Raw genomic sequence first — 288,358 nt, forward strand, 5'->3', positions numbered from 1 at the left:
CAATCCTAGAGACCGAAGCAGAGAGAGAATTGAATTAAAAGCAACAAAAACTGTTCTTCTTTTCAGCCCTTGTTCACCTTACCTTAATCCTGATTTATATGGTTTTCTGAAGCATATGAGCAAACCTTGTGTGTTGTAAGTTTTTAAAAAGTGCTTTAAAAATAATATTTCCACCCTAAGAAAAGGGAACCATACTACACTGTTGGTGGGAAAGTAAATTGGTGCTGCCACTATGGAAAACAGTACGGAGGTTCTTCAAAAAACTAAAAATAGAGTTGCCATATGATCCAGCAATCCCACTTCTGGGCATATAACCTGACAAAACTATAGTTCAAAAAGATACATGCGCTCCTATGTTCATAGCAGCGCTATTCACAAAAGCCAAGACATGGAAATAACCTAAATGTCCATCGACAGAGGAATGGATAAAGAAGATGTGGTACATATATACAATGGAATACTACTCAGCCATACAAAGAAGGAAATAATGCTGTTAGCAGCAACATGGATGCAACTAGAGATTATCATACTAAGTAAGTCAGAGAAAGACAAATATCATATGATATCACTTATGTGTGCAATCTAAAATATGACATAAATGAACTCGTCTGTGAAACAGAAACAGACTCACAGACATAGAGAACAGACTTCTAGTTGCCAAGGGGGGAGAGGGGGTGGGGGAAGGATGGATTGGGAGTTTGGGATTAGCAGATGCAAACTATTATATATAGAATGGGTAAATAACAAAGTCATACTGTATAGTATAGGGAACTATATGCAATAACGTGTGGCAAATCATAATGAAAAAATATGAAAAAGAATGTGTATATATACATTTGAATATATATTTGAATCACTTTGCTGTACAGAAGAAATTAACACATTGTAAATCAACTATATATCAATAAAATAAATTTTTAAAAAATATGTTTCCACCCTAAAAGAAAATAAGCATAACTCCCCACTCCTTAAATGTGGGCTGTGCATAGTGACTTCCTTCCAAAAAGTAGTGTAGAAAGGGTAACTTTCTAGAGTAACTTCATGTGGAGAAACCTGACAAACACCACTCCCACCAGGGGACAAAGGTCAACATGAAGAGTGACAAATCATGTTAATAGTATAAACTGTCGATAAAATGTGATGAAAACTACACCTTATCTCTGTGCTCTTCCTCCCAAAACCTCATAACCCCAGTATAATCATGAGAAAAATATCAGACAAGTTCCAATAGGACATCTTACAATACAACTAACTAGTATTCCTCAAAACAATCAAGGCCATCCACAACCAGGAAAGTTAGAGAAATTGTCACATCCAAGAGGAGCCTAAGAAGACATGACAACGAATTGTATTCTGGTAACCTAGATGGAATCCTGGAGCAAAAAAGAACATTAGAAAAAAATAAACTATGGATTTTAGCCAATAATATTAATATATCATTATTGGTTCATTAATTGTAACAAATGTACCATACTAATGTAAGATGTTAATAACAGAGGAAACTATGTGTAGAGGGAGGGGGTAGATGGGAACTCTCTGTATTATCTTCTCAATTTTTCTATAAATCTAAAACTGTTACCAAAATGGAGTCTACTAATAAAAATATTTGAATAAATGAAGAGTATTTAACCAAAAACATGACAATGATAAATGTAGTCTGTGCTAAAATCTGATAAACAAATTGAAAGCTGGAAAAAGTTTTTTGAAAATTATTTAAAAGTTTTACTTAGAAAGTAACATTCAAAAATGTGATAATTTATTTTTATCCCTTTTCCATACATATGTTAGAGAAAAACTGCTAATGCATAACAGTAGCAAAAATGTATTGAATATATTTACATGTAAAAATGAAAGAATTTTTTAAAATACTTAAGTATGAAACATTAGTTTAGTAGATGCTAGTCAATAGTAAGGTTATAGCTATCTTAGATGATACCTTCATTCTCAGAACAAGAAAATGAAGATTATGTTAAAAAGATGAGTGTTCTTTGATGACAAGAAGATTTTTCTAATGGCTATTCTCCACTAAGATACTCATGTAAATTTTAATTTTGCCACATTATAACTTGGCCACAACTTAATTTTTTTCCAAGCCAATTAATTTTTTAATCACATTTGATAAACAAGCCTACATGTTCTTCTTTGATTTTTAAACTTTTCTTAGTACATAAAACAAATTAAATCTCTAGGAGCAAATCCATAAATGTATTAACATAGAAATCATGTACACAAAGTAACACAATATAATTTTATCTTGAAATGCATTTAAGATATGTTTACCCACATATTTTAAATTATTCATAGTTATATAAGTAGTCTATAATCTCTTTTTTCTAGCTTTATTTTTTATGTTATTGATATATGACATTGTGTAAGTTTAAGGTGTACCACATTTTATATAAATAAATATATATAGCGATAGAGATATATAGACATATATATATATCAAAGTAACTACCATAATAAGATTAATAACACATCCATCATCTCACATAGTTAGAATTTTTGTGTGTGATGAGAACTTTTAAGACCCATCCTGTTGGTAACTCTCAAATATGCAAGAGAATTGTAACTATAGTCACCATTCTGCACATTACATCCCGAGAAATTATTCATATTAAAACTGGAAGTCTGTACCTTTTGACCACCTTCAACCATTTCTCCCAACAACCCCTCACCCCCCTGGCCCTGGCAACCACCAATCTGTTCTCTGTTTCTGAGCTCAGCTTTTTTAGATTCCACATAAAGTGAGATCATACAGTATTTTTCTTCCTCTACCTGACTTATTTCACTTAGCATAACGCCCTCAAGGTTCATCTCTCCTGTCACAAACGACAGGATATCCTTCTTTTCTAATACTGAAAACATTTACATACATATATATATATATATATGCGCCACATTTTCTTTATCCATTCATCTATTGACGAATACTTAGGTTGTTTCTATGTTTTGGTTATTGTAAATAATGCTGCAGTGAGCATGGGGATGCAGGCATCTCTTCCAGATAGGGATTTCATTTCCTTTGGATACATACCCAGCAAATGAATTGCTGGACCATATGGTAGTTCTACTTTTTAATTTTTTGAGGAACCTCCATAACATTTTCCATAGTGACTGTGCCAATTTACATTCCCACCAACAGTGTACAATGTCCCTTTTTTAACAACCTTCCCAGCACTTGTTATCTCTTGTCTTCTTATTAATATCCATTTTATCAGGTGTGAGGTTATATCTCATTGCTCTTTTGATTTGGATTTTCCTGATGATTAGTGATGTTGAGCACCCTTTCATGTACCTGTTGGCTATTTGAATATCTTCTTTGGATAAAACTGTCTGTTCAGGGTCTTTGCCCACTTTTTAATTGGGTTATTTCTTTTTCTTTCTTTGTTTGCTTGTTCATTTTGCTATTGAGTTTGAAGAGTTCTTTATGTATTTCAAATATCAACCCCTTATCAGATCTGCAGCTTGAAAATATTTTTTTATACAGTGCTTCATAAGTTGCCTTTTCATTTTGTTGATTGTTTCTTTTGATACACAGAAGCTTTTCAATTTGATGTATGGCACTTGTTTATTTTTGCTTTCGTTGCTTGTGCTTTGGTGTCTTATCCAAGCACAAAATCATTACCAAGACCAACGTCAAGGAAATTATTCCTTATATTTTCTTCCAGGAATTTTATGGTTTCAGGTCATATGTTAAAGTATTTAATCCATTTCATATTAATTTTTTAAAGTCTTTGATAATTTCTTTTTTTTTTTTTTTGCGGTACGCGGGCTTCTCACTGTTGTGGCTTCTCTCACTGTAGAGCACCAGCTCTGGACGCGCAGGCTCAGCGGCCAGGGCTCATGGTCCCAGCTGCTCCGCGGCATGTGGGATCTTCCCGGACCGGGGCACGAACCGTGTCCCCTGCATCGGCAGGCGGACTCTCAACCACTGCGCCACCAGGGAAGCCCTGTTAATTTCTTTTTTTATTTTTAATTTTTATTGGAGTATATTTGCTTTACAATATTGTGTTAGTTTCTACTGTACAGCAAAGTGAATCAGCAATACGCATATATATATATCCCCTTTTTTGGATTTCCTTCCCATTTAGATCACCACAGAGCGTTGAGTAGAGTTCCCTGTGCTATACAGTAGGTTCTCATTAATTAACTATTTTATACATAGTATCAATAGTGTATACATGTCAATCCCAATCTCTCAATTCCTCCCACCCCACCCCTTTCCCCCTTGGTATCCGTATGTTTGTTCTCTACATCTGTGACTATATTTCTGCTTTGTAAATAAGATCTTCTATACCAATTTTTTCAGATTCCACATATGTGTTAATATACAATATCTGTTTTTCTCTTTCTGACTTACTTCACTCTGTATGACAGTCTCTAGGTCCAACCATGTCTCTACAAATGACCCAATTTTGTTCCATTTTATGGCTGAGTAATATTCCATTGTATATATGTATCACATCTTCTTTATCCATTCCTCTGTTGATAGACATTTAGGTTGCTTCCATGACCTGGCTATTGTAAATAGTGCTACAATGAACATTGGGGTGCATGTGTCTTTTTGAATTATGTTTTTCTCTGGGTATATGCCTAGTAGTAGGATTGCTGGATCATATGATAGTTCTATTTTTAGTTTTTTAAGGAATGATCTTTTTTGACCCACCACCTAGAGTAATGAAAATAAAAACAAAAATAAACAAACTGGACCTAATAAAACTTAAAAGCTGTTGCACAGCAAAGAAAAGACAATCCTCAGAGTGGGAGAAAATATTTGCTAATGAAGCAACTGACATAGGATTAATCTCCAAAATATACAAATAGCTCTTGCAGCTTAATATCAAAAAAACAAACAACCGGGCTTCCCTGGTGGCACAGTGGTTGAGAATCTGCCTGCTAATGCAGGGGACACGGGTTCGAGCCCTGGTCTGGGAAGATCCCACATGCTGCAGAGCAACTAGGCCCGTGAGCCACAACTACTGAGCCTGCGTGTCTAGAGCTTGTGCTCTGCAACAAGAGAGGCTGCAAGAGAGGCCCACGCACCGCAATGAAGAGTGGCCCCTGCTTGCCACAACTAGAGAAAGCCCTCGTACAGAAACAAAGACCCAACACAGCAAAAATAAATTAATTAATTAATAAACTCCTACCCCCAATATCTTCTTAAAAAACAAACAAACAACCCAATCAAAAAATGGGCAGAAGACCTAAATACACATTTCTCCAAAGAAGACATACAGCTGGCCAACAAACACATGAAAAGATGCTCAATATCACTAATTATTAGAGAAATGCAAATCAAAACTACAATGAGGTATCACCTCACATCAGTCAGAATGGCCACCATCAAACAATCTACAAGCAATAAATGCTGGAGAGGGTGTGGAGAAAAGGGAACCCTCATATTCATTTTTGTGAATGGTATAAGATAGGGGTCCAGTTTCATTCTTTTGCATGTGAATATCCAATTTTCCCAGTACCATTTATTTAGGAGACTATCTCTTCTCCATTGAGTATGTTTGGTTCCCTAGTTAAATATTAGTTGAACATATATGCCTGGGTTTACTTCTGGGCTCTCTATTCAGTTCCATTCATCTATGTGTCTGTTTGAATGCCAATACTACACTGTTTTGATTACTATTGTTTTGTAGTATAGTTTGAAATCAGGAAATGTGATGCTTCCAGCTATGTTCTTACTCAGGATTGCCTTGGCTATTTGGTGTCTTTTGTGTTTCCATACAAGTTTTAGGGTTGTCTTTTCTAATTCTGTAAAAAATGCTATTGGGATCTTGATAGGGATTGCATGAAATCTATATATGACTTTGGGTAGTATGGATATTTTGACAATATTAATTCTTCCTATCCATGAACACAGGATTTATTTTCATTCATGTGTCTTCAGTTTCTTTCATCAATGTCTTTTAGTCTTCAGTGTACAGATCTTTCACCTCTTTGGTTAAATTTATTCCTAAGGATTTTATTGTTTTTGATGCTATTTTAAATAAGATTCTTTTCTTCATTTCTTTTTCAGATAACTCATTGTTAGTGTACAGAAAAGCAACTGATTATATGTTGAATTTCACATTGATATTTTAGAATTTTTAAAACTAATGGTCACCACTCTATGAGAATGCACTAAATATGAGAAGAAATAAAGGGAGAGAATTAACATTCATTGAGGTTGGCACTCTAAACATGTGCCTTCTCATCATTTCCACACCACTGTCATCCTGATTTGACATATAATGAAACATGGTGAGAAAGGTTTAAGTAGTATTATTTTTCCCATGAAGTTAGTAATTGTGGGTGCTGAAATTTGGACTCAAATCTGGCTAAAAAGCCTATTCTCTTTCTACTGCAGACCTAGAGTGTGCTAAACATTTCTTCAAACATAAAAAAGTGAACTGCTAAGTTAAAATGATAACGAAATCTTGTTATAGATATTGAATGATATGGAATTGAAAGAGTTAAAACATCCTAGAGCAAATAGGTTTCAGCTTAAAGGCTAAGTATAGTTTTGAAAAATATTCTGAAAAAAAGATCTTGGCTCAATACAAAAGGTAGGTGCCCCACTCCTAAAGTGAAAAGGCTACTGGGACAAAAGGGCAGGGTTCCTTTCCCATTGTATTTGTGTTTGCATCCCCCATGTTCCCAATCTCCATTATGTTGAACATCCAAAAGCATAAAACTGATCTGAAGTTCTGAAGAGTCTTGTGTTTGGCATTAACACCACAAGGATTCTGTAACTCCATAAACATTTACATGCAAACACATATATTTATTTTTGGAGAATCTCCTCATTTTTTTTCTACCTTCCCTCCCTGTCCTTTTAAATTAATTACTTAATTTCACCTTTTATTCTCATACCCCCTTCTCAGTCCCCTCTTCCTTTTCCTAAGCAACTACTCTACTAGTATTATGTATATCTTTTGACTTATGTGCTTTTGCAAAATGTATGTTGTATTTTGAGCATAAACTTGAACTTTTATATATATATATATATATATATATATATATCTCATACTGTGTTATGCACATTATTCTTTTCCTTGCTGTTTTCATTAAAGACTATGTGTCTGGCTTTGTGTACAAGTAAATAACACATAATTGGCTGTTTCAAACCTCTGCATAATACTCTAAGGTTTGAAATCAGTACATCCCCCCCCACAGATTGCCTTTTAACTTACTGAAAGTACAAATAATAGCACAGCGAACATCCTCACAAGGGCCCCTTTATGGTACTATTGAATAATAGTATTGAATAATACGCAGGAGTAGAATTGTTAAGTCTAGCTAGGAAATACACACATTCAGTGTTACTTGATAGTTGCCAGAGTGTGTTCCAGAATGTGATGCAACTTGCAGGACTTGGGAATATTTGTAATGCTGTACCCCCATACATTTGGCATTATCCAGATTTCTGACTTTTTCAGGCTTAGTAAGTGGCTATTTTAACTATCACTTCTTTTATTATATTTAATATTTTGATATTTCACTTCCATAAATTTCTTCATATAACTTTTCACTGTTTGGGGGTTGCAGCCCTCTATTTTCTAATTTTAAGAATTCCATTTACGTTACAGATATTAATTCCTTGCCAGTTTTAAATGATATAGATATCTTCTTTCCATAATCTACCTATTAATTTTTTCCATGATGTTTGTGATGTACTTTATTAAATAAAAATTTGGAAATATTAAATTAACTTCTGCTTATGGCTTCAACTGCTTTTTATGAAATTTATTGAAGTATAAAATACATACAGAAAAATCAACAGTCTTTTCAAAAAAAGATATTGGGAAAAATGGCAGTCAATATGGAAAAATATGAACCTCATATCTTACACAAAAGTTAAAGTGAATCATTTACCTAAATGTTAAATGCAAATCTATAAAACTTCAAGGAGAATATATAGGAGAAAATCTGTGTAGCAGTCTGTTTGGTTATGAGTTTATAGATACAACACAAAAATCATAATCTATGAAAGAAAAAATTGTCTCAGTTGGACTTTATTAAAATTAAAAATGCTTGCTCAGTGTAAGACACTATTAAAAGAATCTAAAGACAAGCCACAGACTGGGAGAAATATTTTCAAACCACATATCTGAAAAAGTAATTGTATCCAAAATACACAAGGAAACTTTAAAATCAACAATAAGAAAACAACCCAATTAAAAATTGGGTAAAAGACCTGAATAGACACTTCATCACAGAAACTGAACAAGTGACAAATACACATATGAAAAGATGCTCAACATCATTTGTCATTAGAGAAATTTAAATTAAAACAAAAATGACAGACCACTACACATCTATTACAATGGCTAAAACCCTAAAACCGACAAGATCAATTGCTGGTGAGAACTTGAAGTAACAGGAACTGTCATTCATTGCTGGTGAGAATGTAAATGGTACAGCCATTTTGGAAGACAGTCTGGCAATGCTTATACACCTAAACATAATCTTATTATATGATCTAGCAATTGTACTCCTAGGTATTAACTAATTTGAAAACTTATATCCACACCAAAACCTGCATGTGAATGCAGCTTTATTCGTAATCACCAAGCAAGCAAGATGTCCTTCAACAGGTCAATTTATTGAAACAAACCTAGTATATCTATACAGTACACTACAATTTAACAATGAAAAGGAATTAGCTATCAATCCATGCAACATCATTAATGCATCTCAAGTTCATTTACAAAATAGAGAATTATACATTTTTCTCCATCTACCGTGCAGAACCAATCTTTCTCAACTGATTTTTTTAAATCTTTATGAATTTCCATTTTCAGCAATTTCTTCCCATGTTACGTTTAGAAGAGATCTGAACTAGTCCATCTGACAAGTGAAGTCAAGACACTGGTGCCTAGAGTGGGCAAACCAATAACCAAGTAATCAGCATTTCCCAAATTACAGTGAGTGCCCATCCAGCTGCTAATAATTATTCCTATCCTTAAAAGTGTTTGGAAACTTAAGTTAGACAAATTTAAATAGGCTTCAGGTCCACATAAATTCTCAAAGTATTTTATAAGCTAATGTGTCTTAGGAATCATTGGTTATAGGGTACATCAGCAAGTGTATGTGTGTTTCCCAAACTTATTTGATAATGGAGGTATTTTATTTCCACTAACCCCCATTAACAACTGAATTTCATCTTAACAAAGCTTACTTCTAACTGGGTGTGGACATGCATAAGCATGACAAATATTTTAAAAGTTTAAGAAATTATAAGATAATTGACCTTTATAGCCATTAGGATATTTATGTAAAATGTTGCATTTCAGCTTTCACTCAATCTAACGACAAAAGTTTTCACTAAATCTAATATTTTTAAATAAATAGAGCTTTTTATCTCTTTCAACCAAATGAATTATCTGGCCTACACTTAACTTGAACTCATGAAGAAATGAGATAAAGATTGAAGAACTTTCCACCAACTAGAAGAATGGAATAGACCACACTGAGAAAGAGAGTTCTTGTTACTGAATCTTTTTTCAAACAGCAGGTGATTGGTTCCCTCTAATATATATAAAGAGTATTTTTGCATTAGGTAACCCCTAAAGTACATTCAATGTCTTGGTGTCCATAGGTGACAAAAGGTCATAAAGAAATTGGATACCCAATTCCTTAGTGGGTGTCTAAGTTAGAAAATGATTGGAAGTCATTCAAGCACGTGATTATTAAGTCTTTTCTCAGCTTAAATGTTTCTGCAAAATTTACTTCAGTATTTGCACTATATAGTAATGACATAAAACTTACATAGCCATAGGCTTTAGGTTGCTTTAAATGTATTCAAATCCTAGACATAGCTGTTTTACTGTCACATAGTTGAATATCGAACATGACTAAATCATTCATTCTGAAGTTGCCAAAGTATAAGAAATGCTTAGGTCTTCATACTAGATTCAGGAGGCTTTTTATATAGTCTTTGAGAAATGCGATTAAATTTCTGAAAAGATAATTGACTATCTCCATCACAGCAGCGAATCTTGTTTAGATGAATCAAGCTACAGAGAGCAGTACTGTTTAAAATTATCTTGGAGTGAAAAAGCTCTTGCAATGAAACACAATGTTATCAGTCTGGAAAACTAACCTTGAATACCGGTATAGTTGTGTAAATAAATGAGGCAAAAAACGAAAAAGCACAGTTAAGGAAACAGTAGGAAAGGGAGTAACTAATGATTTATGGTAATCAGTGTAATGTAATGAATTTCAGCATTATGAATAAATGAAGTTGAAAATAACAACAGAATGCTTTGGTATTCTTCCATTTATAAAATCAATTTCTCTTATAAATAACATTAATTACCTAAAGCCAGACTCTTACATTAATATCCTTACATAACTTTACCTGGAAGAGGAAGACTTACTAACATATCCATACACAGGTTTATAACAGCAGCAAGAAATAGAAAAGATGAAGTAGAATTGTAGCTGTCATTTATACAGATTTAACCATCATCATCTCTACTCTCCAGAGATGATTATGGAAATGGTTTCCTTTTTCCTTACATCTATTTAGCCTGAGTGCAGTGGCCCAAGAACTGCTAGAATATCCTGGCTTTTCTTTCTGAAGAATGTAGTATTGTGAATAAAAGAAACAAAGGAATATGGATAAAGGGGAAGTAGAGAAAACAACATAAAAGCAGCACATGTGGTTCAGATAGGAATTAAGAAGGAAAATATCACATGAAATAAGCACCTATTGTGGAGAAAAAGCAATGGACTGGGATCAGGAAAACAGCCCTGGGTAATCCCTACCAGTTAATCTCTTTAAGACTCATTTTTCATAATTTTAAAATTAGGGTGAGAAGGATTGCACAAATAATATTCAAAATATTTTACTTTCTTCAAATTCTAGACTCTGTTCTCATTATATTGGCCTTTGTGTGTGTGAGTCTGTGTGTACAGATGTGTGTGTTTTCTTTCTTGGTGAAATATTCCAAGATCTAAATATAATTAGGGTACTAATGGTTCTGCAACCATTTCTAGTGTTTGGAGGGGGTTTTCCCCCACATCAAGGAGTTCTCTGACACCAAGCAAGCTGGATATTCTACAAATCAACTCAGTTGTGACACTATCTACCTGGAGATGGTGTCCGATCTCACAGGTTAAGGGCTCAGTCTTGCAAGACTGCTCACTCACAAACACAATAGAGATGCCAGTGCCAAATCCTGTTTGTCACCTGTGTTTCTGACCTACTGGCTATAGATTGGAGGTTATAAAGATCCTCTCCTTGGCTTGATTAATTTGTTAAAATGGCTCCCAGAACTTAGAGAAACATTTACTTACTAGATTACTAGTTTATTATAAAAGGTTATAATTCAGAAATAGGCAGATGGAAGAAATGCATAGGGCAAGATATAAGTAAAGGGCTTGGAGCGCCCATGCCCTCTCCTAGTGAGTCACTCTCCCAGCATCTCCACGTGTTCACCAACCTGAAAGCTCTCCAAAGCCTCTCCTTCTGGGTTTTTATGGGTGCTTCATTACATAGGGACATCTGATTAAATCATGAGCCATTGGTGATTGATTCAATCTCCAGTCCCTCTCCCCTCACCACAAATGGGGGGGGGAGCTCAAAGTGCTCTCTAATCACATGGTTGATTCTCCTGGCAACCAGCCCCCATCCTTAGGTTGGGTCCAAAAGCCACCTCATTTACATAAAAGACATCTTTGTCAGTCTCATTACTTATGAAATTCCAAGGGTATAGGAGCTTTGTGCCAGAAAAGGGGACAAAGACCAAATATATATTTATTATTATAAATCACAATATTATAGGTATACTAAATTCATTTTGGAGTCAGATAAAGTGTAAATAAATTAAAGTCATTTCAAGGTCTTAAAAATCCATGCTACATCGTTCATTTCATCTGTGTTAGATAACTTCTTAGTCAGTCGGTGATTTCTATACACCTGTTAAAATTTGCACATATTTTTCAACATCATTAAGCCCTTAAAACACAATAGAAGAGAGACCTATTTTTCTGTGGACTCTCTCTGTAAAAGTTTTAGATATGACTCTAAGAACACAGTCTCTCATCTCTAGTTGGCTCCAGATTTATCTAGTTGAGCATTCTTCTCCCAAGGAAGGAGAAAATTCCATGGAGATAATATCTCCTTAGGCTCAACTTTAACGACCTAGTCTTTCAACCAGATAGAAAGCCAAAGAAATAGGGAGCAGTCTCAGTGCTGAATTCTCACTGGATAAACAACTGCCAACAATAATAGTCCAGTATAAGATCAGAGAACTGAATTTTTATAGTGCCTTCTATTTGATAGCACATCGCCTCCTTCCCCCATTACAGTAATTACACTCTGGTACTCTTCCCCAAATGTTGTTGCATTAGACTCATGGGATCTCCACTCATTGGTTCATTATCTTCCAAAATCCAATCAGATGAGTGGGGCCCTAATCTATATTAGCTATCTTAGCAGAAATATATGTGGGCACATGACATATCTAGACACTTATTTATTGGACTGTGTTGAGCAGACCATTGTTAACTCTGAATTATACGTGTTCAATTAAAATATGCTGATCAGCTGAAGCCCAATTAGTATACCAATACTTCTATTTCCAAAAGGAACTAAAAACTATGAGAATAAAATCCTATATACATTGCTATCTAACTCAATTTCCTTCATTCCAACAAAAGTTAAGTATTCAAAATCTAAATCTGTTAAACTTGAAATTTAAGAAATATACTATTCAACCCTTAGAGAGAAAAGATTTTAAAGCTATTCTATGTTTGGAACTACCAATAATTTAAAAGATTAAGCCCAAAAGTGTACAACTCTTTATAATTCCATCTTACTACAGTCCTCCCCATCATTGACTTAAGGCAGGTCATTGCTGGGGTAACTGAGAAGACACACTGCAGCTCAATCTTTGCTAAAATGTTCATCCTAACTCTTTGATTTCCAAATTTACTTACATCACTGACTCCACTGTAATGATCATGAACATATTGAAATAATATAGACTCTCACTTTGGAATCTCATTTAGTAGGACAATCTTGTTGACCAAATCATTCTCTTTCCATTAGGCTTTATTATATTTAACCTTTAATAGTATTCTTTACATTCCTATTAATTAAGATTGATGCAGTTTTTTCTTCCAATACAACTTCTCACCTTCTGGACATTATTACCCAACACAGTACATTACCCAGAGAAATCTAATACATAGTGAGTGAAAGCAGGAAATTTGAAATCAAACAACCTAACTTCTCTATTTTACCTTCCTAACTGAATTACAGTGAGAATTAAACCCATGTAAAGTGCTTAAAATACTAACATATTGTAATTGTTCAGTAAATACCATTGTTGCACTGCTCTATTATCTACAAAGAGGAATTTTTAGGACCAACTGTTTAGAGATAGCATAGTCTTCCAATAGTTCAGCTCATTTTAATAGAGTTTCATGTTGTTGCTTGACGTCAAAACCCTAGATGATAATAAAACATTAATTTGACTTCCATTTGATTTCCTAATTATTTCCTTATGAATGTAGTTATTGGTTCATTGTATGTCTTTTTCCACTATAATGTACGTTCCACAAAAGCACAGACTTTTTTTTTTTTTTTTGCAGTGTGCGGGCCTCTCACTGTTGTGGCCTCTCCCGTTGTGGAGCACAGGCTCCGGGTGCGCAGGCTCAGCGGCCATGGCTCACGGGCCTAGCCGCTCCGCGGCATGTGGGATCTTCCCGGACCGGGGCACTAACCCGTGTCCCCTGCATTGGCAGGCGGACTCACAACCACTGCACCACCAGGGAAGCCCAGCAGAGACTTTTTGATCATTGATCTATACCCAACTTTTCTAACAGAGTTTCTGTACATACTAGATTCTTGATAAATACTTCATTAAATAACAAATAATTGTTTTCCTTAGGAAATCTGTATGTAGCATAGGTGGTCAGACCAAGAAGAAACTCAAGACACTCCTAAGTGACCAAGAGGAAACTTGGGCCCTCCTGCTTTATTCTTGCAAAAGAGTATCATAAAATAATCTGATATCATTCCAACTCAACCTGATGAAGAGATAAATAGACAAAGATGTTTGCTAAAATTCAACCATGGTTTAATATTGGGTGGTATGATTATGAGTTAGATCTACTTATTTTTTATAATTTCTCCAAGAGACAAATATTACCTTTTTCAATAAGAAAAAAATATGTACTCTAATAAGTTAAATCACAGGAAACATTTAATTCTCTAATACAATCTAAAATTTTAAAAAGAAAATATTGAATACCACAAAATGTGTTGTTATATTTTTGTTTGTCAATTATCTGGAACTGAGAAAATATTTCACATCTAGTATACTCAGGACACTCAATCCAGACATCTACCACCACCAGAGACTCCAGGTAGGAAAGCATATGCCCATCTGGCAACATATAATTTCCTAGTTGATGATATTTTTCCCAAAGTCACTGGTATTGTTTTTTAGAGCAATTGTGGAACATCTTTTGCCAAGATTAGAATGAAAAAGAATGAAAAGAATTGAGGACAGCCTCGGAGACCTCTGGGACAACATTAAATGCACCAAAATTTGAATTACAGGGGTCCCAGAAGAGGAAGAGAAAAAAAAAGGGACTGAGAAAATATCTGAAGAGATTATAGTTGAAAACTCCCCTAACCTGGGAAAGGAAATAGTCAATCAAATCCACATATTAATCAAGCTATCAAAAATTAAATACAAAGAAAAAATACTAAAAGCAACAAATAACATACAAGGGAATACCCATAAGGTTAACAACTGATCTTTCAGCAGAAACTCTGCAAGCCAGAAGTGACTGGCAGGATATATTTAAAGTGATGAAAGGCAAAAACCTATAACCAAGATTACTCTACCCAGCAAAGATCTCATTCAGATTCGATGAAGAAATTAAAACCTTTACAAACAAGCAAAAGCTAAGAGAATTCAGCACGACCAAACCAACTTTACAACAAATGCTAAAGGAACTTTTCTAGGCAGGAAACACAAGAGAAGGAAAAGACTTACAATAACAAACCAAAAACACTTAAGAAAGTGGTAACAGGATTATACATATCCATAACTACCTTAAATGTAAATGGATTAAATGCTCCAACTAAAAGACATAGACTGGCTGAGTGGATACACAAACAAGACCCCTATATATGCTGTCTACAAGAGACCCACTTCAGACCTAGGGACACATACAGACTGAAAGTGAGAGGATGGAAAAAGATATTCCATGTAAACGGAAATCAAAAGAAAGATGGAGTAGCGATTCTCATATTAGACAAAATAGACTAAAATAAAGACCATTACAAGAGACAAAGAAGGACACTACATAATCATCAAGGGATCAATTCAAGAAGATATAACAATTGTAAATATTTATGCACCCAACATAGGAGCACCTCAATACATAAGGCAAATGCTAACAGCCATAAAAGGGGAAATCAACAGTAACACAATAATAGTAGGGAAATTTAACACCCCACTTACGCCAATGGACAGATCATCCAAACAGAAAATAAATAAGGAAGAACAAGCTTTAAATGACACAATGGACCAGAAAAATTTAATTGATATTTATAGAACATTCCACCCAAGGATGGCAGAATACACTTCCTTCTCAAATGCACATGGAACATTCTCCAGGATAAATCACATCTTGGGTCACAAATCAAGCCTTAGAAAACTTCAGAAAATTGAAATCATATCAAGCATCTTTTCCAACCACAACAGTATGAGACTAGATATCAATTACAGGAAAAAAGTCTGTAAAAAATAGAAACACAAGGAAGCTAAAAAACACACTACTAAATAACCAAGAGATCACTGAAGAAATCAAAGAGGTAATCAAAAAATACCTAGAAACAAATGACAATGAAAACACAACGACCCAAAACCTATGGGATGCAGCAAAAGCAGTTCTAAGAGGGACGTTTATAGAAATACAATCCTACCTCAAGAAACAAGAAACATCTCAAATAAACAACCTAACCTTACAACTAAAGCATTTAGAGAAAGAAGAACAAAAAACCCCAAAATAAGCAGAAACAAAGAAATCATAAAGATCAGATCAAAAATAAATGACAAAGAAATGAAGGAAACAATAGCAAAGATCAATAAAACTAATAGCTGGTTCTTTGAGAAGATAAACAAAATTGATAAACCATTAGACTCATCAAGAAAAAAAGGGAGAAGACTCAAATCAATAGAATTAGAAATGAAAAAGGAGAAGTAACAACTGACACTGCAGAAATTCAAAGGATCATGAGAGAGTACTACAAGCAACTTTATGCCAATAAAATGGACAACCTGGAAGATATGGACAAATTCTTAGAAAAGCACAACCTCCTGAGACTAGACCAGGAAGAAATAGAAAATATAAACAGACGAATAACAAGCACTAAACTTGAAACTGTGATTAAAAATCTTCCAACAAACAAAAGCCCAGGACCAGATGGCTTCACTGGCAAATTCTATCAAACATTTAGAGAAGAGCTAACACCTATCCTTCTCAAACTCTTCCAAAATATAGCACAGGAAGGAACACTCCTAAACTGATTCTACGAGGTTCCCAAACTGATTCACCATCACCCTTATACCAAAACCAGACAAAGATGTCACAAAAAAAGAAAACTACAGGCCAATATCACTGACAAACATAGATGCAAAAATCCTCAACAAAATATTAGCAAACAGAATCCAACGGCACATTAAAAGGATCATACACCATGATCAAGTGTGGTTTATCCCCGGAATGCAAGGATTCTTCAATATACACAAATAAATCAATGTAATAAACCATATTAACAATTGGAAGGAGAAAAAAACATATGATCATCTCAATAGATGCAGACAAAGCTTTTGACAAATTCAACACCCATTTATGATAACAACCCTCCAGAAAGGCATAGAGGGAACTTACCTCAATATAATAAAGGCCCTATATGGCACACCCACAGCCAATATCATTCTCAATGGTGAAAAACTGAAACCATTTCCACTAAGATCAGGAACAAGACAAGGTTGCCCACTCTCACCACTTTTATTCAACATAGCTTTGGAAGTTTTAGCCACAGCAATCAGAGATGAAAAAGAAGTAAAAGGAATCCAAACTGGTAAAGAAGAAGTAAAACTGTCACTGCTTGCAGATGACATGATACTATACACAGAGAATCCTAAAGAGGCTACCAGAAAACTATTAGAGCTAATCAATGAATTTGGTAAACTAGCAGGATACAAAATTAATGCACAGAAATCTCTTGCATTCCTATATACTAATGATGAAAAATCTGAAAGAGAAATTAAGGAAACACTCCCATTTATCACTGCAATGAAAAGAATAAAATATCTAAAAACAAACCTACCTAAGGAGACAAAAACCTGTATACAGAAAACTATAAGACACTGATGAAACAAATCAAAGATGGTACAAACAGATGGAGAGATATGCCATGTTCTTGGATTGGAAGAATCAACATTTGAAAATGACTATACTACCCAAAGCAATCTACAGATTCAATGCAATCTCTGTCAAATTATCAATGGCATTCCTCACAGAATTAGAACAAAAAAATTTTATAATTTGTATGGAAACACAAAAGACCCCAACAGCCAAAGCAATCTTGAGAAAGAAAAATGGAGTTGGAGTAATCAGGCTCCCCAACTTCAAACTATACTACAAAGCTACAGTAATCACGACAGTATGGTACTGGCACAAAATCAGAAATATAGATCAATAGTACAGGACAGCATGCCCAGAGGTAAACCCATACACATATGGTCACCTAATTTACAACAAAGGAGGCAAGAATATACAATGGAGAAAAGACAGCCACTTCAGTAAGTGGTGCTGGGAAAACTGGACAGCTACATGTAAAAGAATGAAATTAGAACACTCCCTAATACCATACACAAAAATAATTTCAAAATGGATTAAAGACCTAAATGTAAGGCCAGACACTATAAAACTCTTAGAGCAAAACATTTGCAGAACACTCCATGACATAAATCACAGCAAGATCCTTTTTGACCCACCTCCTAGAGAATTGGAAATAAAAACGAAAATAAGCAAATGGGATGTAATGAAACTTAAAAGCTTTTGCACAGCAAAGGAAATCATAAACAAGATGAAAAGACAACCGTCAGAATGGGAGAAAATATTTGCAAATGAAGCAACTGACAAAGGATTAATCTCCAAAATATACAAGCAGCTCATGCATCTCAATATCAAAAAAACAAACAACCCAATCCAAAAATGGGCAGAAGACCTAAACAGACATTTCTCCAAAGATATACAGATTGCCAACAAACACATGAAAGGATGCTCAACATCACTAATCATTAGAGAAATGCAAATCAAAACTACAATGAGGTATCACCTCACACTGGTCAGAATGGCCATCATCAAAAAATCTACAAACAATAAATGCTGAAGAGGGTGTGGAGAAAAGCGAACACTCTTGCACTGTTGTTGGGAATGTAAATTGATACAGCCACTATGGAGAACAATATGGAGGCTCCTTAAAAAACTAAAAATAGAACTACCATACAACCCAGCAATCCCACTACTGGGCATATACCTTGAGAAAACCATAATTCAAAATGAGTCATGTACCACAATGTTCACTGCAGCTCTATTTACAATAGACAGTACATGCAAGCAACCTAAGTGTCTACTGACAGATGAATGGATAAAGAAGATATGGCACATATATACAATGGAATATTACTCAGCCATAAAACGAAATGAAATTGAGTTATTTGTAATGAGGTAGATGGATCTAGAGACTGTCATACAGAGGGAAGTAAGTCAGAAAGAAAAAAACAAATACCATATGCTAACACATATATATGGAATCTAAAAAACAAATGGTTCTGAAGAACCTAGGGGCAAGACAGGAATAAAGACACAGACGTAGAGAATGGATTTGAGGACACGGGGAGGGGGAAGGGTAAGCAGGGACAAAGTGAGAGAGTGGCAAGGACACATATATACTACCAAATGTAAAATAGCTAGCTAGTGGGAAGCAGCCGCATAGCCCAGGGAGATTAGCAGGGTGCTCTGTGTCCACCTAGAAGGGTGTGATAGGGAAGGTGGGAGGGAGGGAGATGCAAGAGGGAGGAGATTTAGAGATATATGTCTACATACAGCTGATTCACTCTGTTATACAGCAGCAACTAACACAATATTGTAAAGCAATTATACTCCAATAAAGATGTTAAAAAACTTTTTTCTGGTGAATTTACGAATTATCTCTGAAATAAAAGAAAATCAGTACTTGTGACAGATCTACCAAAATTGACAGTTCTAAGATCTCTTTCATACATAATATCTTTCATAAACTTAGCTTCAAGAAAACACTGATTTTACCTTAAAATGCTTCTATGCTCTTTTTATAAATTTGTAACACAGTGACTGTTTTTGGAGTAGACAAAATATCAATAATTTATGCTGTTACATTAACATAGCTTTCACCTGTACTTTAATGATCTGTAGTTTTATACTCGGAGAACTATTATCCTTCTGTAACTTTTTTTTTTTTTGCGGTACATGGGCCTCTCACTGCTGTGGCCTCTCCTGTTGCAGAGCATAGGCTCCGGACGCACAGGCTCAATGGCCATGGCTCATGGGCCCAGCCGCCCTGCGGCATGTGGGATCTTCCCGGACTGGGGCACGAACCTGTGTCCCCTGCATCAGCAGGCGGACTCTCAACCATTGCGCCACCAGGGAAGCCCTGTAATATTTTTTACTTGGTCCAAATACCTCTCACTTTATTATATTTTCATATACCAAAGGGCAAAAATAAAAGTGAAAATTTAATTACATCATTAAGACTCAAAATTTTTATTTTAACTGACTTCAGGTACTTAACGAATCAATAATATTCAAGTCAATTCATGATGGCAATCAACCCCTGGTAACAAATATCTGAACCAAAATTCCCTAAGGGTTCCATAGGTTATTGATCATGAGACTCTGAAACACTCTTAAGGTCAAGAAGTGTTGAAAATAAACAGAAGTTTCTCTTTTTTTGCAGCACTTCTCAAACTCTTCAATATGGTAATGTTCTTTGTAAATCTAAAAAGTTTCTGAGAGTTATTTGGATGTTATTTATAGTACACACTTTAGGAAAGAAAACTTCTCTAGACCCACACAGTTGATTATGTGTATTTTATAAGCAGATTACTAAAGCAAAACTGCTAAAACCTATGAATGAGAGGAAGTTTTTTTTAGTAATTATCTATGAATCATACTAATACACAACTATAATAAGTAAAGAGCCAAGATATAAATAGATAAGTAGACAGGCAGATAAATATAGAGATAGACATAAAGATACAGTAGACTGATCATTAATACAATTGAGTTTGATCATAGTTATAATATCAGATGATAAAGAAGAACCATATCTTAATCCAACTTGTCATATACAATTCATTTTGTGTACTTATATTTTGAAAATAGAGCATACGTTTTTCTATAGTATACACAAATCTCTGTATAAAATGGGTTATGTTATGGCAATAGAATTTTAATGTTCGAAAGAAAGGCTATATCCCAATCTACCTTGCAATGTGAAAATGATTTTTATAATATTCCTAAAAAATTATTATTCACTTTTTATCATAAAAATATTACATTAAGCATATATTAATATGCTTGTGTACTTTTTTCAGTAAGACAGATGTAAGCTTAAATTTCAGATACATCATGAACTAAGTTATATAGGTATCAGTTTCTTTACTAAAATATAAATAATATCTAACTCATACAGTGGTTTTGAAGATTAAATGGCAAAATACACAAGGCTCAGAACTTTACACAAGGCCTGACACATATTTAATGTTACTGTCACTACTATTAACATTTCTAAGACTTTTTAAAGCAGTATATAGAGCAATATTCTTAAACCCCTGAAATTAAATTAGAAAACCAATTTACAATGAATGACATCTGATAACTCAAAACAGATGTAGCTAACATTATTGACTTACAATTTTTGCCCTATTCCTAGGGATTTATGCACATTAACTCTCTTAATTATAACGTGCTTTACATACTGTTATCTTCGTTTTATCTATGGGAAAACTGAGGCACAAAGATATTACCAAACTCCAAACAGCTAGTAAATGGCAGAGCTAGTAACTGAGCCAGCAGTAATTAGGCTCCAGGATATCTGCTTTTTACTCTTATTGGATGCTGCCTCTCTAGCTACAGATGACAGATTAAATAGGTTATTTAAAAACAAATGAACTAGAGAGTGAGATGAAATAGATGAAAGAGGGCTTCCCTGGTGGTGCAGTGGTTGAGAGTCCACCTGCCGATGCAGGAGACACGGGTTCGTGCCCCAGTCTGGGAAGATCCCACATGCCGCGGAGCGGCTGGGCCCGTGAGCCATGGCCGCTGAGCCTGCGCGTCTGGAGCCTGTGCTCCGCAATGGGAGAGGCCGCAACAGTGAGAGGCCCGCGTACCAAGAAAAAAAAAAAGAAATAGATGAAAGAGACAGAGATTTGCTCAAGGAACCAGTGTAAAACTAGAATGATATCAGATCTAACAAAGCCTTTATCAACAGAAGGGGAGACTGGTAACAAAGAGGTGGGGGCTAGGTGGTAGTCAACTAAAAGATTTTATAACTAGTGCTCAGAAAATCACAGTGGGGCAAATCTCATTACTTTTGGACTCTACTTGCCATATGTCTCTTTAATGGAGTATAACACTAGGTTCCAACAAATGTTTGAATCATGTAATTCCTTCTCTTAGCTCTAATTCCATTAATGCATTTATTGTATAATTTAACATTCAGGGCCAATAATAACCAGGCACTCTTGTATACACTTGAAATACAGTGATGATCTAGGCACAGAACTTGATTCTCTAAAATATTCTACTGTTCATAGAATTGTTGGAAAAAGTCTATCCCTCTACCCTTGAGTCTACTTGGTAGACATCAAACAAGGACTTAGAGGCATTCCTCTAAACAGGAAGGATGTATTTCAAATCACTTGGAAAATGAATCTGAGATGTGTGTAAGCAAGAACATGAAGGAAAGTGTCAGAAATCAACCCTTCCATGAATAAATGTCTTCAATCATCCCTTCGTTTCCAGAAAGGTCCCTAGAACTCCTGAAGGCTCAAAAGAGACTGAGATTTTACTCATACTCCTTTCAGAAATAAGACATTATGAGATAATAAAAAAATTCTCCTCTCTTCCTGAAGCCTGTTCATAAAGGACCAATTCCCATGACAGTGGACAAGGGCAAAGAGGAAAGATAAGAAAGTCATCCTACATCTAAACTCAATTAAAATGTCCCAAATATTTCTGGGGAAGGTTTTAAACATGAACACACAAAACTCCTCCACATTAGAGATAGTATTCATCTTCGGTTGAAACACTATGTTAACTCTACATCATTTCCCAAAGATTCACTATATAGTAGGAAGAAAATTTTTTACACCTGCAAAGATTTTATAGTAGAGCAAGAGTATAATCTTGATGTGGATAAAAATTGAACTGTACCCCTAAGTGACACAGACATAAGTAGAAGTAAGAAGTAACTATGATTGACATGAAAATCCCTGTGTGTTTCACTTTACTCACAGGAAAAGTAGGAGTGGTCACAACCCTGGACTTGAGCTAAGAGAGCTGGGAACTGGAGAAACGGAGGTGAATAGTTAGGATGCCCATTTCAGTCTTGATGCAGGAGGAAAAGCAAATTATCTCCAGCCTAACTGACAGTGAGCAGGACTGAAACCATGGAGTGAGGCCGTAATCAAAGCACCAATTGTGATAGTAGCAACTTGAGAAGAAGTGGCCAGAACATACATATAACTACCTCTAGTAATATAATTCTCTAGGGCTGGGGCTGTGGAATCATTTGCTAAGTATTTATTAAAATATTCTAGTAAGGGACACTTTGGTGACATTTTAATAGCACTTATGTAACTAATATACAAACCCTATATATTTACCTAGTGCAACGTATAAATACATTTTTTATAATCCCAAGCAGTTGAGAAGTTTGGCAGCCAGTAAACTCAATTTGAGAAAGATAGTTCTTCCTAAGAGATGCTTTTAAATCATTAAAAAACATATACAACTTCATAAGTTTAGACTGCTTATCTAAATCACCTGAACATTTTGCAAGAGCATATGGTTTTCCTAAATATGAAAGTCTTCACAATATTTCTTCACTTTCTTTTATTACAGTAATGGGAAATGTGTTTTATTTTATTATATAAAAGCAAGCATATTATCTATACCAACATCATGTAATAATTTTGAATTGACCCCTGTATTGAGCTTCTAACATGTTTTTATTCTGTGTAGTTTATAGAAATTTAACAATCACAACCCATACTTATACCCCATAGAATTTGCATAGAAAGAGTTGAGTATTTTGCAGTCTTTTTAGCTCTCAGAATCTAGATGACAAATGTTAGTTTTATAGTGAGTTGCAAATCAACTATACTTCAATTAAAAATAATAATAAATAACAGTAAGTTTGGCAAATCTTATTACACTTTCTATAGTAGAAATATCTTAAATGAAGATAAGTGGGTTTAACAGATACCACTTTTAAAATATTACAAAATGTTTAACACTATAAGAAATATTTCCATAATCTGAAAAGAATAATCTATTCTGATTTAAGCACAAGTACATTCATTCATTCATCTGTGCACAGATTTACATGCATAGATTCATTTAACACATATTTGTTGAGCTGATAAAGTAGCAGGTATTTTACTGTGCCTTGAATTTTAAAAAAGGCAAATAATAGACAGTAATTGTTTTTCTGACCTGAATATGGAAGACAACAAAATACAGCACTCCAGATAAAATTCTGTGGGCTGTTACTTGACACTAGGTTACAGTCTCTAGAGCAAGAAAAACGTGTGTTTAAATTCTGATTCAGCCATTTCCTAACTGTGTAGTTCTGATTAAGGTATAAACTTAAACCTTCTAAATTCTAGCTCCCTTTTCTATTAGAGAAGTTTTCTTTGCTTTAAAATAATTATAATAACATCACTTAAGAATTGTCGGAATTAGGGCTTCCCTGGTGGCGCAGTGGTTAAGAATCCACCTGCCAATGCAGGGGACATGGGTTCGAGCCCTGGTCCAGGAAGATCCCACATGCCACGGAGCAACTCAGCCTGTGTGCCACAACTACTGAGCCTGCACCCTAGCGCCCACGAGCCACAACTACTGAGCCTGCAAGCCACAACTACTGAAGCCCGCACGCCTAGAGCCCATGCTCTGCAACATGAGAAGCCAGCACAATGAGAAGCCTGCACGCCACAGCTAGAGAAAGCCTTCGCACAGCAACAAAGACCCAACACAGCCAAAAATAAATAAAATAAAATAAAATAAAAAGTTTTAAGAATTGTCAGGATTAGATGAAATAAGACATGTAAACTACAACACTAGCTTAGGAGTTATATTTTTAATACCATACAAAATAAGAACCCAGAAGTATAGTGTACAATTCAAATATAGTGATTATTCTGATCATCTATACCACCAATACCATGGAATAAAAGTATACACATTTACTGCTATTTTGCTGTCCTCAATTCCCATACCACACACACAGAAATAAAGGATTGATAAACATTCCAAACTAAGATTAAAGTAGCAGCTAATTGAAAAATTAACCCATTTTTATGTGAAACATTAGACAAAAAAGAAAGCCCTGTTCTTATCCAAGATAGCATGAAGTATCCGTGGCTAGTGTTGGTCATTACTGATTATGGCTTTGGAATACTTTCTTCACATCACACTCCTCATATACATTGCTCTTATAACAATGGTCAAAACTTAGGTGATCCCATAATTGAAAGAAAATTTATATATGAAGTCACAAAATATTTTCACCATCTTTTCTTATAAGAACAATATTTAAACTAGTCCCATTTATGTGCCAAGTATTGTTTCTTTTTTTAAAAAAATTTTACCCACATAAGGTAAATATATTTATATTTATTTCTACTCCTTTACATGTGTTCACTTGTATAAGTAATTTATAGCCTTACGTTGAAAATATATTATATTTGATGTCATGAAACTATTATTCTGAAAGTTGAAAATATCTATTCTTTCATATATTTTTCAGTGAAACTTTAAAACTCTGCAAGATGGATAAAACAAAAGACCCTTAAGGGGGAGTGAAGGAGGACAAAATAAAAACAGTAACAACAGCAACAATTCTCTTTATGATGAAGAAATGCAGCAGAATGCAAACATAACTGGATACTTGTTTGGACGAACTTTTTCTCTTTGGAAATGAAATCTGAGAATACGTTAGAGGTGAATCACCACTGTTACTGAAAATACGCATCATGCAAAGAGATAGGATATCCTAAGCACCACAAAGCATAGAATTAGATCTAGAAAATGTTGATTTTTATTAGGTTGCAAGTCACTGAAACCAAGGAATTTCGTGGTAGACGACAGAGGTAGCTCACCAATCCAAGAAAATATTGTACAAACCAAGTTTCAACACCGGCTTGTTTCAGATACTCTATTCAAAAGTTCATATCACCAGGAAAGAGACTGAAGGAGCCCATGGCAGGAGTTCTCTGCTGGCTCTTACTGTTGTAACTTGGGGGTGGGTCACATTATCACAGATGTGACTGCCAGAGGCACCATGAGTGTTTATCAAAAGAAGGGGGGATTGTAAAACATAAAGAAGCTATCCTAAATGACAGTTACTATAGGGCTGGCACTATCAGTTGATTAAGTTTACCATCTTCAGACTAAGAGCAAGAAATAATGTCCATCATGTGCCTCAGATCCCAAGTATGTCCAGAATGTACGCACATGAGGTTCTACTCAAATACTGAAATAATGTTGTAGTTAAATATTTTGTATATGTATTAGGATATTGGTTAGGCTGCTTTAAACAGAGGTGAAATACTAGACACTTCAATTAAATATAAGTTTTACTTTCTTAAGTTAGAGTACAGCAGTAAGTTGACCAGACATAGTAGAGTGGTACCATCATCCTCAATATGTGACTTCTATCTCTGGGTACAAACAAGCTACTCCTTTTTGTATCACCTGCCAGCCAGAAAGAAGAGAGAAAGGAATTAAGACGCTCAGGCTTATTCGTTTTAAGGAAAAGGCATGATGGCTCAAAGACTTCTGCTCATTTCTGCTGATCCAAACTTAGTCAGATGTCCACACGCAAATGCATGGGAAGCCTAAAAACACAGTGTTTAATTTGGTCAACTATGTGGCCAGCTATAACTGTTACTATGGAGAAATGTAAGAGTGGATATGGATAGACAACAAGCAATCTGTCACAAAGTTTTTAAGAAGCTGAGAAATGAAGTCAGCAAAACAAATTAGAATAAGAAATTTAACAGGGACACAGCAAGACCAGAATTATAAAAACTTCTAATTCTCAAATACCAAAGTGGCATGAGATTTTCCAAAATCAGAGCCCCCAAGTTATGACAGAGATTTCAGCTACTTACTGAAATCCAAATTACTAGAATTAACCTAAAAATGTTTCAAGTTTCTCATGACTCCAAGGAATTGTAGAAAAAGTATCTGATGTTTACCTGACTGTGATGTCTGTGGCAAAAGCAGATGAATATAAAATTACACTATACATCCAGGGTTTTTTAAGTATTTATTTTTATTGAATTTTGGTTTTAAATCACAATACTTCCTAAAGCTTATTATTATAAGATTGAATTTAAGGTTTGTTAAGAAAAAAACAAAAAAAACTATTGATAGTCACGTACGTTCCTTAAGGGGAACTTAACATAATGCTTGCTACATAGTCTCTATGCCCATATATCTCCTCCCCATCTAGTGGCAGCTGCCTGAATTACATAGCATGTCCCTTGGAAAAGCAATATTTAAATCATGCAATATGCAAAAATACAACTCTTCTATGGTTATATTTATTCATTATAGAATCATATTGGACACTTCTGGAAATACAGGTACCATGTCTCATTGATTGAATGGCAATAGATAATTTGGTTCTGGAGTTACCTATATGTGTGTTTGTATGCATTCAAATAATAGTCCATGTTAAAGAAAATATGACTAGATATTTCAGTAATATATTAGACATCAAAAATTCCACACTGGATACAGATTATTTTTAAGGTATCGCTACTATTCCACTGAGATGTGGCATTTGGGGACAATAATCAACAAATATTATCCCCCAAAGAAAATAGGAAAACTTAATTTGTTGGCTGAGATATCCAGTCTGCATATTTATTTGATTATTTGTTGACATCATTATAAGTAAAATGTATATTCATTATATTTAATGAATATACTTGCATATATTCATTTTAATTTATGGCATTAAAATCAAATGCCACCATTATTTATTTTATTATTCAAATGGTTCCAGCTTTGATCATTAGGAGCTACTTGTGGTTGGCTCCTGTGTGCTGTCAACAAGTGCCAACTTTACTGAGCACTTCCATATTTTCTGACCAAGATATTCCAAGTTCATATTATATTGTCCTTGCCCCAGCCCTGGAATCAATTAGTTCTTAAAGAATCTGTGGTTCCTTTTATTGGGGAATGGTGTTTAAAACCATTATCTGGGTGCTAGGTGTGCTCATCGCTGCTGGGATGTCATCGCCTCTATGCCCTCTCAATAGACATAGCCAGGAAATGTATGAATATATAGTAACCCATGCACAGGCATACATCTATATTTCTTTATCCATCTACCTACCTACATATCTACCTACCTACCTATCCATCTATTTATGAGAAACACATTTACTAACTAGATTGCAGCATTTATATACACTTCTTTTTGTATTTAAGCTTCTAGTCAAGATACTGTTTTTCAAAGTTAATAAGGTTATTTCTTTTCTTCCCCACCCATTTCAATGTGGTTATGTTTTTAATTTTTAATTTAGTTAGGTTTAGTTTTTAGTGTTCCTATTCTGCTTTTGTTCCCCCAACATCCTGTTTGGTTCTAATTGAGGTGGGGAGAGTTATGAGACACATTACTGTGGTTCTAAGAGTCAGAGCTACACAAAATGATATACTCAGAGAAATGTCACTTCCTCTTCACTGCTGCTCCACTCATTCTATCCCCCCTCCTTTTCCTCTTGTCCATGCAGTTGCTAATAGAAAGTACATATAGAAATTCTGATTGCATTCATTAGCCTACTACCTAGATTTTTAAAAGACCACAGATAAATTTAATATGCCTATGTTTTAGGTAATATATTCCAAGCGTAAAGTCAAACTTCTTGCTTTCTTGCTTATAACACATTATGGCCAGTTTTTGATATGTACATTTTGTGTGTATACCTATGTTATCTTTTTATTTACTACTGTATAATGGCATGATTTGTATTTCCCTTTTAATATATCTGTCTTCTTTTTAAATAATCCAAAATCTCTTCAAGATGATGGAACATAAATAAATAAGCAAATCTAAAGTTTTCCTTACCGTCACTTAGACAGTTTTGAGAACTAGATGGAATCTTCATTTCAGATGGGACAAAATTTGAGGAAATGTGGAAGCAAAGATAAAGGACAAAGACAACTTTATTCTGTATTCTTTGTTATGGTTTTGATGGTCTGTAATAATTTCACTCTCATTCTGTGAACATTCTGTGAACATGATATGATGAAAATCTATTTCAAATATTTTTGAAAGTAGATATGGTTAAATAATGCATTTAAACTTACTTTAAATTTAATTAAAGTATACTTGGGAATAAACAGATTTTAACAATTTTAATATTTTTGAAGGAACATGATTCATGGTTTTAGAAGTAGTTACTAAAAATAGTGAATTATTGTTTAAAATGTTAACAAAATTTAAAATATCCTGAAATGTCCATTGCTTTGAAGAAAATTTATACTTAAGTAGTTCTTATTTATATAATATGGAATATGTTAAACATACACATATACATATATAGAGAAAGAGAGACCCTGTACATTTATTTCATCTCAAATTCACCACAGTGTGTGTGTTTGTGTTTTCAAAGTATCAAGTTGATCAAAACAAGATGATAACAAAAAGTATGAATCTGTTCTACTCACATAATCTAGGGCTTGGTGAAAAGAAACCTGAAGCTTTAATGTAAGTGTGTCCTAAATACTTCATAAGACATATTTATATTTTAAACTTTTTCTTGTTTATCTGAAATTCAAATTTAACTAGGTGTTCTGTATTTTATGTGATAGCCCTATCTTAGCAGGATAGGACTGGCTTACACTTAATAAGTTACTGAGAAAATAAGGTAACAATTCATGCACACTTAAGAACATAGGATAAGAGTCAAAGGTCCTACACAAATACGGGGTTTAATCAAACTCTAATGAATATATACATGGAATTCAGTATCTTTTATTGCTGTAAGCTCATAAATATCTTAAAGTTTCAACCTGGCTTCTGGCAAAGCTTACTATGAACCAAGAAACAGGGGTAAGCCTCCCTGAGAGTCTCCTGTTATTGCTCATATGCTCTGTAAGATTGAGTCCAAAGCCTAGGAAAAATTATGAAGGACCATACACAGACTGCTTTGGTTGCCTACAGAATCATTACATAATTCTAGACGTTCCTGTATTGTCATCATGGGAATCAAGTTTGGAGAAAGAAAAGTACTGTCTAGCACTGATAAACACAAGGTTAAGTTGTTCTCTTAGAGAAAAGTGTTCAGGGTTTCATAGCAGGGAGTATTTCAGAATCAGAAAGCCATTGCTTCGTTGGCTATCCAAACTGAAATTTGGGAAAAGAATGAACGGAATCTAGGTACATGTTCTTGAAGGAGCTTTTCTTTGATTTTTTTCTGTTTGAAATTCTTTTTGATGATTGTTTTGGAATCACGTACAGAGAGAGAAGAAAAACAGAATTATCTACCATTTCAGAAAGAGAGAGAGCAGCTGTAGCAATGGCGTAGAGAATAGAGGCATTAGTAAAGGCGGTGGAATGGGATGATTTTCAGAGGGCAACAAAAGTTGCTGTCTTTTGTATTCATCTCTCAGTTATATTTTGCCACGAGAGCATGTGTTACAGTAAAAATGGAAAAATATTACTAAGTGCATGCATTTGTTGCCCTAGTTTATGAAAGATCATCAGTGTTTTCAAATTGTGCATAAGTAAAAGTAAATTATTTAACTAAATTGTGCTGGGAAAGAGAGGCAAAAAAGAACATAATTATGTTTTGTTTAATGTATTCTCCTAGGTAAAGCATAGTAATTTGTTTCACTACTTGTAACACACAGGAGTAATTCTAATAGGTTTCTTCCAGATATTTATCTGTCAACCTTTAACTCATTAGTGCGAGTTATTAATATTTGATTTGGAGGCAAAAGACTTAATTTGTAATATAATTTAAAATGGATATTGGCCAATATTTATACATTTTAAAAGTATGGGTAATCCTCACTGTATGTAACAGTGCAGCACCAAAAAAATGACTGTGCAAGGTGAACTGTGCAAAGTGCTCTTACTAAAAATAGGAAACTACAATACACAATTAAATGAACTTTAAAAATGTTTGTCAAAACATTAAAAACTCTTGGGACTTCCCTGGTGGCACAGTGGCTAAGAATCCGCCTGCCAATGCGGGGGACACGGGTTCGAGCCCTGGCCCGGGAAGATCCCACACACTGCAGAGCAGCTAAGCCCATGTGCCACAACTGCTGAGCAACCCCCGCTCGCAACTAGAGAAAGCCCGCACATAGCAACTAAGACCCAATGCAGCCAAAAATAAAATAAATAAATTTATTAAATAAAACATTAGGGCTTCCCTGGTGGCACAGTGGTTGAGAGTCCGCCTGCTGATGCAGGGGACACGGGTTCGTGCCCCAGTCTGGGAAGATCCCACATGCCGCGGAGCGGCTGGGCCCGTGAGCCATGGCCGCTGAGCCTGCGCGTCCGGAGCCTGTGCTCCGCAACGGGAGAGACCACAACAGTGAGAGGCCCGCGTACCGGAAAAAAAAAATAAATCACACACATTAAAAACTTTTTTGCTCTTGGCTATAAATGCGTAGGGAAATTAAAAATATAGTAAAACTAATACTTATTTTGTACACTGTAATTTAAAACATTAAAAACATTAAGAGTTTTATTTCTTTGTAAAAAACATCTCGAGTGCTTTGAACAATGCTTTCCTTATTCTCAATATGTAACTTACAATATGGAGCAAGTATCTTTCCTATGCCTTGGAAAATTGTCATACTCTCTTCTAAGTCTTAATCAACTTCCAGCATTTTATCCTTTCCAATTACGAGGTCATGAAATATCTCCAAAGTTCCTTTAATGTGATTTTTTTTTTTTGCCAGAGTCACTTTCTCTGAGACATCATCATCCTTTTCATCACAACCACTTTTCTCATTTATGTCGAGAAGTTTGCCCCACTAAGCTCCTCTGGAGTGTCTCAAGCTATTCTAGAATTCCATTTACACAAGATCCTAATTCGATTTTCAACATTACCACTTTTTGTTTCTTTGATGCATTTTCATCTTTGTTGGACAATTCCCTCTTGATTATCAATCCTTGTAAAATGTCACCTCAGTTTATGATGGAAACAAAAAGGCTATGGTTTTTCTTTCTGTGTGTGAACTGAATAACAAACACACAGTGACCAATCAATGACAGGCCTTGAAGAAAGTGACACGACTGGTCACTGATCATGATGTGCACCTATCATTTACATAGAAATTTGTGGACTGAAGAGGTAGTGGCAAAGTTTTTACTTTATGTGATCATTCACAGTAAATATACTGTAGTAACTGAAATTTGAACTCTGTTTTAAGGGAAAGTTGCTGTTAGTTAACTAAATTGTAGTGAATGAAATTTGTTCATATTGAAAATGCAAAGTTAGGACTGTCTGTATTTACTGCAGCCAAAACTAGACTGGATATTAAATTTAGTTGGCAGTGAATGCTTCCCTCATTGACCAATCAGGTGACTCAGCAGAGTTAACAGCAAAAGCGTTACTTGCAGAGAATTTAGCTTTTTCCATAAACCTCAAAAGAACCCCCAACACACACTAATACCCAAGGAAATATAGAATGTAAGTAAAAAGAGTATGCTTGTCATGTAAACGTAGTTCAAGCCTAGTGCCCTAGTGGCCCATACCACGTGGACATACATAATCCTCTCTTATAAGGAATTCTGGAGTCACCACTACTACTTAGCCTCTACATCAGATGCTGCCATCAATAAGAGAGCCCAGTAGAGAAAAACTAACTTTATAGAGACCAGCATTCTATTAGAACTTTGAGATCATTAGTTTCTCAATAAATATTAGCCAAACAGTGCTTCTGCCTCCTCTCCACAAAACTGTTGATCTATTAGTTTGCCAGCTCATGTCCATTAATACTGTTATTATCCATAATTATTGAACTTGGCACAATATCTAATCCCATCACATCATATTACACTTTTGATCTGACAGATATCATACCCTTTCCTCCAACTCAGAATCCTTTCTTACCTGTCTAATCACTTCATGCTCTCTCACATGGGTTCTCTGTTCAAAAATATTAAGGAATTTCCCAAATTGTATGTGAATATTATGTTCACATTATATGGAGCCATAGTTTTGTGTATTTCTTCTATCTATTCATTATCTTTCCATGGAGAAAAGAATAACTTAAGAAAATGAAAAGATTATATATATATTTATATAAATTAATTTATAAATATATATTATATAAATATATAATATATAAACATAATATATTTTATATAAATATATATGTAATATTGTGTATATTCAGAGAAAAAGGCTGAAAAAAAGTTCTTAGCCAAAACAAAAACAAAAACAAGTTTTAATAGGAGAAAGATAGAAGACCTCTTTCCCAAAACTATGGATCCTTTAAATGGTTGTTTTTTTTCCTATAGAAACAAGAAAAGTTTTGTTTGTCCTGAAGCAGATACTAAAACTTTGTGCTTATGATCTACAGGAAAAGAAAGCCCTAAAAAATTTATTCTCAGTAGTCAGGAACTCATGTTAAATTTTTTTATCTGACATTACCAGAGTTCAAAGACTGTTGTAAATGTCAGCAATCAAATCTACAAAGGATATCGCTGAGGATGAGATTAGGAAGCAAAAACATTCTGAAGTTAGCTGTTAACCTCAAATTATCTTTATAAACTCCAGCAAAATATCTCGGAGATTAGAATCAAGGAAAAATGACACTAATCGATACTTACTAACAAAGGTCAGCCACAAGAAGTTACTAGACCTCTATGAATACCCAGACGGCCTGATCCTCTGCCTGTGCTGCAGTCTTCAACTAGAAGCCCTTAGGAGACACTGCCTCACTATGGGTGAGGGGCATTCACAGGCTATTGTAACATGAGTGCTGAAGATTAGCAAAGACAAGCATTAGGGTATGGAGTTGGGAGAGAAACAACTAGGACATAAGAGACAAGAACCAGCAAGTTCACCAGAGCGTCACTTTCAAGCTAAGATCACAGTGAGGAGTTATATCTCAGTGTCACTGTCAGATGGGAACAAACACATTTTAGAACCAAGTGACTTAAGTGGAGTGAAAAATTCTCAGTTGATATGCAGAGCCATATATTCATGGGTTAAGTAAGCAAAATATTTGACCAAAGCTTGGGTATTAAGCAAAAGACTGAGCTAGTGTTAGAAGTCCCAGAGCATGTATTTTTCCACGGCAGGTCTTTTCCAAAGACCTGGGAATCATACTTTTTACCTGTCTCTCTTTTCTCTCTCAGATTAAAAGCATGCTATATAATATGGCATATACAGTAAAAGCAGGCTATGGTTACCAACTGCTTTGGAAACACTCTGAACTTGGGCAGTACAATATTTGGACAATGTTTTCATGAGTTCAGAGGCTCTTAGGTATACAAAATCACTGTGTTTCCTAATGTTTCTGGGCCTTAGGAGTTAATAAGGCCTAAACAGTTTACTCTATTAGCCATAGGGAAATGTTCATTTCATTCAAATGATATGGTCTTCAGTCTTCCTTCACTCATCTAGTCAAAGATAAATATTGATCACCTACAATGTGGCAAGAGCTTTATTTTCTATTTATCAGGAAAACAAATATAAATAAAGAGTTCTACCTTGAAGAACTCAGATTCCTGGGCATATTGAGATGGAGCAAGATGGAAGCAGAAGATTTCAAGATCAATTTGGGAATATATTCAGACATGGACTCAAGACTTATTGCCTTTCCATAAAGGTTATTGCAGTAGAAGTTGGTAAATATTCCTAGCCCCATGCAGGCAAAAACTTTTTGCAAATGATGTCAATCAGCAAGTAAGACTATTAGATATGGGGCTAACAGAAGACAGTATTCAGAATATTGTACATTGTACAAAATTGTTTGGGATATTGATCCCAATGGCAATGTATGGTGATAATATTGTGTAGTATCAAGGGTGATATCCATCATTGTATTTATATTTATTTTCATTTTTTACTTATTTATATATTGTGTACATATCTATGTAATTATATTTATAATTATATTTATAAATATTACATGTTTTTATTTGATTTATATTTCTTATAATCAAATTGTGTAATGCATGTAAGTTTTCCAATGTCATTTAGAGAGCAGTAATTTTTTGTTTTATTCTTTGGTATATTCTGAATGCTGGAACAATTCTTGCAACATAACATATGCACAATAAGTACCTGTTGACTACTGTAACATGTAACAGCAGGAGTAGGGCTCTTATAATCAGATTTTTCTTACCCGCTACCTGACAATATGGTACTGAGAGAAATGCATCTTTGAAGGGTAAAATAAGAATTACTGTCTGTGATTTGATACCACTTATTCCGTTAGCCCATGGAAAATTATCATGGCTACAAGTAGCCAGATTGGCTACAAGCATGAAAGGAAATACATTATTTTTTAGAGATGATAAAAGTTCACAATGTCATTCTTGCTTGATGATGAAGGTTAAAGGTTGCCCATTACAAAAGTGTTTTCTGTAATGAAGGACGTGCATTAAGATTGACATGCATTAAATAACATGGAAAACATATACAGAAGTTATTCAAGCATCTATTAATCTTCTGATTAAATCAAAGATAATGGCAATGTGCACTTATTATGCCTTTACACCTCACTTATGTTTGCTAATCTCCTTTAATGGAAGACAAAGCAGGCCTTTGTTATTAGAGCCTTTGTTAGGCAACAATATTTAGCTGGAATTTTAAAACCTTGATTTAAATTTATTTTCCATAGCTATCTTCTATTATAGTAAGTGATAATGTTTTTAAAAATAATAACACAAATTTTTTTAAATACTTATTTATGTTTAAAAAAGTTAATTGATCTAGTTAAAACTAAACAGTCTGGCAGGTGTTGTAAAGGTGACATGAAAAAGACTGAAATTTGGGCAACACCAATTAAACTCCAAGGAGATAAAATTGGTTTATTATTTGTCTTGAAGCATAGCGGAGAGATCAAGACTAAAGCTGGGCCTGACCTTAGGATCAAGGTCTTCTTCATGATGGTATATGAAGAACACATAGAAATTGTCCTAGAAGGAATTTCTGATTCCCCTTCCTCAATTGCTGTAGCTCACAGTCCTTGCCCAAATAACAAACTTATTATCTTCACCTTTCTTAAAATTCCCTCATCTTGATTGCCTGCTCACTCTGATCTGCAAATCTGTGGCTATTTTGTCAACTGGTTTTCATTTTCATTTTCATTCACTTCTTCAATTCTGACCCTAGGATCAATACATTCTAAATTGTTACTGAACTCCGGCTTTACCATAATTTTTCTATATCTTTATACTACCCTGGATTAATTTTCTTTCAAGGCAGATACAGTTCCTGTGTTTCCAAACATATTCCATTCTTCTGTCAAACAATAATCAGTAGGGAGGCTGCAAAGAACCAAGAGCTTTATTTGAGGTCTAAAGACTTGCAATTCAGGAGACACAGACTTGTGTAAAATCAAGTGTTCCAGAGAAGAGACTGTCAGGGGCTTATAAAGGCAAAGCCACAAGGTTGTTCAAGAATTATGATTGGGGCTTCACTGGTGGCGCAGTGGTTGAGAGTCCGCCTGCTGATGCGGGGGACACGGGTTCGTGCCCTGGTCCGGGAGGATCCCACATGCCGCGGAGCGGCTAGGCCCGTGAGCCATGGCCGCTGAGCCTGCGCGTCCAGAGCCTGTGCTCCGCAACGGGAGAGGCCACAACAGTGAGAGGCCCGCATATCGCAAAAAAAAAAAAAAAAAAAAAAAAGAATTATGATTGACCCTGATGATAGGAAATATTTGTCCTTCAGGGATAGACCATTATGAGTTATTTTAAGGTAAGGGTCTCTTGACTCTACGTCTATGAAGTTGCAACCCAAGGGAACAATTCCAACCTTCGTGTTTTAATATTATTCTAATCAGAAATGGATCTATCCTGACAGTAATGAAGTATGAATATCATTGGTAAAGTCACCTTTCAAAGCCATGTGCCTAATTATTTCCCATAATATTGTGTTCTTTTTCTATAAGAGAGCTGGCAAAATTGTATAAGCTTTAGGCCTCATAAAATGTGGTTGATTCCAGCTTCAACTGTAACAATAAGAATGATTCAGGCATACTAGAAAAATAATGAAACATTTGTAAAGAAATGATGAGTACAATTATAGCTTGGACACTGAGGATTGAAACCACCTACTCTCCCACATAGCTCAGCTCATTTTCTACAATAATATGATTGTATTATGCCATTACCCTCATTAGCATAACTTTACTATTCCAGAAGACTCTCATCCAGGCAAATACATTTATTTTTTTCACGAAGGCTCATTTGTGGGCCTTCATGAAAAGGCCCACAAACTCTTCAATATAAAGCATCAACAGTTTATATCCTAAGACTCCTTGAACCTTTAGTCCCAAAAGCCTTGCTTTGCTATTTCTACCAATCCTATTGTTATATCCTGATTCTTACCCAATCCTAATCAATCCCCCTCATTCCCCACATTGAAATGTCCACATTAAATCAAACTGAAACTTCTCAGTAAAACTGAATCTTACCCAACCCACTATAAGTCACAAAGTTCTCTTGACCACTTACAAAGTTCTTCTCCTTTACCATAGTAAGAAATTAACTGAAATCTGTCTTATGAACAGCCTGTGTTGGTGATATTTGGGGAGCCAGTATACAATAGCTTACAAGCCCTTTTATGTATTCATATGTCTGTAAAGAAACATTTTAGCCATAAACTTCTCTAAATTATGACCACACGAATGGTTTAGAGGATATAATTTGCTAATATATGAACAGATGAGTCCAACTCCATGACATTCATGATTACCTTCATTAATTTTATCACCATTCTTTGAAGATAGAAATAAGAATTTTAATGTTTAAACACTGAATCCCAATTTTCCATAATTTTACAGTTCCTTCTGGAAATGTGTGGGCTTTTGAAAAGTAACATTTAGGTTTTTGTATGGGAAACAAATGGAGCAGAGAGGATTTTGGGAATTTATTAAATGTTATTAAATGTAGGATTTCTTTTCCTTTTCATCAGATTTCAAGTAAGAGTCACCGCGTTTTAATTCCAGAGATAGGAGAAACAGAAGGTCAAGTAAAGAATGGTCTTGTCCCCATTTTCAATGTATTCAATCTAGTTCCTGAATATCTGTGATTCCCTCTCCTTATTTTCCCTATCAACTGCAACACTAGAGGAAAAACCAGAAGAGACAATGACTCAAGTCTGCAAAAAAGGGAGAAGAGACAGCATGACAATAATACAAAAATAAATTGACTATTTGAAAATATGCATTCTTCTTCATTGCCATAGAGACAAACAGAAACCTTTTACCCCTTTCCCTTCTGCATCCACAATATACTGCTTCTTTCTTTTTCCACTCTTATTGGTCTTGATATTCATTTAAACCAACTTTATTTTTGTAACAGTGTGTATGATAACAATGTAGGAAGGTGAGAAAGAAAATGAATGAAAATCAAAAAGCCACAGTCTATAAATAGGAACCTACATTCGTCTGTGATGCCTATGATAATAATAAACTTGGTAATAGTTCATATTTGTGGTATTTGCTTTTAAGATTGGACATAATATATTGACAATGAGGTAGGAAGAAAATAAAGATAAAGGATTAATTTTGTTGGAAGAAAATGAAAGGTGTGAAGACCTCAGGTCAGGTCAAGAAATAAGTCCTGAATCTTTTAATAGCAGCTCCTTATGACTTAACCATTTCCTTTTGACTTTTCTTGAAAAAAAAAAAAGTAATTTTTGTTTAGAGAAGCGTTTGGTATGAAAGATTCCAAAATAAACAGAATCAGGAATAAAACAGCCTTGCATAGCAAAAAAAAAGGGGGGAAATTATAAGGAAAATAATTTTCTAGTGTTTTTCAAAAGAAATAAGTAGGTATACATTAAGTAATTATAGCTTAATATAAGTATGCTAATATCACATAGTTAAAATAGTCAGTGTGAAACATCAACTGTATGTGACATAAATGGAAAAATTATTCTGCTAATATGTTAATATTTTTCTACAGTTTGAATTATTTTTACATTTGTTTCTACTATCTATCTTATTAGTCTGCTTGACATTGTAAGTTCTAAGAGGTCAAAATCTTTCATTTTGATTTCTTTGAATTCTCCAAGTCAGTTCAATATGCACTAGAATTTTGAAAACCTGTGACAATCACATGAGCTAAGATTTTCATTTTCAGTTTGAGATATTCATCCCATAATTTGCTCTTGTTGAGGCTGTGTCTTCCATGTATGCTTTACTCTGAGGTAGGTATTTGCAATTCCAAATTTACTTCTTTACTTCATATTGCTGCTAAAATTAAGAGCCCTTTATTAGCATAATTACCTTCCCAACATAAGAGGAAAAAGTTTTTTAGAGCAAGTTGGTTTCTTGTTGGAATGATCTATAAGAAATATTCCAAATGCTTAAAACTCTCTCCCTACGTACACAGAGAGCACCATTGCATGGCACTATCACACTACTCTTTACCCTACTCAGAAAAAAAAAAAAAACTGGTTCCCAGATAATGAAAATAACAAAATAACTCTTGTCAGATGTCTCAGCAGAAGATAAAAATCATGAACTAATTGCTTTTTTTTTTGCGGTATGCGGGCCTCTCACTGTTGTGGCCTCTCCCGTTGCGGAGCACAGGCTCCAGATGCGCAGGCTCAGGGGCCATGTCTCACGGGCCCAGCGGACCGGAGCACGAACCTGCGTCCCCTGCATCGGCAGGCGGACTCCCAACCACTGCGCCACCAGGGAATCCCATTAATTGCTTCTTAAATACATCTTCCCTCATAGTCTGTACTTATCGCCTAGAATTGTATGTAATGTCAATTTTTTTCCCTCTTCTCAAAAGGCAGGCAACAGATGATTTCACCACTGCTCCCCTCCTTACTTGCTAACATTTAGAAGAGGAAATATAACTCATTTTGAAAGTCACTTGGGTGAAAGCTTTTCTGTTTTCAAAAAAAGTAGTAGAGTCTCCAGGACTTGAGACATGGATTTGGGTTTCAATTTATAGTTAGAGAACCATTCATTTCTTGATTCCAAAATAGAGGTCAAATTTCAGATCACAGAAAGCTGCGCAGCAATGCTAAAAGAAGAAAGAACACTATACTTCCAGTCTGCAAAAGCCAACAAAAACTGAGACTGCATATTCACTGATATGTAGCGTTATTCCTGCCGAAACAAGGTCCTTTCATTAAAAAATAACAATTCTCTTATTTGACAGATTTGGAATTGTTACTTTGCTTTTAGGAAATCCACAAAAGAGGAAAAATTAGTCCCTATGTCCTGGAGCAGAGGTGGTAAGTCAAATAAGAATACCTCTCCAGGGATCACATGTGTTTTAATTTACATAAATCAATATTATTTTATCAAAGTCTGATTTGGGGTACTTTCCTGGTGGCACAGTGGTAAAGAATCTGCCTGCCAATGCAGGGGACACGGGTTCCATCCCTCGTCCAGGAAGATCCCACAAGCTGCAGAGCAACTAAACCTGTGCGCCACAACTACTAAGCCCACGTGCCACAACTACTGAAGCCCGCATGCCCTAGAGCCCGTGTTCCACAACAAGAGAAGCCTTCACAATGAGAAAGAAGCCTGTGCACCACAACGAAGAGTAGCGCCCGCTTGCCACAGCTAGAGAAAGCTCGCGTGCAGCAATGAAGACCCAACGCAGCCAAAAATAAAATAAATTGAATAGATAAATTTTTAAAAAATCAGGTATGCTTTAAAAAAAAAGTCTCTAAGTTTAACATCTGGATCATTAAAAAATATAGAAGCAAAGTCTCATTTGGAAAGGATCAACTGTAGCAGAACTCTTGCTAAATGTCAAAGGAGTCACTTAGGAGGAAAATTTAACCCTGGATTTTCCATCAAATTTCAATGCTATGCAAAGAGGGAAGAAATCCTGACATACTGATTTGTTCAGCCACAACCCACATGAAATTAGTTCACACCATGAGAAAAGGCCCAAGTTATAAACCCACCACTAGTACAATAATAGAGCACCCTGGAGGAACTTCAACACTACTACCTTGGAGCAGATGGATGTTCCCAGAGGGACATGGCTATCTGAGCAGTGGACTAGATGTCAGCTTTCACTAGTTCCCATGGCTAGGTGCCTCTGTGCTATTAACAAACTGCACAACCACATGTGATAGCTTTGGGCCCAAGCAGCAGCTGTGTGCATCACCTGGGCTGATGGAATTATTCCTCTGAGTGTTTGATCTGGGCCCACTGTGTCACAGGATTGTGTCAGGTACAGAATACATGGTCTATATTTCTATACAGGCAATCTTTAAATATCATGGTAAATTTTACTTATCTCATTCTCCTTATAAAGAATTCCATTAATATAAATCTAGCTGTAAATCATCACTACAGTAATTATCTATTAGAAGTATTTTTTGAATATTTACTTATAATTTAATATTGACTCAAAAGATTAATATGAACCCCACATTAGTACTATTAGCTATTAAGGCAAAAATCAATAGGGTCTGCAACAATAGAAATATAATAAAATGGTAAATGATGTCAACCAGGTATGCATACTTATAAAATTATATTGGTCTAAAATTTAATACAATAAATTGTTATATTTTCTTGTCTCAGTATCCAGGTAAGTGATCCATTCACAATGTCAGACCTCAGGAAGATAATCACCTGCCTGTGTGCCACCAACACAACGGTGTTTAGTATCAAGAAGACGATCCTAGACACATACAATGTAGTGTCATTCAGAAGACAATTTCAACTATCTTGAATTATTTGGGTGACAAAATCCTCTGTTCTGATACATTGGAAATCAAGGGGATCTTTGTCATTTGTTTTCAGTCTCAATGTATGCTTTGGAAAGAGCTGATAGCTCTGTAAATTGATTTAGCTACATACTCCTGATTCCCATTTTGCAGCACCCAAAGACCACTTTAATAAAACTCCCGGGAATTTAAATATTGAAGAAATACCACATAAGGCAAAATCAATAGTCAAAGAATGACTCAATATGGTGGCTGTGGCAGGAGCGTGGCTGGAATGGGGAAGAGTTCAGCAATACTGACTGCCCAGCCAGCCATCTAAAACGCACTTTACCTTTCCTGTTTGGGCAGACTAGATTCTCAGATCCTGGTGGTATTCTGAACCTAATTCTCTTGCTTGTCTACTGATTCCTTGAGCTACTTAGTATCCCTTCAATACATTTATTTTTTGCTTAATTCAGATAGAATTGGTTTCTGTTGTTCTCAATCAAGAACTGAGTGATACAGGTGCATAGAAGGTGTTGTGAGTATGTATATCAGTGAGAGACTTTTATTCCCTGGGACATTTTTATTCACAGTGCTGCTCTAGTAACTATATAGCTTTATTTAAATAGTCTTGAATAGTCATAATAAAATTTTCAGCTTGGGAAAATTTGTTGATGGTTAATATATGCTGAAATCCTAAGAGATTTTTCCAAGGTTCTGCCTCTTCAATCTTGGAAGCCTAACTGCATTTCTATTCTGAATTCACTGATAAATAGCTACTCTAAAGTATGGTATATTTAAAATTATAACATGTTCCAGCGTATTATTCTGTATATTTTTACTCAAAAAATTACTTTTGATTTTCATGAAGGTGATATAACTTACACAAGTATGACTGGGGCAAATAATCCATTTTCCAACCAACCACCAAATACCACTATTTACCAATAATTTATAACACATGGCTTAAGTACAGCAATAATGCAAGTGTTTTTATAGGATAAATGTAAACTCAGATCAATATAATTATTTTGAAAGGTGTTTTATGAGAAATGGTATACAAAATTCTACACTGTATTAAAAAACTTATTAAATTGAAGTTCTACATTATCTATGTGAGTAATGTTAACTTTGAACATTATACAGAAGAAGGTAGAACATGAAGTCAAAACTTCTAGAGCATGTGTATTTTTTTGGCAGTCTAACTCCTAGATTAAAATATCTGTGGGTCATTAAGTAGAAAGGAAGGAGAGGGCAGACTTGCCTCAAAAAATTTTTTTTTAATTGGAACTGCCTTATCTTAGTACAGAGACTTGTCTGTAAAATGTGATGACAATTACTTTTTAATGATTTTGTACTGACTCATTATGAGAACAAAGATATTTAAGAATAATCATAAAGGAGTACTTGTGATATAGCTAGTGTATATTAAAGAAGTGTGAAAAGATACTTAACTGATAGTAGGAAGAAATAGTTTATGAATTTTTTAAGAGCTAAAAATTTTGAGTTAAATGTCCCCAAACCTTCAGTAACAACTACTAGAATTCTATAAGATATTTTACTACCTTCCCCCTTTTAAAAAATATTTCAATATTATTTAATAAGGCAAATGCAACAGCGCTCTAAAAATAGCACAAATGATGATGATACATACTACATAGAAAGATAAATAAAATATACTGAATCCTCTTGTATGGCAGGCACTGTGTTAAATACTTTATGAACACTAGTTTATTTAATCAAAATAATTACAAGGGAATTGAAACAATTTCCCTCCTTTTTCGACAATTAAAAAAAAAAGGAAACTGAGACTCAGAAATAGCAAGTACTTGCCCAGGAGGGATTACACAGCTGGCAAGGTAGCAAGTACTCAGTTACATTTACATGCCTGCTTCCTCCACTTACAAAAGTTCTATATTGCAGGTGATGTCATTGTTACCATGCTGTCTAGATACTACAAGTCAGTCATTCTTATTAGCATTGTTATTAATAACAACCATCAGTGCTTCCTCATCCATATATTGATCTGGAGTAACTAGCCTTCCTCATAGATCTGGATTGAGTAATGTTCTAGCCTACTTAAGAGATTTAGTCCTGTATCTTGAGCATTTATTGAAAAGCCTGCATCTTCTCCTCTTCTTGGAATGGGGCAGAACATTAGTCCCCAATTCTAGCTGTTAGGAATACAGCACCATATAATGGCTGTTAGTTCAAAGGATATATTGATACTACATCATGAAGACTTACACCCTAAATCCACAGAGTTTCATAGCCTAACCGGCACCCTAGCTGCACCTTTAGAAGTACCATTCTAACTTTCTATCAGGCTTTCAGATTCTGGGTGATGATAAGGTACACTGTTTGATTACTGTATCCCACTTTTACATGACCTTTGCCATATAATTGGTTCCTTGTTCTGAAGTGATGTTACACGCGATCTCATTAAGTAAAGAAGACATTTTTTGAACTCTCAGGTAGTGGTCTTGGCCAAGAAAGCAGGCAGGAAAAGGAAACCCTCATCAGAAATATTTATCAATTACAGTAAGGACGAAATGCTCCCTCCTTTGGGTATAAGGGCTGTATAGTAATTAACTTGCCACCATGTGGCTGATTGATCTCCTTACGAGCTTGTACCTCAGTGAGGAATCCATTCTGTCTTTGCTACTTACGATTTAAATATTCATCACTGGCAATAGCTAAACCATCCTTGGTGAGAAGAATCCCATGCAATTGGACCCATATATAGCCTTTAATTCTGCGACCATGGCATGGGCTATTCTGCAAGTACTGGGTGTCCAAGGACAGGAACTGGCTGATCTGATGTATGCTGGATAAGTTATCCTATTCATCAGTTTGTTTAGTCCTTTTCCTTCAATGAGTTCCCACTACTGGACACTGACTTGACACACAAATGCTTATACTTTTATACTCTCTACCATAGGTTCAATCATATACTTCCTCTTAATACCTTCTTTGTTTGAATGTGTAATCATATTCATTCCAGGCCCCTTACCAACCAGTCAAGCCAATCATCACTACCCCCAGATCTGAAAACCCTTATTTCCAGTTACTTCTCCCTTTTTTGCAAAATTAATGGCCAGATATACTGTTCAAAGATCGGTCAAATGCAAGGATGTCCTCACTACTATATGTCAGCACTAACTCCAATGGGAGTTGTGGTGCTGTGAAAATCCATTTTTATCTTTCAACAACTTGATATATTCAACTATCAAGGCAAGGCATTTTCCTAAAGAAACATTAGAATTTTCCCACTACTCCAAAGAAGTACAATAAATAACTTTACAGTGAAGGGCCCGGGAGAACACACAAGGTGCCCACAGGTCCCCAAGCAGCTGCAACGGCAGAGGTGCCCAGAGTTCTGACACCTCCACCAGGTCGTCCACAGTCTTGTCTTTCTCCAGTGTGACCCACTGGCCTTTCCAACTGCTTTACAGAATAAGCATTACACCAATATACCCATGAACCAATCTGAGTTTGTTTGTTTTCTCCTGTATCACATGGCCATAGTGAAGGTCCTATAGTGCCTATGGTGTGAACTGAGAAAGATGTATTGGTGCAATGGATGTGTGTGACATTGGTGAGGCTATTGTCACCAGCAAAGTCCATTAACAATTCCCAAGAAATAAAAACAGAATCTAACTAATAAAATAAAGCCTGACCTTACTTTTTTCTTTGTGCTCAGTCTAGTTTCACTTGGTCATAGGGTGTTGCATCCAGAGGCTCCCACCTAGCCTTTCAGACCAGAGTTCTAGTGTGAAACGGCTGTGCCCCAAACTTTAGCTTGGAGGACCAAGTGCAGAAGCGATGAGCACAACACTTCAATTCAAGATGGCAACAGAGTACCGTGTGCAGAAATGCTGCATTCAGCACTTTGATCTAGAGTACTGTGAACAGCACAGCTGCACCTGACCTGCAAGGACTCTGTCCCCCTCCCGTCTACAAGAACACTATAAAGCAGGCCCCATGAAGGGCTTTTTGGGGAGAGTGTGTACTCTAAAGAGCAAGCTTGCAACTCTCTATTCTTTGATCAACTTTCCTTTGCTTCTGTACCAAACTTGGCCTTGTTCTATTGGCTCAAAGGACACTGGGCAGGAGGATCCTTGTTGAGCACCAACTCAGGACGGTCAGTAACAAAATTTTGGCAACCTAGATGGGAGGGACTGTGGCCTTTTCATCTGCACCTATCCACTAGGCTCTGGCTCTCCCTGGCTCCAATGGGAGGGCAACGGAGGCTTTGGGAGGTTTGTGTGAGGATTCTTGACTCTAATCTTTGAGTAACACTGACAGGGTAGAATGGGGATAGCCTTTGGCCAAATTCAGCAACTCCGCCCAGCAAGCTGAGATCCAGGTGTGGTGTGCACACAGCGGAGCCCCCAGAGTAGTCTAGACTGTGTCCCCTTGAGGGGATTATACTGTGGCATCACTGGCTGGCTTTTCTGAAGTACCAAATACCCACGAAATTGTGGATGAGAGGGAGCCACGGTAGTCTTGCCCACTGTCTTGCCAGTAGTGCTGTCCTTTTGACCCCTGTACAAGGCAGTAGCAGCCACACCAGGGCTTTTTGCCCTCCTTGCTGACCTCCAGGGTTCAACAGTAGCATTCTCCATAGTCACTTTCTGTTTGGTAAAGAAAAGTAGCCAGCCCTGTGAGCCAAGAGACAAGATGTGGAAAAGGCTCAGGTAATAAGGAACAGCTGACAAAATAGAAAGAAGACAAGGATGCTGGGTCTGAGTTCAGGGGAAGGCACCAGGGACTCTGGAGTGCAAAAAGGTCCCAAACTAGGTACTGGATAGGTAACTTGACCTTTTTCAGTCAGCACAAGTTTCTCTGAAGTGGGCTGGGGAGTCCTGTGAACCACTTACAAGACCCAGGAACCTTATTAGCAGAAAGCACTGTGAGCTGCTGGCAAGAATAGAAAACACCCAGCCCACTGGACCCATTCTCTGCCCTCTGTTTATGAGGTAAACCTTGGGTGATTCCTTATCAAAATCTGCCAGTTGGAATAAGATAAAGGAAATCAATTAGGAGCCAACAGAAAACATTTGGCATTCCTAGAGCACCTCATGGAATGCCTCCGAATCTATACTACCATAGCCCCTGAGTCATTAGGAGGGAATGCAATCCTGAGGATGTATTTCACTTCCCAAAGAGTCCCCAGTATTAGGTGTAAACTTCCGAAACTGGGAATAGAACCAGATACCCCTACCTCTCACCTGGTGAAGGTTGTATACTGTATGTTTAATAACTGAGATATAGAGGAGGAAAAGTCAGAAGATAAAAAGACCCAGACGCAAGACCACCTACTGGCTACTGCCCTCCAGTGTCAACTGGTCGGCACAGGAATCTGGACTAACTGCCCATGGAGACTCAAATTCTCCGGTGAGTGACCCACAGCCCCACTGAGAGACAGCAGCCAAGGAAATTAGGATCCAGTCAGTGCACCATATGTAAACAAGAGAGACGCTGGAAGGGAAAATGCCTTTGCTGCCCCTGAAGGGGGATGGAAATGGCAGATCCCAGCCACTACCCTTGAAGGTAGATAGTCCAAACAGATGAAGAATGACAGGGCCAGAGGGCCCCTAAGCTGACCCCTGAGGAGCCTCGGCTGACACTGGACAGGGGGAAAGCCTGTCAAATTCTTAGTCAATACCCATGCCACTTACTCAGTTCTGAACACCAGATTAAGGAAACTTGGTCACAAGAGGTAAGGGAACAGAATGGCTATCCCCTGAAAGTTCAATTCAAGTTCAGGCTATGCTTTTAGACAACCCAGTGGCTACCATAAAAACTGATCCTGTGCCAAATCCTTCCACCCTGCTACCCACAGAAACAGGGCCCTTAGAGCATGATTGTATAGAAACCAGAGACACAATGTATTCACCCCGACTTAGGAAGTGAGCCTCTCCCAAATGCTGAAGAGGAATGGTTCACAGATGAGAGAAGCTTTATGAGAGGGAAAAAGTCTGGTGGGATACATAGCAACCTCCCAGATCCAGTCATAGAAGCAAGAAGCCTACCCCCAGGGACTTCTGCCCCAAACGCCAAGCTGACGGCCCTCACTAGAGCCTTAGAGATCGGAACAGAGAGATCTTAAATGTTTACACAGATTTCCAGTATGTGTATGCCATGCTATATGCACTTGGGGCTATTTGGAAGGAAAGAGGTATGCTTATTGTGGAGAATAAGCAGGTGAAGCATGGCTTAAACATACTGAAGCTCTTAGAAGCAGTACAGCTTTTAAAAAAGGTGGCAGTGAGCCACTATAGGGCTCACCAAAGCGGGATGCAGAGGTAATAAAGGGAAACAACAAGGCAGATGCAACTGCCAAAAGAGCAGTCCTAGAACCAGTATCTTGTCAACTACCCCTCATGTATCAAAGGCCAGATCCATCCAATTATTCACAACCTACACAAAGGAAGAATTAGACAAAGTCCAAAACTGGGGCTTCAACAGAGATCTATGGGGCCGTGAGTAGCTAGTTAATGAACAAGGGCAACACTTTCTTCAAACTGCAGCCTGTCAAGCCATCACGGAGGCTCCTTGATCACGGAACTTACTTTGGAGGGGAAGCCTTATATAATTGGCTAATTGGGGTCATGGTAACTTCTGGTATGAAAAGTATAATCAGTCCGTTAGTTGAGACATGCCCCATCTGCACAATAAACTACCCCAACACCAGAACCCCCAGGTAAGGCCCATCAGACCAGAGGGACATATCCTGGAGAAGACTGACAGATTGATTTCACTATCCTGCCGAAAGTTCCAGGCAATTTCAGGTATCTCTGGGTGCTAGTAGACACATTTTCTGGGTGTACAGAAGCATTTCCCGCTAGAACCGAAAGAGCAGCTGAAGTGGCTAAGGCATTACTAAAAAAAAAATAATTCCCATGTTTGGGCTCCCGGGGTCCCTACAAAGTGATAATGGTCCAGCATTTGTGTGCTCCACATGCAGTCAGCCCCAAGAGACAAATTAAGTGCATCTGAACTCATATATGGTAGACCCATTCCCCAAGCCTGAGAAAAGGGATACCTTAACCCCCTTGAAATGAAACAACTCAAATATGCCCTCCAAGTAGGAGAAACCATGAAAGCTCTCATGGAATACGGCAACCAGGTACAGGCAGCATCCACCTACCTGGCCCTCCACCCCTTAGCCATGAGACAGGGTGACCCTAAAAACCTGGAAAAGTAGGAGCCTGCAATATCAGCTCACTCCTAAATGGAACAGACCCCACTTGGTGATCTTAAGCACCCCTTCTGCCCTGAAGATACAGGAGAGCTCTCTGAGGGCACATCACACTCAAGTGAAGAGGGCTCTTGAGCCCCAACCTCCGGAAAGACAAACCTGGGGAAATGGACCCCCTTGACTACTCATGTGAACCTCTCTCTGACCTGAAGTGTGACCAGGGATATTCAGGCCATGGCAGTGAGCCTCATAATCAGGAAAAAGACCTATAGGCAAAAGACCTCCATACCTTCATTTTTAGGAAAAATTTGGTATGTGGCCATTATTCTCTTGCTAACATTTGGGGGTGTGTATCTTAAATTATCTGGTGTTCTTTGTCTCCAAAAGGTTAGACAAATGCTATTTGCTCACGGATACAAACAGTTAGGACCTGGTGACAATCAAACATCTCTAAAGGTAGCTGTGGAGAAGTTCTGCTCTACTACCCGGGGTTATGACGACGCCCAAACTCAGCAGAAAGTAGTTACAGAAGACATTCCTTCACCCCTCAGTGCCCCTCAAGAATGAGGAGTAGAACAAAAGACAGAGGAGAGATTTATCACCGGCAAAGCCTATTAACAATTCCTGGGAAATATAGAATCTGGGTAATAAAGTCTAACCTTTTTTCCTTTGTGCACAGTCTAGTTTTACTTGCTCGTACGGTGCTGCGTGCAAAGGCTTTCACCCAGGCTTTCAGACCAGAGCTCTTCAGGTAATGTGGCTGTGCCGACACCTCACACCACGAGCTGAAGGGCCGCGCAAGTCAGCTCAATTCAAGATGGAGGCGGCGGTCCGTGGGCGGAGACGCTGCCCCGGACTCAGTCCCAAGCGTGAGCAGCGCAGCCGCGCAGATGCGCCCGCCCTGCGAGAACTCCACCCCCTCCCGCTGACAAGACCCCTATAAAGCAGCCCCGCCCACAGCCTGTCGGGAGAGCGTGTGCTCTAGAGGTGGAGCTCGGAACTGTACAGTCTCTGATCGAAGAATAAAGCTTTCCTTTGCTTCTGAACCAAACTCAAACTCAGTCTCCTTCTTTTGGCTCAGACAACACTGGGAAGGAGCACCCTTTTGGGGGACTGACGCAGGAGGGTAACTATCTGTTAATGTAACTTCTTGTGCACCCTGGACTCATTAATATCCTAACTTAATATACTATTCCTATCATATTGTAACCGAGCAGGACCCTATGGGCCTTTCCCAGGACAGACTCTTCCCATATCCTCTGCTTTAGCTCCTCTCTGGAGTACCTAGATAGTAGTATCTGATGTATATTTCCTGAGTTTTTCAGATGCTGAAAAAACACCAAAAAATGGAAGAAACTAACTGCTTGATGATTATGAACATGTAGCCTCCAGACCTTCTGGCACTTAAAGATTGATAATGTTAACCACCATGTTACCTCAACATCAATCAGAGAATTGGACACAAGCTGATCACATACCCTGGGATGCCCCTCCCTCACATTGCCTTTAAAAATGTTTTGCTGAGCTATACAGTAGGTCCCTATTATTTATCCATTTATATATAGTAGTGTATATATGTCAATCCCAATCTCCCAATTTATCCCTCCCCTGCTTCCCGCCTAGTAACCATAGCTTTGTTTTATGCATCTGTGACTCTATTTCTGTATTGTAAATAAGTTCATTCACACCATTTTTTTCCTCAGATTCCACATATAAGTGATATGATATTTGTCTTTCTTTGTCCGACTTACTTCACTCAGTATGACAATCTCTAGGTCCGTCCATGTTGCTGCTAATGGTGTTATTTCATTCTTTTTTATGGCTGAGTAATAGCCCATTGTGTATATGTACCACATCTTCTTTATCCACTCCTCTGTTGATGGACATGTAGGTTGTTTCCATGTCTTGGCTATTGTAAATAGTGCTGCAATGAACATTGGGGTGCAGGAATCTTTTCAAATTATGGTTTTCTCCAGATATATACGCAGGAGAGGGATTGCTGGATCACATGGTAGTTCTATTTTTAGTTTAAGGAACCTCCGTACTGTTCTCCATAATAATCCTCCATAACATCAATTTACATTACCACCAACAGTGTAGGAGGGTTCCCTTTTCTCCACACCCTCTCCAGCATTTACTGTTCATACATTTTAAAATTTTCTTTTCAACAACTACACTCAAAGAAAATATGTTTTTACTATCACAATTTTCTGGAAGAGACAATTATAACACAACTATTTTCCTTTTTAAAATGTATGTATTTGTTTATTAAATGGAATTAATACATGGTCTAAATTTATCTCTAGTCAAAAATAGAACAGGGTCAATGTCTGACTAATGAAACAACATCCCCTCATCAACTGGCCAAGTAATTCCACAGCTAAATTAATTCCTTTGGTTTAAGAAGGAATTAAAACAAAAATAGAAACATTGACTCTATACAGTTATTTTTACTTAGGAATGACAAGAGGCTGTATAAGACAGAATATATATTCTTATAGTAAAAGGAATAGAGTACTTGAAATTTTCCAGAATGATGGAGACTTGAGTTTGACATGAATAAGCAATCTTCCCTCCCAATTTCCTCCATAACATAAAACAACAGTCAGAGCAGCAAAGTCAATAAAACAGGAAGGTTTTTAATAATAATAAATTATTTCAAGTGACAGAAAACTCAACATTTTAAGCCTTTAATGAAAATATCAGCATTTGCAAAACTGTGGAAGAAATAGAACTCTCATGTATTGCTGGTAGGAGTGTGAATTTTATGACCATTATGAAATATTGTCAGCATCTACTGAAGCTGAATATGTGCCTATCCTTTGGCCTGGTGATTACATGCCTAGGTGTGCACCCAACAGAAATGCATACATATGTTCACTGAGAAACAAGTTCCAGTATTTTCAGAGCATTACTATCAATAATAGCCTCCAACAGAAACTACCCAAATGCTATCAGCAGAAAAATGGATAAGTAAATCATGGTATATTCACACAATGAAATCCAGAATACCAATAAGAATAAACAAACTGGAACTACACGTGACCATATTAATGCCTCTCACAAACAAAATATCAAGCCAAATAATCCAGACCAAAAATTAATATATATTCCATTCATATAAAATTAAAACATGACAAAACTAATCTATACTGTTAGACTACAAGACAGTGGTTACCCTTGGATGTTACTGATTAACTGGAAGAAAGCATAAAAGGAGCTTCTGGGGTAGTGGTAATGTTCTGTTTCTTGATCTAGGTTTGAGTTACACAAGCTTATTCAGATTGTGAAAATTCATAATTTATGATATTTCAAAAATTATTTTTTAAACTCCTTAGCAAAATAGGCATTTATTTTTTCACACAATTTAAAACTCAGACAACCTGTTTCTCAGGAAGGCAGAGTTTGCCCATTTCTCAGTTCTTTTCTCATCTGTGTTGACTTATAAGGCTATGCATGGTGTGAAAAAGACTTTCAGCCATTCCAGATATTTCCTTTCAAATATAAACACAGTGGAGAAATGAATTTCTCATTCTATGAATGCCTTGTGCTTCAGCAGACTGTTCTCAGCTCTATGATCATTGTTTGAGCCAATCAATAGAGCTACCCAGAATAGAATGTGCTAACGACTGGTTTCAGTCAAACATGCTCCCCTGAATTCTGGGTAGGGATGTGTGCCTATTGTGCCTTCTCTTTTTCTCCTCATTGATGCCTGGAACATGAATTTAATGGCTAGAAGTCCTTGAGACAATATTTTAAGATAAATGAAAAAGAAGTTAAACCAAAAGTAGGAAGAAAAATTAGTAAAGATTAATGCTGAAAATAATGAAATTTAAAAAAAGGATAAATGAAGTATATAAATTTTTTTCTTTTTAAAATTACCAATATAATAAATAATTTTCTTTAAGATTGATTAGAAGATAAAAATAAAGTCAAATTTAAAATACACAAACGTGTGTGCATGTGTGTGTAGAAGAAAGGAAACATTACCAGATATATGAAAGAGGAGCTTATACAAAATGTGAAAGACTAATACATATTATTCATGAAAATAAGTAAAATAAAGTCTAGATGATATGGATTATTTACACACCAAGTGTACAATATCAAAACTGGACAAGAAGTAAAAAGAAATTATAAAAGGGAGTAAATGTTTAAAGATAAAATCAATATATTGTTTTACAATTGAATTTTATTGCAGAAGTTTTAACAATTAAAAAGAAAAGAAACATTCTAAATATCCATTTACAGAATGGTTAGATAAACAGTAGCTCATTTATGCTATGAAATATTATGCAACTATCAAATAAAATTATTTACATTTCTCACTATTGATGAGATCTGATTTAAATGATGTATTATGTGAGAAAAGCAGTTTGTAGTATTTTTTTTTTTTTTTTTGCCGTACGCGGGCCTCTCACTGCTGTGGCCTCTCCCGTTGCGGAGCACAGGCTCCGGACGCGCAGGCTCAGCGGCCATGGCTCACGAGCCCAGCCGCTCTGCGGCACGTGGGATCTTCCCGGACCAGGGCACGAACCCATGTCCCCTGCATTGGCAGGCGGACTCTCAACCACTGAGCCACCAGGGAAGCCCCAGTTTGTAGTATTGTGTTAGGTAAATATTAATTTTACTTAATTTTGTTTAACATTATCAAATAGCACTATGATGCTTTAAAGCAATACTGGTTTTCATGAGACATTGAATCCAAAAGATTGACGAAAGATCTAGGGAATAACTAAAGACACAAAGGAAACATACAAACATACTTAAGAGGCTATCGTATTAGTTTTCTATTGCTGCACTGACAAATTACCACAAAGTTAATGACTTAAAACAATACAGACTTTTTTCTCTTATAGTTCTGGAGATCAGAAATCTAAAATCAAGGTATTGTCAGTACTATATTTATTCTAGAGCCTTCAGGGAGGATCTGTTTCTTTGCCTTTTCCAGATTCTGAAGGCCACTGGCATTCCCTGGTTTATTGCCTGTTCCTTCATCTTGAAAGTACATCACAACCACCACTGGTTCAGACACCATGTCACCTTTTTCTGTCTTTAATGCTCCTGTCTCACTCTTATAACTACACTTGTGATTACATCAATCCACCCAGATAATCCAGAATGATCTCTGTAGCTCAAGATCTTTAATCACATTTGCAAAGTTCCTTTTGCCCTATTAGTTAATATATTCAAAGGACCCCAGTATTTCAATGTGGACATTTTTGGAAGGCCACTGCTTAGCCTACCACATCTATCAATAATTTCATTGCATTAAAACAATATTCATTGGCCTAAAATTATTAGTAAATCTAATTTTTTTCCAACTAAATTGTGGGAAAGTATATAATGTCAATATTATATGCTCAAGCTACAAATGAAGTCAGGATGTAGAGTTAGGACAATGTTTTCAGCTCTGAAAAAGAAAACAAAACCAGGTCATTCTAACAACAACATTAAAAAAACAAAAACAAAAACTAATATAGTGTACAAGTAATTCAAAAAATGAAGAGAAAAAATAGTTCAGAATATTTTCTGATTAATTGCACATAATAAAAGTAAAAAACCTAATAAACTGGCAAATGCAAATTAGGTGTAAAATCTCCACCCTTCACTGAAATTATGCTACAACACAGAAAGCTATTTTAATCATGTTAATTACATCTCAGTATATTTTGATTGAATATATTATACAGCATATAACTTTAAATGTACCTAAGACTATTAATTTTAAGGAAAAGATAATCTTTACCTAATATATCAAGTGAAATTTGTAATTGTTATCATTTGTTAGAATTACATTAAAGTAAAACAAATAAATATTTAAATCACAAAATTCAAAACCATAATCACACTGTGATAAAATCTGTGGTAACTTATGAGACAGAAATCCTTTTATCAAACACTCGCTTTATGATTCTTCTACTGATATCTTCTATCAACAAATATAGTACATACAATCTGAGAATTCCGTTCTTGGAAAAAGGCTGGCAGTTATTCAAGTAAATGTCTTCACTTTACAAATCAGAATAATGATGCAGAAAAGAATTTGGTGAGTTATTCAAGGTCAAATCACTAATTAGTGTCAGAGAACATCTCAAATTATTGTATAGAACTCATATAATGCATTTTCTTTTTGAACATATCATAAAATCCCATTGTAACATGTTGGGATTCTTATGTATCTGGGGAATTTGTTTATGGAATTGTTTTATTTTAGGTTGTTTCTTCCAGAGATTTTGCTCTTATATAACAGTGCTTATGTCTTGAAAAATGCTACAGTGGCAAGCTTATCTAATCATTTCTTAGTTTAAAAAGTCTTATATGCTAAATAATACTCAATTTTACAATAGCTATTTATAATTTCCTTAAAAATTAATTACACATGAGAAAAATTTTAAACAACATACATTACCCCCAAATGGTTCAATGTGTAAGATGTCAATGTTAAGTTAAATATTGCATTTGCCTGGACAATCACCATGGATTTAGAAAAGTATTATCCATGAGAAAATATGTACTCCATATGTAACATATCACAATTGTTTTGTTTATTAATTTCTTATACTTAATGAAATGTCTTATTTGGAAGTTGTTTCTCATATTCACAGAGATAGAAAACAAACTTGCAGCTACCAAAAGGGAAAGAGAATGGGGGGGAGCAACAAATTAGGGGTATGGGATAAACAGATACAAACTAAACCATATAAAATACCTAAGGAACAAGGATGTGCTGTATAACACAGGGAATTATACCGATTATCTTGTAATATCCTATAATGGAATATAATTGCAAAAATACTGAATCACTATGCTGTACACCTGAAACTAACACAATATTGTAAATCAACTATACTTCAATTTTTTTAAAAAAAGTTTTTATAAATGTTCACTAAGGCAGAGTAAACATGTAAAGTTTTCCAATGAAAGAAATGCTTTTGAAGTAATCCAAACTGGAAGATAATTGCTGTAAATTAAATATTCTTGTGATGGGTGCCTTTATCATTATATTAATGCACTTTTAGAGAAGGTAAAAATATATGTGTTCAATACATATAACTGAAATGTAGACTCAGTGATTAATTTTAAATTAAACAATATAAAGTTGGTTATAATACTTCTGTGCAATGCAAACTATTATATATAGAATGAATAAACAACAATGTCCTACTGTATAGCACAGGGAACTGTATGCAATATCCTGCAATAAACCATAATGGAAAATAATATAAAAAAGAATTTATAAAAAATACATTTGTGCAAACAAAAGCATGTGGTTCCATTAAAAAATTTCAGTCCCTCATGAATACATTAGCCACCAAAATCTGTGAATATTTGAATTGATTTTATACATGTGTTAATTTTATTGGCAAAGTTCTTTGATGTAGCCCAAAAAGCTTGGGACATTAAAAATATCCTTTTGTAGAAATAAATTCCATACAAAGGAAATAACTTCTAAGAAAATAACTCAAAAAATATTTTTTAAATCAATAAAAGAATAAAAATGTTACAGTAGAAAATAGTCTCAATGCTAAAGAACAACAGAGGAACAGAAAAAGACATGAGACATAGACAAAACAAAATGTAAAATAGTGGACATAAATTCAACTATATCACTTGTAACATTAAATATGAATGGATTAAACAATCAAAAGACAGGCTGTCAGACTGGATAAAGAAATCCAAGTATATCCTGTTTACAAGAGAGATCCTTTAGATTTAAAGCTATGAATAGTTGAAAGAAACAGGTTATAAAAAAAGATATATCGTGCAAACAACCACCATAACAAAGCTGGAGTGGCTATACTAATATCAGATAAAATAAACTTTAAGGGAAAAGGTGTTAATAGAGATAAAAAGAGGTATTTTATAACGATGTGTCAATTCATAAGGAAGATATAACAATGAAAAATACACCTAATAACAGTGCCTCAAAATATATGAAGCAAGAAGCAAAAACTGACAGAATTGTAGGAACAAATAGACAGTTGGAGATTTTAATATCCTACTTTCAATAATGGCCAGAAAAATGATGCAGATGAACAATAAGAAAAGAGAATATTTGAACAACTCTATAAACCAGTTAGACCTATCAGACACCTAAAAACAACAGCAGAATTTACATTCTTCTCAAGTAAACATGGAACATTTCATATGCTAGGCCATAAAGAAAAAACCTCAATAAATTTAAAAGAATTGAAAACACATAATGTTGTTCTTCAACCACAATGAGATAAAATTCAAAACAATAACAGAAGAAAATTGGGGAAATCAAATATGTGAAAATTAAACAACACACTCCTAAATGACAGCTGCATCAAAGAAAGAAATCAAAAGAGAAACCATAAAATGCATTGAGATGAATAGAAATTAAAACACATCAATATTTATTGAATGTGGCTAACAGACTGCTTAGAGCAATATTTATAGCTGAAACACCCATATGAAATAACTAAAAATAAAAGTGTTCTACCTCAACTTACTGGAAAAAGAAGAGTAAGCTAAACTTAAAACACATGGAAGGATTAGAGCAGATATGAATGAAATAGAGTATAGAAAAACAATAGATAAAATCAATAAAACCAAAAGTTGGTTCTTTGAAAAGGTCAATAAAATGGACAAATCTTTAGCTAGACTGACCAAGGGGTGGGGGGAAGGAGAAGATTCACATTACTAAAAACAGGAATGAAATAGAGGACATTAGTACTAATCTTAAAGAAATAAAAAGGACTATGAGGCAATCTGAACTAGTGTATGCCAACAAATTAGATAACAGAGGAAACAGACAAATTCCTAGAAAGACTCAAATTGGAGAAACTGCCTCAAGAAAAAAACAAACTATCTGAATAAACCTATAACAAGTGAAGAGATTGAATAAAAACTTCCCAGAAGACAAGCCCAGTCACAAATGGCTTCACTGGTGAATGCTACCAAATTTTTAAAGAATTATTAATAATCCTTTACAAACTCTTCCGATAAATAGAAGAGAGAACACTTCCCAACTGACATTATGAGACCACTATTTCTCTAAACCCTAAAGCAGACAAAGATATCACAGGAAGACAACACTGTAAGCCAATATCTCTTATGAATATAGTGGCAAAATTCCTCAACAAATTATTTGCAAACCAAATTTAACAACATATAAAAAGAATTACACACTATGACTAGTGGGATTTATCCCAGGAATACCAAGTTAGTTTAAAATCTGGGAATCAATTGAATTTATCTACCATTTTAATAGAGGACAAACACCACATTATCACTTCAATAGACACAGAAAAAGCATTTGGCAAAATGCAACACAGTTTCAGGATAAAAACACTGTATAGGGCTTCCCTGGTGGCGCAGTGGTTGAGAGTCCGCCTGCCGATGCAGGGGACACGGGTTCGTGCCCCGGTCTGGGAAGATCCCACATGCCGCGGAGCGGCTGGGCCCGTGAGCCATGGCCGCTGAGCCTGCGCTCCGCAACGGGAGAGGCCACAACAGTGAGAGGCCCGCGTACCGCAAAAAAAAGAAAAAAAAGAAAGCGGCATCACCTGCTTCCAACTGAATGCTTACAATTGAACTGAAGCATCATCTGCTTCCAGTTGAACACACCTACAATGGCCACTCCACGGGGCTCGGGTTCCTTATAGCATGGTAGGTCATGTTCCAAGAGGCAGAATCCCAAGCGTTCCAAGGAGCCCAGGCAGAAAATGAAAGGCTTCTCAGATGTCCCAAGATGTCACTTTCACTGCCCTCTAGTGGTTCAAACAAGTTAGTACAATTAGGCTAAATTCAAGAGGATGGGAAATTAAACTCCATCTTTTGATGTGAGGAAGAGTATGAGTATTCCAGGAGGAAGGAATTGATAGCAGCCATCTTTGGACATTATGTACCCGAAGAGGTTCCACCAGTATTCTCACATGGATGAAAACTCATCTCAAGACTGCATGAGAATGCTTTAGAGGAGACACATCACAGCAAAACCTTCGTCAATAAATAATTTTGAATCTGTTCAAGTGTGTAAATTATTTAGATGTACCCCCACCCACAAGTTTCACTCTAAAGAACTCAGTAAATGTGAATTTATCCTTTGGATTTTTAAAATAAATTATTATATTCCGTTGACTTTCATTTTAAAGAACCTCAATATTGCTTTTTTCATATATATAACAGAAATGAAACAGAAATCAATTAATCATAGCTTTTTCATTGTCATTGTACTTTTCTTAATTTTGCATTTTCACTATTGACTACTTATTTTCAATTGAAACAAGATTTTCAATGTGATTATTAGTGGACCTAAAACTGTCATTGAAAAAAGATATATTAAACATATATTCCATACATGCATATATTAAAAATAGATAGATGAACATCCCTTTATGCACATAAGGTTTTTATTTATCATATTCCGCTAAGTTTATCTGAATGCTTTCTCTGGTATAAAGCTGGAAATAACATGAAGTGTAATTGTGTTGTATTTCCCAGAGAGCTTTTGTTACACCAGTATTTTAAGAAAAACTCCATCATATTTTACACAGCTCCCAGCAAGCAACAATACATTCAGTCACATCAATACTGCCTTTGCCTAGTTGTCTTGAAGATCTGCTGTCCATATTAATGTGTTAATCTTCCAAACATTGAGGGAAAATTACAATATCTTATGGTTCCCATTATTTGGGCTCAGGGGTCTTATCAGTCATTACTAAGAACAGCAAGTTTCTCTACAAGAAAATGTTTTTGATAAGCAAGCCTATTAGAATTGTCCTTTAGAAGTATTGTCAGCATTCTTGCCATTTCATACATCTACGAATATTCTTACTTTTTCATGCTAATGTTTTCCCTCTTATTATCAACAAATTTATCTACCCTTAAAATTCAAATTAGTATTGCAATAACTATGAGCTTATAGGACTATTTAGTTAATATTTTATCTTATTCTTTTATTGGTATAATATTAACAGAATGTTTTTCTACTAAAATTCAAAGCATTCCCACAAATGCCAAATGACTCACTTTAGCCATTAGGAAATTTCATTTTCCAGACCAGTTGCATGAATCCTCAGAAACAGTAACTTTTAAATTGCTTTGGATAGTCTTCTAGTGCTTCTGCTGTTGTCAGGTTACCACTTGAGGAATATTGTTCCAGTTCTTCAGCAGGATAATATCACACCTATGTATCTCTGAACAACAGTGTATAGATTATATAACATCAGTTGCAGTATCAGAGACTTATCTAGGTCAATTTCATATTTCCTAAATCAACTCTGGTACAAAGCAATGCCTTGAATACATGTGAATCAGTTATCACCTAGAATTAGTTACTATTGTCCTACAAGGAGTTGCCTAATCTGGAAGGAGATTGTGTGTGAGGCAAGGATTTCAACAGAAAATTAGCAAGATGAGGGCAGAAATTTCACTTCTGAAAAAGTTACTACAATTTGAAACAAAATTGGTTGGCAAGCCTTGTATTCAATATTCTCTATTAATCTGACACTGGGTATTTCTCTGGGATTAAGGTTCATCTGAGGATGCATGTTTTCTGTCCTTACTAGTAGTAAGGAATAAAAGTGTGTAATTTCATAGAAGTACTATTAGCAGGCCATTAACCAGACAGAAGTATGGGTGGATTTCTGGAAGACTAATAGACCTGATCAAAGTAAGCCACATGTAACTGGTGTGTTAAACATATGACCCATAGAAAGTCACCTAATTGAAAACCTGTTTTGATTTCTTCGTGTCCCTTAACATTTTTTTCCAGTGGGGAAGGAAATCCTCCCTAGCCTTGCATATAAATTTGGACATATCCTATGAGTACCGTATAACGTTTTAGGCAATGGATAGTCACTTAACCTCATAATCATAGACTCTATTTAGAATACAGGATATCTATCAAAATACTAATTAAACACTAACTCAAGAGTATGATTTCTTAAAACATTTCTCTCCTCCTTCAACTCTACTTCTATGTTAGTCCTGAAGAAGTCTACCTGCTTTCATGTTCAGTGGTATAGTTGATCTCTACTCTCTTCATATTCAAGGCTTTCTACGCTAGCTGTGGTTTGGTCCACCAGGGGAGAGAAGAGATATAAAAGAATAGGAAGAATTTTACTTGAATTGGGTGGCTTCTCTGTTTCTGGTTCTGGCAGGGGTTTAACACTGACTTTCTTTTTCTTTCTCATGAGCTGCTATTGGAAAAATTTCAGGTATTTTTGTCTGTGACTGAAATTTTCATTCCTTTGAACTGAGAAGGTGCATTTCTATACCTGTTGGACGCTTATGATATTCCACATTCTCTACAAACCTAGTGTTTACCTCCTGCTTTTTTTTGTTTTGTTTTGTTTTTAAGTTTATTTTTTAAGAGCAGTTTTAGGTTCACAACAAAATTGAGGTACAGAGATTTCTCATATACCCCCTGCCCCCAAACACACATAGCTTCCCCCACTATCAATGTCCCTCACCAAAGTGGTACATTTGTTACAACTGATGGACTTACATTGAGGATCATTATTCTCCAAAGTCCATAGTTTACACTATGGTTCACTCTTGATGTTGTATGTTCTATGGGTTTTGATAAGTGTATAATGGTATATATCCATCATTGTAATATCATATAGAGTATTCTCACTGCCCGAAAATCCTCTGTGTCCCATCTATTCATCCCTCCCCACCCCCAATCCCTGGCAACCACTGACCTTTTTATTGCCTCCGTAGTTTCGCCCTTTCCAGCATGTCACACAGTTGGAATCATACAGTACATAGCCTTTTCAGATTGGCTGCCTTCACTTAGTAATATGCATTTAAAGTTTATCCATGTTTTTTCATGACTTAACAGCTTATTTCTTTTTAGCACTGAATAATACTCCATTGTCTGGATGTACCACAGTTTATCCATTCATCTACTTCAGGAAATCTTGGTTGTTTCTCAGTTTTGGCAATTATGAGTAAAGTGGCTACAAACATCAGTGTGTGGGGTTTTGTGTGGATAAAGACTCAACTCCTTTGAGTAAATACCAAGGTCCACTGGCTTGTATGGTAAGAGTATGCTTAGTTTTGTAAGAAACCACCAGACTGTCTTCAAAAGTACACCATTTTGCATTCCCGCCAGCACTGAATGAGAGTTCCTGTTGCTCCACATCCTCACCAGTATTTGGTGTCATTGGTATTCTGGGTTTTGGCCATTCTGATAGGTGTGTGGTAGTATCTCATTGTTTTAATTTGCATTTTCCTGATGACATAGCTCCTGTTTTTACTACTGAAGTTCCTCAGTATTTTACTATCCCTATGAAACTGAATTCAAAATGACCTGATGGAGGGCTTCCCTGGTGACGCAGTGGTTGAGAGTCTGCCTGCTGATGCAGGGGACACGGGTTCGTGCCCCAGGAAGATCCCACATGCCGCGGAGCAGCTGGGCCCGTGAGCCATGGCCGCTGAGCCTGCGCGTCCAGAGCCTGTGCTCCGCAACGGGAGAGGCCACAACAGTGAGAGGCCCGCGTACCGCAAAAAGAAAAAAAAAAAAAATGACCTGATGGAATATTCATTCTCATATGTCCCACTCATTCTTTGCCCAACAAATTGAGGTTCAGGCTGCTCCCATTGCAGCATCTCTATCTTAATTTTACAGATTAGTTAGTCTTTCTAAAGTGGCCACAAGACCTTCCAGCAAACATGCTCTTCTTACAATGTAATATTCATATACCTCCCCAAGATGTAGGGCCGTTGTTCTCTGAAGAATCCTAGACCACATGGAGGGGTATCAAGTATAGAAGTCCTAAGTGATGGTCCCAGCCAGCATCAACTACCTGACATGTTTGGAAGCCTTGAGTCATCCACAGCCATTGACTCTTCCAAGCTGAGGCCTCAGACGTTGTGAAACAGAGATGAGTCCTGTTCTATGCTGTGCCCTGTCTGAATTCCTGCCCCCCCGAGTCCTGAGTAAAATAAAATGTTTGTTTTATGCCACTAAGGTACAGGCAGTAAAAAAAAAAAAGGTATATCAAGAGTGAATCATGCATCAGCCTTCTATGTCTTCCATATGCAGCAAATACATTTTGAGCTTTAAGTAGTCTGATGGATCTTCCTCAACTTGTACCACCATTTTATTTTTTCAGTAAGGCAACAGATTTTTTTCACAGAAGTTTCTTCAAAATCCTTCTCCTTTAAGCCCTAATCCTTTTTCTAACAGCTGGGTCAAGGGGACATGGAGTGGATTCTTGTAGAGTTCCTTTGTAAGTGCACGTAATAATCTGGCTTTGCTGTATCTTGGTATCAGGTTAGTGTCAAAACATCAATTTTAATATTTGTTACACACAGTATACAGCATCCATAGAAGTTTGGACCAGAAGTGAGAGGTATTCTTCCTGTGGGGCTCCAGAGACAGGCTTTATACTATGCCCATAGAATGACCAAGGACAGCAATATATGACCCAGGACAATTTCAAGGGCCTACTTCTAAAGAAATAGAATTGAATTTCTGGAGTGGATAAGAGTTCTTAAAATGGATTTTGTTTCTTTCAGAGTAAAGAATTAATTATTCTGATAAGAGGATGGATTGGAGTCTAAGTAGCCTGACTGCTAAAATTTGACCAAATAGAAAAAGGATTAATTGACTTGAGAAAATCAAACCAGGAGGTCCAGTTCTATATAATAATATACCAGGGATATAAAACAAATAAAAATGAGACAATATAAATAATAGAAAAAATATTTCACAGAGACAAATAACAATGCTATTTTTTAAAAACAGACTTTATTTTTTAGAGCAGTTTTAGGTTAACAGAAAAATTGTACAAAAAATACAGAGAGTTTCTATTTATCCCTGAGCCCCGGCATATAATTTTTCCTATTATTAAAATTTTGCATTAGTACATCAATAGATGGTACACTTATTACAGTAGATGAACAAATATTGATACGTTACTATTACTATTTTCTAGAAGAAGAATAGGGGCAGAATCTAGGTACCATTTAAGAATGCACAAAATGACTTTCCCTTCTGAAAATATATAGTTCAAAATGTAGAAACATAGCTTCAAAGCCTTCTTCAATAGCTCAGTTTATGGTTTGAATAGGTTTTTTTAAAAAAAACGTAAATTTGTTATATATATAATTAGGCACTAGAGCCATTTCTCATCACTAACAACATAGCGTGAACCACCATCCAAATCAGTAGGAAGTCCTATCCATTCCACCTTCAAAATATATGGAAAATCCATTCACTTCTCCCTTCCTGTCAGCACACTAGGACAAACCACTATTATCTCACTCCAGAATTATTGCCCAAGCCTCTTATTTCTTCTCTGTGCTTATATTCTTACATGCATTACAAAGAGCAGACAGAACACTCTTTAAAATGTAAGTATCACTGCTTCTGCCTCTTATTATTATGTATTCTATATGTTTTGGCTTCATCACTTGTAAAATGGGTACAAAAAGAGTACCTACCTCGTAGGGCTGTGAATATTAGATGACCTAGCATGTATAATGCACTTAGAGTGAGACACATGATAAGCATTTTAAACATATGAACACTAGAGTGTAAGTTCTGTGTAAGCACATTTTTGTCTGTTTTGTTCATCACTCTAATACTCAGTGCCCTGAAAAGATGCTCTGCATGCAATGCATAACATAATTGTTGAATAAATGTGAGCTAGTAGCATTGGGAGACAGGTGTCATTTAAGAGAACGATTTTAAGACAAAAGAGAAAAAGTATTTGGCATGTCAACTGAAAAAAAAATGTACAATGTGACAGTTGTGAGTTAAGTTTTTGGGGGCAAAATGAGGACTATAGCCTAGGAGACAACATTTCAGAGAGCTCTGAGAATCTGCTCCCAAGAGGTAGCGGGGAAGGTCAGTATATATGTGATTTTGGTGAAGGGGGAATACATGCAATCAAGCACATATTTTTGGCAGAAGGTTGCTGCTAGTCTCATGGAGGTTACTGTTAGTCAGGAAGAGCAGAAATCACCATGAAGAATTTTAGTGCCTTTTTAGATAAGAGGAGATGCAAGAATTAGGCTCATAAAATCTTCTCCTGAAAATATCTAACTATCTGAAGACCTGTTCTGCAAGTTTTTCCCAGAGCACAGAGTGTCTCATTCCTGATCTCCACCCTGAACTCCTTTCAGGGACTGTTGAAGGTCAGCAGCTGCAGCGACTCATAATTTAATCCTTATAGAGGTAGATGGCAAGTGCCAAAGGCAAGTGCCAATTTGTAGGTGACAGGCAAGAGTTACAAATGTGTAAATGTTGGGCCTTGAGAATGAAGAATGAGGTCACTTGGGAACTTAGTCACAGCTGGGAAGAAAACTCACTGAAAAGATTCTATGACCTAAGCTTAATTTCATAAAATTAGATAAATTTTTCATAGATAGGTACACAGATGTATGCAAACTACACATGCATATGCTTGTGTATATTTGGGTGAACATTCAGAGATACAGGAGAGGCAGCATAACAATGAAAGATACAGCTTTTGGAGCCAGACTGCTTGGGTTCACATCCCTGCTTTACCACTTACCGGCTGGGTGACTACGGGCCAGTTCTGTGTTTCAGCTTTCTAACCTATAGAATAATGATAATAACAGCAACTACTTCAGAGTGTTGCTTTGAAGAGTAATTGAATTCCTATTTGTGATTAGTATTTGAAATTATCTGAAGTGAATATTTATACTTGGAACAGTGTCTGGCACACAGTACAATAAATACTATATAACATTTTGCTAAGAAATATAAAAATTAATACTTTTTATTTTATTATATTTTAAGATTTATTTAAGAGATGATGACATTTTTATTGGATTTTCTTTTTTTTTTTTTACTTTGGTTCTTATGCCAAATTAAAGTTATAAAGGATATCATCAAGTGACAAATTTTAGGACAATATTAATAAAACAGTGGTAAACATTCTCCAGCTTTCCTGTGAAACCTCACATTTAAAAAAAATCTACTAAAATAAAAATGAGATCCTGACAATATTTTTATATGTAAATTTAAAAGTCAAAAACAAAACAAAACAAAACATAAAACAAAGATAAATACTAGCATCTAAATGGAAAAATCTTGCTGTTTCTTTGACAAATCTCTGGGTAGGGATATTAGTTTTGGAACCTCTACTGCTGTTATTGAGTCTTTCAGGTCGTTGTAGTTTTGTAGAACCCAGGACGGTGCAACAGACATAGTGGGCATAGCAGGGTGGTGGCAGCTCCTGAACCATTTAAAAAAGTTTAGCATCCATGATTAGGCATGTTAGGCAAGTAATTCTACTCAGAATTGAAATGATTTTTAATAAAGTTTCTAACAGAGCAACTACTTTTAATGCCTTCTGACTAACTCAGTGCAATATGCAAAAGGCACATCGTATCAGGCTAGCTTTGAAGACTGTGTAAACACATGCAGTAGTAAAGTTATTGTTCAAAGTGAGCTTCATTTTTGTTGATGAAAAACATGACTGTGTGTAACAGAATTCTTAGAGTAAAAATTAGCTGTTCTTGTAGAAGGTTGTATTGTGTGTTTACATGGTTTTCAAATCCATTTCTTATTTTCCCCCATTATCAACATGGAAGTGGAAGTATTGGAAATAAAACTATAATACGCATGCACACACACACATGTACTAGACGAAGCCACACATGGCTAATTAATTTTAAATTTAATAAAATTAACAAAAAAATTCAGTTCCCCAGTCACACTAGTCACAAACACTCAAAAGCTACATGTGAATGTGGCTAGTGGTGACTGTATTGAGCAGGAATTATATACAACATTTTTAGTATTGCAATAAGTTCTATAAGGCAGTATTAACATATAGCTTTGTTATAGATAAATAACATATACACTTAATATTTATTTTAAAATTGTACATATTCTCCATAAGCAAGGAACTTTCTTATTTTTTTCCATTGGATAAAAATACTCAAAAACAAGCTTGAATATTCTTCCCATTTCTTATATATTTCAAACCATGATGCAAAATGTATCAGGAGCAAGTAAATCAAGAAAAGTCTTTGATCATATATTAAAACTAATCTAAGTCAAGCTAGCATTTGTTTGTTTTTTTCCCACTTATTTGGAAAATTTTATTTTTACCTGTAAAAATAGAAAATATATTACAATCGAATTCCAAATACTGTGAGCTTCAGTATACTTCCAATACTATGAACCAGGAATGGAATTTAACACTGAAATACTAGAGAAATCTCACATGGACTCTGTAGTGGGGTTAAGTTCCCCAAGGAGTGAAAGACCATTTCCCCAACAACTCACAATAGGCACAACATGTATGTATTAATTATTATTCATATATAACACTTTATAAAGTTAAAATGACTCAAGTATTTAATAATCTTTAACAAACAGAAAAAGGGCAACTACATACTTTTTTACAGTTGAAAAATGTAAGTATTAGATTATTCTTTATGAAAAAAGTTAATAAAGATAGTAAATTTGACCTAAAAGATAAATATTATTAGTATTTAAACACAAATTATTTAGCACATTTTTTGGTAGAGATTTAAAAGAAACGTTCTCTGCTCTTTAGATTTTTCGAGGTCCTTGGGGAGATTGGAATGTGTTTCAAAGTTAGGCAAGGGGAAGACATATGGGAACATATGTATATGTATAACTAATTCACTTTGTTATAAAGCAGAAACTAACACACCATTGTAAAGAAATTATACCCCAATAAAGATGTTTAAAAAAAAACAAAAAAACAAAGTTAGGCAAGGATAGGAAGAACCATATGCTGATTATCAAAGGATTGGTATAAGTGAGTTATATAGAATTTGCAATTACCAGATAATTATAAGGATATATTAAGAAATGTTTATCTTCCATGTAAACATGTTAACAGCCATGGTAAAGAAACACACTATGATTAAAATGATATAGAACCCCTGACTTAAAAGGTAAATATTAGGTATATTAAGTTTTTTGGGTTGTTTAAGCTCACTTGGAAATATAATGATATGTCAGTCAAGACCTGTTCTTTTATTTTTTAATCGTTTAATATACACCAAAAAAAAAAAAAAAACCAAGAGAACGTCAAAAATGCAAACATGGTAGCTGATTTCAAACTAAACTGAAATATTATAGAAAACATTTTTATAAAAAGAAACTTACCCACAAAATCCAGCTTAAGAGGTAATTAAGGAATCACTTCTCTTTATCTGACACTTTTAATCTATCTCCATTTTGATTGTAGTAAAATAATGTTTTGCATTATTCATACAAAAATAATTAAAATGTTTAAGTGAGAATGGTTATTAATATGGATAATATTATTTATAAATTTAACTATTTGACATACCAAAGTATTTTTATTGCAAAACCTAGCTTTGCCTTTTCCTGAAGCAGGGCTAGAAGTGTCTTAGTACACCAAGATATAGTGCACTATAGCGCACTAAATAAATACTAAGTTTATTTTGATAGGCTAATTTGAATATTTGAAGAGAAATTAATAGCAACAGTCCTGTGATATTATCTTATTCATTATGATGGAAATAATCATGCAGATTTCAACATATAAAGGATTGTTTTAAAGATAGTTTTACTTCTTTCATTAGTTGTTCCTTGTTTGGTATTTAGAATATGATATTTAATGGTATTTATTCTAATTCAATCAAAAAAAGTTGTTTTGACACAGCTGATCATTCTGGGGCATGAAAGATAAATGATAATATATCACCAGTAAAAATAAAATAAATTTAAATATATTATTAAAAATTCTCTACATAATTTAGTTAAAATAATTTTTTGTGGATACCTGATGTCATACAGACTATTAAGTATATTTCATTTAAAAATTGTAAGTTACTTGAATCTAATAGAATTATTTGGCCATTTTGCATAACCTTTAGTACTTTATTATACTTGATATAATAGAAGTTCGTGCACTAGCTTTCAGAATCAATTCATACCAGGAGTAAGTTTAACTCAAGCCAAAATAGTAACTGTAGAGATTCATTCCTTAGAGGGTGAGGGTGTGATTCCTCTCCTCTTACATAACTGCAATAATTTGGAACTCCATTATGGGATAATATACAATGTTTGTATTGGAATAATTCATATGTCTGTGCCCTTTAATACAATATAAACTTCCGATTGTTAGGAACTAAATCCAAATAATTGTTGTGCCTTCCCCATAATGCTCAGCACAAATGCACAGGAAAATCTTGCTTAGTAAATTGTTACTGAATTAGAAAAGTACTAGAGAGTATGTTTTCACTGAATTAAAATACACTCACAATGCATATTACATATATAAGATATGTACATGATATATGTAATGTATATATTTTTCCTTTTACGATAAAATACCATACAATATAAGAAGAAAATGCAATATGACAGCAGAATAAACCATGTCTTCATGTCTTATGAAGCCTCATGTTGCTTTTTTTCTGTGAGGTTTTTAAGATTCGACGTGCTAACAATACAGTATCCAGCACTGTTTTGAATATCTTCTTCCAGAAAAATATTAACTACCTTCTAATATCAAAAAAAATTTTCCAAAGTAAATAGTGTATGTGCTTCATTCTCTTAAAGCAAAGGGCCTCAAATTAACTATATATATTTGACTTTGTGGATTTTTTTTTTTTACTTTAGCTGTATGCATGCTAAAACATACAATCATTTAATTAATTTATATTTAACGGTGATGAAATGAAAACAATAATACTGTTTAGAGCATGTCTCTAAATTTTATATTAACAAAAAAGACTTAATGATACCTATTCTAAGTAAAAATGAATATTTTAGACCTAACCTTTTGACATACTTGTGGATCAATATTCTTTTTACTCATGTTGCTTCTATCTTGACCTTAGAGGACACAAATTATAGATTTAAGTGGATTAATTTACTCTTTTACCAAAATAAAATACTTAGGACTTTCTCAAGCCTTGAAATATGCTCAGTATTAAACATTATAATCCTTCCTTTTTTTTCTCAAAGGAATTAATTGCAGGTTAAGTTTCTCATCATTTAAAAAGCAAATAGTATTTGTGAATATTATTATTTCTGCTATAAATGAAAGCTTAGACTAGTTTTTAGTGTCATATATTCTTTATTTAATAAAAATTTAATCATTCTTACCTGAATCCAGACCACATATATCATGAAGAACAATGGTCTTAGAGAATACAGAAGAATTCTGAAAAATATAGTACTGAAAAATTAGACATGAATGCTTTTCTGAATATAGGTATGATTCAAACAGACAAGTGCAGATAAATCTACGTGAATATTACATCTGGTTCATTGAATGGCTTATAATTTTGAAACTGTCACATGTCAGCAAATATATCAACACTGCTAGAAAATCAAAAAGGAAGTACATTTCTGTTAAGTGCAGTTGCTTCTAGCTCACATAAGGTAACCATGACTATATTTTAAATAAAAAGTTACTTTTTGAAAACAAATTATTTTTACTCATATCACCATTAACTCTTCTGAGTGAAGAGACCTGAGCATTAAAAAGAGCTCAACAAATATTTTGGAATGAATATGCATATACACATTACATATGTATGTTTGTATGTATGTGTATATATAAATATAAAATGTATAACACAAATGGTTAGATGGTTATGGTAATTCTATTTACAATCTTGTTTTGAAATTGATAATCATGTCAAACCCACGAAGATCAAGAAGATTACATTTCAATTCATCTTCTTTGAGATGAGTTTTTAAAAGGCCATTATATTCTACACATGCAAAAAACAGTGTCTAAAACATGAAGTATGTTTTATTTTAATATTTAGAAAAATCTTGTAATTATTTATTTTCTTAAAAACGAAAATCAGATTATGACTTTCAATTATCTGACCAGGTAAGTAATATATTATGTCATGCCTGACAATGATTTATTTAAACAAACAAAAATTGTGAATTGTAGGTGAATTTTTAGGTAGGCGTGAGGATACAAATCCAGGTTACTCAGCTCTTATTGTTACTCTGAAGTAAATACCAGTTTGTTTGTACCATGATATTGTACCTTAATTTGGAAATTGTACCATAATTGGAAATATTGTATCATGATTTAGAAATAAGTGTGAATCCTAGAAATAAATCTTAGGTTTTCTTTTTTTACTCTTTCTCTTTTCCCTCTATCCTTCCGTCTTTCCTTCCTTCCTTCCTTCCATTCATTAGAGCCTTTTCCTTCTAGCAGCCCAATTTTAAAGAATCTCCATGGTGTTCTCTTTACAATATAGTCTCTAAGATGCAATACTCAAGCGAAATATCAGAATTTAAGTTAAAATTTTGATAGTAAAATATTTTTACTCTAGGGTTTTTGGGGGAAACAACTTCTTTTTAGTGGTATTCCATTCAAAAATTCTTGTAAGTCTAGTTAATTTAAAAACTAGAAGTTTAGAAATAGATTAACATAGTTTACATTTCTAAGTTAATAAATAGTGTTATACATTCCTTCAGTTTAACAGAATATAGCATATTTTTGGCATTTATAAGGAGTGTCTTCTTTGGCCAAAATTTTTCTCTTAGTGAGTTGTTAATGACATCTATAAAACTATCCACTGTAAGTGAATTTAAACATTTAAACATAAGGAATTCAAATTTAATTATAAAAAGGTCATGAAAAGATATTCTTTGACAGTAAATAAGATTATTTCAAATCAAAACATTAGTATATTGAATCATCAAACCCTTTTAAGAACTCTTATTTAAGCATAATGATTTATATTATAACATAGTCTTTTAATTTTACAGTTTATAAATTGTAAACTGACTTTGCAAAAGCATATTGCAAATGATATTGACCAGTCAATATCTGTAAGAGTGGTAATATCAGTAGCAAAATCAGATTTTACTCCTTTAAATACTAATATATAAACTCCATACTTGGTTATCTTTTCAGAAGTGATTTGCATACATTTAAATTAGCGTGGACACGTTTAAAGAGAGGCAGTGTTTGAATTCCTAATGAAAGTGGAATCACAGTCACCAATCGGAAACCTTCCTCAGTCTCAAAATCACTGGCATTTCACATTTCTCTTTTTGTAGCTGACTTAGACGTGCGGCATCTTTTGCTCTCCTTCCCTTTTCCTCCAACTGACTATAATGCGATAACTGAAACCACTTCTACTGTATGTGACACAAACATAGCAGCGCTGAAACGCGTCGAATGGAAGGCTGCTTTCTCCTCCAGAATTCTGTAAGCGTCGAACGCCGACCCTTTGCTCCTTCATTTACTCCTTTCCCAAATCTCGCCACTGTGCCATTTCCCTCCCTCTGCCCTATGGAAGGAAAATATCCTCTACTCTTTACAATATCGCTGTTTTCTCTTCTAGGTTCACTTTTCTCCATTGCCATACATTTTTCTTCAAAACATTCTGATGAGTTTTGAGGAGGGCTTTTCGACCTCACTCGACTATAATACCCTAAATCTTTTCAAGAAAGAAAACGATGATAATAACAGCAAAAATGTATTACAGAACCCCCACGATAGTGACACGGGTTCCTTGGCGCGCCCTTCACAAACGCGTGAAGTATAACCTGAGCGCATTCCTCCTTCCGCGTGATGAGCTTCTTCCACCTGAGAGCAGCGGAGGCATTTTTCTTGTCGACTAACCCCCTCTAGCGCCGAACTGGCAGCATCCGAGCGGCGGCTGTCAGGAGGGAGGGCAGAGCGCGAGTCTTGGCGGAGCTCAGCTGCGCTCGCAGCTCGGGCCCTGCCCTCTAGGCCCGCCTAGGCCGCGGGGCGAGAGCGTGAGGGCCAAGCGCGCTGAGACCCCACCCTGTTAGCACCTGTGTTGCCCGGCCCCTACTCCCAACCTTGGGGGGCGAGGGCCGCGTAGTCCCAGCAGGCAGCGGGCCGCCACGGCTTCCCACCGACCCGAGCGCTGGGAGGGAGTGGGCGCCGAGAGGGGGCGGCTTGAGGGTGCGCGGAGACAGCTGTTCACTCGCAGGCACTCGGCGCCGCTGTGGATGTGGCCACGCACCGCTCAGCCCGTGGGTTCTCTGAGCGCGAGGTCCGACGCCGCCACGCTGCAGGCGGTCCGGGCCCCCGGAATCCCAGCGCCCACGGCTGCGACAATGCTCGTGACCTCCACTGCGAAGTCACGGCCGCACGGCGACGAGAAGACCTCAGTGAGCCGTGGTGCCAGGCACCCGTCCCTATCCAGCCTGATGTGACTCTCCTCTGATGCTTGCTCTCTTCCTTCGCTCTCCTAGGACTAGCAGCGGAGGCGGCCGCAAAGCTGAGGCTCTCGCCCTACTGGGCAAGTTTGGGCGACCCGTGCTGAGGAGTGGTCAGGCTGGTCCGCCACCGCCAAGCTCATCCCGGACCCGGTGCGTTTGCCCACAGCACTCGCCCCCCTCTGGCGGGAGAAATGTAGAGAAGTCGGGGGTAGCCGTGTTGGGAGCTGACTAGCCCTAAAACGCTGGACGCTGCTGCCGCGAAATGGGGAGCAAAGTGCTTGGGGGACTAAGTGCGGCCTCAGAGATGCCGGGGAAGCGGTTCTCGAGGCCGAAGCGCGGCGCAGACGCGGCCGAGCTGCAAGTTTCTGCTCTGCGGGTCGGTGCCGTCGCCACCTAGGCGAGGGGCTGAGGGCGCAGCTCGGTAGCTCGCTCGCACAGCTCGTGGCCCCGCGGAGCCTTTTCAGTCGTTCGGCTCGTGCCGCACTGGCCGGAGGAAAGTTCCCGCGGCCCCCGCCCCCTTCACAGCTGCTGTGCCCTCCTTGCTTTTGGCTCTGCAAGAGTCTACTTCAGTCCGGAGAGGCGCTCGGGCCGTCAGAGCTGCAGGAGCTACCCGCCGCACCTGGTCCTCGTCCCTCCCCCGCTTCCGGCCGTGAGGCGCCCTCCTCCGCCCCCTCGTTCCCCTCCCCCAAACTACAGCCAGAGCTAGCTCCTGCGCGCACGCTCTCCCGGGCCCAAGGGAATAGTCCTCGCGCGAGCGGGACACGGTGGTGGATGCAATTCCGCTCGCCTACAGCCGCCAGGAGCTCCCTGGCGCCTCAGGCAGCGTCCTCCTCCGAAGCAGCTGCGCCTGCCCCTGGGCAGCCTGGACCTTCGTGCCCTGCCCCCGGGGCCTCGCGCGGGGGGCGCCCCGGGACACCCCCTGTGGGCCGGGTGGAGGAGGAAGAGGAGGAGGAAGAAGACGTGGACCGGGACCCGTACCCTACGCGGAACACCTGGCTGCGCTGCTGCCACTTCTCTTTAAGGGGGAGAAGAGAGCCGGGGAGAGCCATGGGGGGCAGCGAAGTCCGGGAATTTCTTCTGCAATTTGGTTTCTTCTTGCCTCTGCTGACAGCTTGGCCGGGCGACTGCAGTCACGTCTCCAACAACCAAGGTAAGGGACGGGGCGCAGAAGCGAGAGGGGGCGGGAGGAGGCGGGTGCTCTGAGGACCGGTGCATTGGTCGCCTTCTGCAGGTAACTTCGTCCCGGGGTAGGCTTCTCCGGGCTCTCTACACGAGGGGGTAGAGGGTGTCCCCTCCCCAGAGCGCCCTGTCCACATCGGCCGGGGCCGGCGACCTCACGAATTCCGGTCCCTTCTGCTTCCAAGTGAATTTAAACGGATGCGTGAGCATCAGCAGCAGTTGGGTCCCAGCCCTGGCGGCCGCGGGCCGCTCCCCGCTGCGCGGTCTGCGCTGGAGGTCAGGCTCTGTGGCACAGGCTTAATGGAGACTTCTGGCTCTCTGCGGTCGCTCACAGCACGGTAACATGTAGGTATCTCCCACATGCCTTCAAGAAGGCAGATCGCTCTCGCTGTAGCCTCTGGCCAAATACTAGCCTTTTGCCTTCGGTAAACTAAGCCGCCCTCGCCCAGCTGCAACCCCTTTACCCCATCCAGACCGAACGTAGACTTGTTGGAAATTATTCCGAATTATTTCTAGCCCAGATGCCCAAAGGGGCCGGGGGATAAGTGTTAGGTGTGAATTAACAAGTTGTGAATATCCTATTTATAAAGTCAGGTAAAGTGGTAAAGTGAAGATGAATAGTGTGTGAAAAGTGAAAGTGTGGTTTACTGAATGGAAAGCACTGAGAATTTTTGAACATTTTCTTGCCTTCTATCCAACAATCTTTATGAGACATATCTCATTGGATTTCTGCTATGAATATTTAAGGATCTATAAAAAAACATCACCTGCATAATCTAAATCCTCCTAGACTAAGAGATGAACAACCGTAAAAGTTTTCCAGCATGTACCTGGCTTGATGCTCTCACTGGCACTGTGATGACTACCGATGTTACCTGTTATGTCACACTTTTACAAATATTTCAAATATACAACTTCAATTGTAGTTACCATTCAACATATAAGGCTTCAAAATAATTTGCAGGTATATAAATGGAGGTCAGATGACATGAAAGTGTGCATCGTTTTTGCAAGGTGAGAAGGTTGAGAGAGAAGGCAAAACAACACAGCCTTCTTTTTTGTTATCAACATGTATGACCAATTTGTTAGAATTATTCAGAATCAATATTCAATTGTTCTCATTTATACAACTGGTACTTTTGACATGTTTTTCTAATTCTTTCTCTTTTTTTTTTTTGACCTGCCAAATTGCAATCACAAATGCATATGTCAATTTGAAAATCCTACACAACCATCATGCCTGTGAGGATGTATCATATGAGTACCACCTATAGTGCCATACTCTCCTATGGCGGTGTATACCTTCAAACACATCCCTTATTTGTTTTCAAGGAATATTGGCATTAAATATCAAAGGGGTAGTTACTTAATCTACCTCTGAAAATAGAAGATTGTTAAAAATAACGTGTAATTATTTGACCTTTTCATTGAAAGGAGAGAGGAAATTTTTAATAATTGGAAGATCAGACATTTATGTTGTACCAAATGTCTCTAGGGCTACTAAAGAGATGTATACTTTGAAGTCAAGTTTACTAGAGATATTTTAACAGTTATTTCCTTGCAATCATTTCCCTAAATCAACATATATTTTTTCATTAAGTGCTGGTAACCATCCAAGGCCCTGAGGATACCAACATAAATAAAACACATGTTACACTCTTCACATGACTAAAGTGCCATTCTACCAAAATGTGTCAAATGTTAAAATATGACATTTCAGCTATTCATATTAAATTTAAGGACATAGAGAAGTTGTTTGTTAACCTTTTGCAGTAATTTTTATCTATTTTAATGACTTTCTCATACTTTTAAAAGACATTTTAACTAAAATATTTACCAATTATATGTAATTTATGTGTGTTTTTATAAGTTAGCTTAACAGTGTTAGTATTACTCAGTTTACCCAACAATTAAATAAGATAAGTAAAGGTAGTCTCCTAAAACTCTTAATTTGAACTTGTCCTAACATGCTAAAAACACAGGCTATGCATTACACTTGGCTAATATAGTGCCTAAAGGCTAAGTTGGGTAAAATTTAGAGAAGTTCTTCAACAGAAGATTATAGAGAAAATATGCTCAGATTTTTTTCATCAGACACAAATGATTCCTCATAAAATGCTTTTTACAGCCTAAAGTCATAGTGATTAGAAATTATGCCTAATAATACTTTGAGATAATTTTCAAATACTGAAATCATCACGCTAATAGTTAATAAAATGTGGAACTTCAAAATGTTATTTTTATGAACACTTGGGGGATATTTTCTTATTTGTAGCTTCATAAATAGATGACATGAATCAACATATCTTACCAATTTGTAAACATTGAAAACATGAGGTATTACAGAATTATTATAGTATGTACACAATATAGAAATACTAATGTAAAATATAAATCAGACTTTTACACATAATAATAAACATCAGTAATATGATGAATAGTTAATTTTAAGGATATTGTATTCATTTTCCTAGTAACTTTTCATCCTAAGAGCTAATGGAATTCATGTTTTATTTTTAAAATTTGTTATGGAGGGTAAAATTTCGTTTTTATTTAATTTGCCTTCTCATTAAGGATATTCACAAGGTAAACTTTTTAATGTTATTTATCTATTTTTACCAAATCATATAAAATCTTTCATGGTTGAATGAAGGAATCACCCTCTTCCCATTTCCTAGTTTTCCATACGTAGGCATAGTAAAACTATCAAAAAGGTGAACTACCTCATTTTTAACCTGGTGCTTAAGATGGTGCTAAGAGTAACTTGAGTACAGGAAGCATCTCTTCTCTTGTTTTTTTAACTGCTGTGAAGCTCTGCACTATAAAGACAAATCAGTTTGACTCTCTCTTCCTGTTACCCAGACCTCCTTGAATCCATCAAAAAGTAGAGTTGCTTCCTAGATCACTTCATCTGATTAAGTGAGTGAAAGTGTGATTTGTACTCAGATTTCTATTATTCCATTAGTCTTCCCTCTATTTATAAGAGGGAAATAAGTATTTATTTCGTGTTGGTAATTTTTATGTAAAAATAACAGATTTTACCCTCTTAATATATGTAAACTTTTATTTCCGTACTAGTAGGATACTTAGGAGAATATAAAATACAATCTTGTTTCATATGTAAGTAACCAGGTGTATCAATAACAGTGGTTAGTAGCCACCAGGGATCCATTAATTCAGAGATTACTCTGCTTTAGTCTAAGAGTTGATGCATCTCTCAGGGTGTGACTCATGTTTCCCAAAATAATCAATACTCAAATAATATATTAAATCAAAATATGGTTTGAATATGAGAGTCTAGAGAGCTCATTTTACTACCTAGATTGTGTGAATTGATCTTTCTCCTCCACCCAGGAAATTCAGTGACAAATGAAATTAACAAGGAAAACAGTAGTCTGAATCATTAGTTTCATTGAATTTATTAATTTGAATGAATTGAGTGTAAAATACACTAAGTTGTGTGTAAATACAGGTGAACATAGGTGAGCAGAAAAATATCTGCTTAATAAAATTCATAGCCCCAAATTAGTTGAACTTCCATAAGTGTTCACAAACTATAAGTCTGTTGTTCTAATATTTATTGAAGGGGAGGAATTGAAATATTTTCGGAAAGGTCAAGAGTGAACTTTACTGAAAATATTTAACGTTGTGTTAAATAAGGAAAACTGAATGATTTATAAAGAATATTTCTAAAATACCTTTCACTTATATAAAATTTATTTTCAGCAATAAACTATAGTTGTAAAGGTGCAGATTGTAATCTCATGTTTTCTTATTTACCATAAGTATAAAAACCTAGAATGCAATTTTATTATGCATTTACAAATTGAAATAAGCCATTGTGTAATTAGTCATTATGATTAGTGTTTAAAATAGAAATATAAAATATCATTGATATGCATTGATCACCTAAATGTTTTTTGCTCTGGGTTTGGGATAACACTGTCTAAAAATTTTTTCTTTTTTTTTTTTTTTTTTAAACATCTTTATTGGGGTATAATTGCTTTACAATGGTGTGTTAGTTTCTGCTTTATAACAAAGTGAATCAGTTATACATATACATATGTTCCCATATGTCTTCCCTCTTGCGTCTCCCTCCCTCCCACTCTCCCTATCCCACCCCTCCAGGCTGTCACAAAGCACCGAGCTAATATCCCTGTGCCTTGCGGCTGCTTCCCCCTAGCTATCTACCTTACTACGTTTGTTAGTGTGTATATGTCCATGACTCTCTCTCGCCCTGTCAAAGCTCACCCCTCCCCCTCCCCATATCCTCAAGTCCGTTCTCCAGTAGGTCTGCGTCTTTATTCCTGTCTTACCCCTAGGTTCTTCATGACATTTTTTTCCCCCTTAAATTCCATATATATGTGTTAGCATACGGTATTTGTCTTTTTCTTTCTGACTTACTTCACTCTGTATGACAGACTCTAGGTCTATCCATCTCATTACAAATAGCTCAATTTCATTTCTTTTTAAGGCTGAGTAATATTCCATTGTATATATGTGCCACATTTTCTTTATCCATTCATCCGATGATGGGCGCTTAGGTTGTTTCCATCTCCGGGCTATTGTAAATAGAGCTGCAATGAACATTTTGGTACATGACTCTTTTTGAATTTTGGTTTTCTCAGGGTATATGCCCAGTAGTGGGATTGCTGGGTCATATGGTAATTCTATTTGTAGTTTTTTAAGGAACCTCCATACTGTTCTCCATAGTGGCTGAACCAATTCACATTCCCACCAGCAGTGCAAGAGTGTTCCCTTTTCTTCACACCCTCTCCAGCATTTATTGTTTCTAGATTTTTTGATGATGGCCATTCTGACTGGTGTGAGATGATATCTCATTGTAGTTTTGATTTGCATTTCTCTAATGATTAATGATGTTGAGCATTCTTTCATGTGTTTGTTGGCATTCTGTATATCTTCTTTGGAGAAATGTCTATTTAGGTCTTCTGCCCATTTTTGGATTGGGTTGTTTGTTTTTTTGTTATTGAGCTGCATGAGCTGCTTATAAATTTTGGAGATTAATCCTTTGTCATTTGCTTCATTTGCAAATATTTTCTCCCATTCTGAGGGTTGTCTTTTGGTCTTGATTATGGTTTCCTTTGCTGTGCAAAAGCTTTGAAGTTTCATTAGGTCCCATTTGTTTATTTTTGTTTTTATTTCCATTACTCTAGGAGGTGGGTCAGAAAGGATCTTGCTGTGATTTATGTCATAGAGTGTTCTGCCTATGTTATCCTCTAAGAGTTTTATAGTTTCTGGCCTTACATTTAGGTCTTTAATCCATTTTGAGCTTATTTTTGTGTATGGTGTTAGGGAGTGATCTAATCTCATACTTTTACATGTACCTGTCCAGTTTTCCCAGCACCATTTATTGAAGAGGCTGTCCTTTCTCCACTGTACATTCCTGCCACCTTTATCAAAGATAAGGTGTCCATATGTGCGTGGGTTTATCGCTGGGCTTTCTATCCTGTTCCATTGATCTTTCTGTTTTTGTGCCAGTACCATACTGTCTTGATTACTGTAGCTTTGTAGTATAGTCTGAAGTCAGGGAGCCTGATTCCTCCAGCTCCTTTTCTTGTTCTCAAGATTGCTTTGGCTATTCAGGGTCTTTTGTGTTTCCATACAAATTGAGAAATTTTTTGTTCTAGTTCTGTGAAAAATACCAGTGGTAGTTTGATAGGGATTGCATTGAATCTGTAGATTGCTTTGGGTAGTAGAGTCATTTTCACAATGTTGATTCTTCCCATCCAAGAACATGGTATATCTCTCCATCTATTTGTATCATCTTTAATTTCTTTCATCAGTGTCTTATAATTTTCTGCATACAGGTCTTTCGTCTCCTTAGGTAGGTTTATTCCTAGATATTTTATTCTTTTTGTTGCAATGGTAAATGGGAGTGTTTTCTTGATTTCACTTTCAGATTTTTCATCATTAGTATATAGGAATGCCAGAGATTTCTGTGCATTAACTTTGTATCCTGCTACTTTACCAAATTCATTGATTAGCTCTAGTAGTTTTCTGGTAGTATCTTTAGGATTCTCTATGTATAGTATCATGTCATCTGCAAACAGTGACAGCTTTACTTCTTCTTTTCTGATTTGGATTCCTTTTATTTCCTTTTCTTCTCTGATTGCTGTGGCTAAAACTTCCAAAACTATGTTGAATAAGAGTGGTGAGAGTGGGCAACCTTGTCTTGTTCCTGATCTTAGTGGAAATGCTTTCAGTTTTTCACCATTGAGGATGATGTTTGCTGTAGGCTTGTCATATATGGCCTTTATTATGTTGAGGAAAGTTCCCTCTATGCCTACTTTCTGCAGGGTTTTTATCATAAATGGGTGTTGAATTTTGTCGAAAGCTTTCTCTGCATCTATTGAGATGATCATATGGTTTTTCTCCTTCAATTTGTTAATATGGTTTATCACATTGATAGATTTGCGTATATTGAAGAATCCTTGCATTCCTGGAATAAACCCCACTTGATCATGGTGTATGATCCTTTTAATGTGCTGTTGGATTCTGTTTGCTAGTATTTTGTTGAGGATTTTTGCATCTATGTTCATCAGTGATATTGGCCTGTAGTTTTCTTTCTTTGTGACATCCTTGTCTGGTTTTGGTATCAAGGTGATGGTGGCCTCGTAGAAGGAATTTGGGAGTGTTCCTCCCTCTGCTATATTTTGGAAGAGTTTGAGAAGGATAGGTGTTAGCTCTTCTCTAAACATTTGATAGAATTCACCTGTGAAGCCATCTGGTCCTGGGCTTTTGTTTGTTGGAAGATTTTTAATCACAGTTTCAATTTCAGTGCTTGTGATTGGTCTGTTCATATTTTCTATTTCTTCCTGATTCAGTCTTGGCAGTTTGTGCATTTCTAAGAATTTGTCCATTTCTTCCAGATTGTCCATTTTATTGGCATAGAATTGCTTGTAGTAATCTCTCATGATTTTTTTTATTTCTGCAGTGTCAGTTGTTACTTCTCCTTTTTCATTTCTAATTCTATTGATTTGAGTCTTCTCCCTTTTTTTCTTGATGAGTCTGGCTAGTGGTTTATCTATTTTGTTTATCTTCTCAAAGAACCAGCTTTTAGTTTTATTGATCTTTGCTATCGTTTCCTTCATTTCTTTTTCATTTATTTCTGATCTGATTTTTATGATTTCTTTCCTTCTGCTAGCTTTGGGGTTTTTTTGTTCTTCTTTCTCTAATTGCTTGAGGTGCAAGGTTAGGTTGTTTATTCGAGATGTTTCCTGCTTCTTAAGGTGGGCTTGTATTGCTATAAACTTCCCCCTTAGAACTGCTTTTGCTGCATCCCATAAGTTTTGGGTCGTCGTGTCTCCATTGTCATTTGTTTCTAGGTATTTTTTTATTTCCTCTTTGATTTCTTCAGTGATCACTTCATTATTAAGTAGTGTATTGTTTAGCCTCCATGTGTTTGTATTTTTTACAGATCTTTTCCTGTAATTGATATCTAGTCTCATGGCGTTGTGGTCAGAAAAGATACTTGATACAATTTCAATTTTCTTAAATTTACCAAGGCTTGATTTGTGACCCAAGATATGATCTATCCTGGAGAATGTTCCATGAGCACTTGAGAAAAATGTGTATTCTGTTGTTTTTGGATGGAATGTCCTATAAATATCAATTAAGTCCATCTTGTTTAATGTATCATTTAAAGCTTGTGTTTCCTTATTTATTTTCATTTTGGATGATCTGTCCATGGGTGAAAGTGGGGTGTTAAAGTCCCCTACTATGAATGTGTTACTGTCGATCTCCCCTTTTATGGCTGTTAGTATTTGCCTTATGTATTGAGGTGCTCCTATGTTGGGTGCATAAATATTTACAATTGTTATATCTTCTTCTTGGATCGATCCCTTGATCATTATGTAGTGTCCTTCTTTGTCTCTTGTAATAGTCCTTATTTTAAAGTCTATTTTGTCTGATATGAGAATTGCTACTCCAGCTTTCTTTTGGTTTCCATTTGCATGGAATATCTTTTTCCATCCCTTTATTTTCAGTCTGTATGTGTCTCTAGGTCTGAAGTGGGTCTCTTGTAGACAGCATATATAAGGGTCTTGTTTTTGTATCCATTCAGCCAATCTGTGTCTTTTGGTGGGAGCATTTAGTCCATTTACATTTAAGGTAATTATCGATATGTATGTTCCTATTCCCATTTTCTATATTGTTTTGGGTTCGTTATTATAGGTCTTTTCCTTCTCTTGTGTTCCTTGTCTAGAGAAGTTCCTTTAGCATTTGTTGTAAAGCTGGTTTGGTGGTGCTGAACTCTCTCAGCTTTTGCTTGTCTGTAAAGGTTTTAATTTCTCCATCAAATCTGAATGAGATCCTTGCTGGGTAGAGTAGTCTTGGTTGCAGGTTTTTCTCCTTCATCACTTTCAGTATGTCCTGCCACTCCCTTCTGGCTTGTAGGGTTTCTGCTGAGAGATCAGCTGTTAACCTTATGGGGATTCCCTTGTGTGTTATTTGTTGTTTTTCTCTTGCTGCTTTTAATATGCTTTCTTTGTATTTAATTTTTGACAGTTTGATTAATATGTGTCTTGGCGTATTTCTCCTTGTATTTATCCTGTATGGAACTCTCTGTGCTTCCTGGACTTGATTAACTATTTCCTTTCCCATATTAGGGAAGTTTTCAACTCTAATCTCTTCAAATATTTTCTCAGTCCCTTTCTTTTTCTCTTCTTCTTCTGGAACCCCTATAATTCGAATGTTGGTGCGTTTAATGTTGTCCCAGAGGTCTCTGAGACTGTCCTCAGTTCTTTTCATTCTTTTTTCTTTATTCTGCTCTGCAGTAGTTATTTCCACTATTTTATCTTCCAGGTCACTTATCCGTTCTTCTGCCTCAGTTATTCTGTTATTGATCCCATCTAGAGTACTTTTAATTTCATTTATTGCGTTGTTCATCGTTGCTTGTTTCATCTTTATTTCTTCTAGGTCCTTGTTAACTGTTTCTTGCATTTTGTCCATTCTACTTCCAAGATTTCGGATCATCCTTACTATCATTATTCTGAATTCTTTTTCAGGTAGACTGCCTATTTCCTCTTCATTTGTTAGGTCTGGTGCATTTTTATCTTGCTCCTTCATCTGCTGTGTGTTTTTCTGTCTTCTCATTTTGCTTATCTTACTGTGTTTGGGGTCTCCTTTTTGCAGGCTGCACGTTCGTAGTTCCCGTTGTTTTTGATGTCTGTCTCCAGTGGCTAAGGTTGTTTCAGTGGGTTGTGTAGGCTTCCTGGTGGAGGGGACTAGTGCCTGTGTTGTGGTGGATGAGGCTGGATCTTGTCTCTTTAGTGGGCAGGTTCACGTCTGGTGGTGTGTTTTGGGGTGTCTGTGGCCTTATTATGATTTTAGGCAGCCTCTCTGCTAGTGGGTGGGGTTGTGTTCCTGTTTTGCTAGTTGTTTGGCATAGGTTGTCTAGTACTGTGGATTGCTGGTCGTTGAGTGAAGCTGGGTGCTGGTGTTAAGATGGAGGTCACTGGGAGATTTCCGCCGTTTAATATTTTGTGGAGCTGGGAGGTCTCTTGTTGACCAGTGTCCTGAAGTTGGCTCTCCTACCTCAGAGGCAGAGCCCTGACTCCTGGGTGGAGCACCAAGAGCCTTTCATCCACACGGCTCAGAATAAAAGGGAGAAAAAGTAGAGAGAATTAGTAGAAGTATGAGGAAAGAAAGAAGGAAAGGAGGAAAGGAAGGAAGGAAGAAAGAAGCAAAGAAGGAAAGACAGGAGGGAGGAAGGGAGGGAGGAAGGAAGGAAGGAGGGAAAGAAGGAAAAAAGACAGAAAGAAAGAAGATACAGTAAAAATAAAGTATAATATAGTTATTGAATTAAAAAATATTTAGAAAAAAAAAAAGGGACGGATAGAACCTTAGGACAAATGTTGGAAGAAAGCTATACAGAGAAAATCTTACACAGAAGCATACACATACACCTTCACAAAAAGAGGTAAAGGGGGAAAAATCATAAATCTTGCTCTCAGAGACCACCTCCTCAATTTGGGGTGATTCGTTGTCTAAAGGAGGGAAGGAAGGAAAGAAAGAAAGAAAGAACGAAGGTAAAGTATAATAAAGTTATTACAAATAAAATTAATTATTGAGAAAAAAAATTTTTTTAAAAAACCATGGACGGATAGAGCCCTAGGACAAATGGTGGAAGCAAGAGTATACAGACAAGATCTCACACAGAAGCATACACGTACACATTCACAAAAAGAGGAAAAGGGAAAAAAATCATAGATCTCGCTCCTAAATTCCACCTCTTCAATTTGGGATCATTCCTTGTCTATTCAGGTATTCCATAGATGCAGGGTATATCAAGTTGATTGTGGAGCTTTAATCTGCTGCTTCTGAGGCTGCTGGGAGAGATTTCCCTTTCTCTTCTTTGTTCTCACAGCTCACAGGAGCTCAGCTTTGGATTTGGCCCTGCCTCTGCGTGTAGGTCGCTGGAGGGCGTCTGTTTTTTGCTCAGACAGGACAGGGTTAAAGGAGCCGCTGATTCGGGGGCTCTGGCTCACTCAGGCCGGGGGTGGGGGGCGGAAGGAGGGGCACTGCGTGCGGGGCGGGCCTGCGGCGTCAGAGGCGGCGTGACGTTGCGGCAGAGGCCGGCGTGACGTGGCACCAGCCTGAGGCCCGCCGTGCGTTCTCCCGGGGAAGTTGTCCCTGGATCCCGGGAACCTGGCAGTGGCGGGCTGCACAGGCTCCGCGGAAGAGGGGTGTGGAGAGTGACCTGTGCTCGCACACAGGCCCCTTGGTGGCGGCAGCAGCAGCCTTAGCGTCTCCCGCCCGTCTCTGGGGTCCGCGCTTTTAGCCGCGGCTCGCGCCCGTCTCTGGGGTTCGCGCTTTTAGCCGCGGCTCGCGCCCGTCTCTGGGGTTCGCGCTTTTAGCCGCGGCTCGCGCCCGTCTCTGGAGTTCCTTTAAGCAGCGCTCTTAAACCCCTCTCCTCGCGCACCAGGAAACAAAGAGGGAAGAAAAAATCTCTTGCCTCTTCGGCAGGTGCAGGCTTTTCCCCGAACTCCCTCCCGGCTAGTCGTGGTGCACTAACCCCTTCAGGCTATGTTCAAGCCGCCAACCCCAGTCCTCTCCCTGCGCTCAGTCCAAAACCGAAACCCGAGCCCCAGCTCGCAGCCCCGCCCGCCCCGGCGGGTGAGCAGACAAGCCTCTCGGGCTGGTGAGTGCCGGTCGGCACCGATCCTCTGTGCGGGAATCTCCCCGCCTTGCCCTCCGCACCCTGTTGCTGTGCTCTCCTCCGCGGTCCCGAAGCTCCCCCCTCCGCCTCCCGCAGTCTCCGCCCGCGGAGGGGCTTCCTAGTGTGTGGAAACTTTTCCTCCTTCACAGCTCCCTCCCACTGGTGCAGGTTCCGTCCTTATTCTTTTGTCTCTGTTTTTTCTTTTTTTCTTTTGCCCTACCCAGGTACGTGGGGAGTTTCTTGCCTTTTGGGAGGTCTGAGGTCTTCTGCCAGCCTTCAGTAGGTGTTCTGTAGGAGTTGTTCCACGTGTAGATGTATTTCTGGTGTATCCGTGGGGAGGAAGGCGATCTCCGCGTCTTACTCTTCCGCCATCTTCCCAACTCCCCTAAAATTTTTTTCTTACACAAAAATTATACAGTGTTCTTTAAGGATCTCTTCTTCAAACTAGGAATAACATGAATAAAGCAGTTTTAATTGAGATTTTCCCAAGGGGAAAATATATATCTAAAATTAGTGGTTAAATAACATCATTTTACATTTTTAATATTTTCAACTTTTCTAATAAGGAATTTGTATTACTTTTATGTTACAAAATTAAATATTGAGAAAAATACTAGAGTTGAAATTCCCTTCTTCACTAATCACTGCTGGTCTAAATAACTTAAGTGCAAAAGGCATCATAGATTTCTTGTATTTCCTTCTACCAATCCTCTTTTCCTATGACAAGCACCATATCTCAATCTTTCTCTTTCATTCTTTTCTTTTCACACACATGAGTACTTCTGACTATATATTTCATTTGTCCTAAATGGCGAGAGAACAGATCTTATTTTGCAGTGTACATAGTCAACTGAACCCCCAAAGTAATAGAAGTTTCTTCATTGTGTTCTTGACTCAGCATTTCTTGGGAGTATAAATATGGTGGAGATCAGTACATATAGTTAAGTAATGAAAAGGGATTGACTTTGTTCAGTGCACTTTGTCAATCATGTAATCAAACTAAATTTGTACAGAAGGATTAAATTGTTTATACAGGGCTTCCCTGGTGGCGCAGTGGTTGAGAGTCCGCCTGCCAATGCAGGGGACACGGGTTCGTGCCCCAGTCCGGGAAGATCCCACATGCCGCTGAGCGGCTGGGCCCGTGAACTATGGCCTCTGAGCCTGCGTGTCCGGAGCCTGTGCTCCGCAACGGGAGAGGCCACGACAGTGAGAGGCCCGTGTACTGGAAAAAAAAAAAAAAAATTGTTTATACATCCACAGTGTTATTTTAAAATAAATATTATATATATTATATCATACATATAAAAATTGTGCAACATAATTTAATGTACTACATCTATAGTGTTCTGATCAACTTGCAATTTCATTAGACTGACATTAGTTCTTTAAAAAATGGAAATTATATTACCTCAACTTTTGCCTTATTTTATTGAGTACTGTGTTTTCGAGTTTAATATTTAGATGATGAAGAGAAAAAGAATAAGTAAGGCAGACTTTATAAATGCCCTCATGGAATTTATTTTCTAGTAAGGGAGACTGACAAAAAAATATTTAAGTAAATGAAACTATATGCTGTGCAGGAAAGAACACAGGCACTGAGCAAATAAAAGGAGGGACCTGCTATTTTAAATGTGATGGTTGGAAAGGCCTATCTGGGAGGTGACATGTAAGCCACATTCTCAAGGATGAGAAAGAGCTAATTGTACAGAATGGGAAGAAGTGCATTCTAGGTAAAGGGAATTGCCTGGTCAGTGACCTTGAAGGGAAATGAGCTTGACACGTTTGAAGAAATAAGTCCAGTGTGACTGGACCTTACTGAGCAAGGAAGAGATTTAGCACAAAGTAAGGTTTGAAAGATAGTGAGGAACCAGATACCACAAAGAAAACAAGCCATGGAAAGGAACTGGGTTTTAATATTATCCTAGGTAAAATGGGAAGCTATTGAGAGATTTTAACTATTTTTCATTTTAAGAGCATTATGGCTAGTGAGCAAAGAGATGATTGGAAGATGGCAAGAGTAGAATTAGGAGTCTGTTGCAGTTACCTGGGGGGTGGGGTATGGTGGCCTGGGTAGAGTGGTGGTAGTGAGATGGGGAGAAGAAGATGGATTTGAGATACATTTTGGAGTTAGGATTATGGGATCATCTTATCATTACAGAAAAATAAATGTAGATATTCAACATTTATATCACTTCTTTTCCAAAGGGCTGAAAAAATTTTCCATTACTCCCCGTAAAAATGACCTTGCTTATAATAATTGATAATTGACAGAGGATAGGAAGGGTGGGGTGAGGCCCACTTTCCACTCTATTCAGCTCAGACTATGATTTAAAATATAATCTTAACAGTTTTACTATTTCAAACCATTGTCAAACCATTGTACATAACATTGTACACTCATATTGGATCAACAAATGAAATTTTTTAATGCATTTTTGACATGACAACTTTCCATATATAGTTTTTTGTCAGAGTGGATAATGGCACACATGGGCGGAGACATCTTCACAAAGCAATATGGTAATCCAACAGAGTCTATTAAATATAGAGCAATATTTGGAAGTTTGGCTTATGCACCAATTTTGTTCATCTTTGTTATGATCAGATTACTGTTACTGAAAACAAAATGAAACAAAAATGTAAGTGATACTAGATATCAAATAAGCGTGTTTCACATATTTTCTATTAGTCTTCTTTTATCTCTGCATTTTGTTTCAATGAAGAGAAACAAATACACGTTCAGAAAGCCTATAAGAGATCCAGAAAATGAGATCTTAAGATGAGGGAAGAAACTATTAGGCTCTCCACTAAACAACAGTATATTGCATGTAATTTAAAAAATTTCCCTGACCAGTTATTATTCATTACAGTGAGTTGCATTATAATAATAATTTATGAATGTAATCATTAAATAGAATCATAAAAATTCCTAACTTAGTCATATATACTTTGTATATATTTAGAAAATTCATACTCTGGAAATGCTTCATTTAAACATTTCTAAATATTCTTAAATATAAATATTCAAACATAGTAAATCTTATATTTTAATTTAGTGCTTAGAATGTTCTGGAGAATACTATTGATATATATATATATATATATATATATTTTTTTTTTTTGCGGTACGCGGGCCTCTCACTGTTGTGGCCTCTCCCGTTGCGGAGCACAGGCTCCGGACGCGCAGGCTCAGAGGCCATGGCTCACGGGCCCAGTCACTCCGCGGCATGTGGGATCTTCCTGGACCGGGGCACGAACCCGTGTCCCCTGCATCGGCAGGCGGACTCTCAACCACTGCGCCACCAGGGAAGCCCTACTATTGATATTTTATAGTGATTTCCTTTCAGTAAACATTGACTTCTTATGGGATATACAATTTTGTTTTTCAATGATAAATATTCTAGAACTGAGTGAAAATATTCGTTCTTCAAACAGATATTTATCAGAGGCCTACTATTTGATAGGCAGTGTACTTACCATATATAAGAATTCAAGGAGAACTTTCCCTCCCAGAATATATGATCCAGTGAAGGGTTTCCGGTCTCTTTCCAAGTCTGGCAGGAAAATTTTCTGTTTTCTTAAAATTAGATCCAAAATTAATTAGAAAAACTTTTAAAACACATTTGTTATATGGTAACATGTAACAAGTACTGTTGTTCAATTCTCAATATATTTATGTACCACTTATTTGAAAATAATTTCTATTATTTCATTACAGTTTATCTCAAAGTTAAAAAAATAAGTCACTCAACAGTCACATATTAAGAATCTCCCTGTGTCAGGCATTATGCTGGGTTCTAAGTCTACAACAGTGATTATCATACAATCTCTGTTCCTTAGAATATCAGTCTTCTCTGTTGATGTTATATATCCTTGAGTAATTGATATTTACTCTTTAATTACTTGATGATTTTTATGAGATGAAGAATTTTACAGTAAATGAGATGATGAGGGAGAGAAGGAAGGGGCTAAAGTAATACTACTAACACTTTCATGTGGTTTATTTGTAAAATTGCTTCACAAGGATCTTCTAATATTAGTTTTATGGGTGGGCATATATTCTATTTAATTACATGAAAAGTAAACATAAATATGCATTTAAAAATACAACCATGCATAGAAAATATAAATATTTCACATCTGTAATGGCTTTCCATGGACTGACAGGTAGAGGGAGATTTTGTTTGAAGGATGTTAGACGAGCTTTTTATGGTGTGTTTATTTAAGGTGGATTTATTATTAAAAACTATGGTTAATGGTGAAGAAGCTAGTTTCCAGTTTCAGATAGCAGCAAGCATACCTTTTAATTAAGCTTTGGAGTGGGAACTGGGATGAAAGTATGTATTTTCAGTCCATGTACTGAAAAATAGATTCAGCTACTTTCCCAGGATACTGCTGTGTCCTCTAGCTGTTGGCCTGTTTGATGATCTGAACTTGCTGGATATAAATGAAAAATCACCCCTATTCCTTCTATTTCATTTTATAACTTCAGTTGTAAAGTTGTACTTAACTTTTTGATCATAGAAGATATAATATCTCCTTAGAAACTGAATGTTCAGGAGGTAGAATTAGTTATGTATTATTCTTACAATGTTAGGTATCTGTGGATATATGGGATATTTATGTACGTAATTTATTTACTTATGTTAACTTACTAATAACATAACAGTAGAATAATTACGTATTCTTTCAGATTATTATTATAATACTCATATTGGTGGTACATGAGCCTTGCAAAGAGAAACACATTCTTGTATAGTACATAGAGTATAATGTATAGAATAAGGAAAAGTACTTACGCATGATTTAAAAAAAATCAATATATGAAAACTTTCCTACCTATGATGACTAGGAAATAAAAAGGTATTACATTAATATGTATTCCAAATAAGAATTATCTAAAACTAATTAAAATGATTGCCTCCAAATATGAGTTGAAATATATCTCAATATCACCTTAATTTTTACTTTTAAAGGAAGAAATTTGTTCCTTATATTGCTATGATACTTTAATATTGCTAAAAATAATTAAAATTAAACATTTAATTAGAAAATTAAACTGTAGTGGCCAATGAATGTTATTCTAAAAATTGATATCTAAGACAACTGAAGTTTATTTTAAAATATAATACAGTAGCTAAGTAGCTATAAACACGCAAAATGAAAGAAAAATAGGGATAGAAAAAAACTGAATTATGGTACTATTTTTAAAATGAACCTAATTGGTTAAGAAATCTCTCTTGTTAATATCGTGGGTTAGAGCCTTATCTCTGCAAGTATAGAAATGTCCTGATGACAAACAACGTTAGCTAAATCTCTTTAAAAAAAAAGTCCTGAAAATTTCCTTTCACTCTCCTTCTGGATTTAAAGTATACTTAGACAACATTTAAACTGTGAATGCAAGTGAAAATAATTAGTAGTTGCCATTATGTGTGACAGGAAAGAGTTGAGCAAACTAACAGCATTGCACAAAATCATAAGACTTTTGTCAGTTTCTAAAATTAAATAAAATCTATGCATTAGTCCACTTGTTAACAATTATAATGCCTGATCAACAACAACAAAAAACCCCAAGACTGCAGTAGCCACAACAATTTCATAACACTAGAACATTTAATGAGGAAACTACCGTTTCCTTGGCTGTTTTACATGTTCAATTTAATGAGGGAGCAGTCAGAAAGAGATCCTAACTTCTATCTGAAAAAGAAACAGAATTTCAGAAGTGCATATTGTTGGTATAACATATTGCTTAGCATGTTTTAAAATAAGTGAAAAATAACATGCTCCAATTTTATTTTTATGATACTATATTAGAGCAAAAATTGTACCTATATTATAATAACTTACTGTCTTAAAGTGTTATAGTATAATAACTTCATTTTATAGTTTAGAAAACTAGAGTTCACCCCAGTTATTAAAATAGCAGGTAGTTTGTTTATTTAAAATTCCATGTGTAAGAACCTTTATGATATTCACTAGTTTATGACCAAAAATCCATGTATATATATGCACTGTTTTTTTAGATTTTTCAAGAGCTCTATTACCTAGTAAAGCAAAAGTAAAATTTAAGAATTTATTTTAAAGTTTAGTATTCTGGAGTTTTAAGTACTTGTTAAAGCTAAATGAAAATTTTCCCTGAATTTATGAAGCCTTAAAATCAGATGAAATTTTTATCCTGTTTCTGCTATAAAGTTCTGAAATACTTTTCCATTGTAATATAGATATAGTTATCTTTGGGTTTTTGTTCATTTTTATTTTTATTACTTATATATAAACACTTCAGTGCTTAATCTATATGGTTTATTTGTATATATTTTCCTAGAATTCTCAGATTAGTTCAAAATTAAGTATATATTCATCCAAGTTTTAAATGAAATCTGTTGATACCTACTATGTTTTTTCACTGTGCTGGGAACAGGAAACGTAAAGATGGGTCACTTTGCCCTGGACTTCTGAGAGCTTAAGATTTAACTAATGAGGCTGTTTATATGTCATTGAATAATTGACAAAGCAATATGGATTTAGCTGTTCCATAGATAAGTTCACATCTATGAACTATTGTTTACAGAGATGAAAAGGTAAAAGTACCATTTTCACTGATCTATGAATTAGTATATGGAGACATTGAGAAAAAATATTCATTCAGTATGTTGACCATGACCCTATATTGGCACTGACTTTGTGTGCCTGCTAGAAATGAAATAGGATCTGGCCCCTGACATTAAGAACAACGTTGTAAAGTTGAAGAGATATACTTAGCAGTTAAATACTAGCAATATAGCAGAGAGAAAGGGAAATAATTTTAAAAATTATAAACAAAAAAGAATCTTGAGTTACATATGGGAAATGAAAATGAGTCTCACATTTATCAGGATTCATCATCATAAATATATATAAGCAATAAGAGAATTAAAACAAGTGACTCCTCTGGAAACTTCAATTTTTAAGCTACCTTGAATTAGTTATTCTGCACTTGAAGATTAAAACTTACTCTCTGTATAGGTAAAAATAAAATCCAAGTGAATAATATCTTAGATTGAACATAGTTTTTTTTTTTTTAACATCTTTATTGGAGTATAATTGCTTTACAGTGGGGTGTTAGTTTCTGCCTTATAACAAATTGAATCAGCTATACATATACATATATACCCATATCTCCTCCCTCTTGCATCTGCCTCCCACCCTCCCTATCCCACCCCTCTAGGTAGTCACAAATCACCCAGCTGATCTCCCTGTGCTATGCGGCTGCTTCCTACTAGCCATCAGTTTTACATTTGGTAGCGTATATATGTCCATGCCACTCTCTCACTTCGTCCCAGCTTACCCTTCCCCCTCCCCGTGTCCTCAAGTCCATTCTCAACGTCTGCGTCTTTATTCCTGTCCTGCCCCTAAGTTCTTCATAACCTTTTTTTTTATAGATTCCATATATAGAGTTTTTAAGTAAATGGCACCACTTGGCTTTTTCATTAAAAGTTTTATCATATTCTTTAAGAAATAGTGTGTTTGATGATGGTGGCTGCTTTTAAAAAGAAACAGCACAAAAACTATAACAACACAAAATCTTGATTTTAATGGATTGTATGTAGTTTTCTCTTCTGATTATATTTAGATGATGGTAAAATTGTAAAATCTGTATGATTTACACTATATGCAATTTAAAGATTAAAAATGTTTCTCTAGTTTCTTGCCATCTCTTACCATTCTTGTTTTATTGTGATTCTCTTCCCTACCTGTATTAAATATTGGTTTTTAGAGGTGTTTCATAACTTTGAAATTGCTAGTATTCTTTAACATTTATGTTGAGAAATTAGATAAATTACTCCTTGATAGATCCTGTATTTTATATTTGAGAAATGTGCCTGTAGAAGAACATAGAAATTGCTGCCAGAATTTGGTATTTTTAAACAGAGAAAAATCAATGGCAGATTATCCATGATTAGCTGTTGACATTTAATTTGTACATTTATAATGTCAAAAAGCACTGAAAACTGTCAATTTAGTTTCTAAATTACAATAATATTCTTATTTTCAAATCCAACATTTTATGGTTCTCATCTGTCCTTCAACATAGAGATATATTTAAAATAATAATTGAAATAATTGCAGATCTTTTGACAAGCTGGACTTTAAATAATTAACTGAAAAATTACAGATTTGCTAAAAAGCCTAATGAATTACTCATCTCTTTGTGAGCATCTAGGTTTGTTGTTGTTGCCCTGATCATTATTTCAATACCCTAGTGCAGGCGTTATTTCTAACTTATGAAAATAAATATCTTTATAAAGGTATATTATGATTGGATTAATATTTCTTCTCCTTTAATCATTACACAATACCTAGAATATGGTCATGTATTGCCATGTCATAAAAATTATTTTAATTCTGTGCTAGAGTATGTATCATAAGTCTTTAAAGTATTTTCTCCTCCAGCAGATGATTTGCCTGGGCTGTGAGAATCTGAGTTGTTGTCAGGCTTTACTAGATTGAGGATATTTTTTGAGGTTTGATATCTTAATTGTAAAAGATTATGATTTTAAGTACATCCCACCACACATATGCCACATTTATTATGGAATAGATCCCATCCTCCAAATGCACACTAGCTTGGTTGGAAGTTCTGCTTCTAATGTGGCACCAGAGTGTAGGAAGCTTAAATAGTATCTATATAACTAAGGAAAAAGCCATAAATTTTCTTTTTAATATACTTGTTTCTGATATACTTATTGTCCAGGTCCAAGATTATCCTGTTCAGTCAGTTGCTCTCAATTTCTTATAAAAATTTTGGACTTAATTCTCTTCTAATGCAAAATTAGGGAATATTTCATGCAAATGGACTATTTTAAATTTATCTTCTTTAGCTAGTCTTAAATTGGAATGATTATGATTTTCTTTTATGTGTAAGTTCTTTATATACTACTTACATATGTCATGTTAATTCCAAGTATTTCCCCCAAGTTACCTTTAATTATGTTTATTACTGTTTGTATATCAAGATTGGCTTCAGCCTCCAAATTTTTCCACTTATCGTTTTTCCCCTCTAATATTTGCTTCTGATGACATGCACACATTGAACAATAGGCAGGAATAAATGCCCATTTACCAGTCACTCTAATAGTGCTTTATATACAAACGATAAGCTACCTGACAAAATGTCAGTTGTAACTAATGTAACTTATGCTGAAGTGGGGTTTCTTACCTTCCAATTTTAATCTAAATCCTCCCAAATTCACTTATCTAATATTCACAAGAACAAGAATGGCTGATACCTACCTAGTTATAGGTAGGTAGAAGAGGGGGAGGAAAGGTAGGCTCAAGTTATAGGAACATTTACCACATGGAATGAGGATGACAAAAAAGCGGTTGCACGTGGCTCTACTGCAGGTGTGACATTATGCTAGATCCACATACATACACAATCTTCCAATATTGTGTAGCTTGGAAAAACTCCTTGAGTGGAAAAGCTAGAAAAAAGTTGAAAGGGGGTTGAGAATTTGAGTAAGAGTTTAGGCTGAATATCTAACTGAAATCAAGGAACTTTCCTTCCTCAGTGATTATTTCTCAACACTTAATCTTTTTGGAAGAGTTTATAATTTTATGGAGTGATGTCTATTAATCTTTTTCTCAGTTATTTTTTAGTTTTTTTAATGTGTAGAGAATCTTTGCACATCCTATTTAACTGTATTTTCTAGATGTGTTATGGCTTCAGGTTAATATATATCATGCCTCAGAGTGTGCTATGACAACAAACATTTCTTTTGAAGATGTAAAATGTTCTAGAAAGCAGTTAAGCAGAAAGTTGAAAAATATTCATATACTTAGATTATTAATTCCACTTTTATGAATTTAAATTCTAGGGGAATGCATGGATAAAGACAGGCCAAAATTTATATACAGGACTTTTCATTTCAGCCTTATTTATCAAACTGAAGAATTGGCATCAAAGTTAATGCCCCCAGATAGGAACATCTTGATAGAGACATAACTTCCTTTATTTGTAAAAATTTCTTCGATGAGGGCATGTGCATCAACAGGAGTCCCAAATCCCTCAATGTGAGATGGTGGAAAAACTTGTTTTGCTACTGAGAGAGCACATAAGAGAGATGATAGGAGAACAAGGAAGGAAGCCTTTGCAATAGGAGCAGCCTGATGGAGATTCTGGGATTTGTTTAGAGTAGCCAAGAGTATGGTTTAAAAATGATGGTGTCTGTTGTTCTATTTGAAATTGTTCGCTTGACTGCGGTGTTAACCATTTCCCCTATCTTCACCTCCAACATTTTATCAAACTCTGTTATACTTCAGAAAAACAAGAATAGAAATCAGTTCTAATTTAAGTTCAAAATAAATGGATAGCATCTTTGTACTTAAAGAGGATGTTTCTCTGGAAAACTCAAAAATGTTTTGTACTCAGCAGTCTCTCCCATTAATACACCTGTAAAAATGTATCTCCAGTTGATGGAGGATTTGACATAGTAGGAAAAATGAAGAAAAAGACCGAATGCTTTTCAACTGTGTATATTAATTTAATTCTACCACTTTATCTTTTTATTCCACCTTTCCAAAGTAAGTAAGCACCATAAATTACTGCACTTATTTTACTAATGGAATTTATATGGACGTTAAGTTACTTGGCAAAGCTGATAGAGCAAATTAGTAACCACAAAGGAAAAAGAAAGCAGGCCTTAAGCCTGTTAGATCAGTGTGCTTTCTAAATGAGAAGGAGAATTTCAGGCAACTCCTAGAATATTAAAAGTGCAAAGGTATTGAATTTAAATATTGTTCCTCTACATTAATGTCTAGAGAGATTTCTAAAACACTTAACCTATATCACTTATAAATATTGATAATCTGTTTTAAAAGAATAGAAGAATTTTTTGGAAAATTATTTATAAAAAAGGATTTCTTTTACTGGATTATACAACTTTTTAAAATTAGCATTTAATAGTTATGACTTTAAGTAATATGCCATTTTTACTCCCATTTTCTTTATATATATTATTTTTGTGGTTGTAAGGCCCATTACTGTGTGCTTTTGCTTGTATGTTTATCATTTGTTTGTTTACTAATTCATCCAGATGTTTAAACTGCTTGTTAGGCACTGTACAAGCAGTCTTGATTAATGAGCAATAATGACAATTTAAGTATCTAATGAGAAGCTGTACAGTTTGAGTCTTCAGCCCCAGACTCTCCTCCTTTTGGACTACTTTTGATTTTCCCTCAATTCAGATCTAGCATAGCAACTATCAAGTCTTAATGTCTATAAGAACTGCTGAAGAACTTTTTCAAATGACAGATTGCTGAGCCCCACTACCAAAGAGTTGGATTTAGTGTGTTAAAGATAGTGTTTAGGACTGTTCATTTTTAATAAACACTCTGCTAAATGTAGATGCAGATGGTTTGAGAAACCCTGACTTAGGGATCCCTATCTTTATCCATTGCAGCAAATAGGGATTAAAGCTAGCTAAAATAAGCAGAAAAGAAATTTATAAGGAATTTGATATCTTATAAATAAAAATTGGATTTATAATATAAATGTTGGATTTATAAGACTTTGGATAAGATGATTCCACAGAACTGAAGAGACTCCTAGAGAACCAACTTTAGCAAAGGATAAGAATAAGGGCAGCACCTGGGATCTAGACATCAGGAATTAATCATCAGTCTCATTGGGCTGAATTGATTTCAACCCTTTTTTCCCTATAATTGTATTACTCAGCTAAAAATATCAGTTCTGCAAGAGTGAGTCTGAATGGCCTACATTGGGTCATGAGCCCCTGCATCATAGAAAGAGTAGGACCCCTTGATTGACAACCTTACCATGACTGGACACTGTGGGGGACAAGGAATTCCTTAAAAATTCTGTCACTAAAACAAGTGGAATGGATAATGGGTGGCCAAAACCTAGCACATGTCTAATCACTGATAGTATAATATAATCTTCCAAATAACTTCTTTTAGAATTTTAGCCCTTACACTAAAAACTCAATTATGAAATGAATATGACTTTTTATAATTAGAGTCTATAGTGTCTCCCAGTTCAGCCCAGAGGAGTTAGGCATCATATTACTACTACCCTCAGTAGAGTATTAGCAATTTAGGAGACATATTATAATAGAATCATGAAGCCAGTCTCCCGAAAGGATAGCATATATTTGCTTTTACTCAAGTACAATTTGAAATATCCCTTGTTATGATAAAACTCTTATCCTGCAGTATAGAAGATAAGGAAACAATATAGATGGCCTGAACTAACCTTTTCTTTACAAGAAATTTGACTTTTACCAAGTGGCTTATACAAAATTTCAGTGCATTCAAAATACTGTACAATATTCTGGTCATTACCGTGTGCCTGGCTAACATGAGAAAATTTGTGACACAAAATATTGTGCCCAATATTGATCCAACTTCCATACACAATTATTGTGCTTTTAAAAATAAACCAATTCCTAAACTATAGAAACAAAATTGATATGCCTCTAAATGTTATATTTTAAAAATATATAGTAAATGATGTTTTAAGGGGCTTGGATTTTAAGATTGCTAGTGTTTCATTTCAAAATAATTACATTTCTATGGGACATTTTCCCAGAAATAGCTGTTCAAATGCAGTATAAATTCTGAGTTTTTGAGTGGTTACTCCTTTCTAGGCACCATTCTAAGTACTTCAGTGTATTCAGTTGTGTAATCTTTACAACAACCCATAAAGTTAATCATTTTTATCTTAGTTTTATAGGTAAGGAAATTAGGACACAAAATAGGTTAAGTAACTTGTCACAGTGTTAAATGGTAATAGAGTGTTATGCATTCAATTGTGTCCCCCCCAAATTCCTATATTTAAGTCCTAATCTCAGGTACCTAAGAATATGACCTTTTTGGGAAATGAAGTTGTTGCAGATGTAATATGTTTAGATGAGGTCCTACTGGAGTAGGGTGGGCCCCTAATCCAATATGACTGGTGTACTGATTAAAAGGGAGAAATTTGGAGATAGACATGCACACAGGGAGAAGGCTACGTGAAGATTAAAGCAGATATTGCAGTTATGGACCTACAAGCCAAGGAACACCACAGATTGCCAGCAAACAACCTTAAGCTAGGACAGAGTCATGAAACAGATTCTACCTCATGGTTCTCAGAAGGAACCAACCCTACTGACCTCTTGATCTAAGATTTCTAGCTCTCAGAACCGTAAAACAGTAAATTTCTGTTGTTCTAACCCAGTTGTGGTACTTTGTTATGGCAGCACTATGAAACTAACATGCAGAGTAAGGATTTGGATTTACACATTATAGCTCCAAAGCGTACATTCTTAACCAACACACTGTATTGTTTCCCTGCAGATAATTGAATAAATACATCATCTGTTAGGATGTAAAAGAGATCTAGACTAGGAAAGCTAATCCAGACTAAGAGAGCTAATAACATTTTTCTGGAACCTGATGTGCCTCTTTGTAAGGGCATTGAGAAAGGTACTTAAAAGTATTATTTTCCTTCAAAACTGCCAGTAACAAGATAGAAACAGACTATGACTAAATATGTTTGGAAAAAATCATGACCTGAGAACCATAAATTATAAATTTGTATAAATTAAGTTTATTTAAATATCAAAAAAGTGTCATCCTTAATAACTCTTGAGAGAAAGAGAGAAAATCTTAAGGAAGATCTCTGCTGTACCTGTTAGATGACTGTTTACATGTATTTCAGTTCATGTAGAGCATAACTTTTGCATATACCCAGGCCTTGACTACTAGTGAATTAAACAGGAAAAAATGTAGAAAAATGATTGCTATTACACAAAGACCATAATGGAGACTGTGCATGGTCTTCTGCCCATAGATTTTTCTAATTAAAACAAACAGCCATGGAATTAGGAAAAGTCATGTATAACCTAGGTTTCTTCTGTTCAAAAATAAATGTAGTGAAAAGAAAAATGAGAAGGGAGAGCTAGAAGCAAGTAGGAAGTGTATACTTAGAAGGTATATTGATACCTCAGCTCTGAAATATTAGGGACAATAAAAGCTCAAGATGCCAGAGTTGCTCTGAATTGCCAAGAATAGAGGGGTAATAGCCTAAAAACCCTGAATTTTTTTTTCTCCTTCCAACTCTAAGAGGAGATTAAAGATGAGTTAAGGGGAGGTTTCTGCTTGGATTTAGTAGTGGTAGGAAATGGTAATCTATAAAGCAGAAATATCTTCTTGTTAAAGTTTGGTAAGATGCTTGATATGTATTTCGTTATATTTCTTTAATTTTTACTCTGTTCAGTGTTGCACAATCAAATAGGCCTGGGTCTGAATTCCAGTCCTATGCCTTATTAAAATTAATTTCTTAGAAAATGGCTACTGTCTTAGCCTTGTTTTAATTATCTATATAATAGCAAAAATAACACCTATTCAGTTTTATTTTGAGAATTTATAAATGGAATATACCATATATATATATATATATATATACCTGGCCACACAACAACAGTCACAATAATATAATAGTTAATATTTATCTACTGATTACTATGTTTTAAGGACTTTTGTGCATTGCTTCATTCCTTTAAACTAGGAATTAAGTCATATTATTCCAATTTGACAACTGAATTTGACAACTACCTCATAGAGAGTGTGAGGAATTTCCTCAAGGTCATAAGCTAGTAAGTTATGTACAAAATTTTGGAATCAAACCTAGTTTACTATCTTTGAAATAACACAATTAACTATATTACTAGTGGCCCTTTGTCAGGGATACAAATATAAGTAAACGTAGTTCCTTATGAATTTATTGTCTAATAGGAAGAGAAAGTCAAATGGGTGGAGACAACTTCTTGTCAGTGTGGTGATGGAAGTAGGTACAGGTTACCAATGGCTTTGAAGGAAGGAAGATGTGGTCACATGTACTTTCAGGCATCAAGAAAGACTTCATATAGGAAGAGAAGCTTGAGCTGAGTGTTAAAATACTAGTCACTATTCATTAGGTGACTAGTGATTACAAATTATTCCAGATAGATGGAATAACAGGTTCAAGGGCCTGGCAAAAAATACAATAGCATTTTGCGGGGTCCTGGTAAATAGTTACGAATAGATAGAGACTTATAAGGAAGAGAGCGGCAGGAGCTGAAGGATGAAAAATAGACAGGGGTCAGGACATGAAGAGCTTTGATCAGCTGTGCCTAAGTGGTTTGTACTTTATTATTAAAAGCCAGAGGTTCTTAACTCTGGCTGTCCATCAAAATCTTATGGAGGGCCTTTGAAAAAATACTCATACTCAGGTCCAACCCAAATCTATCTTTATAAATACATTTTTGTGGTGAATTTTGAACGTCTTTCTTCCTACTCTTGTTAACACCCTATTAAGCATGTAGTAGGCAATAAATATTGGCTAATTGATTGGCTTTTGTTAGCTGATACAGCAACTTCAGAATTAGTTTTACTTATTTTGGTGAATGATGTGAAGGGAATTTTTTTTCATTATTGAAAAGTTACATTTTTATAAGAATGTTCTAGAATTTTAAAAAAAGATATGAAGGTAATAATGACCCAGAATATCAGTGTGATATTCTGATATATTTATTATTGATTTACTGATAAATAGCCAAAAGGTGCATTTTTTTGGTGAGCAGCACATTCCCATGTTCCTCCCCTACTTGCACTGTTAGTATTAATGTAAGGCACACTGACTGCATTTTTTCCATGATCTTGAAATCGACAGTATAGATTTTTCCCTGTTTTAACTTCTAATACAGAACGGGTTTTGTGTGTGTGTGTGTGTGAGAGAGATAATGCAACATGCAGATTTAAAGTTTTTCATTAGTGTTTCAAAGGCAGAAAAGAATGAAGCTAATCTAAAAAAGTCTATCTGGGCATAAAAAAATTCAGCTTCACATATAAGGAGCTTGCGAGTCACCACTTGGTTCTAACAACAAGCAAAAACCTGAAAAGACTGAAAAATCAACTCTTCTTTGATCCGTAAGAGAGGGGAGGACACAGGGCAAAGTGCTTGCCCCCAAGGTTGGAAAGACAGACAGGCAGATGCAGGGAGTTACGGTTTCCCAGAGCAGAGCCTCACAAACAGAAACAGCCACAGGAACCATTGCTGGGTAGAATATGTCCAGCTATCAAGAAAAAAAATTACAAGGTATACCAAATGCAAAAACCACAATTTGAAGAGACAGAGCAAGCATCAGAACCAGACATGACAGGGGTGTTGGAATTATCAGATTGGGAATTTAAAACAACTATGATTACTATGCTAAGGGCTCTAATGGATTAATTAGACAGCATGCAAGAACAGATGAGCAACATAAGCAGAGAGATGGAAATCCTGAGAATGAAACATAAAGAAATGCATGTATATGTATGTATGTTTATATATAAGTGAAATGAATGACAGCAGTGATACGTGGGAAAGAGGAGGAAATAAGACTATTTTGTTATTATAAGGTACACTACCTACAAAGAGGTATAGTGTTATTTGAAAATAGGCTTGCATTAGTTGTAAGTGTATATTGCAAACTCAAGGGCAACCACTAAAAGAAGTGAAAAAAGAAGTATAACTGATGTGCTAATAAAGGAGAGAAAATGAAATGAAATTTCATTTAATTAAATGGAATTAAACTGCAAAAGGTAGGAAAAGAGTGAAGAGAAAGATAGGAACAAAGAGCAAGGGCAACAAATAGAAAGCAGTAATGACTGTGTTAGATACTATCCAGTTATACCAATAATCACATTTAATGTTAGTGATCTAAATGGATGAAATGGAAGACAGAGACTGATAGAGTGGACCAAAAAACAAGACGCAACTATATGTTCTCTACAAGAAACCCACTTTATTTTTTTATTTATTTTTATTTATTTATTTATTTACATCTTTATTGGAGTATAATTGCTGTACAATGGTGTGTTAGTTTCTGCTTTATAACAAAGTGAATCAGTTATACATATGTTCCCATATCTCTTCCCTCTTGCATCTCCCTCCCTCCCACCCTCCCTATCCCACCCCTCTAGGTGGTCACAAAGCACCGAGCTGATCTCCCTGTGCTACGTGGCTGCTTCCCACTAGCTATCTGTTTTACGTTTGGTAGTGTATATATGTCCATGCCACTCTCTCACTTTGTCACAGCTTGCCCTTCCCCCTCCCCATACCCTCAAGTCCATTCTCTAGTAGGTCTGTGTCTTTATTCCTGTCTTACCCCTAGGTTCTTAATGACATTTTTTTTTCTTAAATTCCATATATATGTGTTAGCATACATTGGCAGAACACTCTATGACATAAATCACAGCAAGATCCTTTTTGACCCACCTCCTAGAGAAATGGAAATAAAAACAAAAATAAACAAGTGGGACCTAATGAAACTTCAAAGCTTTTGCACAGCAAAGGAAACCATAAACAAGATGAAAAGACAACCCTCAGAATGGGAGAAAATATTTGCAAATGAAGCAACTGACAAAGGATTAATCTCCAAAATTTACAAGCAGTTCATGCAGCTCAATAACAAAAAAACCAAACAACCCAATCCAAAAATGGGCAGAAGACCTAAATAGACATTTCTCCAAAGAAGATATATAGACTGCCAACAAACACATGAAAGAATGCTCAACATCATTAATCATTAGAGAAATGCAAATCAAAACTACAATGAGATATCATCTCACACCTGTCAGAATGGCCATCATCAAAAAATCTAGAAACAATAAATGCTGGAGAGGGTGTGGAGAAAAGGGAACACTCTTGCACTGCTGGTGGGAATGTGAATTGGTACAGCCACTATGGAGAACAGTATGGAGGTTCCTTAAAATACTACAAATAGAACTACCGTATGACCCAGCCATCCCACTACTGGGCATATACCCTGAGAAAACGATAATTCAAAAAGAGTCATGTACCAAAATGCTCATTGCAGCTCTATTTACAATAGCCAGGAGATGGAAACAACCTAAGTGTCTATCATCGGATGAATGGATAAAGAAAATGTGGCACATATATACAATGGAATATTACTCAGCCATAAAAAGAAACGAAATTGAGCTATTTGTAATGAGGTGGATGGACCTAGAGTGTGTCATACAGAGTGAAGTAAGTCAGAAAGAGAAAGACAAATACCATATGCTAACACATATATATGGAATTTAAGAAACCCACTTTAAATATAAAGAAACATATGGATTAAAAGTAAATGGATGAAAAAAAAAGTAAATGGAGAAAAATACACCATCCTAAAAATGATCAAAAGAACACATGAGAGGCTGTATTAATTTCAGACAGAACAGAGTTCACAGCAAGGCAAGTTATTGGGTAAAGTAGGGCATTATAAAATGATAAAGGGACCATTTCTTCAAGAAACATTACAGTCCTTAATGTGTATATGCCTAACAACAGAGCACATACTTTTTAAGGCAAAGACTGATGGAACTGCCAGGAGAAATAGATGAACACACTACCATAGTTGGAGACTTCAACCCCTCATCAGAAATGGACATATCCAGCAGGCAGAAAATCAATAAGCCCATATTGAACTCAACAAAACTATCAATTAACTGGATATAATTGACATCTATAGACTACTTTATCCAACAACAGCAGAATGCACATTCTTATCAAGCTCACATGCAACATTCACAAAGATATACCTGATTCTTGACCATAAAAAATACCTTAGCAGATTTAAAGAATAAAAATCATCATGTCAGCTTCAACCACAATGGAAATCAATAATAGAAAGATAATTGAAAAAATTAAAAATATGTGGATGTAATCAACACATTACATCCAAAATATGTGGATGTAACCAACATACTAGTAATCAAGACCGAATCATGAAGAAATGGAAAATCTGAACAGACAACTTACTACTAAGGAGATTGAATCAATAATCAGAGACCCCACAGCTGGGGCTTCCCTGGTGGTGCAGTGGTTGAGAATCTGCCTGCTAATGCAGGGGACACGGGTTCAAGCCCTGGTCGAACACATGCCGCAGAGCAACTAGGCCCACGAGCCACAACTACTGAGCCTGCGCGTCTGGAGCCTGTGCTCCGCAACGAGAGGCCCACGCACCGCGATGAAGAGTGGCCTCCACTTGCCACAACTAGAGAAAGCCCTCGCACAGAAACAAAGACCCAACACAGCAAAAATAAATAAATTAATTAATAAACTCCTACCCCCAACATCTTAAAAAAAACCCAAAAAACCCACAGCTAATAGCGTAAAGTCCAGGACCAGATGGCTTCACCAGTGAATTCTACCAAACATTTGAAGAATCATGGTACTAATCCTGCTCAAAGTCTTCTAAAAAATAAGAGGAGAGAACACTTCCACACTCTTTTAATGAGGCCAGCACTACCCTGATACCAAAATCACACAAGGGCACTATAAGAAGAGAAGATTATAGGCCAATATATCTGATGAACATAGATGCAAAAATCCTCAACAAAATATTAACAAGCCAAATTCAACAACATTAAAAGGATCATACACCATGATCAAGCAGAGATTATTCAAGGGATGTGAGGATGGTTCAACATTTGGAGATCAGTCACTGTGTAATACACATTAACAGATGAAGGATAAAAATCATATTATCTCAAGGGATACAGAAAAAGCACTTGACAAAATTCAACATCCATTCATGATGTTGAACAAACTGGGGATAAGAGAAACTATGTCAACATAATAAATGCCGTATATGACAAGCTCACAGCTAACATCATTCTCAATGGAGAGAAGCTGAGAGTCTTTCCCCTAAGATCAGAAACAAGACGAGGATGCCCACTCTCACCACTTTTACTTAACATAGTACTGAAAGTCCTAGCTAGAGCAATTAGGCAGGAAAAAGAAATAAAAGACATTCAAATCCAAAGGAAAAAATAAAATTATCTTTATTTGTGGATAACATGGTGTTATATATAAAAAACACTAATGAATCCACCAAAAACTGCTAGAACTAATTAATGAATTCAGTAAAGTTGCAGGATACAAAATAACTATAATAAAAATCAGCTTTATTTCTATACATTAACATCAAACTGTCAGAAATAGAAATTAAGAAAACAATCTCATTTACTGTTGCATCAAAAAGAATAAAATACCTAGGAATGTATAAACCAAGGAGGTGAAAGATCTGTACACTGAACACTATAAGGCATTGATGAATGGAATTGAATACACAAATAAATGGAAGGTTATTCTGTTCTCATGGATTTGAAGAATTAATATTGTTAAAATACCCATGCTACTCAAAGCAATCTACAGGTTCAAAGTAACCTATATCAAAATTTTTTCACAGAAATGGAAAAAAAATCCTAAAATTTGTATGGAACCACAAAAGACCCTTGAATAGCTAAAGCAATCTTGAGACAGAAGACAAATCTAGAGGCATCACATTTCCTGATTTAAAATTATATTAATATAAAACCTGTAACAAAACTTCTAGGAGAAAACATAAGGGAAAAGCTCCTTGACATCAGTCTTGGCAATGACTTTTTAGGTTTGACACTAAAATCAGAGGCAACAAAAGCAAAAGCAAACAAGTGGGGCTATATAAAACTAAAAAATTTCTGCACAGTAAAGGAAACCACCACCCAAATGGAAAGGCAGTCTATGGAATGGGAGAAAATATTTGCAAATCATATGTCTAATAGAGGGTTAATATCCAAAATATCAATATAAAACTCATAACTCAAAAGCAAAAAAGCCCCAAGCAATCCAATTAAAAATCAGGCAGAGGAACTGAATAGACATTTTTCTGAAATGTCTGAAATGAAATGTCTGAAATGAAAAGGTATATGAAAAGGTACTCTGCATCATTAATCATTAGGTTAATGTTTATCAAAACCACAGTGAGCTATCACATCACACTTGTTAGAATGGCTATCATCAAAAAGACAAGATATAACAAATGTTGACAAAGATGTGGATAAAAGGGGACTCTCTTGTCCACTGGTGCAGCCACAGCCACTATGGAAAATGGTCTGGAAAGTCCTCAAAAAACTGAAAATAGAACTACCCATTGCTATGATCCAGCAATCCCACTTCTTTCCTTTCATCCTAAAGGGAATAAAAACAATATCAGTGAGATCTGCACTCCCTTGTTCATTTCAGCATTATTTACAATAGCCAAGATGTGGAAACCATGTAAGTGTCCATCACTGATGAATAGATAAAAAAAGATGTGGTTAATATACATAATGGAATATTATTCAACCATGAGAAATAAGGAAATCCTGCCATTTGTGACCACATGGATGGATCTTGAGGGCATTATGCTAAGTGAAATAAGCCAGACAGAGAGACAAATACTGCATGGTATCACTTATATATGGAATCTAAGTAAAAGCCAAGTTCAAACAGAGTGAAGGAAAGTGGTTTCTGGAGCGGGGAAGGTGGGGGAAGTAAGGAGAGGTTGGTGAAAGAGTACAAACTGTTAGCTATAATATGAATTAGGCCTGAGGATCTAATGTATAACATGGTGACTATATAGTAGATAACAGTGAATTGCGTAATTGAAATTTGCTAAGAGTAGAACTTAGATATCCTCACTCAAAAGAAAAAAAAAAGATGTGAGGTTGTATACATATATCAAGTCATCATGTGTACATTTTAAACGCTTACAGTTTTGTCCATTACACCCCAATAAAGCTAGGAAAAGACCCCAAATATAAAAAGAAAAAAAAAGGAAAGACATACTGAAGGTAGAGTTATTGACTATGGAACAAATTGTGTGTTGACCTTACATAGACCTAATGACAAACTACTTTCATTCAAGTATTGTAGTTTCATATCTTTGTCTCTATATCCCCAAATATGTGCTATATTTATATATTATTTCTGAGATGTGTTTTATTCTCTGTAATATAAAAGTGGGGAGAAGTATATTTTTATTACACAAGTTTTTTCTTTCTGAGTGAAAGTCTTATTCATATTTTCTATTTTAATATTAAAAAGTAATAAAGTCTTAATCTACTTCCATGTGATAAGTTTTTAAAAATTGGACTTTTTTGATACTCTAATTATGGGAGAATGGCAATAACTATTTTGATTTCTTAATGTAATCCTGCACTTTCTTTATATTATTTATATTTGTATTGATTTAAATATTTGGGCAACTGGATGTATAAAATAGGAAATCAGAGGTAGGTGGAAAGCCAGATATTACTAGCAAAACTCTATAATTTTGATTTGAGTAAAGTGAGATCAAAAAAATGTTAAATGACTTGTCCACAGTCACTTAGCAATTTTTGGCAAAATGAATACTAGGACCTCTAAAACACAGAGACTTCCATACAAGATATAAAATGGATTTTCATTGCTTTTCCTAACAAGTGTGATTTTCCTAACAAATGGAATAATCATCGTTTCTAAACATTGGCAATGAAAATTTTACAAAAATATTGCCAAGAATTTCATGTATTAAGGGGAAATAAATGTTGATAGTGGTCTTTTCTCACACTGCTTGTATAAAATCTCTTATGTTCTATATGATGGAGATAAATTCTATATGAATAAACTCAAATAAAATCTGGACACTATATAATTTAAAAGTTTGTGCTATGTGAGCTATGGAGCACTTGGAAGTAGCTTTAATCTCTGACTTTTTCCATAAGCAGCATAGTCATATATTCCCTCTCTTATTCCCTCAAAATCCAAAATCAGTTTTTTCAGTCATGGTTCTGGTACATGAATAACTATCAGGCAAAACCATTTAGGTAATTAATATTTAACACAAATTTTGCTAATTTATTGAAATCATGGGAAAACATAGGAGGAAGGTTAAGAAAGTAGATTGACTGACATTGGTCTTTTTGTGGCCTTGGGCAAATACTTCACTTTCTTTGAGCCACAGTTTCCTTCTTGGTGAAGTGCTGATAATCCTTGAAGTTTCTATTTTGCAGGGTTGTTGCAATAGAATGTTGTTTGTCAAAATGTTTTGAATATTGTGAAGTGCTACACAATTACATTATTTCATTACTGTTTCTCAGAAATGCTGGAACACCTTTAAACTTTGTTGATCAAGTCATTTAATCATTCATTCTAGATTTACTGAACAAATATTAACTGAATTCCAGAAACTGTGATTCATGTTGGCATTAAAAAGCCGAACCATTCTGCCTCCCTCTCAAGTCAAGAAGGAGAAAAAGAATGAAAGAGGGAAGTGAGAGAAAAGAAGGGCAGGTAAGGCAGTTGTGTCCAGGTATCACTGATTGTTCCTGTGCATAGGTTAGCCTAGCTGCAGCACATTACAGTGGGCCTTGGTCTGTGCTGCCAAGATAAATGGTGTGGTCCTGGGTTATCAAATTGAAATAGAACAGAGGGGAAAGGGAGTCTACTGTTATGCATAGATTATACACACTTAATACCCTAACAACCCTGGGAAGTAGGTACCACTGTTAATGCCCCCCCCTTTTTTTATGAATGAGGAAGCTGAGGTACAGAGAGATTAAGTAATTTACATAAGACCACTCAGGTATGATGAGGACATAAGAAGGAAGTGGCAATGTGTGAGGCATCTATATTGGGCAACATAAGATGAGACAAAGAGGAATTCATTGATATGAAGATTAGGAGATAGTGGTGATTTTTCATATTGGCTGTTATACAGCAAATAGAGGTGTGCCCTGGATCCTCAAGTTGTATTCTAGAAACAGATGGAAATATCTTTTATAATTAAGAAGCTCAGATTTTTTTGAGCACAGAGTGGAGAAATATTGAACTAGTAATTCAATGTGGTAAATATTCTCTGGTAGGAATATACACAGGAGTTCCTGGAGCTTGAGGAAGGGTGGTATGACTTACTCTGCATAGAGGAATCAACAAGGCTTTCCATAGGCATTAAGATAATGCTTGTACATTCTCTGTGTGTATGTGTGGTAAAATGTGCATAACATAAAACTTACTACATTAGCTATATTTAAGTGTACCGTTGAGTGGTATTAAGTACATTCATATTGTAGTGCAACTATCACCACCATTTATTTCTAGAACTTTTCATCTTGCAGAACTGAAACTCTGTACCCATTAAAAGAGAATTCCCCATGACCCCTTTCCAGCTGCCCCTAACAGCCACGTTCTACAATTTTTCTTTCTTTTTTCAAGTTTCACCTTTTCCCCGTGCCCCAGCCTTTGGTAACCACTATTTTACTCTCTTGTTATATGAGTTCAGCTTTTTTCCCCCAAATATAAGTGAGATTATGCAATATTTGCCTTTTCCTGTGTGGTTTATTTCAGTTAGCACAATGTCCTCCAAGTTCATCCATGTTGTTGTAAATTTTAAAGGCTAAAAATATTCCATTGTGTATATATATCAGCATTTTCTTTATCCATTCATCCATCAACTGACGTTTAGGCTTTTTCCATATCTTGGCCGTTGTGAATAATGCTGCAGTGAACAAGGGGGGAGAGGTATCTCTTAGAGATAGTGATTTTATTTCCTTGGGTTATGTACCCAGAAGTGTGATAGCTGGATAGTATGGTAGTTCTGTTTTTAATTTTTTGGGGGAACTTCCATGCTGTTTTCCATAGTGGCTGTACCAGTTTACATTCCCACCAACAGTGTACAAAGGTTCTGTTTTCTACAAATCCTTGCCAACACTTAAATATCTTTTGACTTTTTGGTAATTGTCATCCTAACAGTTGTGAGGTGATATTACATTGTGGTTTTGATTTGCATTTCCTGATGATTGGTGATAATGAGCATCTTTTAATATGCCTGCTGGCCATTTGTGTCTCTTTTTTGGAAAAATATCTATTCAGGTCCTTTGCCTGTTTTTTATTGTATAATTTGATTTTTTTGCTCTTGAGTTCTAAGATTTCCTCATATGCTTTAGATATTAACCCCTATTGGATGTATGATTTGCAAATGTTTTCTCCCATTTTAAAGGTGCCTTTTCATTTTTGTGGTTTCCTTTGCATTCTAGAAACTTTTTAGTTTGACGTAGTCCCACTTGTTTATTTTTGCGTTTGTTGCTTGTGCTTTAGGTGTTATATCCAAAAAAATCATTGTCAAGACCAGTGTCAGGGAGCTTTTCCCCTATGTTTTCTTTTCTAGGAGTTTTACAGTTTCATGTCTTACATTTAAGCCTATAATCTTCAAGTTGATTTTTATGTATGTGTAAGATAGGGGTCTGATTCTATTCTTTTGCATGTGGATATCCAGTTTTTTTCAGACCATTTACTGAAGGGACTTCCCTGGCGGTCCAGTGGTTTAAGACTCTGTGATTCTACTGCAGGGGGCACAGTTCAGCCACTGGTTGGGGAACTAAGATCCTGCATGCTGTGCTGCAGAGCCAAAAAAAAAGACCATTTACTGAAGAGACTGTGCTTTTTCCATTGTGTATTCATGGCACCTTTTTGGAGAATCAGTTGACTGTGGGTGTGTGGGTGTATGTGCAGTTTATTCTGTTCAGTTGATCTCTGTGTTTGTTTTTATGTGCAGAGTCTTGATTGACATTGTTTATGATAAGGGAGAGTCAATAGCAAAGGGCTTTTCCAAAAGATTGAAGAGACCATTCCAGTACAGAGAGAGCTAAAGAGTTTGACGAGGTGGGCAGAAGGGATTGGAGATAGAGGGGAAATAGAAAAGTGAGGTGATCCTGAACCGTTTTTCAGGTAGCATGTTTCAGTAATTTTGTACCTTTTTCACTATGGTATAATGTCTTTAATACCTTTAAATAATAGCTCATTTAATCACTTTTGGTGTAATATGGCAACTTTGGGTAAGGGCATTTTACTTTGTTTATTATTAAAAGTATAATGAGGGCCTCCCTGGTGGTGCAGTGGTTGGGAGTCTGCCTGCCGATGCAGGGGACACGGGTTCGTGCCCTGGTCTGGGAAGATCCCACATGCCGCGGAGCGGCTAGGCCCGTGAGCCATGGCCGCTGAGCCTGTGCTTCCGGAGCCTGTGCTCTGCAGTGGGAGAGGCCACAGCAGTGAGAGGCCTGTGTACCGCAAAAAAAAAAAAAAAAAGTATAATGAAATTAACGTAAAATCAAATCAAAATATAAGGAAGAATTTTACCTTTTTGTTCGATTATTAATATATACCTTAACATAATTAAGTAATAATTATGATTTTTCTATAATTCAAAAGTATATTTTAGTATACCAATTAAAATACATTTATTTGATATGGCATAAAAATCTCTAATATTTTGATATTTGAAATTTATCAAATTTGCACTAAAACTCTCAGTGGTTCATTTTAATTATGTTCATATTCTAGAGCAACATGATGACATAAATAAGAGGTCAAACTGCAGTTTCAAGTACTTATCTGTAAATAACACATTTTGTGTGTTGAAAGCCTACCCAAAATAAATGAATAGTTAATTACATACAATCTTTACCGAATTTTATCCTTTTTATTTTTTTTGCGGTACGCGGGCCTCTCACTATTGTGGCCTCTCCTGTTGCGGAGCACAGGCTCCGGACGCGCAGGCTCAGCGGCCGTGGCTCACAGGCCTAGCCGCTCCGCGGCATGTGGGATCTTCCCGGACCGGGGCACAAACCCGTGTCCCCTGCATCGGCAGGCAGAGTCTCAACCACTGCGCCACCAGGGAAACCCTATTTTTACTCTTATCTCAATTCTCAAATTAATCTCTAAGAATATACATTTCTTTGTTTTATTGTTAAGGACTCATAAAGACAACAAAATTATTGAGACTAAAACCAGTTTTTGGAATAAAAACAACATGTAATAAGCAAGTTTTTTCTACTGTGTCCTCATAGCCCATGAGCCATTATTAGTGGGGTTGAGAATTGAGTAATGTTTTTAGGTTCATTCAATCTAATGAAAGGAAGAATTTTTGTTGAGTTTAGGTGATACTAGAGGAAATACCATCTTCAGAATATAAGAAAGGCTTAGTGAGTAAATGCATACGTGCAAGTTGTGTTTTGTTATAAAATTGACCAGTTGCTTAGCTTTGTTTCATCATTATTTATGGTGTTATGGTAGGAACATTTCATTATAATGTGTGACATTTTGGAGTTGGCCTGAAGCAACTGGAGTATTAATCTTCTAGAAAAAAACAGAAATTTCACTTCTTAGCAACATGAGTCCAATACTATATCAAGAGGGTGTTCATTGAAATTTAATCTTTTGAACAGGATGAATTCAAAATTCTCTCCTTAAGTCACTCAGTTTCACAAGTTTGGGTCTGTTTCCTAAATGTTCTCAACTACCCTATTTTTAAGGATTTTACATGGTACAGTATATTATTTAGAATTTGAAGTACAAGTAATTTGTTCATCTCAAAAATGTACTTCCTAATGCAAAATGGTTTGCTGTCCATCAACCTATTCCCCTCTGTTCCTTATTGACTTGAGTGCCTCACACAGTTCTTGGGTTTACTGAGTACTCAACAGAGGGTTGACAAAGGAGGAGCCCAATGACTGTGTCTTCAGTGTTTCTCACATCAGTAGCTTCCTTACCTGGGATTGGGGCTTTAGACAGTACTATTTATTTAATAGGTGCATTGTGGAATTCCTTTGAGCTAAAAATGTTTTAATATGTCATCAATTTCTCTGTAAGTAAGATGACTAGGATATTATTTCCCTTATAATAGAGGGTATGTGAGATAATTGCCACCATGGTCAGTAACCTACATATTGCTGATTATTATCAGTTTGGCTCCCCTGCTTAGAAAAAAGAGGACACTTTCCCCAGTAACTATGTGAAATCTTGATATATAGGGGCTTCCATACTTCCCTAAATTCACAATTTGCTCTTCTAAGGCACAAAGGAACATGATCAAAATTTATAACTATGTCCCAGAGGAATAATGGACATGAAGAATTGTTAATATTCTCCTTTATTTTCTGAGGTTTCAGCATGTTTAGTGTCTTATAAAAATAAGTTTGCTAAAAGTTTGTATTTATATGAAAAACTAACCAAAGAGGGGCTCAGTAAAAGGTATCATTCTGGCCACTTCAAGATGAAAGTGTCTAATCAGTAGGGTCCCTACATTTAACTTCAAAGATGTTGTAGCCACCTCTGTAGCTCTTTTTAAATGCTTTTTTTTTTTTTTTTTTTTTGTGGTACGCGGGCCTCTCGCTGTTGTGGCCTCTTCCGTTGCGGAGCATAGGCTCCGGCCGCGCAGGCCCAGCGGCCATGGCTCACGGGCCCAGTCGCTCCGCGGCACGCGGGATCCTCCCAGACCGGGGCACGAACCCGCGTCCCCTGCATCGGCAGGCAGACTCCCAACCACTGCACCACCAGGGAAGCCCTTAAATACTTTTTAATACCATCTGATGTTCCTTTCTGTAGCCATTCTCCAACTTCAGTGGCCATAATACATTGTTTTCTTTGTTAAGAGCACCAACTGATTTATTCTGGGTAGATGGTTCTTCCTGTTCATAGGTAAATTTTTTCCTTGTATTTGAGTGTATTCTTTCAGATTACATATATATATATTTTTTTCTAATCTGAAAAAATATGCCTAAAACTACTTCAAATATACTTTATCTTCCATATATAAAATCTCCCCTACCAAGTTTCCGTTGAAATTTCTTTTGCTTAAGTAGTGATTTCATTTCAGTAGCTTTTTTTTCTTTCCCATATAATCAGGATTTTAGGATTATTACTGTGGCTTTGCAAATGTTTGACTCTGCTCAAGTAATTTGTTTTCGCACAGTCTGATAGAGAAGCACAAAGTTCTTTTATTATTTATTGCTTTTGGAACACTGGATTTATAATCACAGACCTTACCTACTCCCTCCCAATATAATCTTCTCAGTACTTTGCAGATACTGAAAATAAAATATATTTTTTGTGTGTTCTGAGTTATCCATTTTTATTGACATTTTGAGCCTTTACTAACTGCAGTTATATGTATTTCGTTATTCTAAATTCCTCACTTGTTCATTTTCATTTTGTTGTTCTATTCAATTATTCTTTTTAAAAAAGCAATCTTGAGGAAGAGTGTGAGGATTAAAATACACAGTTCTGGCCTTCAAGGAATTTAGAGTCTATGGAAGAACAGTTACACAAAGAAATACATACTGTGTGGTAAAATAAAGTAAGATAATTACTGTTAGTGAAGTATGTGCAAATTTCAATATGGGGTAAGAATAAGAGCATCTCCATCTTATGGGGGTAAATTATGGAAGAAATCACATTTAGGTTAAGCCATAAGTTTGACTAGGAGTCGTCTTTTGGGACCAAACAAGCAAGAGTATTCCAAGCAGAAAGGAATAGCATGAAATGTGGAGAGGTGAGAGGGCAAGGTAAATTTAAGGATTATCAGTATATCAGAGTAATGTAGGGTGAAGATGGGGTGTTGCAGAGGGACAGGAAGATGGGACCAAGCCAGGAAGTGTCTTGCATGCAATAGAAAGGAATTCAGAGTATACCTTGTAAGGCAACAGTTGCCATTCAGTGTTGTCTTGAAAAATTTCCCTCGCATGTTAGTATATTCATGTTAGTATATTTTCAGTGGGAAAGAAAAATGAGTGCCAAAAAAATAAGGAAAATACTGGGTTAAAACTAGTTAAGCAATATTTTATTTTATGTTTTCTCTGATCATTGTTACTTAATTCACATCATGAATCTAAAAGCAATATAGAGAATAATTCAACTCTGTATAATCATGTCTTCCTTTCTAGAGGCTTTCCATGAGCTTGAAATCCAAATTAAATTCATAGTACTTAGTATAATACATAGTTACATATTTAGTTTATAGTTTCTGTTTATTTTCTCTTTTTCACATTAGATCCTAATCACCCTGAAGGCAGGTGTTATGTTTATTTTGATTTACCTTTATACACAGAACCTGGCTGTATGGTCAGTATGAAGAAATAAGTGCACATCTGAAGCAAATATTTTGAGAGAATTTTATAGATGATGAGGAGAACCACTGAGGAATTTTGAACAGAGAATGGAGAAATCGGATTTGAATTTTAGGCAGATCACTGATGCCGCATTGTGGAAGTTAAATGAAGGGAACAAGACCAAGGAACCCTGTCCAGTTGAGAGAGGAAACTGGGGTAGGGAATAGAAAACAGATAGATTTGAAGATGATCCAAACAGTTAAGTATCAGTCTTCTATTGCTCTTGTAACAAATTATCACAGATTTAGCGGCTTGAACAACACAAATTTATCCTTACAGTTTTGTAGGTTAGAAATCTGACATGGGTTTCCCTAGGCTAAAATCCAGGTGTCAGTGGGACTGTGTTCCTTTGTGGAGGCTCTAGGGGAGAATCCATTTCCTCACCCTTTTCAGCTTCTGGAGTCTGTTCACATTCCTTGGCTCATGGCTCCTTCCCACATCTTCAAGCCAGCAATGTTGCATCTCTCTGTTCCTTTCTTCTGTGGTCACATCTTTCTTTGACTCCTTTCCGCTTTTAAATACCCTTGTCACTACAGTGGGCCCCCCAGGTAATCTAGGAGGGAAAGAGTGTTGCCCCCCTATTTTAAGATCAGATGATTAGCAACCTTAATTTCCCTTTGCCTTGTAACATAGCATATCCACAGGTTCCTGGGATTAGGGCATGAACAACTTTGGGGGACCATTCTTTGGCCTGTAATATCCCATGTGCAAACTGATAGTTGGGGAGTGAAGGATGAGTCAGGGATCAGATACAGGTTCCTAATTTGTGCACTTGTGCAGATCTAGGATAACAGTAACTGAAATAGGGAAATCAGGAGGTGGTACCCATTCATGGGAAAATAAAAAGCTCAGATGCAGACATGTTAAGTGTGAGGAGTGTGGGAGGACGTAATTGAGAAGATATAAATACCAGTTGACCTGTGAGCTGGACCCAGGCAACAGGAGGCTCCTCACTGCCTCCCCTGTCCTTGGAATGTACAGTTCTGCCCACCATTCCAGCAGTGGGACCTGTTCCAAAGACGCAGCCTTGAGAGAGTAAGGTGTTGTTGAGACCATCTGGACAGTATACATGACTGAACCCAGTTGAGGCCTCTATATAAACTTATAAGATTCAGTCCAGTGGGTGTGGAGATTTTTCATCTTGTGGCTGCCCAAGACAAGACTTGTATAAGCCCCCTTGCTTATTAAAGCCTACCACCTCCCGATCTGGAGTGGTCTGCCACTTTCTTTGCTCTCGCCTAGCCTGCTGTGTACAGGGACCAGTTTGCAAACTAGCAAGGGGCCTCTGAATTGTGTCTAAAGTATAAGAGAGAGATTTATGCTGGAGATACTATTTTGGAGACTGAAAGCATTGAAATGACAGTTGAAACTCCCAAATGGATAAATTTTCTCTGCAAAGTGTAAAGACAGAGAAAACAAGAAAGAATAGATTCCTAAATAGTGTGCAATTGTGCATTACTTAAAATATGGCAGTTTTTGATTATATGATGAAATTAAGTCATTGAGGAAGGAAAAACTATTAAGAGAAGTTGCTCAGAAACTATTGGCATTGAGAAACCAGTGGTTTTTAATTTTTTAAACTATTTTCATTCTTTGTCAATAAAAATAAGGACGGCAGTGTGTTTACCTTTGTAAAGAGCAACCTAAGACAGAAACAGTCTGGCCAGCTAATTGTGGACACCATGCCTAAATGTTTAGATTCTTCCCTACATCATCAGCGAATATTATTCTCTGTCCTTATTTGAAACTGTATAAAATCAACTCAGTAATTGGAATTTATTTTGCTCACACATAAGAATCTTTCTTGGAACAATACATATACTTTGAATTAAAGAGAGTCTGCAGACAGACCAATTCTCTTTCCAAACAATAAAAATAGACCTTCCAAAATTTAGCCAATATCAGATGGGCTGTAACTATGGAAACTATACTATGCCTTGTAAATAATATTTGAAATGCCAAAGTTGTAGTTGGCAGTACAGTACATATGTATGAAAACCTAAGTAGAAAACTTTTCATTGTTTCTTCAGCACCATTCAATGTGAAGAGCTTTGTAATGGGTAGATAAAATTCTTTATTTCATAAATAGAAATAAACCTAGGGTATTTAAAAAAGTAAAACAGGGTTACTCTTTTCTCTTAATTTAGTACTTTTCAAGAAATCTGATCTTTAATTTGGTCTCTTGATATGTTTCCCTTCAGGGAAGGAGATTCCCTGGGGAGACAGATCATCAGTGAATAAATCATCCATCTCATTTATAAATTAGTCTCCTGTATGCCTGATTAGCAAGATTTAGTCTTCTAAAATATGACCACTCCTCAGAAGAATAAAAATTGAGCTTCTCAACCATGAAAGCTGAGGATGGAATTTGGGTCTTGATGACTTCACCAAAGGAGTTTCTCAACATTTTACATTTCTTACCATAATTCGTGTCTTGGGTAAGCAATAAATTGAAACTGATCAAGGTCTTATGAAAGCCTGCATCTGCTTTCTTATTCTTAATTATACTTGGTAAACCCATGTTGGATAAAATATTCTCCATTTGCCTAAATGTTAAAATTCCATTATCATTTTTGTTGCATTTTATTGCACAGGATCCTGTTGATAAACACTATGACAGTAGATCTTAATGATTTGCCTTCCATACAGGATAATGATGATAATGCCTGTTTTTTAAAAATGCTTTTTCTTTTATTTTTTCTGCCAACAATAAGGCTTCCATCTGTCATTCTTTTCTATATACTGAAGCCATGCTACTCTTGGCATGGGTCACATTTTGTAAATGTTTCATTTATGAACCATTCGTCCTCCTGACTCCTCTGCAGTACAGAAATATGCCACAAAAGATCAACTGTCTTGCAGTTCATGAGCTTCTAAATCTGGCATTGCATTTGCTCTGTCATTTCCTCAATAGTTTCCAGTAGGAAGTTGTCCTAAATAATTCTCATGACTTTATTTATCAAATAATTATGCTAAAAAGCTGTTTAATGTGTAAAAGATATGACAGCTGGTTGTCTTAATATTTTATTTGTCTTCACATTTTTACTGCCCATTTCTCTCATCATAGACTATTCTGTTCCATAGGCAATATTACTTAACAAAATCCTCAGTACAGTTGAATTTAGTGATTCAGAAGGCAACACACATTCTTTAGGCAGTCAAGGATGTTGAAATTATGGTAAAAGAGTTAAAAAATTACGTTTTTATTTAAATTATTCCTTGTAGCATATCCCCAGAATGCATACTATTGTATGAACAGATTATCAAGTTTCATGACCTGACAATAAACAGTTTAGTTAGCTGACTTAGACAAGAGTCTTAAACATTGGCAATTAACTGTACCATTTTTAGAGACTAAAGAAGCTAGTGTATGGCTAATATTTCTGGGGTCAGCTGGAGAGGGGGTGGATGGGGAAATCTAAGAAAAAAATAACGATTTTTTTTCTTAGATCTCTCTAGAAGACTCTTTGAGTAGATCAATTAATAAGAGAAATTCAAAGGGCAAAGGGGAGACAACCATAATCCATAAAACAATAAGCAAACTTTTGTTTTACTTTTTTTTTTTTTAACATACTATCTTGGTAGAGTGGCTAACAAGGTTAGAGTGTGTTGAGAGCCAGATACTAAAGCTTAGAGCATTATCAATACTTGGTTTAAGGCAGACCAACTCCCAATAATTGGTAGAACAAGAATTTTGACTTGGCTAAGTTTACACAAGCACACAATAGTAGAGCCATGTATAGAACCCAGGAAGTAGATAGAAGGTATAATCTAAACAGAGGGTAATGTTTGGAGCTGATAGAAGTTGGAGTTTTAGGAATCTCTTTCAATATGTTTCTATGAGGAATTGCTTACATAGTGTGATTTTAGGTATGCCGTGAAAAAAGCTTAAGTCACTCTCACCTGAAGGGTGCTGTAATCAATTCAAATTTAACTTGAATAAATAAATAAACATTGCAGGAAGGGATAAGGGGAAATGAGTATTCATAAGCACATTTGTGTGCTATTTTATTTAAGATGTTTTCTTACTATGACAAATGCTTTCAGTGGGGCAGCAGATAGAGCAGGATGATTTGAACACTGTACATTGTCAGAGATGGAGATAGATGCACAGGATTTGGACTGAGAGAGAGCAGCCTGAGGGCACTCTGATGAAAGCGTAGGGGCTGGGTAGAGCAAAGAGGACTCCAAAAGGTACAGAAAATGTGTTCTCACAGTCCATTCTGTGCTCAATACAACAGCCTACTCACTTTGTCCCTTAACCACATTTGAGAGAGATCATATGTGATAACCTTTGACCTTCTCCATTACAAACTAAAGCACAATAACCATTTACATTTCCTGCAGTGCTTGCCTTCCCACTAATCCTGCATTGCATTTTCAATATTTGGTTAAGAACATTTTTACTTAAGGTATGAGTTTTTGGCCCACACTCCCTTCCATTCACTTAGTTCGTTTGTTCATTCATTCACTTATTCATTTTATTCAACAAGTATACACACATACATATGCAGACCCTTCCTTTGAGAAGGTCATATTATATTGGCAGAACTACGTTGTAAATAAATATTGATAATTGTATCTCTATTTGGCTATAATTTCATTGGACAAAAATGAGAATATTGTCCTTTCAAAGTTTTTTTATATATATATTTTTCAAAATTTTGAAAATACAATTACTATTTTTACCTGAAAATTTTTAAATTTCTGATGATTAATACTTAGATTAGAAAAATGTTTACTTCTGATAATGTTTAACTTTTTTTATCTCCCACTCTAATTAAAACACTCTGTCTCTCCTGACAAATTTAGCAGATATTTCTTATATTTGGTATTATTTTGCAGGAGAGTACCCTTCAGGTAGAGAATTATTTCCCTTCATGTTGTCTACTGAGGTGCATTTCTACAGTCTATTCATTCCTTAGCACTTCTTTAGAAACTGAGGAAGTGGTCCAATTACTAACAGTTTTGATGGTGCTGTTGATGTAATATTGGGTGTCTGCCCTTTTAGAATAGTAATTTAATTCTGCACCTTCTACTAAACAGCTTCAGCCTTTCCTCTTCTGCACCTTCAGAATAAGGGCATTTTAATCTGTTTTGCTATATACATGTTTGAATAAACTAGGGCATGTGGGTTGACACAAAAATTCTAACAGTGGGAGTGAAAAGATAACATCAGAGACTCCTTGAGGGTAGACATTGTATCTTAAAAACTTTCTATACCCTGCAGTAGTTAATATAGAGTCTAAATATAACAGATACTCAATTAATGCTTGTTGAAATAATATGGAAATGTCTTCATATAAAATCAAGTAACATTTTTGTGACTCCAGTGTCCTAATAAAGGAAGTAAAAAACTATTTCTATTACGTCTATTTAAGTGTAATGGTGGGAAAAAGCAATCTAGGAAAAAATTTTTTTCTCCCATTTTCAAGGAAAACTTTTTCACTGATAATTGTTTCTTAGATTCTAGTAAAACTCATTTTTTCCTTCTCAATGCAAAGCCACTACTGTCTGTTTTTAAGGTAGGGGTTTCAATAGGTTTTTTAGACTTTTCTTCCATTATATAGAAATAGTTTTGCATTGAAATGGCCATTACATTGTAGTTAAGACTTTCAAATAAGTACTCATAATCTCTTTTACCAGAGCTATAAAAACAAAGATTTAAGCACATTTCAGACCTTGAGTTTCATTTAAAAAAAAAAAAAGGAAAGTGTTCAAAGCCCATGGAAGATAAGTGAGAAATGTGAGAAAGGAATGAACTAGAAACACAAGAAGCCTCTCTTATGCTGTGTAACTGATGGGATGGATGTGCAGTGGTTTGGACTAAGTGAGGTTTATGTAATAAATGTTGTGAGTTTCTGTGAGAGATGGAAAAAAATCACAACATTTGTTAAATATATTGTAAGACTAGTAAATCTAAGACTAAAGCCAAGTAGTCTTTTCTACCTATTAAAACTGTGTAATTGAAGCAAATGGAAATAATACTTGTCCTAAACGAAGCTACTTAGTTTCTTTATAGATCAAAGTGCTGAAGACGTCAGAATGAAAGCATTATATATTGCTATTAATTTGGAACATGCCAAATTTCCTTTCCTTTTTTTTTTTTTTTTTGCCATAGAGATAATTGAACGATTTGATGAGGAAAGCATGACTTTGAGGTGACTCACTGATAAGTCTTAATGACCTTGTTCAGGAGCCCAGAGTGAACCTATCATTTAGTGACCTTGTGATGGATTAGATCCACATCTGGGCTCTCTTTGGGTCTCTGTGGTAAGCCCTCCTGTCTAACAGCAGCTTCAGAAATGATTATGAGACTGAAGCAGATAAGGCTGTGTCCAGCAGGATAACCATGTAAAGGTTCTTTTGAATAAACTAGGAAGGTGTAGAAGTGAGGATGAACATTGTTAGTTATATTTTTAATCAACTATTAACCATTCATTGTTTGGATAAGGTTTTCAGTGGCAGTTCTTACTCAATGGTATAACTTGCCTTCTAAACGGAAAACTAGCTTGAATTTTTTTGCCCCTTTTCTCCATTTAAGGTGATAATTAAGGAAAGTAATTTCTGGTTATTATAGCTTATTTTTCCATCAGAACTAAAAAACAGTGATTTGTTTCAAGAAAGGACAGAGTCAGAAGTTTGAACATGCTTTCTGAAACAAGATATCATTTTCTAGTAGAGTAGAAAGCTGAAGGTTGTGAGTTCACATGGTCTAGACTGATTTTATTCTCTGATCTTGAGAAAGCTATTTAACATCTCTATGGTCATATCACCTTATCTTTCAAGTAGGATTTCCAAACTCTCATAGGGAGTGACAGAAATAATCATGAACAACACCTATATTAAAAAAAACAAAACAGTAACAGTAGAAATAAGAAAGCTATGACAAAACAAAATGCTTATAAGTATACTTAATGAACAAGTATTGATCTCAGTTTCTAGATAAAAATTCTTCGTTATGTTTAAGAAGGAGTGAGTCTCCTTGGAAAATGTTGCCTTAAAAATAATGTCAAGATACAGAGGAACATACCAGGGGTAAAACTAAAAATCCTATGTTTCCTTAAAGCAGTCTGTGTTTTATTTATTTTTAGGAATTAAATATTGATTCTGGCTCTATATGAGGGTAGAGAACCATAGTATCTGGAAGTTAAAACTGACTTTTGTCAATCAAACTCATGCAGTTATGTCAAAATATTAATGTGGTAACCTGAATCCCAGTTTAAAGTAGGATCTAAACAGGATAACGTTGAAATAGACTACTGCTGTATGTAGATAGACAGATAGATATAGATAGATACATGTTTGTTTATATATCTGTGTCTATAATTTGAAATATTCTCTGATTATATTATGTCTGGTCATGATGTCAGAAGTATTCCCTTTATTTTACTTGTTTTTTTTGGAGCTACTGGAGGTGTGTTACAGTCAGTGGAACATGGAACTAACTATTAAAAACCTTGTGACTAAGTGACTTAGTAATTTTATCTTTTTGGGTCTTATTTGAAAAATAAAGGCGCCTAATGGAATGATTCTAAGAAGAAATGCCTTGCCTTTCTTTGTATGAAGTCTATTGGAGAAAATTCTAAACCTGCGTTTACTGCTATCTGAACTTTTAAAAATATTGATAAATCTTTGAACTCAGTTCATATACCATTAACTTGAATCTTTACAGCAAAATTATCCTAAAAGAATAACTACCTTCTTAGTGGGTTGATTGATCTCTTCCTTGTTAAATTTTTCAAAATGATATATAAATAAAATCTCATCCTTTTTTTATTGTGCAGTTAGAATAAAGATGATCTTCAATTATATACTATAAAACTGTATGCTAATTGTATTTAAATTAATATATCTTAAACTTACTGAAATTTAAATTCAAGACCTGATAAATTATTCAAAGGAAAAAAATTAACATTGAGCTTTTTAATCTTAGGTACTCATTGCTCTCACATTTAATCCAGTGCTATCAACCTTGTCTTTATCAGTTATCTTCTTTTAGCCACAATAAAATTTTCTTATAACTTCCAAAAGAATGAGTAAAGGGAGCACTAATAAATTAAGAGAAATTTTCAGAGAAAAATATATGCTAGAGATTTATTTCTTTCTAAAAGTTAATAGGAAAATTGTACATAGTTTAGCCTATTCTGTGCATTATGTTACTTATTAAACGAAGTAAACATTTTGAAAACTTTATTTTGATACCACCAATCTACTACTTCTATTTAGTTTTTGGTTTACCCAATTTCTCATTTATTATGATATCAATAAATAATTATATTTTCATGTGTACTCCCTAAATAAGTCATTGGTGTTAATCTTTCTATATTTAAAATCTTGCCATTAAATTAAAAATAAAAAAGTATTGACTTTTACTGAAGTTAATATGGACAGAGTATTCTTTTCCTTCCTAAGTTTACAGTACTTTTGCACTCAAGTAGGGACTAGAAAACGCTTGTTTAAAGCCAGCAGGAGGAGCTCTCACCTTGCAGGGTCCAATGCTGTTAGTGTGCCTGAAAAACCTGAATTTGTGGGGGCTTTGCCTATGAAGCAAGTGATAAAATTTAAACATGTATCACATATAATGGTGTTAAAAATAAAAATAAATCCTCAGTTTTATTTTGATATCAATGCATCCTTCACTTGTCAGGAATGCAAATTTGAAATTTTGCTGTTAAGAATTTTTAAAAGGTATGATTGCAGTTTAATGAGGAAAGTAAAGCAATTATGTAAATCTTGTTTCTTGAAGCTACTAATAAATAAAATGCTTCCTAAGGATCTATACTGTTGTAGGTATATACATATTTTCTTTTTTGTTTGTTTTGAAATGAATATATTTCAGTTTACAAATTATAAATATTAAGAACCAAGTAGCCCAATTGTATTTTAGAAAAAATAATTATATCAATGAATGAATTAATTTACCAATCTATGAAAAAGAAATCTCCGTTGGTAGACTTCAATATTAGGGATTTTTGAACACTCTACTCCAGTAAACCCCTTGATTTAAATGGCATGATTTGTAGGTGGTACCAGTAAAGTTTCTGTAGAACCCATTGATGAGAAAACCAGGATATAAATTTATCTGGATTTGGAATCAGCAAAATAAATAATGATTTTTATCTGCATCTACAAAAATAAAAAAACAAATGATAACGTTTTATCTTCAAACTTAAAAGGAAGGAAGAAAACACTTAAAAAAAAGTTTAAAGGTTTTAAATATTTTTTAAGGGATATCCTAGCATCAATCTTTTGGTTGTAATCACTTTGTGATCTAAGGAAAATTATGTAACCTCTCTGAGCCTCAGTTTTCTCATCTGTAAATTGAGCATTTAAAAAAAGAAACAACTTACAGAACAATGTGGAGATTCCTTCAAGAGGGAAATATATAGACCATCCTTCCTACAGTGACTGAATTGCTATCATTACTTTAACAGCCTGCTAGCAAAATAATGATGTATTCCAAAAATATAAAGTGCTAAAGGAGTAACATTAAACTTTTGAGTGCCCCAAAGTGGATACTGGTATTACATACTTCTGAATTCTTTTCAGTAGTATATACCAAAAATAAAATAACATTTATTTAATAATAAGATAAGCTTAGAGTTTTGCATATTTATTATAATATCTTCAGCTTTTTTCCTCTAATATGTGAGATTATTTTTTTACACTGAGTGAACCCACACACCATCAAATATCATTTTGTGAATTTGCATGTGTGTGTGTGTGTATGTGTATACGTATGTGTGTATGTATACATATATAGATATATATGTATTTGTACTTTCTTTTACTTCTAGGCTTGTTAGAATTGTATGTTAATATGGAGTAAATGAGGCTATAAAGAAAGCCTTTTTAAAACCTCTAGCCCTTTATGTGTCCTTTCATCTCTTTATGTGATATTAGCACCATAAGTCATTAGCTAAATATATTAATACATTAAGAGTAGAAAATGGTGTAGCCTAATTTGATCATTCCTTCTTCATTTATTAACTGAAATATTTCAGTAAGAGAAATGCACTGCACCCTGGTGGTGCAGTGGTTAAGAATCCGCCTGCCAATACAGGGCACACAGGTTCGAGCCCTGGTCTGGGAAGATTCCCACATGCCGTGGAGCAACTAAGCCCATGTGCCACAACTACTGAGCCTGCGTGCCTAGAGCCCGTGCTCCGCAACAAGAGAAGCCACTGCAATGAGAAGCCCGCGCACCGCAATGAAGAGTAGCCCCCACTCGCCGCAACTAGAGAAAGCCCATGCGCGGCAGTGAGGACCCAACGCAGCCAAAAATAAAATAAATAAAAATAAATAAATTAAGAAAAGAGAAATGTTCCTTCATTAACTATTTCCTTATTCAGAAGTATTTCATATAGAAAAAGCAAAATAAATGTTTTATTCTTTTCAGATTATTTACCAGTTTTTAAAAATAATGATTTCCTAGTGTACTGCAAAAGTTATTAGTAGGTATATTTTATCATTATGAATGCATGGATTTAAGCGTGTTTGAAGTGTTTCAATCCCTTATAGTCATTAACCTTGTGTATGATCAAATTATAAATTTTTGGCCAGTGGAAGCCTATGCCAGTTGGTTCCTGTGTCCTTTTTACATGACCCTAGTAAACACTGATATATTCCCTGATTTGATATAAGGACTATAAAGCACCACCAATGAAGTAATCTTACAAAAAATAAAAATAAGTGGAACCTAGATCTGGTCAAGCCACTAAATATATCTACCAATTTAAAGGAAATACAGGGAATGAGGGAACATGTTCAATGATATCTCACGAAAAGGAAAATCTGGAATGTGGGATAAGACCACTTTTGTGGGTCAAAATTTTTGCTAGTAAATTTGATTTCATGTAGTGAAAAGATAACTGGCTATTTAAAACAACAGTGAGATACTATTGCACACTGTTAGAATGCCTTAAAAAATATGGACAATACCGAGTTCTGGTGAGAATGTGGAACAATTGGAAAACCAGACATTCTGCTAATGGGAAAGTAAAGCTTTACAGCCATTTTGGAAAACAGTTTTACAGTTTTGAAGAATTAGCAGTCTTTATATAACCCAGCAATCACTATTTACCATGGAGAAATGAAAGCATAGGTTCACATAAAAATCTGTATATGAAAGTTCATCAGCTAGGGAATTCCATGCAATAGAATACTTTTCAGCAATAAAAAGCAACTGAGTGTTCAGTTGTATATATAGATACACATAGCAACATAGATGAATCTCAAATGCATTATGCTGAGTGAAAGAAACCAGGCTCAAAAAGTTTCATACTGTATTAATTTCATTCATTTGACATTATGGGAAAGGCAAAGCCATAGGGACAGAAGTCAGATTAATGATTGCTCGGGGCTCGGGTGGGGAAAGGATTCATCATAAAGGATCACAAGGGAAATTCTGATGGTGATGGAAATATCTATAGCTTGATTGTAGTGGGGGTTACATGGAAGTAGGAGTTTGTCACAATCCGTAGAAATGTACATTTAAAAAAGGTGAATTTTATTGTAAGTAAATCATACCTCAATAAACCTAACTTTAAAAAAAGAAAATGGGGAACCCATAGATTAAAAAAAAAACAAGACCTCACCATAATGTATAGAACCTATTTGGATCTTGACTTTCTGTTAAAATAAGTTGAGACCATAGGAACATTAAACAATGACTGTATATTTGATGACATTAAGTAATACATACTATTTATAGTAGTGAATTGTTATTGTAGTTGTATTAAGAGGAGTCTTTATCTTGGATATACATACTGAAATTTTTACAGATGAAATCATATGATTACTGGAATTTGCTTCAAAGAAATCTTGCAGTGAGAGTAGGTAAACACGTATAGATGAAATAAGATTGGCTAGAGGTTTGTAATTATTGAGGCAGAGTGGTTAGTACAATGAGGGTTCATTGTACTGCTTTCTCCACATTTTAAATTATTTTTGAGAATTTTGCACAATAAAAATTAAAGAATTATGGCTCAGTTTTACAAATGTATGCTTAGTGAATATACTGGAAGAATATTCTGCAGTGAGTATGTAGAGTTTATCCCAGAAATTTAAGCATGGTTTCATACTAAAAATCAATAAAATGTATCACAGTCAAATAACAAAACCCACCAAGTCCTTGCTATAGACACTAAACAGCAGATGCCAAGTAACAGACTTCCAGTGACATTTTTTAAAAACTACAAAAAACCCTCCACTTTTTTAACTAGATGAAGAGCTAAAACTCATGATGAAATACCAAAGGATTGTTTCTCAGAGTTCAGTCCATGATCGGCATCTGGGGGACTTGAAGGTAATAGTTAAAATTAAAATCTGCTGAAACATGGGCCCTACACATTAACCTGCTGGAAACACTTCAAAAATCCTCTCCTGTTGATCTCCATCTATCTTTCTGGCCTCCTTCTATCCTCCTATTCCCCCAAATAATCTCTATTCCTACTCCCCATTCCAGTAACTGAGAGCTGATTTAGTCATAGCTCAGTTACTTTATAGAAGGTATTCTAAAATAAATTTGTTTCTCATCACATCTGATTAAAGACCCCCTCATCCTAGCCCAGCCCAAATTGCATTTCCTTTATGAAATTGTCCCAGACCTGCCCTACCAGCTTTAGCCTAACTTAATTGCTAAGCTATTATATAGTGTTCAGTTTTAGAATTTAACAGAGTATGTCCTGATTATTTGTTTGCATGTCATCTCAACCAGATTATGAGTTACATTTGCTCAGGGAAAAAGGTGCATGGTTTTTATTTTTGCTTTTGCCTTCTTTAGCAGTAAGTGTACTAACACATACAATAATAATGTAATCTACACTTAAAAAATATAGATTTCTTCAAAATGAGTTGTTTTCATACTTTGCCAATCATATAAGGGCATTTAATAACACACAAAGAAAATATACAGGCAGGCCTGCTTTAAAAGTTTTTCTTTCTTTAATGTGGTATAAAAAAGACTATATATGAAAATGGGGGGAAAAGCAAAGGTGATTATTTCATTGTTGGTTTGCAAAGTGACCCTGTACTCATGCAGGGCAAGGAAAGAGAACAAAGAAACAGGTAGATCACTCCAAATTGGTAGGTGGCAGTTTTAATAAGCAAGGGAGCTTATGCACAAGGCTTGTCTTGGGCGGCTGTCAGATGAGTAGATCTCTACACTTGACCACCAGAGGCTTAGCGACTTCAACTGGGTTCAGTCACGTATACCATCCAGATGGTTTCAGTAGCACCTTATTCTCTCAGGGCTCTGTACTCGGAACAGCTATCACTGTGGGAATGATAGGCAGAGCATAGTTCTAAGGACAGGGGAGGAGCTGAGGAACCTCCCACCTATTGCTCAGGTCCAGCTTGAGTCATCTGGTGGTCATATCCTCTTGATTAACCTCTCCAACATTCATCAATTTTAAAAGTCAGCTATTAAAAATGACTTTGTTAGTACTGTTACTCAGTCATCTATTTCATTTAGCATTGTTAAACACCACGCTATTTTAAAATTAATTTATAACCACCTTATATATTTTATATTTACTCAATATTATTAAGTATTATATATTAAGATTTAGTACCTACAAATAATTTTAAAGTAATTCAACTTATTAAAGCTAATATGATGAATAATACTAAAGGTCGTTGACGTTAATGATTTAAATAACTGGTTCATTCTTATGTCAATTGTGAAGTTCATGCAAGTTTTTTTGTTTTGTTTAATTCCAGTTGTGTTGCTTGATACAACAACTGTGCTGGGAGAGCTAGGATGGAAAACATATCCATTAAATGGGGTAAGTTTAAATATCTTTTAAAATTGTTTTTCTTGTTAGGTTTTTAGGGTCTGTTATAATAGTTAAAGAAAGAAAAACAGTGTGATTTTGGCTGTATTAAGTATGAATTTTAGTGTATAAATTAAATTACATAGGAAAGATTAAAATGCAATTAGAACTGCTAACCAATGGGAATGATATATAAAATTCTTTGCTTTCTTCTAAATTAGTAATTGTTCTTTAATATAGTGTTTATACATAGTAGTATTAGAATAGCTATCATATAAATATTTTCTTTAGAAATAAAATTTTATGTTCAAGACACTTTTTTTTTCTGTGTATATGCTTGTTAAATTTGGTAACCTCACTGAGTATTTGTACATAAACAAACTTTAGATTATCAGAGCATAAGTGTATTTTCCAGATACTAACAATTTGGTATTCATTAGAAAATATGAGTCTGCTAAAGCAGTATGTGTCTTTTGAACTTAGCAAAAAGATACATTATGATCAGGCTTTTGTTAGCTGAGTGTAGTTGCTTTTGAAAGGCTTATAAGAATGTATAATTTATTTACTAAGTACACTTTTCCAGGTACTGACATCATTTTAGCTATGGTTGTACTTGACTTTTTATATGTTTTGATATATTTTGCATCATTTTCACAGTCAGTGTATTCCTACTATTTTTTTCATTTCAAGCTAAAATAAGAAGGGTGGTTTGTGCTGCTTTTTACCTAGATTTTGTCTATTTAAGCAAATCTTCAATAATGGAGGTAGTCAGCTGTTTTCAGATGTACTTTGATTAGCTTTTCTTCCTTTTTTTAGAAATTGTATTTTTCTCATTCATCACATTCTTCCTTGATACTTTTTTACATTGCTTTTTCTGTTACATCTACAAATTTAAATCTGAAAAAAGTTGGTTGACCCAAAATTGTTTTATATTTTTAGAATCATTCCAGCAATGCTGTTTCAATTTGACCTTTATATCAGCAATTATTCAATAGTTATTCATTAAATGTGTATTTTCAACTAAAAATTCCTATGAAGAGTTTAATCTTTCTGTCTTTAACAGGTTATTTATTTATTTCTATTTGTTTGTTTATAGACTATGGCTTTATTTTTTCTGAAATTTAAATTTTATTCTTACAGAGCACTCGTCAAACCATTTCTGAGAATGTATCTTTTAAACTAAGATTATGCTTTTACCTTCATTATCTTATTTTCATTAAAATGAATAAACATCAGTATTCGTTGAGTGTGTTAAGTGTGTTAGTTTATCACAATTACTTTCAAGAAGTGAATGAAACTTCTTTTTTGGAATACCCTTTCAAGATATATACATATCTCGTTTTCTCAGTATATGAAGTAACTTATAAGAACCTACAAATATTAAGTAGTTTATGAGCCCCACTTTTTCATTTTCTGGAAAAAGAATGACAAAAATATTAGCAGTCATACTATCACTGACCTCATGTTGTCATAGCCAAAGAATCATGTAAGGAACAGAAGGAGTTGTGCTCTGCTCTAGTGATTGTGTTTGGCTTGATCAGGCTGCATTTCTTAAAGCAAACTGGTAACCAGGAGACACAGGGACTTACAGAGTTACAAATAAACTTACTACTATTGTTCTTGTAATGATTTTGTCATAGGTGTTATGAAATGGGGAATTTTTCTACTTCTGATTTATTATAGAGAGAGGGCAGAATTGTTTGAAAAGTGATGCTTACCTCATAGTTTTCTATTTTCCGGACACTGCACTAAGAATTTTATCCTTTTTTTCACAATGGCCCTATGAGGTATGTCTTAGTTTTCTTTCCCTGTTGGAGAAACCCAGTTTTAAAGATGGTAAGGAACAAAATTTACCAAGAAGTTATAGGCCAAATAGTGAGTGATGGATTCCAATTCAAACTAAATTATTTCTGACTCTAATACCTGTATACGTATTATGGTACACTAACAGAGAGGAACATTGGAAACTTTATGAAAAGGCAATTACTTATGTGTGCTGTTTGCATAATTGATTCAGATTTTTTATCCCCTTGATAAACATACTACTAAACTGAGATATACATTTTGGGCACCAGCCAAGAATGAACAAGAAGAAAGAGAAAGAAGCAGGGAAGGATACTACAGTAGAAAATAAATATGATAGAATAAGGTAGAAAAGGAAAAGATGGTTAAAAATTCATTGAGCATTTACCATATGCTAGGCTTTGTTCAAAGCACTTTACTCACATGAGTCCTAGAAATCAAGTATAAATTTTCCTTATTGAAAGATGTGAAAATTGAGCTTCAGGTATATTAAATAACTTCTTCATGGTCACAGAGTGAGGAAATAATGCAGCAAAATTTCTAAGCCAAACATATTTTAATCTTCACATGTATTTCACAGTAGGTGCTTTTTATTTCTTTGAAGATTCTACCATGTAAAGATAAAGGGCAATGAGCAATACGTATAGACTACAGAGGGAACAATAACACATGGATTCAGACATTCAAAAGTAAATTGAATACTCAGTTACCTTGGAATAGGCTATTTGACTTTTAGATTATCCCCCCAAATAATAATGCATATATGGCAAGTGTCAGCAGTAGGCATACTTGAAAATAGGAGCACATGGACATATTTTATAATAGATATGGATAAAGCTTCATGAATTAGCTAAAACAGAGGTGAACCAAGGGAAACAATAAAATGGATAGATGACATAAGTAAATTTTAAAGAAAACATACAACTTAAATTTCTCTTTTAATGAAGAGGATAGATTACGGACAGGAATAGAGCTTTACTTAGTGCTATTTGTAGTTTAAAACAAGTGAGGAAATAATTAGTATGGATAGAAAAACTTTGAAAACGATCTTCTAAAAATGGCAAGAATGAAAATCATCTAGACATCATAATTGGTTAAATAATTTAAAATCTATAGGAACTGTAAATCAGTGTATAACATTTAAACTACCATTTATACCTGTGTATTAAAATTATAATTAAATCTATTTGAAATTGTGTAATTTTTTAAGGTTCTCAGGTTTTTTGAGCCATGCTAATTTGAATGGCCATTTTAACTAAAGTTGCATTTTCTCAGAGACACTACTTCAGTTGTTTTTACAAATATGTCATGGGTAGAAAAGACAATAGATGATATATTTGACAATCTTATGATATAAAGTATATTTGGTGCTTCTCTGAATAAAGTATTTCCTAGGAGTAACTTTCAAATCGATAAAATTTTCTTTCCATAAAGAATTGAACTAAGAGATATTTTTGAAATCGTATAATGTATGGTTTATATTATGAATCATATAAACTATATGCTTTAGTAAATTAATTCATAGTGGTTTTAATTTTTGTTGATTTTTTTTTTTTTACTAAAAATACCTATTCCACCCTTAGTAATATGCTGATGTAATTACAAGAGTAGGCATTCATGATGTGCCTGTAAACAAAACCATTACTGGTTATTTGAATATAACATAAGCACCTCTGGTTAGCAAATATGGAAAATAGATGAATAGTTTTGAGCAAATGACTTTTTAGGCTTGCAAAAATTAAAAGAAAATATATTTATTTTCTTGCTTGCTTGTCAACTCATTTTTGCCAACATCGAAAATACACTTTCGTTTTTTAAAAGTCATGTCCAGAATTCAGTGTAACACATTTCTCTTGTTCTGTGTACTGTTTTGCAGTTTGGAAATAGGTCTACACAATCATAAGGCCAAAGAGAGTATCTTCAGGTAGTTTCGAGTAATGTTTTGTGAAAGAATAATAAAGGGAAGGATGAATTCTGCTTGAGGAAGATTGGTAGTAGGATGTGACCCATCAGCTCTTTCTTATAATCTAAGGAATCACATATGGTCTGGAAGAGAGGGTAGAAGGCACCTTTTAGGAAGAGAGAATGGCTTGAAGACAGGCACTGAATTCTTAAATGTATGCATTAAGTTTTAGGGACGTTGAGAATAATTTGTGTGGCTGAAGAGAAGGGATGTGGTGGGAAATAAGGCTACAATTATAGGCTAAGCCATACTGTAGGAGACTTAGAATTTCAGTGTCTTAATTGATTTACATAGTGTGTATCTCAGCCCCTGTAAGTAGAAGTACTTTCTGGATTTGCTTAAACAATCAAAAATTATTGAAGCTTTCTTTTGTTTAAGACAATAACATAAACCCTTGGAAATGAAAGACACCTTGGAAAATTGTTAGCAAAGGATGTTCAAAATATAGGTGTTCTTATTGATATGTTGAGAACAGAGTGAAGTTGAATAATTATATTTGTATAGAGTATGGAGCTTGGTTTTAGAAAAGAATGAATACTTCAGTGAATTTGGGAACCAGTGGTTATAATTCTTAACACTGTGCTCTCACTGTCTAATGTCAAGAATTTTATATCTACATAATTCGAAACTGTTAAGAACTTTATCCTGTAAGTGTCCCTTCTATCCTTTATCTGTCTATGTACTACACTAAGGTAATAAAATTATGATGATCTCGTGGAGTAGCTAACAGAGTTCCATGATAATCAATGAAAGAATGCTGCGTCAATAAAAATTTTTGCATAGCACTATAGAAGTTATGTGAATACTGTAAAAGTGTTTTCACAAACATTAAGTATAGGCATATGCCCTGGATTTTCTATTTGCTATTAGTAACTAATAACTGGTTAATACTAAATCTTACTCTGTGCAAAACTGAAGGACATATTTCAGTTTTGAAAATCTCCTGGGAAGGAAGCAGCTAATCTTTAAGAATTCATGCTATTTTAATGCTAATGAGAAAAAAGAAACATGAAAGACATGGCTCAGGCAATAACTTTGTTCAAAAGAAACAATTAAAAAATATATATCTCCTGAGTTTGTTCTCATAATCTGAAAATGTATGAAAAAAATTATATAAATTTTCTTGACACGTTAACTCTCATGTTTACTCCTTTTCTTTGATATTTTTATTTATTCAATTTATTTTTAACCAATATATAACATTGTACATGAAAGAGAATGCAGTAAGAGGGCCTGTAAGTTAAACGTGACATTCAAAATCCTTAATACCCATTACATATCAGTCCCTATTCAGTGCCACATAACCGTGGGGGGTTGTCATATTTGGGGCATCTTGGCTCAGTATTAACTCTGACTAATAAAAAGCAATTGCTGTTAACCAGAAAAATAAAAGACTTTTCATAATATAAAAATTGGATTCCATGATTAAAAACTTATATTGTTTCCTTTGAGCTTTAGTAGTTATATTTGATACTTCTTAAAATTTAATAGCCATATGGCTCTTTTATTTAATACTGTAGTTGAAAAGATAAGTAACTTATTTGGGTAGCCACATGCTGGTTTATAAAGGTACTTATACCTGAATAAAACCTGTGAGTTAAAGCATAGTATTTCATAATCATAATAAGTCCATAAAATATTATTTAATTTATTCCTAAAATTATACATACTTAATGTTGATGAAAAAACTTGATTTTTAAGCACCCTATCAACTCAACTGAAATATTTTCATCATTTTCTTTTATAGTAATATTTTTAGGAAGAAAATGAAAGATTTGCTTGTTCCAGATTTTTTTCCCCACTCTCCTCTGTTGGTTGCTACTGTACAGTAGATCAGATCTAGGTTGCAAAGTTGTAGCAGACACAGATATATGCACTTCAGTATTCAAAATCTAACTTCCCTAACTACCCTTTCAACAGTGAAGTATGCTTTAACAAAAATTTAAGAGAAAAATGAATGTTAGTAGGAAGAAAAAGTGCTATTGGATATTGAGTTGCATTTTATATTGATTATGACAGAGATTGGAAAACTTTGTGTTTCTCAGATGCCAAATATTGGTTTCAAATGTATATTATATGTATTTTTGCATGTTGTGACTTAGATGATCATTAAGGTTTGAATAATGCAAGATCATACAGGGTATATGATCTTACCTGTTAAATATAGTGAATTAGTGTTACAAAATTTACCCTGAGATAGAAAAAAGGGATACAAGTCATTCATGCCTGAATAAAAGTTATGAGTGAACCTAACAATTCAGTCATTAATGATTCTTATAATGAAAAAACTAATGATTTTTATAATAAAAGATGCTTATATTGCAATTAAACTGTGTAGAAAGCTACTTTATTCCATATGTCAGAGCCCATTATTTCCTAATATCATTGTTCCAAAGTTGAAAAATCAAAGGTAGAATGTGTTTATGATAGAGAATGGAATACCTACTAACACTGATAGTTAATTTCTGTATTTCGTATAGTAAGAACCAATTTATCATAGTAGCTTATTTTAGTGCTGCAGTTTTATTCATTTTGTTGTACATTGAAATTATCCAAAAATACATGTATGTGTTTGAATTCTGAAAATATTTATAAGGTTTAGTTATAATTTCTGTTAAAAATAAATGTGTCAGTTATTGTTTTCAAAACTGATATCTAGATAGTTTTCCTTCTGAGAAACTTCACAACATATGTGATAGTTTTCTAAATATCGGTCATATTAATTTCAATCATATTGTTTCACATTTGAAAGAAATTGCTTTTCAGTTTTGAAAGTTTCTATTGTCCTATCCCCAAACTCAGAGATCCTTGCCTTAGTTGTGTCCAGTCTGTTAATGAGCCCATCAGAGGCATTCTTCATTTTCCATTACATTGTTCTTGATCTCTAGCATTACTTTTTGATTCGTTCTTAGGATTTCCATCTCTTTGCATACGTGTTCTTATATGTTGTCCAAGTTATCCATTGAAGCCTTTAGCAAATTAAAAAAATCCCTGGTCTGATAATTCCAACATTCCTGACATATCTGACTCTGGTTCTGATGCTTATTCTCTTTAAACAGTGTTTTTTGCATCTTGTAATTTTTAATTGGAAGGTGGACATGATGTGTGTTTAAAAGGAACTGAGGTAAATAGGCCTTTAGTAATACAATGGTAAGCTGTGGGGGGAGAAAAAGTGTTTTATAGTCCTATAATTAAGTCTAAGGCTTTTGGTGAGCCTGTACCCCTGGACTGTGAACTTTACCACAGCTTCTCAATTTCCTTTTTCCCCCTTAGGTGGATGGACAGGATGGCTAGAGGGAGTTGAAGTTAGGTATCTCCCTTCTCCTACATGGAAGCCTACAGCTGGATAGAACTGGGTATTTTCCTTTCCTCAAGTAGGTTAGGCTCTGTCAAAACCCCAGCAGGCAGGTAGGGCTCTGGTAAAGTACTTTTTCCTTAGGGCAGGCCTTGTTAAGAAGAACCGAGTGCTCTGGCATATTTCAAAGTGGTTCTTTTACATTTACAACTGTTATCAACATTGTATAGTATATAAGTGGCTGAAACATTTGCTTAAAGAGTTTCACAAATTATGATTGTACTTAATTTTCTCTACCTTCTGTTTTTATTCAATGAACTGTCTGAATTTTTCACTTTCTCATCACCTCAATCACTACTGGTAGCAGTTGGCTTTATTTTCAAGTCCATTTAATCTAAAAAATGAATCAAGCTTTTATGCCTTTGATTACATGACATTACTGCTGCTATTCTTTCAATAAAGGGAGACATCAGAGTTGCCCATGGTGTGCAGTTTGAGTAGTAGACCATGACACTCCCAGGAGCTTATAGAAATTTAGTTCCACATATCTTGGCTTCACAGGAGACTTAATGTAAGTTTCTAACCCCAAACATTCAAATTGTTAATGTCATGGGTCTGCAATAAAAACTGTGCTTAAGCATTTTATATATTTTTCATTTCATCCTAATAATGCCTATGTGAAGTAAGTATTATTAGCATCATTTTACAAATGAAAAAGCTGAACCTGAGAAAAGTTACATCACCTGCCCAAGTGTGTGGTGACATTTAGCTGGTACTAAAGCCAGTGTCATCTCAATCCCAAAACCAGGATTGTTAGTGACTCAGCGTAACATGGATTGATTTTCAACATTGTGATTGGTGCTATGGAGAGTGTAAAATAATCTATACATTTGCTCAAGTGCAATCTTAATCTAGTTACAGTGTTATTACAGTGATCCAGATTTTGTGTCAAAAGGTATGTGGTTACTGAGAAGTGCTAATAAAAGATTAATTCATCTTTGAAGACCAAAGGATATCCCAAAACTAAGAATGGTTAATTATTAAGTACAGTTGTTTAGTTAGTGGCATAACAATATTTGGTGCATGTTTAGATTGTTTACATATTTTTTCTCTTAGAAAAGAACTAAAGAAATATTCCTCTAGTGTATTTCTTCTGAATCTGTTCTTTCATGTCTCATTTTTAATAAATGATTCTTTATACATGTCTGTTATTGACTGTAAGCTAAACGGTAAAATATAGAGTAGTCCAACACAAAACCCAAAACATCCTTGTCGAAATAAGTATATTAGAAATGTTATAGAAATTAGAGAACACAATTAGAGAAATGTTAGAGCTTGTCCTTCTCACACCATCTTCTAAGTAAATTGACCAAGAGGCTTGTTGAGGGATTTCCACTATGGTTAGTGCCCGGATGCCCTATTCCTTCAACCATAACTTAATGAGACAAAGGTAGACACCTGGCTGAAAGACATCCAATTAATTGGCTAATCAGCTACCTGTCATCTCTCACATATGATTTCCATAAATTGCTAAAGCAATCATATTCCTTTTTAGGAATTTAGGATTTCTAAGTTCAGAGCTGAATGGAAATGGCAATCAGAAACTTCTGCCATAAAGATTCACCGAAAGATTCATGCATGGAAAAGGAGTAGAGCAGAGGGGCTCTGATTAACCAGGATCATGTGCAAGTAAAAGTTCTAAGAGAACAGAAAACAAAACAAAACAAAACAGTAGTTGAAGGGCAACCAGTCAGTAGTAAGAGAATGGAGAACATAGCACATGCAGAGATAAAAACATGAGAAAATGTAGAGTGGGGTAGTCCGTACTTCTGGAGCTGACCAGGTTACTGCTAAATCTCCAGGTGCAGATCTTTAATATTTTTAAAATAAATTCCCTTTGCATGAGCTACCAAATTGTAAAGGTAGATTGTAAACTTGATGATGATGATGATGACTACAATGACGACAGGAGAAAAAATAGGAGACGGCACTATATTGAGTTCAACCAGGAAACGTGAAAAGTCATGGAAGTTAGAATTCCTTGAGGATAATACAGGAACATGAATCATCCAGAGCTATAGGCCTTCTTTTTTTTTTTTTTAACATCTTTATTGGAGTATAATTATTTTACAATGGTGTGTTAGTTTCTGCTTTATAACAAAGTGAATCAGTTATACATATACATATGTTCCCATATCTCTTCCCTCTTGCGTCTCCCTCCCTCCTACCCTCCCTATCCCACCCCTCTAGGTGGTCACAAAGCACCGAGCTGATCTTCCTGTGCTATGCGGCTGCTTCCCACTAGCTGTTTTACGTTTGGTAGTGTATATATGTCCATGCCACTGTCTCACTTTGTCACAGCTTACCCTTCCCCCTCCCCATATTATAGGCCTTCTTTTATCAAATCTTGCATGGGTAAATGATCTCCCCTGCATGTGGGCAATCAGGGAAACAGGTGAATAAATATACATAGTTTATTAGAGCCCATAAATTTTTAAATATTTAATACCTGAGCAACTATGAGATGTGACACTTCTCTCTGCCGTATCTCAGAATATTCCTTCTTGTATAGCAAACCCTACAAGTAAGTAAGTAAGTAAATGGCTTTCTGCCTTATTTTTCACTGGTTGAAAGAACATGTATTGGATAATGATGAAATTAATTCTGTGGTAAGGAAGAGAAGTAAGAGAAAAGCAGATAACAATGAATTAGGAAATCAGAATTGAAAGTATTTACTGACATCTGTGAATAGGTAATTAGCTTATATTCTCAGGGCAGCTGAAAAATAAGTATGTATGCTATTCATTTTCCAGTATCTCCACTGTTCTTTAATGTATAGTCTTGAAGGCGTCTTCTCGTAAACATATCTGTTTTTAAAGATATGGGTTACTTTAAGCCATTACCCTTGATTTACATAATATAGTCTTTTCTTTATTCTATTTTTTGCTTTGTTACTTATAAAACTTTAACTTTGTCTCTTACTTCCGAGAGCAGTTTCCAGTTGTCCTTTTAAAATGAACTCCCAAATTGTATATTCTAAGCTAAGATTCTGGTTTTATCAGAAAGTTCTAATTATTTTAACTATAGTCATTTCAAATATTTATAAACCATTTCATTCATAAATGAAAGAGTCTATACTCAATCCAAAGCAAGCACATACAAAGTTAAATTCTCTCATGAAACCCTAAAGGATTATTAGTGAAATACTTAACAACTAAATGAAATATAGTAGGCCAAGTATTTTTATAAATTTGTTTGTATTTTAAGTGATTGACTTACTCTTATGCCCCATAACAAGTCACCAAGTCCTGTTGATTCTACCTCCTAAAGCTCTTTCAAATCACTCTTTATCATCAGTGCATCAATCTGGCTCCTCATCATTCTTCTCCAAATTACCATGTTTGTGTTTTAAATTATCGACTTGCTTTGGGTCTTCTCTGGCCCCTTCCACCAACCTTTCCAATCCATCCTTCATCTTGTTGCCAGAACTGATCTTCTAAAGTGAGGATCTGATCCTGTCTCTACCCTACCTAACCCCTGCTTCCCTTACCTATATCATTTAACCTGTGACCCATAGCTGCCTCTCCATTTTTATCTTCAGCCACTCCACCTTCTACCTTTTACTAAAGAGACTTTTGTGTTGATAATTTCTTCCATGTTAGTAACTTGCTTCCTCTTATCTCTGGATATAAGACAGTGCTGTTGAGTTTATCTGGAAAGTTCTCTTACCAACCCCCACCTTCTGTGGCTTTCTCTTACTTTTTTTTTTTTTTTTTTTTTTTTTTAGTAAAGGCAAAGATGATTTTCAGTCTTTTCTGGGAAAACTTATACTGCCAAAGATTGAATTAAGAATCTTTTTGGGGGACACCAGGAACTCAGTGCATATCACATTGTTTATCTCACAATATTTAAATGTCTGTCTCTTACTAGATTTTAAACTGTTGGAGGAATGGATTGGGTGTGTCAGTTTGAGTTAGTGACTACCATATGACAGATGTTCAGTAAAAGTTGGTTGGATAGCTAAATAGATGTACAAGTAACAAATTATTCTACATACATATTGGTTAAAGGCTGTATTTTGCAACTCTCATTGGAGCTGGAACAGTTTGTTATTAACTTTGGGCATAATCAGATGTGACAAAAATACTAAATGATTGTGAAAATTGAACCCTTTTCTTATTCAGGATTGGTTTAGAGTACAGGTAGAAAAGTGTATATGTTTACTCTCATTTTTGTATTTTAGAGAATCCATTCATTTTTTCATTATCAATTTTCTCACTAAAATTGAAGTTGAAAGGTGGGTGGAAAAGATATTTACCTATGAAATAAAAAGACTATAAAAGAGCTTATAAGCTATTTAAGCAACGCCAATCAAGACATAATACACTTTCAAAGAATTAATGACTGGTTTAGAGCAGTGGATGAACTGAATCACATCTGGGAAATATTAACCCCAGACGGTTATTAGTACTGCACCTTGTTATTAAGATGAGAATAAAAAATAGACCATATGGATTTTTAATGGTTGATAGATGGACTGAAAATTTTAGATAATTTATACTAACCAGTCAAGCTTTCAAAAAGCATAGGTCAGCATTAAATGTTAAATAGGTTTTGTACTCTGAATTCCATGCAATTAGTATTTTGAACTAATGTACCATAGTAAGCAAAATAGGTTCTTCAAGTGGATTGACTTTATTTTAGCAAAAAAAACCTGTTGTGCTCATAAATGTGATGCTTAACTTAGTCTTCATCTCCCCCATAATTAGGTAGCAATGTATACCAAATATTTCAATGCAATTAAAAAAGCCTTTCAAATAAGAGAATGAATCTAGGATTTAAATCTAGGATTTAAAATATATAAAAAATACAGACACACACACGTATATACATAGATACACATCTATATATATGCATTCTGCAGAAATGTGTCATTTGTCTTTGAGCAGATGTTAACAAATATAATCAGAAATTCTAATGTAGCTGCATATATTAGAGAGAACGTCAAAATAAAGGGAGGAGGGTGCTAACTAAAATTAAAGTGTAACTCAGTGACTTCCTTTATGTCGGAATTTTTCCAAATGAGTTCCAGAATTCATAAATATTTTGTGAATGCGCTGATTGACAATGTGAATGATGTTATATAAATCTCCACAGCAAGTTTTGGCCTCTCAATTTATATGATTTGTAATTTCTCCCTTTGCTCATGCAAAATGTAGTGTGGAAGAATGAACTAATTTTTGTTTTCAATGGTGAACCAGCCAGTGCTGCCACTTAGTGCCAGAATGTTCTCAAGGCAAAAATAGCTTGTCCCTCAATTCATAATTTTTTTAATTCTAAGACCTTAAGACTTCAAAACCTAAAAATGAATGAAAACTATTGATTTTATAAGGTTTTATATTACTTGGGTTTTAAGAAATTAATATTGTTACAGTTACTGTTTTGAAGTAAATATTACTAAAGAATGAAAACATATACTGAAACTAATATTTGAAGTAATATTAAAGAAGGAAAACATCTATTGAAAGTAATGATACATAATTGAAATTTAACCCCTAACTAGGGCAATGCCTAGAAACAAAGGGCAGCTTTTAGATATTGTTTTATAATCATTGTCCAAACTGTTTTTAATATTAAAGTAATGAACTCTGCCTACATAGTTATTTAATATTTATAATGTGACAAATATCAATATTTTATTGGGAGCCATGCTAAGGATAGGACAGAGATTAATATTGAAAACAATATAGAAGGATAGTTTAACCTCAGCAATACCTTCCTGCTTTCTTCATCTCATCCTCCTTTTTACCACCACTTATCTAATTTGGGGAGTCAGAGTAATCACTCAAAGTTGCAAAGGATTTTTCTATTCCCAGTGTTTTCCCATTCATAAATTACTTAAATAATTTGTATGACCAGTGATTCTTTATGTATACATGTAAGAAAACGTAATTTGTAGATAATTTCAGTAACCAACTAGTTAAAACTACAGCCCAATCAAGAATTATTATATATAATATTATATACCATATCATGATATATACTATATCATGTACTAGTTTCTTAGGGCTGCTGTGATAAATTTTCACAAACTGGCGGCTTAAAACAATAGTAGTTTATTCTCTCATAATTCTGGAGGTCAGAAGTCTGAAATCAAGGCACTGGCAGTGTCAAGCTCCCTCTGAAGACTCTAGGAAAGAGTCCTTCTTTGCATCTTCCAAACTTCTGGTGTTTGCCAGCAATCCTTACATCCTTAGCTGTATCACTCCATTACTGCCTCCATCTTCAAGTGGCTGTCTTCTCTCTGTGTGTATCTGTGTCTTCACATGGCTTCCTGAAAAGGACACCAGTCATTGGATTTAGGGTGTACCCTAATTCATTATGACCTTATCTTAACTTGATTACATCTATTTCACATAAGGTCACTTTTACAGTTTCTAGATGGACATGAAGTTTGGCGGGTCACTATTCAACCCACTGCATGTCAGCGTATTAATTTTCATAGTGCTGTAAAAGGTATACTCATGATTTAAAATAGAGCAATATGACAGTAAAATATGTGGGCTGATTCAATATGAGGTCAATATTGTTGCTCAGTGTCTGTTTCTTTCTTCAAGGTTAACGTCTGATGTTCTGAGTACATCATCAGGTATGTACTCATCAAGGAGTAGTTGGAAAGCTAAGAGAGTAAACCACATATGAATTAGTGAAAATATTTGATAGTTATATGCTGGTAAAATAATTGCTCTGTGTCTTCTGTCTTTTAGTATTTCATTATAAGCAGTGGTCCTGTTGTCCTGGAGGTTGCCATCTTTAGTGAAATCCAAAGAAATGATGTTAAATACAGCACAGAGAATAATGGAAACAAAGGAATTTGGGAAGTTTGCATATTTTTTGCAATTTCAGGAAGTAATCTTAATTCACAATTTAGATATGACCTTCAACAGCCCTTATATAGATCTTGAAATGTTTCTGAAATGATGGAAACATGTAATCATTTTCTGTTAACTCTTCGTGGTCTTACCGGTGCTTCTCTCTGTCAGGCTTTGGTCTATCCTGAACTGTGAATCAATGGCAATTAAAGTAAATTATTATCCGAGATGGTTCCTTTTGAAAATGAAGTGAGCATTATTAATAATTACTCTGGGACAATAAGTATAAACAGGGCATTAAATACTTCTGGCTATTTATAGATTTACTGATATTTTTATTGGTAGTTGGAATAATTGTGTCCCTCACATGCCTCAACACAGAAAAAAGTAATAAACAGATATAGCTTCTTTCAGTCATGGTTAATGTTTCATAGTCACTGAACTAAGGAGGGGGAAGATAATTCAGTGAGTTGACTGAAAATTGGTGTTATCTGTTTTGCATAATCCCACAGACGGAAGAAATTACATATGTAATTTGGAAGAAAATGTAAAGGCTACTATCTGTTTAAGTTAAAATCTCACAGGTAACAAGTTAAATATTATTCTTGTACACATGTCCTTTTAATCCCAGGTGCTTGGATTACTGCAAATGAAATTAAATGGTATTGACTATCATCAGAGTATTATTGAAAATATTCTGAAAGGAGACTTATGCTTTCTCTACAAAAAAGCGCCATTAATCTTGATGATACCTTTTTTGGGGAAAAGGATCAGAATTTTCTTTTTAGGATCCTTAATTTAAAATAATTGCAAATTCAGTTATATAAGTTCATCTGTTGAGTCTCATTTATAACAGATGCTATGTGGAAAGATATATGTTTCAGGGCTATGTTTTTCAGTGTTCAGTTATAAGAAAAAGCAAAGGAAGTCAAAATAGAGAAGGAAGAAGATAGTGAATACAGTGAACATAAGAATTTAGGAAATAGAGAAGGAAAGAGAAGGGGCTTCTGATGTACAGAGAATATGGCTGTGATTGCGAGCATGGAAAGTGATGTTTGGTTTTAGAAATTCATTATTATCTACAGAATTTAGCAGAATAAGAAGGTTTACACAGAGTATTTTTACCACAGGAATAGGCTCTGGCATATGCCAGTGCGATTAAGCATCCTATTCATCTCTGTCAGTCACGGCCCTTCAAAGACTGATTTGAAAGAATTACTCATTATGAGAGGGAGGACATAAGGAAACATTTGAAAGAACAAGTGATTAATGGCATCATTACAGAGTCCTGTAGCTATTATGCAAAACCTACAGTGTTGTGTGAACAAAATGAAAAACTGGAATATCCATGGATTTCCACTTTCTGAGTCTTTGATTGAAAAATGCATTAATGTAACAGGCCACAGATTGACAATAAACTTGACTGCCTGGCTAAATAGGAAGTGGTGATCAGTGTTGATTCTAACTACACATTTGTCTGCAAGTAGAAAAGAACTAATATCATTTCTGTTTGCATAAATTGTGACATTTAATGCCTAGAGGGAGCATGTTAGGAGAGGCTGGAACTTGTGGAGAATGAGGCCTGCAGTAAGACAATACAGTTTTTATCAATTCATGAGACTCCCATCAGCCAGAAGATACTGAAACTCTCTGCTATGGGCTCCTTAGGTTAACCCAAATATATTCATGGAACTTGCAACAGACTTAAATATTTGAGTATGCTAATGAGGAAACAGCACATATACTGGCTGTCAAAGGAAAAAATAGGTAGATATATATGTACAGGCTTATGAGGATAGCCATGATGTTTATATATAGCTAAATGAAAACAGCTATTTCAGAACTACATGCATAACACAACTTTATTTTTAACCTTAAAACAATACCTACCAGGGCTTCCCTGGTGGCGCAGTGGTTGAGAGTCCACCTGCCGATGCAGGGGACATGGGTTCGTGCCCCAGTCTGGGAAGATCCCACATGCCGCGGAGCGGCTGGGCCCGTGAGCCATGGCCGCTGAGCCTGCACGTCCGGAGCCTGTGCTCCGCAACGGGAGAGGCCACAACAGTGAGAGGCCCGCGTACCGCAAAAACAACAACAACAACAACAACAAAATACCTACCAAATTATTGGCCATATATATACATATGTGTATATATATATATATACATATACATATATATGTATGCATAATATACATACAGTCATAGAAAAATATTTGGTGAGTGACATCTAGTTGGTTATACTGTGGTAATTCAGTTACTTGCTGGATTCAGGATTGGATTGAGAGGACTCTGGGAAAAGATGATTTTTATTTTTTTTACTATGTATCATTAAAAAGTAGTTGAATTACAGATGATATTCACATTCCTTTTTCCACCTTTGTAATAAACAAGGAAAATGCTTGGACTTCTAAAAAGGGACAGAATTATTAAAATTTTGGTTGTCATAACAGATAGAATAAAAATAAAACCACATGATTTATAACTGAAACTCACATTGAAGGAACAGCAAAAGCTTTCCGTGTCGCCAAATTGATGAGAATGGTGTCTTGATCCTTAGGGGAATAAAAGTAGAGGGGGATGTGTTTCAAAATTTCTATTGACAAGGAGAAAAATGAGGATACAGGCTTCATTTTCTGGCTTAGAGTCTACAAGTATAATTATCATTTTCAAGAGTGTTAAAGTGATTACTGATCAGTTTCCAACAAGTCATAGGAATAGTGGTATTATAAGGTATTTGAATATTCAGTCATCTTCACTGATATGCATTAATGTGTCATTTCTGCCAAACATCTCTTAAATCTGCATGCTACATAGTACCAAGAGGAAGGTTGGAAATTGTCCTGGCAAGTACTTTTTATCTATTGCACTTACAAGTAACATACAGGGACTTAAAGACATCACTGTGGCTTACTACAGAGTAGGATGATTTTGCCAGTGTCACAAAACTTATTACTAATTTAACGTATCAGAGGATTATATTGAAAGACAATGAAAAGATGGGAAAAGACCATGGAAAGGACTAGGGCAGTGGATACCTCTTGGAACTCTTTAGCATTGTGTGGGATTGCTGCATTGGGAAGGATGGGCACACTTGCTGTTAAACTGAGCAGGTATTTGTCAGAAAGTTATTTATTTATTTTTATTTATTTATAATTTTTAAATTGAAGTATAGTTGATTTACAATGCTGTGCTAATTTAGAAAGTTATTTTTAAAGCAGTGTGATCAGTCGTCTCGTACGAAAACAAAAACCTTCCCTAGTTAATTCGAACAAAGGAATTAAAACAGAAATTATTTACAAATGTGTTAGAAGGACTGGAGGAGTAAAAGGGGGAAGTAAATATATGAAAATATCAGTAACTGCAGGAAACTACTCTTACCCCTTGGACTGGAGGGGCAAAAATAATTACCCAGAGCCCCATTTTGGAGGGCTGCTATGGCCACTCCTGCTCTTGAAACTACTGACTCCATTTTTCAGCAAACCAGGAGTCCCACACCTACGAATGCTAAAAGAGTCTTGTGGCCCACAGTTGGCTGAAGCTCTTGGACTCCTCTCTGCCATGGCTGGAGTCCACAACTCGGTTGCTGATTCTGCATTGCCTGGAGCCAGAGCCAGTGAGGCTTTATGGCTGATGCTGCTGAACTACCCCTGCCTCAGCGGCCAGAGCCATAGTATTGATAGAATAGGGGAAAAAAATGCTCTTTCTCCTCCTGCTTCTAATCTCCCACCAGTGTCTCATTGACAGGACTTACCTGGATGTCGGGCAGCAGTGGATTATTGGAAATTGCTACCACATATACTAATTCTGTCCATTAACTCAACAAGTGTATATTGAGCATCTGCTCTGTGCCAGATATATTTTAAACACAGGGGACCTAGACATGGACAAAACAGACAAAGCTTCTGTTTTACAGAGTGCTTACATTTTAACAGAGAGAGAAAGAAAATTATTACATGTATGTTACTACAATGTAAAGTGGTGACAAGCGCCAAGATGAAATAAAGTAATGAGAAAAGAGTGACAGACTGATGGTGAAATGGCGCTGGAGTTGGGCGAGATCTCACTGATAAAGTAATATTTGAGCAAACCTTAAAGGAAAAAAAAAGGATTATGAGCCATGTGATTAGCAGAGAGAAGAGTGTTCTTGGGAGAGCTGTCATCTAGTGTAAAATCTTTCAAGCTTGGATGGTTGACGAGTATGAGTGAAAACATGAGAGCCAGCATGGCTAGTGCAAAGGGAGCAAGGGTGAGAGTTGTAGAAGTTCACTCCCGTTCCCCCCTGCATTAATAACAATTAACTCCTTTGACTCAGATATTCTATGGAACCCTCTTTGACAGTCTGTTCAAAAGATACAGCAGAAACTTTTAGGTATTTGCCAGGATTCCAGCAGCGGTAATACTTCTAAATTTGATGTACAGGATGATGATATGCATGAAGCTCCTGTCAAATAAAATAACTCCTATAGAAATGAAAACAAAAATATTTTACCTGTCAAATTAACATTGTAAACAGACAATAACACTGACAAAAGAGCTTTAAAACTAATGTTCTTGTTTATGCTGATAGCACTGTATGTATTGAAAAGCAAATACATACCACAAACCATAAAACCAACAACATTCTTTCCTAGTTTTACCATTTATGAGAACCTTGCCTAGGGAGTGGAAAAAGTACAAGTGACACATGCTTGAAGATGTTAATTGCCTAGTTATTAACCATTTCTAAGAGAACAAAGAAAAATGGCTTTAGAATTCAAAGTACATTAATATTTATGACACTTCAAATAGAGTTTCACTAAATCATAGATGTTTTATGGTGACTTGCATCTATAAGAACTTCAAGGCCTTAAGATCTTTCCTGTTCTGTGAATAGTTTTATAGGAATATTTTGTTTTAAAATTCTTTGAAAACTATTTTACATGTGATATAGAATGTTCCCCCCATGTTTGACTTTTTTTTTAATTGTAACTTTTAATGTTCAGAATTATTAGTCTGAGCATGCAGTTACTCAATCCACGGCACTTGGCTTAATCATCCAGAATCCTGAATTCATCTAATTAAATGTGAAAATAAAGATTTAAAAATCATATGAAATATTATTATATCTCTCTGCAAAGAAAATAAATACAAAATTAAAGTTATTAATGTTATCTAAACCAAACTAGGTGTTTCACAATTGTGTGGCACTGGATTCTAGAATGATAAACGTACTTGAAATGAAATATCTGTGTGTTTTGTCACTTGCAAAAAAACTTGTAGCATGTAGGAAAGACTTAATTATGCTTATCAGGTTTTTCTTAACTATGATAGGAATCACCAAGAGTGACAATCTGTACAGATACTAGAGAAGAGAATTTGATTTTAATTTACTATCTCTGGATCTTTTTAAATAGTAAAATTTTAGGCTACATGAGTAATGAATTTTATCATAGATTACCTACAAATCGTACTCTCATATTTTAAGATTTTTAAATTAGAATAACTTTGTTGTCATTCTAATCTATAAAGATTAGCAGTTCAAAACTCAAAATTACATTTTATAAAATTGCATTTTATAAGGTCTGCTGAGTACAGATCATATTGAGAAATCACTGAGAAACCCAGTGAAATACCAAAAATATTATTTTTCTTTCCTTTCTTTTACTTTTTAAAGATAACGAATTACCCCGATTAATTTACCAAGAAATTACTATGCATAGCTGCAAGAGAGAGAGGAAGCAGGCAAGATAACTTCCAGTTCCCCTACTTTCTCTCTCTCTCTCCCTCTCTTTTTGTTTTTACTTTTATTTCTGCAGATCTTGCAGTCTCAGATTTCCACTCTGTTCTGAGACCAGCACTGTATGTGAAGTGGCTCAAGTGTCAGCCATCTTTGGTTAAGTTTTACTTAAGTCCAGGCTTTTGTCTTCCCTGGTTCTCAGTTTCTTTACTTTTGGAACCCTATTCCTCATGCTCTCACACCTGTTCCACAGTACATCAAGACCCTCTTATTTCATGTATTTACCTATTGAGTATCTTGAACACTGCCATTGAGGGAACTTGTATCATCCCAGTTGTGACATCCTGACATGCCATGTGCCCTTGTGCCCTGTCATACCCTTTTTTAAGAATATCTTTGTCTTTGCACCTTTGTCTACAATTTCCAGTTACATCATTTGTTCTTTGTCTTAATTTTCTATGTTGCTTCTTGTGGTCCATAAGACTACATAGCAGCAGCAGCAAAATCTACAGTAGTTGGCTTAGGACAACTGTTGAGTTAGGAATTAAAGAGTTTTCAAGACACCTTTTTCTCTAGATTTATAGTATAGAAAAGTAGAGCAGAATTTGGGTCACTGGAAGTAAATAGGAGAAACTAGGACATGGGGAAGGATGGAGATTATGAGAAAGGACACAAGTTCTACAAGGATAAGATTATCAGGTCTAAGTTTGCAAGACACTGAGCTTTCAGGTAAATGATTCCTGGAATCCTGTTGGGAGTGGTAGGCAGCAAAGGTGGAGGGAATTTGGTACTAAGGAAATGGAGATATTCATGGACAAAAGTAGGCCCCTAAGTTGGATTTATAAAAGATGACTTCCTGCCACTTGTCCTATTTTTGATAAAATGTCAAGGAAGGTGATAATAAAAGGATCTGCAAAAAATTTTTTTTATAAACAAAAATTTTAAATAATGTGCATGTCTGATTTACATTATGTATCATTCATTAAAATATATTTAGCACTTTTAGAAATACGTTTAGAAAAGTTTGCTATAGATACCTTGAATGCATATACTTTAAGACTGACCAGTTAAATAATTTACTTTAGTTCTTTAGTAATATTTATTGTTCACCCATTATGTTTAAGGGACTGTTATTGGTGTTATTTATTATATACCCCACTGAAAAATGTTTATTTTTATTTCTTTTGATTATCCAGATTATCTGTACGTTACGATGATGGAAAAGTTGCAAATCAGATTTATTAGCTCCTGGGTCTTGCGTCTATTTCTAAACCTTTGCTAAACTTTTATCTATTGTTGATAACAAGGAAAAACATTATTTTGATATTTCTTTCTTGTTGTTCTATAATTGCCTTGTGTTTTCTGTCTTTTATTTGCATTGATATTGCATCTTTTGTATGCATCTGTTGTTTGCATTTATACTCTTTAGTGTTTTCAGTATTTAGTAAAAGATGTCAGATTCTAGAAGAGATTCAGGGGTACTTCATGTTTCTGATTTTCTGTAATTATTGGTTATTTTATTACTAATTTTCAGATAGCCAGTAGTCTCTCCCTGAAGTCATATACTTGGTGTAATTTAACAAAATAATTTATAATATATGCTGAGTATATACAATCCTGGGAAAATGTCAAAGTTCAGTACCATTCAACCAAGTAGGTTAAGTTTTTTTAACTTTCTCTTCTATGAATCTATATCACATGTTATATATAATTTTACTCCAAAGGCTGGTATAGTCTTATTTATTTATTTAACAGTTTCTATTTTTTTCCTATCAATAAAGGAATAAAACTGAATTACCACAGAATTTTTCAAAATGTTTCAGATATTTCACCAGAGATTTGCCATGCCCTATTATCAATGGGATGTGGTACAGTGAAACACTGACTTGAATGGCTATTTTTATATGATTCAATTTTATGTTGCATATTTCTCATATTTTGCTTACTTAGATAGCTTATTATTAGTTCTTATCTGAGATCAGTAAGTATAGTAAAATTATATTTCTTCATTTTTTATATTCATATTTTAGCAGTTTTTATTTCATATTCTGAGGTAACAATATCTGTCTATTCTTAACTGAGAGTTCATGAAGTTCAGTGGAATCTGGTAGCAGCTGGGGCAGAGGGTGAGCTGGATATGAGAAAGTGTTGTAAAGAAAGATAAGTAAGTAAATATTTGAAATCTTTTTAAAGTTTTACAATGAAGAAAACACTTCTTTTCTGTGTTCTTATTGTAAACTGTTGATGACTTTGAAAGCAAAGACTATTTGAGTTTATTTGGAGGCACTGTGACATGAAGGGATCATCTTAATCTGGTTTTAAGGGAATGGTTTTGTTGACATTAATCTACTATGAGCCAGAAATAAAGTTTTCAGAGATTTGTAAAGTAATTGAAGCAGCTGAGCAAGATAAAGAACAGGGGTCATAGGTTTCTCTTGCTTTATATTGATTCAATTAGTAAGCAATGTAGTCTAAGGTTTCAGCAGTAGATATAGAGAGGTGTAGACAGACTTTTGATGGCAGATATGATATTTTTCATGTTCTTTTAACTGGTTGTTTTTGTTCTGTTGTTATCTTAAAAAAGTAAAGAGTTTGGAGAGATTTTTCAGGACAGAGCTAAGTGTCATGTTAACTTCTAAAGAATTAATTTTTAAACTAATATAGTTAGTGTGGATGAGGATTGTATGGGTACACCTCTCAGATAATTAAGAAAAAAACCCAATAACTTATTTTAATATCTTAAGCTAGTCCACTAGATGTATAACCTTTGAATTCGTTTTCAAATTCAGGTGCCAGTGAAAAATTCTGGGGTAAAGAAAAATGTAATATGAATTTTGTTTCATAAATATATTTTAATACTTATTTGATTGGTTTTCATTCTTTTCTGCTATCTCCCTCTTTTTGGCATTTGGAAATGGCTAATATCCATATCTGAGATTTTAAACTGTACAACATATGTATGTATGTAGTAAAAATAACAGTATATATTTGAATTTCACTTACTAAATTTATATTTTACCGCTTTCCAGACAGGATATGAGGCAACTGATCATAACACTGTACCTTCTATGTTAATTAATTTATAACATTGAAACTAAAGATGGAGTAACTTTAATATATTCTAAATATTACATCTTAAGAAGCCTTCACAGTGCCTTTTATGTTAAAGGTGCATAATATAGGTTTTTTATGTAAATGAATGAATGAAGTCAAACAACATGACCAATCTCAGTGAACTCTGTAACTCAACAGTTATGTTATGTAACTATTACAGTTATTACATTGTGGCCTTAAACTGCAACTTTCTTAATAGGTAACTCTGGATGGGAGTCATGAATGTCGATTCTGCTGCTGAATTTATGCTTGACCTAGGGCAACTCCTGTGTGCCTCTGGGCATATATTTCTTCAATCATAAAATGTGGGAGTGGTCTAGATATAATGTAAGCTTCCACCATTCCATCTGGTGTCTGTAAGTAACTCATTTGTGCTTGCACACTCCCATAAATAATTAGCTTATTAATTACTGAGGATGCCCGATCCATCTCTGGATAATTCTAAATGCCAGTAAAGTCTTTCTTATACTGAGCTAAAGTCTGTCTTCCTAAGTTTTGTATTATTCATAAATGTGCTAAGTGTGCCCTTAGTATATTCGTAGAAATTATTGATGAAAGTGGTATACAGGACTGAACAGAGTATTATGTTATGGTTACATTTTTTAACAACAAAAACAATCTGTTAATCCACTTTTAAATTAGTACCTTTTGGGCATGGCCACTAAATTCGTAGTAATCAATTAATTGTCCTTGTGATTCAACCAGCTTGTCTACATCATGCACAGGACACCACAGAAACTTGACAGATGCCTTGCAAAGTCCTGATCCATTTTGATGACTGCATTTTCTAGGAAAGAAGGAAGCGGGAAAGTAGGAAGGGAGAGAAGGAAAAATAGAAGGGAAGAAGGAAAGAAGGAAGGAATTAATTTATATAACTAAGACTTGATATTAGAGAATCTATAGGGTTCTCTCTACTCAAGAATTTCGCTTTTACAAATACCATTCTCTCTTACATCATCGATCTCCATGTGCTTAAACACTCCCCCAAATGTTCTGTAATATCTTCCATGTTTAAAACAATCTTTCTTTGACAATAGGGCATGCATGATTCACTCCTTCACCTTCTCTGTAGTCTGTAGCGTGTCCAATTTTTGGGGGGCAGGGAGGCTCATATTCTCATGATCTTTCTTCTCACAGACTTTCTCCACTGAAACTGTCCTTATCAGCCCTTAAAATCATTAACTCCATGTTGCCAGATCTTTTGTTTAATTTGAATTTTAATCATCCTCTCAGGAATATTTGACAAAGTTGGTCACTGTACCTCTCCTTTAGCTTATAAAGACTATCGTTACTTGACTTCCAGGTGTTTGTACTACATGTGTTTTTTTTCTACTTTCCTGGTCTTTTCTCTATCAGTAATAACAGGTGATCCCATCTAGTTGGTGGCTTAAATGACATTAATTAAGTAGTGTTTTTAAAAATTATGTCTTTTTCTCTAATGTTCCCTCTGAACTCCAGACTTTTGAATCTGACTCTCTATTTGCTGTCACCACTTAGATGTCTAATGGGAATTCAAAACGCTCTGTCCAAGAAGGAGTTATTGATTTTTCTCACACAGCAAAAATAAAACAAAATAAAACCCTCTTCCCGAATTTTCCTAGTGTCAGTTAATTGGAGCCATAATCTACCCAATTGCTCAGGCAACAAACATAAGAGTCAGACTTGGTGCCTCTCTACCATTTAAATATAACTTCAATGTGAACATTTCCTAACATCTTCCCCACTGCCCTCTTAGTCCCGGCCTAGCAATAGCCTTATAATTGGTCTCTCTTCTTTCTACTTCTTGCCTTATTCTCTCAACAATACCCACAGTGATCCTTTAAAATTATATCACTGTTTTGCTAGAAACCTCCAATAGCATCCTTTCACTTTTAGAGCAAAATTCAAAAGACTAAATATGTGTCCTGAAAGGTTCTATGTAAACAGGGCCAGCCTACCTCTCCAGCCCCATCACCTACCACTCCCTCTGGCCAGTACTGGCCTTCTTCCTATTCCTTGAATTTGCCTTTAAACTTGTATTTTTTCTCAGTCTTTGTTTTTAACCATTTTATTGAGATATATTTGAAACAAAATAAACTGTAAATGTTTAAGTGTACAATTTGATGTCTTATGTACACCTGTGACATCAGCACCATAGCCAATTTGCTGTGAAATATAACCCAAACTATCTAAAATAACCTTCTGAATTCATCATTCTCTATCCCCTTACACACCATTCTCTTCTCCCTAACACTTGTGTGTTTCCCCATAACACTATAAGGTACAAGTCTACCTTTTTAACCTCTCTCTGCAGAGCTCCTGACTCATAGAAGGAGCACATTAATTATTGTTGACTGAAATACCATTGTTTTTCTCTTGAATGTTATCTCCTTCCCATTGCATTTATAATACTTTGTGCTTCTAAATGCCTTATGAATTGTTTTACTTTGATATATTTGCTTAAAATATGATCATGACACTTCAACATTTTTCTGAAAATCAAGCTGTCTTTAGGGGAGAAATGCTGATGGCTGTTATGTTAAAATACTAGCTTTATAAACATTCAAAACTCATAGAAATATTATTTCTCTAGCTACAGTTTTAGAAATTTTCTGTTAAATCTAATTGAGTATATATTGTAATCATAAAAATTAAAATATTATTGTCTATTATCTTGATTGTGGTGATGATTTCATTCATGGGTGTATGCATATGTCCAAACTCATCAAATCTCATACATTAAATATGTGCATTTTTTTGTGTGTATCAGTTATACCTCAGTAAAGTCATTTAAAAATAACATATTAGGAATGAGTTAAATATTTACAACTCATGTTTTGTGATTATAAGTCAGAGGATGCTATTTCTGTTCATTCAAATTAAATTTTTTAATTCAAAGACACTAAAGCCCTGTCTTATTCTTTTTCTAGTTAATCTCACTTTAATGAAAACATATGGTTATATTTTTAAAATGTGGAGGGCTTTAACATCTTAAGAACACTTTTTTTTAATATAAAAATTATGGATGTATGTAGTAAAACATGAAAAGTGCATACCAACATTAAGATAACAGTTTTCTTTGAGCATACTCATGGAAGAGAGCAGAGGATATAACCTTTAGTGGAATTTGTAAAAATTTAGTTTTTTGAAGCAAAAGATATGGAATTAATAAAATCAGAGTTTAACATTTGTTCAAATGTAATGCTGAGCAAATTCTTGTCTGCTTAATATTAGTTATAGCTTTGATGTCTTTTAAATATTTTTAATTTTAAAAAACCAAACATTTAATAATAAGAAAATTGATCTTGCTGTTTAATTTAAATGAATCTATAACATGGTAATGATTGGCTCTGTGTATAAGTTAAATTTACTGTTAAAGCTAGCACAGTTTTTTTATTTCTTAAAGGATTTTAATATGCCAATTTTATGTATAGATTTAAATGTCTTTTTCACATTATCTCATCTAAAGTCATTTGTTTTTCTACCTTCTATTACCTTTCCTCTACTGAATATAGGACGTCTCAATTTAGATGCCTAAGAACTGGAATACAAGAAATCTAAAAAAGACAGTAGTTATCCTAAATAAATTTAAATAATTTTAGATAGGGATGGAGTATACATAAATGAAATACACTTAAAAAGAAAAACAATTAAGATTCACTTTCCAAAAATTTCTGTTCTTTTTAACTTCACCATGAGTGGTATCAATCTTCTGTCTCTTTTTAAGGTTTTTATTTCTGACCGCCTTCAGTCAGTCATTAAATATACATAATACAATCCTTTTATAATGTTAGAAGTTTGGTCTAAAATTTGTTTGCCTTAAAAGAGAGTCCTGTCATGTTGAAGTGCATAAAATTACTGGGATGAGCCTTCTGAGTAAGTCAGGAACCAAATGCCAGTCAGTAGTGAAAACAACAGATTTGCCCTCATGAAATGTGTAGCCTAGCAGGAGATAGGGAAAAGTAAACAGGAAATTCCAATATTGTGAGTTAAAAGTGTTGGTGTAAAAAACACTAGGTGCTGTGAAATAGTAGAGGAAGCATCTACCCCAATCACAGAGGTTAGGGAAAGCTCCTTAGGAGAAGTAACATCTAATTGGAGATCTGAAGGTTGGGTAGTACTTAGTCAGGCAAGAGGTAGAAAGGCACAAGTTTTTCAGACATAATCACAAATCCTTAAGCAAGAGAGCACAGTGATTTAAAGAAAGGAAACATGGTTGAATATGCTAGCAGCATGGTTTTGAGAGAGGGAAAAGCAGTATAAAATGGAACTGGAGAAGTAGCCAAGAGGAGTTTTGAATGGCCTTGTGTATGCCACATTAAAGAATGTGGATTTTATTCTAAGGGAGTGACATAGTCCAATTCACACTGTGGCTGCAGACCCTGCTCTATCTTACTATGCATTGTTCACTTAAAATTTTTTTTTTTAGGGAAGAATTCTCTAACTTCCTAAACCTGATCATACCCCACTTTCAGCACTTTGCACTTCACCTTCAAAGAGCATGTTATAATTGTAACAAAATAATAAATTGTGAGATTAAATGCTCAGTTGTCTGAGTCTCCTCTTGGATCATAATCTGTGAGATAGTAGAGATCAGACAGTCTGGTTAATTGCTGTATCATCAACATCTGTCTCAGTGTCTTTTATATAGTAGATGCTCAATAAGTATGTATTGAATGAATGATCTATAGAGAGCTAGTTGTCAGGAATAAGATAGTTTTCAAGATTAATAATTTAGCTAAAGATAACTAAAACTCAGTATTGATTTTAACCTTTTTTTTTTCTCATTCTTATCTCCCTCAATGTGTTTAACAAAGGATTATTGAGGTCCTCCCTGTACTAAGTATAGTGATTACAGACTAAGGAATATAAGTGATTTGGTGTGAAGAATAAATATTTTAAGAATTAATGGCTACAACTCAAGGTGTAATGGAGTGGTACAATCAGCAGTATTAAAAATGCAGCTAAAGATACAGATTTATTCCTCTGATTACAACTTATAGAAACAATTTTATCTTGTATGAATCTCTTGTATTCCTGAAGCTACATGTCAACTTTCAAATGAATTTTTATGCCAGTAAAGAAAGAATTGTCGGAGGAGGGCTTCTTTTAGAGTATAATTACAGACTTGCGGTTAGTAATTTGTTAACAAATTATCCTAAAATATTAGAAGAATAGGAAATTAGATGAATCAGAAATAGGTACCTTTTTTTCTATTCAGAAAAATCTACTTAATTTTTTCAATCAATGATGAGTGCTTCTCTATTTAGGAAAGTTTTATGTTATGCAAAAATAAAATTTTTTTAGGTGGAAAAGTAAATATGATTTTAGATACTGTTAGTAATCATATGTTTTAAAAAGCCGTTTTAGTTATGATCAGCAGCCACAAATGTTCTGATAAAAGTATCTGAATTCAGAAGGATATAGTTAGAATTCTGGCTTCCAAACCGAATATTACATTGAAAAATTTCTGACAAAATTAATTTCAGCTCTTAAAGTTATAGTTCATGGTTTAAAAAGAATAGGAGTTCCAGAGAACCCTACTCAGTTAATTTATGCAGTGTTATGAAGAAAATACTTCATGATCTTTGGCACAACTAGATGGCGATATGGCAGAGCTTACTAGAGAAACTCCTATCAAGGGATAAAAGGTATTAGCTAGAAAGAAAAGAAAGTTGAGGAGTCTTCTTGTTTGTCTGGGAAGTATGAAGATTTATGTATATTCTAGAACAGAGTTACCTAGTTCGATATTTTCCCACACTCTTTCTGTTACTGAAATAGAAATTAAAAGAATGTTGAAGAAGGTCATCTAAATTTTTTTGTGACATTGGGAGAAAGTTGTGAGGTAAAAAAATCAAATTTCAATTTAGGAAAATTACATATGCAAATTAGTGAAAAATGTTAGTGTTAAAGAAGAAACAAAACCTTTAGATAGGTAATTTAAATATTTTTTGTCTGTAGTGTTTAAATATTAAATATAGGTACTATGGATGGACTCTGAACATTTATAAAGTTATGGCATTGGCTTTTGTTTGTATTTTTTTTGGCCGCCCCACGCGGCTTGTTGGATGGTAGTTCCCTGACCAGGGATTAAACCCTGGCCCTAGGCAGTGAGAGAGTATGGAGTCCTAACCACTGGATGGCCAGGGAATTCCCAAGGCATTGTCTTTTTAAAACTAAAAGCACTGTGAAAAAATAAGATGTGTCTTCTAAAGGAAAATAAGGGAAAAAGAAGTTAAAGTAAACCATGGCAGCTAAAAGTTAATGTAAAGAAAATGTCACATATATTCAAATACTTGTTTATTTTTCTTATTTTAAATTATGCATTCCTTTATTCATGTGTATTCATTATTTTTATTTTAATCTTAATGAGAGGTTTATTTTTTGTAAGTGGTACATAAAGTAATTTTGGCTAATCCAATTCATCTATACCTGAAGAAAACCATTGTTTTCTGGTGGAAGCTATGGAATTACTCTATAATGCATAGAAATGGTTAAATTTAGGTTGAATGGGAAGTGATGAGGGGGAGAAGTTCCAGGAACACCAACTGTGTCCCTACTACTCTACCTATATTTTGAAATTTAATTCTTACAAAAATTCTGTCATTTATTGTTATTCTAATTTTATAGATAAGGAAGATGAAGCTTGTAAACTATAAGAAAATATCTTACATAATACCAGCATTTCTCTCTCAGGGAGTCAAGATTTAAATTAAAATGTATCTCACTCCAATACATGTTCTTCCTTTTATACTGCCATAGCCCTCTTACATGATGTTGGTAATGGTAGCAATTGCTAGTAGCAATAATAATAGTGATAGCACACACTTACTGTGCTTGCTGTGTCCCCAGCACTTTACATACGTTAATTTTATTTAACTAAAAAACAACCCTATGAAATATGTACTGTTTTGTCCTAGTTTCGTAGGTGAGAAAAAGATACTGCAAAATAGGAGAAACCACCATTGTATGGGTGTATGTAGGTTTGTGGGATTCTAGAGATGCAAGTGGTGAAATACAGGCCTTCAATAAATTAAAATTTTATAGATGCTTTGTATTTCAATGTGGTTTTAGATATATGTCATGCTTTTAATAATTTACGACTTAAAATGCTGTTAATTGAGTCCTGAAAATGTTATGAAGTATTCAAGTCCTAAAGAAAGAGAAGATGGAGAATAGAACTATCCATATTTGTGGATGGGTAAAGAATGATGTACACATATTTGAACTTCTTGGTTCCAGGGTTACCTAAAAGGCATAATTAAATTTACTTTTTGATTTGGAAGCTTGAGAGCAGTCTTAGGGAACCGATCTATATCAGTTGTTTGTAAACAAGTGTCTTACTGGAGATAGAGAGAAATGTTGATTTTAACCTGTGCAGAAGATAAAGAAATAAAAGCATAATTGATAATTCTCATAATAATAAATGCAGGGAGTATTTGGCATCCTCTTTTAAGCTTTTTCCTTTTTTGTATCATCGTTGCTACTTTTGGTAATATGATATAGTAGCATTGTTGGCATTACTTGATAGGTTAATAAATATCCTTCTGTGTTTACTGAAGGTCTGAGGAAACAAACAATGTATATAATAGTCTTGAAGGGGTCATAGGGAAAACAGTGAACCATAGGAAGAACAAAAGAGATAGGGCCTCCAGTATGCAATGAGTAATGAGTAGGAGAGTGAAAGCACTGTCCTCAAGTGGTGGGAAGTAAACTGGGTCTAATATGGCAGAATGCATAGAAGACTGCCCTTTTGATTAAAAGACTTATTACTTACTACCTGAAGAGACCATTATTATTATTACTGTAGGCTTCCAGAACAGAGGGTCAATGAGTTCAAAATACTGGACAATCAAGAAATACAAGAAGCCCCCAAATTGCAAAGACCCAATTTTAATAACTTAATGAAATTTACAAAATAAGAACTTAGTATGTTTTATTGATTGACTGTAGTCTAGTGCTTAGTAATCTACAAAAATGTGGACGATTTAATATTTGTGAATCACTACAGTGCCATTAATAGTCTTCAATTTTATAATCACAGCTAAAGAACTGTTTTTCTAACATACTCTAATTCTCCTACATATATATCTTTTCAAAGTTTTTTTATGCCATAGATAGAAAAATATTTACATTGCACACATACAAATCTATATTTAGAAAATCATAAAAATGATATGTATCCTTACTATTTCCTATTTTACTTTTTTCTATCTTCTCTCCTCCTCCCTCTTCCCTCTCCCCTTCCCCTTCCTCTTTCTCCCTCTCCCCTTCTGCCCCTCTGCCCATCTCTACAGTCAAGGCCCACTAAAGTATTCTGAAGGTACAATCATGGTTGATATTTGCAGTGCATAGAGGTTGGAGCACAAAAAATTATGATTTATGGATAGGTACTTAACACTAAATTTACAAATATGCTAGAGGTTAAAATATGTTTTGAAGGCAAAATCAACTAATGCTCCACTTTTCCAATTGGATAAAATTACATTTAAATTTTTCATATTAAACTTTTATAGTCTAATGTTATTAAAACATGAAAAGGTATCCTTTTAAATCCTTAGCTTTAAGATTTCAAAAGTTGTGCTCTAATAAATTATGAGAAATTGTACTGTCAGTAATAGTTAATATATGAAGGCACTGCCTGATGGCTAGAATTTCACATTGCAGTTCTTTCAGTGATGGAAGGCAGCATGCAAGGCAACAAGAACATGAGTAGGAAATACATTAAAAATTATTTTGTTTACAGTTTTTGACTATGGGACTTGACTTTATAATGCTTTTTGAAATTGTGTTTTAATAGTATTTTAAGTAAATTATATTTGGCTTTAATCTTCTTTTAGTGAAATTAAATATATATTTCACATTTCAAACATGGGTTTGAAGTGTGTATAAAACATGGAGGAAGATACCAATCTAATTTTTAAAAAACAGATGATTGAGAGATATTTATGGAATCTAGAAATAACTTAGTCCAAACATGTTGTAGTAATTCTTGTCAAAGAGATTTTATACAGGAACGGAGCCTTTTATACAGGCTCCCATCAAGAAAGTTAATGTTTGAGCTTATAAAGCAAATGACAAGGGAATGCCATTTCAGTTCTACCCTACTGGAAAAAAAAATGTTTCTAGATATAAAACTATAAATTGCTTATTATTGTATCACTGAGTCTATGATATGTTATGCTGTCTGTACCAGAGGAAAGTAGGAAGTTAGTTAACTATTTTGAAATCTTAAAAAATAATTGATTATTTTATAGAGTTCAGCAGAACTCTTACTATTTTATAGAGTTGTCGATTTTATGAAATAGCGCTTTCAAAATTATTTAGCATTTTCAGAGAGGGTTTACCTCAATTTGTTTTACAAGTCATTATTCTAATTGTATGAACAGTTAGTAATATTTCTTATTTGTTTTGAAAAATGTTTAGATTCCAGCTTATATATGAGGGATAACCAAAAACGAATTGTAGTGATTTGAAAGCATACTATGAATTTTAAAAATATTTATTTTATTTGGCTGCACCGGGTCTTAGCTGTGGTATGTGGGATCTTCGTTGCTGCGTTCAGCATCTTCATTGAGGCATGTGGGATCTTTTAGTTGCGGCATGTGGACTCTTAGTTGCGGCATGCATGTGGGATCTAGTCTCCTGACCAGGGATGGAACCTGGGCCCCAAGCTTTGGGAGCGTGGAGTCTTAACCACTGGACCACCAGGGAAGTCCCTAATATATGAGTTTTGATTCATTATTTATTTCACGTTCTTATATACTTAATTTTCTGATTAATAAACAAGTTTCTATGGGGGCAAAAGGGTTTCTTTTCTGTAACACTACTTAATGAATTTACTGTGTTCTTGAATTAATTTTTGAAGTAAATTAAGTAAATAAATAAGGAAATATTACTTTAATAAAATATCCATGTCACAATTTCTTAACATAAGCAGGCACATTTTATAGTTAACATAAACCAAATCTAAGTTACCCCTCATTCATTATACTATATTATTCATAAATAAGATATGGACAACAGTAGACTATAGTCATTTTTAGTAATTGTGTAATTGAAAAAAATGCCTACTCTTTGCAAGGCTTAAGGATATGTTGTATTTTTTACATTAATATCAGCAGTAAATAGCACATTAGAATACTAGTATGCAAGCTAGGGAAAGTATGAAGAAGGATCTGAACTTCAAAATTAGAGAATCTTTTCGGGAATGACAAAAGCTCCTAGATTCAGATTTGAGAGCAAGGAGTAAATTTACACATCTATACATAAAATACATAATAAAAGAAGTTTTAGGAAGAATTCAATTAAAGTTTGTGACAGGAGAATAGATTTCACAGAAATTCATAAAAGTACATTAATATTATCTACAAAGGAATTTTGTCTCTTGCTTTAAGATGACTCATTTAGGCACTTCATTTAATTTAGCTTTAGGGAATTTTTTTTTATATTTATGCCTATTTCAATAAGAGAAACTATCTTTTTTCAGTCTACTGAGGCAGGGTTTAAAATTGACTGTAGATCTAAAAGCCTATGCCTTTAGCTAAAGTAGAAATGTGTGTCCATCTCTAATAATAATTTTCTTAATATTTCTTCATTTGACAAATCACTTTGCTTCAAGCTCTTCGTGCTGATAAGTACAGTGTGGATATTTTTTCTTCATTTTCCATACTATTTTGTTCAAGTATTATCCTACTTCATAGAATACAGGGACTGCATAAAATCATAGTACATTTCTGAGTGTAGATCTGTAATTTGTGAAGTTCTCCTTTGCCAGTTCCTCTGCCATTTGATTCAAATAATCACTAAAAAATAAATTTTTGTAGTAGCACATATAAAAGCTAAAATCATAAGGAAACAAAATCAACAGGAGAGCACATGATCTAACAGTAGGCAAAGATACATATCCTAAGCTCCAATCAAAATACTTGCATTACAAATTAAGAAACAAGGGAAAAGGCAACAGAAGTTGATTTTATCTTGTGTTCTCATCACAATAAATTGTTGGTAGAGAAAAATATTTTAAAAACTTAACAGAATATTTTGTGTTTATGTGAATTTTCGTTATCAGTGACGTGTCTTCCTACAACGAAAGATTTTTAAATTTACACTTTAAAATAAAACCAAATTGATGGGAAAAGTGCAAAGAATTTAATGGTATAATTCTCATCTACTTATTAGATAAATTAGAAAAATCTCCTTTCATTACACTACAGTGTAGAGAATGTAGCAGAAAACATTAAACACAATGAAAACATGCCTTCATTTATTCAATTCACAGTATATTTACTGAATGCCTATGGAATGCCAAAGACCTGCTCTTCAGGAGTTTTTAAAAGTTTAGTGTCAAACTTCTCTTGGTTAATTAAGTTCTATTTACAAAAATAAACAAACGTGCGAACATATTTCCATTTAGATAAGCTATCCTCGTGTTGATGTGCAGCATTTTTTTTTTTTTTTTTTTGCAATTTCATTATTCCAGAAACCTTTAGGGAGGACTTCCTATATAGTTTTCTTTATGATTGTGTGTATGTGTGTCTATAATACATTGTATTTCAGTATGTATATAAATTTTAGGATGCCTGTATTTTTGTATGTTTTGGGGAAGTCCCCCACCCCCATTTATAAAAATAAGTTCATAAAATAGCTTCAACTTAATAAAATTTTTTGTTCTCTGCAATGAAAACTGAAATAATTAAAATTTACATACATCATGGAATAAAAGTAATTTGTTCCATTTTTGAATAGTATTTGAGGTACAGGTTTATGTAGCCTTTAAGAGGAAGTTTTATTTAGTACAAAATTTTATGGATTACGAAAAGGCATTAACTTCAAGCCACCTTCTGCCCAGAATTCTTTAAGGCCATTAATTACCTGGAAAGAAAAAGAAGTTAAGTCTCATGCAGATATCCAACAATACTGTCTTTGTTTAGACTAATTATGTTTTACTTTAAAACTAAGGATTATACATAGAACTTTATCTAGAAGAATAGTTAGGAAAATATATATAATAAAAACTCAACCGTGTTGTTTTTATATGTGATTTTAATTTTCTTTATGATTAGCACTACAGTGAGAACATGTTACTTTCTAAAGGTGATAAATCATATGATAATTGAAAATTAGTAAGTACTTTTTTCCAGATCATATATAAATAGAGGAACATACTAATTAACTATATAAATCACTGTATGTTTACTTTTTGTATTTATTATATTATTTTTTCAAATATATTTATTATGTTTGGTTAAATTTTAAAAATTTAAAAAAAATCTCCAGAAAATAAAACATGCCATTTTTTTACATCATGCATTTTATGATGTTTTTCTCCTAATATATGTTGTTAAAATATTCATGATTGTCATGAATTGACAATGGCTAATCTCTCAACGCCTTTATATAGCTCTTAAATTAGAATAACTAAACAGTACTAAATAAATTAAATTTCAGAAGTGATTTTGAAATTCATTGAAAAGTCATAACTTCTAGTGCACTGTGTGTATATTTGTGATAACATAGAAGCCAATTTGATGGAGCTTCTGTTGGCCAAGGTTGTGAAGATTTGTGTCATAAAGAATAATGAGTGAAGTTGATTGAAATATATTAAGGATATTAATATCCTTCCATCTACCTTGATATGAGAGAGAGGGAGAGAGAGAGAGAAAGCATAAAAGAAAGAGCCTTATATTTTATGATAGCTATTATACCAAATCCTTACTTAGGATATTTGTAATTAAAGAAAAGAATTAAGCATTTATATTCATTTTCCAGTAGGAACTCTATTTCTGGGTAACCGGATGGCCTTAGTTCATGAGGGACAGTTTTTCATTATAGAAAAATTCCTCCTACTAAATAAAGAAGTAATAGAATTAGAAAATCACCATTTTTCAAAACCTAATGGAATAATTAATTCAGCAAAGGTTGTCAAAGGATATTAAAATCACTAGATGAAATAATTGGGGAAAAGAATTGTTCAGGTTAAAAAAGAGAGACATAGCCAAGTGCAAGATGTTGACCTTGATTGGATATATAGGTAAATTTGAAAATGGACTATATTTTTAGATAATATTAAAGAATCACTGTCAGTTTTATTAGATATGATAATAGTTATGTAGAAAACTGTCTTTATTTTTCAAAGAGTATTTATAATTAAAGTGTTATGAGATTTACTTTAAAAAATTAAAATGCTAAAAATATATGATACTTGTAATTAAATTTAAGTGGTACAGCTCATCGAACTTTATATCCTCCTGTATTTTTTCCTGTTTGGGGAGAAAATTTTCAAAACAAAATAGCTAAAAAACTATTACAGAATACACTTCAGTTATCCAGCCTACTTTTTGCTTTTTATTTATTTATCAAAAGCCTCTAAGAGAGAACTATTTTCCCTAGTATTTAACATTTTTCGCATTACATAAACCGCATGAATTATAGATAATGAAAAAATGAATGTTCAATAGGATTAATCTGCAGTATTTAGAAGGAAGTTAAATTGCCTTAGTGCATCTCCCTTCTACTAAGGATAATTATTTTAACTCCAAGTTTCCAAAGTTGTAGACCTTTATTTTCTCTTCACCTATTAGTGCATTTCTTTAGTTAAAGGTGTTTATAAAAACTTCAGTTTATTTTTTATACTTTTAGAATGCACACTTTGCCACAAACATCTAGCTTCCCCTACCTCTACTTCAATTTTCAGATTTCTCCAAATGAAATTACTCACTTTATAACAGAATTCTCTTGTAATTCTACAGTTTTATTAGCACCTGGCAAGAAGTGGGAAAACAGGAACTGTTCAGGATCAAGTTACAGATCATTGAAAGTTGAGGCAGTTTAGGACATATGAAAGTTTTTTGGGAAAAGAGGAATTTAGTGTGAAATTATAGGGATACAGAGTAAGTGTATGACTATAAATTTTAGACTGAAATTGGAGGAAAGTTAAATATGTGAAACAGCCATCTAGCTATGGATTGAGGAGTCAGAGAGGGGAGAGAGTATAGATATTTGTTTCTATTTTGGACTACCATAAACAATACTGTGATGATCATCTTAACACAGAACAGGAAATGACCAGACAACAGTTGTCATTATTTGTAAGAAATAGCTTTATTTCTATGGTATTTTATGACAATAATTTTTATAATAATTGATTTAAAAAGCTCTAGAGTCATGGTGAGACATTATTTTAATGTAGAAAACAAACAAGTTTAAGATTTCTTATATCAAAAATCAATTTACCTACTATTATTTTTAGAAATATCAGAAAATTATGGCATATTCCTTTCGCCACCTGAACACACACACACACATTCACACAAACACACAACCTTGTCTGCTAGTTTGGGTTTTCTTGAAGCAGTTATAACTTCAGAATTTATGCAAGTGATATTTTCAAGGGAAGAACTTTTGCAAAATAAGGTTCTACAGCCAACAGCTTGAACTCCATAAGGATCAATAATAATTTAAAGTATTTTCCTCACTAAGCCTTAAAAATAAATTTTATTTACATCCGCATAAGCTGCAAAATTGTAAGACTTTTGATACCACTCACGGCTAGAAGTAAGTTTTACAAAGGCAGAGGTTTTTATGTGCTTTTTTCATGACTATGACAAAAATTACTTGGGAAATAGTGAACCTGAAATTAATAATTACACTTCCATCAGCACCATATATGAATCTGCTTTACCAAAGCTAGTAAGTTTTTTTTTTAAATAGTGTGAGATAAGTAAGGTTGCTTGAAATAATGCAAATACGGATATTACATATATAACCATGGCAAATGGTTCCCATATATACAGCAAGCTCACCCTTGCTCACCAAGCAAACCCACACTTTATTCAGTTGTTTTTATGGAACTTCACATATAGCATTAATATTGGGTTTTATTGTATTAGCCAATTTAGTGGACTAAAAATATTTTGATTTGCAATACTTTGGTTGCTGGTTGGTTATTGGAATTGACCATTGGTGTTGTTCTTTTTCATAAATTGTCTGATCATGCCTTTTACTAGCTCTCAGAACTTCTTCATGGCCCTCACTTTTTAGCTGTCGCCAGTGTGTGTCTTTGAACCTCAATACTTCATAAAATTTTAATGATCATTAGCTAAATATTTCATCCTATGAGACAGATTCCATATCTTCATCCTACTCTGTCATACCAAGAAAAAGAAAATGCAGTATCTACAACCAGTCCTAAAAGAGGAATAGCATAATATCAGCAATGATGTTTTAAAAGTGTATGGACTTACGAACACGGAGAGGGGGAAGGGTAAGCTGGGACGAAGTGAGAGAGTGTCATGGACATACATACACTACCAAATGTAAAACAGATAGCTAGTGGGAAGCAGCCACATAGCATAAGGAGATCAGCTCGGTGCTTTGTGACCACCTAGAGGGGTGGGAGGGAGATGCAAGAGGGAGGAGATATAGGGATATATGTATATGTATAGCTGATTCACTTTGTTATAAAGCAGAAACTAACACACCATTGTAAAGCAATTATACTCCAATAAAGATGTTAAAAAATAATAAAATAAAATTTCAATGAGAAAATGGCAAAAAAAAGGTGTATTTATAAAATGTACAAGGAGAAACAGAAGCCACCTCATGAATATCACTTGGTAAATTGTAATATTTATACTTTTCAAGGAGTATTTTAAGGTCATTATTATTTTTTCAATTTGGTGCCCTAGACTTTCAAATAACTCAAATTTCTGAAAATTTTCAGAGTTTAATGCTGTTGTTAATTCCGCACAAATTACTCTTCCAGCAAGTTAACTACTTTTGTAACCATTTATAAAATAATTCATATATTAGTTTTCTGAACAAACAAATGATGTCTGTAATTAAAATCTCCCAAGTTCATAATATTAAAAACAAGCTATAGTTTTCTTTATATTTATCCTGCAAGGACTTTACTAAGCTTCCTGAAACTATGGGTTTCTCTATGATTAAATTTAGAAAATTTTTTGTTATCCTTTTTTCAAAAACTATTTCTGCCCCAATCTCTCTTCCCTCTCTATCTGGGACTCCAAAAACATGTATGCAAGACTACTTCATACTGTCCCTCAGGTCATTGAGCTTTTATTCTCTTTTCTTTTTTAAAAATCTTTTTTTTTTTTTTTCTGTATACTTCGGTGTGGATGATTTCTGTTAACCTGTGTTTCAGGTTCAGTGATCCTTTTTCTCTGTTTTATCCAATATGCTTTTAATCTTATCATTGGATTTTTTATTTCAGATATTGCATTGTTCAATTCCAGATTTTTTTCTTGGTTGCTTTGCTTTGTTTTGTTTTGCAGTTTTTATATCTCCCCTGATTCATTATGGTCATCTTTTCTTATAGATTTTTTAATAGATTTATCATAACTATTTTAAACTCCTCTTTACTAAGTTCAACATCTGGTTTGTATATTTGTTTCAACTGACAGATTTTTCTCTTGATACAGGGTCATATTTTCCTGTATCTTCTCATGTTTACTAAATTCTTATTGTATACTGGACATTATGGATGATATATATTCATCCCTCAGTATCTGGGGGGATTGGTTCCACGAGTCCCCAAGTATACCAATATCCACAGATGCTCAAGTCCCTTATATAAATGACATAGTACAATGCATATGTATGTTTATTGAAAAAAATCCACATATGAGTGGACCTGTGCAGTTCAAACCCATATTGTTCAAGAGTCAACTGTATTTTAGAGACTTTGGATAATGTAATTTTTCTCTAAAAGTTTTGAGTTTTCTTCTATTAGGCACTTAAATTACAGACCTTGACTTTTTTGAGACTTAGTTTTAGGCTTTGTTAGGGCTATTTCAGTCTATTATGGTTTTGTACTCAGTTGTGGAGATAGTCCCTTAGTCTGGAGACAAGGTCCTTCTTCCTAAGGCATGGCTTTTGTGGTATTTTACTGGAAAGCTGGAGTGTTTATAAAGCCTCTGGATTTGTTGGGACTTGAGATACAAACTTAACCTCCTTTGGGGTAGGCAGCTGTTAAAATCTCTACTAAGTTCTTTCAGGATTTCAGCTCTTTTCCTCTGGGCCGCTTATAGTCTTGCCCAGAACAAGAGCAGCTTGAGTTAGCTAAGGTTTGAGAGGTGTGTATTATGTGGTTTGTGGACTCCCCTGCTCTCTGGCTCTGCACAACTGCACCTCCACCCCCAATTTCCAGCTGCTCTGAAAGCCAGAAAGTCCAACATCTGTCCTCATTGGGGTGGGGGTGGGGGTCAATAAAACGGCACCTTTCAGCTTGAGGTCTTTCTATCCCTTTCTAGCCACCTCAGCCTCTATATTATAGACCGAGTTGTGCCCTCAATGTAGATGAGGTGTCTAAAATGTGACACTTCACTAGTGTGATACTTTTCTTTCAAGGATCTTATCTCCTTTAGTTTCTGCCTCCCTAAGTCTCTTCCATTTCTCTCATCCTCTGTCATTTCCATAGTTTATTCTTTTTATTAACAGAAGACAGTCTAACGTAAGCTATTTTACCTTTATCAGAAGCTGAAAATATCCCAGAATAGTTTTTTCAACAGTCTTTTAAGAGAACTAATGCTAAAACCATAGGACTATGAAGCTTTATTTATCTTGTAAAATTTATTTTGTGACTCTGTGGGGCTATGTTTTCAAAGTGTCCTCCCTCCTCTTAGTTGCCATCCTATCATGGCTTCGTGTTACGTTCATCTTCTGCCAATATTATATGTAGACATTATTGTTTATACTTTAATTTCTTTCTGGGGGGGCACTTCTGAATATCTTTAATATCATGCCATACAACCAAATGAAGTTTAATCCTAGAATAGTGTTTTGCTTTATTTTTAGGTGAGAAAAGCAGTTAGTTCACTAAGAGTGCACTGGAGTCATCACTCTGGGATGGAACATTTAGAGTAGGAAAGCCCCAGGGTTCCAGGAATATTGCTGTACCCTGTCAGAAGTCTCCTAATGAGCATAAGAGAGAAGATGGATTGGTGTCCTTTCATGCCCAAGGCTTAAGGACCTAGCTTTGTGTATCCCTGAAAGCATATCAAAACTAGCAAGCACTTTGATCTCTCTTACTCCTACCCATGACTAAAGTTAAACTGTGTTCACTCAGTTAGATTTTGAAATTACTGAGAGATTCCAAGTATTTGCAGTGGCAACTCAGCAGAAAACTTTGGCATTTTTCTAACCTAAGCCTCTCCCATTGCCATGTACTATTTTTTTTTACTGTAGGCCAATGTTATTTGAATTATACACTGGAGAGAGATGTCTTATGATGGTTTCACCAAAAATGGGGGCATAGAGCATACCATTGCTGGTAGGTATTCCTAATTTAAAATAAGGCTTTAAAGACCGAAATATTTTTTCAATTATAGAAATAAGAAGTACAATACAAATACACAAAGTATTTAAATTTGATTTTCTCAGATTTTCCAAAATTTATTTTACCAAGGAATCCTTTTTGGTTATTGTAGTTTTCTCATTTCTACCTGCTGATGTGGAGAATTATTCAGTGTGGCACTCTTAAATTCAGCTTGGCCTCAGTCCCTCCATGTAACCCTAGCAGTTGTCTTATATTGATTCTCTGTTGCCCTCTAAGCTATCTAGACACACACTGGGAACGTTAAAACCCTTTAATAACCAGCTAATTATATTGATATTTATTTTATTGTATAATGATGTTTATAATTAACAGTGTTCATGAGCTTGCTATCATTCTCTTGTTTCATTTGTTTACTCGTGTACATACTTAAGGATCCAGTGTGCTTAGAGAATTTCATCTCCCTTCCTTTAAGCTACAGTTTATACTCCATCTCTTATAAGATACTGCCTTAAATTGCCTGAAATAATTTGGTACTTAACATTTAAACTGTTTCTAATATCAACTAGTACACATGTGTGTCGTGTCTATCTAATTATTTGTTGTAATCTTTCAGTGAGAAAAAGAATTTGCAATTTTTCTCCTGTTATAGCACCTGTGTCTTGTGAACCATATATTTAATTACTAAATCATGAAAAATGAAGTTTTCACTAATTTCACATGTATAATATACCTAGTTTATGTGTCATAACTTTGGGAAGCTATCTCTTGGACTGTCTTTTTGTTCAGCAACAAACTTTTTCCCTGCTTCTATTTTTTTTTCTTTCCAAATCTGTTCTTTTTAGTCTTTTAAATTCTGCTTGCTTGTGCAAAGTAACAACCCATTGGCCAGAAATTTATGAAAATCAAATTAATTTTACTGTTACTGTGTATTTTGACTTTGACATCTTCAAATTTGAAATATATGTTTAACACTGAATCTTTTATGAACTCTTGTGAACTCTTACGAACTCTTATTTTTTAGATAAGTTGGAAGGATTTCATTTGTGTCTATGCACACTTTTAATTCAACAGGTTTTTTGATTGTTAAATATTAAATTATTTTTTTAAATGTCTGCAGTATCATGTTGATGAACAGCTTCTCCTGATAAGATTCTGTCATTAAACCATAGGTTTCCCCACAATATTGTATTGTTCATGCTACAATAAGTTACTAATAGAGTTTCGCTTTCAAATTATAAAATGTATTTTCTTGTTTTAATGATTTTTTTCCCATGGGGGAAATAAATTTGCACATACTTAAAGCACAAAGAAGACTGTAAATAGAATACTTCATTTTGACTGACTAGACTATTCTGAGTTTTAATTTAAATGTCATGGGGGTCCGTATTTTTTTTTTAACCACATAGTCTTTATTTATCTATTTTTAAAATTTATTTTATTTATTTATTTTTGGCTGTGTTGGGTCTTTGTTGCTGCACGCGGGCTTTCTCTAGTTGCGGCGAGCAGGGGCTACTCTTTGCTGCGGTGTGTGGGCTGCTCATTGCAGTGGCTTCTCTTGTTGCAGAATACGGGCTCTAGGCCCACGGGCTTCCGTAGTTGTGGCACACAGGCTCAGTAGTTGTGGCTAGTGGGCTCCAGAGCGCAGGCTCAGTAGTTGTGGCACATGGGCTTAGTTGCTCCACCGCATGTGGGATATTCCCGGACCAGGGCTCGAAGCTGTGTCCCCTGCTTTGGCAGGAAGATTCTTCTTCTTATTATTTTTTTTCGGTATGCGGGCCTCTCACTGCTGTGGCCTCTCCCGCCGCTGAGCACAGGCCCCGGACGCGCAGGCCCAGCGGTCATGTCTCACGGGCCCAGCCGCTCAGCGGCATGTGGGATCCTCCCGGACCGGGGCTCGAACCCGCGTCCCCTGCACCGGCAGGCGGACTCCCAACCACTGTGCCACCAGGGAAGCCCTGGCAGGCGGATTCTTAACCATTCCACCACCAGGGAAGCCCCCATGCGGGTCAGTATTAATTTCTGTCAGATTTTCCTTTCTTTCAACTTTAGTCTTCAAATGAAGAGTGTTTTTAGAGTTTATTCTTAAAGATTAATTTTGGTTTTACCTTATTGTGCCATTATTAAAGGAATTATGTTAACACATTAGGGTTTTCTAATCTTAGTTGTAAATTATCATTTTCATAAGTGATCATTTGATTTTTAGAAATAATTTTTTCAGCATACCTTATTAATTTTTAACTGTGGCTTTGAAATAACCAAATGCAGATTTCTAGAATAATCGAAAGACAAAGTACATCAAGCAGATAGATATTTCTACTGATTTCGTGTTTTGTTAAACAAACTACATATTGAGTAACTATAATTGTACTGTAACTATATTATGGTCATATGATAAGTGGATATAGAAATATTTACAAAAATTAATTTATAATATGTATATTACTTTACAATGTTTTCAAGTATTAGTGAAGTTTTAAAGTTATGAATTTAAGAATGGGCAATTAGGAGGGCAAATGAGATTGAAATAAGTTTTAACATATTAAGTACCATAAAATAATCACATGGTTCAAATGTCTTTTTCTAAAGGACTATCAATCCTAAATATGAAAACATGAGTTAGCAAAAAAGTCCTTCAAATATGATAGCTTTAAATATTTTTGCTCCTAGCATTATGAAAGAGTCTTCTTCATTACTTGTTTTTAATATACTAGCACTATGAAAAATGGTGATACCATTTACAGTTTATATTCACTTTCAGTCGTTATACTGGAATTCAAATAATATTGATTCTCCAATGTCTACCCAAGCTTTGTACAAGTTTAAATGATACCGTAACACTAAGAGCATTTAGATTAATGGTTACTGTTTTAGCAACCTCTCTTCTTTTAAGTAGTTTTTACTGTGTTCGTTTTCACTAAACCTGAAGACAATACTCATATTAATATTGTTAGGGATTTTAGAAAATAGCTATAACTAAATCATCAGTTTTACTAGATGTCAGATAGTCAATAATGGGGAAAAATCAAATTTAAAAATATTTTTTGCTTTAACTAATTACACTGATCATTTTTACAAATTGAGAGTGGTATTTTCCTGCCAACATACAATCTTAATTTTCTTCATTCAAGGTTAGAAGTGTAATCACCGATATTTTCATTTTTGGTGAACACATACATAATATAACTATTATATATGTAACATATATATGTAAAACTATTCTATGTATTGCACATGGAAATAATTCTTATTTATCCCTATTAAACAATGCATTTAATATTTTCCAGACTGTGTAAGAGCATACAACACTTAAATATCTTTGAAATTCAGCTTATAAAGATAGCACATCAAAGTTAGATTGTCCAGAAGCATCATATTTCATTTTGTATAACAGATATCATTCTAAATAGTGCAGCTTTTCTTAGAAATAATTTTTATGTATGCATAGTTCTAAGGATGCTTCTGATCTGACTCACACATACGTATTTTCAAATATAACTTGATTTGAGTTACTACAATGTAAATATATTTATCTTGAGTATATTGTTAATTTTACAGAGGAAGAGTCATTAGTGAAAATGAATACGTAATGTCATACCATAGAACACCTTCACCATGCAAAGTTGCTAAAACAGTACGGAACAAACCTCCTAAGGAAAATTTGATATAGCTTTCCTATGCTTTTCCAGACCTATTTTCAACACTGCTAAAAGGGGGGACAATTCAAGAAGGCACTGAAGAGACCTCCTCACCAGACCCTGATGTTACTTCTCCTCTGGATGTACATGCTGCAGCTCCATAGGAGCCAGGTTGGAAAAGTTTCTAGGAAAACAACATGTTCATTAATAACATATTTTTTAAGTAGAAAGATTCTTTTTCTATGGGAGTTTGTCTTTTTAGACCCCAAAGTTAAGTACATTAAAAAGTCCATATGCTTACTTTGAACTGAACTTTTATTTCTTAATTGTTATTTTTTTAAAAATATCAATGACAAACATCTGGCTTCTCAAAAATATTTTTGAAATGTAATGGTTCTAAAGCATGTAAAATAGGTAATTAGAAAACGTCATGGTTCTGTTTTATACAAACTTAAAAAAATCAAGCTGTTACTAATCCATTATAATGATAGAGTATGAAGTTAAATTATTATAAAAATTGGGCTTCCCTGGTGGCACAGTGGTTGAGAGTCCGCCTGCCGATGCAGGGGACACGGGTTCGTGCCCTGGTCCGGGAAGATCCCGCATGCCACGGAGCGGCTGGGCCCGTGAGCCATGGCCGCTGAGCCTGCGCGTCTGGAGCCTGTGCTCCGCAACGGGAGAGGCCACAGCAGTGAGAGGCCCGTGTACCGCAAAAAAAAAAAAAAAATTATTATAAAATTTATATCAACTTTTTCAAGTTCTGTGTATACTACATAAATGGCAGAAGGTAGTTTCTATAATTTTTAAAAATTATATTCAGGTTCAAGGAAATGTATATTATTGCTCTTGATTTTAAGTGAAAATTTAAAAGTAATAAGTATTTATATAATGTTGTTAATTATCTATACCTGGGAAGACGCCGGCGATACAGGTCAGTGAATTTGCAAAATGACCTTAAAGGGGCATTTTTTCTTCCTAAGACTAGTCTTAAAACCTAAATTTCAGATTTTATATATTTTGAAAATATAATGAATCTCTACTTAGAATATTGCAGTACTTTGCAATAAAAAGAGAGGTGATAATAATTCTGTGACTAGAGATTGCACAATATAATTATGAGTGTAAATAGTATATTTTTAAAAAATAGTCAAGATTTTTTAAGATATAATTGCCTAGCAATAAACAAAATATATAAACATGAAAAATGAAAAAAAATTAACTTTGACTATAGGAACATAATGAAAGAACTAATAAATTAATTTTTAAGTAAAAGATTAAGAAAAGCAATAGGTGATATTCTTGATATTTTAAATTTTTTTAATTTTTATTTTATATTGGAGAGTATAGTTGATTTACAATGTTGTGTTAGTTTCAGGTGTACAACAAAGTGATTCAGTTATACATATACATATGTCTATTCTTTTTAAGATTCTTTTCCCATATAGGTTATTACAGAATATTGAATAGAATACCCTGTGCTATACAGTAGGTCCTTGTTGATTATTTTGTATATAGTAGTGTGTATATGTTAATCCCAAATTCCTAATTTACCCCTACCCCCCCACCTTTCCCCTTTGGTAACCATAAGTTTGTTTTCTATGTCTGTGAGTCTGTTTCTGTTTTGTAAATAAGTCCATTTATATCATTTTTTTAGATTCCACATGTAAGTGATACCATAGGATATTTGTCTTTCTCTGTCTCACTTCATTTAGTATGACACTTTTTAGGTACATTGAAGTTGCTGCAAATTGCATTGTTTCATTCCTCTTTATGGCTGAGTTATATTCCTGTGTGTGTGTGTGTGTGTGTGTGTGTGTGTGTGTGTGTGTACCACATCTTCTTAATCCATTCCTCCATTGATGACCATTTAGGTTGCTTCCATGTCTTGGCTGCTGTAAATAGTGCTGCAGTGACCATTGGGGTGCACTTATCTTTTTAAATTATAGTTTTCTCTGGATATATGCCCAGGAGTAGGATTCTGGATCATATGGTAGCTCTATTTTTAGTTTTTTAAGGAACCTCCATACTGTTCTCCATAGTGGCTGTACCAATTTACATTTCCACCAAAAGTCTGACGTTTTAAATTCTGAAGTAGTAAGTAAACAAAAAGTAGTATCTTTGCATGTGTATAAGAGCTAATGTTAAAATAGTATATATCTACATATCTACTTAAATTTTGGAACTTCTAAACTTTTGGATCTAATTGTTTATAATTCTCTTGCTAGCTTTTTAATAGAAAAATCAGTGATCTATATGTGATTTATAGCCTTTATCCCATTTGCCTTGTATTATAATTATTATTTCAAGGGAGTTTATTTTTGTTGTTGTTATTTTTCTTTCCCTAGCGTTAAGGTGTAAACTCCCTGAGAGAAGTGATTATGTCTTAATATACCATTTAGATTTCTGTCTCCTATGAGGTCTAATAAGTTTTCACGCTTTAATTACTTAGAAAGTTTGTTGATAGAACCAAGTGTACAAAGTCAGGCATTTTAATAACAGTACTTGGCCAAAAAAGTGCTTTATTGACTTATTTGAAAATAGACCATCAGTTCCTAACGTTCATCAGTTCCTAACGTGCCAATTCAAAAGCATTTATGAGTCCATCTGCCTGGAAAATGTAAAGCAACTTTGGAATATGTATGCATCTACTCTCTGTTCTTAGTGGCCTAAGACAGTGCTGATTGGACAGAATTATAATGGTGATCCAAATTGTACTATAAAATTCTAAGTTTTTCATATTGCATTGAGTAATAATATTCAATAAAACTGAAGTTCCAGTTATCAGACTCATTTAAACATAAAGTAAAAAATAATGTAGTATTCTTTGCTTTTTATGAGACAAATATGGCTGTTCAAAGTTCTGTAGAATTTAGTATGCGTCAGCAAAACTGAAAAGAGACAAGGCAGCAATTTTTAAGGGGAAAATGGGCCAATGAACAGAATTCTCTAGCAGGTTGAGATAGAGAAAAACCAACTTCATTAACCTGTTAATCAGTATATAGTTTGAATTAATGTGTTAAACACATTTTTTTTTTCAATGAAAAAGAAATGGTCCTAAATAGGTCAGCTTCAGGAGTTCATAGTGACAGGTGAACATAAGCAATAATTCTACAAACATCTGCTCCCAGTGAATGAAGCAGATCTCCAAAGAAGCTGTTAAGAAAGGATTATAGTCCCTTAGAAACAGTCTGGGAACTAAGAGATAATTTAGTTCAACCCTCTCATTTTGTCCCCTAATAGAGACTGTATTTACATCTATATGTATGTGTTTATATGTGTGTGTATATATATGTATATACACACAAACAGATATGTGTATATATATGCACACGTATGTGTACATGCATATAATCATATTAAAAGTTGAAAGATGGGCTAGCAGCGTGTATTTTCCTAGAGAAGAAACTGTAAAAATTAAACTATTAAATGAAAATGAAAGAGATAAACAAAGAAACTGAATTTAAGATTTTGGAAATTATCATTGAAAGAAGAAAGAATTTTTCTGTTCCTGATTTATATTCTCTTATATTAATACTGTTATTCTAATGCATCATCAATTATATTATATATATATATATCAGCATATAAATATGCTGCAATATGTTTATCTCTATTATATATTTTTCTATAAAATTCCTTGAAAAATTATGTTATCTCCTTTACCTCTCCATGAAAGAGCTGTCCGTACTCCCCATCTTCTCTTAGAAAACCACTCCAGTTAGACTTTTGTCCAGCTGCTCCACTGGAGCAACTCAACTCAAGATCACCTGTAACACTTACATTATGAAATTTAGAAGTCGGTTTTCAACCTTCACCTTACTAGATTTATGAGCAACACTTATGCATTTATTACATATAATAACTACCTCTTTTTTGAAACAATTGTATCACTTGGCTTCCATAACATCACTTTATTTGTTTCTTCTATATTTTTCTGGGTTCTCCTCCAGGGATCAATAATTTGACTCTTATATTGCCAGTTACTCTTGATATGGTCTTATTCAGTCTCAAGACTTTCAATATGTTTATGAATCCTGAATTTGTATTTCAGCCTGGACTTCTCTGCACTCAGACTTGTATATCCAGAATGGCACCTGTTCAACTTAGGTGTCTGTCAGGCATCTTATGTAACATATCCAAATCTGAACTCCTTACCTATCTGCTTCTTCCACAGTCATCACCGTTTAATAAAAGGGAAATTCTAGCATGCCAGTATCTCCAGACAAAAATTTGAGTTATATTTGACCTCACTTTTTCTCAAACCTTATAACTGATTTAACAGCAAATTTCTGTGGCTTTACCTTAAAACTATATTCAAAATTTGATTGCTTTTAACACCATTTTTGCAACCACTCTGGTCCGTGATACCATCATCTTTTCCCCAGATTAATATACTAGCCTCCTGAATAGATTATCTGATTCCATACTTACCATCCACCCCAATAGCCTATTTAACTTTCTAGACCTGTGCTGCATAGTGTGGAGCCCCAGAACTGATGGGTCCCTTGAAATGAAGTAATCTTCACTCACCCTGTAATGTCTGAAGTGCACACCTGGGCAAATTGAATGAGCAGCTAACTCACTCATATATGACCAAGGCTAATAAAGGTTGTGTAAGCCAGATATTGGAGTTACGACAGACTCCTAACTTATTCTAATAAGTTACATATATTCCTTGCCCCCCAAAATAGAAGTGTACACCTGTATGACTTTAGTCAGAACAGTTAGTACTTTCATATATAGTTTCCTCATCTATAAAATAAATAATATTATCTACTTTATAGATTTTTTTAAGGGTTACGTAAAAAAAAAATAAATGTAAACTAATTAGTGCAGCACTCACCTACCTACTAGGGAGTCTCTTATTTTCTAATTCTTGGTGTGGCTAAAACAGCTCACTCCCTGATTCAAATGCTGGTGCCATGCCTGGTATGTGAAGCCTAGGACCTCTTAGACAAGAGATAGTCATTGTTGACCGTGGGCCCTGATGATACCCTGTGCACAATGCTGGTATGATCCTTATTGCCCTTGCTGTTCTGTTCTGAGGTATACTGAGTTGTGGCTCTCTCCCTCATGAAGCTGAAATTCTGTGAAGTCAAGGGCTGTGTCTTTTTCTCAGTTTTAATATATTAGTTCATGGAAAAATGTGGTAATTGGATTCTTAAATTTGAAACAACTGAACATGGAAGTTGAACAGTAACAACTAATCATCATTATTCATGAGAGATTATCTTCCAGAGACACCCTTACTCCTTAATAACTAATTATTTGTCAACTCTCAAGCCTCCTGATTCTGTGAAATCATTTTTGAATATTAATGTTTTAGTGTATATATCCAAGTTTACCTTTATTCACTTTTCATTACTTTATATATCTATTGTTGCTACACACATCATAATTGCCATTCTCCATGGTTATATATTAATTTTCTACCAATATCTTTGACGTCTGGCTAGTTTTTCATTATTAAACATTAAAACATTTTGTAATGGAGTTAGTGTTTTAAGAGAGGTAGTGATGCCTAATTATAATTTTCTTATAATTTAGCCAACATTTATTTTTTCTTCTTTTACTTTTTCTTAGTTATGAAATATATTTTAGTGTTGACTTCCTGGCTGTTCTTTTTATTGAGTTAATAGCTGATAGTCACTGTTTTGCCAATGACATTATGACAGTGAAAAAATTCATTTGTTTTCTTTAATTGCTTCAGTGCTTCAAATCTCATTTTCAAGAAAAACATAAGTGAGAAACTGATTGAAGGAAGATTTTCTCCAGCAAGATCAATATTTGTCTTATAATCAGATAGTAGTTCCATAACATCTACTTTTTCTATCCTGCATTACTTGTTTTAAGAGCCAAAAGGATGCTTAATGCATAGTTTTCTTTTTTTTTAAATTGAAGTATAGTTGATGTACAGTATTACATAAGTTACAGTTGTACAACAATTTTGGTTGTTGGTTCACAATTTTTAAAGTTTAGACTTCATTTATAGTTAGTACAAAATACTGGCTATATTCCCTCTGTTGTACAATACATCCTTGTGGCTTCTTTATTTTAAACATAATAGTTTGAACATCTTAATCTCCTACCCCTATCTTTCTCCTCCATTGTATGTACATACCACACCTTTATCCATTCATCTATAGGTGGACACTTAGGTTGCTTCTATATCTTGGATCTTGTAAATAATGTTCTATGAACAATTGGGATGCATATATCTTTTTTTTTTCATATATGTTTTTGAATTAGTGTTTTTGTTTTCTTTAGATACATACCCAGGAGTGAAATTGTTGGGTCATAAGGTAGTTCTATGTTTAGGTTTTGAGAAACCTCCATACTGTTTTCCACAGTGGCTGCACTAATTTACATTCTCACTAACACTGTAGAGGGTTCCCTTTTCTCACATCCTTGCCAACACTTGTTATTTGTGTTCTTTTTAATGATAGCTATTCTGACATGTGTGAGGTGATATCTCACTGTGGTTTTAACTTGCATTTCTCTGATGATTAATGCTGTTGAACATCTTTTCATGTGCCTATTGGACATCTGCATGTCCTCTTTGGAAAAGTCTATTCAGGTCTTCTACTCATTTTTTAATCAGGTTTTTTTTTTTGTTTTTTGGGGTTTTTTTTTGCGATACGTGGGCCTCTCACTGTTGTGGCCTCTCCCGTTGCGGAGCACAGGCTCTGGACGTGCAGGCTCAGCGGCCATGGCTCATGGGCCTAGCCGCTTCGCGACATGTGGGATCTTCCCAGACCGGGGCACGAACCCGTGTCCCCTGCATCGGCAGGCGGACTCTCAACCACTGCGCCACCAGGGAAGCCCAGATTGTTTGTTTTTGATGTTGAGTTGTATGAGCTGTTTATATCTTTTGTATATTAACCTCTTATCAGTCATATGATTTGTAAATATTTTCTCCCATTTAATAGGTTATCTTTTTGTCTGTTGATGGTTTCCTTTGCTATGCAAAAGCTTTTGAAACTTAATTAGGTCACATTTGTTTATTTTTGCTTTTCTTCCTTTGCTTTAGGAGACAGATCTAAAAAATATTGCTATGATTTATGTGAAAGTATATTCTTCCTATGTTTTTCTCTAGGAGTTTTATGGTTTCTGGTCTTATGTTTAGGTCTTTAATTCATTTTGAGTTTATTTTTGTATATGGTATTACAGAATGTTCAAATTTCATTCTTTTACATGTAGCTGTTCTATTTTCCCAGGACCACTTATTGAAGAGACTGTCTTGTCTCCACTGTATATTCTTGCCTCCTTTGTTGTAGATTAATTGACCATAAGTGTGTGGGTTTATTTCTGGGCTCTCTATTGATTTATATGTCTGTCTTTGTGCCATTACCACACTGTTTTGATTACTGTAGCTTTGTAGTACAGTCCAAAGCCAGAGAGTGTGATTCCTCCAGTTCTTTTCTTCTTTCTCAAGGTTGCTTTTGGGGTATTTTGGGTTTCTATACAAATTTTAAGATCATTTGTTCTAGTTTTATGAAAAATGCCCTTGGTATTTTGATAGGGATTGCATTGAATCTATAGATTGCCTTGGGTCGTATGGTCACTTTAACAGTATTAGTTCTTCTAATCCATGAACAAGGTATATCTTTTAACCTATGACTTGATTTAATTCTTTGTTCTGATATGCCTTATCTCATATTAGCGATGTAAGGAAACAAAGTAAGCATTTTTTAACTTGATTTTATTTTATTGAAGATGAAATTATTAGATATCAAGCGTATTTACAAAGTACTCATTACTAACTACTGAATTATTAATAACTCCTAGCAAAAAGGTACATAATTCTTTGCTGAGAGATTTCAGGTATTGAAGAGACAATATCTGACATCAAGAGGATTATGATAGAGTATATATTCTATAGGTCATCACCATTATCATAATTGTTTACATGATATCTTACTTTATAGTTTATCAAATATCTTCACTTATGTAGATATAATATCCTCATATCAACTCTGTGATGTTCTTTATCTTATAGATATAGAACTTGAGGATTACATAAGTTTAAGTAACTAATTTAAATTTACTCAAATCAAAGTGTTGAAGCCGTGGGTAAAAATCACATCTTTTGATTGAAATTTCCAGTTTATATCATACACTTTATTTACAAGGACAGAAAACAATGAGTATATTATAAATGCGCTGTGTATATTATAAATGCAAACTTGGCATTATAGTCCATACAATTATAACAATTCAGAGAAAGAAGGGATCTCTGTGACCTCGGGTGGTTGTGAAACATAGCACAGTCTCTAAGCAGGAAGAAAGATAGGAATTAAAGAGAAGGGTTACTTACTGTTTCTCAGAAACCTAGGAAACCATGGTTTACTTGGTTTGACCTTAGGGCAGGGAAGGTGGGTAGGCCTAATCCTGACAGCAGGACTCTTGGAAAATGTAATCCTTTCTCATCACCCAAGCTGGGTACTTGTCTCGTTGCTCCACGCCATACTGGGAAGAGACCATCATCATTTAGCATCTCCCAAAACACCTGTCCAGACAAGAGGATGAGCTAGCTGTGGTCTGAGCCTTCTGTTTAATAGCCTGATAAGCACACTGAGCATGGTGACTATCACATAATATAGATATGTTTTCTAAACTTACTGTTACTCAATGTCAGAGTCAATATTTGAACTCAGGGTTTTCTGGATTTTTCCATAGCCTATGTTTTTCCACCATACCATGTAACTTAGGTTTACCATGCTTTACTGTATGCCAATCAAATATTTTATTTTTTTAAATGAGAAATTGTGTTTGGAAATTAAATTTAGTATTTATATTGTTGAAAAATAAAGGATAAGATTTACATTTCTAATTATTAAATCACTATCTATTGAGAAATTGTATTTGGAAATTCATTTATTATTTATATTATTGAAAATTACAAGTCAATTATCAAAACTACATTTACTTTTAATTTAAACACTCATATATGTTATCTCTTCTTTCTTCCAGTGAGGAAGCAATTTTAAAATTGCTTTAAAATTACAGAAATGTTACATACTAGCAATAAAATACTTGAATTATGCCAGAGTCCATGAAGTAAAATGTGAACATTTCTAGCTCTGCTTCCTTTCTTAGAGTTAACTGCTATTAAAACTTGATATCTATCTTTAATATTCCTTTTTTTTTAATAAAAATCATCCAGTTCTACACATTTTAATGCAGATTTCTTTGATCACACTTGACAATATATCATGGGCAACCTTCTATATCAGCATGTGCTAATCTATCTCATGCTTGCCATTTCCTCTTTCTTTTATATGCCATATCCAAATAATTAGCAAGTCTTATCAGGTCAACCTGAAAATATATCTAGAATCATTACATTTACTGCTGCTATTCTATTCCAGGCTTTATCTCCTCTTACTTAGACTATTTCAGTAGCATTTTAACTGATGTCTCTTCCTCATTGCCTTCTGCAGCCTATTATCCAGACAGCAACCAGAATGACCCACTTAAAATGTAAGCCAGATCTTGTCATTCCTCCTGGCAAAACCTTCCAGTCGTTTGAAGTCTTAAAAGAGTAAAAGCCAGAATCCTCACTATAGGCTGCTTAAGTCTTAGTGATCACAGCTTATCTGAGATCTATTTCAGATCTCAGATAAGCTGTGCTTGATCTATTTCCACTTCTTTTAATGCACTTCCCCCAGACTTCTCCTTGTTTTGTCCCCTGTTAGGTTTCAAATATCGCTTGATTATCTCCTATAAAAGAACACTTCCTCATTCACTCACAGCTCCCTTACCTCACCTCACTTTATTTTTCTCTGTAGCACTTTTCACCACTGATATTTTGTATGTTTCTTTTAAAATTTATTTTCTTTTAAACAAGCTATCACCTAATAAATGTTCCATGAAAGCAAATAATTTGTCTTACATTTTCACTGATTTATGTCCTAAATAGAACACTGTCTGGCACATAACAGGTTCTTAATAAATATTTGTTGAATGAACTATTGGAATGATTAGTGAGCTATATTAACATCTGTAATATATTCTAAAATATAGATCAGCTATAATTTATCCATTGACCTATTTTAGATATTTCATTTGTCTCTAATTTTTCACCATTAGAAAAACTGCTCAGTAAACATTCCTGTGCTGTATTTCTGTAGACATATTTCTGAGACTAGAAATACTATATCAGATGGTATACATTTTTAGATTTGATATGTGTTACAAGGTGCCCTTCAAAAAGATGGATCATATGTGTGTTTCCAATATTGTTTTTATCCATGGGCGTGCTATATCCCTTACATTTATTCAGGTTTCCATGTGTTTTAATGAGTTTTATTCACACATGTGAATAGATGATATTTATTCATACTGTTTATGGTTTTTCAATGTCTATACAGGACATTTTTAAGGTATTCAGTAATGCATAATTTCCAAAGAGGCAACAGGAAAACAGTTTAGGTATATGAAGAACTTCCACTAACTTTGTGAAAGTTAGAATTGGTTATGTTAAATACTTGCATCAGTACTCCCAGTCTTTTCCGAGCTCATTTTTGGTAAATTTCAAGATTAATGGCAAAAAGGAGTATATGATCTAAAAAAAATATTATGACAGTGCATCTACAGAAGCAGGCAGAAATTTTTTAAATAGGGGTCAAGCTTGGTGCTTTTTATTAAATGATCTTTATTTTAACCTTCACAGACACAATTCTGTGATTTAAGAAGATATGTAATGAAAAACACTCATTTTATTATCCATGTCACTGAATGTATTATTTCCCACCTACTCACACATTATGCTAATAACTTTTTAGATGAATGCATTTTAATTAAAAAATAGGAGTCACTTGAAAAGTATTACAAGTAAGAGCAAATACAAACTGTGGTTTGTGTGATATAAAAAAATGCTTTGAAGAAATCAGCCAAAGAATCATTTGCTGGTAGCTCTGAGGGATAAAACTATTTAGGACAATTGCCTTTTTCTTGTTACGTGAATCAATATTCAGTAGGAAATTCAGTAGGAAATATACCCTCTGCATTCCTGCGCAAGTGTTTCAGCAGGTCAGTGTCAAAAGGTTGCTAAATGGCAAAATATTCCATTTTGTGAAAATAACATGAAAAATTTTAGAACATTGTTCAGTACATATGAATCTCTTTACAAGTGTCTTCCTAACCCATTCATACAGAGAAGTGGCTTAGAGAATGGGAATTAGAAAAAAATTCTCCCTTTGCATTCTCCACTGTCCAGGAAGGTTATTGAGAAACTGATAACTGTTACATAGGCAATAGTAACTAATCCTGATGAGTGAATCAGAAAGTTTAAGCATATCCAGATAGCTATGACCCATTAACTGACTAGATTGTTCCTAACCCAGCATAATTCAAATGGATACAAATACTTACCCCAAAGCTGGAAAGCAACTATCAAGTTTGGTATTTTCATTCCAAATGGACTCTGTTGGTATTTTCATTCCTTCTAGTTGAATGCCATGACTATGGAATGAAAAGAAGCTATGTGAAGTAAACAGCTTAGAATTCCACAAAGAGGGGTTCCTGGAAGCTAGAAGACACATTTTACAAAGACCTGAATGAATTAATTTGTCAGGAAAATTAAGGCATTAAAATGAAATTTAATAAAAAGCGGGGGGCGGGGGTTGTCCAGATAATACAACAAACCCAGTACAGGAGAGAAACTAGAAGTTACAGAAAATTTGAATCACAGTGATGAGAAAAATAAAAATTGAATGAAGTAAAATACTTACAGACTTAGCTTAAGTATATTGAACACAGCAGGAATAATGTTCAGAGTGATTTGGAAAATAACAAGAAATCATTGAAAGGAATTTGGGTAACAGTAGCATTGGTGGGTCAAAACACGGGACCCAAAATGAAGAGAAATCTATGAAGTTGTAGAGTATGTGAAGAATATAGAAAGGAGAAAAGGTAACGACAATGTTGGATGACTAAGGACATTACCATATTGCACACAGAGGTTCTCAATTTAATTTTGAAAATTTGAACCAGATAAAGTTGTAAAATGGGGCCTCTAAATATCTGGAACTCTTCTCATATATGCAGAAGCATGCTTTACTTACTTTTAATGAAACATTTCTATTTCACAATGTAAAGAATCTGTAATTGGGAATATATTAGAGACTTGAGAACCTTGTAACTGCAAAGAATAATAGAAGTTATTAAATTTCAATCACTTATAATTCCTGTCAATATAGCACTGAATGGAGTTGTGAAAATAATGGAATCCTTGGGAGTAAATAACCAAGTTATATTAGAATTCTCATTAGTTGAGTAAAATAAGGTGGCTGGAAAAAGTAATAATTTAGTTCTGTTAATTATTTAACTTAAAGAGATCTGTAATGATGTACGTGAGTGGGATCTCCCCCCAGAACTGAGCTATTAGATCACAAGAAGTAGAGAAAATGTAGTAAAGCTGTGCCTCTTAGCAACTAGTTCAAAATGTAGTAAAGCTATGCCTCTTAGCAACTAGTTGAGTAAAATAAGGTGGCCGGAAAAAGTAATAATTTAGTTCTGTTAATTTTTATTTAACTTAAAGAGATCTGTAATGATGTACATGCATGGGATCTCCCCCCAGAATTGAGCTATTAGATCACAAGAAATAGAGAAAATGTAGTAAAGCTATGCCTCTTAGCAACTAGTTCAAGAGAGTCTCTGAAATCTCAGCAGTGGGAGTTTATAGGTCTGTATTCTGTTGTTTTCCAGCGTGACTCAACTGCTCATTGAATATTGGGCTCTTACTTCATTATGCGCTATCGTGTTTCCTTTTAAGATTTTGATTTTCAGTTCTGCTGTTTTATTAGTTCTCTGACTTGGGAAGTGGATCACTTTGGAAGTGACCCAACTTCCATAAGATTTAGTCATCCTTATATGTAAAATGTAGATAATATTACCTACGTCATAGGATTTTTGTGAGTACTAAAGGTGGTTTGTGTGTAAAGTCTTAACACAATGGTTATACTCATGCAATAGATACTGTTAATAATATTGAGCAGTACTTTAATATTGGTAATGGTATTTCTTTGAATGATTAAGATTTTTGTGTACTGGCTTTTTGCCTGGAATTCTTACTGTATATATTTGTTGGAGGGAGAGATGGTTGATAATGGGACATTAACATGAAGTACTCATTTGTTATTTCTGTTGCTAAAATTCAGTCTTCATAGTCATATTGGTGAGTCTCCCCCAATGATTGTCTTACTTTTATTTTTAAAGGGTCACCTTTGCTCCACTGTGATCACTAAATGGATCATGAAGGGGCAGGACTAAAAGCAGGGACTACTAGTTGGATGACAGTTGCAGTAGAACTAGTAATAGCTGATTGTTTGAACTAAGTTGTTGGCAACACGGATGGAGAAAAATTAGTGTGTGTTGGATATGTTTGCGAAGTAAAGCTGGTATGACTAGCTGTTGAATTATGTGTCAGATATGAGGGGAAAATAATTGAAGGATCACTCCTAGAGTATTGCCTTGACTGCTTGGTAGATTGTGGTTACATTTACTAAGATGGGTAAGACTGGCAGATGAGCAAAGGGGTGGAGGGGGAGGATCAAGGGTTCTGTTGCAACCATGTTTTGTGATGCCTGTTAGACAGCTAAGTAAATATGTCAAAAAGGCTGTTGTAGGACTTCCCTGGTGGTGCAGTGGTTGAGAGTCCGCCTGCCGATGCAGGGGACACGGGTTCGTGCCCCGGTCCGGGAAGATCCCACATGCCGCGGAGCGGCTGGGCCCGTGAGCCATGGCCGCTGAGCCTGCGCGTCTGGAGCTTGTGCTCCGCAACGGGAGAGGCCACAACAGTGAGAGGCCCGCATACCTCAAAAAAAAAAAAAAAAAAAACAGGCTGTTGTATATAGGAGTTTGGAATTCAGTGAAGAGGTCAGAGCTCTAGATACAAATTTGGAAATTACTGATATGAGGATGATATTTAAAATCATCACACTGATTGAGATCACCTAGTGAAAGAATGTAGACTTAACAAAATAGTGGGAATAACTTGTGGTTTTAGTTACTGTCAGTATCTAATTCCTTCATAAGCTCAACTTCAGCATTGCTCTTATGGTCTTTATGATCACTCTATATAATAAACTTTCAGATTTAGTTCTGAATGATAACTGGTCCTCCCACCCACACCCTACCTACATCCCATGTTTCTTAGTTCAAATTTCTGAAAAGGAATATCTGATTGCCATATAGTTCCTAACCATTAAGTTAGGGACTTACCTCCCTTCATTAACCTAGATGACTTTCCTGTAGATTACAAACCAATATTTTCAGCATATACTCCATATTAGATATTATGCTATCCATTGTACTTGTGTTATCTCATAAAATGATTGAAATAACCTATGATAAGAAAGGTAATTTTATTTCATTGATTATGAATTGAAGATAAAAATAAATCTTCCAGATCACATAACTTGTAAATTATGGATTTGGGATTTGAAGACAAGCCTACAGAACCCCAAAGTATAAATTTAAGAAGAAAAAGTTGTAAGAAAATATTTAAGCCCTGAACTGCTTGTCACCATGTTTACCTTTTATATGAACAAACTCCATATACTGTAAGGCAGACAAAAGCCAATAAATAAACACTAGAGTGTAGGACTGAAATTTCTAACAGCATTTGAGTTTTGGAATCCTTTTTTCCCTGTGACTAGCTCTATGCCTTCCTTTTCTGAGGTACTATAGAAACCAGTAAATTCTATCTTTTTACTTAAGATTATTCAACTTGCAGATGGACTGTCTTAAATAGTACAGCCATGATTTACAACAGAGAAAGGGATTGATATTATTATTTAATATATTTATGAATAAATGTTATATAATTAATAAAGATATAATTCACATACTACAAAATTCACTCATTTAAAATGTACAATTCAATGACTTTAGTATATTCAGAGTTGTGCAACCATCATTCCAAAGGGAAACTCTGTACTCATTAGCATCCCATCCCCAGACCCCTCCCACCTCAACATACCCCAACCTCCAGCACTAGGCAAGCATTAATCTACTTTTTACCCCTATAGATTTGCCTATTCTGGACATTTCATGTAAATGGAATAATACATTATATGTAACGTTTTTTGACTGGCTTCTTTCACTTAGCATAACGTTGTAAAGATTTAATCCATGTTTTAGCATGGATTTCTTTTTTGTTTTCATTTAGCATTTATTTGTTCCTTTTGATTGTCAAATATTATTCAATTATGTGGCTATACTGCATTTTTTCCCTTCATCTGTTGGTAGATATCTAGTTTATTTTCACTTTTGGTTAGTATAATAGTACTGCTATGAACATTCATTTATAAGTTTTGGTATGGCAGTATGTTTTCTTTTCTCTTGAGTATACACCTAGGAACAGAATTGCTAGATCACATGGTAGCTCTATGTTTAACATTTTGAAAAACTGCCAAATTATTCTGTGCCACTTTACATTTGCACCAGCATTGTATAAAGGTTCCAGTTTCTCCACATTTTCACCAACATTGATTATTGTCTGTCATCTTGTTTATAGCCATATAATATATCTAGTGGGTGTGAAGCTGATTCATATTTTGTTTTTTATTTGTGTTTCCCTAATGATTAATGATCTGAGAGCTTTTCATGTGCTTATTAGCCATTTGCCTATTTTCTTTGGAAAAATTTCTATTCTGATCCTTTGCCCAGTTTTTAATTGGGTTGTCTTTTTGTTGTCTAGTTTTAAGAGTTCTTTACACTGGATACAAGTCCTTTATTAGGTATACTATTTACACATAGTTCCTTCCATTCTGTGGGTTTTTATTTTCTTTATGATATCATTTGCACCACAGAAGTATTTTTTTAATTTTGAAGTCCAAGTAATCTACTTGTTTTCTTTTGTAGCTTGTTCCTTCAGTTTCGTATGTAAGAAACCATTGACTAATCCAAAGTCACAAAGATTTACTCCTATGTTTTCTTTTAAGATTTGTGTAGCTTTAGCTCTTACATTTAAATCTATGAGCCATTTTGCATTAATTTTTGCGTGCAGAGGAAGGAAGTGATCCAACTTTATTCTTTTGCATACAGGTGTATCCAGTTGTCTTGAATATTAATTTTTTTCAGTAATAAATACATTGCTTATGAAATGGGGGAAAACTGTACTTGGGGAAATTAGGGAAGCTTTATTTAATATGTAGCATTTGAGAGTTTCCTGAAGTGTGAATAGAATTTGGATGGGTAGAGAAGTACTAGGGAAGGGAATGATAAACATAGGTGGAAAAGAGAAAGGAGCAAAACAATTATTTCATTTTGTCTATAGCATGGTTTGCAGAAACCCAAAACCTAAACATAAATCCTGAGAAAGTGGTTCAAGTGAAAGAAATGTCTTTGGTAGGTGCCTTGGAGTTACCTGCCCCTGGAGGCAAGTGAACTGTTGTGTTTGTAAACCAGTTCTCTAGAGCCCTTTGGTTAAGGACTGCTTTGGAGTGTGTGTTAATTCCCCAGAGCTTGTGACCTCCTCTGGCATTTTGGGTACCTTCCTAGAAGGGAGTTGGCTTGCTCTTAAGTTGATGGTCTGGGGATATGAGAACTATTGTAGTGCAGATAGTGGTCTGGGATAACGGCTTCATTGTCAGTTCTGACATAAGCTTTGATGGCTCCTGGTCTTGAACCATCACAAAATCTTTGGTTTTGTGAGTTCAGCAGTACCCTCATTGGTTTCTAATCTGTCTCATTTCTGGTATCATTGTTATCTGTTAGTCAGTGCTGCAGATCCTGGTATGTCAGTGCCTCTTGGTTGCCCTTCAAGCTTGGCTACCCGTTTTTGCATTAGAACAATTACATCCACCTTCACTGTTACATTTAAGTGTCACCATCTGGCCTCTGCTATTCAAAAATCCCATCATTCTTATTGAAACTAGGGAAACAGTTTCATAAGCAGACCCTGATCAATAATCACTTTCCTTCTAATGAAAGGAGAATGTTTTCACTATTGGGTTACACTGAGAATTTACTATAATTGTAGCCTAGAAGCTCGAAGGAGGTGGAGAGGGAGATTTTAAAGAGGGTAGGCTTTGTCTTGCCAGATATCTACTTGAGGTGAGGCCACTGCATGTCCCCCAGGCAAAGGGAGGCTGTTGTCCTTTTGCAAGGGTGAATGAGCTATTTCTACAGGCCCAAAGACTTTAGGGAAGTCTGGGAATTCAAGTTCTCAAATATCTTCATCCATGTCTCTTCTAAGTCTTAGAGGTTTCCCTATTTATCCATGCCTGACTTTATGTAAGAGATATAACAAGGCTGTAAATTCATCCTTCTCAGCAGTTTGGTTCCTACCTAGCACAGTCAGGTCCTGAGCTTGGTTTGCATCCCTAACACCTTTTGGCTGCAGGAGACTAGTATCTCTATAAATACTACTATTTTTTTTAAAAAGCCTTTGATTTCACACCACGTTGGCTGTTGGAGTTGGGTGTTGGCTGAGCTGAGTTTGTCATTTTTCTTCCTTCAATGCATTGATGGTATTTAACAGTAACCATTGTCCTTTATAATTACCTTTGCAACTGCAGTGTATCTTTCTCAAATTCTGGAGATATTACATAAACCAATGCAACCTATGAAATCGCAGTTCACCACAGGTAAGGATGTTAGTAATTGAGATACTTCAGAATGCCAGGGGTTATCACTATTCACTTATTACCAGCACTGGAATTCTTGTTGCCATTTGGCTAGTGAGTAATCCAGTTACTGGACTACTTGCTTCCTAGGATTGTTTTTTTGTACCAACTGGCTTAGGTGCAGTTCCCCTGTGATCTGATGCTGAGGTAAGAATTTGAGTGCAGATAGTTTATTTGGTAGATGCAGGAAGCATGGGTCAGGGAAGAAAAGTGATACAGAAAAAGGATGGCAGCAGTAAAGGGTGCTTTATTAAGCTAGTTAATACCATGGATAACTGGAGCTTAACCCCACTGGGACGTTCAGGGAAATGATATAAAACATGTCTCATACACTATATTCCATGAGTTATTTTTAGAGGGCTTTTCCCCTAGGGATGTTAATTCCTTAGCACTTCTGACCCGTGTGTACACAGAGACTTGCAGTTTTGAGGAATAAAATGGCAGCCCTCATGCACAGAGTTGTTAAAGCATCCTGAAAGGTCCGAGGAAATGGGCAGAGTACTGACAGCATCTGCTACAAGGAGGAAGTGAAATTAAAGCGAATTAATGTCAGACCGTGGAGCACATTGAATGTCATTCAAGGAAGAATTTAAATTTGATTATCTCTCAAGCAAGAAAGTTACACTGAAGTGACATATAGTGTAAATTGGGGAACAGAGAATGAATTGGGTAGTACAGTGGAAGGGACAATATAACAGGATCTTCCCTCTGTTCTAGCTCGGATAGGTACCTGCTCCCAGTCCTAATACTAAATCCACTTTTAGAAAAAGGTTCACTAGATAGGATAGCATTCTGAGTGTACTTCAGCAATATTTCAGATCAAAAGAGTTTCCATTCTCAAAATAATTGGGAATTTAGTAAGAACACAGGCAAATATTCCTAAGATTAATTTTCTGTATTCCATTGTGAAGAGTCGCAGAAAATATCCCCTTCATCTTTAAGTTTAAATATCTCGTTTTAGTTAAAAGCAAATTAGCTTTATTCTGGCAGAAGCAGCTGTATGTAGAGAGAAGCAACATGGTCCATGCCTGCATTCCCTAGTCTACTATACTTGTTCAGTCACCTGCATGTGCCCTTTGAATCTCATTTTGTAATTTGTCATTTCCAGTAGCGGTTTGCCAAAGACAAGGAACAGAAATTAGACGTGTATGAAAAACACAAATAATAAAGGAGGAAATACTGAGGAGCACTTTTTGGAATAATTTGAAACCCATTCAGAAACAGAAGAGTAAAAAATAATAAGATGTTTTTATACCTTAATCACGAATCTAGTAATAGCTGCATTAATTTGTCATCTCCACATAGAACACCAACAAGCAAATTCAAATTAGGCTAACTCACCCACTCACACAAACTTTAATCCTTGCAAACCCTTGGCCACTTTTAATATTTCTGGGATTTATACTCAAAAACTCTCCTTTCCAACTTTCCAGTGCTGAGGACCTTGTTACTGGGTCAACTGTAGATTGTCTTTCCGCTTTCTTTTGGAGGTATTCTCTACCAGTATTCACAGCTTATTGCAACAAATCCAGTGGAAAGACTTCTGTGTTGTGCAGCAGACTGCCAGACATGTTTGGGTATTTCTGTGTCCACAGTGGAGACAATTTATTTCCAGAAAACTCATCATGTGTCATGTAGTAGAGTTCTTTCTGTTGTCTCCCTTGTTAAATAAAAGTGAAGAAATGTGCCGAAACATCAAGTAGTGGAAAAAATACTATGGTTTAAACTGTGATCTCTCTTACGTATGTCTATGTAAAGTGAAAAACAACATCTGTGGCAATCAGTATATACAAACCTCTAGCTTTGGGCAAAATAATATCATTATATCCCCAAGATATCACAACCCTGTTTCCAAATTTGCAGAGATTAGGAGGAATTAGACTTTTCATGTGGCTCTCTCCTGTGGTGCTCTCCCATATCTCCAAATCCCTAGGTTGGTTTATTCCTGTAAAAGATGTGAGACCTATTTAGTCTTTTCACTCTCTGGAAGAGAGGTGCCTCTAGAGGCTGGAATGACCAATCATGGCTGCCTCTTATTGCTGGCTACTTATTAGTTCAATGCCACATTATCATCCTTAGTCTATGCAAGTCCTCTCTTTATTTATTTATTTAATCCTATTTCCTATACATATTCCTCTTCTTTTACCATAGACAGTGATTCTGTTGTATTTGAGGAGAAAACCTTTAATTTGTATATGGTTTTAGACAATGTAAATTGTCTTGTGAATATGTTATTTTGGTTTTCATAAACTATAGATCTCATTTTGATCCTCACTATTTTTTTTATCAGCCCTATATTTTAAAATCTGTATTTGTTGCTGGGTGTTCATTTACTCTTTTAGTACTAATTGCTGTGAATGTAGTTTTTTGCTGTTTGGTTCCATTATAGTTTACTTATCTGTAGTGATTACCTCCAACTTCCAGTTACTATAAATCATGCTACGATGAACATACTTATACTTTTCCAGTTATAGGCCTGCTGCATATTTCTCTAGGGTTTATGTATTTGTGAGTGTGTGTATAAATGTACTTGTTATAATGTATATGCATACTCAATTTAACTGCCAGAAGATTGCCCTCTATAATAGCTGTAAGAGTCTACTCTCTCATCAACAATTTATAAAGCTTCTTACTTACGTCTATCTTGACAGTACTTGAAAAGATAGAGCTTTTTCATTTTTGTCAATCTTAATGAGTCTAAAATTTTATTCCAGTGCTACTTCAGTTTCTTTAAGTTTTAACGAGTTTCTGAATCTTTTCGTGTACTTGTTGGTATTATCCTATATCCTTAGGTATTTTAAAATTGGGGTTACTGGTTCTCTTTTTTTAATTATTTATTTGTAAGAATTGTTTATGTAGTCTAGATATTTTTCCTTCATAGCTCTTAACACTGCAAAAATCGTATCCAAATCTGTCATCTATCAATTTTGTTCGTGGTCTCCTTTAGTGAATAGGAATTCTTGTTTTTGATGTAATCAAATTCATCCGTTTTTCACTTTATATTTTGTACTTCAGGTTATTGTTTTTTTTTTCTCACATCTTTATTGGAGTATAATTGCTTTACAATGGTGTGTTAGTTTCTGCTTTATAACAAAGTGAATCAGTTATACATATACATATGTATATATGCATCTCCCTCCCTCCCACCCTCCCTATCCCATCCCTCCAGGCGGTCACAAAGCACCTAGCTGATATATCCCTGTGCTATGCGGCTGCTTCCCAGTAGCTATCTACCTTACATTTGGTAGTGTATATATCTCCATGCCTCTCTCTCGCTTTGTCACAGATTCCCCTTCCCCTTCCCCATATCCTCAAGTCCATTCTCTAGTAGGTCTGTGTCTTTATTCCTGTCTTACCCCTAGGTTCTTCATGACATTTTTTTTTCTTAAATTCCATATATATGTGTTAGCATACGGTATTTGTCTTTCTCTTTCTGACTTACTTCACTCTGTATGACAGACTCTAGGTCTATCCACCTCATTAAAAATAGCTCAATTTCATTTCTTTTTATGGCTGAATAATATTCCATTGCATATATGTGCCACATCTTCTTTATCCATTCATCTGATGATGGACAGTTAGGTTGTTTCCATCTCCGGGCTATTGTAAATAGAGCTGCAATGAACATTTTGGTACATGACTCTTTTTGAATTATGGTTTTCGCAGGGTATATGCCCAATAGTGGGATTGCTGGGTCATATGGTAGTTCTATTTGTAGTTTTTTAAGGAACCTCCATACTGTTCTCCACAGTGGCTGTAACAATTTACATTCCAACCAACAGTGCAAGAGGGTTCCCTTTTCTCCACACCCTCTCCAGCATTTATTGTTTCTAGATTTTTTGATGATGGCCATTCTGACTGGTGTGAGATGATATCTCATTGTAGTTTTGATTTGCATTTCTCTAATGATTAATGAAGTTGAGCATTCTTTCATGTGTTTGTTGGCAGTCTGTATATCTTCTTTGGAGAAATGTCTATTTAGGTCTTCTGCCCATTTTTGGATTGCGTTGTTTGATTTTTTGTTATTGAGCTGCATGAGCTGCTTATAAATTTTGGACATTAATCCTTTGTCGGTTCCTTCATTTGCAAATATTTTCTCTCATTCTGAGGGTTGTCTTTTGGTCTTGTTTATGGTTTCCTTTGCTGTGCAAAAGCTTTGAAGTTTCATTAGGTCCCATTTGTTTATTTTTGTTTTTATTTCCGCATCTCTAGGAGGTGGGTCAAAAAGGATCTTGCTGTGATTTGTGTCATAGAGTGTTCTGCCTATGTTTTCCTCTAAGAGTTTGATAGTTTCTGGCCTTACATTTAGGTCTTTAATCCATTTTGAGTTTACTTTTGTGTATGGTGTTCGGGAGTGATCTAATCTCATACTTTTACATGTACCTGTCCAGTTTTCCCAGCACCACTTATTGAAGAGGCTGTCCTTTCTCCACTGTACATTCCTGCCTCCTTTATATGTGCGTGGGTTTATCTCCGGGCTTTCTATCCTGTTCCATTGATCTATCTTTCTGTTTTTGTGCCAGTACCATACTGTCTTGATTACTGTAGCTTTGTAGTATAGTCTGAAGTCAGGGAGTCTGATTCCTCCAGCTCCATTTTTCGTTCTCAAGACTGCTTTGGCTATTCGGGGTCTTTTGTGTTTCCATACAAATTGTGAAATTTTTTGTTCTAGTTCTGTGAAAAATACCAGTGGTAGTTTGATAGGGATTGCATTGAATCTGTAGATTGCTTTGGGTAGTAGAGTCATTTTCACAATGTTGATTCTTCCAATCCAAGAACATGGTATATCTCTCCATCTATTTGTATCATCTTTAATTTCTTTCATCAGTGTCTTATAATTTTCTGCATACAGGTCTTTTGTCTCCTTAGGTAGGTTTATTCCTAGATATTTTATTCTTTTTGTTGCAATGGTAAATGGGAGTGTTTTCTTGAATTCACTTTCAGATTTTTATCATTAGTGTATAGGAATGCCAGATATTTCTGTGCATTAATTTTGTATCCTGCTACTTTACCAAATTCATTGATTAGCTCTAGTAGTTTTCTGGTAGCATCTTTAGGATTCTCTATGTATAGTATCATGTTATCTGCAAACAGTGACAGCTTTACTTCTTTTCCAATTTGGATTCCTTTTATTTCCTTTTCTTCTCTGATTGCTGTGGCTAAAACTTCCAAAACTATGTTGAATAAGAGTGGTGAGAGTGGGCAACCTTGTCTTGTTCCTGATCTTAGTGGTGGAAATGGTTTCAGTTTTTCACCATTGAGGACGACGTTGGCTGTGGTTTTGTCATATATGGCCTTTATTATGTGCCTACTGTGCCTACTGTGCCTCTGTGCCTACTTTCTGCAGGGTTTTTATCATAAATGGGTATTGAATTTTGTCAAAAGCTTTCTCTGCATCTATTGAGATGATCATATGGTTTTTCTCCTTCAATTTGTTAATATGGTTTATCACATTGATTTGCATATATTGAAGAATCCTTGCATTCCTGGAATAAACCCCACTTGATCATGGTGTATGATCCTTTCAATGTGCTGTTGGATTCTGTTTGCTAGTATTTTGTTGAGGATTTTTGCATCTATGTTCATCAGTGATATTGGCCTGTAGTTTTCTTTCTTTGTGATATCCTTGTCTGGTTTTGGTATCAAGGTGATGGTGGCCTCGTAGAACGAGTTTGGGAGTGTTCCTCCCTCTGCTATATTTTGGAAGAGTTTGAGAAGGATAGGTGTTAGCTCTTCTCTAAATGTTTGATAGAGTTCTCCTGTGAAGCCATCTGGTCCTGGGCTTTAGGTTATTGGTTAAGAAGTCTTTCCCTAACCCTAGATCACAAAGATTTATTTACACTATATATTAACTTTATAGTTTAACCTTTCACATTTAGATCAGTTGCCTTTGGGGATCAACCTTCTTATAAGGGATCACATAGAAATACAGTTTTGTTTTTTATATAGTGATCCAGTTTTTCTATTGAATAGCCCATCTGTTGCACTTTGATTTTGTGTATACTCATTACTTGATGTTTACTTCCCACGTAAACATGGTCTATCTTTAAATACTGTATTCTGTTTCATGATCCGTTTGCCTCTTTTGTGCTAGTTTTTAAGATTTATTACTGTGGAATTACAGTATATTGTAATATCAATAGGAGAAGTCATAATTCTAGGTTCTTTTTTTTAAAAATGACTTAGATATTCTTGAAATGTTATCCTTTCCTATACTTTTTAGAATAAGTTTACTAAGTTTCCTAAAAATATAGAGCTGGTATATATATTAGAATTGAATTTACATTATAGATGAATGCGGGGAAAATGGACACATTTACTGTATTAAAGTATCCCATCAGTATTATGGATTATGGTATTCCCATCCAGGGGCATCAGATGTGTTTCCAGTTATTTAGAATTTCTTTTGAGACCCTTACAGGGAATCAACTGGCAAAGCCAAAACGTGGTTCACAGTGCCCAGTCCTAGCACTTGCAAAGCAGAAGGATACCTCTGAAGCTGAGAGACAGTAGTAACTTAATAATAGCTCAGATAAGATTTAACAGTTTCTTAAAAGTTTGGCTGAATTTGTTTAAGTCCACATTTCTGCTCCCAAGTTAGTTTGAGCCATGTTGTTGTTGCTGTTGCTGTTACTTTTTTATAAGGGGCCAATTTGTTGATTTTTTTTGTAGTAAATAAGATTGTTATATTTTTATTATCATAAGTATATAAATTTCCTAGAATTAATTAGGAAAGACTTTAGTTTTTTGTGCTTGGAAACTGTATTTTTAGTAATAATTTTATGCTTACACGTGGAGTATATATTCCATTACTTGTATAAACATAAAATTATGGACAATTATAAAACTTACAAATCATGAAGAAGAAAGTAAAATTCACTGATAATCCTTTCTTTGAGAAATAACCAGTTATTTCAGTTTTTTAAGAGTTCTTTCCTCAGCTCTATGTGTGTGTGTCTATACTTTCTCTGTGAATATTATTATTATATAATACTGTTAACCACATGGGTTATAAAATATTATATATGTAAAATTGTTAGATAATATATAATGTATGCATATATTTTTCAAAGTGGGAAATATAGTTAACTTATTGTTTTATATAGGTCAGTTTTTCCACTTAATATATTATGTATATATTTTCTAAGCCATTAAATGTTCTTTTCAAAATGAATTTTAATAACTGGATGGCATTCTATCATTTCACAATTATTATTTAAAACTTATGATAAATTCTAGAAGTGGAATTACTTTATCAGTGGCTTAAATAACTTCTTAGAATTCTCAAATATATTGCCAAGTTTTTCATGACTGGTACCCATCAGATGCTAATATTTTTGTCTAGGAAGTCCTTTTACTCTTAACTTTTTTGGATTATTTTGTTTTAGTTGTTACCCTTATTAGCAACATGCATTTGTGTAGCAGTTGTTCTTTTGTGTGTGGGTGTATGTGTTGTAATCATTGGAATATCCTTTGTTTTGCTAAGCACTTTGATAGATTTTTGTATTTAAGATTGGAAACAGGAGATAGAGTGAACACTCTGAATAGTAAAGAGATGAATTTGATGTGTTTGCAGAAAAGTTGGAATGAGGAGAGTGGATCCATAGCTAGTATGTGGGTTGCAGTTGGATTTTGTTTATTATAAAATCTTGAAGTCTTTATCTTTTAAAAGTGGATATTTAACAATTATTGTTTGAAAACTGACATGTGTATTTTACCTTCTATCATGGCGTATTTTATACCTCCTATTTATATGCTTGTTTACAATTTTTTCTTCTCTTATGACTTTTTCCCCTGGAATTTTTTCTATATTCTACTTCACTATATTTCTAATTTCTCAGACGTGTATATTCATTGATTTTTTTCTATTAACTTATACACTGTTGCATTTTACTTAAATCATTGCTCTAAATATTAACTATTTTTAGTATATGTTAGATCCTCTCAGTATATGTAAGAGATGATACTGAGTTTGAATGTAAACTTCTTAACTTTGGGAACCATATCTCTTTAAGTATATGTATCACTTAATTCCATGTCCTTTTAATTTTTAGCTACTTAGGAAATGTGCAGTGTTTTGCTTATTGGATTTATGAATTGTAAACTTTCATAGAAAAACGTAATATAACTAACACACAGAGAAACATATATTTTCAATGTATTTTGATCGTATATTCATATGAAAAGTATTTCATAATATTTATTGTTAACACTTTTCTGTTCTTCTGTCTCTTAAGAATATTGGGTTAATCAGAAGTATACAGGATATTTAACATCCATCTAATTATCTTTGTCTGTTACGAAGCACCTAAGTACAAAAGTACCTAAGTTCACTGGTCCCATATAATGTATTTTAGAGCTGAAAGATTTATGTTCCCAACATGACCTTAAAACTCCATGCAATGCATCATAAGGTTTTTTATTACTATGCTAACAGCAATTTTAGGTTATTATTCTATAGAATATAATATGTAATATCCAGGGATAGTTTTTTTTCTTGAAGTTTGCAAGGTGAATGGTTGTTAAGCATTTTTATTTAGTTAGCTTTAAATATTATTTTGCTTTTTTTCCCCTAAGAAAAGATTAATGAAACTTTTTCTAAAGGTTGTTTGAAATAACAGGGTAAGTTTATTACACTGTCTGGCTTATTGCACAGTGATGATTATGTCAGATCCTATTTAAAACCATGCAGTTCTTTTAAACAGTCTTACAGCAAGAATACATTTAAACTGTACTCTAGGTAATCAATAATTTGTGAGATTACAAATGAGGTGTAGAGGAAAATTCCCAACTTAGCCATGTGACACTTCCCTCTAACTACTACTAATTTGATATTCTAAAGTAATTTTTTAATAATTGGAAATCAGTGCCACAGAGTTATTTGAAAGAATAGTACCTGTGCTTTCACAATTTTCCCACTATATATACACTTACATTCTGTGTTTAAGAATCATTAAATACAAATATGCCACACAAAATTAGTATAACCTATCATAATGTTGTTCAAGTCAGACATTTATTTATGGCACATGTAGTTTATATCTCTAAGTCAATTAACATAGACAAATCTCAGTTTGAAGCCATCGGAGAAGCTGATGATCATTAGATATAGTTTCACATGTAGGATTCTGGTGTCAAGCAAGCTTTGACATATCAGGAACAATTCCTATGGAACTGTAGGCCTGGGTAAAGTTATAATTTTATTTGAATTGTGAAGGTCTAACATATTTTGAAAAACCATGTCAAAATACATATCTTTGTGAAGTGTTAAGCAACATTAATGGGCCAGACCATGAACTGAAACATATGTACAGAATCATCTTCTTACCTTAAAAGAATCTCTATAAATTTATCTTACACATTACATATCTGTGATTAAGAAAAACACTCTTTTTCAGATTCCTGCATGAAGATTGTGCTTCTGCCCACATTACCACTCCACCAAACCTTTTTTTTGTCATAGCTGCCATAACTTCTCTGTTAAAAAATCTGGTAAATATTGAACTGTTCTTATTTTACAGGACCTTTCAGCAGCATTTGATATGCTTAAATACTTTCTCCTTCATTAATCATTTTCTTTGCAATATGTACAGAGCATCACAGTCTTAGGGGTTTCTTCTCCCACTTTGCAATAATATGTACAGTTTGACTGTTCATTTATTTCATACCTTATGTTTGTAAGAATTACCAATTCATAATATAATATAGTTAAATATTACAACATTTAGTTAAAATAGAAAGTTAATCAGAGTCAAGGTTGTAGACTTTATTAGTAATTAGAGCAAAGATAGGTGATCTGACTGGGTCAGTAAATAGTCCTTTTTATATTAAAGTCCTCTACTAAAGAATACCTTTTAAGCAGGTTGGGTGTTATATCACTTATTCAGTTCTTTCTCTCCTGATGCAGGCACATATTCTTGATACCATTTTCCTCTCCCCTCTCTCCATCTTGAAAACACGCACCCACACCCCCACACACCCCCACCCCCGGCTCCACACACACAGAGCACCTCTTGGTTCTCAACCTGAGTCTTTGTCCTAAGGTAAAATCTTGTGCTCTAGCATAGTGCTGGCTGCATCATCTGATGTTTGCAGACTTCAGTTAGTTCATCTGATATTTCTGTGTTCAGCTAAGTCGTTATGAAGGCTCTAAAACAGGATGATTAGTTTAGGAGGGAGCTCAAAGTTTATATATCTCTCAATAATGTGTGATATTTAGTAACCTGACGTAGGAAACAGTAGTCTCCCATGAGTGGAAGTGTTCAGAATTGTTTTAGTTAGAATTCAAGCCTTCTATTACTCATTTCCATAGTCAGCAAATATTAAGAACCTACTGTGATCCTGGCATTGTATACCCCTGGTGCTGGCTATACAATAATGGGACAAAACAAAGTCCCTGCCCTCATAGAGATTATATTCTATTTAAATGTATTTTAGTTCAAAGCCTCCATATGGGCTAATAGAACCCTCCAGATACTTGTGGTGATTTTTCTATTTTCTTTGAAGACTCAAATAAGTCAATTCCCTCCTTTAAGTCAATTTCCTCATCCATAAAACCAGGATAATATGCTTTATTATCTCTGCCATATAAGAATGAAATTAAGTATGATTTGTGAGATTATTTTCACATGCTTTCTGTATTTGTGAAGTCCTGTGGAAGCTAGCATGGAATTGTTGAACATAAGACAGAACAATTAAGATGAATATTTTCCATATCTTAATTGTAGAAATTCTATTCAAAGATAGTTTTTGGAGTATCTTATTTATTGGTTAAGTGAAAATCTTAACTTTTTGTACCAATTAAGGCTTACAGACATTCAGAAGATGGACTCTATTTAAGAACTTTTAATCTTCATGAATATGTGACTATTTTTTATGGGAAGAATCATTCCTTCTTAATAGAAATTATCCTTCTTGCTATATTTTGGTCCTGTTAATAGGACAAATGAACCAAAAGTAATAAATTTATTTATAAAACTTAGTCTTAGTTGTCTTCCAGATAGCTATGCCATTGAGTTCTTACTTTTTATTAAATATCTTTGTAGTGCTAATAAAAAAAGTTTTATGTTTACCCAAAGTGAAATAGAAATGTATATGCACATGATGCATTTTGCTTCTTGTTTTATTTTCTTGTTTTAGTCTGAAACTATTTATCATTTAAATGCAGAGCCTTCATTTTTCTGCTGTAAAACAGATTTATGTTATTAACTACATGCCTAGCAGCAGAATTCAGGGCACTAATTTTCTAAGTTTATGTCAGTATATTGACTCAAAGTGAATATTTAAGTGGTTCTGAGGAAAATATCACATTAGAATAAGAAGGCCTCTATAACAAGCTTTCCTTTGGTAGAGAGTATTAGATGCTTATGATTTAAAAATTAAGTCATTACAGCTTACGTAATGAGATGCCTATGTACATTCAACCACTTTAGTTTATTTAGATTATGCAAGATAAGAGGTAGAATGTTTGGCACAAATCAGATGTTTGTCATTTTACCAAATGAAGACTTCTTTTCATTCTCACCTCTTCTATTTTTTATCATTCTTAGAATGAAGTTGGAGATTTTCTTCCCCTGCATTGCTCCCTTTCTCATTTAAATTTAGTTTAATCTTGAGGAATAATTAGTTATAGCCACATACTACAAAACCCTTGGTAACAAGTTATACAGGGAATCTAATTAGAAATTATAGATTTCCCATGATTTTGTTGTTCTTTCTTCGTTTCATTTAAATCTATCTTTAGATTATCTTTTACTTTTGGAAAAATATCTGGGTAATGATAGGCTATTTCATTATTTTATTAATTAGTCATCTACCAATGTAATACTAGCTAATTTTAAGTCATTTGTTCTTTTGGATTCTATATCTTTGCAATGATCTTTTGTAATATTCTATTTCCTTTTCATATTTCCCTTTATATATTTATCATAACCACATTTTGAAGAAATAAGTCAAGAAAAAATATATTTTTTTACCACATAGTTATCTCCCTTTTAGCTGATAGCTGGCATCTGTTACAAATAGAGGCAGAAATAAATTTAAGTTACTAATTTTAAAATTAGAGTGCATGTGATTTTTAAAAAGGCAGACAGAAAAAGGAAGAGAGGAAAGTGGTTCTACATACATCTATGTAAGTACTTATTCATTTAGGAATCACAGGTACAGGTATAAACCAAATTTATTTTTTTTTAGCTGTCTCTTTCTTCACTGTTATTAGGATGCTTCCTTCCCTAGTCTCTACTGTCAGGGTATTTAATATTGGTTTTTAATGATTTTTTTTTTTTTTTTCCTTAAACCAGATCAGCCCTGCAGCTGTTCAGGGTCCTAATGGATCTAGGGTGTGATTTTTTTTTCCCCTCCCTTTTCTGTCTGTAGATAAAGAGGTAAGCATTTTAGTATGAAGTTAATTTCTCTCTTCCTTTGTTAAAATTTTCTTGAGCTATGGCCTTTGAGTAAGTTATCACTGGTATTTAAAAATGTAATTATTTTTCCAACAGCCCTTTCTATGCTGAGAAATAGACTATCTGCTTTTATTTTAAAATTTTAAAGTTAATTTTTTAAATAAACATTTATATTCCTTTTGAATTCTAAAAATTTTCAGAGGGAAGAAGGTGTAAATTTGAGAGATTCACGTTAGAATTTTGGATGTTTAGGTCAGTTTAAACATCCTAAACATGTTTAGGTCAAATTCAAATTATCTGAATATTCTTGCCTAGGAAGGCTATTTGATTGCCTTATTTTGTTCTCTGAGAAAAGAACGCAGTCTGACTCCACAGTGACTGCCCTTTGCTTTAGGAATGAATGTCCTTATTCTAACTTTCTATGTCCAAAAGGAATCCACCTTTTAGTCTACTTTATTTAGCTTGCTATACAAAGAAAAACTCACTCTGTGTAGATGGGGATGGGTTTTTAGAGAACCCTCAGGCATGAATGGATTAAGTACTGTTCATAGCTTTTTACATTTCCTATCACATCTAATACAGATTCATTTTAAATGGAACTGCCCAAGAGATTTATCAGTGGAGAAATAGTCTTAGGTGATGTACAACACTAAGCTGTATGCGCAGACTTCTGGCAACTTCAGCCATATACCAAGTTTTTTCCAGGGGGCTAAAATCCTGCCTCTAATTAAGACAAGCACATGTATAACTTACTCTCCAGTTTGAAATGTGTACATACACCTAGTAATTATAGAAGTTGGATGATGAAATAGTCAAACCTGTCATTATGTCTGTTAAGTTGGTCAATTCTGTCAGCTATTTGCTTTTTTTTTTAACATCTTTATTGGAGTATAAATGCTTTACAATGGTGTGTTAGTTTCTGCTTTATAAAAAAGCAAATCAGCTATACATATACATATATCCCCATATATCCTCCCTCTTGCTTCTCCCTCCACGCCTCCCTATCCCTCCCCTCTAGGTGGTTACGAAGCACCAAGCTGATCTCCCTGTGCTATGCAGCTGCTTCCCACTAGCTATCTATTTTACATTTGGTAGTGTATTTATGTCCATGCCACTCTCTCACTTCATCCCAGCTTACCCTTCCCGTGTCCTCAAGTCCATTGCCTACATCTGCGTCTCTATTCCTGTCCTGCCCCTGGATTCATCAGAACCCTTTCTTTTTTTAAATTCCATATATATGTATTAGCATACGGTATTTGTTTTTCTCTTTCTGACTTACTTGACTCTGTATGACAGTCTCTAGGTCCATCCATTTCAATACAAATAACTCAATATTGTTTCTCTTTATGGCTGAGTAATATTGCATTGTATATATGTGCCACATCTTCTTTATCCATTCATCTGTTGACAGACACTTAGGTTGCTTCCATGTCTTGGCTATTGTACATAGAACTGCAATGAACATTGTGGTACATGACTCTTTTTGAATTATGGTTTTCTCAGGGTATAGGCCTAGTAGTGGGACTGTAGGGTCTTATGGAAGTACAATTTTTAGCTTTTTGAGGAACGTCCATACTGTTCTCCACAGTGGCTGTATCAATTTACATTCCAGCCAACAGTGCAAGAGTGTTCCGTTTTCTCCACACCCTCTCCAGCATTTATTGTTTGCAGATTTTTTGAGGATGGCCATTCTGACAGGTGTGAGGTGATACCTCATTGTAGTTTTGATTTGCATTTCTCTAATGATTAGTGATGTTGAGCATCCTTTCATGTGTTTCTTGGCAATCTGTATATCTTCTTTGGAGAAATGTCTGTTTAGGTCTTCTGGCCATTCTTGGATTGGGTTGTTTGTATTTTTTGATATTGAGCTTCATGAGCTGCTTGTAAATTTTGGAGATTAATCCTTTGTCAGTTGCTTCGTTTGCAAATATTTTCTCCCATTCTGAGGGTTGTCTTTTCGTCTTGTTTATGGTTTCCTTTGTGATGTAAAAGCATTTAAGTTTCATTAGGCATTTGTTTATATTTGTTTTTATTTCCCTTTCTCTAGGAGGTGGGTCAAAAAAGATCTTGCTGTGATTTATGTCATCTAGTGTTCTGCGAATGTTTTCCTCTAAGAGTTTTATAGTGTCTGGCCTTACATTTAGGTCTTTAATCCATTTTGAGTTTATTTTTGTGTATGGTGTATGTAATGTTTTGTTAAACATCACAAATAGTGTTTAATCCATTTTGAGTTTATTTTGTGTATGTGTATTTTTGTGTATGAGTGTTCTGATTTCATTCTTTTACATGTAGCTGTCCAGTTTTTCCAGCACCACTTACTGAAGAGGCTGCCATTTCTGCATTGTATATCCTCGCCTCCTTTATCAAAGATAAGGTGACCATATGTGCGTGTGTTTATCTCTGAGCTTTCTATCCTGTTCCATTGATCTATATTTCTGTTTTTGTGCCAGTACCATACTGTCTTGATTACTGCAGCTTTATAGTATAGTCTGAAGTCAGGGAGTCTGATTCCTCCAGCTCCGTTTTTCTTTCTCAAGATTGCTGTGGCTATTCGGGGTCTTTTGTGTTTCCATACAAATTGTGAAATTTTTTGTTCTAGTTCTGTGAAAAATGCCAGTGGCAGTTTCATAGGGATTGCATTGAATCTGTAGATTGCTTTGGGTAGTATAGTCTTTTACACAATGTTCATTCTTCCAATCCAAGAACATGGTATATCTCTCCCTCTGTTTGTATCATTTTTAATTTCTTTCATCAGTGTCTTATAGTTTTCTGCTTTCAGGTTTTTTATCTCCTTAGGTAGGTTTATTCCTAGGTATTTTATTCTTTTTGTTGCAGTGGTAAATGGGAGTGTTTCCTCAATTTCTCTTTTAGGTTTTGCATCATTAGTGTATAGGAATGCAAGATTTCTGTGCATTAATTTTGTATCCTGCCACTTTACCAAATTCATTGATTAGCTATAGTAGTTTTCTGGTAGCTTCTTTAGGATTCTCTATGTATAGTATCATGTCATCTGCAAACAGTCACAGCTCTACTTCTTCTTTCCAATTTGGATTCCTTTTATTTCTTTTTCTTCTTTGATTGGTGTGGCTAACACTTACAAAACTATGTTGAATAATACTGGTGATAATAATAATACAAGTGGGCAACCTTGTCTTGTTCCTGATCTTAGTGGAAATGGTTTCAGTTTTTCACCATTGAGAATGATGTTGGCTGTGGGTTTGTCATATATGACCTTTATCATGTTGAGGTAAGTTCCCTCTATGCCTACTTTCTGGAGGGTTTTTGTCACAAATGGGTGTTGAATTTTAATAAAAGCTTTTTGTGCATCTACTGAGATGATCATGTGGTTTTTCTCCTTCAGTCTGTTAATATGATTTATCACATTGATTTGCATATATTGAAGAATCCTTGCATCTCTGGGATAAACCCCAATTGACTATGGTGTATGATACTTTTAATGTGTTAGATTCTCTTTGCTAGTGTTCTGTTGAGGATTTTTGCATCTATATTCATCAGTGATATTGGTCTGTAGTTTTTTTGTGGCATCTTTGTCTGGTTTTCGTATCAGGGTGACGGTGGCCTCATAGAACGAGTTTGGAAGTGTTCCTCCCTCTGCTATATTTTGGAAGAGTTTGAGAAGGATAGGTTTTAGCTCTTCTCTAAGTGCTTGATAGAATTCGCCTATGAAGCCATCTGGTCCTGGGCTTTTGTTTGTTGGAAGATTTTTAATCACATTTTCAATTTCAGTGCTTGTAATTGGTCTCTTTATATTTTCTATTTCTTTGTGGTTCAGCCGTAGAAGATTGTGCTTTTCTAAGAATTTGTCCATTTCTTCCAGTTGTCCATTTGGTTGGCACATAGTTGCTTGTAGTAATCTGTCATGATCCTTTGTATTTCTGCAGTGTCAGTTGTTACTTCTTCTTTTTCATTTCTAATTCTGTTGATCTGAGTCTTCTCCCTTTTTTTCTTGATGAGTCTGGCTAATGGTTTATCAATTTTGTTTATATTATCAAAGAACCAGCTTCTAGTTTTAACAATCTTTGCCATCATTTCTTTTTCATTTCTTTCTGATCTGATCTTTATGATTTCTTTCCTTCTTCCAACTGTGGGATTTTTTTTTTTTCTTCTTTCTCTGCTTGATTTAGGTATAAGGTTAGGTTGTTTATATGAGATGTTTCTTGTTTCTCGAGGTAGGATTGTATTGCTATAAACTTCCCTCTTAGAACTGCTTTTGCTGCATCCCATAGGTTTTGGGTTGTCATGTTTTCATGGTCATTTGTTTCTAGGTATTTTTTGATTTCCTGTTTGATTTCTTCCGTGATCTCTTGGTTATTCAATAGTGTATTGTTTAGCCTCCATGTGTTTGTATGTATTTTTTACAGATTTTTTCCTGTAATTGATATCTAGTCTCATAGCGTTGCAATCAGAAAAGATACTTGATACGATTTCAGTTGTCTTAAGTTAACCAAGGCTTGATTTGTGACCTAAGATATGATCTATCCTGGAGAATGTCCCATGAGCACTTGAGAGGAAAGTGCAATCTGCTGTTTTTGGATGGAATGTCCTATAAATATCAATTAAGTCCATCTTGTTTAGTGTGTCATTTAAAGCTTGTGTTTCCTTATTTATTTTCATTTTGGATGATCTGTCCATTGGTGTAAGTGGGGTGTTAAAGTCCCCCACTTACTGTGTTACTGTCGATTTCCCCTTTTATGGCTGTTAGTATTTGCCTTATATATTGAGGTGCTCCTATGGTGGGTGCATAAGTATTTACAACTGTTATATCTTCTTCTTGGATTAATCCCTTTATCATTGTGTAGTGTCTTCCTTTGTCTCTTGTAATAGTCTTTATTTTGACATCTATTTTGTCTGATATGAGAATTGCTACTTTAGCTTTCTTTTGATTTCCATTTGCATGGAATATGTTTTTCCATCTCCTCACTTTCAGTCTGTATGTGTCCCTAAGTCTGAAGTGGGTCTCTTGTAGACAGCATATATACAGGTCTTGTTTTTGCATCGTTTCAGCCAGTCTTTGTCTTTTGGTTGGAGCATTTAATCCTTTTACATTTAAGGTAGCTGTCGAAAAGTGTGTTCCTATTACCATTTTCTTAATTGTTTTGTGTTTGTTATTGTAAGTCTTTTCCTTCTCTTGTGTTTCCTGCCTAGAGAAGTTCCTTTAGCATTTGTTGCAGAGCTGGTTTGATGGTGCTGAATTCTCTTAGCTTTTGCTAGTCTGTAAAGGTTTTAATTTCTCCATCGAATTTGAATGAGATCCTTGCTGGGTAGAGTAATCTTGGTTGTAGGTTTTTCCTTTCATCACTTTAAATATGTCTTGCCACTCCCTTCTGGCTTGCCAAGTTTCGTCTGAAAAATCAACTGTTAACCTTATGGGGATTCCCTTGTATGTTAATTGTTGTCTTTCCCTTGCTGCTTTTAATATTTTTTCTTGGTATTTAATTTCTGATAGTTTGATTAACATATGTTCTGGCGTGTTTCTCCTTGGATTTATCCTTTATGGAAGTCTTTGTGCTCCCTGGACTTGATTTACTCTTTCCTTACCCATATTAGGGAAGTTTTCAACTATAATCTCTTCAAATATTTTCTCAGTCCCTTTTTTTCCCTCTTATTCTTCTGGGACCCCTGTAATTGGAATGTTGTTGCGTTTAATGTTGTCCAGGAGGTCTCTGAGATTTTCCTAAATTCTTTTGATTCTTTTTTCTTTATTCTGCTCTTTGGTAGTTATTTCCACTATTTTATCTTCCAGGTCACTTATCCGTTCTTCTGCCTCAGTTATTCTGCTATTGATTCCTTCTAGAGAATTTTAAATTTTATTTATTGTCTTGTTCGTCATTTTTTGTTTGCTCTTTTGTTCTTCTAGGTCCTTGTTAAATGTTTCTTGTATTTTCTCCATTCTATTTCCAAGATTTTGGATCATCTTTACTATCATTACTCTGAATTCTTTTTCAGGTAGACTGCCTATTTCCTCTTCATTTGATTGGTCTGGTGGGTTTTTACCTTGCTCAGTCATCTCCTTCATCTGCTGTGTATTTCTCTGTCTTCTCATTTTGCTTAACTTACTGTTTGGTGTCTCCTTTTTGCAGGCTACAGGTTCGTAGCTCCTGTTGTTTTTGGTGTCTGCCCCCAGTGGCTAAGGTTGGTTCAGTGGGCTGTTCAGGCTTCCTGGTGGAAGGGACTGGTGCCTGTGTTCTGGTGGATGAGACTGGATCTTGTCTTTCTGCGGGGCACGACCATGTCCAGTGGTTTGTTTGGGGGTGTCTGTGAACTTATTATGATTTTAGGCAGCCTTTCTGCTAATGGGTGGGTTTGTGTTCCTGTCTTGCTAGTTGTTTGGCATAGGGTGTCCAGCTCTGTAGCTTGCTGGTCGTTGAGTGGATCTACTTCTTAGCATTGAGATGGAGATCTCTGGGAGAGCTTTCACCGTTTGATATTACATGTGGCCGTGAGGCCTCTGGTGGACCAATGTCCTGAACTCAGCTCTCCCACCTCAGTGGCTCAGGCCTCACACCTGGCCAGAGCACCAAGACCCTGTCAGCCCCTTGGCTCAGAAGAAAAGGGAGAAAAAAAAAAAAGAAAGAAAGAAAAATAAATAAAATAAAATAGAAAACAGTTATTAAAAATAAAAAAATTAAAAAGTAATAAAAAAAAGAGAGAAAGAAAGAAGAGAGCAACCAAACCAAAAACAGAGCCACCAGTGATAACAAGTGCTAAAAACTATATTAAAAAAAAAAAAAAGGACAGTCAGAACCCCAGAACAAATGGCAAAAATAAAGCTATACAGACAAAATCACACAAAGAAGCATACACATACACACTCACAAAAAGAGATAAAGGAAAAAAATATATATATTATAAAAATAAAAGGAAGAGAGCAATCAAATCAATAAACAAATCTACCAATGATAATAAACTCTAAATACTAAACTAAGATAAACATAAAACCAGAAACAAATGGGATACAGAAAGTAAACCCCAAGTCTACTGTTGCTCCCAAATCCACCATCTCAATTTTTGGATGATTCGTTGTCTATTCAGGTGTTCCACAGATGGAGGGTACATCTAGTTGACTGTAGAGATTTTACCCGCTGCTCCTGAGTCTGCTGGGAGAAGTTTCCCTTTCTCTTCTTTGTTCGCCCAGCTCCTGGGGTTCATCTTGGGATTTGCCCCTGCCCCTGAGTGTAGGTCACCTCAGGGTGTCTTTTGGGGAGTCTGAGGTCTACCGCCAGCATTCAGTAGAGTTCTGTAGGAGTTGTTCCACATGTGGACGTGGTTTTGATGTATTTGTGGGGAAGAAGGTGATCTCCACGTCTTACTCCTCCGCCATCTTGAAGTCGCCCCTCCAGCTATTTGCTTTTGCAAAATAGGAACTAAACCCAAAATATTCCAACTCTTCCATCTCATTATTGTTTATTATAATTTTTTAATTTTCATATGACTTAAAATACCAATATATAAAACAATTCACTGTTGTATAGTATAGAAAAAACTCAGTAAAACAAAACTTACATACATGTGTTGAAAGGTAAACAGAGGCATATTAAAATTTCTAAGAATTTATTTGAGCTAACGAAGCCACATTCTTTCTTGGATGAGTCTCATATCCAGTCACACCTCAGATTGGGACTTGAACCCATGATCCCTGACTTAGGAGGGGACTCAAACCCACGTCTTTTAATTGAAACTGCTCACCTGGTATCAGGACTTACTGAAGCTCAGGTTCTTTTGTCTCGTCACAGAAAGATTTCAGGGTGAGGCAAAATGATAGGCAAAGAGTGAGTTTATTAGCATAGGAAGCTTGTGAGAGATACAAGTGGGCAGGCAAGGGAGTGCAGCCCTGAGAGCAAAGAGGGCTACATTTTTATAATCAAAGAAAAAGTGAGCGGGGGGGGAAGACCACCTTCTTCATCATTCTTGGGTAGATGTCAAGGCTTACATCATTAGTTCCTCCTTTGACCCTATGTGGTTTAGCTGGAACTGTCATGGCGCTATTGAAATCATATGTATTTTAGCAGAAAGGTGATAACATATACTAAAAAATGGTTATTCATCTCAGGTTTTGGTATAATGTCCCCTTTCATCTAGTTTCTTTCCACTTTCCCCTATATTCCATCTTGGCTACATGCAGAAATGCTCTTCTTCAAGGACCATTAACTCCCTGGCTTCATGTAACAATATTCAGACCCCATATCTATTGTCTTGTGTTTTAACTATCAGGACTTGTGGCTTGAGTGTGCCTGGAACGTGAATGCACCTGGTCTTCCTTCAAGATAGAGTAGGTTATTGGATTCTTTTCTTGAGCGGTCATTAGCTTACAACAGTTTCCCAAACTCCCTTAAAATTTCCTTTCTGTCTTTAATCCCCTATTGGGATTTTTAAACTAATTATTCTACTCTATCCCTATCACTAACATTGATTTGAATCAGGCAGCATCAAACCAAAAGTGGTTAGGGTCACTCTGCCAACAGGAGCTAGGGGAAAGGTGTTTTTTATACAGCAGACATAGAAGCAAAGCATGGAAATTATTTTATCGGCTATAGCTTAAGTGGGTACCTCATTTAAGTGGGAAAGTCTAGATGGCTGTTTGTGATTGGTTGTTCTTAGGTTTTTATTTCCTAACCTTGGAGCATTTATAGGAATTTATTATAGCTTAGGTTTGGGTTTGCTTACACAAGCTGCCAAGGCATTAGAGCCACCTCAGTCTAATAGCCTCCTTGTTTAATTACTTTAATACATGCTTCTGCAGGGTAGAATATCTTGTGAACTGTATCTGCTTTTATGGCTGGTTAAGTAGAACAGAGAACTTCTTCTATCTGTTAGTTATTTTATGAGTCTGTTTCTTTGGATCAAGGAGAGGATTACATGTGATGAATAGAAAATCTCTGTCTTTTGGAGTGTCTTCCTCAATGAAAGCTTTTGATTAAGCAAGAATCAGTTGTCTTCCAAAGGGTTGGCAGGAAGAATGTGTCATGAACCATATAGCTGTTTGTTCTAAGAATGTACATGTTGGATAATGGTATGGTAAAGTTACTGTGGCCACAGGAGGAAACAAGAATTACACTTGGAAAGGAGAAGTCTATTATACACACAGGATACAGGAAGGAGGTCATCAAGGCCATGCAGGGCCACAGGGGAAGCAATCGGTTTTGGTCAAGTGACAGAAGACAGGAGTGAGGGGAAAGTCTGAGCCAGAGCCCTTATTGGGGTTTTTGTGGGAAACGCAAGGCAGGGCCCAGTAAACAGCTTAGGATTGGCTAGTTTGAATAATTCCTTCAGGCTTTGGGCTGTAGGGTTGGTCTCTAGTTACCTGGTACCTGCCCCTGGGTTTAAGACAGAAGAAATACTGGCTTGGTGTGTGAGAGTTAGGTAAGGAAGTAGTTGGGCCTATAGACTCCGGTTTGGTTGGTTTGCCTATGAAAGGTATGCTCTAGTCCCAGAGTCTTTTGGTATCTCTAAGAATTTGCTAGCCCTGGGAGAGACAATCTCCCCTAGGCCAACAAGTCACCAGTAAAACATCATGAAATACAGAAAATGAAGTTTAGAAGGCCTGGTTCTAATCCTTGGCCCATGCAATTCCTGGGTATTGAATTCCTTATCAGTAATGTGAAAATGAAAATATCTGTCTCACTTTATTGGACTGATGAGGACCAAATAAGTTAACATTTGTGAAAAAGCTTTGATGGTATAAATTCAGTATACAAATAGTTGCCCTCAGGAATCATTATATCCAAGGTGCTCTTGAAGTTTACAAAAGAAAGAACCCTTTGGTGTACAACTGATTCTTGTTTAACCAAACCATGTACATCTAAATATTTCACAATTGGAGAATAAGTATGTGTTTGGTTTTGTTTTAAATAGGGGCGAAAACTTTTACCCACTAAATATATGTAGTACAGGACTGTGCTGCCAAAAATTATATGCATATAGATTAGTGTTATACATTATTTTTTCTGTACACGCTTCTCCCTCTGCCTTATTGAATCTTGTAGTTCTTTAAGGTTAAAGTCCAGTCTCTCCATCTTGGCCAAACCTGCCAAACCACCCTCATTCACTAGTGTTGCTATTCTTTGGACACTTACTCTATTTACTATATATACTGTTTATTTGTTTCTTATATTCAGTTCTGTGCTGTCAATTATGTTTTCATAATTTATTACCTTAAAATATTATAATAAGTCCAGTAAGAGCAAACAATTCTTGTATCTAATTTCTTCATTCCTTCTATGGAATTTAATATATACTGTAAACTCACTAAATATTGTTTTTTGCTTATTAACACATGATCTGTAGGATCAATGGAGAACTTTAGGAGGCAAAAGAGTTTTGAGGCAAATGTTTACATTAACTACCCAATAACGAAGCAGAACATAAAAGTTTTTTATAATATTTAACTCTCTTTGATATTAAAGAGTAATTATAGTACCTTACACCCCAAATCGGATTTTTTAACCTTTTTTTTAATTGAAGTATAGTTAATTTACAGTGTTTTACAGCAAAGTCATTCTGTTATGTATATAATATACATATGTTTATATATGTATATATATATATTCTTTTTCAGATTCTTTTCCGTTGTAGGTTATTATAAGATATTGAATATAGTTCCCTGTGCTGTACAGTATGTCATTGTTGTTTATATATTTTATATATAGTAGTGTGTGTCTGTTAATCCCAGACTCCTTACTTATTTATCCCTCCCCTGCCCAGCTTTCCCCTTTGGTAACCATAAGTTTGTTTTCTGTGTCTGTGAGTCTGTTTCTGTTTTGTAAATAAGTTCATTTGTATCATTTTTTTTTTTAGATTCCACAAATAATTGGTATCATATGATATTTGTCTTTCTCTGTTTGACTTACTTCACTTACTGTGATAATCTCTAGGTCCGTCTGTGTTGCTGCAGATGGCATTATTTCATTCTTTTTTTATAGCTGAGCAATATTCCAGTATATATATGTGCCACAACTTCTTGATCCATTCCTCTGTCAATGGACATTTAGGTTGCTTCCATGTCTTGGCTATTGTAAACAGCAGACATAGCTTCCATGCCTGCTATGAACATTGGGGTGCATGTATCTTTTCCAACTAGAGTTTTCTCTGATATGCCTAGGAGTGGAATTGTAGGATCATTTGATAACCCTATTTTTAGTCTTTAAGAAACCTCAATACTGTCCTCCATAGTGGCTGCACAAATTTACATTCCCACCAACAGTGTAGGGGGGTTCCCTTTTCTCCACACCCTCTCCAGCATTTATTATTTGTAGACTTTTTAATGATGACCATACTGACCGAAGTGAGATGATACCTCATTGTAGTTTTGATTTGCATTTCTCTAATAATTAGTGATATTGTGCATCTTTTCATGTACCTGTTGGCCATCTGTATGTATTCTTTGGAGAAATGTCTGTTTGGTCTTCTGCCCATTTTTTGATTGGATTGTTTAATTTTTTGATATTAAGCTTTTTGTATATTTTGGAAATTGAGCCGTTGTCAGTAGCATCGTTTGCAGATATTTTCTCCCAGTCTGTAGGTAGTCTTTTTGTTTTGTTCATGGTTTCCTTTGCTATGCAAAGGTTTTAAGTTTAATTAGGGTCTATTTGGTATTTTTGGTTTTTATTTTCATCACTCTAGGAGATGGATCCAAAAAAATATTTCTGCAATTTATGTCAAAGAGTGTTCTGACTATGTTTTCCTCTAGGAGTTTTATAGTATCCAGTCTTTCATTTATGTCTTTAATCCATTTTGAGTTTATTTTTGTATATGGTGTTAAAGAATCTCTAATTTCATTCTTTTACATGTAGCTGTCCAGTTTTCCCAGCACCACTTATTGAAGAGACTGTCTTTTTTCCATTGTATATTCTTGCCTCCTTTATCACAGATTAATTGACCATAAGTGTCTGGGTTTATTTCTGGGCTTTTTATCCTGTTCCATTGATCTATATTTCTGTTTTTGTGTCAGTACCATGCTGTTTTATTTACTGTAGCTTTTAGTCTAAAGTCAGGGAGCATGACTCTTCCAACTTCGTTCTTCTTTCTCAAGATTGTTTTGGCTATTTGGGGTCTATTTTGTTTCCATACAGATTTAAACATTTTTGTTCTAGTTCTGTGAAAAATGCCATTGGTAATGTGATAGGGATTATATTGAATCTGTAGATTGCCTGGGGTAGTATGGTCATTTTAACAATATTGATTCTTCTAATCCAAGAACACGGTATATCTTTCCATCTGTTTCTGTTGTCTTCAATTTCTTTCATCAGTGTTTTATAGTTTTCAGAGTAACGGTCTTTTGCCTCCTTAGGTAGGTTTATTCCTAGGTATTTTATTCTGTTTGATGTGATGGTAAATGGGATTGTTTCATTAATTTCTCTTTCTGATATTTTATTGTTAGTGTATAGAAATACAACAGATTTCTGTGTATTAATTTTGTATCCTGCAACTTAACTGAATTCATTGATTAGCTCTAGTAGTTTTCTGGTAGTGTCTTTAGGATTTTCTATGTATAGAATCATGTCATCTGCAAATATTGACAGTTTTACTTCTTCTTTTCCCATTTGGATTCCTTTTATTTCTTTTTCTTCTCTGATTGCTGTGGCTTGGACTTCCAAAACTACGTTGAATAAAAGTGGTGAGAGTGGGAATCTTTGTCTTCTTCCTGATCTTAGAGGAAATGCTTTCAACTTTTCACCATTGAGTATGATATTAGCTGTGGGCTTGACATGTATGGCCTTTATTATGAAGAAATAGCTTCCCTCTATGCCCACTTTCTGAAGAGCTTTTACCAAAAATGGATGTTGAATTTTATCAAAAGCTTTTTCTGCATCTATAGATGATCATACATTTTAAAATATTTATTTATTTATTTATTTGGCTGCACCGGGTCTTAGTTGTGGCATGCGGGATCTTCGTTGCCATGTGCAAGATCTTCGCTGTGGTGTGCAGGATCTTCAGTTGCAGCATGCAGGATTTTTTTTTTTTTTTAAGTTGTGGCATGTGGGATCTTAAGTTGTGTCATGTGAACTTTTGGTTGTGGCATGTGGGATCTAGTTCCCTGACCAGGGATCAAACCTGGGCCCCCTGCATCAGGAGCCTGGAGTTGTAGCCACTGGACCACCAGGGAAGTCCCAAGATGATCATATGATTTTTATCCTTCAGTTTGTTAATGTGGTGTATCACATTGATTGATTTGTGGATATTAAAAAATCCTTGCATCCTGGGATAAATCCCACTTAATCATGTTATATGATCCTTTTAATATATTGTTCGATTTGGTATGCTAGTATTTTGTTGAAGATTTTTGCATCTGTGTTCATCAGTGGTATTGGCCTGTAATTTTCTTTTTTTGTGATATCTTTGTATCTTTGTATTCCTTCCTCTGCAGTTTTTTGGAATAGTTTCAGAAGGATAGGTGTTAACTCTTTTCTAAATGTTTGGTAAAATTCACCTGTGAAGCCACCTGGTCCTGGACTTTTGTTTATTGGGAGTTTTAAAATTACCTATTCAATTTCAGTATTGGTAATTAGTCTGTTCATATTTTCTATTACTTCCTGGTTTGGTCTTGGGAGATTGTACCTTTCTTTAGACTTGGGAATGGAAGACGTTACACTATTCCTAGAGCTTTAGATGGCCGTCCCCATTCATTTCTCTAGCTACAACCTTCTTTGTGAAGCAATGACCTTGAGCAATAGGTAATATGCTACTTAGATCCTATGCTTTCCTTCTGTACCACACGGTAGGTAAGACCCCTGAATTCCCTGCTCAGATGGCTTCAAATCTCCTTTCAAGAACTTTAAGGCTTCTTGTTGGGGGTCCATCCTCCAAAGGGTGAACTGTGCTACTGGTATGCTCAACCTAGGTTGAATAGAGGACCAGAGTTGGCATCTTTTTGTAGCAGAGGAGGGACACAGCTGGGACATGAAGACTGGGATGCTCATATATGTGCTTGTGTGAAGCCCTTCATGGTATGGGATTTACCTAGCATCAGGGAAGAAATAGAAATGGGGTTGACTAAGGTTAGGAGTTGGCTCTGGATGGACTACCACATGCTGGCATGAAATTCTGAGAAGTCCAAATATTTTAAATTTGAACCTGGCCTTCCAGTATCTTTCTAAAGTAGGCAAATGGAACATACTTAGAGTTTAATCTTCTTTGAAGAATGATTTATCATTTAAAAATATTTAGACATTTGGTATGTGAGCTCTATACTTCCATTCTTTCCTTGGACCCCACATTTTTAGAGGCTCTATTTGTTTTAATACTTGGAAATTGTAACTAAATGTTATGTAACTGTATAAATACAAATATAATTTTGTGTAAATGCAGTGTTTTCAAAGGATACATTATGATTTAAATATGATAGCATTTCTATATCTACTAATGACAATATATTTTTAGTAAATTTCCTAGCCTTTTAGATCTTATAACAATCTTGAATTTATTTATACTCTTATTTTAGTGAATCATATTCAAATTTAAAAATCTAAATTACTTTCAGTATTCTTGGATAAGATTAAATTTAGCAGTTGATACCTTTTGGCTATTTTGGTATCTGAATCTCATTCTGATTTCTTTCTTTCCTTTTTTTTTTTGATTATGAGAGAAGAAACACTATTGTTTCTCAAACATCATTAATTTAACATAGAAAATAATTTACCATTTTGTTAAACATCCTTATGTAGTGCATTGAAAAGAACCACATTTCTCATTATTTGCATATATTTTGTTATTTCCTTATCTCTTGGTTCAGATTAGTCCTGATTCAGTGTATGCGTGTCATATTCTTCTCATTCCTGATCTTTCTTTCCATCTAAACATTTTTTCCAAACCCAACATATTTTTAAATAAAGATATGTAATGATTTAAGAACTTTTTTTTCTGTCACAGATGTAATTTTTCACATTTATTTAATCTCATATTTTAGGAGAATTGATTGTTTGATGAGAGTTGTTAATACTTTTTATTAATATGAAGAGATATAGTCTGAAGATGTTAAAATGTAATTATTCAAACAGAATTTATTGACAGTATATCTCTATACTCCTATATGGGAGGGTAGAGGGTGCAGTGTAGACAATAGTAATTACATGCATTCCCTGAGGAATAAAATCAATTCTGATTAGAAATTTATCTGAAATAAGAATAATCACTGGATAAGTATCTTAGAGGCTCTCCAATGGGAAAAATGCTTAGAATTTTGGACAGTTATTTTGACAGTTCTCAGATTTTATTAGTTGTATCTTGTCTTACTATTTATATTCTGAATGGTTAGCTTACCATTTTAAATGAGCTCTGATAGTTCTGGTTTGCCTTTAAATTTACGTGTAAGAGTCATATAAGACCTATAATATTGTTATTATGAAAGGTATTTAGATGGGTAATTTTATGTGCCTCTGTGAGATTTTTGAATCACCCCTGATAAACAGTGGGTGTGTTTTGTAAAATTGTATCCACAGTTCTAAAGGAACTCATTGTTTCTTCTGGAAAATACCTTCTGAATTTCAAGCAAGCAACTTACAAATGAAATTTTAGATACAGAATTGTTTTTAAGTTTGCTTGATGGATAATATAAATTGTTTATTTGTGGAAATTTAAAGTAGATAATTGAAAGTATTAGTGTTTCAACAATCCAATAGACTGAGGAAAGAAGCCATTCTGTTAGAAACTATATTAATTGAAATTCCACCGGTCTCGATTAATTAACTCTCTACAGTCAAATAAAATAAGAAACTGCAAACTGGATGAGTTAAATAAGCTTATTATAAATCACTGAAGTGTGGTATCAAGAAATGGAACACATTCACTATAGAAAACAGTTTATCATTTCTACTGTATTTTAATAGAAATGAGAAATTATGATGACCAGTTATGTTTTTCCAAAAGACTATAAAGTTACCAGAATGTGTTTTTGTTTATTGAAAATTATTATAACTTTTATTATACAAATAAAATATGCTTACAATCTAAATTTGTAATATAGAAGTATGCAGTGTTAGATGTATAAATAATGCCAATGCCAATTAATTTCAATGTACTCAAACATTTTTACTAAAATTAAAAAAAAGGTAAGTTTTTTCTATTCATGTAGGTGGCAGAATGCTTGTATGTAAACATGAAGAAGTGAAGAAAATCCAATGATCTAGCTCAGAGTAAAAGCCAAAGTGTTTCCAATGCTTACAAAGGCTTTTTTGCACCTTCTTTGCCTCTCTGTTTAGTGCACGTTCAACCTGTTCCTGAAACATACCTATACCCTCCTGCCTCAGGGATTGGTACTTACTCTTTCCTCTTCACTGCCTCACCTCTAAGACGTTACTTAAATGTCACAACCTCAGTAAGGCCTTCTCTGGTCATACTATTTAAAATTTCAACCCTCTTCCCCATTTCTCAGCCTTATTTTTTCCCATTGTACTTTCTACCATATTTTTCAGTTGACTCATTTACAGTTTTTATTGCGACTCCTCACTCTAAGTAAGATCCATGAAGGCAGGGAGTTTTTGTTCAGCTAGTGCACTGCTGTATTCCTAGTGTCCAGAATAGTGCCTGATAAATATTTCTTGAATAAATCTAAAGCTTTCTCTATATCTATTTTCTATCAAAATAGACATGTAAATATTTAATTGAATACTGATGAGTATACCTCAATTTGTGGCAAATTGGATATGAAGACAAATGGGTAACTAGAGTACATTTGTCATTGGTCTAGTTATTTGATCACATAATAGATGCTATTATAGGTTGTTTATGGAGTACTAGAAACCATTTAAAGTTCTTTACATATATTAACTAATTTATGCCTCACAACAATCCTATGAAACAGGTGCTCTTATCAGCTCCATTTTATAGTTGAGGAAACTAGAGATTAAAGTATCCCTTGATGTTGCAACTAACATGTAAGAAGGTAAGATTCATACCAGGACAGCTGGTATGTTCAGAACCTATTGTCTTAATGAAAGGCTCCTGGTTAAAATCCTGCACCATTGTTGCTTTGCTTTATTTGTATACTTTTTATTCATTTTTCTTTCAGTAAAACAGAAAATTTTTGAAGTAATCATATATGTTCGTGGTTTCATAATCATTTATTTTATTTTTGCTTTTTTCAGTGGGATGCCATCACTGAAATGGATGAACACAATAGGCCCATTCACACATACCAGGTATGTAATGTGATGGAACCAAACCAAAACAACTGGCTTCGTACAAACTGGATCTCCCGTGATGCAGCTCAGAAAATTTATGTGGAAATGAAGTTCACACTGAGGGATTGTAACAGCATCCCATGGGTCTTGGGGACTTGCAAAGAAACATTTAATCTATATTATGTGGAATCAGATGAGTCCCATGGAATTAAATTCAAGCCAAGCCAGTATACAAAGATTGACACAATTGCTGCTGATGAAAGTTTTACCCAGATGGATTTGGGTGATCGCATCCTCAAACTCAACACTGAAATTCGTGAGGTGGGGCCTGTAGAAAGGAAGGGATTTTATCTGGCTTTTCAAGACATTGGGGCATGCATTGCCCTAGTTTCGGTCCGTGTTTTCTACAAAAAGTGCCCCTTTACTGTTCGTAATCTGGCCATGTTTCCAGACACTATCCCAAGGGTTGATTCTTCCTCCTTGGTTGAAGTAAGGGGCTCTTGTGTGAAGAGTGCAGAAGAGCGTGACACTCCTAAACTGTATTGTGGAGCTGATGGAGATTGGCTGGTTCCTCTTGGAAGGTGTATCTGCAGTACAGGATATGAAGAAATTGAAGGTTCTTGCCACGGTAAGAAAGAAATATTTAAATAATTATTCATGCATTCAAATGATAGTTTTTTAAAGGTAAATTGGCTGTATATTTATTTTCAAATAATACATTTTCAAATACTATTCCTGGAAGAATTAATTGTGGAAGAAATTAACTCATATTAACTATAAGATAATTTCTGATTTTTTTTCCTCCTGGGAATGGTGTATGAAAATGTAAAATAAATTATATACCATGACAAGTGTTCTTCCATATTGCCTTCAGTTAGAATAGTTGCTGTATGAATTGCTATATTTACCTGATTTTTATAAAGGAAAGCAACATCAATAGCAGCAACAAAAAGCAAAAGGGATCAAAGCAGGCATTTGCTTAACTTTTATGTTTTGGTGGTCTACAGAGAATATGACATTTAAAGACAGTTTGAAAACAATTCTTTCTTTCATGTTGAATTGTAATAATTGAATAGTACCTAGGTAAACTGAAATTATATTTAAATAAATGAGGAATTCATATGTTTGCATATGAATCATACATATGTTTAAAAATATATAGGATAGTTTATAGGAATGTTATGTGTTTGGTGATTGAGTACTGAGTATATCAGAAATTAATTTATCCTTTGCTACTATTAAATACAATTTCCTACCATATAACACATTAGCTTTTTTTGTTTAAATAGCAGTACTTGTGCAAGATCGAATTGTTAGGAAGTATGAACACAGTGCAATGCTGATTAAGTTTAAAGCCATACCTTTCATGTAGTTATGATATGAAATATCTGCAATTTTCAAGATAATACAGTTTTTTTATTTGAATCATTTTATGAAGGCTTATTAATCTAATAAATATATACACTTAAAAATTTTTGCATATCCCCTGATAAAGATAATTTATATCAATTATGTTTGGATTTAGGACTCATAATCAAAACACAAATAAAGAAATAAAATTGATGCTTGGTAAATAATAACATAGTAGAGATCTTTTCCTCTCAATGGTAAATTATTTATAGTTTTTTTTCTATAGCACCATACTGAATTTACTTACTTTTTTGGTGACGTTCGGTGGTATGTTGCCACCCATTAAAAGGGATGAAAGTAAATGAGAAGAAAACATATTTGTTTCTATATAAGGGTCAGTGGTAATATATGTGAATTTTTAAACATTTTATCTATTTATGAAACGCTTGGGTTCTTGAATGCTGAAAAAGTTCACTAAATCCACCGGTGATGATTATGTTTGGTCATTTGAAAGTACTGTTTGTATGAAAAGTCTGTAGTATATTTATTTAAAGTGTGAGCCAACTTTCCTTCACTATTCAATCATTAAAATATGTTTCATTGAAATTTATATAGATTTAATTCAAAATTTTTATTCACCTGTAACAAGGATTTAGAATAAAACAAAAATAAGTTATCAATATAAATGATCCTTTGAAGGGGCACTATAGAATATTTTACATTGGAAAATGCAACATGAATAATTTTTCAGTGAGATTAAGAAGGCAATAATAGCCAAGGATAAAACATATGACATATACTAACCATGTAGTTTTACCATATTTTATAGTAGGTAGATGCTGGATATTGGTAAAAATAATAAAGCTTTAAAATTATTTAAACAATAATTATCTAAGGATTTATGTGATTAATTATTATTAAATATATTTTATGGCATTGATCACAGAATTAGAGGTAGTGACAATCATTGATGACTAGATGTTTTTTGTTTAATATGTCTGCTCTGTGAAATTTCATTCTTGTTTGCATGCCTGAAAATTCCTTCAGTTGTTGGCAAAGATGACTTTGGATATATGATAATTATCAGCTTATCTAGAGCTACTGCTAGACTCATTCATTTTTATGGCTTGTTATCTTTATTATAATTTATTTGACTGCAGAAGTGAGAGAGTGGGTACAGTACAAATGTTCATCATCTTCTTCTAGCAGATGGCAGAAATTGGAAGATTATACTTGGATTCTAAATCCATGGCTTACTAACTTCCTTATCCAAAAATAAATTAGTGGTTATAATCAATTAATGGTAAAGTATATGGAAAACTGTTACATGCAAACACATGTGCCTGGTTCCAATTGAATACAATGAATTGCTATTTACAAACAGAAAGGAAGTGGATGTGGAGACCTCATTTTTAGAGAAAGGTATCTTACACTATCACTAGTTTCCATTTTAAAGTATTTATTTAAGTGTGTTCTTGATTCTTCATATTGCCCCTTTCTATCCTCTGATAATAATTTTTTATCATGGATTCTGTTGCAGTCTGTCAACAATTTATCTCACAACCAAATCTCAGAATTACCTATAACCTACATGACAAATTAATTGAAATTTATGTGAATAAAGAATAGCTCAGGCAATAATGTGACCGTATGTTTATGTATATAATGAGAAAAGAAAAAACAATGTTTATCATTTTCTTTTCTTCTGGCTTATTCTGTTAGAGCTTTTATTTTAGCTATTTTTTTGAGTACCTACTATCTGTTAATCATTTTGATAGGTAGTAGAGATAAATATAAATAGAGGCATATGTTTCAATGATCTATTGCTATTGAGGTAAAATAACCCAAAACTTAATAACTTAAAGCCATAATAATTTATGATTTCTTAGGGCTCAGATGGGTAATTCTTCTGCTTATTGTAAAATAAACAGAGGTCACTCATGTAGCTGAATTCAGCTGGGAGATTAACAGGGGTTGGAATGTCTAAGATGACCTCTTATATTCCAGGGCCTCTCTCTACATGGCCTTACATCATTAAAGAATCTGACACAAGCTTTTTTACAGTATAGTGGCTGGCCGAAGAGGGAGTTTTTCACATGGCCAGGTATAAAGTGAGTATGCGAGGGGACTGCAAAAGGGGCTGAATGCCTGTAAGTATGTTTATAGGGAGCTGCCAGTGTAACAGTATACCACAGTCTTCTCTCTTAATTCTTGTGACTAATGTCCCTCCTTCATGCACAAAAGCCCACATCCTCCCAAAGATCTATTCCATTATGGCCTTGTGTTGAAGTCCAGAAGAGCTTCAGTGAAATCTCTTCTGGATATGAATAAAGCTTCATAGCTAAAACTCTCCTTCATCTGGAGAATTAAAAACTAAACGAGATGTTATCGTTCCTCACACACACAACACACATGGGACAGGATTAGGAAAACTGTAAAAGATTCTCACATTCCTGAAGGCAGGGAACATAGCAATCACTGGTCCATTGTGATTCTGAAATACAGCAAAGGTCATCAGAGTCCCTAATTATAGAGGCAAGGGCTGTTCCTTGCTTGGAGCCCAGTTCTGCAACCTGGGATTAGTTCTCTGTGGCTCTTTGTCTTCATTACTCTTGACTTTGCCCTCTGAGTTATCCTCCTTAGTTATAAGAATTTCCATGTGGCCAGTTGCTAGTTTCACCATCTTTCAGGAAAACTTCGTAATTTGATCCACAACATTATGAAGTACATTTTGTGTCTTCCAAGTTATCACAGGTAGTATTTCTCACCAATTGTTGGTTGACCTTTCATTATCTCCAATAATAATTAATTTACTGCTCTTCCATCCTCCAGTCACAGCCTTCTTGCCACCCTTCCAGCCTCCACAGTTTTTTCATTACTAAAGCAAATGGCACATGTTTTAGCTTTTTGTTAAAACAGTATCCTTTATCCTGTATAAGTTATTTGCTTACAATCTGGAAATATGGACTGGGTTCAGTTGGCTGGTTCTTCTGCTGGTTTTATCTGGGTCACTCAATGCCACTGCAGCTATTTGGAGGTTTAACAAGGCTGGACATCTAACATGGCTTCACTCACATGTCTGATACTTCATCTGAGATGTTTGAGGCCCTAAAGTTGCTTATTGTGTAAATCCTGATAGCAATTTTAATACATTTCATTTTAGGAAATTATTCTATTTTTTCTTTCTCTTCCATTAGAACTAGTTAGTCATTGTGCCATTCAAGGGACTTCACAATTTGGCCTTGTCTTATTATTTTCTGACTTTGGCAAATTCTGTCTCCTGTTTTGTTTTTGTTACTTTTGAATAATCCAAGTATTTTTCATGTTTCTTGCTCTTTTTTTTTCATGTTTTATCTAGCTGCTTGGTGTCCCTTTCTTCTTCCTTTTCTGTGGTGGAATTTTATTCATCCTTTAGGGTCTAGCACAAATATATATATCACATATATATAGCACATATATCTGTATCTTCACAAAGTTAATGTCTCTGTCATCTGTGCTATAATTTGTTCTAATTATTTATGTGCCTGTTTTACCAGGGCTGTCAGATAAAAGAGATATATTTAAAAATCATTTGTGTAATGAAAGGTAAGGAATTTATTGATGTGAATGATAAGTAGTACCAGGTTCTACTGAATAGTTAAGAGGTAGAAGTTGTTGGTATACTGACAGAATGCTCTGTGTCTTCATATTTCTGTGAAATAGGAAAGTTTTCTTCAGGGAGGGTTGTGGTATTTTAGATCTGGAAAGCCTTTGAAAATATTTTTATCCCTCATTTTATGAATCAGGATTCTAAGTTATAGAGAACAGAATTTTATTCCCTGGGGCCACTTGGTAACTAATACTAGATTTATAACTAAAGCCTAGATAATTCTCAGTCTGGTCTTTGTGTGTCTTTCCTCCCTCCCTCCCTCCCTCCCTCCCTCCATGTCTCCTTCTCTCCTCCCCTTCTTCACTTCCTCCCTTCCTTTCTCTTTCTCTTTCATTTCCTTATTCCAAGCATCCATGCTCTCACCTTGATGCTTTAACTTTTCCTGCCTGCCAAACAATACAGAGGAGCCCTTAGTTACTCATTATTAATTAATCCCTTTTTGCTCTGTGTTTATTTTGTGGAATCTGATATGGGCACTGTTAGAACAGTATCTACACATCCATTCTGAGATTCAGGCTACCGAGAATGATGGAAAAATATAGATTTATCTGGGACTTTGCTGTTAGACATGATAAATAGGAAAAATTATAGTGAGGTTTTAGGAATACTCATAATTTACTTGAGTACATTTGAGAACTCTTGGCCTGCTACATAACAAAGGTACAATAAGCTGGTTTAAAATAGAATAAATCTATATCTACCCATACTATCATATATAATGAATTGTGTATATTTTCGATCAGGTTTAAATAGACATAAACATTATATTAAGCAGATATGCTAAAATTTAAAACCAAACACAGTAATTTGGGTAACTCTACATTATAGGCAGTATTTTATACTTGCTCCGATATCTTATTTTTCATAACTTTTTATTTTATTTCATAGGTTCATAATTGAAACTGCCATACTTAGTCATATTGATGTTACAGATTTAATTTTTTTAATTGTCTTAATTTATTCCACTAAGGGCTTGAATATAAAATAGCACAGATTCATAAAACATTAATTTACATCAAATAGTGTTTCACTTCATATAACTAAGAATATCTTAACACTATGGAAGAAAATTGGAATCAATTAACATGGAAAATTGAATAATTTTTGTTGAGTTGTGAGTTCCGAAGTGACATGAATCCCTAATAAACTCCTGTTGGATATTAATTTAGAATAAATCTCATTTAGGTAGTAACACTTGTACTTAGAGATATTAGTTAGGGTTTGGTATTTCAGACCTGCTATGAATATATATGTATATTTATTGCAAAGGTATCTTCTTTAAGCCTTTAAGTATCACATGATATAATTTAACAAAATAACATCTGGCTATGAAAGTAAAGTTCTAAAACATAAAGAATATTTTATAACTTTTTCTCTTCCTAGAAACATGTTTTTATTTTCCCTCTAGTGCTGCTTAAAAATTCTGGAGGAAAGGATGGTGGCAATTCTTGGACCATTGCATTATTGTTCACAGAGGTGAATGGGATATGCAGGGCCTTTGGTGACATAGCTATCGATTTGATCTCCTGAAGAGTGTGTTATTAAGGCTTCATGACTCTGTCCTCTGTTGCAATTCAGAAGCATTTATGCTCTGTGTTTATGATCTTCTGTCTAATCATGTTATCAGAGATGATTGTGGAAGCAGAGAGCATAAAGAAATTTTGAAACACCAGGATTTGCTGGCATTAAATAAGGGGGCTTGAGGGTATGATGAAAAGCTGAAAGGTGAGATTGGGATCAGAAAAAGGGGAAGACTTATTGGCCCAAATAGTATTTTTACTTTCTAAAGGTTATCACAATGTAAATATAAACTCTTACAATATAACCTTCAATTCCAAATAAAGCTGCTTTATTGCATGAAGCAATTCCAGTTTTTCATCTGGCTTGAGAAGAATATGAAATCAAGAGGCTTGAAGGAGTCTAAAAATAGAAGGTATTATTTCCAAACAAAACATAATAAAGTTAAATAAGTATATTGTACTTTGTTCTTTGTCACAATTTTTAAATAGGTTAAAACATAAACTGTCTTGAAATGATCGTTCTTAATATATTATTTTGACCAAATTTTAACTTCAATTATAGTTCTCTTTTACTGTCAGCCAACCTGAAAGCTATAAATCATATTTCTATAGGAGCTATGCTTAATTTAAAAAATCCTTTCTTAACACATATATCTCTAAGAGGGGATAAAATTATATAGTATCTCTCTTTTCTTTCCAACATGACACACCATGTCACCCCCTGAAATTACTACCTTTCTTGTGAACATTGTCTAGAGTTTTAGTTTGGCTTTTTAAAGAAACAAAATCAATAGTTTCATAAAGTCAGTACTTAGATACACCAAGATATATTAACAGATTTTGTACTTGATATTTTTTTCTATCATTATATCCTTTCTTCTGGGTTCATTATTCCATTTGCTGAAGTATATCCTTTGGTAGATCTTTTGGCAAGGTTCTATAATTTTAAGCCCTTTATTTAATGGATATCTAAAAATATTTTGTCCTCCCTTTTCAATGATTGTTTATTTGGGTATAGAATACTAAGTGACTATTACTTTTCCTCAACACTCTGAAAATATTATTCCCCTGTCCATAAGAATCTCTTGTTGCCAGTGACCTTCTGACAGTCTTAACTGTCATTATTTGGGAGATTACTTATAGGTTCCGTATTTTTGGTCTTCAGTTACATTATTATGTAACTGCTATGGATTATTTTTTCCTGCTTCACTTCTCATTTTGTGTTTTAACCTGAAAAAGTGTGTGTGCGTGTGTTACTTTACTCTGTTTTGTATTTCTAGAATACCTATGAGATATTTGTTGAAGGCTTTCAATATTATCCTCTTTGTCTCCAATATGTTTTTTTTTTTATTTTCAATCTCAGCTAATTTCCAGGTAATGAATTTTCACTTTGGCTACAGCTAGTTAAGAGATTACTTCATCCATTGAGGTTTTTTTTTTTCATTCTCACTTGTTATTGTTTTATTTCTGCCTACTTTGTTTCATAATTTATTTTTCTTTTTTATGGATACTATTTTATTCTTTATGCATTTTAAAGTCACATTCAAATAAGTTTTGAAAGAAATTGAGTCTAAATATTTCTAAGCATTAGTGTCAGCATGTACTTTGGAGTTATAACTTGTGTGCTAACTTGTTTTCTATGTCTTTTTTTTTTTAATTTAGAGAGTTTATATTTGAACTAATCTTCTTCCCTAAGGCCTTATAAATAGAAAACTGTGGAGCCCTAAGAAATTTACCAAATAATTCATGTTAGTATTACTGGTTGACAGGAGTTCCACTCCATGCATTCAGGGATCTAGGACTTCTTGCATTTAGTGGGCCAGCCATCTCCTAGGGCCTTGTAGTTATCTGTGTCCAGTTCAGAGGTTGTAAAAAGGGATTGGAGAAGGCACATGTGTTCCTTTACCAACTCAGATCTGAAGAGCCACATTAATTCCTCTCAAATACAGCACTGGGAACTGGTTATGTGACCACACCTAACTGCAAATAGGGGTGGGCTGTTGTTAAATGTTATCCCTGGCTCAATAGTCACTTTCCAGCAACAGTTCTTTATCATGGAAGAGGAAGCCCAATTTTTGTAGATACTTGGTTATCTCTGCAGTAGTCTGCCACTTCATCCACAAAGTGTATGTAATCATCCTCATGTATCTGTCAATACAAATTTTTCTCCATCAGGTTCAGATACGTTCTCTTGTCAGCTGGTGACCTACACATTAAATGACAAGCCATTTACCCTAACACAAAATATACAATGGTTGAAATAAGTAGAAAACTGCCATTAAGAAAGGAGAATAGGACTTCCCTGGTGGCGCAGCGGTTGAAAGTCCGCCTGCCAATGCAGGGGACATGGGTTCGTGCCCCGGTCCGGGAAGATCCCACATGCCGCGGAGCGGCTGGCCCCGTGAGCCGTGGCCGTTGAGCCTGCGCGTCCGGAGCCTGTGCTCCGCAACGGGAGAGGCCACAACAGTGAGAGGCCCATGTACCGCAAAAAAAAAAAAAATTAAAAATTAAAAAAAAAAAAAAAAGAAAGGAGAATAATAGGAACTAGTGCTCCATAGCAGTGATGGGCAGGCATTGTGAAGAACCTCAACAGCAGTTGAGTTGATGGTCTTATCAGTCGTTCTCAATGGCCCTTGGCTATGCTATCTGTGAGCTTCTTATTATCCTGACAGTTTTTGAATTAGTTATTGGTGGCTGAACGGCTTTCATACCTGTCTTATGCTCATCTATTTTGGGGACTCCAGAGTCATTTCATAGTTACAGGGTCTTTTAGACCAGACTCATGATTTGTTGGCAATAAGATTTCCTTAAAGTCATAGTAGCCTTTTAATCTATTTGTCAATTCCACGTCTCAGAAACTACACACAAAATCCACACCTGAAGTTTTTTCTTTGTGTATACACACACACACACACACACACACACACACACACACGCCCTTCAATTAGGGTAATATTTGAAAGCTGAGAAGACAAAATTCCAAATTTTAGAGCTTTAACATATAGAAGTTCATTTTTAATTTACATTACAGTCCAGGGTGTTCCTGGCTGTTGAGGGCTTTCCTTCATACAGAAAATAGGAGAATTATATCTTTTCCATCTATAGCTCCATTATCTCGTATGACCTTGTAGTCATCTGTATCCAGTGAGAGAAAGAAGGAAAGCATATAAGGTACACATCTTCTTCTTAGAAGCCTTGGCATAGAAATGACATATACATTTTACTCAAGTTGACACACTTGTAAAAATTATATAATCAGTAGAGTCAAAGCTTCTTTGTGTAAGCTTTAATATTAAGCTACATCCAGTATAAATAATCAGGATTTTTTTGATCAACAGACAAGCATTAGGCTATATATTAATGTTCCATCAAACCAGATATAAACTGAACTAATTATGCTAAATTAAACATTAGAATATAAGTTATTTCTGTAAATTTAAACCTTATTCTCTGTCCATAGAAATAAATAGGATTCAACTATTTGAAGAGGGGGTGATTATTTCCATGAATTATCCATAATAGCAAAAAAGAACATTCAGAATAAACTTTCCAGTGGGATATTATGTAGTACATTGAAGATATAATGGCAGAATTTTACCAGAGGAGAAAAATATCTCACTTTTCATTTTATAGGAATAGAGTATAACAAAATATTATATTTAATCTGTATATAATTCAGGTTAAATTTTATTCTAAGCATCATAACAACTATATATAGTAAAATTATATCATGCGTGTTAAAATCTGAGAATAATTTTGTTATACATTTTTTCATTATATGTTCAGAGCTAGCATTAGAACTACAAGGTACGGTTGACTTTGTATCCTCCATATGAAAAAAAATGTAATAATTTGCATTTTTAGAGTATTTACATATCTCAGCTCTAAGGAAGTATATTTCAAAGGACAACATAGTTCTAAGGAGAATAGGCATCAAAGGAATAAAACTTGATACAGAACAAGGAGTGGGTGCGACAGGGTTGAAAAAAGTGTATCTGATATAAATATACTTAAAATGTTTACTTTGATTTAACATATCTTGTTATCCTTTGTGAGAAAAGCATTTTTTATTTTATTTATAGTAACAGTTATTATGATTACCTGGGAAGTGATGATAAACTCGAATACACATTGTGATGATATGGGGGGGACATTCTTAATATTTTTGAGTCCTTTGAAATAATGACTTATAATGAGAATTAAATAAATTGCTGGTGTCCTCAATTATGCACGTGGCCTTTTAAAGAAATAGTTCTCCTTTTCTGTACTTGAATTTTTTTCCCTTTTGGCATATAATACTATACAATGGAAAATTTTAGTATTGCAAATATTTCTCTATCATTATTCTGTATAACCAGTTACTATTTTCAATCTGAGCTTAGGCCAAACTATCTGTTTTTAGGATAAGTTATAATAAATAAAGAATATAGATATTACTGAAAATGGTAGTCTCCATTTTACAGGGAACTATAGAGTGGTGATAAATTTAAAGAGATGGAGATTTCCAGTTGCCAGTTGCTCTATACAAGGACTATCACCATATAAAGAGGCAAGCAGTACCAAAATTGATGGGAACTTTGGGAGCATAAAAACAAGCTCTGCTTTATCTTCAGCAGTGGACAAGGAAGAAGCATGATTTATTCCCATTATTTGACAGTATCAAAGGTGACTGCTATAGAAAGCCATGAAAACCTCTTGAAAGATGCAAACCCTGTTCCTTTGGACAGAGATAAACAACTATTGTCTTGGATAGAATTCTTTAAATAGGATCAGCTTATTTTTTGTTTTTTTCTTAAGATGCCTTATATCCTCATTTCTTTGTTTTGTTTCTATTCTTGTTTTGAAGTTAACTAATACTATTCAGGATGGTTTACTTTTCACCCTACCATGGCAAAAAATTATATTATTTATCTCTACGTTAATTAAATATTTAAAATGAAATTAACTGCAAATTTTTTAACTGGTAAAACTTTGAAATGGCAATACATATGGATTATGTGAGAGCTTTTCTAAAGATTCTCTATTAATTTACTAATTGCATTATGACCAAGAGCATACTCTTCTTAAAGCCTAATTGTATGTGGGTATTATAGATTGCTAAATGTGAACTAATTTTCCATGCATATGAAATATGATGCTTAATTATGTAAAAAATTTTAAAAAATAATCATCCTATACAATAAATAGGATACATTAATTAGGTAAGTATTTTTATTCACAATGGGTGCTAAATTTTTTCAAAAGTTCTCTGACATCTATTGAGGTGACCACAAAATTTCTCTACATACTTATTGATGAAATGTTATAATAATATATTGCCTTAGATGACCCATCTTTGACTCAGTAAAGTTATCTGTTCCTGATGCATTATTACTTTAATGCTGAATTATATATTTTTTCTTACATTTGTTAAAAATTGGCAAGAGGATATTCTATCTAATGCAATGAATTACAAATTTGTTTTGAGTGATGTAAGGAAGAGTAGAATAATTTGATGTACACACTGTGATCTTAGATGAGAAGTTTAAATATTTGTAAGATATAAATTTTAATTTAGAATTATAAACAAATCACACTCAAAATTGTTACTGTTTTGCCACTTTGAACCCAGCAGAAATGATTAGAAATGTTATATGAAATAATAAGTGGAATGACATATAGATTATTTGAAAAGGATGCTAAAGCAGAGCAAGAGCCCTGTCAGACATTAAAATATATTCAAGAGAAGATATTTAAAATGTGTAGTATTATTTCCCAAAGAGAAATATTTATCAGTGGTACCGAGTAGACAGGGAAAAAATAGACTACATTACATGAAATAGTTTAACCTATGGTAAAGTAGAGATAACTAATAGGGAAAATAGATGGATTATTTAATACCATGGTTCTTACTTTATAGAGATTGAGATTGGGGAGGGGAGAGCAACAGTGATGTGGGTATAGGGCCAGCACTGCCATCTTTTACCAAGTCCCAGAGGAGTTACCGTCACCATTGAATCCATCTTTCTTTAAAATGTGTGCAATTAGCCTCTAATTGTACCTTAGTTTAAGGATCTATTTGGGGGCAAGAAAAGTCCCACAGAAAATTTCTTGTTACAATAAAATGAAGCCTAAGGCAAAGTTTTAACAAAAAGATGTTGGTTTGTAGGATACAAATTAGGATTTTCATGAAACTTTACAACTGTGGTGAAACAGTAATTTTTGAAGACTAGGAGAAAAGGTGAAAGAGAAACATGAAAATAAGAAGACATCATCTAGGTATTAAATATGGATTTGGGTCAATCAAAGGAAAAATCACAGGTTGTTTTTGATATTGTTAAAGAAAAAAATCCTTGTGACACGTGTTAAAGAACCAAGTTTTTCGAGAGTGGCGACCAAGTCTGTGGAGCCACCCTAGGAGCTGGCGCTGTCATATCCCCTCGTCTTCCACTTCCTGTTGCAAGCAATAAAGTCTGTTCATACCATAGTGAAAAAACAAACTGTAAGGCAGACTTTATTCAGGGGCACTGCTGCAATGGAGTGTCATAGTAGTGGAGAGAAATTGAGCTTAACTCTGAATACAACAAGAAATGTGGTAATTTATAGCCATGGAGTATGGTGTGGGTCAATGGATGGAAAATTACTAAGAGGGAAACATCAGGGGTAAAGCTTGGGGCGGTTCTGGCTCAACCATCCTAACAGGGTTCTTTCTAATAGTGGACCAGGGTGACCAGATACCACCTGGAGGATGATGGGAGATGAGGAATTGATCAGGTATTTAGGGTGGGGGATTTTCTCTAAACCAGTTTAGCAAGATTCTTGCTAAAACTGGACTCTGCAGGAACACAGACAAAAGTCCATGGTCAGGCCTAATTGAACAGAGGGCTCAGAAGAGCCTGACTAAAAAGTTTGGTCAAGGAGAGACTCTTTGTCAGTATCACATAACACTCTGTAGGTGGAGTTGGCAAACTACACCCTGCTTGCCGTTCTAGCCCCTTTTGGTAAATAGTTTTTTAGAGTACAGCCAAGTCCATTCATTTACATATTGTCTATCACTGTTTTCAAGCTACAGTTGCAGAGTTGAATAGTTGCTTCAGAAACCCTATGGCCTGTAAACCTAACGTATTTGCTTTACATATAGTGTTTGTAGACTTCTTTCATATAGGCAAATTAATGTATATCTGGGAAATATAAGTAAAATTATCAAACTTGTTCTTTTAAGCCTGTTATTAGTGTGTTACATTTTTACAACTAAACAGAACAAAACTTCTAGTGGAAATGTTTTCCTCACAAGTTAGCTATCTTTTTATTCAGTCATTTGTTAAAGCATCTGTGCTAAGAAATATAATTTCAGAAATACTCAATAGAGGATTTCATATTGATCTGTTTTGGGAAAAAGAGTTTGATTTTTATTAAAATGCAGACATATCTGCGAGAAAAGGCTTTATTTGTTAAAAGTGTGGGGTATATGTGTGTATTTTTATTAGAAGCATATTCGTTCAGCATTGGCCGTTTGCTGACGAGACCTTTTCAGATTCTCTTTGTTAATTCTCTCACTCTGAAGCATCTTGACTAGTTGCCATGCTAGACACTGAAAATTTATTTGTTAAAAATTGGTGAGTTAAGGGCTTCCCTGGTGGCGCAGTGGTTGAGAGTCTGCCTGCCGTTGCAGGGGACATGGGTTCGTGCCCCGGTCCGGGAAGATCCCACATGCCGTGGAGCGGCTGGGCCTGTGAGCCATGGCCGCTGAGCCTGCGCGTCCAGAGCCTGTGCTCCGCAATGGGAGAGGCCACAACAGTGAGAGGCCCGTGTACCAAAAAAAAAAACAAAAAAAACAAAAAACTGGTGAGTTAATATTCTTGTGGAAAATGATACATAGGAGCAAATGATAAGTAAATTCAGATTGTCATTTACTTAGAACTTACAAGGAAACAGATTTTATGTGAACCATAATACTCAGTTTCCAGTAGGTTCTCATGTTTTTCTTCCTACTTTCAGATTATATTGCACTTTCAGCAATGGCAGATACGTTTTTATTAATGTATACCATAGGCTTAAGAAACATTTATTGCATACCTATTACATCCTGAATTACAACTGAATTGCTATGAATTACTATGGTCCCTGCCACGCAATACACACAGAACTTGTCACACTCTTTTGTTTAAATAATTGTGCTGTTGATTTTGTGAGGGGGTGTACATTTACATAGAGCCCACAATTTCATATACTCTGCTCAATATGTTATAGAACATATTTAGAGTGAGCATTTTAAAAAGATTCTCCGAGTTGTTGATAATCTTGAACAAGTGTCTTTTTATAAAGATTTTTCTTAAAAAAAGCAATATATTGTACCTGTTTAAGGTATAAATAAGAACCTTTATTTTCAGCTAAAATAACAGTTTCACACTGTAAAGCATGTATTGTGTAATGTTCTATGTATGCATAGGAATTTTTTGGGATATATTATCTTCCATAGCCCGCTTGCAAATTTATTATTGCTGTATTTTGTCATTCATTTATTTTTCTATTTGTCTTTCTTGCTCCCCCCCCACCATCTCTCTTATTTAGGCCCTTTGAAAAAATCAACTTAAGCTGCATGGTAAATATTTTATCATTATTTTAATTTATATTTGAGGTTTCTTAGACTGTGTACTACCTGATTAAGCTTTCCTGCAGAATTGTGACTATATGATGTTATTTTTATTCTTGTCTTTTCATATATGTAGATATTCAAGTCATTCATTGCACTTAATTACAAATAAAGATTTGGAAAAATCATTTGATATTTAATCTTAAAATGTACTTTCAACATTTCATTGCAAGCATTATCATCTCCTTCCTAAGGAATGTCAGCCTAGCTCACGCTATTCACTGTTTGAATAGAATGAATAGAGCAAAGTGAATAGAGTGAATAGAGCTCTTCAAATAGAAGAGCTCCTTCCTTCCTCCCTCCCTTCCTTCCTCCCTTCCTTCCTTCCTTCCTCCCTTCCTTCCTTCCTCCCTTCCTTCCTCCCTTCCTTCCTCCCTTCCTTCCTTCCTCCCTTCCTTCCTTCCTCCCTTCCTTCCTCCCTCCCTCCCTCCCTCCCTTCCTTTCTTCCTTCCTCCCTCCCTCCCTCCCTCCCTCCCTCCCTTCCTTCCTTCCTTCCTTTCTTCCTTCCTTCCTTCCTTCCTCCCTTCCTTCCTTCCTTCCTCCCTTCCTTCCTTCCTTCCTCCCTTCCTTCCTTCCTTCCTTCCTTCCTCCCTCCCTTCCTTTTTCCCTCCTTTTATTAATATCCTGGAATAAATACACACAAACTTAATTAGAGGAAATGGAGAAATAATTAATACATCTCTTCTGTTAAGATTCTTTTAGAATTTGAAAAAGAGTAGATACATGTATATGTATAACTGAATCACTTTGCTGTACATCTGAGACTAACACAACATTGTTAATCAACTATACTCCAATATAAAATAAAAATTTAAAAACAGATTCTTTTTTGTGTGTATACCAGGCATCCTTAAGAGGAGACTATGATCTTTGAACCATAGATATTAGCGATGCTTATACAATTTAAAGGTCTGACTGCCAAGTGGAAAAAATATCATGCAACTCGTATGCCTACTAATGAAACATTGGAGAGAGTCTAGCATTGCATGTGAAATGTATCTTTAAATGAATATTACTTCAAAGGGATGGTCAAAGTATCTAAGAATTCCTAAAGGAGATAGCAGTGCTTTTTTGAGAGAATTTCCCTGAGTGCAGTAACAATGAATGTCTATTCATTTACTGTCTGGTGTCCACAGAGTAGTACTATTTCATGAGAAATGTCTTAATTTTGCTTTGACAGCTTGATGGCCAGCATTTCAAAGTTCATCTTATATATATTCATAAGAAGGATGAAAGTGTTAATTCTAATTAAAATGATGCTCAGTTCATTAGTAGGTCTAGTGAAGCCTCCAATATAAGTAAATTAAACTGAAGATTATTGACAAGAGTTTTATTATTGGCAAAAAAAAGCAATTACCAAATCATTGACTTTTTTTGGTCAACATTTTCACTCCCTTTCATAGAATTATGAATTAAAGTTAGGAGTTAAAAAAGAAAGCAACATTATACATCAAAAGTATTGTAGAAGAAAGGCTTACTAGTTGGTCAAACCTCATATTGTAAGAAAAGCAAAAGCAAAGTATGTTAAACTGAAAAAATTAGTGCGACGGTAAAAACATAAAATTATTTTTTCCTGCTGTCTCACCAAACAGGGCCTAGAACCAGCAATTTTCATCCAAAGCCATCTCTCTGAATAGCAGTATTTTTTAAAGGAATCTGTTCTTTAAATTTTTTCCCTTAAACTATTAAATATATTATTTTTCAGATCTCTTTTGTTTTGATCATTTGAAGTGATTTTTCTCTTTTTTGGCCTTCCATTCTTTTTAGTTGCACAAAAATAAATAATATATTACCATCAAGAATGACCTGAGTTTTCACAGAGATAAACTTATAGAGATTATCTCCTAGTTAATGTAAATATTCCAATTTCAGAAAAGTAAACTGGATGTAAAAAGTTCTAACAGAGAAAGTTATTTATATTTTAAAAGATTTGTTTACTTTAAAATAAAATGTGTAAAATTTAGTTAAAAATCAAGAGATAAATATAAAACATATTATAACAGCTTTATGAAGTATGACATACAAAACCTGCACTTTAAAGTGTACAGTTTGCTAAATATTGATGTATATATGGCTATGAAAACATCAGCATAATCAAGATAATGAACCTATCCATCATCCCCCAGTATTTCCTCATGCACCTTTATCATTTCTCTCTCCCTGTCCTTCCTGCAGCCAATCACTAAGGCTCTATACATTAGTCTCTATGCTTTAGTTCACATATTCTAGAATTGTATATCTCAGTGATTATATAGTGTACATTTTTCTGCCTGGCCTCTTTAATTTCAGCATAATTATTTTGACATTCATTCATGTACTTGCATGTATCAATATTTTATTATTTTTTTTGGCCGAGCACTAGAACATTGTTTAGATATATTGTAAGTTGTTTATCCATTCATTTATTGATAGACATTTTGATTGTCTCCTGTTCTCATCCCTAAGTATTTCATATTTTGATACTATTTTAAATATTGTTTTGTTAATTTTTATTTCCAGCTGTTTGTTGTAGAAATACAAATAATTTTTGTATATCGATCTTGTATCTTGTAGCCTTCCTAAATTCACTCACTCATTCTAGACTGTTTTCATATATTCCATAGACATTTTTAGTTCATATTTTCATTTCATCCATGAATGAAGAAACTTTTCTTCCTTTCCAAACTGGATTTTTTTGTTGTTGCTATTTCCTTGTTTCACAGATCCTCCAGTACAGTGGTGAATAGAAATAGTAAAAACAGACATTCTTGCCTTGTTCCTGATCTTAGAATGAAAGCATTCAAATTTTCACCATTAAATATCATGCTAGTTACATTCCTGGGATAAACCACCCCTTTTTCATGATTTAATATTCTTTATAAATATGATTGACATTTCATATTTATAAAAAACTTAATAGTTTTTCCATCTTTGTACATGAGAGCTATTGACCTGTAATTCTCTTTACTTGTAATATCTCTTTCTGGTTTTGGTAGCAAAGTAGTACTGACCTCATAAGATGTGTTCGGTAGTAATTCCTACTTTTCAATATTTTGGAAATTTTTATTCAGAATTGGTGTTATTTCTTTTTTAAGTGTTTGATAGAATTCATTAGTAAAGCCATCTGTGCCTGGACATTGAGTTTTCCTAACATGTATGTGCTGATCATCACTCAGATAAGTACTCAAAGAGCCTTTTGCAGATCTCAGAGTATTCTGTTTTTTCATCAGTCTCCCCTATAGTAATATGTATATATGTATGTATGTATTACATTATACATAAACATTACATATTTATTACATTTTTATTTTTCCTAATAAGTGTGTGTCTATCATAATTAGTTATACACTTGTTTTAACCTGCATAATTAGAGAAGGGTGAGTGCAGGTGTGACATTTGAATATGGGTTTGGCAAACTGAATTATTGGCCCCAGTTCTTCACCTTTCCTTGTATTCATTCTCTTTCCCTTGTAACTTTTCAGTTCTTCCCAGTAAAGGACAAGTATTTTTTCTGACTCCTTGACTTTGGCCTCAACTATATGATGTAATTTGGCCAGTAGGATAAGAACCTAAGTTATTTGCAAGTTTGGAGCGTACCTCTCAAGAGACTTGGCTTGGTTTTTGTTTGTTCTGTTATACCTCTGTCAACATCATGGAAGAGCTTTACTAGTACTTGCTGGAGCAGACTGAGCCCAGACTATAAAGAGCAGCCAAGTCTAGCTAGATCCACAGACAGAAGCTGAGTAGCCCTGCCAAATCCAGGCTAGGTCAGGTGACCCCAGCAAACCCCCAGAATAAATACCAGGTGATTAAAAATATACGAAGAGTTGAACCCACTTAGAATAACAAAATATGAATAATGCATACAAAAAGTTAACAGATGTGGTCTTTATCTCAAAATGATAAGATAACATATCATGTAACCCTGGCCAAGCTAGAAAAAAATATGTTTTCTAGGGCAGTTCAGTTTACAAAAAACGTGAAATGGGCCTGCACAATACCTAAGTCCATTGGAACATGGGTAAGGGGTCAAGTAAATGTGGCATGGAGAGACAAAGCTATAACCATCAGTACTAACAAGGATAGAAGGTTAGGGATTATATTATTATGATCATCCTGTAGGGGTCATAAGTAAGAAATGCATATTCTATTATCTAGGCTCAGGGCGTAAAAGCTTGGAGCAGTACACAAGAAGAGGTTAACACTGGTCCAATACAATAACTTCTTCTAGGCATGTGGTTAAGAAGTTACTTGCTGAAGGGGATCTGATGAGAGTATTAAGACCCACCTTTAGGTTTTTTGGTTTTTTTTTTTTTTCAATTTATGTAATTTGAATAATCTCCATTCAAGTTTGTGCTTAGATCATGTCAACAAAGCTTTTGCTTCATTTCAATGAATCATAAATTATATATTAAGAAAAAAAAAACCCTTCAGTCTAGATTTCTAACCTTGTGATCCCTGACTATTAGACTGAAGAGACTTGCAGCCAGAGTGGGGAAAGCCAGATAATTGACATTTTTTCTCATAATTCATCAGCAAATTCTATAGGCCTACTTTCAAAATTTATCCCAAATCTGTTCCTTCCTCTTGATCACTATTAACTTCATAGGTCAAATCCAGACTGCAATAGCCATGTTTGAACTCCAACAATCCATTCTTCTGGGAGTGGTTGGTCTTGTCTTTTATCTTCCATTGGCTTCATGTTATCTTTAAAATAAAATTCCCAACTCATGATCATGGCCCAGTAGCCCTCCCCTGCTCTCTTGGTCTAGCTCTTGCCTGTCTCTGCAACTTCATCTCCTACATTTGCCACACTTCATGTGACGGTATTCCTGCTTACATCCCTAAGTTTTTAGAGTTCTACAAGCTTCTTCCTTCTTTAGGGCCTTTGCATTAGTTGTTTATTGACATAAATATCTCCCTTTACGTATTAGTCTTTTAAGGCTGCCATAACAAAATATTGCAGACTTGGTGGCTTACAGAACAGGAATTTGTTTTCTCACAGTTCTAGAGGATGAAAGTCCAAAATCATGGTGCCAGCAGTGTTCTTTTCTCATGAGGGCTCTCTTCTTGGCTGCAGATGGCTACATTCTTGCTGTGTTCTCAGATGGCCCTTCCTCTGTACATGTACGCTACTGGTGTCTCTTCCTCTTATAAGGACACCATGCCCTTATGATCTCATTTAATCTCCGTAACCTTCTTTAAGGCCCTAACTCCAAATACAGTCACATTGGGGGTTGAGGCTTTGTCCTATGAATTTGGGGGGACATAATTCAGTCTATAACACCTTCTTTCCCTTCCCTACCACTTAGATCATCACATGGCTGATGACTTTTCGTTATTCAGGTCTTATTTGCAATATCACCTCTTTAGAGAGTTCTTCCTTGACTATGGTTTATCCCTAGTGTAATGGAACTCGATGAAACCAGGGACATTCTGACTCTGTTCACTTGTCTTCAAGATTATTATACCCAGAATTGTGCTTGGCACTTATGAGGCATTGAAAAAGCATTTGTCAAATGAATGCATTCTTCCAGTGCTCTGGATTGGAAGGCATAGGTTATTTCTGGATGTGCCACACACTTTAACAGCGCATTTTTTGTGCCATTTCTTAGTGATGTACACCTAAACTACACGATCCATACTGATATCCAGAAAGATAGAACACAATGATGTTACTCTGATATACCACTGAATGGAGTAACTGGTTTATAGAAGAGTTACAACCTATTGTTATTTAAATAAGATATTGTTTTAGTTTTTTTGAATAATCCCCCCCACTATTATGAAACTTCTCCCCTTTTTTCTCACTTGGGGCCTTTACTTTGATTCTTTCTTGGACAGGTGCCATAACTTTTCAGACACTTGGATTATTATTTTATTCTATTATTCATTTTAAAATGTCAGTCTCAAATTCCACTCAAAGCTTTCCTACATGCTACCATCTGTGCTGACAGATTTTATGCTTCGAGAGTACTGGGGTGTGGTTAGGCTTCCAGATACCTCTTTTCTCTCCCACTTCCAGATGCCAGCTCCATCTGTGATGTGGCAACAGTGGACAGATTTCTTCTTACAGGACTCAATGAGATTGTAGTCTTCTTTTTGTTGGTTGTTGCTGCTTCTAAGGCTGACACTCACTACAGATGTCCCCTGTGTGTCTAGCCTCCCAGTGCCCATGCTTCTCCTGTGTGGTATATGTGTTCTTTCCTCTGAGAGTTATGTAATTGGTGTCCCATTTCTTGGATTACTGAAGAGGCAGATCAAGATTCAGCTTCATTTCTTTCATCTCTTTACTCTTCATTAAAAGCCAAAAAAAAAAAAAAAGACTCCTTCTTAAGTGACTTTTCCTTGTGGTAGCCTGATGAGTGCTTAAGCCGAGGAATCTTATTCATATATATCACCCAAGGAAAGACCATATCCTTGCTTCATCAAAGAATAGGAGGACAGCTTACTAGTGCTTCTTATGTCAGCACCTCTATCTCTTGATTTGGTCATTATTTTCACACTTGGGCAGCATTAAACTATTTATGGATCCAAAGGCTCACCAACAGTTTAGAAGAGAGAATAGATCTCATTTGATAAATTTGAGGGAACGTTTTAGGCAAGCTTAAATTTATGAGGGATTCTTTTGACTGTCTTACTTCACATTACCCCCAAAGACCATTCTCTCTCATCACTCATTATTGCTGTGAGGACTGGGGGCATTGAAACTGGTGAATCCTGATAAACCATTCCTTGAGTTCACAACAGTTAAAGTTTGTGAATTAGGAGTACAGATTCCTAGCAGTGATTAAATTCAGCTTGGGCCTTGCTTGAAATGTGTGGCTGTGGGAAAATTCCCATTTAACATTCAGTTACAGTAGCATTTTACTGCATAATATGCTTTACAGTGTATATCTTACGTAAAATGGGGGTTTTGTATAAAAAAGTTTTCTACTTTTTCTCATTTTCTATTTCTGTTTTACATGCAGTTACTCACTTATGCTCTCAAGTTTTGTAAGATTAAGTTATGCACAATATTTTATTTTTCCCAACTTTAAAAAATTAATTTACATATTAAACATTTAAATATTTTAATTTACACTATGATTTTGGTTTGTCTTTACATCTGTTTTTTTCAAATTTGAATTTCTCTCCCAAGGGATTCCTAATGACCAGAATCCTGCTTAGATTTCAAGGACTTTATTATTTTATTATTTACTTTTGTTTTCATAATATGCCTTCTAAAATCTATTTTTCATGTTCTGATTTTACTACTATATATTAATTTTGTAAGACATTAGATATAAGCAAATATGACTAAAAGCTATTGTCAGGGAAAAAACATTTTTCAGTTTTGTATTACGTAAACATTAGAAGTAAATTCTTTGGTTTTTTTAAAATACCATTTTACAGTGTGTCTTTTAAAATTATTTTGTATTTATATTCATTTAGATAAAAATCCTCAGATACATAAATATCCCATTTTCTCTCTAAGGAGCTACAAAATTCAATTATTCATAAAGACAAATATCAGCCTGAGTAAAGAATTATCTGTAAGATTAGCAGAATGAATCTATTGCAACATACCCTGGAACTGATTTTTTTATGCATTTAATGGAGGCAATATTTTACATTTAAGTATATTACATAGGAAAGTAAAATGTCAAAGCTTATCCCTCTCAGAGATCAGAGTCTCTCCTCTCTCTTTCTCTCTCTCTCTTTTACTTGGAGAAATTCTCTTATGAGAATATCTGGTGGTCAGTTCATTTCTCATTCTTTTAGAACAGATATTTGCATATCAAAGTCCTGAAACAAATAAACATAACTCTATGATGGTCCCATCTGCTGTTCTCATCCTACTGAGACCTAGTGTAGGGAAAAGATGGTAGATTGGAGAAGACCCTAATTTTTCAACTATACACCAGTTTCTTTCAAATGGAAAAATACACATTTCCCATATGTTTAATATCTACTTATTTGAAACTGTTAGAGCCAAAATAAAGTATTGATCCTTGTGGTGGGAAAGGGTGGTAAGGTGGTGTGATTAGCAGGTCTGTACTGTAGCTTGTTATGATTTCATATAAAAAACATTGTCATTTTTGTTTTTACATCTTTATTGGAGTGTAATTGCTTAACAGTGGTGTGTTACTTTCTGCTTTATAACAAAGTGAATCAGTTATACATATACATATGTTCCCATATCTCTTCCCTCTTGCATCTCTCTCCCTCCCACCCTCCCTATCCCACCCCTCTAGGTGGTCACAAACCACCGAGCAAATCTCCCTGTGCTATGCCGCTGCTTCCCACTAGCTATCTACCTTACGTTTGGTAGTGTATATACGTCCATGCCACTCTCTCACTTTGTCACAGCTTACCCTTCCCCCTCCCCATATCCTCAAGTCCATTCTCTAGTAGGTCTGTGTCTTTATTCCTGTCTTACCCCTAGGTTCTTCATGACATTTTTTTTTCTTAAATTCCATATATATGTGTTAGCATACATAGGCAGAACACTCTATGACATAAATCACAGCAAGATCCTTTTTGACCCACCTCTTAGAGAAATGGAAATAAAAACAAAAATAAACAAATGGAACCTAATGAAACTTCAAAGCTTTTGCACAGCAAAGGAAACCATAAACAAGATGAAAAGACAACCCTCAGAATGGGAGAAAACATTTGCAAATGAAGCAGCTGACAAAGGATTAATCTCCAAAATTTACAAGCAGCTCATGCAACTCAATAGCAAAAAAACAAACAACCCAATCCAAAAATGGGCAGAAGACCTAAATAGACGTTTCTCCAAATAAGATATACAGACTGCCAACAAACACATGAAAGAATGCTCAACATCATTAATCATTAGAGAAATGCAAATCAAAACTACAATGAGATATCATCTCACACCAGTCAGAATGGCCATCATCAAAAAATCTAGAAACAATAAATGCTGGAGAGGGTGTGGAGAAAAGGGAACACTCTTGCACTGCTGGTGGGAATGTGAATTGGTACAGCCACTATGGAGAACAGTATGAAGGTTCCTTAAAAAACTACAAATAGAACTACCATATGACCCAGCCATCCCACTACTGGGCATATACCCTGAGAAAACGATAATTCAAAAAGAGTCATGTACCAAAATGTTCATTGCAGCTCTATTTACAATAGCCCGGAGATGGAAACAACATTGTCATTTTTATGACTATAAACAGTAAGCATTACGAGTAAATCAGTTTTAAGCTTTCAAATTGCATATATATCCTGACATATTTTATTTCTAATTGATCTGAAAGAAATTCTAAAGATAAATATTTTATATTCTCAAACATGAAGAATTTGAACCACGCGTGGAATGAACATAGGAATGTTTATTGTTTTTCTTTGAGGATCTAAAAATTAGAATCTAAAACATCTAAGAAAATCTAGTTGAAATTTTCAAAATTCATGAAATTGTTTACATGTTTCATTGAAGTTTCACCTTCTATGAGCCCAGTGTTACATTCAAAGATACCACATTAAATAAGACACAGTCTCTGCCAGCAAAGAGTTAACATTTGCAAGCTGCTCACTAATTGCTTCCTCTGTTTTCCTCCCATTTTAGTGTTAGATTATTTTAAGTGACTCTTGATTCTAATGTGTTTCATTTGAAAAATTATCTTTAGAAAACACCAAAACCCAAAAAACAAGCCACTCTTCAACGACAAGAGTTCTGGTTTCTGAAATGACTGCAAGATGGAAATTTTTTTGTATAACAGTAATTCTTTGTAAGGAGTTGGTTATGATATAATTGGCAATGCTGCCTCCATAGGTATAATTTTAAGAGGTGGCAGTGTGGTTTAATGATGTGGTATGCGGGCTCTAGAGTTCCAGACTGGCTGAGTTCCAAGCTCAGTTCTGCTACTCACAATTGTAAGCTGTTCAATCATTGCAAAACAGGGGAGAAAGCAGTACCAGTGTCATGAAGTTTTTGTGAGTATTAAGTGAGATACTGTACAGAGAGGATTTAGTATAGCGTCTCTGACCTTATAAACCTTTGCCATGTTAGCTGTTATTATTATGTAAAATTTCAAAAAAAAATTAATAAAAGATATAAAATCCTGCTAGGGAGGAAGGAGAGAGAGAGTGATATTAAGTAAGTGAGCTGGTTGGGAGAGAGAGTTGATAAAAAAACAAAAGCTTCTGACATTAGTGGTTTGAAACTGGGCAGAGAAACTTTATATCTGCTTCTTACAAGTGAAGGTGTTGACGCTGCCTGAAGAGTACTGGTCTCAGTAGAAATTCAGCTATTTTTAGTCTGTTAAGAATTAGCATGAATAAACATTAACAGGTTAATGAAACTTCTGTCTGAAAATAAGTGAATCCAGTTGCTTGTTTAATGTACCAAAACCCAACCTCCTAATGCTTTATAATAGTCTCAGTTCCTCTCAACACTATGAAGAAATAGCTTCTGTCCCAGAGGTATACTGTCTTTAAAGAAAGTCTATTTTTATTAACATCGCTTTGTGGCCGTAACTACTATTATGTGGTTAGGGTAAAATATCTTGCTGATGACCCATTTCTGTTTCTAATAATTCTTAATCAAGAATGATATGCAATCCAGACACACATTTCTTTCCTTCATACTTACTCCTGATTCCCATATTCTGGTCCCGAAGTGGAACTGGGTGTCTAGAATTCCCATTAAAACTGTCAGTGACCAAATTTTCTTTGTTACTATCTAGCATTTTAAACATGTGCAGCATCATTATACAGTTTTGATTTGTTAGTTGGGTATTCCAAAAATGGGAAGTAAAAAAATAATTTAGAGAGTACATACAGGGTAGGATTAGCCATGCTTTATTGGTCCATCGAGGAATGACTGGAGGAACTGGTTTATTTTGTATGGAGATTAAAAAGCTGAAGACTGATTTAGTAACTAGTGGTATATAGGGGAGAACTAAATTGTAGTTTTTATTCCATGGGTGAATTTGTAGAACTTATTTAACCACTTTAAACAACAGTTTCCTAGTTTGCAAGATGAAGATAATACTTATTCTCCCTTATGACTGTTAGGAGGAGTAAATGAGACAATATAGATTAATTGTTGAATATAGTATCTGGTAATAATAGGAGCTCAATAAAAAAAAGTCTTTTCCTTTATAGGTGGTGTGGTTACCATGAATATCAAAGTAGGAAATTATAGTTGTGTTTACCTAAAACATTCAGAAGAATTATCTGAGCTACAGTGATTAGCAGTGGAGTATTCTCTCTCTCTCCCTCTCTCCTCTCTATTTAAAGAAAAAAATGAAAAATTAATTTTTTTTTCAGGAATGACTACCATGCTCTTCACAATTAAATGTAATTTCTGAAAGAGCTTTAAAAGTGATGATGATTTTCCAGTTTACCAGAAGTGGAAAATCATTTTTAATGTGTTATTAATAATGTTATTTTAAGGCACTCTATCTGTAGAAACTAGTCTGTTTGGCAACCCAAGTAACCACCTTTTTGATGTCTTGTCATAATCCAGAGTTATACCCATAGAACAAAGGTTATAATCCTACTACTTCCACCTTTTAAATTTTGGAATTGTGGGGTGTGTAATTTATTAAGAAAAATATGTATGCATTAATTAACATAAAAAGTATGATGTGGCCAATTCAAATCTTAAGAGCTAGAGAATACTGATGAACTGCAGTTACTAGGTTACACCTATTATAAAAGTTATGCAGAGTAAAAGCAGGGACTGAGAAACTTTGAAGAAAAGTTAAGGGGTTCTTAGGAATGTGGCAGTACTTCAAGTCAGGAACATGGAAGATCCTGAGCAAGGAGTTGTGTGAGGAGGCTGTTGATGACTCACTCTTTTCAGAAAGGGTGGTATGAATTGGTTTAGGAGATCACAATTTACCCTTTTTACTATGTGCACTGTTTTATTAAGTTGCATATTTAATTTAAGTAGTTAAAGTGTTCTGTGTGTGCACGGATGTTAATCAGATCATTCTGCGTTGAAGAAAATGTGTAGATAATTATATGGACAAAATTTAATCTAGGAAAAATTGAAATACTTAATTTTAATGGTGTAGGTGAAAGGTAGTCAGTCTATCACCACAAATAAGCAATGAAGTAAAATCCTGAATTTATCATCACATATATCATGGATCTTTAAGAAAATTCCAGAAGTAATATTTAAAACAAATTATTTAAAGATCACTAGTAAGAAAACAAATAAAAACACTCCAGTTTTAACCATAAAAAGTAGTAGCCATATGATGGTGCTTGACTGGATAGAGTATCATAATGCTGACCATATTTTACAGAAAATTGAATATTTTCTTAACCCAGTAACTAGAATAAAAAATGGTATGGAATGCCAATTCAGATACTCCCCCAAACAAACAAACAAACAACCCTTAATTCCTGAAATGTAAGACAAATGAAAAACTCAAGTTCATTACTATGGAAAAGGCATTAGAAACAAACCCCAAATCAGAGCTGCATAGTTCTAAGAATGCAAAAATATGCTATCATGCCTAGTCACCCCCCCAAATTATAATACGTGCTTCCTGAAGTAATGAAAAACTTTTTTTTTTTGCGGTACGCGGGCCTCTCACTGTTGTGGCCTCTGCCGTTGCAGAGCACAGGCTCCGGATGCGCAGGCTCAGTGGTCATGGCTCACGGGCCCAGCCGCTCCACTGCATGTGGGATCTTCCCGGACCGGGGTACGAACCCGTGTCCCCTGCATCGGCAGGCGGACTCTCAACCACTGCACCACCAGGGAAGCCCTGAAGTAATGAAAATCTTGATGATAAAATATGTGTCTTGTGGTTTTATAAATCAAATAACATTTTCTAAGAATTATTATGAACTAAAACCAAAGACAAAGAAGACTCTGGCTTTGGATTTAAAAGGGTTCACCTTAGTTATTGTCTACTTCATTTTTAACCTTATTATTGACCATAATTCTGTCCCTCTGTATCATGCACTAAGATTGTATTCTAAGCCTATGTTCTAATCCTTCTACGTTGCTACTTTAAAAACAAAACACTTTCTTGACAAGTTTCAATTTGAGCATTCTTTTCTCAACTGACACAATTTGCTCCTATTGTTAAAAATGAAAGTATAATTCATTCTGAATTATAATTTCATGTTTTATGAAAAAAATCATCTGGTCCTAGTGATGAGTTTTTTACTTCCTGACCTCTAATGAGATGTTAATATGAACAGATATAGCAAACTAAACTCTACTTTTGTTTCTTGGGGAGAGTTTTACAGTCTTTGTAATTATCAGTGCCATGACTGTGCATTTATCACAGCCTCAATATTTTCATCTTTTTTAGACTTAATATATAAAACTATTGTCCATGAAAACACCATTTAGTATAATGTGATGGTTCATCCAGTTTTCTAAATAAAAGATTCAGATTGTATTAGAATTTCTTTTAGTTTCTGCATTGGTAAATGTTTTCTTTTAAAGGCATTATTCCTTGCTGGAAGTTACCTCCAGCAATGAATTGTTGTTTTAAAACATCTAGAATTCAGTTGTGTCTGAGCAGATGGCTTTCCCTTTACCTGATTGCTTAAAATCTTCCAGGTTTAGCTTTTATTGTTAGTAGATTACCTACACCAGTTATTTTCAAAGTAACATAAGCAGGCTACTAAAAATAATGTGTGCGCGCATGCCCCTCCCCTACCCTGAGCACTGATTTTAGGTTTCAAATTGAATTGTTTATGGCAATATATAAAACAGATGCAGAAGTCCTCTTGTACTTCACTTTGAACTTTTCTGGGACCTCAGAGCAACTTAGGCTTTTCAAAATGCAGTTTGAAAAATTCCTTGACCACTGTTACACTGTGTGAGTGTTAAAAATTATTTTGAAAGAGATAAAACTGTAGCCATTGTTCCACATACCATTATATCTCCAGAATATAATGCCAGACTCCTCAGGATAATTTAAGAATAAATGTAAATCCTATTCATTATTTTTAACACCATGTTCCTTGTTTTGCTCTCAGTTAAGATTTAGAGTTTCTGCAAAATCCTTTTAGATACAAGTGAAATTGTTTGAGAAACAAGTGAAATAATTCTTTATATAGGATATCGCTATAGGTCAAAAGCACTCCAATTTTCCCCCAAAGAAGATCACAGCACCAGCAATTTTCACTGTTATTTTGGCTTATCCCTCCTAGGCTGCTTTTCCCCTGTCTTTCTCCTCTCTTCTTTTTTCTTACACTAGAGAGAGCACCTTACCTTTTCAGCAATTTAAGTCCCTCAGCAGGATGCTTTGCAGATAAAATTTCTCTTTTGTATAGAATGAACAGTTGAGAAGTAAACTCTAGTGGTACATAAGTTTTATAGCCACTAGGACTTTTTGCCTGTTGTTCTTTCATCATTCTTTTCTTTCTTAATATCTCCCCAAGCATATTTTAAACCAGTGATATGCCTCTTCTAGTATCATGTTACTTTTCCTTGATTCTTTGTTATTTAATATTTGATTCATGTATTTAGAAATCTGTGATAACAGCCCTTAAGATTCCATTTAAAAAAAGGAATGGATATATTTAAAGAAATGGATTGTGCCTTAATGATAAAAATATTTTTTATGTATAGTTCTGTTGTTGGGAATTTAACCTTGAAAATTACAGGATTTTTGTAGCATATTCCATATTCCAAAATGATTTTCTTTATATTCTCAACTTTCTATCTGTAAAGTTGGATATTTCTTCATTTGTTGTCAGATTTTGCCTTTTAGAGTTACATCTGTTCTTCTCTTCTTCAGTCCCTTGCTGTGTATCTGAATTTTTCATTTGTTGTGACAAGATATATGATAGTGCTTTGATTTAACCCTTACTGTATTTCAATAATTAGGATGACTTCAAAAGTACAGTGTGGATTATGTCATTAATTGTTTTATCACTTTCTAAGATATTTTTGTTCTATTTTTCTCTCATAAGACTTTTGTCCTAGAAATGGAGTCATTTTGTTATATTTAGAATTAGATATATTAATTCATTTTGCCATAGGCATTGATTAGTAACACAAAATCTAGTGTCAGACTGACTTGGGTTCAAGTCCAAATATGCTAATTCCCAGCTTATGACTTTGAGCAAGACAAAAAATTTTGTAGTTTATTTTTTCATCTATAGGAACAGCAATAGTATCTATCCTGTTGGGCTATAGAGAGTATTAAATATGAAAATACCTTCAAAGATTTTAGCATAATTGTAGTCATGTTGTAAACATCAAATGGACGCTACCTAGTTTTATCTCCATTATTAATATGATGCTTTTCTTTATGATGAGCAGAACAAAATCACTATTAAAAACTGAATCATGAATGTTTTTACATTTTAATATTTCTTGTGATTTCCTTACCTAACTTAAAAAGATGTCATTGGCAATCGAGTAATGTTTCTGTCCCACAGCTTGGAGGTTCTTCAATTCTTTATGATTCCCTTTGCATGTACAAAGCAGGATTCAATGGATAAAAGACTTGGTTTTAGAGTGAAAGTCCTGGGTTCCATTTTGGGCAGTACCCTGTGCTTGAGTTTTCTCTTGAACTAATCATATAAAGTTTTACATTTAATTTCATCATTATCAAACAGGACTAATAATCATATCAGATGATTGTTTAAAATAAAGAGTGTCTGTAATGGCACTCTAGATGTCCTCCCTGACCATATCCTGTTTACTGAGCAAGTGCACCCATTCCTTAGCTGCTGAGTGTTGGCTGCCAATGGCTCATAGCTGTTCCCTTCTCCAAGAATTGTGCTTGGCTGGGAGCTGCATGTCCAAGGAAGCTATGTCCCCTACTACGCCCTGGAGAAACCCATAGTCATCAATGAATTGACATGGGGTTTCAAAAGGCTAGACCCTTTCCTTTAAAGAAAAACTCTGGTGTAATTCATGTTCTGTAGTTCCTTGTGGAATTCAGCTAAAGCTAGACTGTAACTGAGACCACATCCTTGCATTGCTCCTTTTCCTGTCCTGTCTTGATTCTTTCACTTCCCTTAGAAGGCTGTCTTAGGCTTTGTTTCTTGAAAACAGTTTTAACCAAATATATTTGAAATGCTTTACCATAATGTCATGGTAAACAGTTTTTTGTGATATAATATAATAGATCATCATGAGATTTTTAAGCATACCTTGTAAGGGAGGAAAACTTTTCCGTCTCCTCTTCTAGGTTCTTTTGGCTGGTCTATTAATTAAATTGACATAAGAGATTAATAGGAGAAAAAAATTTAATTACTTATGTCCAGGAACCCCATAAAAATATGTGACCCAAAGGCAAGTCAGCAGTTGAGGCTTACATGCCATCCTGAGCTAAGGAATGAGACAGGGCCTTGGGCCTCAAAGGGGAAGAAGGTAATTCATAGGATAATAAGAATAGCAGATGTTTGGTAGTTAGATATTTGCCCTGCTATACAGATAAGTCATTCAGATAAAAAAGTTATCTCTGTTAATAGCTCTCTTTCTGGGCCAGATCCCCTATCTAAATTCTTTTAGATAGTTAAGAAAGAGGTAAAAGGTTTTTCTTGAGTCTGCTGGGTCTTAGTTGACCTCAGCTCAAAATAATTCAGTGCCAGAGTGGCACATTTGTGGATGGGATATTTTGCTCCCCTTCAACCTCTAATACTGAGATTTCAATACACAAAACATTTAACTTTGTTCATAAACAATTAAAACTACAATAGAGTTAAAAATTGTATTTAAGCAAACTAAATAGTAGATAGCTTAACCAAATGTGTTAAAGCATCTACTATGTACCTGAACAGTACTAGTTACTAAGAAAAAGAATGATAAGACAGATAGCTCCTACCCTCAAGGATCTTATGTTTCCATGGGGGAGTTACACATATATACATACTTACATAAAAATCACAATGACTTGAAAATTTCTATGAAGTATAAAGACATGAAATAGAGAATAACTAGAGGTCTAAACTTGGGAATAGTTAGGAAAGACTTCTTTGAACATGTGCCAGTTTGCCTGAAATCTGAAGAATATGAAGGGGCTGCTAGCAAAGTATATCAGTGGAGAGAATATCATCACGTGCAAAGACCTTTAGGCAAGATATATATATTTGACTTTTCCAGGAGAATACTGATGTGTCAGAAGTACAGTGAGTAATTGTGTGAGTGAAAGAGAAAGTTGAAAGGATAAGACAGGGTGAGATCACATAGGATTTATATACCATGCTAGGAAGTTTGGATTTTGTTCTGAGTATGATGGGAAATCACTGAAGGATTGTAAATGGTGGAGGGTGGCCGTGGGGGTGGGGAGTGATATGATTTGATGAAAGGATAGTGGATTATAAGAGACAAGAAAGGAAGCAGGGAAACCAGTTAGACTGGAGGAGAGATCATACTGGATAGGACAAGGGTAGTGGCAGTAAAGAAAAGAGGAGATATTTCTGAGATAGTATTTGCAGATGATTCAATTTAGTAGTCAGGGAGTGGAATGTAGTTTGCAGTTGTATTGAATATTAGGTAAGTGGAGAAAATGGGAGAAATCAAGTATATGATGCCAGAAGGTGGTGAAAAAAACTGATTTTAGGAGAAAAGAGGTTAATGGTGGGCACGTTAAATGTGAGACTGTACTAAAGCAATAAAATGGAGATACAGAATTGTATGTAACAGTCTATACACACTGGAAGTTTTTACCTAATAGTCAACAACATAGAGATAGTCTTTAAATTTGGGAATTGATGTGCTCGGTTAGGGAGAGAGTATAGAGAAAGAGAAGATGGCTTAGCTGACAATTAGAAGGATTTAGGAGGAAAACTGGAAAGGGAGAGTTAGTGAGAAAGAGAGAAAACAGTAAGGCATGGTCACACTGAAGTGTATGAAGGGAAAAAATTTCAAGCATGTTTATGTTGAGCACTGAAAAAGTCAAAGTGAAATTTGGGGATAAATGGTCCATTGGAATTTGCAACTTACAGGATTCAATCAGATGAGCTTAAAATAAAATTTAGGGAGTGGTAGAGACACAACCATGTTGTAATAGATTGAAAAATGGAAGATGAGGAAGTAAAGATAATATCAATAGAAAAATTATGGAAAAGAAGAGAAATAATTAGTTGGAATGGATTATGAGTCATAGAAACATTTATTTTTAAAATAGGAGATAGAATATTATGAGTGTATGCATTTTTGTTTGACTTCAAAAATTTCACAATTTTGAGCATTTTACTTTTAGATTTTAGTTTCAAATATCCTGAAGAAATAAGATGGTTTTTAAATGCATGTCTACATAAACTTTACGTGTAGCAGATAGTAAAGAGTTAAGAGAAAAAGTGGCAGCTGTTTGCTACATGTTTATAGCTTTAGATCCCGGCTGTTTTGTTGCAGCCAGGGGACATTTTGAAGTAAGCAGTTAGGCAGTAAGTCTTTGTCATATAATTGGATACTGAGCAAATTACAGCCTCAGAGAGAGCCCTTGTAACCTTTACACTACCAAGTTCAATAAAACTGCAGAAGACAATGAAGAGACAACATGACTCAGAAAAGAGAAAGAGAACAACTCAAAACTTGATCTATCAGCCTGTTGTTTGAGATATACTATCGACTCCAGTGGAAAGAATGGTAGTTAAAATGAGAACCACATCTGATAATTATAATAATAATGATGATTATGCTATTTATCAATATTACAAATATATACACTTGTCGGCACTGAATTCTTGATGTCCTCTTGGAAATAAAGAACTTAGGCATTCTCAACTCTTATTGTCTTTATTTTTAATAATTTTCAGATGCTATCCATTTGGGTCTCAAGTCTCAAAAAGTATGGGGAGATACTAATTAAAATATACTCATCATACAAATGAGCTAATATCATACAATGGGAATTTTGATAAGGACTTTGAATCAATATCCTAAATACAGATCATATTTCATAACATAAAACAATTTTATTATGTCTGAGATTTTATATCAAAATAAGTTGTTAAAGTAAGGAAAAAACAAAAGATAATAGCTCTTGATTAAGGTGTACAAGCCATTTTCAACTTACCGTGGCCTTTGCTTTTAAGGATAGACAAGCTTCTTATTAATTCTTCATGTTATGGGAACTTGAACTCTTTGGAGTGTTTTCTGTATTATTATTTCAACTCTCTTTCTCTGATCAATCCCAGCTGATTTTAACACAGCTATAATGATCCAAGGATTCTCATTCTCCCTGGAGATGATTCCTGAAATAAAATAATTTAATTCTTTAGCTATGTCAAATCCTTCAGAGATCATTTATTTTATAATCAGTAACACCGGAGAAGTGATGCAGTTGTTTATGAAGGAGTGGAGAAATTAAATTAACCATTTGTTCTCTGAGTCTTACCTATATTTTATGTATGCCCATGGATTCAAAATTTTATATATCATTGGTAAATATATTGTACCCATGATGTTTAGAATTTAATGCTGACACTTTTGAAAGGAATATCACACCAAAGGATCTGTATATGCAAGAATTCTAATAGCCTTTATTCAGAGAACTTTCTCATTCCCCCCCATTACTTTCTGTTTCTATTTTTGTTTGTTTATAAAAGCTTGAAATGAATTAGCATACTGTCTTTAGTTTCTTTTCTTTTCTCTGTGCCAAGAATTCTTAGGCAAAAGCATCCAAATAGATGATCCCACCACTACTAGGCTGACTTTCTCATTGGTCCTTTGCAGTCCTACAATATTACATCCATACCTCATTTAGAGCATTTATCCCATATTTTTGTATTATAATTGCCACGTGACCATTATTTAACTCCTTGAAATCAGATACCCTCCCTGGATCTTGCCAGTCCTTGTCCCTCTGATTTAATGCCTGGGGTTGCAAATGGAGCTGAGAAGTTTGAGTGTATTGGATATTACTCCTGGAAGCACTGGCTGCTCCTTTGTAATGGTATATGTGTAATGGTGTAAAGTAAATTACATCATTTGGGAGAATTTTGCCCTGTTTGTAACCCAGATATAAATCTCCTAGGAGAGGGTGCCCTTTTCTAGGACTGCCTGCTCTCACACCTACACATTTTTTTATCTGACTCTCCATGTTTCAGAATTTTCTGTTGGACTGGAACACCAGTGCTAGGTGTTTGCTTCCCCATAGATCCATCCTTGGTCCCAGCCAATAGATAACTCCCCAGTTTTTGAAGCAGGCAAGGTTACTCAGCAGGAGGGACTGTGGACATTTTGAATCTCAGAGTAGGCTTTGAGTATAAAAGCAAACACTTGTCCACATCTAAATACGAGCAGTAAGATCAGATGTACTGCCCTGTGTACAATCAGATCAAACTAAAATCTTGACAACTCCCATACTGCTCGTATTCTCTATAGCAGGCAGCATAGGGCCTGATACGATGACTTGGCCTGGCAGTGTAGCTCCCTGCCAGCTTGATCTCAGCGGGTGAGCCCTCAGAGCAGACAGTAGGTAGCAAAAAGGTAGCTGTAATAGCAGAGTGGCAAAGTGAAAGAGCTCCCTGCTGCAGCCACTGACTCACATGAATACTGCTTTGATCTTGCACTTCATCCTTTTTTTGTTTAATCTTGTAACATTTTTTTTTTAGGTAAAGCAGGCTAGATTTTTGTTCTTTGTTTTTGAAATTCTTAAATATGTGGAATTGACCCAAGAGTCTTACCTTTTGGAAATCATGAGCCAAAGGCAAACTAGCTTAGCCCTCAGTCTTATGTTAGGAGAAGAGGAAGGTGTAATAGCTCAGCAGCAGCTCCACAGACAAGCCAACTCTCTCTTGGCAGGAACAGCCAGTCAGCTGTGAATACCCAAACCAGAGCTGCCTGCTCCTCCCCTTTTGGAACTATGTTTAGCCACGTATCCCAGAAGGATACCCTAATCCTCTGGGCAGAAATAAATAGACACTTGTAAAATGTAAGTGGGTCACTCTCTGTATCAGGAACCATGGAAGACCTTTCCAAGAAAAGAGGCATTTTCTGTGCTGATATTCTTCAGCAGATACTAAGAGGCACTAACTGATTTTGTACCAAACTGCAGGGACTACAGCATAATCCCCCTTTTCAAAGCAGGCTCTTCATCTGGATCATTTCACTTCCACCCTCACACCTTTATTTGTGACTTTTTCACTTGACTCCTCAATGTCGATTGCTTTTTCCAATGTCCAGTTAAGATAAAACATCTAAAATTTAACAAGTATAAAACCCAATATATTTATTACAAGGATCGTATAGATGTTTCTAAGTCTTTTTAATATCCTGGAACACAAAGAAAATATATTTTCTGTTCGGCAAAGCGGGGTCAATATGCCTGTATGTTGCTAGAGGTGATTGACCCCAAGGGCTGCCCCAGGCCCTGCCAAAAGCCTTGATGGCTGCAGGGATCTGTATCCATGCTGGTTGGAAATCCCTGATCCATATACAACACTCAGTTCCTTAGTATGACATTCATGCTTTTTCACAGACTATTTCCCCACATAAGCTCTTCCTACTTCCTACCATTCCTTCCTTCCTACCCAAGGCTTCCTACCCTCCAGCCACATTAGTCTCTGTATATTCATTATAGTTTTAAGCTCCATATATTGTAGATACTGTTTTCCACATGTGGAATACCTGACCAGTCTTTCTTCATTTGGCAAAGTCCTACTTATCCTTTAGGATTCAGCCAAATATTTATAACCTATCTTATGCAGAAAGATTTAGGTGTTTCTTCTTCTGTGTTTCATTAGCATTTTGCTCATGCCACAATCTTAAAATGTTTCACATTGAATATAATTATTTCTTTATTAATCAACCACTCTGAGCAAGAAGATGGAATTTACTTTCAATTAATCAACTTCTATATGCCATGTGTGGTGCTTTGTGCTTTTACATACCTGATTGAATTTAATAGTCTAAATTCTGTAAGGCTGGTTGTCTCAAACGTTTTTTACATGAGAAAACAGATATTTTTTAATCATTGTACAGTTTTCCTAAGGTGAAATATCTGGTAAGTGACAAATAATGGACTTCTTTGGATGTGCTCAGACTTCACTGGCAATGGCAACTTCTTTCTAACTAGTAAAGTTCTCTAAATCTCAACCTAACATTAAGGTGCCTATTAAAATGCTTAATGAATAAAAGAAGGAAGGAGAGAAAGAACAAAGGGAGGAAGGGAGAAAGGAATGAAAGAAAGAAAGAAAAAATGGATCAATAAACCAGGTAAACTACAAAATTCCAAACAAAAATCTCTGGGCTTGTGTGTGACACAAGGACTTAATTGGCTTTTGACTTTCAGATAATTGTTGGACTTTACCTTAGAGTTTAGGGATACAGAAAATATAATGAAAAAATGGAGTAAACTACAAAAAGTTTGGTGACCCCAACATTTTTTTTTTAAATTAAAGTGAATGTATTAAGCTAAATACTAAGAACTTTGTCTAACTAAAAAAAAATTAGTAAGTCTTTAGACATTCTTAAGAAAATAACTTTTCTCATGCAGATAAACTTATAGAAAAATCCTTTATTGTGAAGAATTTTATCCAATTTGAATATGTTAAAGTTTAAGTATGTAGTTATGGCCATATTTCAATGTCTAATATTGTATGAATGGCATTTAATGTATTTCATGGCTAAATTTGGATGCACATGTTTTAGTAAATTAGGCTATTTAATTTAATGTGATATCTAACATGATGTCTAAAACATCATGTAGTGAATGTAGTTTAAAAAATGTAGATTCTCTTTCTCAAATGTACCATTTTTTAAGCAAATGTCTGATACTGATATTTCATACCCTGTAGAGTTCAATCAAGATTGTTTCCCTGGCAGATGGCTACACGCAAAGCTAATTACAATATGATTAAGAAGGGTTGGAATGTCACAAAATGATAAATTACCATAAATAGGATAGAGCAAAAATCACACCGTCAATATTTATTGGACACTTTTTATGAAGGGTGTGAAGCACTAATCTGCTTTATCCATTTCATTTTTCTTTGCCTTCCTTGATTTTCCTTCTTCTTAATCAAAATCAAAATCAAAAATACTCAAGATAACATTATCATAAATAACACAGAAAAATATAGGTAAATATAGTTTGAAATTCTAAATCCCCAATTTTCTGATTAAAAAGAACTACATAAATTTTTTAGAAATTTTATGAATAGAGAATAGTAAGAAAACATTACCCGTAGTCCCATTATACAAAGATGATATGCTTTGTCCTTGTGTTTTTTATAGTTGAATAAATATACATTATTGTGAAACTCTAGGTGAGGGACTTGACAAGATACCCACTGTCATTATTTTGTTCAGAATTTTGCTAGATGCCCTCCTTCTAAGGATAGAAAACATTTAAGAATGGAAAGGAAGATATAAGATTGCTATTCAGAGATAGCATTATCTGTATAGAGAATCCAAGGTAATAGAGCAATAATCTATACAAATCAATGAGAGCTCAACAGTTTCACAGTTTCACTGAACAGTTTCAATTTACAAAAGCCACTAGTTTCTATCTACCAACAAGAAGCATTAGAAATTATAATTGAAAGAGTCAATTTAGAAAAATCATCAAAAACTACAGGGATCCTAGGAAAAGATAAAACAAGCCCTGCAAAATCTTTAGAAAATAATTATAAAACATTAGTAAAGGTCAAAAAATGAAACCTAAGTAGATAAATATACTATATTCATTGATGAGAGCCTTCACTACTCAAAATATATAAATATATCATAAATGTTGACAAACTAATATACCATTTGTCTGAATGAGTAATTCAGTTCAAAGTATTTAAAGTTCGTCTTGCTTGATCCTGTTTAAGAAATCCATATGCACCCTACCATTATAGATACTCTACATATTATTTTAAGTGTTTTGACATATTTGATTTTCTTATTAAGTTTCTGTCAACCTGGATTTGTATTTGTGTATGGTTTGATGATAGGATACATACGAATTTCTTAAATAAGACCCATCAAGACAAACTATAACGAAAAATATTGAACATACTGATTTAATCAGTATCTGAGGTTCTCTAAGAATATAAGAAACCATTAAAAATGGAAAATACTATCCACATTCTGATTGAAGGGATTTGTAGCTCATATCATATGAGATGTGCAACTTTGTATTAGAGATGGGAAAACTTTGTGCAAGTTATTTAAAAAATTAAATCTGCAGTGCAATGTGCTTGAATCTAACTAATATACGATATGTAAAATGGTAGGATGGCTTATTAAATAATTGGTTTACGTAACTTCAGTTGGAAGGAAAGAAGCAGGGATCATTGGAAATATAAGTTCACTGAAGACAAGGCTTATCAAGGTAACTTAATTTTCCTTCTTAAAGGGTTGCTGGAGAAATGCTATAGTTGGTGTCAATTTCAGCAAGACATTGGCAGTCATTCCCAATAGCCTTACAGACAAATGAAGAAATAATCAAGCTCCAGGACTGTTGAAAAATGGATCAATGTCTACTTTAATGGAATTCTTTAATGTTTATCACACAGCTCTACTGTGTGATAGAGATATCATGTTTTAGCTTGATCAGTATAGTTGATAAAGAGATAAAGTGTGTTTTTGTGAAAATAAAAAAGAATACAGGGACTTCCCTGGTGGTCCAGCGGTTAAGTCTCCACACTTCCAATGCAGGGGGGCTGGGTTTGATCCCTGGTCGGGGAACTAGATCCCACATGCATGCCGCAACTAAGACCCGGCGCAGCCAAATAAATAAATAAATATGCAAATATGGAACACATAAGTAATTCAATAAAACAAACATAATGACTGCCTAAGATGAGGCTTTATTTTGACACTCTAGGTAAAGAGTTTATAAATTAATAGGAAAGCTTCGACAAGCAGATTTAGTTGTGCTGTGGGCAAATCTAAATTATTTTTGGCTGAAAGAATAAAACACTTAGAATGTAGTAATCGAGTAGTGACTTGATGGAAAGATAGGGTTTCATAAGCAGGGACTGGAGTGAGAGGTGTTGCGGGTGAAGGAAACTACATGTGAGCAAAGGCATAGAGGTGAAAAATTGAGAGACATATTCACAAGTGGCTTGAATATATCATCCAGGGGTCAAATTAAAAGAATCTTGAATGTCACATTATGTAGTTGTGCCTTTATTTGTTGAACAATGGCATTAAAGTTAGTTGAATGTAAAGATTATTCTTTCAATAGAATTTGGGATGTATTAGATTAGTGGGAGACTTCATGAAGAAGACAGTAGTTCCAGTAAAATGTGATGTGATTCTGAGCTGTGACATCGGTAATGGATGAGACTGATGGGAGAAAAACTGTAGGGGTCAAATCAGTAGAACTCTAACATGTATATACTGTACACAGGGCATCCATTCATTTGATAAATATTTATTGATTGGCAGGTACTGAAGATAAAAGTGAATAAACTCAGGCAAAAATCTGTGCTCTCAAAGAGCTTGTTTCTAGTGGGGAGACACAGCTAATGAACAAAAAACACTAATAATGTATAATAAGTTAGGAAATAAATGTTATCGAGAGACACAAAGCAGTGAAGAGGGAATAGGAAGTGGGGGGGGCATTTTTATATAAAGTCGTCAGAAAAGGTGTGAAGGTGATATTTGAGTGAGGACGTGAAAGAGGTGAGGGAAGCTGCCCTAGAGGTATATGAGGGACAATTTTTCCTGGTAGAAGGAATGGCAAGAACAAATACCCTGAGGCAGATGCAGGTTGGAAGAACATCAGGGCCAGTGGGACTGGGAGGATTGAATGATGGGAGACAAGGTCACGGAGGTGCTGGAGAGCTACCTCCTGTCTAAGGCCAGTATAAGGGCTTTGGTTTTTACTCAGTGGGAGACAGGATCCATTGGACAGCTTTCATCAGAGAAATGTCAGGATTTGATTTGTATGTTAACAAGATCACTGTGGCTACTGTGTCGAAAATAGGTTGAAGGTAACAGATTAGAAGCAGGGAGACTAGTTAGGAGGTTACTAGAATAAGCACCTGGGAGCAGTGAATCGTTATCCTAGCAATTTAAGTTGGAGAAAGCATGGCTGTTAATGCTCTGTTAACAGAGCAATTAGGAAGAATACCAAATTTGTGGTAAAATAATGCACTTGTTGGGTCAGGTCGAATTTTAAGTGTAGGTAGTGCTTTCAAGTAGATTTATTAATCTAGATTTATAAGTCATTTGCACGCATAGCTTATTAACCAGTATAGAACTTATTTGGATAACGTGCCTAGTGGAAAAAATCATTGGCATTAGGGGTAAATAAGGACAGCTATCTTAAAGTCATTTGAAAAGTGTCAGCAGACAAATCAGATATTTTCCTCTGCTAATTGACAAGTGATCTAGGACACTGAACTAGGTCAGGTTTGAGTCCAGAATCACTGAGAGGTTTGGATAAAAACCCTTCAAGTAAGTGTTAAATCCACGTGAGATTAGGAAGAGAGAGACTTGGATACAAAAGCAAATATCGTGTCGGAAAGATTCTGATTAGCCAGAAGATTTGATGCAAAAGGTGAGAAGCAGACATGCCAGAAGTAATTCACCTATAAATGAGTAAATATATTGAGTAACTTTTTATTTGCTCTTGGGTTATATGTGATTCTGGCTAGGTTGTGTGTCAGAAGGTTAAAAGGCACAGCCAGTAGTAAGCCTCGGGGTAAGTGTAAAAGCCCAAATAATATGGGTTGTTGTGAAATTTCAGATGCATACCAGAAAGGATATATTTCCCAAAAAATGGAGTGTGTTGCTTTGAGAAGCATTAAAAATTACCATTAAGCCAAAATGGAGGGCCCCACGTCAGAGATATTATTTTTAAGTGGAAATTCAGGCAGGGGTAAAGAAATAATGTTAACGATCTCTATATTAATCTCCAATTCTGAAACTATATGACTGTGAGACTGATACTTATTATTTTGAGCACAAAGATTGCCTCTGATAGCTGCTGCTTTTTTTTTTTTTTTAGCGGTATGCGGGCCTCTCACTGTTGTGGCCTCTTCCGTTGCCGAGCACAGGCTCCGGACGCACAGGCTCAGCGGCCATGGCTCACGGGCCTAGCCGCTCCGCGGCATGTGGGATCTTCCCCGACCGGGGCACGAACCCGTGTCCCCTGCATCGGCAGGTGGGCTCTCAACCACTGCGCCACTAGGGAAGCCCGCTGCTGCTTTTTATGATTCTTTATTTATTTGTCTAATTATAACTTCTCACAGCCTTAAACAGGTGAAACTAAAAGATTACTGTTCATTTGTTGGGTCCTACCCATACAGAGAACATAACCCTGAAGGCATCAGCATTCTTTCAGCCTGACTTCTTAGGAATAAAGTAGACTTAAAAATGTGATCCTCAGCATAACCTTGGAATTCACTCAGTAAATTTATGTACTAATATAAAACTTGAATTTACTTAGCTATGGTATGAAGAATCCCTTTGAATGAGGTTTCTATTGATTGAAAATATAGATCTTGCCAGAAAGAGTAAGTTTATCCTGGAAACATATCCTGTGATACTATTTCAGATAGGCTTGTCAGGACCCTCAGAGAAATGTGGAAATTGAGAATGGCAATAACCTACTGGAAGCAATCTGTGAAACAATTAATAAGCTATGTAGCACTCATTTGTTTATCACTAAATAGCCTGAATAATTTTATTTCTGTTGACAGTGTATCTTAGCCACTGGGACATGTAGAATTTGGAAAGTGTCACTAGAGAGCTGCCTTTTTTTTCTCTAATCAATTTTTGAACATAGAAATATTTGTTAAATCTTCTCTTTAAAGAACTATAGTGTGTACGTTGATGTGTGGCCCAGGATTTCCGGTGCTTAAGGCCTGGCCCTTTCCCACCAGGAATTGCTATTTTGTAGAAGAGATAAAAATGTACATAACAGGGCTTCCCTGGTGGCGCAGTGGTTGAGGGTCCACCTGCCGATGCCGGGGACACGGGTTCGTGCCCCGGTCCGGGAAGATCCCACACGACGCGGAGCGTCTGGGCCCGTGGGCCATGGCCGCTGGGCCTGCGCGCCCAGAGCCTGTGCTCCGCAACGGGAGAGGCCACGGCGGTGAGAGGCCCGCATACCGCAAAAAAAAAAAAAAAAAAAAAAAAAAAAAAAATGTACATAACAGTTATAATTCAAGGTGCTATGTGCTTTGTGTCATCTGAGTGACATACAAGTTATAAGAAGTCTGATATGCTTGTCACCTACATCAGAATAACCTAGAATACTTTTTTAAAAAAATATATCCGTTGGCCCTATCCAACTTAAAGCCATAAAACCAAAAACTCTGGGGTGATACTTAAGAATTTATATTTTTAAAGCTCATTGGATATTAGATATGGCACCCCAAAGTTACTGGTAAATGCTATAGTAGTTCCTGGAGGGAGATCACTTCCAGTAATTCTCAGTCCAGTCAAGTTCACTAATACAGTTAAAGATTCCCAAGCCTGGCTTCCATGGAAAGTTTTACTGTTACTTGGGCCTCACCCCACAGAGATTCTGATATTATTCAAGATTGTTGTCTGGCTATGGGGTTATACATAGCCAGACATAGCAGATGATATACTCCAAAAGTTATAGTTCGGTTATAAGGCCATTCATGATTTCACATAGCTTATACTCTATGCATTAGTCACAGTGAACTACCTGCACACTCCAAAAGGATGATGGTCAAAGTAGTAGTGATGGTTAACATTTATTTTGTTATCATTATATGCCAAGTATTAATTTGTTTAATTCTCATGAAAACTCTATGAGGTAAAATGTTGTTATTATTCCCATTTTATAGATGAGAAACAAAGCTAAAGTGACTTGCCTAAGGCCACGCAGCTGGTAAATGGCACAACTGGGTTTTGAACCCAACCAGTCTGGCTCTAGAGAGCACACTTAATATTATGTTACCCACATACACATTATACTTTCCTTACCCCTCTCTTACCTCATTAAGCTATGTCATATATATTTACACTGCCTTGAAATATCTTCTTCTGATCTCTTGTATGATAAAATTTTACCACTTGCAGTTTACAGCTCAGATGTCACCTCCTACAGGATGTTTTCTTTACTTCTCTACCCTGAGAACTGATATTCTTGTTTTAGCAATTGTCAAAAAGTCTTTATATATATATATTTTGTTTGTTTGTTTGTGGGTTTTTTTGGTCTGTCCACATTAGTGTGTGAACTCCTTGAAGGAAAAGAGTGTGCTATCTACGTTTCTGTAGTTGCCTTATCTATGTCTGGAATATAATAACTATCAATACTTGTTGACCGAATGATTAAATGGAGGAATGCATCACTGAATGTATGTGAAAGCAAAAGTGTATTTTGGTCTCATAAGTAAATTAATTGAATTGATAAAGAGGCAAAGCCAAAAATTCATCAGAAGCCATTATAAAGCTATTTGAATTCCTAACTGTGGAATTTGGATTTCATTTGAGGATAGCGGGGGATTATTGAAGATTTTAAATAAGGAAGTCACATGATACATATTATTTCCACCAAGAAGACTTAATTATAAACCCAGGAGGACCACCTGGGAAATCCTGTAAGTAAGTCTTAACATCTCAAATCATCCTGGATACAATTTTATACCTATCTAAGGAGGTCTACCTCCATCTAACCAAAGGCACCCTGTGACTTGTGTTGGGGGATGAAAGTGAGGAAAATGTGAGGAATGAAGGAATGGTGTTAAGCCCATATCCAAGAGGTATGATAAGGCCACAAAGTGTAAAAGGACTTGCAAGTACAGCAGTCAGGAACGTAGGGCACATGTTGCAAGAGAAATAAGAGTAATTCAGAACAGAAGACAGGAAAATCGTCCATGAAAAAGGTCTACTTTCTTAAAAATTTTAATTTTTTAAATTGAAACATAGTTTATATACAATATTATGTTAATTTCAGGTGTACCAGGTAATGATTCGATTTGACGTTTACATACATTATGAAGTGATCATCACGATAAGTCTAGTAGCCATCTGTGCTTATATAAAATTATTAAAATATTATTGACCGTATGCCTCATGCAGTGTATTACATCCCCATGACTTATTTTATAACTGGAAGTTTGTACCTCTTAACCCTCTTCACCTGTTTCACCCAACTTCTCCTCCCTCCTGGCAAACAGCTGTTTGTTCTTTGTACCTGTGAGTCTGTTTTCATTTCATTTTGTTTGTGTGTTTGGTTTTTTAGAGTCCACATATAAGTGAGATCATGCAATACTTGTCTTTGTCTGACTTATTCCACTTAGCATAACATACTCTAGATCCACCCATGTTGTCACAAATGGCACAATTTCTTTTTTATGGCTGAGTAATATTCCATTGTGTATATATACTATATCATTTTTTATCCATTTTTCTAATGAAGGATATTTAGATTGCTTTCATATCTTGACTATTGTAAATAATGCTGCAGTGAACATAGGGGTGCATATATCTTTTCGAATTAGTGTTCTCGTTTTCTTCAGGTAAATATCCAGAAGTGAAATTGCTGGATCATCCAAAATGGATTAAAAACTTAAATGTAAGCCCTTACACCATAACTTCTAGAAGAAAGCATAGGCAGTATGCTCTTTGAGATTGGTCTTAGCAATACATTTTTGGATCTGTCTCCTTAAGCAAGGGGAACAAAAGCAAAAATAAACAAATGGGACTACATTAAACTTAAAAGCTTTTGCACAATGAAGGAAACCAGCAACAAAACAGAAAAGCAACCTACTGAACGGGAGAAGGTATTTATAAATCCAGTAGGAGGTTAATACCCAGACTATATAAAGAACTCATACAACTTAATATCAAAAAATCAAACCACCCAATTAAAAACTGGACAGAGGACCTGAATAGAAATTTTTCCAAAGAAGATGTATAGATGGCCAACAGACACATGCAAAGATGCTCAACGCTGCTAACCAGCAGGGGCATGCAAATCAAAACCATAATGAGATTACCACCTCACACCTGTAAGAATGGCTGTCATTAAAAAAACAACAAATAACAAGTGTTGGTGAAGATGTGGAGGAAAGGGAACCCTTGTGCACTGTTGGTGGGATGGAAATTGGTGCAGCCACTATGGAGAACAGGTTCCTCAAGAAATCAAAAGTAGAAAAAGGTCTACTTTTAGCTGAAGTTGGGTGAATGGTAAGGGGGAAATCCTGGAGATTTAAGGAACATGGAATTACTGGTAGCAGTGAAAGGAGTGTTTTCTGAAGGTGAACCTGGCAGCAGTGTACAGGATAGTGTAGAGCAACGGTTGGCAACCTGGAGAGCTAAGAATGATTTTTACATTTTTAAATGGTTGAAAGAAATTTTTAAAGAACATTTAATAACGTGAACATTATACAAAATTCAGATTTAAATTACCGTAAATACAGTTGCATGATCATTTGTTTAAGTATTGTTTATGGCCCTTTCAATTGCATTACAATGGCAGGGATGAGAGTTGCAGTAGAGACACAGATGGCCCACAAAGCATAAATATTATCTGGCCCTTTGGTTTGGTAAAGCTGGAAAAGTTAAAGGCAGAGATCAATTAGGAGCCCTTCCTAGGGTGGGAGCCTTACAATAGGGTATTAACAGTAGCCTCTGAATAAAATAATAAAGATTTTATCATGCATCCTTCTTAAGTTGAATCTGTTGAAAGTAACGTCATCTCAGGGCATACATGGCAAGGGGTGTAGAGCACAAGAGTTAAGAGTGGAGAGTTAGGATAAGGGCAGGGGTTCTGTATAGAGTAGACTTGTGGATAATCTGATCTGAAGGAGCACTAGGAAGCCAGAATTGAACAGAGTAGTGGGACCAGGAAGTAGTGAATGCTTTGGAATGGGCACACGTGCTAGTACTAAGGTAGAACCAGTATGTGAGCCAGAATTGGACTTAAAGGAGATGACAGGAAGTAGTTTCTTGACCAGAGTAGGCACCTAATAAATGATTACTAAAGTGACTAAACTGGAACTGAGCCTTAATACTGAGCTGCTACTTCCTAAGCAACTTGCATTTGCAAGACACTCAGTGCATTTTCACATGTTATGTAGACCCCTTACATTAATCTGGCAATGTAAGTTGGACAGACATTATGCCTTCCATTTTACATTTATTATAATGGAGAATTATGAGTATCTATCCACAGTCAGATTTACTATGTAGCTACCAAAGTTTAAGTTTCAGGGTCTCTCATTTTCATGGGTCCCTTCCCAGGCCCTGGTGACTTTATCTTTTTTTTTTTTGTGGTACGTGGGCCTCTCATTGCTGTGGCCTCTCCCGTTGTGGAGCACAGGCTCCAGACGCGCAGGCTCAGCGGCCATGGCTCACGGGCCCAGCTGCTCCAAGGCATGTGGGATCTTCCCAGACCAGGGCACAAACCCGTGTCCCCTGCATCGGCAGGCGGACTCTCAACCACTGCGCCACCAGGGAAGCCCCCTGGTGACTTTATCTTAAAGGAAACCTCAAATTATGTAATTTTCAGGACCAAAAAAATCTTCATCTGCCTTTGTGTTTTACCTAACCTAGATGGTTGCGGTTGGAACTTCAAATTCACTGTTCTTTCCACTGTACCTTGCTGTGTGTGTGTGTGTGTGTGTATGTGTGTATATATCCATGTGTGTTTGTATTTAAAGTTTCCAGCTTTCACTGTAACTGAGTAGTTATTGTGGGTACGTTTTTTCTTTATTTTCATAAATGTTTCCAAGGATAATGAGATTTTACTTCCTCCTCTCATTGCCCTCTCTACCATTTTTCATTTTTGATATTATTTTTTTTATTTCCCTCTTTGGGAAATAATGAAGATGATTCTGATTAGCTGTGTTTTTTGAAAAGCTGAATCTAAATTGCATATCCTTACATGATTCTAAGTAGTTGAATGGGAACTGGGCTGACACATTTAATCTACTTTCCTCCTACAAAATCTTGCAGACTAACTCTTATAAAGCACCAAATCAGAGATACACTGTAGAGCAACCTTCATCAGAATGGCTTGACTACTTATTAAAAATGCAAGTTCCTGTGTCTTAGCCAAATCCTACTGAACCTGAACCTCTGAGGATGTTGACTGGAGATATACATTTTTAACAAACTTCCCAAGTGATTCTTACTCACATTAAAATTTGAGAACATGGGCTTATATATAACCTACCTTATTTAAGTCCTAGGAGTGTTGTAAATGTATTATGATGTAGTTGCTAAGAATAAAAGGATATTCTTCATCCATAGAGGGAACTTGGGAAATCTTAGCTTAAAAACCTCTACTAATTAAGATTCATAAGTAGAAATGGTTAGTTTATAGAAAGACTTTTCCGTGGGTCATGAATTTTTAGAAAGGTTTATAATCTTTCAGGAATTAGATTTCTCTGCAAATACACAATGGTTTGCCAACTGACACTAAAATGAACAGCTGAGTGCTTGAGTGTGGTAAGAGACATTAAGAAAGCAGAATGAGTTGTTAGATAAAATGTAATGTTGGGGAAAAATTGTCCTCCAGGCGTCTATTTCCTTATAAAATACTTGAAAATGATTTCTTCTAATAACAAATCATTTATGAACTTTTTCAAAATTATGTTAAATGGCATTATGATCTTTTTCCTTTAGTGCTTCTTTGATTTCTCTGTTTTTAAATGAAAATAATATATTTCCTAAGGGATGACAATACTGAAAAGTATAGTACTTAAAAATACAGCGAGGGTTAAGAATGGAGCAATCCTAGAAAAGACAATTTTGCATTTTAACTTGGGAAAGTTTTGATATGACATAATTAAATATGGTATTTTAATTTGCAAATTAATTTTCTGTGCAACTTAAAATATATACTTATGATATTCCTAGTATTATTAACACTTTCTTATACAAAATACATTTAATACAACTGTAACCAGATGCCACCCTTCCAATACTTCAATTATTTAGAGAAAATTCAGATCAGTACTTCACACAAATATTCGGAGATATTATTCATCTCATGATAGTTGATATAATCACTGGAATAGACAATGCAGCATCCCAGAATTACCTTACATCCATTTTAGCTGTTGTATAATCCAGTATGCCTGGAATAGCCACAATTAACACCTGTTATCCCAGCCCACTTATTAGTAGTGCCCCTTTCACTCTGAGTTAACTTGCTTTAGATAACAAATTATATGCTGACCCTAAATTTGGCATTCTTATATACTGGTAGGTAAAAGCTCCTTCTCCCATTTAAACATTCTCATAAATCCTTTCTTTCATCACTATCCCATGATAGATCATAGAAGCACTGCCACAAGAGGTGAGATACATGGGTCTTCTAGTTTGACCTTCTCCCTCAATTTGGAGATGTTTGTGCTCATAAGTCTCATTACTTCTTGTTGGTTTTTGGCCTCTTGTGTTGCATAGCACCTTCTCAGAAGTGGCAAAATGTCTAGATAGATCTGTGCTACTCCTATTTTGGTAAAAGGAGAATTGCTTGGACCTGGACCCAGCCTTCACACAAGCAAGCCCTGTACCAGTGGTGCAGATGAATATAAAAAGAATGGAAGTATTTTAGCACAGTGGTTGAAAACTTAGCCTGTGGAGTTAAACAGACCTGGGCTTGCAACCTGGTATCTTCATTTACTTGCTGTGTAATCTTGGCCAACTCATCCAAACTCTCTAACCTTCAGTTTCTCTGTAAAATGGGAACATTAAAAGTCCTTCTTACAACCGATCCAGCCATCGGAGTGCCCTGGGACTCCCTCAGCCCCCACCCACCCCAGCTCCAGCTGTCTTTCCAAGGTGGATCTGGCATGGAGCTCCTCAAAACTCCCCACCAAGCTTATGCCCACTCCAGCTCCATCTGGCCTGCCAAAGCCTCCTGGCACACACAGTCTTCAGAGGGGATGCTCCTACACAAGACCACACCTTTAAGACTAGGAGAGGGACCTGTTTTGCCTAATTCATAGAAACAAACACAGAAAGCCAAAACAAAATGAGGATACAGAGGAATATGTTCCCCCAAAAGAATATATGAAATTCTAGATTAAAAATCTGAATGGAACTGAAATATGTAATTCACCTGATAAAGAATTCCAAGAAATGGTTATAAAAATGCTCCTCGAACTCAGGAAAAGAATGGAGGAACACAGTGAGAAATTCAACAAAGAGATAAAAAATACAAGAAAGACCCAATCAGAGCTGAATAATAAAATACACAAAACGAAAGATACACTAGAAGGAATCAACAGCAGATTGGATGATACAGAAGAATGGGTCAGCAATCTGGAAGACAGAATAGTGTAAATCACCCAACAGAACAGGAAAGAGAAAAAAATAATTTAAAAAATGAAGATATTTTTAGGGACCTTTGGGATAAGTGTACTAATGTTTACATTGTAGGTGTCCCAGAAGGAGGAAAGAGAGAGAAAGGGGCAGAAAACTTATTTGAAGAAATAGTGGCTGAACGTTTCTTAACCTGGGGAAGGAAAGAGATATCCAGATCCAGGAAGCACAGAGAGTCTCAAGGTGAACCCAAAGAGATCAACAACAACACATATAATTAAAATAGCAAAAGTTAAAGACAAAGAGAGAATTTTAAAGGCAGCAAGAGAAAAATAGCTAGTCACATACGAGGAAACCCCCATAATGTTATTAGCTGATTTTTCAGCAGAAACTTTGCAGGCAAGAAGGAAATAGAATGAAATATTTAAAGTGATGAAAGGGAAAAACTTACAAGCAAGAATACTTTACCCAGCAAGGTTGTCATTCAGAATTGAAGGACAGATAAATAGTTTCCCAGATAAGTAAAAACTAAAGGAGTTGATCACCACTGAACTGGTCTTACAAGAAATATTAAAGGATCTTCTTTAAGAGGAAAAGAAAAGCCCACTGCTGGTAATAAGAAAATATATGAAAGAAAAAAATGTCACTGTTAAAGCCGAATATATACAGTAAAGGCAGTAAATCAGCCAGTTTAAAAGCTAGTAAGAAGGGTAATAGACAAAAGTAGTAAAATTAACTATAGTTACAATAAGTAGTTAAGGGATACACAGAATAAAAATACGTAGAATATGATGTCAAAAACAGAAAACATGGAGGTGGGGAGTAGAAATATAGTGCTATTAAACTGTATTCGAACTTAAGTGACTATCAGCTTAAAATAAACTGCTGTATATATAGGGTGATATATATGAACCTCATGGTAACCACAAACAGAAACCTACAATAGATACACAAAAAATAAAGAGAAAGGAACCCAAGCATAACACTAAAGGAAATCACCAAACCACAATGGAAGAGACTAAGAAGAAAGGAACAGAGAAATACTGTAAAGAAACAAACAAAAAAAACCCCACCAAAACCAAAAAAACCCAAAACAAACAATTAACAAAGTGATAATAAGTACATACCTATCAATAATCACTTTAAATGTAATTGGATGAAATGCTCCAATTGTAAGACATGGGAGCTGAATGGACAAAAGCAAGACCTATCTATATGCTGCCTCTAAGAGACTTCAGATCTGAAGATATACCCTTCAGGGACAGAAAAAAGATATTCCATGCAAATGGAAAGAAAAAGAAAGCTGGGGTAGCAATACTCATATCAGACAAAATTGACTTTAAAACTAAGTCTGTTACAAAAGACAAGAAGGACGTTACATAATGATAAAGGGGTCAAGCCAAGAAAAGGATAAAACATTCATAAATTTGATGCACCTAACATAGGAGAACCTAGATATTTAAAGCATATAACACCAGACATAAAGGGAGAAATTAATGGTAGTATGATAATAGTAGGGGACTTTATTACCCCACTTACATCAATGGATAGATTATCCAGACAGAAACTCATAAGGAAATATTGGAAGAGTTAGAATAATTCCTGTTGGAATAAGGAAATATTGGCCTTAAATGACACTTTATACCTGTTGGACTTAATATCCTTAAACAGGATATTCCATCCACAAACTGCAGAACACATCCTTTTCAAGTGCACATGGAACATTCTCCTGGACAAGACCACATGTCATGCCTCAAAACAAGTCTCAAAAAATTTAAGAAGACTGAAGAAGTATAAGGCATCTTTTGCAACCACAGTGATATGAAACTATACATCAGTTACAAGAAGAAAACTGCAAGAAACACAAATATGTGGAGATTAAACAACATGCTGCTAAACCATCAGTGAGTCTTCAAAGAAATCAAAGAAGAGATAAACATACCTGAAGACAAATGAAAATTGAAATATAATTTTCCAAAATCTATGGATACAACAAAAGCAGTTCTAAGAGGGAAGTTCATAGTGACATAGACCCACCTCAAGAGAAATCTCAAATAAACAATTAAACCTTACACCTAAAGGAACTAGAGAAAACCACAAAGTCCAAAGTTGGTAGAAGGGAGGAAATAATAAAGATCTGAGAGGAAATAGAGATTAGAAAAAAAGAAAGAAAAGATCAATGAAAACTAAGAGCTGGTTCTTTGAAAAAATAAACAAAATTGACAAACCTTTAGACAGACTCATTAAGAAATAAATAGAAAGGGCCCAAATAAGTAAAATAAGAAATGAAAGAGAAGTTACAACCAACACCACAGAACTACAAAGGATCATAAGTGATTACTACAGACAATTATATGCCAACAAATTGGACAACCTAGAAGAAATGGATAAATTCCTAAAAACATACAGTCTTCCAAGACTGAATCAGGAAAAAACAAAAAATCTGAACAGACCTATGACTAGTAATGAAATTGAATTAGTAATCCAAAAACTCTCAACAAAGAAAAGTCTAGAATCAGATGGTTTCACAGGTGAATTTTACCAAACATTTAAAGAAGAATTTATACCTAGGCTTCTCAAACTATTGCCAAAAAAAAAAAAAGATGAAGGAATGCTTCCAAACTCATTCATCAAGGCCAGCATCATCCTGATAACAAAACCAGATAAAGACACCACCAAAAAAGGAGAAAATTATAAGCCAGTATCACTGAAGAACATAGATGGAAAAATCTGTAACAAAATATTAGCAAACCAAATTCAATAATACATTAAAAGAATCATACACCACGATCAAGTGTGATTTATTCTAGGGCACAAGGATGGTTCAATATTCACAAATCAATCAACATAATACACCATATTAAAATTGAAGGATAAAAATTTTCTGAGTATCTCAATACATGCAGAAAGAGCTTTTGACAGACTTCTACACCCATTTATGGTAAAAACTCTCAACAAAGTGTGTATAGAGGGAACATACATCAGCATAATAAAGTCCATATATTACAAACCCACCCACCCACCACTAACATAATACTCAATGGTGAAAAGCTAAAAGCTTTTTCCTAAGATTAGGAATAAGACAAGGCTGCCCACTCTCTGCATTTTTATTCAACATAGTACTGAAAGTCCTAGCCACAACAGTCAGACAAGAAAAAGAAATAAAAGGCAGTAAAATTGGAAGGGAGAACTGTGACTACTTGCAGATACTACATATAGAAAACCCTAAAGACTCCACCAAAAAACTAAGAAGTAATAAATGAATTCAGTAAATTTTCAGGATTGAAAATTAACATGCCGAAATCTATTGCATTTCTGTACACTAATAACAGAGTATCAGAAAGAGAAATTAAGAAAACAATCCCATTTACAATTGCATCAAAAAGAATAAAATACCTAGGAATAAAGTTAACCAAAGAGGTGAAAGAACTGTACTCAGAACTATAAGACTCTGATGAAAGAAACTCAAGATGACACAAATAACTGCAAAGATGTACTGTGCTAATGGATTGGAAGAATTAATATTGTTAAAAATATCCATACTGCTGAAAGCAGTCTATAGAGTCAGTGCAATCCCTATCAAAATACCCATTGCATTTTTCCCAGAACTGGAGTAAATAATCTTAAAATTCGTTTGGAATGTCAAAAGACCCCAAATAGCGAAAACTATCTTGAGAGAGAGGAACATAACTGATTTCACAGTATACTACAAAGCTCTAGTAATCATAACAATATGTTACTGGTGCAAAAACAGACACATTAGATCAGTGGAACAGAACAGAGAGCCCAGAAATAAACCCTTTCTTATATGATCAATAGATCTATGACAAAGGAGGCAAAAATACACAACGGGGAAGGACATCATTTATTGATGTTGAGAAAACTGACATCTGCATGCAAAAGAATGAAACTAGACCACTTTCTTACATATTGTACAAAAATAAACTCAAAATGGATTAAAGACTTAAGGTAAGACCTGAAACCATAAAACTCCTAGAATAAAACATAGGCAATAATGGCTTTGACATTGGTCTTAGCAGTATTTTTTTTTTTGGTCTGTCTCCTCAGGCAAGGGCAACAAAAGGAAAAGTAAACAAATGGGAGTACATCAAACTAAAAAGCTTTTGTACAGTGAAGGAAAACATCAAAAAAATGAAAAGGTTATGTACTGAATGAGAGAAGATAGTTGCCAGTGATATGTTAGATAAGGGGTTGATGTCCAAAATTTATTAAAAACTCGTACAACTCAATATCAAAAAACAAACAATTTGATTAATAAATTGGCAGAGGAACTGAATAGACATTTTTCCAAAGAAGGTATACAGATGGCTAACAGGTACATGAAAAGATGCTCCACATCACTAATTATCAGGGTAATGCACATCAAAATCAGAATATTACCTCACACCTGTTGGAATGGCTATTGTCAAAAAATAAATACCAAATACATAAATAAGAAATAAGCGCTGGCAAGGATGTGGAGAAAAGGCAACCCTTGTTCACTGTTGGTAGGAATGTAAATTGGTACATTCACTATGGAAAGCAGTATGGAAGTTCTTCCAAAAATTAAAAATAGAACTACCATGTGGTCTAGCATTTCCACTTCTGGGTGTTTATCTAAAGAAAAAGAAACCATTCATTCAAAAAGATAGATGCACCCCAATATTCATTGCAGCTATTTACAGTAGCCAATGTATGGAAGCAACCTAAATGTTCATCTATAAAGGAGATGTCGTATATATACACAATGGAATATTACTCAGCCCTAAAAAATGAATGAAATCTTGTCATTTGTGACAACATGGATGGACTTAATGGGTATTATGAAATAGTGAAATAAGTTAGAGAAAGACAAATACTGTATGATTTCATTTATATGTGGAATCTAAAAACAAAACAAATGAACAAACAAAACAAAAACGAATTTATAGATACAAAGAACAAACTGGTGGTCACCATAGGGTAGGAGGATGTGAAGACAGGTGAAATAGGTGAGGAGGATTAGAGGTACAAACTTCCAGTTATAAAATAAATAAGTCATAGGGATTTAACATACAGTGAAGGGAATATAATCAATAATATTGTGGTGACAGATGGTAACTAGACTTGTGGTGATTGTTTCATAATGTATAAAAATATCAAATCACTATATAGTGTACCTGGAACTAATGTAATATTAAGTCAATTATACTTCAATAAAAATTCTTAATAAAAATGTTTAATAATTTTTTTAAGTTTCTTCCTTCCTTTCCTTATAGGTCTGCTGTGAGGTATGATTGAGTGAAGACATTTATCACAGTGCATTACACATAGTACCTATTATTTTGGCTGCTTCTATCTCCATGACTGCCACCCATACTCTTGCTTCTTCTAGATAAATTATACACTTCTAATAGGAATATGTGAGGAAATATTCTAAGGACAAAAGGGATATATGTTATCACTATCCCTATTCGTTGCCTTGTTCAAAGATCAGAAACTGCAGGAAGTCACCTAACCTATTCATGCATTCAATCAACAAATGCAAACAGGTATGAACTAGAAACAGTAAAAAGGAAAAGAATAGTGGCTTAAGGGTGATTTTACTTTAAACATCCTACCTTTCAACTGGATGCCCAGGATACTTCAGTCACAATTATTTCTAACTATCCTCCCACCTTTTTCTTTCCCCATATATATCAGTATTTAAAATAGAACACTTTGATAGCTATATCCTATATCTTCCTGCCTAATGGAGGAGGTGTTGGGGTAGTCTCTTGTATCAGTTACATATTGCTGACCTCACCTGAGCTCGCTCCTGTAGCTGCAAAGAGCAGGCAGGTCACCTGTGGGCTGTGCTCAGCTGAGGGGACTGGGATGGCTCCCTTCTTCACCTACCTGTGACCTTTCTCAAGAACGCTTTATACGGCAATGACAGTGTTCCAAGAGGGCAAGCCCCAATGTGAAAGGACATTTTAAGCTTCTGCTTGGGTCACGTTTGATGGTGTCACATTGTTAAAAGCAAATCACATGACCAAGTCCAGAGTCATTGTGTGAGGAAAATATAGAAGGTGAAACTATCAGGAGGGTTAATACATTGAGAATCATTAATATAAGCAGCTATCTCAGCTATCACATAGTAATTTTTTTTTGATAGAAGGGAAATACCCCTAATATGTGTGTAAGAGCAGGATTTTTTTTTTTTTTTTTTTTTTGCGGTATGCGGGCCTCTCACTGTTGTGGCCTTTCCCGTTGCGGAGCACAGGCTCCGGACGTGCAGTCTCAACGGCCATGGCTCACGGGCCCAGCCGCACCGCGGGCATGTGGGATCTTCCCGGACCGGGGCACGAACCCGTGTCCCCTGCATCAGCAGGCGGACTCTCAACCACTGCGCCACCAGGGAAGCCCAGAGCAGGATATTTTTGACTACTGTTTATTGCTGAGCTAGGCATTAATTGTCTCTTCTAACTCAGGCATGAAAGAACTTCTTGTCTTATTTCTTAGTAGAATGGAAGGGTAAATTGAGCGCTCTTGTAATGCAGCCTTAATTTAGACCCTAATCCTTTATCATTGGTTAGTGCCAATGTTTCTATCTCTGTAGAAAAAGCAAGATGAATTATCTAGTTTTATTCTGTTCTTGTGCTTATAACTTGTTGTACTCTCATGTTTTCCTAAATAATGATATTGACTTTTTTATGGATTTCCTATTTTAATTTAAACAATATTCTTACCACATTTTTAGTTGTAAGAAAATTAGGATAATTTATAGCATTAAAATGCATTGCAGCACAAAAATTGGTAATGATTTTAACTATCATTCTAAAATTCAATTATCTGTATTTGTTCTTAAAAACATTACCATAAATGTCTACAAAGGTAGGTATGTTTATGAACAGTATAGTATATGAATATAAACTCACATATGGTTTTTACTTGGAACATAAAGTGTCTAGTATAATGTGCTTGAGTAGGAAAATTTTACCAAGTCCTTTTATCATTGTTTTTTGTTTTTTTATAAACTTATTTACTTTTGGCTGCATCAGGTGTTCGTTGCTGCACACAGCCTTTGTCTAGTTGTGGTGAGCAGGGGCTACTGTTTGTTGTGGCGCCGGCTTATTTTGGTGGCTTCTCTTGTTGCGGAGCACAGACTCTAGGTGCATGGGCTTCAGTAGTTGTGGCATGCGGGCTCGGTAGTTGTGGCTCTTGGGCTCTAGAGTGCAGGCTCAGTAGTTGTGGCTCACAGGCTTAGTTGTTCCACAGCATGTGGGATCTTCCCGGACCAGGGCTCGAACCCGTGTGGATTCTTAACCACTGTGCCACCAGGAAAGCCCTTTATCATTGTTTTTAATATAAATATTCAAATGAACAAGGAGTCATTAAATCCTTAATTAAATCAATAGCTTAATTTTTCTTATATGATGGAGCAAACAAATATAGTGAATTTCTTCTTAATCATTTTTAGCCTGCAGCTGGACTCAAAAAATCATTTAAAGATCTGTGAATCAATTCTACTGATGTAAAGAGTGAACTAATAGAGGTAGCTTGAGCAAGTCTTCTTAGTGACTTAACATCAGTAAGATTGTTTTTATATTTTCATATTTGAAATGATTTCTCAAAACCACTAAAGCCTGGGAGTAGTGCTGGACAGAAAATGTCTTTGTGATCTTAACTGAAAACTAACCTCAAGAGCTTGAGGTTTTCATTCTAGGACTGGCGAGGGGCAATTACCTCTGCTTGAGCAGTGGAGTCTTTAGATCTAACACTTAGTATAGGAGATAAAGGAAACAGACAAGGCTTAAGTAAAATATACAAAAGTGAAGCTAGTGGAGAATAAGTAAGCCATTGTTTTCATGGCTGTAGGAGAAAAGAGAGGGGCCCCAGAAGAGAAGCAAGCAAATAAACACCCCTATGTATCTGATTTTCAGAGTCATTGAACCTGATATCTGAGAATCAAATTTTTCCTCTCAAATGGCTTTTCTTTATAATAATAGCTATGCAAAATAAAACCAGCTGTCTCGGAGGAAAACACATTTCTTTCTCTTGCATTCCAAATAGTTTCATTTGAAAGCAAACCTCAGACACCTGAGGGCAATCCTGCTTCTTGGGGAAGATGATCATTTTAGGATTTGATAAGTGTAACACACATTGCAGCTCCTGTAAGATGTTTCACTAGTGTAGGGTTTTATCTTTTCAGTCATTAAAATTAATAAATCATTTCCGATATATTCTCATCAAGGGTGTTGTTATTTGGGAACACAGGAGGGTCTCACTTTTCACCTAAATACATTTTTGAAAGCTATGAAGTAAATTAGGTCATCAGAAAACTCATATTTTCACTCTAACAGTTGATTGTTGAAAGTTTTATTCCTGATCAGTAATTTAACACCAGGTTCATTACAGATGTAACTAAAAATAATTAATAGAATAATTGGGTTGTAACTAATAACTATTCATAATTATTAAAATTCATTTCTTAAGACCATAAAATAGACAAACATGTTGAACATACCCATAGTAAAATAAGAGCTAATATTTATTGAATACTTCTTGTGTTCAAAATATTAAATGCAATACTTTCATATATTATCTGATCCTCTATTAAATGTTATTCTCTTATTATAGATGAGAAAACTGAGGTTAAATAGCCAGTATGGAATCAAGAGTAATACCTAAAACAATTATCTTAAGCACCTTATTATACTCTGTGGCTTATAATTTGGGGAAACTAATGTATTACAGAGTATACATACAGAACATAAGGTAATTTCATCAGATGAGCATACATTTTATAACAAGAGCTTATGTTTGATTAACAACAATTGTGCTGGCCTTCTAGAATTAAGTAAAGCTATTTTGTGAATGATTTGGACGACCAAGATATCAGGTGAAAAAAGTCCAGGGAATTTCTTCTTTTGTTCACAAATTTTCTCTTAACAAAGGATTACACATTCAAAATGATTAATTAATTAACATTCTGGATTATTGAAGAAAGTCAGTTAACACTCAACTCAAGAACCTTGCTAGTAGACCCAAGAACAGAAACCCTGGAGTAGAGAAGCAGATAATGGTGGCTTGGGTGGGTTAAAGATTCCAATAGAATGAAGACTGCAGAATCTTGGTAATAGACTTTAGAAAATTAAGTGAAGAAGAAGTAGCTAAAGGTTTTCTTCTAGAACCCAAATACCAAGAAATGGGGTGACAGGAGTTGGATGTGGAATGTGGATTCCAGAACAGTTGGAGGTAGACCTGGGGGTGGACAAAAATTGGATGTGAAGCAGGAATTGGACACGATGGAAACCATGTCTTTTTCAGCAATACTACTAAGATCAAAATATAGTTGAAAAAGAGATTCAGAATGGGGAAAAGGAACAACATTGAACTGGAGAGCTAGATGAAGTTGACACTGCCACAATACATGGTCATATCCAAGGATGCAAAAAACAGAGTCTGTGCTTTGGGTCCAGAGGCTCTTTCCTTTTGTTCTTTCACTCGAAGAAACCCCGTATGCTCAACAGTCTGAGAAAGGAGCCATCCTTTTGTTTCTGGATGCTGATTGAGTTGAAAAGCACACTCAAAGAAAAATATATGATCAGTTTAAAATGGAAATAACTCTAACACTATATGTTTGTGGTAAGTGGAGATGGGGAAAGTACAGGGAGATGAGAAGGTAAAAAGAAATAAGACTGGGATTTAGATAGCCCATCCCTGGAAGTCAGTTAAATAATACTCCCCGGGAAGGAGCCAAGGTTAGACAGGAAGTAAGAAGGAAAAAAGTAATCATTCATTTATTCATTTAGCAACATTTTTAATGCCTACGATATTGCTATGTACTGTGCTGGGTGCTGGAAATACAGACATGAAAAGGTACGTTATAAACTCAAGAGGCTCTTGATCTAGTTGAGGAGGTAGAGAAGTATAGCAGAAATTACATGGAGGTGCAGTAAGAACCACAAAGAGGTAGTCATAGGATGAATGGGTAAAGAAAGGAAGGATACTATTTCAGGCTTAGTCCTTGGGGAATGGAGAGGAGAAAGGAGGTGAAGATTCCTAGAGAATGTATTCTTGGTTGTATCTTGAAGGTTGAATGGGAATTACACAGATATATAATAGAGGATGAGTATTCCAGGAAGACAGAGTGATACATAAAACATTTTGTAGTTGTGATGTAGCCTAGTATGTTTAGGAATTGGAAATACGGCACTGATGGATGATCTATCAGTCAGGGTCCGGTCCAATCAGGAGAGAGAAATCACATAGTAAATTGGACAGGAAAAATTTGATATGAAGAATTATTAACTATAACAGGATTTGAATAACTAGGGATTGTCTAGTAAGAAGTAAAGAGAACTGTAAATAACAAAGTAATATTTGATGTAAGGAGTAACCACCACTTCTAGAGCTGAAACCACCACTTTAGACTGTCAAGTCGTCTAAAATCCTAATCAATGTTTCTTGAATGAATAGCTGAACAAATCATTTTAGATTTTGCCAGGATGGTCTTGATAGCCCAGAAAAATTTCTGTCTATTCTTCTCAGTGCCATTCAGAGATAATGATATCTTCATTAATCTCATTTAAGTCTGGATTGCTTCTTCTAATACCAACAAGTGATGCTGGTCAAGGTTTTTAAATTTATTGTATTTTTTAAAATTTAAAATAAAATGTATAATTTTAAATTATTATATTGATATGTATTTAAAATACATATCAAGCATTTTTATTTCCCCTTCTCATTCTCAGAGTTGCTATAATCTCTACTCTCAGGGAAGCTTCAGAACTGCACAGCTCCCCATCCTTCACATTTGTTTCACCATGATTGCTGCTTCAGTATTCCTCCTTTAATTAATGACTGTTCTTTCCCTAGAAAGCAAATAAATAAAAGGAGAAAAGGCTTGATTAAATTCTCTTTTTTTTTTCATGGTTGTTTAGCACTCTAACCTATTCAAAATGTACATACTCACAATTTAGGTAAAGTGTATTTGAGTCTGAAAAATTTACTGCCAGTCAAAAATACATATCTGGTATGAAAATTAATACCTTGAGCTGTGACTGTCAAAATTCTTTGAACTAATGGGCCTTTACAGGGAGCGCATTATTCAGAATAGTTTAAAATATGCAAACAATGCACAAGGAGATTCATAAAGCTGTAGAATTATTCTAAGCCTGAACAAATTTTTTCTGATCTTTAAAGGGATTTAGCTATTAATTTTTAAATGTTGAACATAGTTGACATTTCAAATTGAATTGTTACTGAAATAATCACATCAAATCTTGTGGTTAAATGTTTAAAGTAGAATCCATGAAATATGAATGTTACTAAATCAAGGCAAAGGGACTTTCTTCTGAATACATGATTTTTATTTAGATAAAATGTTAGATGCATTTTGTTTAGAAATAAAATAATCTCTTAAGAGTGAGATGCATTTACTCTTCAAAGAAAATTTGGGTGTGTGGAACTGAAGGGGTTTATGCAGTGTTTACTGTGTGTCCACTGTTTGTGAGGATGTAAGTTTAAAAGCTATCAAACTCAGTTTCTGATGTCAAGACAATTAGACTCTGATGGCTAATATGGGGAAAAAACACTATTTCAAAGCAGTGTTACATACCAGTACTATTTCCCAAGGCCAAATTTCTTGAGGTGTGGTATGTCTATCCATATTGTCTATTAATTGAGTTTATATGGTACATGGGTGAATATTTTATAATTGTGTTCCATTTTTAATTTTGTGTGCCTGCCTTCCACTCTACTCAGAGAATATGATACTAGTTGTTTGTTTTTTTGGTAACTACATAAAGTTTACTTTTTAAGTAAATCTAAGTTTGTTAAAGCAACTTACCTTTTTTTAAAAAGATCATATATAGATACTAATACATATGGAACACAGGTATTCATAACCATAAAATGCTTCTCTAGGACTGATATTTGAGAAATAACCCTAAAATCTCTTATAGTAGATGTTCAATAAAAATTCGTTGAATAAATGAGTAAATGAATGAGTAATGTGTCTTTTTAGAACTTTATTGTTCTAATAAATAGAATCAGGGAGGGAGTACAGAGAGTGTATGCATTTCTCTGGTTAATTCTTTGTAATTTGTTTTTAATCAGGAGTGTTTCTTTATCTACCATGGTCAAAATGCCTCATTTTCCAGAAACTTCTATGCCATTTGTTCTATTGATGGGATCTCTTTATAGAACCTACACAGAAGAAAGACTTGAGAAAACATGACATTTATCAACACAATGTAATCCCAAAAGTGCAAAGTTCTATAATGAAAAATAGATGTAGGGATTGCTCAACATATGAATTAAATGTACTTTTTAATATATTTTAATATCAAAAATTCATTTATACTGTTGACTTCAGTTATAAAACAGACTACTTGTCTCGGGATTTCTAGGTTTTAGAAATCTCAAGGAACAGAGGATTTCATAAAGTATTTCCAGAGTCCTACAGAAGGCATACTAGTGTTCCAAATGGGATGAGTTTCTGTTGATAAGACACAAGAGAAGGAGATATGTTTATCTTATCAAAACAGAAGTCTGTGGCTGTTACCTTCCCCTACATTTTGCAGTAAGCTGCCTCATCAGGGCCTTCTTAGCACATCAAATATCCAGTCAGCTATTTAGAGACTGTAGAGATTTCAGGATATAGACTAATTACAGTATGTGTTTTCATTTTTTGTTTTAATGAAACTAATTCAGAAATCAAGTTTTTACATGTCTGAGCTCCAAATGTTTCCCAAAGTATATCCAAATCAGTGCAGGAGCAGGCAGGACTCATCCAGGGATTAAAAAGAAAAGAATCATCACCAGATAATACAGACTGATTCAAAAGGGCAGACAGAATAAGGAGCAGAGACCTAGTTTAGCAATTTAATAGGCCAAGAGGGAAAGTTTGCTTTTATTTTTTTGTACCAGGATATCTCAGAATGGTACTTAGCACTATACAGTTTTCTGACTGAAAACATTTTCCTCTTCATAGTACATCTTCCATTTTGGAATTCTTTTCCTTTTCTCCTCAGTTACTTTCAGTAAACAATGATAAATTTCAAAAGTGTTTATTGTTTAGTTTATGCTGACTACCAGTATCCATCTTACTTAACATCTAAATAGCATACTTTACATCATACATTTACATCATATAGTCCCTTGAATATTAGATTTGTTCAAATATTTATTCAGTGTTTCTCATGTACTAGGTAATATTGTGTTCCATCAGAAATACAAATATGAATAAGACACAGTTCATGGTCTAAGGAGCTTCAGATTCAGGAGGGGGAAACTAATGGTTTCCATCTTATACATTTTAATTTCAAAATGACAGATACAAAGCTTATAATTAATAAATGAGAGCTGGACAGTTGGATCTGATGCTAAAAAGAGAAGTCTGTAAACAAAGCATAAAGTTTGAAGTCAGTAAGATCTAAGTAATTGAAGAAATGATTAAGACTGAAATTGCCCAGGAAATATATATAGAAGAGAAGCAATTGTGGGAGAGAAAAGAGAGCCAAAGAAAGAATATAAGAGAACACAACCAAGTGGCATAAGCAAATCAAGAAGGGAGAGTATGTCGTAGGACACTATCCAGGCAGAGATTTTCAAGAAGCGGGAGGACTGACATTCTCAATTGTTGCTGAGTGATAAAGTACACTGAGGACAGAGAATAAGCCATTGGCAATTTAGGCCAATTAATCTTTGAGAGAACCATTTCTATAGGAAGGGGAATGGGTTGTGGGAGTCAAGATAGCTGATTTCTGAAATGTGTCAAGAAGGTTAAGTGGCACTAGCTCAACAAGGAGTCACGGATAAAGAAAACTTGTTTAATGGTAGGAAAATTATACTCAAGTATGTTTTTGGGGGGAGGGGGATGGGAATGGGCAAAAGCCAAAGGAGAAAGAGAAATTTAAAACCCTAAAAGAAGAGGATAGAACAAGATACAGGATAGCTTTGGAACAGGATCCAGAGTATAAGCAGAGGTGTTCAATGTGAAAGGAAGTTTAAGCACCTCTTCCTCTGAGACAGGAGGAAGCTTTGAAGGTATGATGTTTTGGATAACTGTAGAGGTAAAGGGAGGCAAACTAAAGGAGGTCTGTGACATGCCAGGGAGTAGGACGATGATGATAGAGGCTTACAGAAAGGAGCTAATGGTTTGGAATCCAGCTGTAAAATAGTCAGCTGGCTAAAGGTGAATAGAAATGCCTTTATGAGAAACACCTTTACCAGAAGGGCTTGGATATATGCATTCCCACTATTAATAGTTTTCATGTAAAAAGAAATAGTACTCGTCTAAAAATAAATAAGTTTTCAGGCATATGTGTATGTGTGTATATCTATATACATACATTATTTATACATGCATATGTGTATATGTATGCACACACACATAAATGTACATGTATATATAATGTGTGTGTGTGTATGTGTGTGTATAAAGAGAGAGAGAGATGGTCTTTACTGAAACTCTGAGGCAGGTATTTCCATGGAATTATTTCAATGTCATTAAAAGTCAGAAAAAGTGAGAGCTTTTCTAAAGTTAGGAGAAATTCTAGAAAGTTTGCCACCTTGCTTAGGAAAGGAGCTCTAACTGTTCATTAGGAAATAATCCACTTAAGGATTTCCCCAAATAGTATCTATTTGGTAGTCTAATGGTGCAGCATATAACAACTGTAAACGTGTTAAAGTGTTTCTGGCAAAGTAAGCATCTATTTTGAATTAAATATATTACAGTATAGTTTTAAAATATGCTTTTTAAATTGCTCATTCTTAGAGTTTGAATATTTTACAATAAAATAGTTGCTAATAGGATGTGCTTTATGATTATTAAATATTAAAATTGAACATGTGATTAAATAATAGGAAAAATAGAAAAGAAAGTGTATACTAATAATGTATTTTCTATATGTAATAATAATAACAGTGTTTCTAATGAGTATGGCCTTCTGTTTCTCCAGCATCCCTAGCTCTTTTGCACTGTGTGGTCTTGCTCATCCTCTTACTGGGATGCCCTGCCATGGATGTGGCTTGACTGACTCTCATTATTGCCTCAAAGCACACCAGGAAAACCTTCCTTGGCTATATGATCTAAAAGCGCTTCCCTCCCACCTCACTACTCAGATTACTCTATCGGATCTTTTGATTTCCTTCAGAACTGAAGTTATCTTTATTGTCCATTTGCTTGTCGGTTTATTGTGTATATCTCTTGATTACCGTATAATTCTATGAGGGCAGCTACTGAGTACCTGGAACATAGTCATCACTAAAAAAATATTGCTTAAAAATGAATGAGCAAAGTTAAACAACATATGTATTCTGTATTTTATAATTGGCAATGTGTTTGGCTAAACGCATTTGTAGCACACATTTCCCTAAAACAAGGCTGCTACGTCAGGGAATAGGACTTGGAGTTGAGGGAATTGGAGATGGAAGGCGATGGGGGGCTATCAATAGCACTCCTGTTCTGAACCAGAGGAGGTCAACCTGACCTCTTGATACACTGGTTTGTCTACATCAGTTGTGAGGCACATGAAAAGCAATGTAGTACTACTAATGAATTATTAAGGTCTATGATAATAATTTTCTTATAAAATACTGTAGACCTAACAACATCATCTCTGTAATGTCACTCAAGCGTATTCCTATGTGGAAGAATAAAAGGCATTACAAATAATCGGTATAATATCATTGACTATTTACCAGGAAATGTTAATATGGTGATGAGTTTGAATTACTGTAGTGTTTTTACCCTAAAATAATTGTTTTGGCATTTTGAAAATAATTTGTAAATATCCATGGGTATTTTTGTGTGTGCTACGAACTGCTTGCCTGTGTGCCAAAGTAGAAAATAGTCTGGGAGCTACTACTCAAAGTTAATTTTGTAGGAAAACAGGTGTTCTGGGTAGGCTGAATAACCTAAGCTGCAATTTCATTGAGGGGAGAGAAGGCGGTCAATGTGTCTTTGTGTTCACAGTGCCTGATACACACGGACTATGAGTTCAAAATTGTCTGTCAAATAATATAATTAATTAATAAAATAGATAAACGGTATGATTTAACCGGCATACCAAGTCCCTGTGACATGTTGGCTACTAATTGATAGAACTAACTTTGATAATCTAGAACTTTAAAGGGTAATTATGGTGATTATTTTCCCCAAAGTACCCCATCATTAATTTGGAGATCTCCTGGTATGAAAATGGGATCAGATCCGCTGTTTATCAGTGATTCCAACAAGGTGGGGAGACTTTCCTGAGTAGATATTGTGGTTTATAACAACCTGCGCCATTCTTTCCACACTTCATATACACACCACTATTCCTTCTTGAGCTTGCTCCTTTTTTTACACCCTACCATTCTTTACTCCTTTGATGAAAATAGTTGAAGTAAGCAATGTTATTTATAAGAGTTTGTCTTTTCCCTCCAGCATTTAGGAACTGTTATGGGTTGAATTGTGTCCCCTGTAAAGATGGTAAAGTACTAACCCCCAGTACCTGTGAATGTGATCTTATTTGGAAATAGTGTCTTTGCACATAATCAACTCAAGATGAGGTCATTAGGGTGGCCCAAATGCAATATGACCGGTATCTTTATAAAAAAGGGATTTGGACACAGAAACAGACACACATTGAGGGAAGATGATGTGAAGATACAAGGATAATACCATTTATAAGACAAGGAACTAGGAGGGAAGCATGGAACAGATTTTCCCTCATAGCCCTTAGAAGGAACCAACCCTGCAGACACCTTAATTTTGGACTTCCAGTCTACAGAAGTGTGAGACAATACATTTTTGTTTTTTAAACTACCCAGTTTATGATACTTTGTAATGGCAGCCTGAGGAAATTAATAAAGGGACAGAAAGTAATTGAGAATCATGGATTAGATGATAGTAACTGATTGGTATAACTTAAAAATATTCAGTTAATTATTAGGGCTTTAAATAGAAAATTATATATTAATTAAAGTAATTTACAAATACTTCAGTTTTATATAAATTACTGTAGACAGTGTTGAAAAGAATTTCAGGAAATATAATTTGCTCACTATCAGTTGCAACTTGTTGCTGGAATGTCAATTCTTATCAAAGACTACTTAATCTGGGCTTCCCTGGTGGTGCAGTGGTTGGGAGTCCGCCTGCCGATGCAGGGGACACGGGTTCGTGCCCCGGTCCAGATGCCATGGAGTGGCTGGGCCCGTGAGCCATGGCCGCTGATCCTGCATGTCTGGAGCCTGTGCTCTGCAACGGGAGAGGCCCCAACAGTGAGAGGCCCGCGTACCGCAAAAAAAAAATAAGACTACTTAATCTAACCTTATATTTTTTCCCATTGGGCATGGTACCAGTCGGCACTTAAATTAATCATGAATTTTTTTCTCAGGTTCAGGAGCCTACTGTGATGTGTGTTTTGCTCACAGCATGTGGGTCTTCTACTCCAGGCTTCAGATTAACTTTGACATCAGAAGCTCTGTTACTGCTTGCAGCATAGTGAGCAAAGTGCCCTCTTCTTTTTATCCTATTTTCTGTTATCATTTTTTTATGAGGAGAGGCTGCTTTCTGTTTTACATACGGAGCTCCACACCACATATGATTCAAAATAAGAAATTATAGATGTATACTGTTACATCTGCTGTATGAGATTGCCCTTTCCCCCAGTCAGAACAGGGAATCCTTGGTAGCCAAATTGTACACCTTTCATCAAACTCATTCATTCACTCTATTCTGTTTCATTTTGATCAATGCCATATGAAGTGAATTTCTATATTAAAGCAGTGCTATATAACCTCTCTTCTAATCTTACTCCTTCAAATATTGCCTGTTCT

At 34.9% G+C, this 288,358-nt stretch overlaps 1 protein-coding gene across 1 annotated transcript; it reads left to right on the top strand.

Moving 5' to 3' along the window:
- Nucleotides 1-73,333: 73,333 nt before the first annotated feature.
- On the top strand, nt 73,334-221,837 carry LOC111175797 (ephrin type-A receptor 6-like). The gene is made up of 3 exons (XM_022575658.3): nt 73,334-73,712; nt 128,442-128,506; nt 220,311-221,837. The coding sequence occupies exons 1-3, from the start codon at nt 73,334-73,336 to the stop codon at nt 220,995-220,997; spliced, it is 1,131 nt and encodes a 376-aa protein (XP_022431366.2). The 3' UTR covers nt 220,998-221,837.
- Nucleotides 221,838-288,358: the final 66,521 nt, after the last annotated feature.

Source organism: Delphinapterus leucas, chromosome 4 (genome assembly GCF_059928025.1).
Source record: "Delphinapterus leucas isolate spDelLeu-1000000601 "Yukka" chromosome 4, BTC_Dleu_Yukka2, whole genome shotgun sequence".
Lineage (NCBI taxonomy): Eukaryota > Metazoa > Chordata > Mammalia > Artiodactyla > Monodontidae > Delphinapterus > Delphinapterus leucas.

Bases quoted from the DNA above. Each gene is read 5' to 3' on its own strand.
- LOC111175797 (XM_022575658.3), top strand. From the start codon at position 73,334: ATGCAATTCCGCTCGCCTACAGCCGCCAGGAGCTCCCTGGCGCCTCAG. The intron at 73,713-128,441 runs GTAAGGGACGGG...GTTTAATTCCAG, and splicing joins TCACGTCTCCAACAACCAAG to TTGTGTTGCTTGATACAACA. The intron at 128,507-220,310 runs GTAAGTTTAAAT...TGCTTTTTTCAG, and splicing joins AAACATATCCATTAAATGGG to TGGGATGCCATCACTGAAAT.